Source organism: Falco biarmicus, chromosome 10 (assembly GCF_023638135.1).
Source record: "Falco biarmicus isolate bFalBia1 chromosome 10, bFalBia1.pri, whole genome shotgun sequence".
Classification (NCBI taxonomy): domain Eukaryota; kingdom Metazoa; phylum Chordata; class Aves; order Falconiformes; family Falconidae; genus Falco; species Falco biarmicus.
In genome coordinates, this window is record NC_079297.1 from 31,378,606 (window position 1) to 31,666,963 (window position 288,358).

The window sequence follows — 288,358 nt, forward strand, 5'->3', positions numbered from 1 at the left end:
CCCATGTGACAGTTCTAAGTATCAGTTTATAAAGCAGGAATATATTCTGTTCCCATGAAATAATTAAATATTCATCGGTCTGAAAAGGTAAACAAGAAGGAACTTTATGATCCAGTGGTTGGGATATTAGTGTGGAGACAGGTGGATGAATATCTACCTGCTGCTTCCATGAATATTTAAGGTAAAATAATCATATATTTTGGGGGGCAGGAACTTGAAACCCTGTACTTCCTCTGCCCTCCAGTATTACCTTTCTAACCAGTGGACTATGGAGTGTTCTTTCTTTTGCCTCTTATTTCATGCAAATTGGAAATAAGAAATTGAAGTAATCATGTCATGTAAACTCTATCTTCATAGTTTAAGAAGTCTCCTGTGATTTGGACTGTAAAACTACACCTTCTGAGGTAGAGAAGTGGCCTGGTTTCAGCTGGGATGGAGTTACTTACTCTTAGGAGCTATTACAGACTGTGTTTTGGCTTTGCTGTGAGACTTTTCAGTTCCTCAGACTGGGTCAGCTGACCAGGAGTAGCCAAAATGGTGTTCCATACCATGGGGCGTCATGCCTGGTATATCTGCCTGGGGGGCTGGCCGGGGCGGGCGGGGGCATTGCTTGGCAGGTGGTGAGCAGTTGTGTTGTGCATCATGTGTTCCTTTCTTCCTTTCCCTCTAGATTTTATTCTTTTCCTCCCCCTTTCATTATAACTGTTATTGTCATCGTTATTATTGTTCTTTCATTTTTATTCTGTTTCAGTTATTAAATTGTTCTTATCCCAGCCCTTGAGTTTTATATTCCAACTCTCCTCCCCATCCCTCCGGGTGAGGGGTGAGTGAGCGGCTGTGTGGTTACTTCATTACCAGCTGGGGTTAAACCACGACAAGGACTGTTAGACTTAGAAACACTAGGTCTCCTACGTTCTGAGGAAGTATTCCCAGCACTGTTTTGTTCAGGTGCAGACAGTTAATATTATATGGCTGTGGTTTTGTAAAGCTTAAGTAGTGTTTGAGGACGCCCATCACAATAGAGCCTACACATAGAATAATTAAAGGAATATCTACCTCATGAATCCCTGCAAGACATAGACATTGTGGACTATTCATTGCTACCCCTGTGTAGGCAGTGTTAACATGATGAGTAGCCAGCATTTTTAGAGCTTTAGTGGTAGAATTATAGGGACCTTTGACCCTGCAGGCATTTGGCAGCAGTTGACAGGAACTAAATGGCATAGAGTTTTAAGCACTGAGGTGGCAGCTAGATAAATAGACAATGTTATTTTTTTAATCTAGTTTCCTCCACCCCCTACCCCATTAATATCTGTATAGTAGTAATAAGTATAGCCCTGGATTAGACTGATGTTTCAAACTGTTTCAGTTTGTTTCTTAAAGGAAAAAAACCTTCAAACAATAAAAAGTGAGAACCACAATTTAGCTTGAATTTACTTTATCAAGCAAACATAAATAGATGTAAGTAAAGGATTGACGTTTTTGTGTTACACCTGTTTCAGCCTCTAGGGTATCTAACATGCTTATAATAAAACTAGGAAATTTAAGACAGCCAACATGTATTATTTAGGGGATGCCAGTAAAGAACCCCAGTATCAAAATTTCTAGTTTTTATCCTGTTAAGGTAATTAAGAAGATGTCTTCAAACCGTGATTGCACATTGAAAAGATGAATCAAACAAATTAGCAAACAAGTTAAAAAGGCACAGCAAGGAGACACACCAAACCTGTTCCCTCCATTTCTACCTCAGTTTCTGGACATTTGTTTGATGTGTTGAACAAGAAATATATTGTCTACTTCCCATATTGATAAAATACAGATGTAATAAAGATATTTCTAGTGCTTCATGCGCATCTATCATGATATCGTTTGGCATGCTATCAATGGAAGAAGAAAATACCAAATGACTGAAGTAATTATGCTTCGGTATTACAAGGCAGAATATATATGCTCACAACGGGGCTTGTTTTTAGAGAGTAGAGAAGCATTTGAATTGCATTCTTGATGTGGAGATGTTTCTGAAAAAAGCATGCTTTGAAACAGCAAAAAGCATTGCCTGACCTATTTGAAGTCAGAGACTGCAATTTGGCAGTATTAGTAAACATAAGAGGATGTCCTGGAGTTAAACTCTATAATAATAAATTAAAATAGGTATAATAGAATCCTCTTCAACAAAAAAAATGCAAAGTTAATGACTAAATGAGGCTGAGTTTAGTATTAACAATAATATCAGGTTTATGCATTAATATGAATCAAGATTTCTCGGACTGCCAGGACTTGTATGTTATCAATTTCTGTAAAGATGTAGAACTCTGAAAAGTTAATGTTGTTTATGTTCAGAAGTTGCAAATACATTCCTTTCTAAGGAGATGTCCATCTAAGAAATAAGAGATCAAGTATTTTGGATCTTGTCACATGCAGGCAGAATCTCCAAAGAAACTCTGCAAAATGTTGTTTGTTTATGGTGTTGGGTTTTTTTTAAGCAAATATATTTATGGTATGGAGACGGTGAAGGTTTTGCTCACAGATTTGTATTTTTAAAAAAGAAGCCAACTTTTTCTGACTGTCAATATTGTGCATTGCAGACTGTGAAAATCAAAAGATCCAATTTTCCAGAGCGATTCAATTGACATTTCCTTTCCACACTCTAGACTTCCAAAATGTTAAGAGTATTGATTAAACATCTGGTATTTTGGTAGGTTTCCCATATCTTTAAAAGAACAGCTCTCAAATGGTTTGGAGACTCCAAAGGCTCAAAAGAGGAGTGTGCTGTTTCTCATTTTAGTGTAATTGAACAGATTTTGGGGGGGAGAAAAACTTACAAAAAGTTTTATATATGTTGTGTTCTAAAGATGTATGTATTTAAATGAAATAAATACTCCAAGTGGCATCTCTTTTCATTTTAGCTTGCCATCCTTTTACTAATTTGCTATGACTAAAAGGGGAAGACGTCTCTGCCATCTATTTGAGGAAACGGCAACAATAATTAAAAATATGTCCACAGTTTGCTGCCATTGCCTAAGAAGTTCCTTAATAGATTAGGTTCATGGCTGTGTAACCATTCTTCTGTCTCTAAGCGTGGCCAATAGTAGATGACTACAAAAATTTAAGAAAAAGGGTTAGTATAGGATCATCCTTTCATTGTTATACCTTCCCAGCTTGTGGGAATCAGTGATACAGGAATGCCCTGAGCCAGAAGTACTGTCTGACTAATTAATGGAGTTATACGCCATGAACTTGTTTAATCTATTTTTGCATGTGTTTATCCTTTTGACCTCCGTAACATCCAGTGGCAATGAGTTTCACAATATGATTATGTACTGTATGGAAATGCATTCTGACTTACTTCAAATCTGCAACATGGTTATTTTCTGAGGTGTACATTCATTCTTGTGTTTTGTGAAATAGAAAATAATTGTTTCTTTTTCACTTTCTCCATGTGAATTATGTTACTATATACCTCTCTCATCAGCTGTCTCTTTTCCAAACTAAGAAATTTTTCATAGACTTTTATGGTAAGGAAAGTGTTTTAGTCTTTCTCGTTGACAACCTTAGTGACCCTCAGTGATCCCTGCGATAGGACCTTCAATTTTCTATGTGTCTATGTATATTTTTAGTCTGTTCTTTTAAATAAGAAGAATTTAGGAGAAAATGAGACAGGTGAGGAATGGAGCAAAAAGGGAAGGCTCTCACAACTTCTACTTTTCATTCTTCTGCAGGGTGATGATTGTTGCTGCTATTGTTATTATCATCATCATCATCATTATTACTTCTTCTTCCAGAAGATAGATCACTTGCTTATCCCTTCAAATATTTTAATGAGTTAAAAATACAAAATAATAAACAAAAGGTGTATACAACTTGAAACTTTCTGGAATTCTGTGCCATGAGTGGACTAAATTACATTGCTATTGCAGTGAAATTCTTTTTCCAATTAAAACAATGGCATGTTTCAAATTGGCTTCAGTGGGGCCATATCTCACTCTGGGAAATATATACAACATTTCAGTTTCTACCATTGCAAATCAGTTTAGTAAAATTTGGGGGATGTTTAAGTTGCTGATGTGCTACTGCAGCTTTCTTGTCATCGCTCAGATTTATCTGTTGTATCTCATGGTTTGGACTGCAGATACTTGTTTGAATTAGATGATGCAATCTAAGCAAGGATCCTCAGAGAAGGAAAATTTGAATTTTCTGTTTGATTTTATTGTGAAAGGAGAATAGTTCTCATCAGAATAAAAAACTTCCGGTCTTAGGTTATACTCTAATAAGTTCTAACCTTGTTACCAGTCTTATGTTCTCAGGAAGAGAGGTAAAAGATTCTTCTCTGTAAAAATTCCCTCTCCCCTTGAATGTTTAGCATTCACTTAGCATGCTTTCTTAGCTGTTAAATGTGCAACTTTATTTATGGATGAAAGCCACCACTGCAGTGTTCTTCAGCTGCTCTTAAAGTCTGAGGGCTGAATGAATTTCAAAACTGATACATCTCATATGTATAAGTGCCAAGTCTCAATTTTTAACTCAAGATTCATTTCTCAACAAACCTTTAACCACTCAAACGTCAGCTATCTGGTTTCTATCTCAGTATATAGGTCAGGAAGTAGTAAAAGGACAGGTCAGATACATGAGCTGTGCTGCTCCAGATACAGACTTCTCTCTCTTCTTTTTGGCTCATGTAGCTGAATAGCCAGCAGCGGAAGCAACTTTCAAGATGGGCAATGAAGGCATGAAATACACATTTAGTCTAAGTTATTCAATAGGATTTTTTTTACTGTCTTTCTAGGTCGACACCATGAAATGTGAGACAAGCAGAAGCTTGAAGAAAATTGGTGACAGCAGGTAATTGTTATATTACTAATGATCTCAGTGTTGCTTAGATGATTAGGAAGACCAGCTATATTAATAAAAGCTAGTTAAAAATATTTACTGTGATAATTTTCCATCCAAAATTATATTTCTGTTGAAATAAAAATGTTCTGTTTCTGCAACAGAAATATCTCGGTTTTACCAGTATTTGTAATATGAAAAGTCAAAGTAAGTAATTATTGGGTTTTCCTGATGAAAATACATCTTTTTGATTTTACACCTTGAATTTCACCTCATTGTGCATATATTTTTTAATTTTTGTCCATACAATCATACCTTTATGTCCATTACCTTTGTAACTGTTTAATAAATGAACTGTAGTTGCAACTGCAGTAGCAACATTATCACATGGATAAAGGTGTCTTGCTGAGTTCGTGAAGAATGGATGATCTGAGACACCAAAAGTATTCCCAGAAAGGCAGGTGTGTCTTTTTAAAGTCTGTGTATTTATTGCTTATTTGTTAAAATTTTAGAAGATTTTAAATTCTGCTGAGAGAAAAAGAATCACAGTTTTTATCAGTAGGAGCACACACGTACCATGTACCTTATGTTCTAATGTGGATATACATATTTCTGGGATGCTGCAATATAGCTCACTGCAAAGCTCAAAGGTAACCTGTACCAAAACCCATCATGAAATCAAAGTTTGGAATACTTTGCAGAAGACATTAGTAAAACATCAGTAATTTATGCAGGGTAAAATGAGCGTATATTTTAAAGAAGGATAAATTATTTCTGACAAAAGCAGCGATAGCACTGCTGAAATTGCTCAGGTTAAGTAATTCAGATTTTTTCAGGGTTGATTCCAAAGCTCATTATTTTTTTTCTGTTGTCTCCAGGGAGGTTTGGATTGGGTTCTTAATGAAATGAGACTGAAAGCAAGAGTTCTGGGATAGCAAAGAACTTTCAGCGGAGTTTTGATTTTTGCCTGCTTAATTCCAACTTGTCTTTTCTAGATCCTGAATTCTGGAAAAGGTAAGAGCAAACTAGCATGACTCAGCTTAATAGAGAAAGTGAGAGTGGTTCAGGCAGTTAAAGAGAAACGTGGAATATTACTACTACCAGTGGACTGTTCTCTTGTTCTTTCAATTTCACTCCAAGAACTAAATGGATCCTTCAAAATCTGGCTGGCTACCAAGGACACCATCAAACATCTGTGCACCAGATGCATAGAGCATTATATCCAGCTGTGTTACTGCAGCTACATCTGCAGAACACTGCATATGTCAACTGCCATGGCCAGCAGGCTTTGGGAATACTATCTATAGGAATTCAAGTTTGCAGCAGAAGTAAAAGAAGTGGGTGTTTTGCTTTCAACTTTTTTATTGTCTTTTTCCTTTCTACATTTCTTAATGAGTTGCTTGTAAGTTTGAATTAATGGAGGGAAATAGCATGTTGGTTGTTTGGTTTTTTTCCACCAGTTGAGACCTGACTTCAAGTTGTGATAAATAGAAGAAATAGTTTAATCTCATCCTATATTTTCATTTCCAAGGGTTTCTTTTTTTTTTTTTTCTCTTAGAAAATACTATAATGAAATTATTTTTAGAAATAGTCTTTTCTTACTTTGGAGCTGGTGGAGTTCTGTATGTTGGCTGAGGAAAATTGAGGGGAGCATTTCTTCCAGAAGCCACTAGAGCAAAAATGCAGAAGAATGTGAGAATTCGTTTGACTTGCTAAAGCATACTGTAGGTTTCTCTACCAAATACTCAGAGGCATATTCAGGTTGTCTTGCTACATAAAATAGCAAAGCTGTGCCATTCACTGCAAGAATTATTTCACATATTTCCCTCCTTTCCTTTTCCATTCCCCTCAGGAAACTGTTACAATTGCCATAAAAGCATGGAAAAACATACTGTACCTGTAGATCTTTGATTTCTCCTTCCTAACAATATAACTCTGCCTTGATAGGGAAAACATTAGCAAGTTAGCAAAAGGAAACAAAAACTTTTTTTTTTTTTTTTCCCCTCAAAAAGGAGCAGAAGCAGCACTTGGTGGATATACATTAATAATAGTGGCTACTCTTTTGAACTGGCAACATTCCTTGCGAGTTTTAGGCAAGTCTTTTTCAATTATATTTATAATTCTCACAAACAAAACAAAGTGCTAATTTCACACTACTGGATGCATAAATCTTTTTCATACTGGTATGTTTGCATATCTAAACTTAGCTGGTTTATTTTTAATTTAAAATGTCTCTTATATTTTTAAGGGTAGAGCTACCTCAACGGTTTCCAACCGTTCCCAATTTCGGTATTATTTTTTTGTCCACAAGAAAAAAGTGCTACAGTAGCAACATTAGAAAAAATTATTGATTTACTTTTTCAGTTTTGTGTTGCTGAATCATTCTATTCAAAGTTCTTTACATTCAGTAAATATTTATGTTCAATCAACTGTGTTCAAACTTGTAATTTTATTGAACACAACACATCTTCAAAATTTGACCACTTGCAAATATATATTGCTTTTTCAAATTCAGAAGAATTATTTGGGGACCATTTTATACATACAGAGAAAATGCATTCAACAGTTTTAATTGAAACAGTCTAAAACAATGCCGCCATATTATGAAAGAAGAGCAAATATTTGCAAGGAAAAATCAAAATAAAACCAAAATGTTTCACTTTATTATGCCTACTAGAAGAGACCATTTATACAGCTGCAAATACTGATTGTTCACTACATCTTACATAAAAGTCCCTTTAGCTTAGATGCAGTGTTTTCTATCATTTTGTTTGAACCAACATGCTCTTTATATCCTGCTTTTCCAGTAGTAATAGCTGGATTTTAGACACATCTTGCCCTGCATATTTGCTTTTTCTGACACTGTCAAGAACAGAACAGTGTTGTGGTAACAGGAGACATAAACAAGATAACGTACATTTATTTTCTCTAATTTAAATCATAGCCAGTGCTATCTAGGCTCTGAACCTAGTTTGTATCCAGATAATAATGGGAAGCAAGATGAAACATTTTTTTTTCCATTCCAGGCCTTCTAATAGCAAATATTTCTCCTTAGAAGAAATGTTTTTCTAACTTACTGGATGCTTTCTGTTAAAAAATGGGGGTTCCCCTCTGGTAGTAACTCATATTAAAGCTACTAGCTGGTTTCTCTGCTGGTTTGTATGCTAACTTGTCTAGAACCAGAATATACAATACAAATTGTGATTCACAGCATGAGTCTGCTGATGTGGATAAAGTGACTCATACATTAAGGAGATGGCAGGATCAACTCCATTGATATGATCTAGAATTAAATTGTATGATGTTCGTGGTTAAATAGTATAAAGTTGTTAAGGTAAATTTTAATTTAAGGGAGAAAAGGAGCTGATACTGTTAGTCACCATATTTCTAATTTGTTGACAGTAGTGAAAACTTAATTTTTATATTTCACTTTTAAATGATACCTAAGAAACAAAAAATACTCTACTAATTAAAACATACTCCAGATCTTATGCAAAATACATCTGAGATAAAATTACTCTAGTTGAAATGTGGGAAGACAGAATTTTATTGCAATATTAGAGTGTTCTCACTAGAGTTCTAAACTACCTATAGACTTCCAGAACATTTTGGTATTGCTTTAAAATTTTATCGCTGTATTGTTGAAGTCAGCCATATCAGTCACAGTAGCATTTTGTTTAGGGTGGGTTTTATTTCTCCTCTCTTTGACTTCTGCAAGAATGGTGCGAAAGTTTATTGCTGACAAACGCTGGTCATATGATATGATAGGTGCCTAGGACCCGTACACTACCACGCTTTAAGTAAAAACATATTTGTAAAACTCTGGAATTAATGTCCACCATCAGATGTGAAAGAGTGCTCGAGACAGAGTTACTATTGAAAGAATAGGTGGGCAGATTTGAATAAACGGAGAAAATCAGGATGAGATGGAAGGTTACAAAAAGAAATTACATAGAAGTCCTGATGTTCTGAAAAGTAGTGTATCTCCAGAAAATGTATAAAGACACCTGGAAAGAATTGGAAAGAAAAAACCCTCTGACAGCTGCAGTGAATATTACAGATCATAAGGAGCATTAACAATGCTAGGTACAGCTGGAGATACATGGAAAACAAAATAGTATAAGAAACTCTTTTCATGGATTGCAAAGTAGACAAAAGAAAGCCTGAAACAGTTAACTGCTCAGAGGAGGCTGTAATTGCAGTATTATTGTTCTCTATTCTACATTAAAAACTATTTTCATATAATGCTTTGAAAAAAATCCTTGCTCATTCCAAAACTTAAGTTTGAAAGTATTTAATAGGTGTTAGAAATTTTTGTGTGTTACTCTATAATTGCTATCATAAATAAAAAGTACCTTGGAATCAAAACAACTCCTGTACCCAGTTTTGATTACTCAGTGATAATTCTTAGATTTACGTTGCTAGTACAGCCTTGCCTGGATTTTCAGGTTGGTGATGTTTGTTACTATTGTAATCTCATCAGATAGGTCATCCAGAACTTTATTGATAAGCAAAGGTGGATATGAAAGGTGTCTTCAAGGCTTTAGGCATGGTACCTGAAGTACCTATGATAAACTAGCCTTCTCTTAATATTTTTCTTAATTCTGTTTGTATATGTCAACAGGCAAATCTGAACCCATTTAGAGAGGTAAAATTTTCATTAAAATCACCATATTGAGTGATAAGCAGCCAGTGGGAAGAGAACAGGCTCTCATATCAGCAATGCCATATGGAGGTCAAATAAAGTACACGTTAAACCAGTGAGGTAAACAATCAATGCATGTGTAGGCCTGGCTTTGTTCCTTTCACTGTTCACAGAACTTGGCTCTGGACATGATTCCAAGTCCTCCTGATGCTGATTACTTATTTTTCTGACTTCCATTGTCCTGTATCAAATGTAATTTGAACTCCTGGAAGGTCCTTCCTTTTGTCACTTTGTGCTGTAGAAGTAGGGTTTTATTCCCACCCCTTTTGAAACCCAGGAGTGGTCTATGCTTAGTAGAAATACTTAAGTGCTGTGAAAAGTATTCATTGATTATGATGCGCTAACCAGTTTCTCAAGAGGAATTGTTATAGCTTTCCTGTCATCTTACATTGAAAGAGAAGGCAGGGGTTTAGGAAAACATCACTGACTTCCTTGAGAACAATTGTGACCAGTCTCCAGAATATTTGTTTGCATTTTTATGCAGCAGCTTTGTCCACCTAGAGCAGCGGTAGCTGCTTTTCCCCCCTCTTTACCTACTTCCCCTTTGGAACACCAGTGTTGCAAAGTTTTAAACTACTAACGTATTTTTCATCTTTTCCTTGAAAGATTCTAAAACAATTATCTTCCTCAAGTCAGTATGCTCTCACAACTTTGCTAATGGCCACAGTGGTAAAATTTTATAATCCAAACTACTTGTAGATAGAAGCTAAATGTTTTTCAGAATTATGTAACAGTTTTAAATTATCTAGTGTGTGGATGCTGCCATTTGTCCAGGACACACTTCCTTTGAAGGGAGACAGAAAGAAATATTTAGAAGTCATAACAAGAGATCAGAATGAATCTTACCTAGATTTCTATTAAGATACCCAAACTTGCAGCAAAATGGTTGTGAGGAGGAATTTTCACCCCAAGAATCTTGCTTAGCTATTCCTTAAAAATAGTTATTAGTCATTGTTTACAAGTTACCTTGTGGTACTGTAAATTCTCTTGTGTTTTCTGTATCCATGGATATTCTGTGCCATGTTTTCTTCTTCAGATTTGCAGGCATCTTAATCATCTTCTTGGGACTGGAAGGGGATTCGTGGTGTTTCACATAATTTTCATTCTTCCTGTTCACATGTGAAATGTCCATATTGAAGGAAGGAGTCATAAATCTGATATATTGACAGGATTTTTTTCAGAGCAAGGGAATGTCTAGGTCATCGTAGTTTAAATCTTTGTAGTAACCCCTTGATTTTCATAGCTGGGACTGATACAACATTGACATTTACTTATTATTTTTTCTGATAGAATTACTAAAGGTGCTCTTCTAGCTTCAGATGTGAAGAGATGGAATTTGAAATCCCAGAGACCTTCTAGTGCTTACATTTTCTGACCCGTCATTTCCCTAAGGCCTTCTATGACTATATAATTTACTTTTAAAAAAAATGAGAACAAGTTTCATGATATTTCTGTTTCTTTTTGCAAGGTGAGTTTCACGTGACCAAGCAGAGAAATTTTTATATAGAAGTAGTTATAATCTACATCTTCCAAAATAAAACCTATCTTAAAATTTAATAAAAATACTACAATCATACATTTCTCATTATTGCACTTTTCCAGCTGTAGAACTATTAGTCAGGCTGCTAAGTCATGAATAATGCTTCTTTGCTTTTATTTCTACTTGTAGCTTGTTCACAGTGTCATGAACATATTTAATTTCATTTTCTTTCCTGTTCTGGTAATCTGAGCCCTGCAAACATAATAAATAGAGATATACTGTGTCTTACATGCCAGTGTCAAAGGACAGTGTAAACAATGCACGGTGCTATTACTATAACCCTCATTCTGCTGTGGGGCACAATATTGAATGTAGTGGGATTATGCAAATAGTTCAAGCTAGCCGTGTTCTTTCTAAACTGCTTTTAAAGGTAGTCATTCTACCACATTCAGATTTTTACAAGTGGTTTCTTATATTAAACAACTGTCTTTTCTAACAGTCTGCATACAGTGTTTTATATAATCACTGTTAGAAGTCACTTAGCAGAAGTTCTTTTTGTCTAATGCATTAGTGTCATCCTGCTGTAAGCATGGGAGTTCTATTTTAAATTGTGGTTTCCCCTTATCTTTTCTGCTTTTATTTTGGGCTGTGCCATAGCACTGTGATCTGCTATGATTAACAGCATGCCCTTGTAATTCAACATTCTCACTATATGTATGATATTTTCCTTTTAACACGTTTCATGGAAGGGCAAGTTCTACTTTGTAGAGAGCATCACTTCTTCAGAACTGGAAAATTAATGTATTTGGTCAAAGGTTCCAAGGTCTCCAATCAAGGGCAGATAATTTCTTAGCATGTGAATCTTCTTGTCACAAAGATTTCAAGTTGTGGATTATTGTTATGCTTCATTCTATTTCATTTACGTATTTAGTTTTACTCTGTTTTTCTTAAAAATGAACAGAGAATAAATAAAATATTTAATATCAGAGAAATAGAGATGAAACTCAACATATTCTGCCATCTTAAAGCAATTGCAAATTGTTCCCTTGCAGCCTAGCAGAGACCAGATGTCATTTCTCTCTAATGAAAGCTAGACACACTAGCTGGTGTGATGTGTTGATTGTTTCAATGAAGTTCTTGACGGATTTAAAAAGAGATAGCCACGATGATAGTGAAGTCATGGCACAATCATTTAGCTTAAGCAGTTCCTCTTTCTCCTCAGTTGCTTCAGTACCGTGTTTTTTCTTTCTCTTCTAATCTAGGTCAATTCCCTCATCCACCTCAAAGCAGTCCCAAAAAGAGTTTTAGCACCACAGCTCAGACGTGGAATAGTTGTATAAAACCTGTTGTGCATAGGCACTCTTTCAGCTGTGTTTGCTACCATTAGCTTTGCAGTGTCAAACTGTGTCCTCAGCTGTGAAGGCTATATGAGCAAATGTGAAATTAATTGTGTAGATTGGAAATATGAGAAACACAGGACTGATTTTTCAGGAAATCAAGAAATAATGTCTTTTGTATGCAGATCAATGTAATTTTAAAGTAAGTTAAATAAATTGGCATTTTTTTTTTAATCTTGCATAATTGTTTCAGTGCTATTTGAATGGGCCTTCTAACATTAACTACATATATTATTCTAACAATAATTCCAATTTAAACGTGCAACTAATGCTCAAGGCAGAAGCATATGTGGTCTGAAAAAGAGCAATACTTACTAAGCAAAATGACCGGGTCCTCTGGTGGAAAATGCAATACCACTGCAACTAGTGAGGTACAGAACTTGTATTCTGAGAAAATTCCAACTTTTGTCTTCTCTTTTAGCTATGTATTTGAATAAAAATATAAAAAAGTGTATCAGAATGACAAAGTATTTTGGTTGAGAAATCATTCCATTCATGTTACTGTACTATATCAAAATTGCATTAACATCCAATTTTATTTCTGTTGGCCCTATAATTCAGTTAAGACATCAAAGACTTCATTTCTATTACTAGACCAACTTTTGTGAATCACATGTTCTGAATATATGTCTTCCAAGTCCTGCCTTGATATGAGTGATATGAGAGAGGGAGCACGGTTTCCTAAGCACTTACACACAATGAAAATTTGCTATCCTGATAGTTCTGCAAAACTGATCCAATTCTGAAGTTGAACAAAGTATTACAGACCAAAGCACTGCCTTCTTCAACCCTTTGATTAACGTGCATTTCTAAAAATATGGTTTGAAATTGAGCTAATTTTTTCCCTTTTCTTAATAAGCAATGCATATAAACATCAGTTATTTGCAGGACTGTAAACATCAGGATCCATTTTAATGATTACAGTTCAGTTTTCTACCTCATTAGAATCTAGTCAGCTAGGAATATTTCTGATTTCTCTGTGGATTGCAAATCTCTCGTATACACAGGCTTTGAAAACAGTCTTGCTTGTGTTTTCAGTTGCTGTCCAGGCATTTTCTGTAGCTGCTGTCCAGATGGTTGCAAATCCTTGCTATGAATTAGAATTTTGTTACAACTGTCAGCATAATATTTCTGATCCACCGTAGCAAGGATTAGGTCCTCTGTACTAGTTTTACTATGTGATGATCACTTTTCCCCGTAGACTTCTCAGAGGTAATACTCATTTTCTTTCTATAATTTGTTTTTCTACCTGACCCAAGCTATCCAATGAACTAGTCCTGTCTCCTGGTACTTTCTGAAATATCAGACTAGATGTTTCATGGTTCTAAGAACATACTACTTCACTGTAGGGGCTGGAGAAAGGTAGAGTTGCCTGCCAAATCTATTTAAAGTTTTCTAAGTGAAGTCCTTTTTCTCACTGTTTTGACTTTTTCCTCCTTATCTTACAAAAGTAGATCTGCAATTGGCAATTACCAAAATGTCATCAGAATTGGTAAATACTCTGTTAGAAAATTTTGGTGATCTTGTTACTAGTTTTTGTCATGAGCTGTGTGGCAGTGGTGTGCTTTTTTGTTCTTAGTATTATTTAGTCTTTTTTTCTTTGGGCTTTTTCATTTCTCACTTGCTCTTCTCAGAGTGCTCTTGTGTTTGCTTTGTGCTAAGGACTGGTCTTAAGGAATCTTGATGTTGCATGATTATTTGCGGCTTGGCTTTCTCTATATAGGCTTGCGTTCCATTCAAGCCACTAAACTAACTGGCAGCTAGCTTCTCTCTGGGTTTTCACATACTGCTGGGAGGCAGAAAAACCAGTTTTATCCAGACAGCACTGTGAGAATGCGTTGCATGAAATTACTTACCCAGTCTGCTTGCAAAAAGATTTACATTTCTTGTAAACATATGCATTGTCTATTAAAGGCATTTCTAGGACTTAAAAATACTATATTGTTTGAGAGAATAGATTGCTATGTGGCACCACAAACAGTAGGTCTTTTCAAAAAAGTCAGATTTGAATGTGTTACTGTTTTGAAGTACTTAAATGGATAAAGTGGCATATATTTTACTACAGGAAATCAGAATAAATAGGTTAAATTGAGCAGTCATAATAATCTAGAAATGGAAAGTAAAATGTTTTCTATAGATACTCTTCAGAGTCTTCATACGGATATTTTTTTACTTCACAGTAAATATCGTTAAGCTGCTAGTAGCTGCAAATCTTGTAAGTGAGAACACAAGATAACTGCTTTTCCCCATCAGTGAAGGCATGTTTGCATTTTTGTTTAATAACAACTTTGATCCTTCTACTGTTGGCAATGGTCATTGAGAAATCCTGACATAAAGAAGGTATCTGCAAGATAAAGTTCTACAAGAGATGATTAGCAGCACTTAAGTTTTCTTTTTGTTGAAAGGAAGAATCCCTGATTGAACAGTGCATTGAATGATATGACAAGCAAGTACTTGATCCCTGTCCAGCTGGAAAGGAATTGTATTCATCAGCAGCTTTTTAGCTAAGGATGTCTTTATATTTTCACTCTTTGTTTGAGTCTCTCCAGATCCTCCCTTTACTTCATGTCAGCACTATATAGTAGGTATGCCAAGTGGTTTTGAAATTTAAATTACAGTCTCTTTTTCAGATGTTATTGGAAAGAACATGTAATTTATAACCACGTGTTAGGAGTACAGGATGTTCATGGTTCACTGCCAATTCTTCTTTTGTAAAGTTAATAAAACTTTCATAAAACACTTATACACTTGTATATTTCATGGTAAAGATTTTTTTATCTCATAGGCTAATGTAAAGATTTATTAAAAACATTTTTTTGTTAAGAGGAGTGTCAATAGTTTGCAGCTGAGTGTAATTTTGAATTCCCAGTAGATGACAGTCTGACTGAAAATGACACTAACAGCTTTGTTGATTTAGCACTAAAAATAAAGGATTCTTTCAAATGATATAAAGCTCTAATACCCTGAGTGTGCTGAAATACACTTGAGACCCTTAAGTAGAGTTTCAGCGAAATGTTCGCCAGCTCTATGGATTCCGGTGAACAAGCGTTAGCATGCTTGCTGGCACTGACCCATTGGGCTCCCACCTCAAAATTAATGTGAAAGATTGGGATACTGCACTATGAGAATCTGATATGTCTAAATATGGGAACCATCAGAGCTTTGGATAATGTCATGGAATAGACTTCGAGTAAGACCGTGTGACATCATTGTGACTAAGTTTTTTCTTTTTTCCTTTCCCCCTCAAAAATTGAGCACTTGAAATATTTAATTCAGTAGCAACCCAAAACTACTACCATCTGATAGCTATGAAGAGGTATGTGAAAAGAGTTGATGGTTTTATGCCAGCTTCTGCAGGATGGTTGTTCACTCTCTTTTTGTGATGTGATAATTGATAGCTTTGCTGGCGATCTTGGCAAAGAAGCTGAGGATTAAATAGCCGGAGAGATGGAACTTTCCTAGTCTCCTAAGTGAGAAACAGACATGCTGGCCAGGCAACATGGAAGAGTCTGTAGTGCTCCTGCTGTGCTGTACTGTACTTTACATAAATACTGCAAAAGGTTTTCTTCCATCTTTGAATGGTTTTTATTCAAACTAAGAGTCTGTAGAGCTATATACGGTGCATCTTTGTCTGATTTTAACCTATTTTTCACTTGTATTCTGGAACAGATCAGGTAATTTAGTGACAAAAATATTTTCCACAACTTCACAGCCACCTACCCTAGGCATCTGCATCAGTGTAAAGGAGGTACAAAGCTCTACACTTCCATGAGTAATTGCCCAAAGGAAAGTGAGGATGGGTCTCTGGTGTAGACATAACATCAGTGTTGGTAACAAGTGAGAGAGAGCACAGATAATTTGTTACTTTATAGGATCAAATTTTTTACCCTCTGTTTTTGTGGGAAATCTGCAAATAAAATACTTTTTTTTTTTTTTTTAAGCTACTACTTAAACAAATAAATCATTATTTATTCTCAGCCTGCCAACACCTGATATTTCATCCATATGTTGTGACTACTGCAGTGCATTTTTACTGTCTTTAGTGTTTTTCTTCAAACAATTCACTCCTGATCCACAAGTGGCTAAACTTGGAGAGCAGAAGGGTTACATTTACAGACCTGTAAATGGCAGTAATAATAATATCTATAACTGGTGGTTTGAGCTATGAAAACAGTAGCACTAGAGTGCTGTAGGAAGCAGAGCGATATCTAGGAAAAACTAAGGATTTGATGTATTTTTCCATTTTATCTTGCCTACGTGATAAAATAGGAATGTAGATCCTTAGAGAATCAATTAGTGTGCATAGAACTAAGGAGGCAATTATATAGAGAGAGTTAAAGACAAAATGGTTGAAAACTGAATGTGTTTATAAGAAGATGTTGAATGGCTGCTAATTCTTGACCTAGATCGTACAGTGGTCACAAATTTGATTTAACTCAGGTTTTTAAGGCATATTAAATCCAGTTTATATAATGGAGCAGCTTTTGATGCCAGTTGACCTCCCAGTACAATGTGTGGGATGTAAATACACAAATTACAAGAACATAAGCTGCATGTCTGAATATAGGTTGGCAAAGTGACTGTATCGTGCATTTCCTCCTGCAAGCGTGGCTTTCCAGATTCAGAAAAAAATGGGAGAGGATCTTCTCAGATGTTCTAAGGGTATAACCTATCCTTACAAGCTTTGTATCACTAAGCAAAGAGCATTCTGAAACAATTTTAATCCTATGTAAATGTAGCGTAATAAACTCAAAGTTCTGAGGTTTGGGAAGCAATATCATTAATTGATCAAGAAAAATGTGGCTATTGTCTGCAAGGAGCTCTGTTGTGCTAATTGTGTTCTCATAGTGCAGTAATCCTATTCATTTTGAATATCAAATGAAAAGCATAGGATATTTCTCCTTAAGCGGTGATTGGAGTGCAAGGCTTGTTTGACACCCTTTGCTTAGTGAGGCTTGTAGGATAAGACAATACACTTCATTAAATCACTTAAGAAAGCCTGAAAAAGAGAGTAGCTTTCAGACACACAAGCTCTTCAAAAGGCTTGTTTTAAATGAATCATTCCAGATCCGGCTGTGAGCTGAGCACCACATTTTTCTATCACAGTAAATTCTGTCCTTCTAGACTTCCAATAGGCTAAATGTGTCTGGGGTATCTTTTGAATTTTTGAACCAATTGCATCAGCTTTTCAAAAATACATTTGCTAGGGAAGTCTGCTCTCTTATATGAACATGGATCTGCAGAGGAAATAGAATGACTCTGGTACCATTACTGTTAATCTCCCTTAATACAATTAGAAAGCAGGCATAACCTGTGCTAAAAAGCTTGGGAAAAAAGTGAAGTATCTATGACAGTCTTTAATCCCTCCTAACTGGAAATAAATAGTTCTTATTTTTATGTGCAGTTATTTTATTCTGTGTTAAATTTACAAACGCTTAACCTATTTGACCATATTTTAATATAACACTCTTGAAACATTATAATCTCTAGAAAACTATCATTAATATCTTTGTCTTAGATTATTAGTCTTCTGTAGATACGAACAAAAGTGGAAACAAAGAAAAGATACATTACAAACTAGTGACTAGAACTGAGTATAAAAAAAGGAGCCATTTGCATTTCCCTCTGTTTTTCATTCTACTATAATAATGAAAGATTAAAAGATATAAAAGTGTATTAGCTGGTTTGTGCATGGGATAGATCTGCTTCAATAGTGTCTTGTGAATAATGAAGTATAAGCTATGATAGCTGCAATCTCATGACTACATTACTAAACTCTGTGAGGGAGTGGGCCTTACAGTGACAAAGGCTCTACACTACATTTTCTCTTTGTGATATGCACAGACCAGTTGTTGCCCACACACACTGTGATAAACCTGCACTTGAGCAAGAGACACCTGCTTTCTGCAGTGGTGGTTTCACTGTTCATAAGGGGCCAGGTAAGCCAAGGGCTACCCTCCTGCAGCCTTCATTGAAGAATTCCTTGTCATCTTTATCTCATTCCCTCTTGATTGCTGGAGCTCTTTTGAAAGTGATCTGCCACTGGTGGAGCATTGATGCTTCTCATCCTTGATGCTACGTTTTGCAACAGCACTTCAGACCCAGCCCTGGAGAAGACTGCATGCTATACTACTTTCATGTAGTGGTAGCCTCTTCCCAACTGATGGTCTTTTCTCTGGATGAATAAAAGACCATTATCTGCTAACAAAACAGTAGGACTTTATAAAAACTAAAGGATAAAGCAAACTCATTAGACTTAATGCTTTCAATGGTGTAAACTTTTTTGTGCTAGTACAGACTTAGTTAAATATTCACCAAAAATATCTTAAGGTGTTTTGAATATTTTTTTTTTGTTATAAAACATACGTTGGAAGATTAAAGCATGTACAGAACATTCCTCCCTCTCATTCATGTCAAAATGAAATTGATAATTGCCAGTTTTCAACCAGCTCAAAAGATGCTTTCACAGCCTTCCCTTTGCAGGAGATTACTTATTGTTGCCTTTGATGTTGACATTATTTAATAGAGATCTTTTTTTCTTTATGAATTGTTTCAACTTGCTCATGCTGTCTTCAATTTAATGAAGCTTTTGAGAAGGAAACCGTAAACAAATGAGATAGGATGGTTTAGGAAGAATGTGAATTGTATTCTTTAGCAAGAATTGTTTATGATGATGGTTTCATAATATGTAAAACATATGGACCACCAGAAATTAAAATGTCAGACTTTAGGTCTTTGATTTATTATTTCATATAATTTACATTTTATTCACTTTTTTTTTCCCCTCTTCCTTTTTAATATTTCACTACTTGTAGCAATAGTATAGATCTGAACAAGATATATTCCTGTTACAGGACTCTGCAATTCAGTGAAACACATCAAAAATGCTGAAAGCAAGCTACCAAATGTCATGATTTTATAGCTTACTAGGGATCTGAGAGTGTTACAATTGAAAGAGACAATAAAACTTCTTTAGCTTTTCTTGTGATCTCCTTTTAAAAAATGTATTAGTAGGTCCATCCACAATACAGTTTTCCTAAGTCTGTTTTTCTGAGTCTGTTTACAGTGCTTATTTATACTTGCATAATCTCTGTAAAAGCTGGTTTCTCACCTAAGAGTCACTCAGAATCACCAGACTTTATTGCAAGATAACCAGCGCCAAATTGGTTTTCAATATTTTGTCTTAGCTACTGAAATAATAAATCCAGTTGTCTGCTTTTTAATTATGAGTTCACATAAACATAGACCATGTAACTATAAAGTGACTGCTTACCGCCCTCTTCATTTAACTTTCATGTTTTGCATTCTGAGTAGAGAAAAACAGTACACAACCAGTGCAAGGTACAATCATGTTGTGTGAAGCCTGTTTTAATAATAATGCCAATACAAAATAGTGGGATTCGGAAGATTGAATTTGCATCATGTCTGTTTGCCTCTGAGAGCTTGGTTTCTCCTGAGTTTACCTGAATTTTAAAATTCTTGGAAAATCAAAATGTGTGTTGCTTAGTTTGCTCTACACCTGTAGACATTTTGCTAATTAGCTACATAAAATTCAGATCAGGTGTTGACTAACACGAGTTAATTTGCTGCCCAACAACAACAAAAAAAAAGCTAGTGTGGAATTCTCATCAGGGAAAATGGGAAAGGAAAAAAGTTGAGTTAATCTTTGAGTCTGCTTTCAGCACACCTCTGCTGTACAAGTGAATGGGAGATCAAACATGAAAAGATTTGTGTGCTGTACCATGCTATAGGAATCCAATACACCAAGAATCATTTCTAAGTGAAAATAGGAAATCTGCCAAGAACATCATAATTAAGTAGAAATGATAAATGAGAAATTCACAAATGTAGTTTGCTTAATTTTCCTGGAGTGCCAGACTTCAGCTGAAGACGCCATTGAGCTGTCAGTCCAAATTCCACCTATCCAGCATAGTAGACTTTTGAGGGGTATGGTATCCAAGTAGAACATTGTTATTACTGCGTAATAGTGTATTTTTCTGGGTGTGGGTTTATGAAATTTACCTTTTCCTGAGTATTTCATAACCATTGTGATTATTGGTCTGTCTAGAGCTGTGTTTTGACTTTGGATTATGAGATTATTCTATTTTAGGAGATTTCTGTAAACAAATCAGTTGTGATGGGCATTATTGTTTTCCTGTGTTATTTTTTAGAAGAATTAATTCTTCCCTCATTTTAAATTAATGTTTTTATGGAAAATGGAATTTTGTTGCTTTAAGATATATATCTTCATTTATATAATGTAATGTGGCCTGAGGTGGTCTGTATACAACACAAAACATTAGGGTTGCAGTAGGATTGTTTAGAATTTTTTTGTGATATTAATTGAAATAATTCATGCCTGTGAATGTAGTTATACTGCTGACATACAGGTTTTCCTTCCGGTGTAGCATGAGGCTAGACTGATAAAAGCATATGTACAGAAATATGCCTATATGTTGGAGAAGAGGGGGTTTACACCATTTTATTACATCAGAATCACTAGGCTATTCAAATTTTGTGTGTAGAGAAAGCCACGGATAAATAATAAGATTCAAGGCACACTGTGTCTTAAAGTGAGTAGCTGATAAATGGAGGAGTAACTGAAATCAGTGGAATGGTATTTTAGCTGAAACCTTGGAGCAGATTAAATTGTAATGCTGCCTTTTTAAAATTGTTTTTTTTAGTTGTGCTTCTATATTGTTTGGGCTGAAGAGGCTTTGTTGTTTTGACTTAACCTTACTGGTTTGCCAGCTATTAAACTTGCTCACAAAGCTATTAGTAAGGTCCTTCTGTATGTTTTGGAATGACACCTGTGACTACAACTTTTTAGGGTATCCTCTGTGTGTTTGTATGTTGTCTGTGTGTTCAGGTATGTCTTAATTGCCAGTTGAGTTGTGGGGGTGGTATGACAATTTCAATGAACAGGAGCAAAGGCTAAAAATCTGTTTCAGGTGGCATCCACCTAAGGGCTGCTTCTGCTCCTTCTTTTGCTCTCAGTTATGTCACTCTTTCAATAAAGATAATACATTGTTTGAAAACATTTTACACCTTTGAAAGAAATCTAAATATTGAAGCTTCTGGATGTGAGCTATTTAGGGACCTAGTCGGCTCTGTTCTGCCATGTATAATCCTTCATTACTGTCACTCCACCCTACTTAAGCTACCCACCCAGTCTTAATTTTGTGCCTTTCATTTGTTCCATACTGTAAATACCCTTTTTAATGCTTCCTGTGACTTTGTATTGTGCGTTAAATATACTTTGAAAGCCTTAAAAGAAATATTTTCCTGTGGCATTTTAACTTAGGTTTGTGAGACTTTTGCTTTTTTTTCCATAATGTGATACATTGCTGGGACTGAAGGATATTTTTATATGTAAAACCAGAATGCCTAGTGTCTTTAATATTATGAAATGTGTTGACAAGATGCTCCAGCAGATTCCTTAATAGTAGCAAAATTATTTTCAACACAAAGCAGGACTCTGGATTCACTTTTCCTTTCTCTAGGTATCTGTGTTTATTGTTCTTCCAGGCTATTGCTCCTCATTATTTTTTTTCCAATATTATTCCTTTAATCTCTGTTCTCCCTCCCATGATAATTAGCTCCCTTCTCTCTGACTCAGCTCACTAGGCAGCACCAGAGCCTAGATCAGCGTTATATCAGTTAATAAAAATAATAGTGAGCATTTGGCATGCTCAAGAAAACAGGCCTGTGCAAGTGGCTTTGCCCGATTGTGGGCTAACAAGAAAATGGAGAACTATCTTTCAGGAGTAACTATAGAGTAGCTTTTCTCTTGCGTAATAGCCTAGGTAATGTCAACTACACTAGGACTGGGAACTCTACGTATGCTCTATTTGAAATGTCTCGTATGGTAGTAGGAGAATAACATTTGTAGAAGGCCCAGCTGCCTGTCAGGAAAGATAAAGCAAGGTATCACATGCTTAATTCTTATTCCTGCAGCCTGTGCTGACTAAAATCTGATCTCCGCTGCTCTGAACCATCATATTAGATCATATTATGTCATATGCAAAATATCTGTCATTCCAAACAAGGATGGCAATGCTTTTCAATATTTTAACAGTGGTTCAACACGATACAGCCTTTCAGTACCTAAAGGGGCCTACAAGAAAGCTGGAGAGGGACTTTTTACAAGGGCATGTAGCGATAGGACAAGGGGTGGTGGCTTTAAATTGAAAGAGGGCAGATTTAGATTAGATATTAGGAAGAAAATATTCACTGTGAGGGTAGTGAGACACTGGAACAGGTTGCCCAGAAGAGCCCTTGATGCCCCATCCCTGGCAGTGCCCAAGGCCAGGCTGGACGCGGCTTTGAGCAACCTGGGCTGGTGGCACGTGTCCCTGCCCGTGGCAGGGGGGTGGAACTAGGTGATCTTTAGAGTCCCTTCCAACCCAACCCAGTCTGTGATTCTGTGATAGAATCACCTTTGCATATGAACCATCCATTTGGCCACTCAGCTGCAGCTGAATATCGTCAGGCTCTCATAATGTCTTGCTTTGGTGTGTGGGTCAGAGTAAGTCTTTCAGTGCTCTTCTGCGACTCTGCTTTGGTATATCTCAGTGTGAACCTTGGCATAAAAAAATCTCACTGTGGCTTTAAATCCAAGAAAGTTGGTTTCTTCAGCACCAGTGACCAAGGAGAGAAGTGATTATATGTGGCTTGGACTTATTTCTATTCAGAAATAAACATATAATTCGGACATAATTATGGCTATGAAATAATTTTATATAAGGAAGATGTAACTGTAGATTTTGGATAACTGTCGATACATTAAAAATCTTATTTACACGTGGCTCTGTTCAGATTTAAAAAACAGCTCTTTATAGAAGGAATTAACCGGTACAGAACTATCCTTCCTGATGGTTTAAGGCTTTTTAATTAAGTGCTAATGTTTCAGTGACAGATCTTTTTATTCTGTCCCTGTTGCCGCAGAGTCTGGATGACATTTTCCTGAGTAAGAATTGTATCAGTCATCCATGCTATCAGAATGGAAAAGTGCTCAAGTCCACTAGCCACAGGTATTGACGTTAATATCAAAGAAATACATATGCTCTTTTCTGGGTGTGGTACAAGGAAATGTCAGGTACACTTTCCTGAGAAACAAGGCCTTTCAAGCTGCCAGAAGGAATGATTTTTGGAACTGGACAGCTGATATTTCTGTATAATTGGCACATGGTTCCAAGCTGCATGGGCAAAACCGCCTTGGTTAGACACTATCCCGCTTTCCAAGTTGTTCTTGCACCTGACGACTCCTGAAGTAAAAGGACTGGTCAGTAACTCCTCTGCTGAAGACATTTAGGCACCTTGCTGTCAGGTGATTCCAGTTTCTTTGACAGTATTAACCTTTGTGTTGCTGACATCTCCTGTTTAACTGTCCGTGTCTGTCTTTTGAGGGCCACACCTGTAAGCAAGTTCTTTCAGAACTGAACTTGACACGTGTCTGGCGCTATCAAGCTGTTTTCAGAAAATGGGATTTAAGGAGATGAAGGGAAGATATATTTTATATGCTACCTTTTACCACCAAAGTATTTTTGTAGCTGTTAGACCCTGTGTTCACTACAGCAATGCAGGCATTTGCGGTATGAAATCCTTCAGCTCTTAAGTAGTTCAGAACAGTGGGTATGAAGCAAGGTCAGTGTCCTTAGAGTGAAAATGGTGTGCTATATGTAATTTAGTGCCTCTGTATTTTATTTCAGCTAAACCAAATCAAATGAGACTAATAATACTGATAAAAGACAATGTTGAAAAATTTGTACTAAACACTGCACAGCTTTCGGGGAAATACGGTTGTGACAAATATTCTGGGAAGTCTGGTAGACTGGTTCAGAAAACCAGTCAAAGTTTACTACCAGCCAAAACCTTACTTTCTCAGCTACAGTGAGTGCTTGATATCCCTGGTAAAGCAGTTGAAAATAAAGAGCAGTAAGAAAGGCAACGTGGGATCTCCTAATTCATTGTTATGGCCATTATGTATTGGCTTTCACACACTTACAGACACACATCTTGGGCCTGCCAGACTGGAGCCTATTTCAGCATAAATAACTGTAACTCTAAAGCTCTCTCAGGCTGTGAAAATTCCATATCTACAAGTAGAAGAACATACTCACCTGCAAAATATTTTCCCTAGTGGAGAAAATCTTGTGGGCTTTCCTAATGTCAATGGATTATTTCAGGTCCTTTATGAATTTAGGAGGAAAGGGGAGTAATCCAACTTTTATCAATTTAATTTTCTCTGCAAAAGGTGGTGGGGGTTTTCTGGTATGGGTTGTTTCCCCCCTCCCCCCACCCCCACAGAGCGACTTTTTTTTTTTTTTTTTCTCATGTCTATGCCAGGATTTATGACTGAATAAACCAAATATAGAACAGACCACTTACATAATATTTAACATATGTTATAATGTCAGATGTGAGTTAATTTTAGAAAGAGTAATGGAGAGAACCAGACAAAATGGATCATTGCTCTTCCCTGAATGTGATTAAGCAAAGAGGAAGGATTCTATCCCACCCCACCCATGTATTCGGTATAAATTTCCTGCAAGTCCTTTAGCAGAGGAATATAAAACTGACTTCCAAGTGAATATAGACAGATGTTGGGTGGTCCTATTTTGCACATGATTACTCAGTGCTCTCATATAGGAACACACTGGTTCCCATCCAAGTTAAAAGTCTGAAAAATAGATTTTTCATCACATTGTCCAATCTAAAGGTAATGTGTTCTGTTAAGAAATAAAATTCAGCTAAAAGATGCCTCAGCCATTAATTGAACACTAAAGGTAAGATTAAATCCCATTTGTTGCAGAATTCTGAAGTAGTGTGGGTGTTGTACTGCAAACTATTAAGACTCCTATTTTGCATGTGTAATATGTCATGCTAACGCCTTTAAACCACTATTAATGCTGAAGAAAATTTGTTTTGAAAATATATTAAATTCATCTCTGTAAAGAAGTAACTAAAAGTCAGACTCTGATCCACCCACTTCCTACATACGTGCGTGGTAACTGACGTACGTAATCTCATGCTAATGGATGCTCAACACTACGCATAATGTGCCTGGACCTAAAATGCCACAGCTCAGTGTTTAGCAGTTTAAACTGAATCTGAAACACTCTATCCTGTGCAAAATGGTAAGATAATGAGAACATTTTACAAAGCCATGCTGATTGTTTTCCTTTGTTTTACAAAGTGTAGACTGGTTACAGTTAGGAGTATATGATAAATTGTATCTGATCAAAGATGGGTGGATAGCAGAGTATTATGGATGTGATCTGTTTGGAACTCAGGAAATTTTCAGTGTCACAGGATCAGTTCTACTGGATTGTGACAAGTCTCTTTAAGGAGAGTAACGTGCAGATTCCTCTTATTTAGGAAACAATTGTGAGGCACCCAAAGCAGTAGTTTGGGGGAGGAAGTAGAGAGCACAGAAAACTCTCTTTATATTCCACATATTTTTTTTCCTTGCTCATGTGTTACTCTTTTTTATTACGGGTTATTAGATGCTACTCCTTCACCTCACACTAATTCTCATGGTATCTGCTACTTCTTTCCTTAAAACACTTGTATTTTAACTAATAATTTGCCCCATAGCTGCTTGTTTTGAGCTGAATCATCTTACGTTCAACTTGTGTAAATTTCAGTTCAAGGAGACAGTTAATACAGGAAGATCTAGGGAGATTAGTTACAGGAAGAATAAGACATAACTTCTGACATGACGTAACTTTATCTTGGAAGTTCTGTAGAAGGCAATTTCTATTAAGACATAACAGTGTAATAGAATTCTGTTAGAGCACTTCAAATGTTTAAATATGCTTCAGGTAATTACCAGAGCACTGGTTCAACTTGCTTAGATTTTTGTTGGGCTGTTATTTGTTAATTTAGTGACAAAACTTCATCAATGATAAATGTATTTTAGATAATGTAGAAATCGAAAGACTTTCCACTTTAGTTTCCTTCTTTTTTAAAACAAAACAAACAACTCCCCTAAAACTTCAAAGAAACTTGAGAACTCACTTATGAGAGATTAAGAGACTGCTTGTTTCAGTACTTTGACAGCTGAAAGCTACCAAGAATTCTGGCCTGTCTACAGATACATCAGAAATTGTATTTTGATAGATGTTACTAGAATTTCTGCTTTCTTCTCTTCCACTCTTGCTTTATACAAGCTGAGTTTTCTTTGCTGTGCAACTTTCACCAAGGAAAATATGTCTAGAGTTGAAAGGTCACAAGTTGTTCTACATTCTCGCAGCTGTGATGCTACAGTATGTTTAGCAGAACACTCCTTACTCCCACATTACAGAAGATCAAGCTCCTCCTTTTCTAGAGCTACCTAAACTGCATTTGCTGACAGGATATCAAACGTCCATCCTGTGGGCAGGTTTCAGAAAAAGTATCAGAAGTGAAAGCCAGTGTTACTAACTGTAGGAAAACGACATTTTTCTCGCACAGTGAAGGAGGGTTCTGTGGATGCTGAACTTCTAGAATGTTTGTGGCCAGCATTCATCATTTCCTAACTCTGTGGTGGGCCAAGTCCCGTGTAATGGCTGTAGAATCCAAACAGAAAAGCTGGCTTGTTGTAGCATAGTTTATTTTCGTTAAATGAGGTTACAGAGTACAAGCTTAATTTTAGGTTATCCTGATGGAAAAATTATATGTCACAAACCAAAGGGAGAAGTTTTGTTTGACCTTTCATAATATAAGACTGGGGACTGAGGGGAGATGTATAGGGTGTATGTATTAACTAGAAAACACAAATGGAATCAATTTTATATTCTAAATTCTGTCTGATTCCATGTTGCAAATAACAAAAACCCCCATAACAAAACGGAAAAAAAAACCCCCAACAAAAAAACACCATCATTTTTTTAGGGAAAATTTCGGGTGGAAGGCCATCAGAGCACAGATCTGAGGAAGCTGATAGTGTTATTGTATTCCAGGTTCTATTTGTCAACTATGTAATCTTACTTGATTATTGAATTTGCTTTATTCAGAATCTTATTTTTGCTATATTACTGCTAATGAATAAAGGTGACCAAAACCCCCCTAACTTCTAAATTAGAGTCACAATATCACAATTACAACACAGCTGTAATCATATGGCATATATAGCTAAACAGGGAAAAAAAAGAAAACTCAACAGAAATTTTGTAATAAAGCAAATAAGGGCTAAATAAGTTTCCTGCACACTAACCCTGTTATCTGTTCATTTATCAGTCTAATAGTTTGTTTTGGGTTCTTTAGCAGTAATTTTCTAGAAAGTCAAAAAGTGAGCTCAAGTTCTGAGAAAAAACTCAACAGAGACTCCAATAAATGCCTCATCTTGTTACCCCGTATTTAGTAGTAGCTGAACCATTGATCAAGCTCTGAGTGCAGAGATTGTTCTCACTTTAATCATACTAAAACTGACCAGGTCACACTTTTAAAGCAAAGATAAAGCCTTGCTTTAGTTTTATTCAGATTCATTGGTAATATGGGGAAATTATGTCAAGAGTCAGTTGTAGATTATCACAACAATATTGCTTTGAGGTTTGAAAGTAAAATTCTCCATAATTTTTTTTTTTTTTTTGTGGTTATGGAATGGCTTTAAAAGTCTGAACATAGTCAGAGCTTCCTGAGTGGCTGTCAGTGATGGCATGGCCATGTCGATAATGCCCTTTAAGTGCAGGAGTCTGACTCTCTCTTTCTCCTCTTTGATTTATAAATTCCATTTTGTAATAGCGAAAGACACTTAAAGGAAAGCCTTCAGCTTCTTGCCTTATCACACCACCCAAGGCATATAATAATCCTCTGAAAATGCACTACCTGTCATGTTGTCTTGCTTAAATATAGACCAGAAAAATCTGCCTTACTGGACAGGGTAGTGTAAGTGCTACATTGGAATGGACTCTGAGGGCGATGAAAAGTCTAATTATATCCTCAACTTCCATACCAGCAGAATCCAGACTAACTTTAATTGGAGTTCAGAAACATGGATGCAGGGAAGAAATGACTTCTGTTTTCTAATGTTGATCAAGTCCCACAAATGGTATGAATCCTGGGACAGGCTGATAGAGTAGCAAAGCAGATGCTTCAGTAGAGCACCTTCAGGGCAGACTGCTGCACCCTTCCATTATTTAAGTAAATCCTTTGGAGTGTCTTGGACTCATCCTCATTATAATTTTTGAAAACAATAATGCATTAGATCAAGGTGTTATGTGGATTCCTGGGAAACCTTTACGTTGTTAACAGAATGTTTTAAAGATTAGTATCCAATGGATGTGTTCAATTCATATGATGATGTGGGCAAAGAGGGGGAAGAAGGAGGCAGTGCAGGATGAGAGTAGGTTCAGACAAAGGAGCTGACCAGAGGAGTAGCTCTCTGGGTGTGTTGGCTCGTCCCCTCCATGCTATCCTTACCTGTGATGGCGATGCATGTGAAAGGGCACTGGAGTCACATTCTAAAGAGGGTAAACTTATGAAGCAGACTTGCTGTTGAAGGGCCTCCAGACTTACATGGGTTTAATATGCTCTGGAACAGACTCCTTGGTCACTGGCAATGAATGTATTTGATGTCCAGGGCTGCAGAGGGCTTTTATTTGGGACACATTCTTGCAAATACTGTAAGAGAAAAGAAGTGTTGGGGCCAAATTTACCTGTCATGAGCAACTGTTAATAAGCCCATCCCTACCTTGTTGATTTGACAGTTATTAGTTTAGTTGGTTAATTAATAAAAAAAAGTTCAGTCTTTAAATAAATAACTAAACCAAGGGAGAAGTGGACAGTCTTTTATTTTCTTCTAGGAAGCTGTATTGCTTATTTCAAGTAAAGCTGGTAACATTCCAATGTTTCTTTGATAAGTATATTAACCAAGACCAAAGACCATGGGAACAAAAAGAAAATGGCATTATGGGCTATGCAACTAAGCATTTTTGTTTTCATTTCTATGCAAGACGAGTGGTATTGCAGGATGATACAGACCAGAACTCATTGTTAATGCATTTTTGTTAGGAAGTTCTCAGAAGACAGGGGGTCTCTGGAAACTTAAGTTTTCAGACAAGGTCAAGGGCAACAAAATGCTTCTGGACGCTATTCTTCAGGCTAGCAGTCTAGTCTGTATTTTTCTGATACACTGGCTGGAAACATTAAAAATAACAGTTTAATTATCTCAGTTGAAATTTACTGAAATGCGAAAAGTATACTGTCAACTTTGTTAAAAGAACTTGCAGGTACCCTCTCTGCCCTTTAGTCCCTGTGCAACTTATAGATGATTTATGGTAACGTTTCTATTTAAAAAAAAGGTCCCCTCTCATTGTTACTTTTTGAAAGCTCTACCAAAAGATGAGAAATTGAGAGCACACTTGTGCTGTGTTACACAGAGAATATCTAGTGAAATTAATTTAAACCAAACAGATGTCAAGTATACAAAGCAAACAAAACACATACACTGTGGTTTCCCACTAAAACCTTTAATTTATATTTACAAAAATGATGCTTAGGACAACAGATCAAACAGTCTATTATATTTCTATGTACAAACTGTTCTAAGATGATCATATTCCTTTAATTAAGCCATTTACAAGCTAGGCCACTTTCATCATAACAAATCTTCTGTCCTTTTGTTAGTCAGAATCTTTTGAAAGATAGGAGAGCCTAAGAAAAATGGAAGCTATTAAGACTAATATATTCATATTTAAAAAAATAGGTCTCTGTACATAAGCAATAGATCTCCCAGAATATATCGCAACATTTTATTTCCCATAAATGGTCCTATGAAGTAGACCTTTTATTTTTGTTCTTCCTTTAACACGACTGCCTTCTGCATCTTGCAAGTCTTACTCATTGTTCCTTTATCAATGAGCTGACTTTTATCATTTAAAGACAAAACTCCTCTGCTTTTTTAGATGTGAAGAAGCATATCTACAACAAAATTACAGCATTCACTTTCTGATTTTAGAACAATGGATTTGAGGTGTAAAATTTATAGGATTTGCTACTACAAATTACATTTAAAATGGATTTTTTATTCTGTGTTTTAGACCTTTTATTGTTTTTTCAGTAAATGGATGTTGTGGTCAGGTCAAACTTTTCAAGTAAAATTTTTGCATGTCTTAGATGTGAAAACAAAACAACCCCTTCCTCTGAATTATATAGTAGTTGCCCCTCTTCCTACTTGGACTTCTTTTTCCAGTGGGTGTCAAGGAGTAGTTTGTCCTGACAGATATTTTTGTGTATAACCGGCCTCTTTGAAGTTTCTGACAGTTACTTTTAATTAAAATAAAACTTTCTGTAGCAACGATGCTCCCTTGAAAAGAGACTTCCATTTTTTTTTTTCAAGTAAAACTGCACCCAGTAGCCATGGAATTGGTGATTTCTGACAGTTATGAAATCTTTTTTCCACTTATTATTGACTCTCTGAGGAAAAAAAACACAAGAAAAGGGGATGCATACTTAAATTAAAATTAATTTGAACCTTTAACTGCAAACATGTGTGGATCATTCTTGTGTGACTTTCATGCAGAAACTATAGAGAAGAATTAAACAGATTTTTATCAGTCTCTAATGTAGCAGTTTTATAAGTCTACCACAATAATCTTCATTAAAGGTGTATGACTGTTTTTCTTTCAGATCACTACCTTGAGGATTCATTGCATATTAAAATACTATTCCAAGAGCACGATGCTTTGAGGTTTTCAGGCCAGAATACACTTTCTTGTGAGGTACCCTCTGGAGACAGCCCCCCTTAAATTACCATTACAAATGTCTTTCATTATAATTCAGATCGTAATTGAAGTAATTTGTACAGTTGTATCTATGTTTTGGTTGGGCTGAGACACCGTTTGTGGGAATGACCTTGATAACCATGGCACAAGGATTCCTGCGTGAATCACTAGCGTGCAATACAATCCTATTCTTAACCTACGTATAGCTCTTCTTTACCCAATTAAACACTTAGTCCTGAGAGGATCCTTTCTCTTAGCTGTTCCTCACAAAAGTTTTTGCCTGTATGGAAAAACAGCTTCCACAAGAGCTGGTTAAAGATCAGTACTTGGAATAAGAGAGTGGGTGTCAGAAACTCATCTGGTTGAAATCTTTGCTGCCTTCTGCTTCTAATGGACTCACTAAGAAAATTCCTAATGTTCTTTATGCTGTTCATCCCATGCCATCCCTTTTTGCTCTCTTCACTCGTATTGTCCTGGGTTTGGCTGAAGTTCCTCTTTCCCCTTGCTTTTGAAGGGCAGCAGGAGATGGAAAAGCTTAGCCCTTATAGCTTCTGTGGAGAGAATATGGGACAATACTTGCTTGCTAAAGTATATGTGTTTTATTTGGGTGTGTGGCAATGCTTGCTCTTAGACTTGTGCTTCCTGAGATACAGTTTGCTGTTATCGTTGCATTTCTTCAGGATGACAACGAATGAAATGGCAGATGCCATGTTGTGTATGTCAGTCTCTGAATTGAAGGTCCATTGGGATTTGAGGATACTACTGTAAAGTTTGGGTTTAAGTCTTATACTGCATTTGCTTTCTATTTTCTGTCTCATGCAGAAAGTTGGAGTGTATAACTTGTCAGCCTTAAAAACAAAACAAAAAAATATGGGGAAAAAAGAAAGAGGGAGAGGGCTGTTTTTTCAGGTTCTATGAAACGTTCACAGCACAGCTCCATGAATTGTCAACACAATGAGGCTGGTAGCAAACTTTGCCAAGAGCCAGGAAAAAGCCCAGAAGTTTTGAAACCAGTGTTGCTACTGAACTCCCTGTGTCATTAAACCATGATATAAATTGTAATATGCTTTTCAGAGGGAAGCTAAATGACTGTTAACATCTCTATAGATTTAACTTTGTGTGGATTCTTCTTCTGCTGAATTACCTGTAAAATCCAGTTCTGAATATTTCTTGTATCTGTGTCTTCTCTTGTTCAAAAAGACAGCAGCTCTTTTTCAAAATACCAGCTATCATTTTTGCTCAAGAAAGCTACTCGAATATGCATCTCACTCATTCAGAAATGGTGTGGTTATGGGCACTGCCTCAAGCAGTTTCCCTTGCTAAAAAATTCAGGAAGTCGTGCAGTAAAAGTTAACACAGCATATGAATTTTGGTTAGCAGCAATACACCCCTAACTTTTCTTCTTTTAAACTGCCAACAGTGTTTTTTTTTAAAAAAAAATATATTTGCATGTAATCATGAACATTGTTGTTTTCAGTTGCCACTGAAAAGGATTCAGGCAAGAAATTATGGGTAGATCTGACCCATCTATAGGATGAAAATCTAGTTTTGTGGCAACATCTGAAGTTTCAGAACTTACCTTCTTCAATGGAGTCAAAAGAAATCTCCTGAATGCTTTTTGAAAGAAATAGAATTGAGTTAAAGTAGAAAGGTGCTTGAGTAGGTTGGGATGTCTGAAGACCCCTTTCCTCACTTGTTGCCACTTAAAACTCTAGTCAAACCAACTGCATTTGTGCAATCTAGATTCGATAAAATAGCCTTTTCAAAATCTGCCCTTTCTATGAAGATGGAAATATTTTGACTACTTTTAATAAGAAACAATGAAATGCTCATGTGTTATTCTTGCAGTTCATGCTATAATTCATTGTAGTTTTCATTGCAGCTAAATTGCAAAAAAGTTTTGGTTTTGTTCCCACAACAGTTTTCACATCACATTCTAGTTTGAGGTCGTCATATGTAGATAGCATATATACATAGCAATATGCACATACTCCACATGATGTGTCTTTGGTTCCAAGACCTGATATAGGACAGAACATCTGCAATAGCATCATTGCTGCTATTTCTACATGTCATATTTATTCTAAGTAGAGAAGTACAGACTGAAGGATTCCCTGGATTAGGGCTTTTTTCTTTTTTTTTTTTTTTTTTTGGTAAAAAAATAGGAATGAGAATGCTAATCATAAAGTGAGGAACAGATTAAATTGCTTCATGATGATTCACTGTTTTTAACATGATGGTTGGTTATTTCTGTAGCATTTGACTCACGAATACAAGTCAGTCTGCATGAACAGCCATGAATTAAGGGAATATGGGAAAATGAAAGGTACATGTCTCAAAGCAAAAGGCTCTAAAAGTTCATGTGAGTATTGTCTTTGGAATCTTAAACTGATGAACTTTAAACGTGCCTGTTTTTCATACAGGAGTTTTTCAGAGCTTTCTGAAAAGTGAGTTTCTTTAAATCTGGGTGAAGAAAGCACATCCATTTTAGAAAAACTAGATTATGGTACCTACATTGATTCAGCTATTGGTGTATAATGTGGTTTTATTAGATTAAGCAATTGAGTAAAGACAGCTCTAAGTATATGTACAAAAGGTGGAGAAGCAGAGTTGATGATGTGTTCTTAGGCTGCCCTATATCTTGATACTAAGAATGTTTATGTTGATCTTCTAATAAGAGGAATTCTTTTGGAGATGTGGAATTATTTGTGGAAACATAAGTGACAGTGGCATTTTATTATTAAGGCCAACTATTAGGTCTATTCTTTTTGGCTGAATTTCAGGACAATGGCATCCATTTTGATATGCCTATGTTTCCTGGTGATTGTTCTTTTTGGAAAGAAAAACTCTTTGCCTACTAAAATCATGTGCTTTTTCCAGGAATACTTGTGCTGTCCTCTGCTACAAAATAGCTACTCATGTCCACCCTTGAGGTGACTACAGTTTGGAGACTGTGAGAACCTATAAATGGCCTTTGTTATACTGCCTTATTGGAAGGTGCCATGTAATTTCAAACTTTCATTTTCTTTCAATTAGTAGCTGATTACATTTGATGAGCTACAGTATTGTTTTCCCAGTGCAGATTATGAGTCAACAGAGTAAATGAACTGTTGCATCTTCCCATGCATAGAAACAATAGTAAGTGATTGAAGTGAGACCAATCTGGTCATTACAAAGGAACCGTCCTTATTATTAGAAAGTAAGAAGGAATAGCTTGGTACTACCTGTCAGTGTGCCCAGGCTGGACAGACCATGTAGGTAAATAACATCACCTAAGAGCAGTTGCTTTCCTGAAAAGAAATACCGAAGGCGGACAATAAAGCTAATAGAGGAGTTTGATATTGATAAGAGGGCATTTTAGTCTCCCTTTTTCATCAGTAGCATTCATTCAATCTGTAAATATGACTGTTTCATTTATGTATGAATTATTGTACAAATATTGAAATGAGAATATGATACTTAAAGGATTTGAATTTCTGTCTGAAAGGATTTTTGCCCTGGTAGTATAGATTTACCCTTGCAATTAACATAAATGGTGAAAACTCCTCCTCCATTGTGAGAACACCTCAGGAACATATTGTGTAGGCAAGTAAATTCTCCTGTGAGCAGATCATTATTATCACCTAAATAAACAGTTTTCTGTCTTGATAAGGAGGATTTCCTTGTAGTTTAGGTTCAGGCCAGGGGGTGAGAAAATTTAGTTTCAGATTTGCAGTCTCAGAGCACAGTACTGCTAGGTGATGATCCTTCCTTCAGCTAGCCTCTTGGCTTTCCAGATTGCAAGGGTGGGGATGCTCAGATTTCCCTGACTGCCACCGGGGGAGGTCTGGGGTCAGAGCCGGTACAGTGCAGAGGTAGAGGTACCAAGAAGGGAAGAGTAATGCAATATTCTTGTTCCTTTGTCCCTCAGAGAGATAAAAGGCAGGACAGTTGTATTTTTGGATGGAAAACGAAATGATTGCTCTTTAACCTGGGGTTATGAAGTTGCTATGGTTTGTTTGTTTGGCTTTTTGTTTTTTTTAAATTTAATCTAAGAATTTAAATTCTTAGATTTGAAATGCCCTAGTTTTCCAATTAATAAGCCAAGTATGAGGAATGGAAAGGAGATGGTTTCACAGTTCAAGTCCTCTTGAGTAATAGTCTTTGGTTTAGTGAAAGCAAAGGGTCATATTTTGCTTTTAAATTATGAAATACATGATGGAAAACATAGTATTATTGCAAGCAATCTGTCATGGGGAGGTGAGCAATTTGACATCATTTCCATCCTATTCTGTGCTGTGAAAACTGTGCAGCACTGTATGATCAGCAGCACATGGCTGGACTGGGATGATTAGGGCTAGAGAACAACTTCTGTATTTTGCAACAGTCCCTCCCTTTTATCATCCAGTAATTCTTCATACAATAATCTTGTAGTATACTCTCCTCAGCATTTTCAGTTCCACTTGCAGCCACATGCTCTATAGGGAAGTTGTCCTCTAGACATACTTTTCCTGGTCTTAATGACATATTTCTTGGGAAAGATGAGCATCTATTAAAGAAAAGCAGCCCACCATCTTTGCTAATGATTATTAGATTTGATTTCATCTCTTCTGTCTCTCTGCTGTTTGAAGTCCCAACATTTTCATCTGGGTATTGATTCCAGTATTTTAATGTTGAAGGTGATTCACTCACCCAGCCAACCAGAGGAGCTAGTAAGCTTAGTACTTTGAATTTGAAATTTTTTGCTTTAATTCCACATCTGGAGAAAAATCTAACATTTATTTATAAAGATGTCAGATAAAACAATCAGTGTGATCCTTTCTGGCTTTGGAGTCTAGAGATACACAGTAAGTGACTGGAATTTAAGTGATTCCTTGTTTAGGTTGTCTGCTGATAAAAAACACAATAGCAGCACTGATATAGCTGGGATGATACCACTTCAGAAAACATACTCCATGTGCTCATCTTCAGATAACTAGGCAGATAGTAGCAGTAGGAGCAAAAAATAAGGAAAAGAATTATTTCAGACAGCCAAGAAACCCATTGTGTAAAATTCTGTGTTTCTCCTGGGCAGCAAAATGCCTGTCTTTTCACTAAAAATGTAAATTCAGACACAGTTGGAGATTTGCATTCCATAGTGTCCATTTCCACTTAGCATGGTGCTTACATAGGATCTCAAACCTATCTAAATGTATCCTTAAAGGTTAGCTGTACTGATTAGGATGTACTGAGAATGTGCTTAAAATTAAACGTGTGCTTAATAATCTGTGACCTAAGATTTTGCATAAGATTTTTGTATGAGCTTTGTTTCTATCTTTGAACTCCAAAGCTTTTTTGAGGATTTTTAAACAAAAGTTTAGCATCAGTCGTTTCATCCAGTTGCTGTTGTGTTTCCAAGAAATCAGACATGGAACAAATCATATAAAAAGGTCACTTGCTGTTAGTGTATTTCTTAGAAATTATAGATTAGAAGTGTCTGCTCAGTCATCAAGTCCATACTTCTTTAAGTACATACTTGCCCTTGGTTTATATATATATTTATTCTCATAGAATGCAAGACAAGTAACAGGTACTTTTTTTTTTTTTTTTTTTTAAGAGCAGCCTAACACATCTAATTTCTGCAATTTCTACCTATGGTTTTCCTCTTAAAGGTAATTTGTTTCCTTTCCAGTAATTACAAATAGTACATTTCCAGTCACATTATGCCAACATCAAGACTGATAACTGACTAGTTTGATTCCACTCTTATCAACATTTGATGAAAATTAGAAGTGAAAACATCACACTGGGACCTTTAGACTTACTTTAAGTTGTTTTGAATAAATAACAGATTCTCTTATAGCTCTAATGATTACAACAGCTAAAAAGATTCCACTGCAGCATGCAATGCGTCTCTCTTTATGCTTTCTAAGAACCATGGTAATCTGTTGAAACTGTTAATTTTTCTTGTACCGTGTAGTGGCATTCTTAGAGACGTGCATGAATACTATTTTAGGTTCTTGTGTAGTTTAAGCTTTATCAGGTTAGAATAGCCTTTCTCTAACTAGTATTTAAAAACAAGCCTATCTGGGGAGAAACATTTCCTTTTGATATAGCAAATATTGTCCATTCACAGTTATCATTTAGTAAAATATTTTTATTGTCTTCTTCATATGAATTAGATGTTTAGTAGTAAAATGAGCACTTTATATGTGGTTGGTTTTTTTTTTAAAAGAAAGCATTCATGATATCTCTTAATAGAAACTCATAGATTTGACTTAACTTTCATATTGTGTGAAGATTCATAGGTGTCTCTGCTCAAAAGCAGTTTCTAAGATCATGGCTGAAGCAACCAAAATTTAAAAATTTCTTGTTTGGGAGAAGGAGAAAGTGGAGGAAGCAATGGTAAAGATCTTAATTGTGTTTTGAAATTAGAACGAAAACAAAACAAAAAACTAACAATTTGCATTTTTCACTGAGATTATTCCTAGTTATCTTTTATAACAACTGTCTTCTACAGATCAAAAAGCACATTCTAAAATACTAGTTTCAGGTATTTTTCTAATAGTATTCATCTGCCATTTTGACAGATATTAGGCCAATAAATTCCCAAAAGAAAGCCCAAAATACAATAGCAGTTCTGTGATTTCCTGAGAACCAGACTATACAGTTCCCTGTTCTAACTGTAATAAGCATTTCCTACATGTCTGTTCTAAAGTTGTCTCAAAGCACTTTCTAAACTGTAAAGAACTAAGTGCTGTCTTTGGCAAGACTAGTTTGGGTGGGTTTTTTTTTCTCTTGGAACATAAAACCAGAAATCTAGCACCCATTTTCCAAGCTCTTCTGTATTCCTAGGAACTTCAGCAGGTCTCAGGCAAATTGTCCAGTAATTCAAGATAACTGACTGTTTAGAATAGGGAAAATAAAAATGTCTGATTTTCAGCTTTGTTCCTGGAAACAGTGCAAGGCTTTCCTTCAGGATCATACCTTTGCTCGGATAGTCACTAAATAGGTTTTATGTTTCTTTGGTGACATGCTGGTTTTGTATATATGTAAACAAATAGGACATGTGAAGAAGATAATTAGAATTAACAGATGAAAAGAGAGGCTGAGATGCACAGATGTAGTATGTTTACCAATAAATCACCAATGAGAATGATTAAACAAGAAAATACAGTATATACCTATTTTCCAGTTCTCTGATAAGCAATATGGTGGAAATAATTCTTTGGCTCTTGAGTTACATTCCATGTTAGTGGGTTAGTAATGGGTCACACATGACTGATTTAACAGAATAAAGGCTAAGATTAGATTACTCCTTTTAATAAAGTGAGCATACTTTAGATGAGAATGGTTTGTCTATCCATCAAAATTATGCATGTGGTGCCAGGCACCCTCTTCTTTTAAATGTACCTCATTGAAAATACAGCAAGTTAAAACACAAACCATCTAAGCATGTGGAAGCGTATTGTAGCTACTATGTTTTTTTATGTGTCATGAGGGAAACAGCAGTGCTGCATATGAAGCTGGCTTCTAGATACCAGTTTCTACTACCAGCCTAGTGCCTACAACATTTTCTTATGCATAAAAAACCCTGAATGCACAACATTACATACAAATAGTCAGTAGAAAGGAACAAAAATTTGTTCTCAAGCATAATAGATGAGGCTTTGAGGTTGAGACATCAAGCTCATTGTCAGAAGATCTGATTTCTGATTTTCTGTGCGAATTTTGTTTGCTTAGGTTTTTTAATCAGTCAAATTACTTCGGACAGCTGCTAGTTATAACTAAAGATTGTCAGGCAGTTGCCAATTGCATGCCATTATCTGTACAAAGGGTTAATAATTCTTCAGGATATTTAACTGCTATGAGAATGTGTGAATTTTGAGTTTCTCATATGCTTGGGAAAGCAACAGTATTGGAAAGCATAAAAATATAAAAATGAGAATGGCAGCTTGTCTGTGAGGCAATGTATGTATTATCCTTTGATCACCTATGAAATGTGCTCATTTTGCAACTTAACCCCCAATTCATATTTGCACTCAGAATCATGGAATGATTGAGGTTGGAAGCGACATCTGAAGGTAGGTCATATTGCCTAACCTCCTGCTCAAGAAGGGTCACCAAGGAGAAGCTGCAAATACCCACATCCAGGCAACTTTTGAATATCCCCACGGATGGAGACTCAACAGCCTCTCTAAGCAACCTGTGCCAGTGCTCACTCACCTGCACAGGAAAAAAAAAGTGTTTTCCTGATATTCACACACAATCTCCTGTGTTCCGGTTTGTGTCCATTGCCTCTTGCCCTGTCACTGGGCACCACTGGAAATAGCCTGGCTCCATCTTCTTTATGGCCACTTTTCAGCAATTTGTAGACATTCAGATTTGTACATGTAATGTCTGCTTCTTTGCAGAGCAAAGTTGAACCATCCAGCACTATTTCCCCATTCTTTACAGCAGTCCTAGCCACTGGAGGCCTAGCTGATCTAATGTAGTTAGAGGTGGGGGCATTTGTGGAATCTCCATCCCTGATGGTTTGCAAGAACAAATTAATCTGTATTTGTGTCCACCAGAATTATGCTGGTGTCCAATGCAGTTTAATACTTCTCTTTTCTAACCTGACCTAATACAAAAGCCTACATTCAAAAATGATTTTGTGTCCATTTCTGGGCTCCTCAGTACAAGGCAGACATGAACATACTGGACAGAGTCCGACAAATGGCCATAAAGATGGTTAAGGGACCGGAGTATCTCCCATGTGAGAAGAAGCTGAGAGAGCCAGGACAGTTCAGCCTATCGAAGAAAAGGCTTGGGGAAATATGGTCAATGTATATAAATACCTGAAGGGAGGCATGTAAAGAAGACGTAGCCAGGCTCTTTTCAGTGGAGCCCCGTGGCAGGGCAAGAGGCAGTGGGCACGAAACACAGGAGGTTCCGCCTAAACATCAGGGAACACTTCTTTACCGTGAGGGTGGCAGGGCACTAGCACAAGTTGCCAGTAGAGGCTGTGAAGTCTCCATCCTTGGAGGTGTTGGAAAAGCATCTAGATGCAGCCCTGGGCAGCCTGCTCTAGATAGGCCTGCTTGAGCAGGGGGGGCTGGACCCAAGATAACCTCCAGAAGTCCCTTCCAACCTCAACCATTCTGTGATTCTTTGATTTTTATTTTTATTTAACATTTTACATATCCAGTTTAAGAAGGGGGCAAATAATAATTTATTACAGGAAAATTGAAGGCAAGAGCTAGGGAAGTCGGTAGTGAGACACTAGGAGCGAGATCTTCCACTAAAAGAATTATCATAGAACCACAAAGCTAGAGAAATATGTCAGGACTAGATCTCTTCCTTGAGATAATGAATCACTGAGGGACCTTACTTAGAGAAAAGATGTTGAAGGATTGAATGCTGAGCCTGAAGAAACATAGTCAGCTCTTTATGAGCCTACTTGCTGTTCTTCAGGTCAAAGCAGAACTGCCTCTCATACCTTTTTATGACCTGTTGTATATAATGTGTTGTTCGCTGCCTTCCATGAGGTCTAGACAGAAAAGAAACCTGACTTCTTGATACACATTAATAAAGACCGATGGTTTGGAAGCTCTGTCTACCTTTTAAAAGGCCGCAGTTGGCTAGGCCAGGAGGTTAGGTTCAAAATATGGAGCTGGAGGCTCCAGCAACAGCTGGAATTAGGCTGGAAGGAGGGAAAGTTGACAGCAACCTTCAAAATAGTTGGAACAATCAATGAAAGAATGATGACTTGCTCTGTATGACACATTGCTGGGTAATATTGCCAGATGAGTTAATAAAGCCATAGTCTAATTAAACCACATCCTTTGCATCATTCTTCCTGCACAGTCAAGCTCTATGCTTTCTGGCTTGTATGGTATCATCAATAATAGAGATGCGACAACTAGATCATCTGTTGGTGGTGCAGGAGTTAAAATAGAATGCAACTCACTTCCTCTTAGCTGTATTTGGCTGTACAGAGCTAACAGGAGTAAAAAATGGTGACAATTTATTTTTATCACTTAAGTGAGTACATTTGGACTGACTACATATGGAGAACAGATTTACTGAATAAGACTTTTGCCTGGTAACTTTTTCTGACTGTAGCCACATTTAATAATTGTGGTTGAAATGCTGGCTTTACATTTGAAAAAATGTTGACAAGAGTATCTTTCACAAATGGGAACATGCTCACATGATTCTAAACATATGCCACAGTCCTTTCCCACATCTACATCTGTTTCTTTAATTGATATTGTATTTTAATTATTTTAGCTTATAAATACACACTAGGGCTGATAAACACGTTTTCTATCAGATTTTTCTGGAACGAAAACTGTCTCCACAGTTACTTTTTTCTTAAAATATTTGTTTCCTATGGCATTTTTTAAGGCTTCAAAATGGAATAATGGAATTACTTCTATTAATTTCTGCTCAATAAAAATAGGGCAAGGTGCAGAGTGTTCAAATCTAAATAGTGAGATAATCCCCAGAGTGAAAAAGAAAGATTGTAATAGGGAGAGTATGTGCTACTGTGTAGTGTGTTCACTTTTGCTTAGAAAGAAGGAAATGCTGGTATTATAAAAAAATAAGCCACAAGTTAATTCCAGTGAATTGCAGAAGTAGCACATCAGCAATGACACATGCCATAGTGTTCTAGCACTTCTTTATCTCAAAACATAATTGAAACAACCTACAATTAGAAAAAGCAATTGCTAAACATACTAAATTAGTCCCTGACAGTACTGACAGGTGTCTTAATATGAAGAACTCTATTTCACAAGGTTATTTCTTTGCATAGTATCCAGTTCCTTTCCTTTCTCAATTAAATTCATGGTAGATGGGCGAGAGCTTAATTTTTCAGAGAGAAAGGATTAGCTATTATACTAAATATAGGTCAGAATTGTAAGTGATGTTCCACCTAGTCTGGTACTAATATTCCTAAAGGATTCCTTCAGCGATGGCCTTAGTCAACTCTTCACTTTTATTTACTTTAGCAGTTACTTTAAAAATTCATTCCAACATCTGACTAAAATCAAGAGAGGAGTGCAGATATATTTACTATCTCATTAGTTAACAGAGACGTACAATGATTTGATACCAGTTTCTGTCAGACATTATTCTATAATTAAGCACAGACCATCATCAATTCTCTACCAGAGTGACCTGGGAGGTGGAAAGGGGTTTTGTGATTAATGAAATATTATTCACTTAAGATGAACATTTTGGACCAAGTTCCTTTTCCTGGTGTCTTGAGTCATAGGTCCACCAGAATCAGTGGACTCTCACAGCAGTGGCAAATTTCCCTATTTATGCAGGTGCCTTTTATAGTTTAATTACGAAAGCTTCTACTTCTTTATCCTCAATTACTGTTTTAGTATTAGTACTGAAAGCCATGGAACATTTTTGTTTTAACTCATTTAGTGACTGAGTGGTGTTGTCATCTTAAAGGAAACAAAATATCCTGGCTTCGACCAAAGTCACAAATATCCCTTGAGAATAGCAGACAGCATATATTCCCACACTGACTTAGAAAGGCTGGCATATCATGATTGAAATGCATAAGTAAAGAAACAACTAAAGTTATAAATTATATCTCATGGATTAAGAAAGAACTAATGTTATAAATTATAGCTATTGAATCTAAATGTGGAATGTCAAATAAAATGTGCCTTTTTAGGCCCTGAGTCAGGCTTACAGGCGATCTCGGTTCCCTTGGGATTCACAGAATTCATCTTTGCTGGAAATAGGTGACTGCAGGCATTCTTTCAGTGAATTGATCCGATCTTGCTCTTTCCTTTTTAAATGAATCCAGTGATGCTGATGTTTTCCTCCTTTTTACAGCAGTCTGTAATGTTTAGGATGTTTGCTCAGAAAGTGGGTAACCTACGCTTGGTTCTCTTTTCAAACAGAAGCTCTTTCAGCCTTCATCTCCTACTTCTTATGCTACAGCCATTTGGGGATGGCAGCATTTTCCTCTCCTTTTGAAGATGAATCATTTTGCAGGAATAAACTCCAAATTCAGTTGGAAAGAGGGAAGACATGAAGGGTCAAGGCACTGTAGTTCAGGGATTAATGCAGTTATTGAGAGAAAGGAGCCTGGGATGTCAGTTCTCTGTTTGTAAACTGCTTCTGTAATTTACATTGAATAGTTACTGCCTTTAAGAAACATAACAACACAGCAATTTTTAGGAAACTAACCCAACCCGCTCTTTATCTAGGGGAGTATATCTAAATCCCAGTTTATTTCTGAAAACAGGCATCAGTCTCCGAGTGTGATGCTGAAGGTGTAGAAAGCAGAGAAAGTTAAGAAAAAGCTCTCCATGTGCTTTTGCCCTATTGGATAGCCTCAAACTCTCTTCTTACCTATTTACATCTTATCTCTATGTGTATAAATTTTGCTGGATGTTTCATGGAAAGACTAGATTCTGAATATCCAGCCTATTAAGTCCTTAACTATGTCTAGAGATTGTAGGTAGTTTGAACTCTAAATGACATAAAAACATACATAATGCTTACATGTAGTGTTTGATACAGTGGGAATACTGATCTTGCTGTAGGCTATCATCTCTAGGTCATTTACAGGTAAGACCGTTGTTAAGACAAATTTTAGCAAGGCCTAATATGTCTCATAGAGAAGCACTGTAGACATTACCCAGATCATTGAAATGCTTTTGGAAATTTTACTCATTGTATAAAAATGGCTGTGGCTCATCTACCAGTATAATAGCTTGTTGCACTACCGTCTAGGGGAATGATGGCAACATTCTCTGAAAGCATTAGTGTGAACGCAACTGGATTAATGGTTATGGGATAACAGCAAATCTTCGTGTGAATTCAAATTAATGTAGTTGAATTAATAACAGAGTATTTCTGCAGACAACCTCAAAGTGTATTGGAAAGGCGAGACTGAACTTTGCTTAGCTGAACTGTGGTGTAAAAATTGTGTGTTAATGCATCTGTGCTATAGTCATCAATAGTGACTTGGGACATTTCTGAATGCAAGAAAAGATCCAAGTAACAACCCAATGGAGAGTATCCCTGCCATACAACAGTGAAAATACAGTGGTCTACGTTTCTAAGAAGGAACATTTGGGTTAAGATCCATTTCTTCTTCCTAATATGAAATATGACAGGAAACTTCAGTACTGTCATCTAGTACAATTGGCTTTGTCTTACTTCATAATATGTCGACTAATAATGTGCATCTCTTATTGTCACCAAAGTGTTTAAGCATCAGTTTCTTAGAATGTCTATGCATTTAATTTTCCCTTAAATTTTGTGCAATGATGAAAATGATAGCAGGAAGGTCTGACAAACATGAAGTGTTCCATTCTGTGCGATAGTTGGGGAATTAGAGGTAGCTAGATTATGTGTCACCTCTTCACAGATGTAGGTGTCCCCATGAAACAGTAAGGTACTTTTCCAGCCAGGTGTGTGAGCCTTTCTTTGGATTGATAAAATATCTTGGGTAGACAAAACTTCCTTACTGTTAACCAGTGCCTCCCTGACAAAGTAATAGTAGTCTCAGGTTAAGGTCTGAGGTATCAGGGCTGCTTTGATCCTGTCACATAACTCTGATTCCAACACTGAAATATCAGGGCTATATTCTGCAGATTTCATTTAATTTCAAGCAGTTGATTTAAAAAGATGTATTTATTTAAAAAACATACCCTAGTGACATTTTTTCGTAGAAATTGCAGTCCCAAACACACCCATGATTTTGTTTACATAGTGAATCCAGCATCCTGTTTTCTCTTTTTATCTAGCAATTATGACTGTCAAGTCATTTATCTTTCCTTTTTTTTACCTTTGTCTGACATGAATCTGTAATTTCTTCATTTGCATACAAATGCTTTTATATATCAAGTTCTGTACTATTTGTCTGTGCTTTTCCACGCATCTTTTTTATTATTCTGAAGATTTTGTTACAGGAAATGCAGCTGACCCATATGAAACTTAAGGCCTTATCTGCTCTCTTCCCTCAACTGCTAAGGAGCATGAGAAATAGCTGCAGATTAAAAGGTTATGGCAGCTTGTTTTCTCCTCCTCTTTCATTGTAAAAACATTGTAGCTGTGAAGTCATATCCAAGAAAGGGAGTGTTTGACGTGCATATTTTCATCCTGGTTACATGACACAAGGAAGGAGAAGAGGCTCCAGCCTAATTTTCTAGAGGAATTGCTTACATTTGTGTGTAAGATTCTTGGAAACTCTTCTAGCAAGCTCAGTGGCATTTCCCCTTTAAGCAGTATAAATTTTGATTAGTTAAAATTTTGTATTCGTTATACCTGGATTATGTGCAGAAATAAGCCTCCCTGACACAAAAATCAGACTGCTGCAGGTATGGAAGAATGTCACAGCTGTACTGCTTTCTGCCCTATATGGCATGTGCTCCTGCCCCAAAGACACAAACAGATTGTTGCAAGAGAAACATGAGTCGAAGCAGCTCACAAAATGTTGTTCCCAAGACACCTAGTACTAGCAAGTATTGGTTAGGGTATTCTTCATCAAAGTGCTAAGCGCCTTAGCCTTGGCTACTTTAAGTACTGAACTTCACGTATTTTAAGAGCTTAATCACTCTTGGTTATAAGCATATTCAAAGAAGAGAAATAGGTACTATTAGAGGAGGATTCAGACCCTGAGCTGTAGTTTCTTGAACATAACCTTTTTGTTGGGAGTCACAGTTTAAGCCGTTTCCATTATCCAACTAGTTGTTCCATTTCTCTTTCTTTTTTACCAGTAAAGTGTGATGCTACACTGTGAACCTAAAATAAAAATAGTGAGCTGTATGTTCTGGTATGTAAGAAGAAATGCATTTTGCTGTGAGATGTTGCTAGATTTTCTGTGCTGTTATTTACTGTACTACTTGATTGTTTCATTTATATTCATTTTGACTTTGACTTTTGAAATTGTAAAAATGGATATTATTCTATACCTCTTCAAATAGATAAAATATATATATGTATATAAAAATATTTACTGATGCAAAATCAATTCTAGTTTCCCTCTGACACAGTGAATTGTTGTCTATATTTTGCCCATAAGAAACAACAAGGAGAGATTAAATTGTTAAACAACATTATACCTGTAAAACTATTGTTGAGGATCTGAACTGAGATATCCTTGGTCTCAGGGCAGGAGATCATCTTTGCTTGAAAATTAAATTTTTGCATCAAACCTTGCAGAGCATTTCCACTACAATGGTTCAAAAACCTGTGAACTTCTATGAATTAGTGATTAATTTTTCACCATATAGTTCCAATAGAATATCAACATTCATTTTCATTTCTGTGCTTACACAGTCAGAGAATCACAGAATGGTTGAGGTTGGAAGGGACTTCTGGAGGTTATCTTGGGTCCAGCCCCCCCTGCTCAAGCAGGCCTATCTAGAGCAGGCTGCCCAGGGCTGCATCTAGATGCTTTTCCAACACCTCCAAGGATGGAGACTTCACAGCCTCTACTGGCAACTTGTTCTAGTGCCCTGCCACCCTCACGGTAAAGAAGTGTTCCCTGATGTTTAGGCGGAACCTCCTGTGTTTCGTGCCCACTGCCTCTTGCCCTGCCACGGGGCTCCACTGAAAAGAGCCTGGCTACGTCTTCTTTACATGCCTCCCTTCAGGTATTTATATACATTGACCATATTTCCCCAAGCCTTTTCTTCGATAGGCTGAACTGTCCTGGCTCTCTCAGCTTCTTCTCACATGGGAGATGCTCCAGTCCCTCTTTTTGTAGTTCCCTGGGTCCTCCTTGTTCTTTTTGAAGTTAGGAGTGGCATTTGCTTTCCTCCAGACCATGTTTCTGGTCACAAAAGACGACCAGTATATTAATATCCAAACCACTGAACGGATGTTAAGATTGTGTTGCAAAATGACAAAAGCAAGGATATGACAGTTAAGTGGAAAATCACAGAATGGTTTCAGTTGGAAGGGACCTTTAAAGATCATCTAGTCCAAACCTCAAAATGTACCAAGCTTGCCAGTACAATAGCGTAGTAAATGAGGCACTTCAAGAAAGCAAGTGTAGTGCTTTCATTTTTCTTTTTCAGTATTGCTGACATAGATCTGTATTATTGTTCTTAGATCTGTAATAGGACTGTTTTTTCTGGAGCTAACCCAGTCTTTGGGTAAAACCAGGTGCACTGGAACCCATTAGTGTAGTCATCTTGGTTCTTTAAAGAAGCCGTCAGATCACAGTACAGTCTTCAAAATCCAAGTGCGTTACAACTTTCCATTGTTAGGCTATATAGTTGTCAGAATACAGTCATGGATCTGATCACAGTGCAAGTTTAGGGAAAAACAAATGTTGAGTTTATGGAAAATATAGTCCTGTAAAGTAGCGCAAAAATTGGAACAAAACAGTAAACAAATTCTAGATAAAATCTAACTTCTACAGTTTTAAAATTCTGCTTTGCTGTTTAACTTTTACTGACAAGTTTAGAATCATAGAATGTCTCAAGTTGGAAGGGATTAGTAAGTCCAACTCCTGGCTCCTCACAGAACTGACTAAAACTAAACCATATGACTAAGAGCCAGCATCCATATCCCTGAACTCTGACTGGATTGGTGTCGTGACCACTTCCCTAGGGAGACTGGTCCAGTGACCAACCACCCTCTCAATGAATAACCTTTTCCTAATGTCCAACACTGACCAGATTCATTCCACTTCCTTGTGTCCTATCTCTGGCCATCAGAGAGAAGAGATCAGCACCTCCCCCTCTGCCGTCTTCCTTGAAGAAATTGCAGACTGTGATGAGGTCACCCCAAAGTCTTCTCTAAGCTGAACAGGCCAAGTGACCTCAGCCACTTCTCATAAGTCTTGCCCTTGACACCTTTTACCATCTTGGCTGCCTTCCTCTGTAGACACTCTTAACAATTTTATGTCCTTTTTATACTGAGGTGCTCAAACCTGCACACACTACTCAAGATGAGGCTGTACCATCGCAGTGTAGTGTGGGAGAATCACCTCCCTTAATCGGCCAGTGATGCTGTGCTTGATGCACCTCAGGACATGGTTAGTCCTTTTGGCTGCCAGGGCACACTGGTGACTCATATTCAATTTACCATCAACCCAAACCCCCAGATCTCTTTCTGTGGGACTGCTGTAGAACCCCTTATCCCCCAGTTTGGATGTATAACCAGGATTACTCTGTCTCAGGTGGAGAAGCCAGCACTTGCTTTTGTTAAATGTCGTATGATTGGTGATTGCCCAGCTCTCTAGTCTGTCCAGATCTCTCCATAAGGCCTCTCTACCGTCGATGGAGTCCACAGCTCCTTCTAGATTAGTATTGTAGAATCATGGAATGGTTTGCGTTGGAAGGGACCTGAAAGATCATCTAGTTCCACCCCCCTGCCATAGGGAGGGACACTTTCCACTGCATGGGTTTGTTCAAAGCCCCATCCAACTTGGCCTTGAACACTTCCAGGGATGGGTCATTAATTTCTTCCTTGTAGCTCATCTAAATCTACCCTGTTTCAGTTTAAAAACCCCTTCATTCTATCACTAGACTCCCTGATAAAGTGTCCCTCCTCATCTTTCCCATAGGCTCACTCATAAGGAAGAAGTTCTTTACTGTGAGGGTGGTAAGGCACTGGAAGAGGTTGTTCAGAGAAACTTTGGATGTTCCATCCCTCCAGCCCAAACTATTCTATGATTCTATGATCATCAGCAAACTTACTTAATGTCTGTTCAATTCCTGCATCTAGATAATTTCTGAAATCATTAAAAAGTACTGGCCCTAAAACTGAGCCTGGGGAACCCTGCTGGTGACTGGCCACAAGCTTGATGTAACCTTATTTACTTTACATTTTACATTTACATTACCCTTCAAGCCTGACCCCTCAGCAGATTGCTCACCCAATGTCTTATGGACTTGTCTAGGTATGTGCTTGACTTTTTATCGAGAAGGATGTTGTGAGAAACAGTATCAGAAGCTTTGCTAAAATCCCAAACCACCACATCTACTGGCTTCCCCTGGTTGACTAGATGGGTGACCTTGTCATAAAAGGAAGTTGGTTAAGCAGGACTTTCCCCTTGTGAACCCATGCATTCTATGATCAGGGACTGTGTTGTCTCTCAGGTGTTTTTCAATAACTCTCAGAATAACCTTCTCCATAATTTTCCAGGCACTGACAGGTGTGTAATTACCAGGGTCTTCCCTCTTACCCTTCTTGAAAATTCGGACAATATTTGCCAGCTTCCAGTTGTCTGGGACCTCTCTAGACTCCCAAGGCTGTTGGAAAATAATGAAGAGAAGTCCCGCAACAGCATTGGCCAGCTTCTTCAGTACCCTGGGATGAATCCCATTGGGCCCCATAGACTTATGCATATCCAGCTGGATCAGCAGGTCTCAAACAATTTCAGGGTCAGCTGGGAGTTTATCATCCCCCAGTCATGGTCTTCCATCACAGGGCTCCAGGGGTCCCAGACCCCAGCATTGGTATTGAAGACAGAAGCGAAGAAGGCATTAAACATCTCCAGTTTGTTTATGTCCCTTTTTGTGAGGTTATCGACCTCATCAAGCAACAAACTAATGTTATTTCTGTTTCTCCTTTTGCTGTCAAAATATTTTAAAAGCCCTTTTTGTTGTCCTTCATAGTGCTTACTTTTTGTTCTTTTAAGTTAGTCAACACAGTGAAAAGGAGTGATTTCTTTCCTATACAGTTTTACTTTCTAGGTCTGATGCATTTTATGCTAGTTCCTCATCAAAATAATGAGAAGACAATTTTAGGAAGGATTTTACGGTTATTTTCTTTTTTAATGTTTGTTGTTTCTAAGTTTATGTGATAATTACTTTCCATGGTGTGCTACTGAAATATCAAAAGAAAGCATTAGTGAAGAATAGATTTGTAACCACAGAAATAGCTCATTCCTAACTCCCCTATCATGTGTAATCTCATTGGATGGTGTAGATTAGAAAAATTAAGTATACATCATGGAAGTGTTCTCAGTATCCAAAGGGGAAGATCACAATACAAAGGGAAGTAATTCATACCATTGTGACTATGAAAGTGTGTATATGAGTAAGTTCAGGAATTAACAAATAACTTATTAAATAAACCCACTCCTGACAAGTGGCCTTGCTAGTGAGCGCATCTAGCCTCAAAAGGAACTTGCTAAAAAATGGTTATTTCAGAATGTTCTTTATCATTTGACTTATTCAGAAGTTTCATACTCAGTTAATTTACTTACCTTATTTTACTCATAATTTTTACATTATTTTCTCATTTTGGTAAAAACCACAAAATATTAACAATACTTACTGCTTGTACTGAGTATCAAAAAAATGCCTCTAAGAGTAGACAGAAAAATTAAAGAAATTGAAAATATAACTTTCATATAATTTCAAGAGATTGCTTTCACATGCTTGGTAATAATACTTTGGCCAGAATCTGTCTGAGCAGTATCTACAGAAAATAATTCCTTCTCTGTGTTAACACTCAGTGAACCTTATATTCACTTAATGTGAGCACAATGGGATCAGCTGTCTTTTCAAGTTAATCTATAACATTAATGCAGTGTTTTATTCTTCTTTCTCAGGCTCCATGTGCATAAAACTTTAATATATAGTTTTCAGCAGAATGTTTTGTGTCCATCAGTTACAAATGCACAGTTTTATCCATGGATCAGTGAAGTGCCTCCATACCTTGCTGTTAGAGTGTATGATTGATTCCTAAATCTTTTACGAAAGAACATGCAAAGTAAAGGGTCTCCTATATGTATTTCAAATTCAGTGTCTAGGATAGGCTTCAGTAAATACTGTTATTTATGCTGTATTTGTGGTTGGTTCTTATACTAGTTTTATAGAAAATAAAATCTTACCGGAAAGGCCCTTTCTGAAAGCTGTTGTAACAAGGTAACTGCTATTTTGATTTGTAGCTGGGACACTATTACTATGTGGAATTCCTTGGGAAGGCACACTTTCCCTGTACTGTTGCAATGCCATTGGTACTTGTGGGCAGATCTTTTAAAGAGGCACAATGACCACATGGAAAAGGCAGTGGACTGGAAATGTTACTTCTGGCTCTGCCGCTGATTTACTCTGTTGGTGGTGGTGAGTTACTGCCCTTGTGAATGACTGTAAAGGCCATTATGAGTTGCTTGTCATGCTACCTGCATGTACAGCAGGTCCATACTCTGCATATCACTTATCGCTTCCAGCTCCTGCTGCAGTACCAGGACTGACTTTGGAAGTGTTTGTTTACATGTTTTCTTCTTCTTCATTGAGGAACTTCCATATTTGGAACAGAAAATGACACCTGGATGACCAGATTAGAAAATAGGGTGCTAGGTTCACATATCTGGATACCAAGGTTAAGACAGAAGAAGAAAAAAAAACAAGCAGTAAACTTGTTATTTCTCTGTTGAAAAAATTACTCATTTGATCAATTGTTTTGGCTTAGAAAATAACTTTTTTTTGGTGCTTACTAAACAAAAAAGAATTTGAATGTCATGATCAAGTTCAGGCCTTAAATTAATTGTCTATAAGTGCAAGAGATAATTGGTTTGCCCGACAAAACAGACTGCAGTTGTAGTATTTGGCTTTACAAATGTACAGGTTACATTGTTCAGGGCTCAAGCACTGTATGATGTCTTGTATGGTTCTTTTTCAGGCCCTCTGCACAGGGCTTGAGTTTCATCTTTAATCAACAGCCAGCTGTTAGGGCTGCCACTGATTTCTGACCTGTAATTACTCCAGAACCTCATCCTGCTGGCTGGCTTCTCAGAGTTCCCTGATATGCATACTACAAGGTTGAAAGTGGCAAGAAATCCTTTGCACTTTTGCACTACAAATCAATCCAAACACTGAATGCACCCTGTTCTCCCCTCACCCCCCACACTCATTTCTGCCTTAAATTGTGCCCTGCATTTCAGATTGTAATTAAGACTAACAATGTGAAATCAAGCAAGTTTGCTTAAACCTGCCTCTAGAAAAAGATCAGTTGGGAAACTAGATGCACAATATCCTTGCTGATGAGATCCATGTTTTTTGCTGGACTGTGATCATGTGTTTTACCAGAAACTGGGTAAAGTTTCTAGTGCAATGCATTGATTTCAGTAGGTTGCAACCATACAAACACTTTATAAGTCCTATATATTTCCATTGTCAGTGAACATTTACTTCATTGTCAGCTCTGTATTCCTGAATTTTGAACTACATAGCACTGCCACCCAGCAAACATGCATTTTTATTCCAGGATGAATGATGATTGCAAGCTATGAATTGGTTTCAGTTCTTCCCTTTCATCTGAGAAGAAAAGCTTGTTTTTTTGAAAACATGCCATGTCCCTCAGGTATGTATTTCAGTAAACACATATTCAAAGGAAAGCCTAGAACAATTACAAGTTTTCATTGCTGTTATTACTGATTATATAGATAGCTCCGTTTAGAGCTGTCCACCATAACTAACTATATCTAGATTTATCCTTCTTTAGCTGGGGGAAATAGCCTCACATCTGTTAAAAGATTATCACCTGATCAGAATATCTGAAATCAGAAACCATTTGCATCAAGCTCAGGCCTCAGCAGTGCATACACTCTGGATTACTGTCACAGTACATACAGCCAGCATGCTTACATGAAGGGGCTGATATATTCTGAATATGTACATTTTAAGTACTTGGTGAACAGGTCGCTAGGACTGTGGATTGCAGGAGAGGCAGGAGACCTGGCAGTGAAAGGTGAGCTTCTGTGGATGTATATGTTGGAGAATGAAAAGCAGATCCAAGAGTTTTTAGAAATTTTCTGATTTTCCTCAACTAAGCTATATGCTTATGCCTTTTTAATGGCTCTGAACTTTTTCACCAAGCAGTTCCATTCAACTTAACATTTACTTGCTGAAAGATGTTAGTGGGAATACATTGTTGCTAGGTTATCATGAAATGCATCTTTCACTGTTTCCATAGTCAATGGGTTTAATTTTATCTGATAAACTCAAGTATTGCACAAGGGAAAAAGTAAACTCTTATTAACATGGACTGTTGAGAAAAAAATGTCTAAAATAAGAACAACTGCAGGATGTAATGTGATGTATTTTTGTAGATAATTGCATTAAGTCTAAAAACATATTCAGCTCAGATCCACGGTAGCATGGCAGAGACTAAGATGGAAGTCAAACTCAGATCTCATTTAGGGGGGTTGTGGTTTGTTTTGTATTTTTTAAGTTTTTAATGGCTCTTACTTTTCATGGTCATATTAATTTCCCTTTTGTAGTCCAGCCTATATCTGCAATTCAACTACAAACAACTTATGTGTAACAATTTTCACTGATTAAAAGATGGATATTATTTCCCTGTAAAATTACCACACAGAAAACTTTCTACACTGATTGAAAGCAGCAGTTAATAAGCAGCAGGAACAAAGGTTCTGCTATGTAGTTCCTGAGAAATATTCCTCCATGTCATAAAAGAATGGCCAGGCTGTAACTCAATGCTATTAGTACTTGCACCTTGACTCAGAATTGTTCTTGACATTTCCCCTATGCTTGTTGCTTAGAAAGTTGCGTCAGTCTAAACCAAGAGTTTCTGTTTCAGCTCAAGAACCTAATTGCAAATCTTTAAAAGTATTTAGATCTTAAACTATTTTGCTGTCTCTTTTCCAAATAAATTGATAGAAGATAGGTTCTGATTCTGGTTCTTGGTCTAAACCTCTTAGTTTAGGAGTAATAGAATAACCCTTGTTAAGGTGTAGTCAGTAGTGGAGGACAAATATAGGCAATGCCATTAGTGTAGACTAATTACATGTTTGGTTTTTAGAATTGTGTATGAATTTGCTCAGATTTACTCACGAAGAAGCTTTAAGTTTTCAAGGTGAATCAGAATCAATGGATGTTCTTAACTTCAGAGCGGACAGAGATGCAGTAATTCATGCACAGGTCAGCCTGTGATAACGCACAGTTGCAAGTGGAAGGAGGAAAGAAACAGTGTATCCCAAGTAGTGTAATTCATGGAGCAGAAGATTATTTATAGGAAATTAACTCCTAAGATAAAAACCATTAAGCCATGATATGACTTGGGCACGAGGAGTGTGAAATACTATGCTCACTTTGCACTTTCTGAAATCAAGCTGGCCATCTGGTCAGTTCAGTTACTCTATGATTAAAGCTATGGTGGGGGTGTTCAAATAAGAAAGGGCAGTGATCAAATGTGACCCCCAGTTATCAAAATGGATTCATGGGTCTGTGGAAATTTAGAAGGAAATGACAGCAGTCATTAGAAAGCCTAAATATATATGTAATATAGCCAGGCTACAGTCAATCATAAAATCAGTGAAACACAAAAAAAGTGATGCATCGCTTTCTGTTTCCTACCACTGCATTTTGTACTCGGGTATGGGGTATACAGTTTTAAAATACCATTTGGTTTATTACACAACATGAAAAAAATGTTGCCTCTTTAAACAATGTTTTCTAGGTAACATTTCCCTGCAGAGAGAGAAAAAAAAAAAAAAGACAAAGAAAGGATAAACTGTAAGATGAGAGGTGAAGAAAATAAGATAACTACAGTTAAAAACTAGGACGAATCCAACATTTTTCATCAAAAACAACACTGCAAAATATAGGAGATTTACTGTAAATATATATTTAAAGCATAACTGTTCAATATTTTTTTTTATTCTTTAAAAGAAAAGAAAAGAAAACCAAACCTCACAACTTTCTGATAAAACTATTCTTTGTCTTTCTGGAAGCTTTGTAGGAACTGAGAACCCAATCCCAAAATTTGCCAGACAAGTCCACCTGAACTCAGCTTCTGTTTCTTATTCCATGATAATGTAAGATGGTATCCACCTCTGCAGCGCAGAGCAGCTTTTTGTGTGTCCCAGATAGGCAAGTACTCAAGATAAGAATGGGAGAGAAGGAAGGCATTAACTATTGCATGTTTTCCCTTTTTATGTTAGAGGATAAGCTGGAATGATAACTGCTGTTCTGTGAATTGAAATAGAGACCCCCACAAGAATAAGCCTATAATGCCTTATATAAAATTAAGTCCTGAAAATGATGTGGGGAGTAAATTCAGTTTGAGTGCCAAAACCTTTGGAAACAAGGATCAAAGAGTAAATGCAGTGAAACTCAATTGTTATTTGGTTATTAGAGGTGACACTGTGGTTTATATTAGCTTGTTTCATAATCAATTTTGTTTTGTTATGTGTGTACCTTGATCTTGGCTATGAGCATAATCCATGATCTTTTGAGACTCCACCACATTTTAAAGTTATTTTGCATGGAATATGATTTTCATGGTTATATAGTTTGAGTTCTTTATCATGTTTATATCTGTTAGGAGAATCACCTTGTTTTCTAAGTCAGTTCATGAAAATACTATGTTTGAACATCTGTCAAGGGATGAAGATTAACTGAATAGACATAGGATGCCAGTATATTATATTTTCTGTTATCCTGTATACTGTAATTATCTTGATCCTCAAACAACTCTGTGACAGTTACAAACACTTTTGCAGACTTGTTGCTACTGCAAATTCAAAATTTATTTCATCTGAATCTAAATTAAACTAGGATGTAACAAGACATTTTTTTAACGTTTCTATCCATAGATGATTAAAAAGCAGTAAAACAGATTCAAATTTTATTTTAAAGACAAACTTGGAAAAAAACATTCAGTTTTGAGGCAGTATAAAAATCTTTTACAAAATGAAATTTATTTGGAAAGATGGATAAGTAGCCAAACTGGGGAGAAATGGTTGCCACACATGGTAGGTGTGCTTGTGAGACGTTAATCACAGTATCACAGAATTTGGAGTGGTTTGGGTTGGAAGGGACCTGAAAGATCATCTAGTTCTACCCCCCTGCCATGGGGAGGGACACTTTCCACTACATGAGTTTGCTCAAAGCCCTGTCCAGCTTGGCCTTGAACACTTCCAGGGATGGGTCATCCACAGCTTCTCTGGGCAACCTGTTCTGGTGTCTCACCAGCCTCATAGTGGAGAATTTCTAATATGAATAATAACTAATTCTAATATCTATCTGAATCTACCCTCTTTCAACTTAAAACCCCTACATCCGATTGCTGCACTCCCCAGTAAAGAGTCCCTCCTCATCTTTCCTGTAGCCCCCCTTGAAGTACTGAAATGCTGCTATAAGGTCTCCCTGGACCTTATCTAGGATAAACAGCCCCAACTCTTTCAGCATGTCCTTATTAGAGAGGTGGTCAGCCAGCCCCCTGATCATCTTAGTGGCCCTCCTGTGGACCTGCCTGAGCAGGTCCATGTCCTTCTTATGCTGGGGTCCCCAAAGCTGGACGCAGTAATCCAGGGAGGGGTCTCACCAGAGTAGAGTAGAGGGGCAGAACACCTCCCTTGACCAGCTGTCCATGTTTGTTTTGATGCAGTCCAGGATATGGTTGGCTTTCTGGACTGCAAGTGTATGTTGCTGGCTCATATTCCATTTTTCATCTGCCAATACCCTCAAATCCTTCTCTGCAGGGCTGCTCTCAACTCACTTGTCACTCAGCCTTTATCTATGTTTGGGATTGCCCCAACCCAGGTGCAGGACCTTGCACTTGGTCTTGTTGAAGTTCATGAGATTCCCACGGGCCCACATCTCAGCCTGTCACGGTCCCTCTGGATGGCATCCCTTCCCTCTAGAGTATCAACCAGACCACTCAGCTTGGTGTTATCCACAAAGTTGCTGAGGGTGCATTCAAATGGCCTGCTTCAAGAGCAAGTGAATAAGCATAATACCAGAGCAAATTAAAAAAAAAGAGTCCTTGATCCACACTTACAAATGTGTTCTTGGAGTTTCTGTTGGTATTCTTCACAACCACTTACTCTGAATACTCAGGAAGTGTAAAATGCTGGATGTAGTAAAAGGCAAGAACCTGGGGAAAAAAACCCCATCAGTCATGTCATCTTTTACTGAGGGTAACCAGCCAGAAAGTGATCCTCAGACTGGTGCAATACCTTTAGAGTAGCTCTATTCCCAGGATAAGGGTAAGAATTCTTCCCTCATCTCCCACCACCACAGAAATAATCCTCATCCCGAGTCACTTTTTTTTAATCTTGGAAGTCAGGTACCACAGTGCTGTGTAATAGAATCAAATAGGTGCAATGAAAAGCCTGACAGGGGAGTGGGAAAAGGCCAAAATCTCCAGGGCAGGCCAAGTCTTTGGCTTCTGGGCTGGGACAAATGTCTGAGGGAATGGGGAGTATGAAGAGAGGAAAAGGAGGAGGACAGTCTCGAGTTCTGGCCATTATGGTCACATTTCCCAGAAAGGGCAACAGAAAAGCAATATGATAATTTTATGGAGTGTATAACCTTTACTATTGGTGTGCACCAGAAAGAAATATGCACCGTTGTTTCTGATGGCAAATGTGTGAAGCTAAGTATGCTGGTCAGGTATTTTTTCAAATTTAGACTCAGTACTATGTTCTTATGTTGCTTCACATGAAGTGTTGTGAAAACTACAATCAATTCATAGTCCAAAACATAAAACTGTTTTGATGCATCCAGTAAAACCAAAATAGTCCAGCTTCATGCAAGATCCTTTCAATTTTCTGATGTGTTAAGCAGAAAAATGTATAAGGTTACCACATGCAAACATAATGCTTTGTGCAAAGTCCAGTGGGAAAGCTAAGGTACAGGGGTTAATGTTGACAGAAAGGCCAAATCCTGATTTCTTTGATGTTAATAGTAAAGTTTTTATTGAGTTTTCATTGAGGGATTAAGGTTTAGCGTACGTGTTCTTGTTTCTTTCAAGTTAGTGTAGTCTTAACATTGCTAACATTAACATTAAATAGTGTTTGCTAGTTCTGCTTTGTTGAACAAAAGAAAAATTTGTGTTCGGAGCATCTTTACTCCAATGTGTGTCCCTGCCAGATACTCAGAACTCTGATAGTTAAAACTGGTGTCTCATGATACCGTACAAATAATTCTTTTCCTTTTCCTTCTGTCCAAACAGAAATCTCAAGCTGACAGGAAACTGCAACTGGAATCGATAGATACTGCTTTTAAAATCCTTAGTATAAGAAGTGTTTTTATTATTTACTTTTGAACCTATAGGGCCTATAGCAATAAGCATGAAATTCTAAACACTCATAAAAGTTTTTTAAAACATATCTTTTTTCATCCCTTCAAGCGCTTTTTAAAGACCTATTAGGTTCTGTAAGCAAACAAATATTTTATCTTTTATATTAAAGGATTTTTTAGAAACAATTTGTAGTTAAAAGGCTTTGGTATACAGCTATTTCTTACCCGAGGTACTGCTGATAAAGTCATGTAGGCATTAAACAGAAGAAGCAGCTTTAATCCAGATATTCTTTATGTGATTGACAATTACTGTACTAGTGTTATGTCTCAGCAGTAAGACCTATCATTTTCTTAAATGTGCAAGATAAAACCTCCTTTAAAATTTTTATGCTGGAGAAGCAGTTAAAAACAAAAACCATTTACAGAAAGTCAAAGCTGATATGTATTCCACATGAAACCCAGAAATGGAGAAGTAATCTTTCCTGTCTTTGTACCTATAGAAAAATACTGACTTAGAAATCAGTTAATCTTTCATGGTTTTGAAGAGTGAAGGAACACTGGATGTAACACGACTTGTAAGTTTGGGGACTAGGGAGATTCATTTTGCCACAAAGTTTAAATTTCCATTTAAAATAATTTATTCAAAAAAAAAATTTACAAGGAAAGTAAGCTTGCATTATTACCATAGATAAATATGCTAAATTCATTGCTATGGTTCAAAAAGCTTATAGTTGGAATATTGACAAACTAAAAATGCATTTTAAATTGCTGTCTGTTTAACTCTTAGCAAATTTGATTTTTGTTTCTTTGATACGAAAATACGAAAAATAAATCTAAAATGACGTGTATGCTTACATAACCTATGGCATTTGACATTAAGCCCTAGGAAGTGATTCAGCTGATGAGAAGATAGGGCTGAAGCAGTTGTACAAGCCCTCTGTCTCAGCTGGGGTAGCTTCAGATTTGCAATTGCATTTTAGAGATCAAATGAATTAAACTCTAAAGAAGCACAGAAAGGGTGACTACTTCAAAGGATTTTTAAATTGAAAAATAAACATAAAACAAAACCCAATAATTTATATAAACGTCTTAGAACCAGTACAAGTAATTAGGTATGGAAAAAAGTGACACCTGTTCAGAGAAACAATTTAGCTTTTAGATTTAAGCTAACACTGCTTAACCATTTGTTATTCTAACCATTCTACTCAGTTCAGGTCTAAAATAGTCCATAATGCATATATATCGCTGCATATATCTGCATAGATTATACACTAAGCGTTTAAGTTTATATTTACAATTCAACTTCAGAGTTTCTCAAAAGTAGGTCTATTTGCATTGCTTCTAATTCTGCAGTAGGTGGCAGTGGGTAGTGGAGAATATAGAAGAATATACAGTTTAGATGTCCAATTTTTTAAGGGAACTGAGTATTTTCTGCTTTTGAGCTATGTATATATCAAACAGAAAGGAATTTTCAAACAGAATTTCTAAATTTTCATAGTTAAATAGTAGCTTTTACAAAGTATTATGAAAATAAACTGATAACGGAGTCAAATGAAGATAAAAATACAGCACACATTTCTGTAAATAAGTGTGAAGCTGAGTCCACACACGGAAACCGAACTGAAGGCTTAAACTCAGGGGAAGGTTCAGCAGGGTAGCTTTGTAAGTTAGGAGAAAGTAGTGAACACAATTTACAAAAAGAAAAAACTGGCATTTCAATTTTATTTGTATTTCTTTGGAAGTTGTTTGCATTAATTGTCAGTGTGCTGCTGGCTTTTGAAAATAGCACTGTAATTGTTGAAATGGAAAACAGTGGGATGGGAGAGGGTTTAGGCACAGTGGTGGCAGTTTGGAATATTAACAGAGTTTTGATAGGTTGATTGTGTGGGAGGATAAATGGGGAAGTTTACAACAGAGCTCTGATTTTGCATTCCTTGCACACCTGAAATATGGGAGCTTGAGGGTATACAGAATGTGAAATTGGATTTAAAAGTCTGTCAAAGAAGAACATTCTAAGTCTCGTTCATTATTGATTCCTGTTTCTTGCTTATCTGAAAAACTGGCTTGGTAGATTTATATAGAAAGTGCTCAGTCAGCACTGCCGATTATTCTCACATTTTCACCAGTGTATTTTGAGCTCCAAATAGAGGGACTAAGACTTTCCTAAGTGCAAGGCATTCACTAGCTCAGATCTCAAATACTTTGAACTGACCAGTAATTAGGAGTTCTTGTTTTGTTTTGTTTCCTGTTTTAATCTCCAGCTTTTAAAAGTGTGCAGCTGGAAGCTATTGAGTGCACAGTGTTTTGGAAAGCCTGGTCACACATACTGCTGGTCCTGGACTTTGGGACTAGCCAAGGGAAAACTTCTACTGAAACTGTACAACACTTTCTGATTTTGTGGCCAAACTCTTGATGTAGTAAAGTAATAAGAAAACATTGTTTAGATTAGAAAACACTACAGTTGTACTTAATGTTAATTCTGTGATGATAAAGGTTAGCCAGGGATTAATATATATTATCTTCTGTATGAATTAGTATTTTATACTACAAATAGGTATAAGCAAATCAGCAGAAACAGAGGCAAAATGCTAATAGATTTAAAGTTGCTTGGAGTTTTGCTGTTGAGACTCAGTAGCAGTAAGATTATTGTAATCTCATTATGTTAGTTACTCATCATCTAGTTGTCTGTAAAATTTAAAATGCATAGTGTTTTGATAAAACTGATAATTATGAATTGCTTACAGTATGTTTCAAGAAAAGAAGAACATGGAACATATGCAAGAAGTAATGGTCACCACTTGCAAGAAACAGGCACACTTTATTCTGTTTTCAGTTGAAGGAACGACTCCAAAGTTAGATCCCAAAGTAACAGTACTTTCATCAAAAAATACCTATTTTATGTTTAAACTAAAAGGAAATCATTGACCCTATTAAACCATGGTTGACTACTTTCTTGGTTTATTTCTGCGTTATCTAGTTTTATTTTGGTAAATTGAACATTCTCAATGAAATTGTGCTAGTTTAAGTTTGAAATCATCCGTTAATAACTTTGATTGTATTTGTGTGTGTTGTGTCTTATTCTTTTACATTCTTTTCTGTTGATTAAGATGCAACAAACATTGCATTGTTCTCTTGCAAACTGTATAGTAGAAATCTCTGTGATAAATCTTCAGTTCTACTGAACAGTAGTTTCAGGGCATATCGAAGTTCTCTTTGAAATGTAACCAGATTTTCATTTTCTATGTTGTTTATGGCTTTTCTTGTACTTTTGGAAATACTGCATTCTTGTTGTCTGACTAAATTTGGGGTTTTCTATTCTTCCTCTAAGTAAGAGGTAACCTTTCAGTGCTCTGCATTTAATGTCTATTACTATGATTTTTACCATCGATGTTTTTGCATTATAAATCTTCCAATGACTACTATTGTTGTGAATAATTGCAATTGTTTAGCAGTGTTTTAAATCAGGAGATTACTATTTTTAGGCATCTAGGAGTTCCTCATTCTTTCATGGACAATGCCACAAATGTCTCAAAATTTTTCTAAGTAACATAGGAGGAAAACTAAAAGGCATGATATGGCATTAGCTGTTAACCACAGGTTTTGACATTTACAAATTTTGGCATTCACAAATAGCTTTTGACTTTAAAATGGAACTGAAGCTTCCTATGTGTAAAGCGTTGGGATTTGGGTTTGGGTTTTTTTTCTTTCCATATTCATTGCTTTGTAAAATTTTCCAGTATTCAAAAACTTCTCCCTTTCTTAGGCCATTAGAAGAAATCCTGTGAAGAACCTTGGTTCTGAATTGGGCTGTAAGTCTAAGAATCAAATATGAAATTAAGATATGTAAAAAATATAAGAAAATAGGAAGAAAAAAGTGATGCTGTCTAATATGATGTGGTTGAGTTCTTTCAAGAAAAAATATTCTAATTGATTATATATGAGTTTAGTAGATTAATGTAAATAAATTAAACTAGGGAAATGGTAATTTTTGTTCTATTTATTGCTAATCTGCCAGCATCTTTATGCTTGTACAAATAAGTGCAGATAAAAACTCTTCAGGACACATGAATTGTGCCTGTTATGTCAATGAACATTAGCTGAACATCTGGCCCAGACTGGATTTGAAGGCAAGATATGACTTAATTTGCTAGTGCACAAACAAACAAGCAGAAAGAGTTAAAACCTGAGAACATCCCAGTAATGGTAAGGGAGTGCCTAGAGGCTAAAAGTTCTGAACTGGCCTCATGCAAGTCACAAATGTTTTGCACCTTTTATGCTTTGAAGATCTTCTGCTCTGACATGTGTAGAATTCTCTGTGGAATTTTGAATACCCAAATATCTGAATGCCTCTCTGCTGTTCTTTCTTGGTCTGCCAGAGATAAGACACCATGTGTCAGGTTCCCCGGTGAGATAAAATGAGGCCAGAGCTGAATTTGGCCTAATCACTGTCTCCATGAAATGGCCGTTAGTGTTACTGTAGTAGTAAAATACATCAGCTTTAGAAGATGAGTTGCCATCGCCAGTTCAGCAGATGCTGAATTATAGTTATCTGGATTAACAGCATGATATTGACAGAGAAGTGCTCTGACTGAATGTCACAGACTTAGAGATCTGAAGATGAAAATATCTAAGAAAATTATTAACGATGAGAAGAGCTTCATTTTTGCAAACCTGCAATAAGCTTAGAGCTGGGCATGGTGAATGATGTAGAAAATGTGAGTAGGAGGTGGCATGTTCTTGAACAGAAAGTTCTCCAGCATACTTCCCCACCTCCCTACACAATCTCGGTTTTTAAATGTATATGCGAATGCATGGCTACTTGTCTGGTAGTGGAAAGACAGTTGTGGCTTAATATTGTCACCAGTTTTCTCTTTCTCCCAAAAGTTCCCAAAGGATAGGATTGTGGTATAATCTTTTATTTTCTTTTTCATCCCCCTGAAATGAGGCAAACTACCATAATGTTTAATGAGGACTCACCTTATTGACATAATGTGAACAGCAGCAGCATACATGTGTGCAACGCTAAACGGAGGTATAAGGACACGGTTCCCTCTGAAAACCCCACAGAATTAAAATTTTAAGCTGGGGAAAAAAGATACTGTTAGCACAAAGAGAAGAAGGTGACTTCTGTTAATGAAATTATTTTCTCTATGCACTGTTTTAGTTTTGCATAAAATATCTCCAGCTAGCCTTCCTGAATAAAATAGTTAGAGTCCAATTTAGAATATAATTTTAGAAAATTGAAACTATCTACAGTTGCCTTCCTAGCTACTACCATCATTTTCCTGGCTTGTTCATTCCTAACACTGGTATGACTGATATGTGGTTGTTTCTCTTCTCCTTGCTTTCCACTTTTAATTCTCCCTCAATTCCAATCTTGGTATACATATTTGATGTTTAACTGTTTAAGGTGAAAAAAAAAGAATAATTTGAATGTCCAAAGGACATAGATTGCCCAAAGATAAACTGTTAAATGAATAAAAGAGAACAGGATGGAAATTGGTGTTAACATATGTTATGAAAATTTAACTCTGGCTAGTGAAAGTTGTTCATTTCGTTATAAAATCAAAGATCTGAAATGAGGTCTGTAAACTGCTTTGAAGTGAAGTGAAATCTCCTATGTCCAGTCCGATACTTAAAGCACCTAGGCAGCAAGCTGTCTAATCTAGTGCAGTGAATAAGAACAACAGGTTGAGCTATCCTAATAAAATTGTGAAAAACTGTGTATAGTTCTGAGGCTCAGGGCATCTGACTGTGGTGTTGGTTTGAGACAAAACTGTGCGTTCGTTTCTTGTAATATGACAGAGGTGTATGGCTTATTCTTTTGTGTTTCTTCATATCTCCCAGTTATCTTCCTGAATGATATTATAAAGGTTTATGTATCAGCCAGTTGTAACCTCTTAACATGCTTTTAATAGCTGCCAGAGGTAGCGTGTCTCTTCCACTACTTGTCACTTCTTGTTGCTACTTACTGTAGTTGCCAATTTCCAGCTGACAGGATGGATGAGAAGATAATTTGCTGCACTTGTTTGTTATTTTGTTTCATTTTTTTTCTTAATGTTCTCACTCATTGCTTTTTAAGCATTTTTGCTTTAGAACAGGGCTATTTTTAATTGTTGGAGAAATATTCACTCAGTAAACACTTTGACCAGGAATCCATAAACCATTTTGATTCTGTATTCTAATTCAGAAGATGATCTGTCAGAATTAATTGAGAATGCCTTAATGCAATCAAGTCCAGTTCATTAGGCAAACACTTAAATTATTAATTTAAATACTGGGTAGTTCAACAGCATTTATGACAGTAACAAATACCAACGTATTTTAATTTTTAAATTCCTCCTGTGTACAAAGTTGATGTCCTGCTATAGCTACTGCTGTTAGACATAAATAGTTTCACCTTGCTAAGGTTTTACCTTTTTGGAGTCTTTTGAAGTATTCTGTTCAGAAAAGGTTTATGAAACAAAAATGTAGCTTTTTAAGTACAGGGTGCTTAAAATTAATCAAGCATAGAGTGTGATTTTAATTCTTGTAACTCTGTTTGGGACCAAGTAGAGTTACACCAGAGATGAACTTGAACCAGGAAGTTTAGTGTCATGCAATTTCATCAATTTATAGAACACTGTAAATTAAGGTATAATTATGTAGCATAAATCTAGTTCTTCAGTATTTTAGCAAATCCCATTGCTTTAGTGCTGAGGAAAAGAATCTGTTCATAAAATAAACTAATCCCACTCACATTTTTAATTGCCTTCTACCTCTATAATCCAGGACACAGGGGTTCCCTGAAGAAGAAATAAAAGGGAGAAGGGGAATAAAAGATGAGGGAAATTAGTTAAGGGGACAGAAGAAGCAATAAAGTGAACAGTGATGTGATGGCTGTGAGCTGGGGACATACAAAGTCTTGAAAAGGCTGCATAGATTCAACCCATTTCATAGAATCATAGAATGGTTTGAGTTGGAAGGGACCTCTGAAGATCACCTAGTCCAACCCCCCTGCAGTGAGGAGTGACATTGTCAACTAGACAAGGTTTCCAGAGCCTCGACCAGTCTGACCTTGAATGTTTCCAGGGATGGGGCATCTACCACTTCTCTGGTCAACCTGTGCCAGTGTTTCAATACTTTCATCATAAAGCATTTCTTCCTTATATCTAGTTTGAATCTACCCTCTTTTAGTTTAAAACCATTACCCCCTGTCCTATCACTACAAGCCCTACTAAGAAGTCTGTTCCCATCTTTCTTATAAGCCCCTTTAAGAACTGAAAGGCCGTAACAAGGTCTCGGAGCCTTCTGTTCTCCAGGCTGTACAACCCCAACTCTCACAGCCTGTCCTCACAGGGGAGATGTGCCAGCCCCCTCTGATCATTTTTGTGGCCCTCTTCTGGACCCACTTCAATGGGTCCATGTCCTTTTTGTACTGAGGACCCCAGCGCTGGATGCAGCACTTCAGGTGGGGTCTCACCAGAGTGGAGTAGAGGGGCAGAGTCACCTCCCTTGACCTGCTGGTCACACTTCTTTTGATGCTGCCCAGGATACAGTTGGCTTTCTGGGATGCAAACACACATTGCTGGTGAATATCCAGCTTTTCATCCACCAGTACTCTGGAGTCCTTCTCAGCAGGAGAATGCCTTCGTTGCCCAGCCTGTCTTGATACCAGGGGTTGCCCTGATCCAGGTGCAGGACCTTGCACTTGGCCCTGTTGACACCCATGAGGTTCCCATGGGCCCACTTCTCCAGCTTGTCCAGGTCCCTCTGAATGGCGTCCCATCCCTCAGTCATGTCAACCACACCACTCAGCTTGATGTCATCTGCAAATTTGCTGAGGGTTCACTTGATCCAACTGTCTATGTCACTGATGAAGATACTAAACAGTACTGGTCCCAGTTTGTACTTTCTGCTCTCTGAGTTGCCCACTTGCGCAACCTTAGCAATGTCTGTGCGCAGGGTTTTGTGTGATTGTCTCGATCATGCTTGCCTTAAACCATACCTGCCTGCGTGGAAGTGAGGGTAGATTCTCTGGGAGTGATACACCTACTTGTGAAAACACAGATAGGATGGGTAAAGGAGCGATGAGTGTCTGCCTGGTGTTCCAGAGGCATGTGTTAGACCAGGTTCAGGGCTGGCAAAGGGTATTCTCTTCACATAAAACAAGTGGAAGCTGGGAGGTATGCAGCAATAATTTCTAAAGTATGTTTGCTGATGGACTCAATGGACCTGTTGTAAAGCCATATATAGTCTTGCCATACGTCACTGCGGGAATTTTAATATATACTTTGTTAGGTTTTTTTAATTATTATTATTGCAAGAACTTAGCTTTGCGTTCAGTTGTAATCCTTTACAGTCAGTTTCACTTAGCCTTTAAATACATTTACAGCATGTCGATTTTCTAGTCTTCATTTTACTAATTTGAAATGCTCCTAAGTTATTTTGGTCTAGTTTTTATTTTTTAAACTATACTAGCATGGTCAAATATAGCACAGAATACTGTTAGCATCCTTAATAATTGCATCTGGCTTGTGTTTTTTCTCTATTTGTGTTCTCTGGAATATTAAAAGTATTTATTTAGTAGTAAATCTTTGCCACTTTTAACATTGTAGCTTGTGTAGGTTATGTTTGTTGAAACATTTTGTTACATGAAACACGGTCTTAGCCCTCACTATTTTTTTGTGTTGTTGGAAGGAAAATTATCTGAAAAGAGGAAGCTTCACTTTATAAATGGTATTTACAGAATTAACAAAAAGAGTATTCAAGCTGAATGTTGTATTTTGAGTTGCGGAAGGACTGGTAAACAATACTGAAGAGGTGGATTTTAAAAATCATTCCAAACAGAAAGCATATAGCATTGGAGAAAGCACAGAAACTGAAATTAGTCTCACAGATAGAGCAGAAAGTAATGTAAGAAGGCACAGAAATGTGTCCGCATCATCTGTATACAGGTCAAATCAACTGGGCAAAAGTCTTTAGCACCAGCTGAGCATTCAGCTGACAAACCGGCATACCAAGTCCCATCCAAAAGGATCTAAAAAGTGTGAGAGTCACTCAGCTGGCCTCTGGCTTGCAATGCTCCCTTTGTTACCAGTCTCATGTACTCTGCCTGAACAATTTGCGGATTTCTAAATACCTGCAGAATCTGTGTTTCAAAGCTAGTCAGGAGCATATGACATGCGAGGCCCAGCAGCAAGATGCAGGTGACAGTGCGCTACTACTCTTGAGGGATGTCTCTTTTGGTAGGATGCACACAGAACAAAGCTTGGCAAGATGTGTTCCCGTGTAGCCTTTCACTACAAGTCCTTTCCTGTCACTTGATCTAGCTCTCACATAAACACACGCACACGTGCACACAAGCACCTTTGACCATGTGGCTTAGCACATGTATATTCACACCTATTATGTGACCTGCCAAGCATGCCATTTTTGCCTTTCATCACGTATCCTAGCACATACCATTTTGTATCACTACTTTCAGCAGTTAAGAAGCCTGGCTATGAAAAAATACTGTCTATGTAATGGTGCTTGGTTCGTGATTAACTGATTTTGAGTCACATATTTAGATTAAACATTTCCAAGATTTTATTTAATCTGGTAAAAATAACTAAGGGAGAAAAAATTTACCAAAGAAATATTGTGAGATGAAATTTTTGGTTTTCAATTAAGTGATTTAGATGAATCTATTATTCGAAATGGGTTGTAAAAATACTGTAGAAGTCTTCCTAGAGTATATTTTTATTTAGTTGTATATTACTGGTATAATAATACTACGTTTTATATGCCTACTTAATACTTTTTACACCTCTCTGACAAGATTTCTATAAAAGAGATAGACATGTTTTTCTTTTGTCACCTTTTAATTCTGTATGGCGAAAGCAGTTCATAGCTACATCTGAGTTGTTTCTGTTCTCTCTTGTCTTTCAAGAATGTTTGGTGTTTAATGAGGAGAGAGCTAAAGAGACTGTATTTTCTCTCTTTCCCTCATTAACCCTATCTTCCATTCCCTTTTGACAATGGTGCTATTTGACCTGGTCTAATATGGCTTCCCTTCAAAATCTGGGTGATGTCAAAGAGAGAGGAAAATCAAGACAAAGTTAATGAGGTGGCAGTGGGAGCTTAAGCATCTTTCTCAAATGTTTCATACTTCTGAACAGATAGTACAAATTTGACTCCATACTTCAATGACTGTTTAAAAGCATTAATACTACGCAGCAAATAGATTAAGCAAACCTTGTGAAGAATCCATAGTTCAGATGTTATTCATGCTGTTCAGGGTGTGTGGGCATACCTCTGTATTTGAAGAACAGAGCATACAGAAGGTATGACAAAATTCACTCAATAAAAGGAACAGGTTTAAATTTTTTATATCTCAGGCAATTTCCTGAGGAAGATTTCCCCGCATAATCAAAGGAAGTAAACATCAGGGATTGTATTATAATTTATGTGTTTCCTAATACCATCCCTGTTAGAAAAAATCTAGCATTTAATAGTATTTATATTTTTAAAATAGAAGTAACCCAAGGTTTTCTTTTTCTCATTGTATTAATGCAGTTCCATTAAAAATTGTGACAGTTATAGGATCTAGAATTTCAATGGTGAGATTTGACCATTTGAGTATCCTAATCTAAACTTGCACTTTTCATCTTCCCCTTCAGAGTCTTTTAAGCATATGGCAGGAGAAGTGAATTATCACAGTGGCATTGCTTCACAGCAGCCTACAAATATTGGATAACCATCATCAGAAATGTATAAACAAGTTGTTGTTAGGTATTATTAGACAGCTTTGTAAATGAGTAAATGTAGGCATGGGCAGGAGTAAAATTGCTTTGCCATGTTTACACAGCAAGTAGCGTCGGTCTCAGGAACAGAACTGAAGGGTCCTTGGTCTGAAGCACAGCACCTACACTGGCTTTTTTTACAAAGGAAGTAGTTTCTTGAAGGAGTAATGTGCATGTTGTTACTGCTTTATATCACTTCAATTCTGAGTGTGTCCAATGTGCTGAATAACGAAATTAGGGCTTGTGAAGGATGGCTGAACCAAGAAATGTCCCCTGGGGTGAGCTTACTTTTAATAGAAATCTTTTTTTGGGGGGTGGCATGGAGGGAAGACGTCCTCTTCTTTTTTAAAAAACATTTTTTTGCAATAGAACCCAGATCATCCTTTCCCCCACTTCCCCCTTCTCCCGCACCCTTTTACAAGTATTTTTCTTGTATGATTGAAAAGCCCTTAGTTTTGCTCAGGGGAAAAGCCTCATGCTGAGAAGTAAGGGATGCCAGTTGTGCACTTAATCAAAGTGGCATGCTCCACACTTTGTTTCTGAGTAATTTCCGTAGCAAACTCATGTGATCTGTATGTTTTTCTTGCCGGAATCAAGTCTAAAGTTTGAAACTGACTCAGTTGTTACCGCAGCTGACAGGTGAAGGAAAAGGGTTTTGGGGGAGGCAGGGAGATGGGGTTCAACTCTATTCAGGTTGCTGAAAGGAAATGAAAAGGATGATTTGAAAACCACAAATACTGGGATGAAAGATTACAGATACTGAACAGTAACTGTCCACAGTAAATTGTTGATTGGAGTATCTGTATTAGGTGATGTTTGTAGTCTCTACATGTAGGATGATGGAAAACACAGATTATGGCAGTGAAAGTAGAACAACGATGGAGTCTGATTCTTTGTTTCCACTTTTCAAAGGCTTTTTTTTTTTTTTTTTTTTTTTGATAAGGCCCAGGAAATTGTTAGCAGCATGCTGGTGGGAACCTATGGAAAAGAATACACACTGTATCAATGGTGCAGTTCTTATCCCAAGAGCTGTGTTGGTGGGTGTGGGAATAGTGTGCTTTCAATGTGAGCTGTTGCAATGAGATAGCATTGAGAAACCAGGGCAGAGAACAGCACGGATTTAGTCTGGGGAACTAAGGGCTTTATCCAGCAGTAATGTGTGTAAGGACAGACAATGTAACACTGTATTTGGTTTAACAACAAAGAACTGTAAAAGGATTTGATAGTAAGGGATTGGCAGAAAAGCTGAATGTATCTGCACAGTGCAGTATTTTTTTAAAAAGGTATTGAAGTGATATACTTAAAACTTTAAAAGGCGGTGTTTAAAGTTACCTATAACATATTATTTTTGAGTAGGGTTGTTTAACAACAGTGAAGGCTTATTAAGCAAAGGACTGAAGAGACAGCTAGTATTTTGTTGCAGTATTGGAATAAGAAGCAAGAGGAGGCACATGTGGAAAAGCAGGACTGACAGGTCTTTTTGCAAAGGTTTATTTTCATTACTGCATTTGATTTCTGGATACATTTGTGGCCGACATCACTGGGAAATCCCAGAAAAATATTCATCTCCCATTCTGTATATGCCTATTTTGTTTTGATATTTAAATGGCAGCAAGTTTTGGCTGCAACTTCAGCAAGACACCACATATTCATTGGAGCTACTTGGGCTTAAAATAAGCAAATGTCTCTATGAAGCCTATATGGTAACGAGGTAAATATTGCTACAGCGCATGCACGCTGGTTATCTTTCAGAAGGAAATAGCAGTTCTGTTGTCTGTACAGCAGCTGTCATGACAAATGAAACTTAAAATAAGCTTTGTAAATCATTGATATGCCACTACTGGCATATTTGGCCAAAGGTGTGAGTGATTAAATGGTCCTATGTGCCAGTAGCGGTTCTGCTGAGGGAAGGATTACAGACTAGGAAATTCAGTATGTGTCTGTCTTTTGCCCTTGTGTCTGGAGACATGTCCCCCTTTTCCAGCACAGGAAAATATTCTGGCAAGACAGGTAAAATCAGTTAGTAATGCAGGCAAGTTTTCCAGTTTAATTTTTGGTTGTTGCCAGACAGAACTTTTTGAAGATCTCGGCAAAGGCATTGCTGACTAAAAAAGATCATATAAACGGATGCTTAGACTAGACGTATGTAGATCTGTGTTGCGTAGTTGGTGAAAATTTCTAGTGAATTGAGAACGATGTGTAGTTAACCTCCTCTGCAATGTGTGGACCTATCTCTGAACTTAAAATACAAAATTGCATTTTATGGTTTTGTGACCTGCATGACTTCCATTAGTGGGTGAACAGAAGCATCTAAATCCATTGCAATACTCTTAAATGGAAAGATGCCCTTAGGAATCCCTTCTGTTGTGTACGAAAATACAATTATGTGGTTAACATTTTGAAATGTAAGTGAATGGCTGCCACTCTGTCTGAACTGTTAGATTAATATTGTATAAAATGCTAGCCACATTGTCAGTCTCCAGAACAGTGCATTTTGCACTTCTGATGTTCCAGAATAATATGGCATCTTTCTGACCCCAAAATAGCCTATGGAGATCTTCAGCAAGCTTGCTAGATACTTGAATATTGTATCATTTCTCAGGTAAGACATTTAAAAACAAGAAAGAGAAAGTTTCTTCAGGTCCATTCCAAAATTAAAAGACAAAGATTAGAATATTTTAACAGGTAAATGGGACTAATAAAACTGGTTTTGCCTATATGTGCACAGCAAAACTGAAGTGAGAGTATTAAGTCTTTCACATTGTCTTGCATGCATTTTTAAGATGCACCTTATGGAGACATTCTGTTAATTCCCTGTGAACAGACAGACTACATGATGTATGTCTACAATTCCATAGCTTCTTGTTGGACATTCACTGCTTGTCTGCAGGCAGCAGAGAAGCTAAATAAAATTAATGAGGGAAAATGTTTTTTGACTGGGGGAAGGGAGGGTTAGAGGCAAGATTAGGGTGAGTAGAGACGTCTTAACAACATATTTTCATTTATTTCACTGTAATATCTTTTTTTTAACTGCATACACTTCAAAGATAATGCAAAATTGGAATTACGAATATTGCTGCTTTGTAGTGAATGTATTGCAAGATTCTTAAATAATTAAATTATGCAAGTTCTTAAAATGGAGTGTAATTAGCCATTAATGAGCAAAATCTGTTGCTGTGCAGAGTTGATATACTCCAAGCAGACTATCCTTAAGTTTTACAGGATTTGGTTTAATTTCTAAATGCATATGTGTAGTATAAATCAACTGTTGTATATCTTGTAAGATAATCACTAAATTAGCTAGCAAGTTATGTAACATACCAAATACTTAATTTTAGTATAATAAATTATAGATTTGTCAATGACTCAGTTTTCTGCTTCTGTTTAATGAGAAGCTTGGTTTAGAAACATGGTAAGGAAAGGTTTGATACTAACAGGGATTAATAAATTTAAAAATAATAGTTTTGGCACATGAAGGTGGCAGTTTATCACTCATAAACTCACAGTTGAAATTCATACTACACCAAATCTCCATGAACAATGTTGTCATTTAATGGCCATTGGAAATACAAATAAATACATTATACTGCATCTTGTTCTTAGTGGGATAATTCTGATTGTCGGAGACTACTTTCTCAATTAGTACTAGCAACTAAAAACATACCTTTTAAAGTGTGTAAGCATAAAGAGTAAGGAATGAATGGAATCTGATGCCCTGGGAGGTGGTCGAGGCAGATGCACATTCGAGACACCGCACAGAAATTTACATTTCTGCACTTGGACTAGATTCCCCTAGTACTGAACTAACCAGAGATCTCATTGGAATCAATGAAAAACTCCCACCTCTAAAAACTTTCAGGTTATGTACCTTACAGGATTAAGCCAACCAATAATAGAAGGTTCTTTTGATTGTTAAAAACGATCATTAATAAGCAACAGCAAAATAGGAACACGATCATAGACTACTTCATAAGGAAAACATGCATTTTCCTAATGTTGGCACTTCTGCAAAAATACAGTTAATCTTATTTAAGTAAATGCCATGTGTTTGGGACTGTGGTTAATCTGAAAAAATTGTAGGAGTTTGCTGGCGTTTGCCAGTTCTTAAAAGCTCCATGGTATACAGCACTGCCTTCAGTGATCTAATTAAGGATATTGCAAAGATGAAGAGCTTTGTAGACTGTTGTCCTATGTTTTTTTTACTTTTTGACTCATTTTCTTTATCAATAATGGGTCAAATTCTTTTCCTAGTGAACTGCTGAAACTTAGTTTTAGTCAGTCATACACACTAGTTACAGATTTGAAATGCTGATCCTAAGACTACGTCATTTAATTTTTGAAAGAACTTTGCAAATGTTCCTTAGCAGAGGTAAAGAAGAAAAAAATGTGATCCTTTTTCTTTTGCTCCTCTTTCCTGAAATACAAAAAATTAAATTTAAACCTAAGACTTTTTCTTTCTTTTTAACTTGGGTTGTTTGTTTGTTTGTTTGTTTTTTGGGGGGTGGGGTGGGGTGGATAGTTGGGATTTTTGTTTTAAGCTGTGAGGGTGGTCACTTGCACAGGTTGCCCAGAGAGTCTCTGCCTCTGGAAATTAGACATGGCCCTGCGAGAGCTGGCTCTGCTCTAAGCAGGACGGTGCAGAGGTGCCTTCCAACCTCAGCTATTCTCTGAATCTCCAGTTAGAATGAACATCTGTGGTTAGTGGAGACAGAAGTGATTAGGAAGAATTTTATTTTATTTTGTTAAAGGCACCAGTCCACCTAAGAAATTGAACCTTTCAAAATGCAAACATGAGTTCAGCTTATCAGTGAAGAAGAGAGAACAATATTCAGCTTTTCATGATTCTAAAATATCCTCAGTGGTACGTGCTTACCAGGCAGGCTGGGACTGGTTCACTCACTTCAACATAAGGAGCCAAATGAGGAAAAAATCTAAAAGATGGTGAAGTGAGGAACATGGAAACTTCTAAAGCAAAAGAAATTAATATTTCCAAAATAAGTTTTAGGCCAGACAGTAAAAAAATAATTTGATACGTACAAATCGTGTACAGAATTTTCTGCCTGGTTCAGGAAGCTTCAAGAATCTGCATAAATAGGAGATAAGCAATGGAACGAAAGGCTAAACATACAGCTTCATGAAAGGGTTGTTGTTTTAATCAATGAATAATTCACTTTGGAAAAGAGAGGCTTAGGATGCTAAGATAGTTTTTGTGTTCTATTTTTCTATAGTATTATTAACTTTACTACTAAAAAGCATAGATACTGTGTGATAGTCAAAATGAGGTCTGATTTGTGAGTACAGAATAGTTCTCAGCATCTATTATGCTTCCTAGCTTCCCTAACTTCCATAATCGTCTTCACGCAGGAACATTCCTGCTGTAAGAGAGGGTAATACAGTCTCCCTGCACTAGAGGACCATTTGTATTTGATTAGAATGTGCTACCAAGTCTGTTCTTACCCTAAGATTTTGGGATTTCATCTGAGTGATGAAATGTATGGTGGCCGTATATTTGCCGGACAAATTTCTCCTTTGTACTGTGGAGCTAAAACTGCTGTGCTGCTAGTTTTGCTTGTATTGTAATGTTGCTTCAAATATAGTCAAAGTCACTCAGAATAAAAAATGGAATTCTTTTCAATATGTTCCTGAAAACAATTATTGTTAATTAACTAACAGTTTTAAAGCTTTTCAGGAGATTCCAATGCATGTCACTGTAAAAGTGCTAAGTATTATCATGCCAGTGTTTAGTAATGATTGTAACTTCAGTAAAAAATCTTCAAACTCTTAGAAACTGATAAATTAGCTATTTTCTTGGCAGTGTTTGCAAAAAACACACTGTAAAATGACTTGGTTTTAAATTTATGTTAAACTGGTAGTAAAAATACATATGGTTACTTTTACTGCTGAAGATGTGCTGCTGTGTGTTGATCATCCTTTAGTGCATTTTGAATGATAGTTAGTCTGTGGGGACTGGTGAAGACCTCCAATTAATTATTACTGGAGAACATGAAATCATAAACAAAATTCCTTGTAATAAATTTTTAAAATGAGATTGCATGTTTTATTTACGGTACTGGTCCATTTTGGGGCTTTAAATCTATGAACGAAAACAAACATGCTTTTTATCAAACTGAAATAAAAAATATCAATAGTATTTCTTTCTTATCAAAGTAGGACACAATATATGAACTGGACTTCTAAATAACTGCAGGGAGAAAATCAAGGGAAGGAGAGAAGATTTACTTTTCTCTAATTCATGGAGAATGATTGAGAATATATATGTACACAATACATATAAACAATATGGAAAACAGCAAATGCTTCCAATCATAGTGATATTTATTAATTGTTAAGGTAGCTGATGGAATTCTTTTATAAGAAGTGTTTGTTAAAGACAAAGCTATTAACTAAGAACTCTCATAATTATCACATATATTTAGAGCAGAAGTTGGTTTTGTTTTAGTCAGAGGAGCAGCGATGCTGAGGATATGCAATAGTTTCAAATATGTTTGGAGGCAAAATCCTGCTACAAACATATGGCTAAAGGTGCTTCTTGTCCCTTAGGGATCATAGCTGAAATGACAAAACAAAGAAGGAAATATGATCGAATAATAAAATAAGAGCCGATGTTCACCCAAATCTTTCACTAGATTCAGGTATCTTTTTATTTTAAATTATTATTCTCACTCTCATTTGTCTTTTAGATCACAGATTCAATCCATCTGTCTGGAAAATGCGAAGTACACAATAGATATGCTGCAGTTTAATAGACAAATATTAATAGATGAGATTAAGGGTTTCTTTCACTGAAATGCTTGGAAATTCCATAGTCTGTTTTTTTCTTGCCATTTAAAATATTTTTCTGCCTTCCTACTAGAAACAGTATGCCTTCTTTTCCATGTTCCATCAGGACAATTTACTTCTCCCTTCACCCAGTCAAACTGGTTCACCTTCTTTGCAACTCTGACTTAACCAATTAACCTACACCTTCATAGGCAATGGGTATCTCAAAACGGTTTCTGGCTCTGGGAGTTGTGTCATGACACCATGGTATCAAAATGTGTTTTAAGCAAAAAATTATCAGAGTGTGTCTACTGGAGCCGGCAGGAATTTTGGAGAGCTTAATCCAAATGTATCTACAGGTCTTGCAACCTGGAGACTCCTGGTCCAAGTGGACCTAGTACTTCTTCATCAAGTGATTATTTGGGCTCTTTTCCAAATGCCATGAATTTTTGCACTAGCCAGATAGACAGTTATGTCCATGACCTATATTGCTGCCTCTCTCTTTACTCATATAGAATTATAAAGTTGTAACATAGTGCCAGGGCAATGCTGTGTCTCAGTTGAGTTTTCTTAAAGTCTTAAGTTCCTTTCATCTCCCTGTGATACAGTTCTGTCTAATTCATACAATCCTTTCTTCCTCATTAGAAAAGGCATCATCAAATCACTTCCCAGTTTCCCATAACTTTCTTCTGGGTGCTGCCTGATTCTCACGGAGTCGTGATTACCAGTTACATATTTCAGTCTCTTAGTTCCTGGGTTACAAACCAGTAGGAGAGCACAGTGCAGAAATTAAATTTTCTTGGCTTTCCCTGATGATGGGGTAAGCATTGCTGGAACCTCCCCTATGAAATCATTACGGGTCACTGCAAATCTCTTCCCTTTTCCTCCTGCTCATGGTTTGACTTTTTGTTCCAGCAATGAGAGAGGAGTGGGCTACTTGCAACCTTATTACTATTTGGCTGCACCATGTTTGACAGTGGTCAGCTCAGTCATCCTTTTGCATATTTGTTAGACATGTGCATGTTTCTAGTCTTAAGTGATATTGTTCAGATCACAGCACCACTGGAACGTCAGTGCATGTGTCACTAATTTTTCACAAAGTGCTATGAAAAAATGCTTGAGAAAATGCAACAAAAATACTAATCAGAATCTGAAGAAGGACTGCCAACAAGCCAAGTTCATCAACATTCAGAACTTTAATACACAGACATTCAAATGTCTATTTAGGAAAAAAGCCAGTCACTATGGTCTTCTCTCTGGGCCTGAAAAGTAGGGCCTTTGATGTACTCACTCTCAGTTTACTCTGTGTTTTTATTAACAAAGGGATTTGTAGCATCAAATTGCTACTGCAGGAGTAAAAATATATATATACAGAGGAATAAAATAGTCCATTCAATGTGGAAAGAGGGATAGAACATATTATTAACTCCTAATAAATGCAGGAACAACATAGCCTGTGGAAAAATAGATTATGCTAATGTATCAATAAAACATACTTGCAGGTTTCCATACAGAACAATGCAGCATATGATTATCAGTCACTATTTAAGCATAGGGTTACCGGTCCCTATTTGCATGATAGTATATGGAAGGTTTTCCAAGATCTTGGGCAATACAAGATTCTTCCTAAAAGTAAATTCCATTTTGAATCAATACTAGGATTCAATGTGTGGTATAGAATAGTGGAAAGGACCCCATCTGAGAGGAACTGGTAATGAGCTCAAGCCTGAACATCATAATTAGGGTCATCTTAAATAACTTTACTTGTCTAAAGGTTACTTGTCTCGCATAAACTATTCTTCTGGACTCTTTTCATAGCTGGGTGGGGAACAGACACCTACAGAGAGGAAATATTTCCTGCTATAATAGACGTTAGGGATAAATCATGTGCTGGGCAAAACCAGACAACTGAATTAGAAAACTAATATTTTCATGTCTAAAGAAATTTAAGATGGTTATAGAAGGTGTGTGTGCCCATATATTTATTTGAAAGTGACAGAAGAGAGGTTTTGGACCCTGAAGATCCTTGAAGATTTTCAAAAGCTGACTGGATGAGTCCTGAGAAATCTGATTTAGTTTTGAATTTAACCCTCCCTTGAGCAGGTGATTAGACTAGATGGCTTCCATGGGGCCATCCTAACCTAAATAATTTTAATGAATTCCATTCTGGTACTTAATTTCTGTTCTTCCTTTGGTAATTATAAAATCTAAGCTCTAAGTAATAATACCTGCAAGCTGTCTTCTGTGCTATTGCCTTGAGAAGTTTAGAGTTACTCTATTCACAATGAATAATTGGTTTTGTTATTCTCTTGTATCATATCCCTGTGTGCAGAATTTTGAGAAAGATGTCTGTGGAAAATAACTGGGAGAGGGCCAGAAGGATTTTTTAGGGTAAACTTTGCTTGCTGAGTAATCTACTCACCTTATATTTTTAACAGTATTTCAACCAAATCTAGAAATAGGAAGCCTAATGGAAAATTTTCCAAAGATAGTTAAGTAATACCATTCTTGTGGGATAAAAGCATCTTTGTTACAAATAGAGTGTTTCTGCTTTTTCTTCATCTGTTTTTTCAATGCATACCATCTTTTATCTTTCTCCTTCCACTATTTTGAAATTACCATTGTATGTTGCTTGTACTTTATTCAGTTTGTCATGTATTTTTGTTCTTTTTTGCTTAGCTGGTGCTTCTGTGACACCCACCTGCAACAGCTTCTGAACTTCTCTCAAGTGTCAGTTGGTGAGTAACCTTTTTTGCTATCAGGTTATTATAATCCAAGGTCCACCACTGTAGTTTCACTTTAGTGTTCCTTCCTTTCCCCAAACTTCTTCTCCTATCACATTATTATTGCAATACTTCAGCTGCTCTTCCTTTGTAGTCTAGTTTTCTTCTCTCTTTCTGATCTCTGCTTTTTAAAAATGTTTATTATTTTTAATGACTTGTAAGCATGCTACTGATGCACTGGTGGTACTAATAATATGACCTTACCAGGACTGAACCTTTCTGGTTAGCATTTTCTGATTTAGTAGTTGAAGATGAACCTTTGTGGATATAGCTGCAGCACCAATAAAACCCTACATAAACAAACATATGTGCATAAGTAAGAAATACAAGAGACACATCTGAGTTTTATTTAAGTGGTTTAGATCAGGCTGAGGAGCTGTACTGCAGTGTTAGCAACTGAAGAGGACTAAGATGGGTACAAAGCATGTGCGAGAAACCACAGTGTAAGTGGCAGCCATGTGATGGACTGCCCACCCAGGTAGTCAGTCCCTCAGACCCCTTCAATGTCACAGAGAACTGGGCAGCCGAAACCACTCATTTTTATTATCATTCTTGTGGAGGCAAGTAGCTATTCCTCACACATTTATGAAACCTCTGTGTTAGAGAAATGTGTTTTCTCCTCCACCACCCCTCAAATAGTCCATTCAAGCCTAACCCTCTAGAGTTTTGCTGGTGAGAGTGAAGATGCTGTCAAGTCCAAAGTTCAGCAGTTTTGAAAAAATGTCAGTGTAAGAAATCCACTTTCGAAGTTAAGTTTCCAATAGTTTCCAAATTTTATATTCAAAATAAATTAATGCTAAAAAGCTTTCACAACTATTTTAAAATGAATGCTTTCAGTTATGGTTTTGGATGGTGAGAGAAATAACAAGATGGAAAAAATATTCCTTTGTGGTAAACATTTGTTTTGTAAAAGTAAACAAATAAAATATTCCTGAAGTACTTAGCCATCAGCATTTGAAGGCCTGTGGCGGCATCTGGAAGACAAAAAACAAAATAATTGATTAGTGGATTTTGTTTGATCTGCTCAGGGATCAAAGGGACAAATACTGTTTGCAGGGATGAAAGGGTGGAGAACTGCTCTCCGTACTGCCTGAGTTATCTGGTTATTCATGTGCTCTTCCTGGATGTTAGAGCTGCCTGTACCTGACCCTCTGTCATCCTTGAGGAAAAAAAAGACAAAAGTAGGTATACTGTGCTGCAATTCTCAAAGGTTCCTCATTAATCAGGTGTGAAAAATGTAATTTGAAGTTTGTAAGATGGAATATCGCATCTGGGGGTTTTTTTTGGTTTGTAAGCAGTATTGATTTTAATTGTCCATGACATAATTGTGGCTCAAATTTTTTTAAAAAAAATAATTCATGTGTTTAATTTCAAGCATGGTAATGTACTGAGGACCAAAAGTACCTAAGTGCCTGTTAGTCTGATGTGTTAGTCATCCATCTAAATACTAAATGACATTGTGTGTGTTCTGCTTCAGTTCCGCTTATTCCTAAATTCTAGGCCAAAAAAGAGACGCTTAAATTTTGAAGCCTATTTATAAAGTTATAAACTACTGAAATTAAATTAATTGAAATTGAATAATTACAGCAATATTGCCCCCTTCCCACAAATGGAATGTCTAGGATTTGGTTTTAGGATATCCTAATACACCATATTGATCTACATATCCATTTTATATACTGTGTGATGATACATTTATCTCTTTTGTTGTCTGTAGATAGTACTGTTTTGTTTGATGTGTTCTTGTAGAAGGCATATTCACCAATTGATGTATTTCAAAATATTTATTTTTTTCCTTTCAAGCAACTTATGCTTCAGGTCTGAATTCCTAATTAAGTTCACAATTACATGAATACACGTACACTGCATTAGTATGAATCTGTGTACCCTGTGGTGCTTTTACCATAACTTAACTCAATTTCAATTTAATTTAGAAGTTATTGGGTTACTTTTTTCACTGGGAATACAAAAAAATTGTAATTTAAATTGATGCCCAAATATGGCTGACATTTCTTTAGCTGTTCCTCCAGAAGATAAAAATGTCTGTGAGGGCTATGTGAGGACTGGGCTCTGGAGGACAACAGTGATGATATTTTTTTTTTCCTCTGAATGAGAGAAATATAAAATCTGTATGTGAGTCCTTGTCATCGTCATCTGATTTTGTCCTGACATCCTTCCAAATATGTGGGATCCATGGTCTAAACAAGGCCAGTATGTGGATGTGGTCACTGCCAAGAGAAATTTTATGTAATTCCTAACAGGGCCTGGGAGATACTTCAAGAGAAAGACATTTACTTAAATGTTTTGGAAGATTGGGAGCACTTCCTGAATGGGCTAGGGCAGACAAGGGATGTGAGAGTCATAGTAGAAGGGAATCCCCCCACCAGTTAGTCTTTGTGTTTGAAGGCATTTCGCATCCTTGAGGTAGAGGAAGAGGTGGAGGGAAAATGAATGCTGATGTTAAGTACAAATTGTATGTGATACTTTGTTCTGGAATTTAGACTCAAACCCCCACCATCTATTTAAACTATATTATTAATTCACTATTGATAATGTTTTTTAACATTGGAATTGCATATTAAATAACAAAAGTTCACACCCATGTCTTGCAGTTGCTCACATAGAAGTTAGTGGCAATATTTAAATTGTCTTCTAAAAAGGAGTCTCATGCCCTGAATTAGTAAGTGACTTAGGTATATCAGATACTATAAATAATAGTATACGTATCTATTTCCATGGTTTTGTCCTATGTCCCTTTGCTCAACAAAAGGATTGAAGACACAATGGATGACCAATGCAGGAAAGAATTTCAAATTTAGATTAAGCAATATTAAAAGCCACATTTCCTACAAAAGTTCCTATTTAAAAATAATCTGATTTTTTTACTGTTCTTAGCTTCCGTATCTCTTTCTCCTTTTCTACACAAAAACCAAAATATTCTTCTAAATTATTTTTCTTAATGCTATTCTTCTGACACTAGACAGAATGCTTATAGGCCCAAGTTTCATGGGTCCAAGTTTATTCTGATAGAATCTAAGCTGCAGTTTATTCTAAGCTGCAACTTATTCTCTCCAAATGTAACTTGAGACAGTTGTGTGCCACCACACAAGTCTTTGAAAGCTTTATAGTGAAGGATCAAAAAGCTTTGGGTATCTGTGAATAACAAGTCTTAAAGGTCTTCGTTTACTATATACAACAAAAAAGCTGAGTTTCCTTATTTGATTGATTTTGATTGCCAGGTGCAGCTCCCCTGGTGCAACTTGATTTCCTCTTGTCCTGTTGCTTATTATCTGGCAGAAGAGACTGACTGCCACCTGCCTGCAGCCTCCTCTCACATAGCTGTAGAGAGCAATAATGTCCCCCCTGAGTCTCCTCCTTTCCAGACTCAAGACCCCCAGTTCCCTCAGCTGCTTCCCATGAGACTTGTGCTCCAGCCCCTTCCCCAGCTCCATTGCCCGTCTCTGGACACGCTCCAGCACCTCCGTGTCCCTCCTGGAGTGAGGGCCCCAAAACTGAACCCAGGATTCAAGGTGCGGCCTCATCCATGCTAAGTACAAGGGCACCATCACTCCCCCAGCCCTGCTGGCCACACTGTTTTGGATACAAGCCAGGATGCTGTTGGATTCCTGGGCACACTGCTGGCTCATGTTCAGCCGGCCACCAGCCAGCACCCCCAGGTCCTTTCCCACCAGGCAGCTTCCCAGCCACTCTGCCCCAAGCCTGTAGCGCTGTGTGGGGTTGCTGTGACCCAGGTGCAGGACCTGGCACTGCTCCTGGCTGAACCTCATACCATTGGCCTCGGTCCATCAGCCCAGCCTGCTCAGACCCTCTGCAGAGCCTGCCTGCCTCCAGCAGATCAATGCTGTTCCCCAACTTGGTGTTGTCTGCAAAGGTACCGAGGGAGCACTCGATCCCCTCGCCCAGATCATCGATAAAGGCATTAAGCAGGACCGGCGCCAGCACTGAGCCCTGGGGACGCCGCTTGTGGCCGGTGCCAGCGGGGTGTAACTCCATTTACCACCACTCTTTGGGGTCGATGTCCAGCCAGCTGTTAATTTTGATGTTACCAAACTTCTACCATGTTGTAAAACCCAGGGAACTTTCATTGCTTAAGAAAAATGGGAGATGTATCTGGAGAACATTAGCAAATCACTCCTCTTTTTTTTGGTTTTGTTTTTGTTTTTTGTTGTTGTTGTGATAGATTGATTTTTATTTATGCATCACAGTCCAATTTCCAGGCCAAGCTTCCAGCTTTTACATCTGTAATCCTATCTTATTTTTCCTGGCAACTTATTAGTAGTGTGAAATTGTGGACACAATTTTCTGTGGGTGAAAAATTGCACCTACTAAAGAGTAGATTTGAGAATCAAGCCTCTATATGCATTGATTACTACAGAGCACAATGTGGTATAATAGGTGAGAACGAACCATGGTTATAAAGATCAAGTCTATTGTAGGTACAAAAGCCTATTGTATGTACATTAAAGAGCCTTGATTATTTAAAGGCATTTGCTCTGTTGGTTATTTTACACAGGTTATTTACACTGTTGATTAAATTGCTTGCAAAGCAGTCAGATTTCCATACACAAGTAGTCTAACAGAAATATGCAGCCAGCAATTTGCCAGTTGTCTGTTGACAAAGACAGAGAGTAAGCCACTTACTACTGTTTTTATACAATGAATCATTTTTGTAAAAATGGAGCAGTCTAATGAAAATTCAAATGTATTGCTTTTCCCGATTCGAACAGAAATCCAGGCACTTCATATACTCTGCAAATAAGCCTCATTTGCTATAGCGTATCAACTAACAAGCAATCCCAGTTCTACATGCAGATTTTAAATAAAATTCTCCAAATTTAAACAGGTAGTTTCTTTTTACTTCCGTAGGCTGATACTTTCAAAACACTTAGACATCTGTATCTAACACTGTTTAAGCTGTTTGTTCCAAAAGGTAAATGTCTGTGTATCTCAGGGTTTGAGTTACCACCTGATGTCTTCCTCATTTAAGGGGAAAACATAAAAAAATAACTGGGATAACTAGAGTCAGGAACAATGCTTACACAGCATGTCAGTGTCTTTTTATTGCGTCTTAACTGCTAGATGCCTTAGAGGGGAGCTGTGGGTAGCCTGGCTCTGCAGGAGAGGTGGAATTTCTGGTCTCAGAGAAGTTCTTAGTTGCTTTGCTCAGGGGTTCACTAGGGGTTCAGTGCTCAGCTCCCATAGTCCAGAGCAGTGCCACTGTGGAGGAAGGTGTCTCGGAGATAGCAGCAAGAGCATAAAATGACTAACCTTACAGAAGAGTTCCTGCCCCTTTGCATGCCACATTGCTTACTAGGGTACTGCATGTGAGACCCCTCCATAAGACTGAACCTTGCTAATTTTCTCTTTCACAGCACTCTAGAAATTGATGCCTTAATGCCACTACTGCCTTTGTAAATGTATAGGATCTTTTGAACATCTGGTATGCGCTGTTGTTGAAGGATGCTTTGGGATGCTTGTCTTCCCTACTCACCACTGCCACCACACCATGCCATTTCCACCTGTCTGTGTGGTGCATGTCTGGTGTGCTGCGTGTAGTGCAAACACCTGTTAGATTGCATATTTAGTTATTTAAATTATTACAAGCTGCAAATGTTTTCTAACAGGTATTTATACCTAAAATTATATTCTCTTTTTTATACTATATATTTAGGATATAGTCCAGCTCTTAGTGAAGTTAATGGAAACAGGATCGGTTCCTGATCATCAACATCTTTTTCATGTGCCAGTTGAAGGAAATATCAAAGATAATCAGATTTCAACCATATTTCTGTATTAGTGAATTGAAAAAAATATATGGTATATTAAGAAAATAAATTTAGAAAGAAGTATAGATTTCATGTTCAATTTTACGTACTTCCAAAAGAAAGAATCATCTAAAAAAAAATTGTGTGGTCAAAATTATTTTTAAATTTTTTTCTTTCCCAATGTGCTTTCTGTAATTTACTGTATATTGTGCGAAATCATTCTTTTCTCTTGTTTCACAAGCTCTCTCACAGAGCTTGAGAGAATACAAAAACTTTGAAAAGTGGTTGTAGGTTGTATGAAACGTGATTGCAAGCCCACAGAAATGGCACAAGCATTCAGACATAGATAAAACATATGAAACTGCTTTTGAATCAGTAAGGGGAATTGACTGGATTACCAATTGAATGTGCCTTTTTTAAAAAGAAGTTACATACATCCAGCAGTTCATTTTAAATATAGGGAGCTTGAGTAATCACTTTTATGACACTACTGTAGTCTTTGGCAAAATTTGCACTGAAATAAACAGAGATGTATTTTTAACCAATATATACAGTATGTGTTATATATTAAAAATACATGTTATATACAGTATATATATAGTGTGTATACATATAATATGTATTATTCATCAGAAAGATTAGCTCATTGGTAAGGTAATTTTAAGATCAATTAATAACTTGTAAGTAATAAAAGACTATCTACTGTCAAGGATACACATTTCCACTTATAAAACTGTAAGCCTCCACAAAGTGATGAAGAATGAAATACATTTGCTAAGCAATGAAGTTTCAGTTAAACACAGTATGTAAACAGAATTGCATTTCTGCCCAGCAAATCATGTGGGCATGCCAAAGTGAAGTAGATGCTCTAATATTTTGCTGAGTCAAGATCCATGTAAAGAATTACTGCCCTGGATGAATAGCAAGTTGTTTCTTGGCAAGGGTTTAATTGAGGTTCAACTATCTGCAAACTTAGAGATTTCCTTTTAAAAAGAAATTTGGTCACATTTGTTTTGTGAGAAACAATAGAGATGTGGTCTTTTGTTTTAGAAAAAAGTAATCAATAGATACCCATGTTTTTCTGAACACAATATGTACTGATTGTTTATTGCTGTTGACTATAGACTATTGGTCAAGCCAAAGTATACAGTCTTTTTTCTATTTATGTGTGTAATATATATATAAATTATATAATATACATTATATCATTATTTTCTCTGATTTCAGATATATTAGTGTAGAATACCAGGAATGACAAATGACAGCTGGAATCTTTTTACTATAACTAGAACTGTGAAAAAACACATTATGAGCTGTGTGCCTTACAGGAAGAAATGTATAGCAATAGCTGCTGCATGTGCAGAGAGGAAATGAACTTGAGCATTGTCATCAAGAGTCTGTGGTCATGTGCTCAGCTTGACCTTTCATTTTTCAGAAATAAGGATAAAGCAAATTGTGTATTCATGATTTATTACCAGGATTATTCAGAATCTACCCCTGAAAGACCATGTGGTTGGCTGACCACACTAAATCTACCCTTTAGAGATATTTGTGTACCTTGGGATTTCTACATTTTGTGGGTAATAGGTGGTAGGTGTAATTGAAAGGCTGGAAGCTGGATTACTCTGTACTCTTCTATGTATATGTGTAACCCTATTTCAGAAGGTTGCATGGTTTATGTATTACTGACTTCTAGTCCTAGAAACAGCACTACAATGGCTTAAATAGGAAAAAAAATCCTGCTTGAAAAAGTTAAAAAGAGAATTTTGGAAAATGTAAATAATCAGCCTTTATTCCTTTTTCTTAAAAAAAAAAAATCCCACAAAAGTACTCTGACTTTCAAGGTTGAATCAGGAGAGGAAAGGTTTTCTGAAATATATGTATTCTAGTAGATTTATTTTTCAATTATTCTTTTTCATTTTTAAAAGTAAGATTACTCCTGCTCATTTTTTGTTCTTGGATTTTGTAAAGCAGCAGCAAACCATACAACGCCCTGTATATTTTTGAGTGGGAAGTATTATTATTTAGATGTCTAGCTTGAGAATATTTATCACTTTACTATTGCAGTAAGATATGCATTTTCTTTCAACCCAGGGGGTGGGGGTGTGTGTGTGGGTGGGTGGGGGGGTGGGGGGTGTCTGTCTGTCTGTCTGTCTGTCTGTCTGTCTGTCTGTCTTTTAAGGAACTTTACCTGAGCTACAAGCAATAAAGATAGACAATCACAATAAGTCTGTGTCACTGTTTGCAGTAATTCGTGCACAAAAGTGAGTAGGGTGAGAGATTCTGGAATTTTACGTAGATTCATGCAGCATGTATGATTTTACAAACATCTCTAATGGTGGTGCTCTTTTATTGCACCCAAATATACAGCTGTCTTTTAACAGAATCAAGAAATAGGTACGATATCTTTGTCCATGAGATGGCAGGTCAACATGATAGTGTCTTTGATATGGAAACCATTTTAAGAGGTGCTTGCATGCATCTACAGCCAGTACAGTTTGTGGCCTTCACATTGGACTGCTACAGCTCTTTGAAGGACAGTGACACAACCATGGACCACTGAAACAACCCAGACTAAAACTAACCTATTTTGAAGGTTTATTTTTAATCCAGCTCACACCTGAGATTGATTGATCTATCTATGTGTATTGAATATATATAAGGAAGTATGTATGTGTTTGTGTGTATTTTATAATACAGGTTTGCCCTTACATGAAAAGTTCTGTGTTAGAAGATAAGCACTATCAGCTTCCAGAGAAATATTGAGAATGGCAAAGTCTTCAGCATCTCTGAAAAGATGCCTTCTAGATGCCTAGGACAGTCGTCTTGTGTGTCTAATAAAAAAATTGCTCTGAAAACTTTCTAGCAACGTTAGTGATTTTTAAGGCAATACTTTTTAGACATTCTTAACATACCACTTTTGGCTAGTAGAAACCCTCTGTGGACCATCATGAAAATTAATTCTTTTATAAACCCCCAAAACTAATATAAATCATTTGCCAGAAAAAAATGGTTTTTATGTTAACCATTTGCACTTTGCAACAGCGTAGAAATACGTATCTGAATAGTGTTGCTTTCAATGTGTCTGTTGCTTATTTTGTTTGATACTGCGATAGTGGTATTTCAGTAGAGGCTATAGAAAAAAAGCCTCATTTGTAGCTGCCTAAGAAATACTTAATTTACTTTTAAATGAAGTTCATTACTTAAGAGTTTGTATGATATAGTATTGCTGGGAGCTGGAACCTGACCCAACTTTGCCTTTTCTTTCTTCACATATTTGCTTTTATCATGTCAGTTTTACTCAAGTGACACTGAAATATGGAGATTTTTCCAGTATTTTTTTTTCCAGAAGGAGTTTATCAGTTGCAAGGCCTAGATTGTGAATGTGAGCTTTGATGTTAACAGCCCCAGTGCCTTTCTTTTTTATTTGGGGCATTAAGTTCAATTACATATTCAAAGTATCTGTTCAGTGGTTTTGCTAGAATTTTTCAATAATTAAAATAACTGAGCCTTTTTAAAGTACTGTTTTCTCAGTGTTTCAATCTTAGTAGAGATGTGACTCAGACCAGATCCTATTCTATCAATTTCACTGATTTCAAATGTCTGTATTGGTGTTCACAGGCTTGTGTTTCATGTTTCAAAAACAGTACTTTAAGAAGTTGCCTGAAAACACATCAGCCAAAAGAATGTTTGCTGTCTTTTGTGCTGAATAAATTATACGCTGATAAAGAACTGCAGTTTTGAAATTCTTACTCCATGAAAAATATATGAAGTTCACCCTGATGTTTACTGACCAGTGTAATGACAAGCAAGCTATAAGTTTTCAGTGTTTCAAAGACGTTGTGCTTTATGGAAAAAACAACTGCTTCATATTTTTAGGAGATGGAAAAAACCCAAAACACTGAAATTGTTTTAACTGAACGGCCACATACAAGTCCAGATTTAAAACCTGCATTTGTGCACTAAACCTTTTAACAGGATTTTTGTGATCCATTCACAGAGTTCCCTTAACACTGTAAGATAGCTTATTTTAGAAGGAAATTTCAAAGCAGATGGAAGAGCTGTGTGAGGCTGCAGATACTCTGTTTCCACTTCAAGCTCTCCAAGCAAACTCAAAGCCTAGCCAGTTTGCCTCCAAAGTCCCCAATTGGGAAAATAAGATCTTGAAATAATTATGTCTCCTGTTGTTATAGCCAGACGGGTATTTTTTATACTTAAAAAAGATTACCGAGCTCATTTAAATCCTTCAGGAAAATAAAAAAAAAAACAACACAGGGAAAAAGGATAAATAGTCACAGGAAAAACAAAGAAACAAACAGAGGTGACATTCCCACTTAAGGGTAGTGGTGCTGGTAGAAGAGCCACCAGAGTCTGAAACAAAGGATTTTCTAAAACTACGCTTGCTGTTGCTGCTGGTAATGGGCTTGACCTTTATTTACTCATATTTTTCCGTGCTATGTCTTTACAAATCTTTTCCAACCTTTTCTACTTCTTCTAAACTTTTGAAAATCACCATGTTTCTGGCTGTTGTGTGTTATAAACCTTTTCAGCCACAGATAATTTTAAAATGCATATGATTTTTGCATGTCCCAGGCCAAGAGTCAAACAGCCACTCTTCCATTAAATAGTAACTATGCTCAATAAATAGTGCTTTGGCAATCAGTATAAGTACCATACTGTTGACAGGGTAGAAGAATCTGACCATAAATGAACAGGGTTAGAATATGCAGAGTGACTGAAAGATGCATGAGCTCAGACCGTACTAAGAAAAATTAAAGATGAGTCAGAAATGGAACATTCCACTGACACCCACTAGTCCCAGTTTCAATGAGTCAGTCAGAACAAGTACCTGAACATGAATTTCATGTTTCATCTTTGTTTGGAAAAAAACCAAAATCCTACTGATGAGGTTTCACGAAGCCAAACCCCTGACTTCCTCAGCTTATTTTCAATGAAAAAACTATAATATGGAAACTACTGTTTATGTCTAGCATAAGCAGGTGAATATACAATGGTAACTAGTATGTCAGGAAGCTAGGCATGCAACACAGATGTGAAAGTACTTTGAAAAGATTAGAGTACATTGAACAACTTATTGATTGAAAAACAATGGGTTTGTCACTACAGAACAAGAGACTTTAAACTAATATACCACCAATTAATCTGATTACCCATCCTGTGGTATTTTATGAGTCCTTTCCATGCCTTTAGAGTTGTTTTAAGTTGTTGTAAGTTCTACAGAAATTTCATCTCAGCCCGAATCAGTGAGTCTATATTTTGAGGGAGTATAGGGGGTTAAAATTATCTTGGCAGGAGAGTACAAAGAAAGTGCTGTTTGGCTTTTATCCCAAGGATGTGCAGTGGCATCAACACGGAGGGATGCAATGGCAACAGCTTTTAGGACATCAAAAGCGTCAGCATCAGAAACAGCAGCAGCATGAGCAGGCTGTGCTGATGGTGATTCTTTCTTGCTCTGCCATTAGAACACTGACATGTGCCAACAGAGATCAGAAAGTGGAGTCCAAATTACCATAGTTACTTCCAATCCTAAGTTTCAGGAAAGAGTAGCCCAGTATTGACAGAGGCTGGAAAACATCTGTTTGGTTACTAGGTCAGAGCCTCGGACATCCAGGTTCGATGCAGCATCAGGGACTTCGATGGGATGACATCCGTTAATGCCAGCTGGAGATCTGACCCTGTGCTGTACGATCACCTACTCTAACACCCTCGAAAAAGACTTAAGTCCCCTTCCAGCCTCAATCAGAGAACAGCATGGTAACAGCTAAAGAATTACATCTAACTGCCTTAAATATAAGGCTTTGAACTATGAAAGACAAAGGGGAAAAGGTATGTCGTTGGCTACTGCCTTCTAGGATGACAGCTGTAATAGATAGGGAACATCCTCTTTTTTGTGTAAAAAGTGATAACTATCTTAGTTGTCATTTTGTTTGAAATAAAAAAATAGCCCTGAAATCTTTGGGAGGGTGGTTGCAATTAAAAAACAATTTTTGTTTGCTAAACATTGCTTAGCTGTCCTCTGAAGTCTTGAGGAAATTGTCTTAAATTAGTGATTTTGAAAAAAAAATAATAGTGCTATTCCTTTGTTATTTTAAAAAAGTTTGATTAAATGTTTCTCACCAGTCATCTTATAAGCTTTTATGACTACTCTTAACCTACAGGATGCTTGGGTAAATACATGCAGAGACAACCAAGATACTGCAGTTTAACTAGGTATTTCACAGTAGACTGCATGCTTTAGCTTGTAGCAAAGAAGAACCAGGTAATTTGCCTTAGTTCTTTAACTCTTACTTAATGCATGGTAATTCAGCAAGGTAAAAAGCCTACATCTCAGCCTTGTGTCTTTTTGCATGTAAGTGCTATCAGCAGTAAAATTACTTTTGTGATTAGACTGATTCTCTTCAGTGATCTGCATAAGCTGGGGAAGAAGTCAGTGCACAAAACTTCTCATATGTATTTAGTTTCCTCATGCAGTCAAGTATGTATGTTGATAGCTTGGCCCCAGTGGAACTTGAATAAGAAAACACAGCACTTCAAAAATACAAAGTAACATTTTGGAAATAGGAAGATTTGCAATTCTGTGGTGGCACTACTCGGATAAGAAGTTTTTTAGTAAGAAAGACCTTTTTCCATTACTAGGATTATATTCTTGCTACCAGACCCAAGCATCCAAGGTTTTTATCACAGGTGAAGGATGAAGTAATAAACCAGCTAAAATCAGCACCCCATTGCATGACAGATCTACCTGTTATAAAGTGGCTTTTGCAATAACCTGTAATGTAGTCAGTGGCTGTAGATGAAGTTTTAAAATCATCAGGCAAATGTGAAACCCTCAAATATCAGCAAAGTCAGAATATTTTTATAATCCCTCTAAATGTCATTGGAATCAGGCACTTTCTGTGGCTAACAAGAATTATTCTGACACCATGAACCTTTTTGGTAAAAGTGTATCTGTAGCATTTATAAAAATATTCAGTGTACATTAATTTCAGGTCAGAACTGATAGCTAAGATGCAGTTAATATGTAGTAGCAATATTTGTGACAAATTCTTGTTACTGGTGTTTTAATCCTTGGATGATTTTTTGGCTTCTTCACACACACACTGGAAGTTCAGGTATTACCCACGTAATGTATGGTCTTGGCCTGCTGGTGAACGTATTCAACACTAATTCTTTTTTTCTTCCAGCTTTCCTCTCTTCAAATAGAGTAAAAAAAGAAAAAGAAAAATCCCTATTGTCAAAATATTGGCAGGCATGTTTGTGATTATGTTTTGTCAAATACCTCTAAGATTAATGCAGTAGAAGGAGGTGATAAGTAAATCTTTTATTTGCACTGGTGGGCTCCCATTTTAAGTCCCTTGTAATTAAAAAATTTAAGCATTTCCAAGTCTTTCTGCAGAGGCTAGCTGCAAAGCTGTCATTATGAGCATAATGAGTGTTTTTGTATTATTCAGTGCCCCTCCAATCTCATATATTAGTAACTCAAAAAAGAGAAAGGAGATATAATAAGCCGTAGGGTCATGTTCAAGTCTGTTCCCAGGAAAAGTCTTCCTGTATTTCAGATAAAATTCAAGAATAATAGAGGAATAAAACCAAAGCAGATTGTGGTGCAGCAGCACATCTCAAAACCCTTGCGCAGTCACTTTACTAAAGTTCAGCAGAGGATCAATACAAAGTGCCCTTGCCCTTGCCCAGATGAATTAGCTGTTCACACGGGTTTGGAGAGTGGAAGGGGGCAGGGCAGTTAGCACACAACAACAGCAGCAAAACCAAGAGAAAGATCCTATTCATAAGCAGTGGTGATTGGAGAGAGTGCGACTTCAGTGTTCCGATGGGGTTTTGGTACAGAATTCAAGAGAAAACTCGAACCAGTTGTAATCTGGGCACTTTTTTGGAGCTGCAGTAAGTTGATGCAGGAACTGAAGTCACTCATTGCTAATGCAATTATAGAAGATTTAACATGAGAGATGATATATTTGGATAGTCTTTATATCATTCCATCATCTAACTTCATTTTTTGTGTTATTTCCACAAGGAATACTGTACATACAGACAGTCCTGCTTAGAAGAAAGTAAGGAAATCATGCCTGGCTGACCTTTTTTTTACCTACTTTAGACACAAGAATTTGACGCAAATATCACATTTGCACTAACCAAATCAACACTAAATGCTCTGTGAAGTGGATTCAATGTGTTTTTGTAGCTGAATACAGCTTTCTTTGAGTTTCTTTTGGGGGCACATTGCCTTTGGCGAGACTAAGCACAAGTCTTGATGTTTGCCAGGGTATTTTGTGATTCTGAAGTTCTCTCTGAAAACAGTGTCTAGTCTGTCCACTTATAAGCCAACAGAAAACACACTACATTAAAACCGTGAATGTAACCCATCTCTGGAACAGAGAAAGGTTTACATGGAGTTGGCTGCTACAATAGCCTTTCTGTGATGTTTGGAATATGAATGTGAGTTTAACAAGATAATATGTCTTTGCTACATGTGATACAGGACAGTTTGACATCCCAACCAGTGCTAAGAGGGCAGGGCATGGGGAGGAGGAGAGGAATTTATCAGATGTGGCCCTTTCTCTCACAATCACCATAATTCTGTCAATTTTTTGATCTCACAGCCTCCTTTAGTAAGTATGTAAGATTTCTAATAAAGTGAGGCCAGAAATGTGCACTTGGGTGTTAGCTGTCAAACTGCACTTACTCCCCTCATGTGTAATTTGAGTATAATTTTATGGGCCAACTGATGCCATCAGCTGTATCAATACAACTGGTCTTAGATTTTTTCCTCAGTAATACTGGCATCATGGCTCATTATAATGGAGTTACCCTTATTAAAGGCATTTATCTTTTCTTTTCAAACAGACTGAAAATTAGTGAAACCACAATTGTGTGGTAAGCCCACTAGATATTGCTAAAAAGTTACTATTTAGGATAGGACCGTATTTTTGGTACTTGTCTGACTGTGCTCATTTTGAATACACTTTCACAGGCTAGAAGTACTTCACAGAAGCAGAGAGGGAACCTTTGGTTATGTGTTCATGGACAACGTAACCTACTCTGTATTTCCAAAAAGTGTGAAGTGCTTTACAAATATTTGTATGTAACAGTCTGTAGCTTCCTGAGAACTGAAGTCAGTGTTTCAGTTCAGCCTTTAGGCTGGAATCCTGGCAATATACATAATGCCACATAGACAGATGTGAAATGTACCCAAAACTCATATCCTGGACAGCAGATCTGATTGGAGTTTGATCACGAGCATATCATTCATGCAGCAGGAGCTTCAAGTGTGAGGGAAATCCCAATGAGTCTTTTTGTTGTTGTTGTTAACAGAAAAGGGAAAACTACACAGGTATAAAAGTGAGGTGAAGTCTATGGCAGCCCTTCCCTTGCGAGCAATAAGATGCCAATAGCTTACCAATAGTGCTATCCCAGCCCACAGCCAACACTGCTTATGAGTTGCAATGCTTAAAATCTACTGCCTGCCCAGAATAGCAGATGAATGACAACTGAAATATCTGCAAAAGTATTATTGGCTGTTAGCATTCACAGAATTGTTATTTTCCTCTTCCAACAAATTAAAGAGCATTGTGCTTTGTGAAATCTGGTTTGCCCGAGAATGGTGATGTGGTGTTTCTGTACTGGTTGTGTAAGAGTGATTTAATTACAGCTATTTGCACTCACAGGACAATGTAGTAAGCACTAAAATAATTCATCTTGGAAGCCTAAAACCTTCCAAAGCATGTGAAGAGTAATCACAAATTACCTCTCCCTTTATTCAAACCAGCCAGGAGTCTTTCAGGTGAGCCACAAAAAAAAAAAAAACCCAACATAGGTGGCTGTTTCTTTGTCCACACTGCTGCTTTCACTGAACAAACAGGATTTTCTTAGTATGGACACCGCTGTGCATTGAGTTGTCTAATAGCATTAGGACCAGCAGTGCTTTATGCCCACAAGGTCAGAAAGCATGTGTGGCTACTGTGTGAATCTCCGCACGTTGTCATTTAGCTCACAGTCGTTCCAAATTATGCATCGTGCTTGGGCATCAAAGAAGGTCTACCTGATATTTTTAGGAGATAGATTGGATATAGTAAGGTCAACAGGTTGGTAAGACCGTAATACACAATCCTCCTTAGATCTTTGTAGATTAAAATTCATGGTCTAGGTGCATGAACCCAGATAAGATGCAACATTGTGGTTTTGATCAAAGTGGAGTTTTAAAATGCACCTTCTCAAATCATGTTTCTGCTGTTGAGTTCAATGGACAAATAAAATCTCAAACCACATCTAACTGGTGTTGATACATTAAAAATATCTTCAAATTTGCATCACTGTTTGTCATCAACAGAAATTTTTCACTACTCTGGCACCTCTCCAGTTAGGAAAATACAAGCCTGATGTGATATTTTATATCGCCATAAATGCTACTAGTTTCATGAAACACAGAACCTTTCATTTCACATGTTAAGCCCAATCAAATTCTCATATTTTAACAATTACTATGGGTTGGTAACAATCTATGAGTATTGTGATTTGCATTATGAATTTCATACTTATGTGCTGAGCACACGGATTTTTAGACTAATTACATTTTAGAATTATAAACACATTTAGGATTAATATTAATATTATGTGGTACCAGTTGCATTGCAATCTCTTGCACAAATAATGTTACATAAGGTGTCATATTTATCCAAACATGAGGCTAAACAATTCAGAAATGTGTGCATTGCTAACAGGATATAGACGAACCTATTAATGACATGGTTGAAATGGAGCAAATGGTGTGGATTCACAGTACTCTGACTGACACGTGGATTGAGCTTCACGTTTCCTTAGAAGCATTTGCATAATTAGGAAAAGTTGGGAAAGCATTTATACTGTTCAAAACTTACAGTTCATCTCCTGATGATCAAAAATAGATTAACTTTCATTGTCTTTCTTACTCAAAGACAAGAAGGCTCAGAGGAGTAACTTGCTAGTCAGTGACTAATGCAAATACTGTTTTGTAAGTATTTACACATATATGTATGTTTGATATTCATGTAGTTGAATATGATCAATGATTAATTTAAATTTTCCATTTGTTTTTCCGTGAGGTTGGCTTACGTTATTTGTTCACCTCTGAAGGGTTTCCTTATTATTGGTGATTCATAGAACAGTGACATGATACTTGATAGAATATTATACTAGTATGTAGGCTGGAGCACAGTTACCTAAAGCTACTTGAGGAAGCCTGTAATAAAATAATTAGTTAGCATGACATAACATTCTGTTTGAATACATGTTTCTGTGGATAACCCTTTTGCATGTTACTTCAAGTTCAGAGAGCTTTTCTCAGAGCTGTTGTTTTTCCTAGTCCTTTCGAAGAGGATGTATACTGAATATTTCATCAAAGACCAAATCCTGCAGCTCATTTGTTGAAAGCATAAAAAGACAAAGCATCTGCATTACACCAAGAAATATGTACGGTACAATCTTTATTACTGGGAGTATGGCCATTTGAACCTGACTATAGGGAGAAATGGGGACACTGATGGAGCAGTGTGGATTTGGACAGTAGTTGCAGAATTCTGTTGCTCCAAGACAGCAGAAGAAATCTGAATCCAACTCACTGAACTGAAGCAGGCGCACATGCATCTGGACTACCAACATTTGTTGTTTGCCTAGTCTTTTCTTAAAAAATTTGGACAGGAACGATGCTACCTTGTCACTGAGTAACCATTCCAGCATTACACAGCCCCGATAACTGTTTTTGCATGAGGTGCCATTAACGTAACTAGAAATCGTGCGCGCAAAGATGTGTTTGAAATGGGTACCAAGGCAAGTTATGGAGTCTCAAATGATTCTATGAAAAACTTATTTCAGTTTTTCATAGAATAGAACAGTCAGCTCATAGAATAAATAGAATAAACAGTCAGCTGCTTCTTGGGTCCTAATGAAAATGCCTGGACAGCAGTTGTAGTTTTCCCCTTCAGTTTCCTTTTATAAAGGAAATGGAGTCATGAGGAAGAAAATTAGTTGTACTGTAATTCTTGGCTTGGACTTCAGTGAGCAACTTTTACAGTTTAATCCTTTTTTCCTCTTTTTTTTTTTTTTTCCATCGAATTACTATATTTTCAGGTTGCTTTATGGAGATAGCATTCATAACATATGGTGCTTAAAATGGTGCCACAATTTCCACTTTGAAGTGTGTATTGTATTTTCTTACTTATCCAAATGGATATCTAGCTGGATTTCTAACTGCTTAGTAAATTTGTTTTTAATTTAAAAGGCTTTTTCCCCTGAAGTGATCTTATTAATCACACACTAGACTCTTCTACCCATGTCTCCAACTTTCTCCTTGTAGCTCGGATATCCAACAAAATCCAAGTGAAGAGATTAGCACCTAAAATGTACCAAACAGGAAAAGTTTGATGGAAAACTGTGAAAGATTATCATCTTGAGCGTTATCCCATTTGTTCCGAGTACTGCCTGTGGTACAACAAGTTCAGATTTCACTTTCCGGTTAAAAACATTTTAAAAAAAACACAACAAAACTTGAGTGGTATGTTATATTACAAGTATCTGTGGCATTTCTTAATAAAAGCAGATTTTTGTGAATTATTTTAATCCATCAGAGCCTGTATTTTTTACTCTAACAAAAGTTTTATAAGAACTTGTTTTGAACTGTTCCCAGTTAATGTTACCATCAACTACTATTGGAGGAATATCTAGTAAGATGTAGCAGCAAGAGTGTCCCATCCGTTACCTCAGCAGCGGGTTTTTGTAGTCAGTAATGCTTGTTAAGTTGAGCAATGGGAATGATGGATCTGCAGGCTCAAGGAGGTTAATGTTGACAATAAGCAATTATTATTTTTGACAAGAATACCAAAGGGTTGCAAGATGACTCTTCTAACTGAAAGCAGATTATGACTCGAGTTTTATTACTAACTGTCAAGCATAGCTGTCAAGCATATAAAAGTGTGATATAAAGGAAGATCTTTTTATTATAGCAAGAGACAAAGCAGAGATCAAATTATGACTTTTTTTGTGGTTTTTTTTTTCAATTACCCACAGGAAGAAGGAGGCAGGGTCCTCAGCATCTTAAAAAGGGAAATAGAGGGGGGAGAAAACATCCGGGAGAGGACACTTTCCTACAGATAAAAAAACTGAGAGCAAAACACAATATGATTTTAATGAAGTCAACATATGTGGATGTCTGTGGGTACTGGTGTGTGACTTCCATGTCTTTCTTGTAGCTGTAATGTAATGGTATGGGGGTGGGACAGTGTGCCTGAACAACCTTCCAGGGAGCAGTTCTCTGGCTGACTGATAATCAGAACTACAAGTGATTTTTTGTTTGGTCTTTCACCGAGATATTTTCCCCTCTGGCCTGTTGGTATGTGTTGTAATCTTGATCTTAGAGATGCTGGTCTTTGTCAGAGCTATTATTCAGACCATACTTCTCTGATGAAAGACAAAAAATATTTACTAGAGGCAGCTCCACCTCTCATTTGTTTTATGTGTGACTGTGACACTAGCTGGTAAATTTTGCTTCTGCTGAGAAGTAACAACCTTCTCTCTTGACCAGCACTCAAGTTTTTCTTGGGCTCCTTATTGATCACATTCACTGAAACACCACAGGCAGTTCTGATCAAAACACTTGAACTGAAATAGCCCACAACTTCATGAAGGTTTGCATCTAGAACCACATTCTGTTGCTGACCTTAGCTGTAGAATGGGTGGTGGGTAGAATCCCTTGTTAAAACAGGTTTTGCAGATACTACAGACAAACTACTCTGCTTTGCTAGTTCCTCAACTTAATTTTACATGGAAGGGAAGTCATCTGCATTCTTCTGTGGGCAAATGTGATCAAGTAAAAATGCATGAAGTCAGGGACATAAAGTGTAACATAAAATAGTGTTACAACTTCTTTGAATGGATACGATGATTGAATTTGTTGTGCCAGAGATTGCATTGACACCTTTTGATTCTCTTCCATTAGTCTGCTGAAGACCCTAAATCTCTGTTTTGTTTTTTTTTTTTCTGCAAACAAATGGGAAAAAATAGTCTGTAAAAAAATCTTTCACATAATTATTGATTTTTCTAACATTTAAAGAGATTTCCTGATTATGGAAAATAAAACTAAATTGGCAAAGCAAGGTGAGAAAACAAAGATGATATCTTATAGCCACAAACATTTATAGTGAATCCGAGTTTTGCAAAATTGCGAGAGGTAATATAATGTGTACTGAAGATGCCAGACTCTCTGTGGATGCTTTTTGGAGAAAAATCAAGGCATTTTCATGTTGGTTGAATTGATGATGAAAGTAGAGCAGGTATATTGTGGCAAAATGTAACATGCCCCAACTTTTATTTATTTATTTACTGCTACAATTTTCAGATAATTCTTTCATCTGTAGATGCATAGTACCTCAGACTTCCCTCGGTTGATCTTTCAGGTATGTCATGTAGGAACTGATGATAGCAGGCTACTTTAAATGCACACATACACCGTACATACATATGTCTGTCTGTTCAGTCTGGGCCCAGAAGAGCCAGGCAGATCTGCAGAGCCCATTCTGGTTTATCCTGGGTGGTAGGGTGGTGTGGTTTAACCCCAATCAGCAACTACCACGCAGCTGCTCACTCACTCCTCCCCTGACCCTGCAACCCAGTGGGATGGGGAGAAGGATCAGAAAAGAGTAAAACCCATGGGTTAAGAACAGTTTAGTAATTGAAATAAAGTGTAATAATAGTAAAAACAACAACAATAAAAATTGTAATGAAGAGGAGAGGGAGAGAGAGGAATCAAACCCAAGGGAAAGAAACCCCAAGCAATACACAATGCCATTGCTCACCACCTGCTGACTGATGCTCAGCAAGCCCCTGAGCAGCGATTGGTGGCCCCCAGCCAACTCCCCCCAGTTTATATAATGTGCGTGATGGATGCCCTGTGGTGTGGAATATCCCTTTGGCAGGTCTGGGTCAGCTGTCCTGCCTCTGCTCCCTCCTGGCTTCTTGTGCACCTGCTCATTGGCAGAGCATGGGAAACTGGAAAGTCTTGGACTTAGAGTAAGTATTACTTAGCAACATCTAAAACATCACTGTTTTATCGACATTCTTCTCATCCTAAATCCAAAACACAGCACTGTACCAGCTACTAAGAAGAAAATTAACTCTATCCCACCTGAAACCAGGACATAAGGTCAATGCAGCCTACTACAGTTGTCTCTGTGAGACCTCTGTCTCCCAGAAACTGTAGCTGCTGAGCAGATAAATGGAACCAGCTGCTCCAGGGGTCCTACTAGATTCAAACTTTCAGTGTGAGAGGAATGCCAGGAGGTGCGTTGTCTGCTATTACTGAGGTTATATTTGAAAGCATTCATGAACTGTGCAAAAAAATCTGCTTTTATAACACTGTTAGCTAATAAATGTCTGTTATGTTCCTTGCATGCTGATTTCTACATCTAGTCCTTCCTTGCAAAGAATGCTTAGCACTGTCCTCTTATAACCTTTGCCTCATCTTTAGTTTGCTTATCCGTCTTCTCTGGTAGCTCAATGAAGGTATGCTGTGCAGTCTGGAATGTGCAGTATAACCCTGTCAACCTCCATACCATGTTTAGAAATCCAGTTTGGAAGGGTTCAACCTTTTCTAGAGGGTTATGTAGTTTCCAACCGGGAAAGCTAAAAGCAAGAAGCTGGCTGTTGCTCCCTGACCTGGAATGAAGACAAGTGCTCTGGTCTTTCAGTGTGGAGGCCGGTCGGGTATCTTAAGTGCTTCCTAGACACCATAGTGATGATTTTGCAGGTCTCAAAGACATTCGTGATCATCTACTTGGAAATTTCTGTTGAAACATGAAACTTAAATAATATTTTTAAGTTTTTCCATCTCTCGTGATGTGGATCGTGTTCTTGCTATGCAGAACAGGCTTCAGATGTCTCAGTGTCATCTTTCTTGGGTCTCTTTAGGACTGTGCAGAAGGGCTGTCAACAAGCTTCAGTTGTGCACAGAGGAAAATGGCAAGGATAAGACGGCGGGCGTTCCAAGGAGTGTTGTCTCACATTAGATGAAGGCAAAATCATGGGATGGTCTGTCGCTACCTCATGCAGGTAAGTGGAGGAAGAATGTGCTTTTGCTGCAGTTTCTGAGTAAGTTGATATATTTTATTCTGTGTTTAGATACAAAAGGTATATAAGGCTTTCGGATCAGAGGATCAGACAGGCGCTGGAAAATCTTATGATAGGTGATTCTGAATTCCTGATTATGCCAAAGTTCCTTTCAAGAAGGCACCCCGCTTGGTAAAATAATGGAAGAAATACCCCAACTCTGAACTCTGTGGTCTTTTTAACATTTGCCTCATAGTACACTCCACAAAATGGTGGTAGAACATTAGATAAATTCCTTAGATTTTGATACAATACCATTTCCTGTCTCCTTCTCAGCATATGTCCATGTGCATGTGCGCACGCACACAAACACACACACACATATCTATCTGTCTATATATAATCTTCAGCGGAAGCTCATGTATAGGGGAAATTCTGGGAATAATTATGAAAAGGATACTGCATGCTCCAGCAGACGGAATACATCTTTTTCATTTAAAGCAGTTTTTTTTTTTTCTTTACCACCAACTTGCTGCAATTAGGAGGTTGTTGGAGAGATATCAATTGAGATTTGGGAACTGTTTTCTGGAAATGTTTTGAATTAAAATCTAATTGGTAGCTTTCTTTGATAACTATTATATTGTTGGGTGCAGCTAAATGGAAATCAACCACAAAGGGAACTCAGTTTTGTTTGTCATTAATTTCAACTTGATTTCACAAATGATTTACATATACAATATTTTCCCTATTTGTTCTGTACTGTTTTCGAACTCCTGTTAGCAGCACTTAGACTGATGTAGTGTCATTTTCCCATTTATTTATTTTACCTTAAAATATTCTGCATTACCTCAGGTATGAGTATCAGCAAAATGGTGAGGAAACAGTAAGAGGACCAAAGTAAAGCTTCCTGCAGTTTATGAAAAACTGTGGAATTATTGGCCCCGAGCACTACATTTCATTGTTTTTACCCAAGGCATGTGTTAGTGTTGTGGTCAAAGGAGAGTAGGCCTACACTGCAAATATAGGATCATAACAAAGCAAAATTTTGAAAAGATCAGATGACATAGTAACCATGTGAAAAGCCAAGGGTCAGCTACACAGACAAGTTACCCCAGCCGAACATGTTACCGGGAGGACATCAACTGAACCATGGCCACGTGTGATTACTAAGCAAATGGAAATGTGAGCTAATTCAATGTACCATAGCAAAAAAAGGTGAAAGATACCTGTAAATAAATATTGGAAAGATTAATGAATAATTTTATGGAGGGAAGATGGGGCACAAGAATCACAGCAGAGATGTAATTTTACTAACAATGAGTGCCAAGTAAGCTGGGCATGCAGGACCCAAGCCAAAGCACACCTGACTAAGTCCAGTTGACTCTACAGACTTGGACCATGCCCATGGAATGTAAAGGAAAACGGCCATTTGGGGAGGCCAGAGTCCTTACAAGGGAGACATAGTTGATATTTGTCTAGAATTAATTAAGACTGTTGTTAGTACCAGACAAAGGCAGGTATATAAGGGTTTGCTCATTGTGAAAGTACAAATATTGAAAGCTTTTTCCTCTTGAAAATTGAGTTAACAGGAAAAAGTAGAATAGAGGTTTCTTTGAGTGTGTGCAGCTGAAGTACAGTTCTACTTAGCAGCAAAGAGGAGGGTAACATCTTGCGAGATCACTGCATGGGAGCCTGGCATCTCCCTTTTTATTGATTTAGGACTAAAATGGAGTTCACTTAATGGGGCATGAGAACTCAGAGGTGTACCCTTCCCATGAGTCCCTCGGCACAATCACAGTGCTGCTGCCTGGGACACCCTGCCAATACAGGAAAGCTCACAGGAAGCCGAGATGACACTATGCGTTGCAGTTTAAGTAACAAACCAGCTACACCTACACAGCCTCGGTGCTGTGCATGGTGCTGCCTGAAAGCCTGTTCAGACTTGTAGTTTGGTTCCTGCTGTCATAAACTTTTGGCTCTGCAAGACATTCATTCATGTTAGGTTGTCTCCCTGCTTTATTTGGGGTTATTTGCATTGTGGTTCCACTCCAAAAAGCATTTATATAAAAAGAAGGCAATTTCGTCTCTTACCAGATGTGTCCCACAAGTGCTTTAAGTCAAAGATGTTACTGACTTTGGTGACTCAGATATTTCTCAAATACTTTTTAACTGTGGTTGCATTGCAAAGCGAGACTTGATTTATGTGTCTTCTATACATCATGGGTATACTAGGCTCGTATACATGAAACTGAGGCTAAAAGTTGACCATGAAACCTCTCTTTTTCTTTTTTAATACTGATAGTAATGTATAAGAAAACAGACAAGTGGTTTGAAAATGAAGTCTTTTTGCTTCTAAAATAAGGAGCTATAATTTGGAAATTGCTGTGAGACTGTAACTATGAACTGCAGTCATATGGTTTTTATACTTCTCAGATGGAAATTATACATATCGATGTTGCCTTGCATTAACTTTAAAAATATTTATCTTTTACTAAATATTTTTTCAGGATGTTTAATTAAATTGAAATGGATTTCCTCCAAAAAAGGGATTCCTTTGATAGTTTTATAAATTCCTTACTGTGAACTTCAGAATTAGGAAGAACCCAAGAGCTGTGAGATTGGCGTTTAAAGAGCTTTTTCATGTGACTTCTTGCTCATTTTGCCTGTGCTCAGCAAGCATTTTGCCAGCATTACTTAATATCCATCTTTGCTCATCAAAAGGGCCATACTGTCAATGGATATCCAGGTTCTTCTCAATACTTTCTGAACAGAGGCTCTTTGCTCCCAGGAAGATGTGTTAGGTGTTTGTAAGTTTTCTTGTGGAAGGGTTACCACTTAGGTGACAAAAACTGGGGTTCGGGCTTGCCTTTGTTGTAGGAAACTGTATAGCAGAGGAAAGACCACCGGAGGGGTACCCGCTCCCCAGAGGTTCTCCGCGAGGTCTCTGCATGCAGACTGCTTTGCAGCTATTGCTGGGGGCTGAAGTGTTAGACCTCACAGACTGTTACGGGCAGAGTATGAAGAATTCTGGAAATGTACAGAAGTGCAAAGAACCCGAGAAACAAAGGTGTCTTTTAACAAATAGTTCTGCTGTCATTTGACCAGTAATGAGAAAGAGAAGGCATTTCCAAACAAGACAATTCCCAAACAACATTTGAAATTTTTTTTTTTTAAAATCAGTTACTGGGGGAACTTTGGCCATCTGAGATCTATTCTAGAAATGTGAGTAAGGTTCTTTAAGCCATTCCTTTATCACTTCACCTTGGACTGTGAAAGACAAATCAGGATGGGTGTCAGATTCTGCACAGGTAACAGTCCCAGGCTTCTGCAGAAACTTTGGAAAGGGGTGGGAGGGACTCATCTTCGCAGAGCTTTCTTACTGAAAGCTTTTTAGAAAGAGGGGAAAGTCATCAGCGGGCCCCACGGATCCCTGGTGGGGGGTGCAGACAGGTTTCCATGGCAGAACTGTACATGGGGCTGGTAAGTAATGACAGGTGCCGGCCATCTCAGATTATTTCTGTTGTCCTCATGGGGCCACCTTTGTAAAATCGGTTCAGGCGCGGAGCCTGGCTCAGCCAGGTGCCACTGCTATCATACGTACTTCCACCAGGGTGTGCCAACTAAACAGACTGCGTTCCCTTGCATAGGGCTACAGCGCACTACTGGAGCGTATAAAAAATACAGTTCATCCTGGGTGTTTTTTCGCTCAATCCATTTATGAAAGCATATTTTAAGGCCGGTAAAATAATATTGAACATGTACGCGACAGAAAAAAAAAAATAATCTGTATCCAGAGTATTTTTAAGTAAAGGGTTTTAAAAAAATCAGTGCAGACATGCTGGCTTTTTACCTCCTCTTGTTTTAACCTATGACTGATTCATCAGTTGAAGTGTAAAGAAACAGATCTTCTTATGGTAATTGATTCTCAGGGGCTATTAGTGTAAACGTAAATGCTCAACATAGATGTTACGTAGGTGGGTGTTAGAAAGAAAACATAAATTGTCAGCAATATAAGGCAATCTGTTCATACCGTAGGGTGAGAAAGTGAAGAATGTTAGAAATCAGAGACTCAGAAATACCTCCCAGAGTTGGCTGAGTGCAGTCTCCCATTGTGAGTAATTATAAGAAACATACTGTGCAGGAGTCAATTCTGGTGCTTTAGTTCAAAAGGCGAAACAACTTGAAAATAACAGAGATTTCAGGTGAGATTTGCAAAAGAGCTTACAAGAGTTAAACACCTGGCTGCCGCTGACCTTCTATGGGAGGTGGGCACCTAAATTTTTAGGTATTCCTGAAAACTGTTGGAACTTTATATTCTTCTATAGCCCTGGACTAGAATTCATTTTTCTTCAAAGCAACTGTGATTTTTAAACTACAGAGAATAAGAGAACAGCATACAGTAAGAGCCCAAAATAATATTCTAGTTGACCTAGTCCATCAAAATTTGTGAGATTAACTCCAAAATAGTAGAAAAAATAATAAAACCTGTTGGTTCTTGCCTCTTTGTTTTTGAACGCTTGCAGTTTACATTTTCCATCTTTTCTTTGGAAGTCTAAGAGTTTAAAACATACTTTTTTTAAACAAAGATTAAGATTTTATATCATCACATGACTCCAAAAATCAGATCTTCCAGGGAAGCACCAAAGAAATTTTTAGCTGAGATAAAATTACAGGACTAAATCATACTGTATTTATAATTTCTCTAAATAGTCTGGAGAATATAGGCTGCATTAGGAAGAATATGCTGGGTGTATGAGCTTCTCCTGTGTACTGCATCTGTCTTGATGGTGCCTGCAGGAGGACAGCTCTGCCACATTGCCGTCACCACTGCCCGGTGCGCGTGTCGCACGTGCATTCTGACACAGCCCATACCAGAACGAATGTGGTCAGCACCTGTGCTAGAGGGTAAGAGGAGGAAACAAGCTTTTAAAAACTCTTCCCCATCTTGCATACAATTCACAGTCCTCTCCAGAAAGGCCCTCAGGCAAAACTCCTAGGCAGTACAGGATCAAACCTGTACTTGGTAGGAGACATTTTACTTCCTTATTAATTGTGAAGTGTCAGTTCCCAGCAGCAAGCACATTCTAGTATGCTGCCTTTTTATGAAGATGTGAGAACCACAAGGAGTCTGGGATTCTAAATTCCTTTCAGATCCTTTATATAAAAAAGAAGTCCAGATGTCGCACAAAACATTTGAAGAACTTTATTTGAAAAACATTTTCTTTCTAAATGGGAGTTTATGCAGAGTACAATTAAACATGTTTTTCTAACTAAACATACTAGTTTGTGTCTTGTGGCAGGGAAAAATAAATACGTAAAAATAAAAACAATCTGAGACTCAAAGTTAATCATGTTGTGCCAGCTTGATTCAGATCCCCCGATGTGCATCTGCTCCTGCTGTAATCCCAGCCTCCTAGATCTGCCCTCAGGACCAAGGTCTTCAAACTGAAGCCTCAGTCTTGCATTTGTAGGGAATACACCTCAAGCAGCTTAAATTCTGCTAGTCACCATTCTTGCAAATAGTAATGTACCAATCCAGGCAATTACATCTGTGAGTGTACCAAGAGAAAATTGCTATGCATCCAGTAAACTCAAGGTACAGCTTTCAGAACTGAACAATGACTTTTGTGTATTTACTGCAGGACACGTTATGCTTTCCTGGCTTTTTGAGCCAGGTGCCTTTCTAAAAGCCAGTCTACTTGAAGCCTCTTTTCCCCCTCTTTTAAAGACAGTTACTGTATTTGCCTTCTCCAGTCCTGTGGGATTTCCCCCAGCCTTTCCATATTCTTAAAAATGATCATTTCTGGTTCAGAGATTGCCTTGACTCACTTTAAAAGAACTTTAAGGTGAATTTTCTATCAGGCCCTGCTGGCTGAAATGCATCTAACACATCTGAACACACTTTAACTCATGCGTTTCCCATTGCAGACTCTACACATCTCCCTCTATTAAAATGAAAAATCTTAGCTTTGCAGCTAACCTGTTTGATGAAGAATGAATTAAAAAGGGAAAAAAATTACTTTGGTCTGTTCTATGAAACCTACTTTTCTTTCTTTTTTCAGGCTAAGTAATGGATGCTTCCTTTTTTCATTCCTCATTACTCATGGATCAGCTTTTTTTTTTTTTCCTTATCACTTTTTATTTGTTTTGGTACTGATAAGTCATTTTGTAATCCAACTTTTTTGATCTAAACCTTACATGTCAGTCTATTTCTTTATACACATCTTTAGTCATCACTCTTTCCATTGTGTTATTCTTTATTTACTTTTGACTTATACTGTAGAGGTCCTGAAGCTTCTATATTGCTTTGTTACATTTCCTCTTTTTCTCCTCCATTGAGCCAGATGGCTATTGCACCTTTAATATTTAATGTCATAACCACCGCTTTTGGTGAAGTCCTGTTTTCCATAAAGTTTCTTCACAAAAGAGTCCACCAGATCCCTGAGTCGGTCTGCTGTCCTACTCCCATTATTCTCATCACGTTTTTTTCCTGCGTATCATGAACTCTTTAGGTTTACTATCACATCAATCTTCAGATTTTTGACCAGTCACTCCTCACTGGTTAGAATCAAGTCTAAATTGTTGTTTCTCTGGAACATTTCTCCACCTTCTGAAACATCTCTATAGTACATGCCAAAATGACCTGCTTCTACCTTGCCATTTTGCCAAGGATACTTGGGTCATTAAACCTCATCCTCACCCCCTTTTGCCTTACCCGTTACCATGGTTCTCCCTGTTCAAAGAAGTGATACTGATCTCCTTCAGATGAAGTAGTCCGTGCTCATCATGAAATTGTGCCTGTCCTTTTCCTGTTTTATCTTTCTCTCTCTCATTCCAGAACTACAAGTGTGCTAATTCTTCACATATATTGAAATGCTTTTCATTCCTCCATTTCTCCTGCCTGAAACTGTACTGTTCTAGATCAGTGTTGTCACCCTGTGATGTGCTTATCTCTGACACACCATTTAAGCATCCATTTCATTATGCTGTAAGGTTTCGGTTTGTTCCCTATTACTTTGGGCTTCTGTGTATAAGCATAATGGATATTTGTCAGGTTGTCCTGATAGTTCTTTAACTGTCTCTTGTGATTCACATTTCCCTCTAGAAGTCATGGTATCTTTAGTGATAGGTAAGACATTTACCATCACCTTTTTTCAAGCCTTGTTTAAAAAGTTCTTAACTAGACTAATAGTTCAATGCCTTTGGATTAATTCCTTAAATTGTCACCGCAGACAGTTTGTGGAACAGTGCTGCTGTTGAAAGTGAAGCCCTGGCATCAATACAATCTGTGCCTCAAGGTATTCCTGTCTTTCCCTGCTTATTCTGATGATCACTTCTGGAAATCACTGGAAGAACTAAAGATTTTATAAACATAGATAACTTGATCTGCTGAGGTTCAGCTGTGCATAGCAGCTCAGACACAGCACTGTGGTAAGGTGTGGAGAGGGGAATGGCATCTTCTTAAGCAAGCTCAATTAAAAAAGATTCATAAAGCAACCTTCAGCAGTGGTCCAGGAGGTCGGTATTGCCATTGCTAAATTCTTCCTGTCACAATAGCTAAAGCTATATAAATGTAAAGCAGTGTAAAATGCAGTGTAACTGCTCTTTCCAGCTGCCAAGGGTTTTATCGAGGGATAAATGTCTTATGTGAGGCCATACCTGGAATTTAGAAATAGTAGCTCTTGGGTACGCTGAAATAGGATGATCTTTCTTTCCTTTTGTTTTCAGCTGTTGTGGTGACTGCAGTTCTATAATCAGGCATAGTTTCATTTTGCCATAGCTTGTTCTCACATTACAACGTTTCATGTAATAGTATGTGATGATGAACCTGTGGGTCATCTGGTACGTCCTGACAAGTACAGTGGGAAGTTTCTGTTGAGGCCAATATGTTGATTGCATTTAAATTTTGTAAAGATCACTTGATCTCTTCCAGTGTAAGGCTGAATGCAGCTGGCATTTTTTCCATCTACTGAGAAACGAACTCTGAATTTACAGATGACCATGAAGCTGGAAGTATATTTTGTTTTGACAGAATAGAGTAAGAATATGTAACACCAACAGCTTATAGTGGGAAAGAGTTTCAAGTAGATAGGAAGATTTAAATATGTGTCATCTTCTAGAAATTATTTAATGTATCAATCTGATGGGAAGCAGCTTTATTTTATCTTAACTCCTATACACTTCAGTTTTCATTAGAACCACTCTTATTACAACAATAGTATTTTTATGTTTGACTCCTACATCCTCTCCACATCACCATCTCAGTACAGAAACACACATGCAGTTTTTATGTTTCAGTTTCTTTGTCAATTATTTCTTCATCTTATTTGCATTCACGTTGTCTTTCTGTACAAGCATCCCTTGCACAACTGATGCTTTCTTTTATTGGATTCTATTGTGCTGTCAAGCCTGGTTTAAAACACAGTAATCTCATAGACACTTAAAATTATGAACATCTTCTGAATTCACAAAACATATTAAAGATGCGTAGGTAGCAAATTAGCTGAGACTCTCAACTAACTGCACTTACAGTAAATATCCTACTTTTAGAGAAGTAGGATGCCTTTAAAAGTCAACAGTTGTTTTGGAAGTACTTTGTCACATTTATGAAGCACTGCATCACATTTATGGCGCACAGTGTCATGATAAGTTGTCCAAAGTGCCTGTCAGCTTGCCTTACAAACTGAAAAAAATGAACAACTCAGAAGATTACCTTAAAGAGTAACAAGCAGCCTTCAGAGGTTAGCATATTTTTTTCCTTTTTCCACGAGACTCAAGCAGTGTCATTAAACTTTGTTCCTTCAGTTTAATTTTTTGCAGTGTAATTTAATGGAAATAGACTATTTTAATTTTTCAACCATGAGAAGTTATAAATAAAGACTTTTTAAAAGTAAATAACTTCTAGGAGCTTTTTTAAAAGCATGCAGCTGTTCTAACGTAAGAGATCCTAGTTAGCTATTTTTTAATACAAACCACAAAGAGGTCAAAGAATCCAGAATTTTTTTACTACCCATTCACATTTAATGCAAATTCCATCAATATAGTCAGGTTATTTCTTTAGGCACCTTCCGAATGCCAGCAGGTAATTGAGTAATCTGAGCTAATGGTGTTTATGTCAGGTGCCTAAAGAAATACCCTGAGGATGACATTTGGAGCTGACTTATCATATACTCCTGTTTCACAACTAAGAAGGAGATGAAACTGTCAGAAATGTAAGGAGTAATAAGAAGAGAAAAGTGCTAATAAAAACATTTTTTTTTGCTAAGGATTTTGTTCATCATGAATCTTCGAAAGGAATCTATTCTGATTTGCCTAAAACATCGCTAATGTCTACCACAAACAGAGTAGAATAGGCACCAAGATGGCATTTCACAGCATCCGGGGGACCATTATTTCCCAGAATCAGAGCGTTACTTTTTATTTTACTGTTGAAAAGGAAGCCTTTATGTCCAGGGTTGAAAAAAGGTTTTAATAGAAGACTCCATCATAAGAAGTCAGCCAGGAGAAAAATAGTGATATTTGTGGTAGTGTTAGCCAGGAGAATTTTTGACGTGTGAATTATTCCTCTTGCAGTCATAGTTTCTAACATGTGAGAGTGATGATACCATCAACAATAACACTTTTTTATGATTGTTTGCTAAACCAAATAATAAAGATAGTACAACAAAACTCAAGGTGACTGGTCTCCTACAGTCAGAACGTGAGAGGTCATAGGCAGTTTTAGTAGAAAAGGCTAACATTTTAATTCGCCTAAGGAGGGCTTCAACTTTCTAAGCCTAGGAAAGTGCTTTTCTAGAGAGCCCTGCACAGCCACCAGCTCTGGAACTGCTGTGCTATGGCCACTGCTCCTGACAGTGGCTTTCTGCATTGTCAGCTGTTGTGTATCCAAAAAGGGCTGTTTCTCACCATTTGGGAACATGTGAATCAGTTCCTCCTTTATCAGAGAAGCTCTGCATTTCCCTGGCACCGAAGGTTGCTTGGTTTTAGCCTTTCTTGCTGCATGTTTGCTCAGCAAGTTCAGGGCCCTTGGCTGTCAGTATCTGGGTTTTCCTGTGAGAGAATCCATAGAAATGCTTTCTATGAAAGGTGAGTGGGGATGTGACCCCTCGTGCATACCTGTGTGCCCAAGCCACATGCACCAAGTTTGGAACCAGTGATTAGTCTGGGAAAAAGTCTCCACAATATTTCCTGGGAAAACTCATTTAGCCAAGTACACGAAGAAACAAGATTTATCTTTGGAGTTTTCATATTGTCAGCCTCTTCCATTGAAGGGGCACACCCCCCCGAATGTTTTAGGGTAGATGAAGTCTTTCAGGCCTCGCTTGCCCGTTTTCAAAGACCACATCACAACTAGCACTTAACTCTGTAACTGCTGTTAGAGCACTTTGTGGTCACACTGCTCTGACCTCTCTCCCAGCCATTCCTGTGCCCTCCTGCTCCATATTTACATGCACCTGTCTCCCCATTAACACCTCGTTAAGGCACACACCTGCTGTGGTTTTACTTAAACCCACTGCACTACAGCTATTAACCCTGCATATTTCATTATAAGGCACTCAGCACAATAGGAGCACTGAGTAAGGGTCAGTAATGAGTCATGTAGCCAACAAAAATTGGTTTGGTATGGGCGTCTCCTTTTCATTCAATTTCTTCACACCTCCCCTATTTAATAATTGATTATGTATTAAATATGTTCCCCAGGAAAAAAAATACATTGAGTGCACATGCATTAAATCCAGCTGAAACAGCACAGTTTTGAGAAAAAAACATTAATGGACAGAAATCCAGTATATATTTATAAAGGACTAGAAAGGCCAGAATAAAACCACAGCTCTAGGGCTTAGGAGACCTTACTTCTGTTTCAAATTTTGACAAACATCTGCAGCTTCACCAGCAAGTCGTATCATCTGTCTGTGCTGCTTCCAAAAAAATGAAGTGCATCAATGAATGTGCTTAGGCCAGGATGTACATACACACCTCAACTGAAAAAAAAAAAAAGTGCAAGGCAAAGTGCAAACCTCTACAGCATCAACTGTGCTGAAACAAACAAACCAAACCAAACCAAAACACCAAAAAAAAAAAAAAAAACCCAATACAAGCAAAGTTAATTAATATTTGTAGCAAAATAAAACTAATGTGTGAGCAGCTAGTATGATTGAGATGAAGATCAGAATCAAAATTGTCATGGCAATTTCTCAAGCAGTTTCACTGAATTTGTTTTAAAATCTTCAATTATCATGTGACTTGATTAGGAAGATCAACTGGATATGCAGACATGGCAGGTGATTGCTCCTTAACTGTGTAATCGAGAAATACCACTATCCATTATTTCGTTGTAATTCTATGAATTTACTACAAAGAAAATCTAAGCTCTGGAGCTTCTTTTGGGTCAAAAACTCATCTCCTTGTTAGACAGCTACATAAAACTATTGAATATGCTACTTCAGTAGCACAGTAAGAGGGGCCATCAGATGTATCCATACATTTGATCTGTGATCTGCTGCAAATTACATGTAAGTAGCCATAGATCGGTATTTCTTACTGAACACCCTTACAGAAGGGTAATTTGCTGTGTAATTGCTTTTCATCGCTTCTTTACCATGGACTATTGCTTTCCTTGGTCAAAGCTCTCATACTTGCACCACAGAAGGCACAAGAGTGGCTCTTTCAAATTTCATAGTGCTTATGTTGCTTAGTAATATGCGTCTGTGTATGTGCATAAACCTACTGGGTGGGGAACTCGGATCTCTGTGCTACTTGCCTTACAGCCCTAATTGCAATTCTCTTCTCATTTTAGCTGCTTCTAATATAAGGCCTGGATTTTACAGGGATCAGCTCAAATAGGTTAAAATTCCTGCAAGTGTGGTAAATTTAACATTTGTTCTTTAATACATAAAATGCCCATTTGTTCCACTGTATCTTGACAGCAGTTTTGTCCTTGGTATCTTACTCTCTCTTAGGGAAATCTCTTTTCATTCTTATTACTCACTTGACTGGTGGCAACTTTGCTAGTGATCCTGGATGTTTTTACAGAATCAAAATATATAGGAAAAAACACCTGACTACATAGAAAAAGTAGGTGTTCCTGCAGCTGTCTTTCCAGATACCTGCTTGGAATGGTGATGATAATCCTTGCAAATATTAAAAGTACTCACGTGCAGTGTAAGGTGATCCATGCATAAACCAACCCATTAAATCTAGCTATAGAGTTTACACATTTCTTCAGCTGGGAAGCCCACCATTGGGGTGTTTTTAATAGGCATTGAAAGCTACACTTTATTATTCACTCAGTAGAACTGACATTGGATTTGATTCAGTAAGGAGCGCTAACTGCATAAACATATGTCAACTGCTATTTGGTCTGGTGACCATGGACCGGATAAATAAATGCAAAAATCTAACAAGAAGCACAGAACTAGGTACTGGAATCTTCTTCAAATGACAGGACAGTGAGCTTACTAGCGAAGTTGCCAGTGTATCAGGTCAGTATCTTGCAATGTGCATCTGGAAAAAAGCAAATGAAGGGTAGGCTTCTCCCTGTAAAGGAGGAATAAAGCAGTAATACAGTACTTATTAACTATTTCTGAGAAACACATCATACCTATCTCATATCATAGTATTTCTTGAGATTCATCAAAGAATACTATGTAGGTCACCACACTCATTAGCTACCTGAAACGTATAGAAATAGAGTCCACTGAAGTCAATGGAAAGAGTTCTATTGAATACTGCGGGCTAAACATCGAGGTCTGCTTAGGCAGGGCAACAGGGGCAGGCTCTGTTCTGCTGGCAATAAATCTTGCAATCCATTAAGTTCTAGTGGCGACTGTGTCTACGTATGTTTTCTCCATCATGATCCCATATTCATATTAGTATGTAAACATCTGTCTCACTACAGCAACAAAAGTTGTGCCCCGTTCTGCTAATCCTGTTATAGATATATGCTGAATGACAAAATCTTCCCCAAATTGCTCAGTCCTAGGCTCCCCTGAATGCTGACCCTGTCTTCTGCTTCTCTGACAGCAGAGAGATATATCATATTCTAGGCAGAATTATCCCCTGTGGAACATTTTGTTCCGTATGGCGGAAATCTAACTACAGTGCAGAAGCAACGAAATGCCGAGTATCAGAAGCAGGGAAGGGAGGCTGCACGTCATGGGTTAGCTGCTTTTTATCTGTCCTAGTTGCTGGAGGAGGCAGACAGTCAGTGCAGGCTGGGGTGCAGTTTCATGTTATACCTAATCCAGCGGGTAAGTGGTAAGGTCTTGCTGAGAGGAGCAGCCCTGCTCTCCCCTCTCTCTCCATCTGCCCCAGCTGCAGGCTTTGCACTTTCTCTTGTGTTGGACCGAGCTGCGCAGTCTTCTGACTGCACAGCAGGTCGGTCCCAGTCCGTGATCTGATCGGAACTGATGGGGGCAGGGCAGGGGCAAATGAAAAAAAATCACCAAACTGCCAGTTGTGTGACTTAGGCTGCAGCTACAGTCACTCAGCCTCCTGCAAGAGAAGTGGAAGCTGTTGGCTGGGAGCAACCAGGAGACTGGGATGATGCAGACCCATTCCTTCCTGGAGCCGCTCACAGCTACACCAGGTGAGGAAGCCAGTGGAACAGCAGCCTTTTATTTCTGCTGCGGGAATGGCAGAGCAGGGCACAGCCCTCGCAGCCCTGAGGACACATTGCACAACCAGGCAGTTTAAAGAGAGCTTTAAAACCACTCATGCCCCAACCCTCGTACAAGGGGAACGCAGTCACTGAGAATTGTAGTCTTTTATTTCACTCTTGCTCACTCTCTAGCTCTGTTAAGATCATAAGTCCCTTCAGCTTCCATCCAATTCAGCAGAAGCTAATGACATGCATATTTGGGGGACTTTAAAGCTTGCTCATACTATAAAATACTCTACTTGCAGCCAAATATATTTAACATTATTGGGAATTATGTAAACAAAACCCAAACCACCTGACAGACAGTTTTTATACTGGAGAACTATACTCTCAATTTAAAAGGGCATTTTAAAATTTATGTCATTTAATAAAACAATAAATTTACGTTTTTCTGCTTCTGTAATTATGAAGCATAAAGGCAGATTCATGTGTGGCACCTACTTGCATTTAACTCACGGGTTTATTACAATGAACATCACCTTAAATGAAAACGTTCACATTTTCAAAGGAAAATAAATAGTTAATGGTTTCAGAATTATTGTTCTTTTCCACACAATCCCATAAAAATTTTGCAATGAAAAAGCTAATAGACCAATGGTGAGACACTTACATATGCAAATATGTTTCCGTGAAAGAGTTAAAGTGCTTTATAATATAAATTTGCTTTCAGTGCCAATATAATTAGATTGTAACAAGCAAACCCCTGCAACATAACACAGTGAAAATTTGAAAATTTGATTCTGCCTGGCAAACAACCAAGTCCCTGCGTGTGCACAAACCTGACATTAATAAGCTACAAGAGATTACATGATTTAGAAAAGAAGCACTTGGTGTTACAAAATCAAATAATAGATCTCTAGGCTATAATTAGGAGAATTGGGATTCAACAATGAAGTCATAATAATGTAATTTAGCTGTAAGTAACAGAGCCATGGAGTCACATTAGGAGGTGTGATCACATCTTTCAGCAAAGCTCTGCTGTGTAGACTTATTGCTGTTCAGTTTAGTCTAGTACACAGCAACCTGTTGGCACAGAGCTCAGGCTGACAGCCTCTTGTTCTCTAGGGGCAGTATGGCAAAGTGCCACCCCTGCATTTTTATTTCAGTCTTGTGACTTTTAAGTCAAAACAATAAAATTATATATACTGAGTGCAGAGTTGCCTGTGAATATTTGTATAAATTACTGCACAGCATGGGTTTAGGGGCCGTTTAAGAACAAATAGATTAAAAAAAATAAAGAAGGCAAAATAAACTGCTGAAGCAGGGTGTTAGGTTTCTCGTAGGCTTGATGAACATGTACTGTTCAGCTACTTTATTCATCTATTTCTGTCGTTAAGGAAATAGCTCCAGAGCTGCAGCTTATTGCAGCTGCACTCCCGAGTCTCTTCTGCTCGATTCTCACACTAGTGTGATGCGGTGGCTCTGCCTGCTTAGCCCAGAACCCAGGTGTCGCACAGCCATGTGAGGTGGGTAACAAGTGGTAGAGCAGGATGACAGCTCACCACAGCTGTCCCTCAGCCAGCCACCAACCGGCCCTGCAGCCCACCAGGCGTGGAAGGCAGCCGCCACAGCTGGCCAGCTGCAGGGAGGCATGGGGGAACTTCAGGCGGGCAGCGCGCAGCTACTCACACTGCTGTTGACAGTACATCAACTTCAACTCTACACTTTCTGTGAAAGTTACCGTTTGATTTAAGCCATTGCAGGGCAATACATCATACCAGCAGCCCCTCTCTTCCATCTGTGTATAGCCCAGTGAAGGCCCTTTCTTCGCTCTATTATTAATTTAAGCTTATTTCACAAATCTTGGCCACAACTGTTTCTTTGCTGTTCTTTTGTTGTAGCTAATAAAACAGATATACTGCGTTAATTTGGCAAGTTCCTCCTTTAGGAGCTAGTGTCTAGTTAGTAGTGAAATGCTACCTCTACAGCCATTTATTAGCCGGTGGGTTTTTTTCTCTCCCTGCCCGCTTCATGGTGCTCATCTTACAACCTTGGGGGCTGTCTCACAGCACTGTGTCCCGTCCTGTCCTCCACAGGCATCCTGGAGGCAGCAGAGCCAGAGCCAACTCCCTGAGCTTGCTCCGCAGCACAAGCAGGGTAACACCAACGGGCCTCAGCACCAGTGTGTGTCCAGACCTGAAATCTGATTTCCATGCACAAAAGACGCAGGCAAAGATTTTGCTGGTTGTCAGGTTCTGAGGTGTTTAAATCAACACTTTTGGCTGGGGCAGGGGAGGTGGTGGTGAGTCGAGGATTGATATGTTTCTTTTTAATTTGGTAGCTTACTAGATAAATGGAGGAAACGGGCATCAGCTTTGCATCCAGACTGACAGAAAATTCAAATGCGTGTTTGGATTAAAACTTTGAAATGGGTTGATCACTTCTTGTTACAGCTTCACAGGCTAGGGCTGGTGGTCCAACAGCATTCCCATCTTTAGGGGATCTCCAAAAGCTTCTGTTTCCACTCACTCTTCTGTGTAACAAAAGCAGCCACCTGTTGCTCCTGTTAGTTCCATTTTATTTTTATTTGCAGTTTCTTCCAATTACTGTTTATTTTATTAGTTCTTTATGGTTTTGCCATTTTTTGTTTTGATGACATTTTGATTTGTTTCAAACTGCCCTTTATTTTAATTTTCTTTCCCAAGCATGTTGATTTATGGTTGTTTCTTCTATTTCTTTTATGCTTTAAATGATCTGTTTGTTTTATTGCCTTTATTTGCATAGCACTTAGTTTTCATGACCTTTTTGTTGCTGCAGCTGCTGCTGCTGCTTCTGGACTGCTGGTGCTTTTCTCCTAGTTACCAACCAGGAAACACAGAGTGAAAGTAAACCAAACCTTGTGAAGGCAAGCATCCAAACACAAAATCTTTTCTGATATTTTTTTTACTCTGCAGTGTCCCAGCAGTGTTGCAGTTTATCAAAGTGCAGAATCCAAAATAGTTTATTTCTTTTTAAAGAAACATACTCTAGGAACTCTGTATGTTCCTATCTAAAAATCACTTCTGAGCAGCTTCCTTTAGGGTGGTTTAATACTTTGGCAGCTCTTCCAGGAGCAGAGACATTTGTAATGAAGGTAACATGAAAAAAATTCTAAATGGTAGAGGTGTCTCTACAATTTCTGTTGAGTCCTCACGGCCAGTGTAAAATACTGTATAGACATTTAAAAATTAATATACTTGCAGTTAGTGAAATGTTTAGTAGGAAATGTCTACAAAACATTTATACTTAATTATGGCGAATAAGTGTGTGCTACCTGACAGGTGTGTTTGCATATTGCATATACTTGTGCTTGTAAGTGTGTGTGCGCGTGCCTGCCTATTGGCTATGTATATATATTTATTTTTATACACATGCATATTTATACAGAAATCATACTTTTGTCATCTGGTATATCATTATCGTATCTGCATTGTTTTAGTTACCTGAGGATCTATATATAGGGCCTGTATCTGTTACACTTTATGTTATTTAAATGAAGGCAGTAACATTAGATATGTTTGCAACCTCTCCTTTTGGACCAAGTTTACTTTTATTCTGCAGAAGCTGATGCTACTTCTGAGTTTTCTCAGTGAAATTACTGATATCAGAATTATTCCCAAAATGGATTCTGTCATTCATAGTGCTAAAATCAACCTCCCTTCTTTTAAAGCAGTTGTTACTATTCTTTTAACGACATCATCACAAATCTCAACTTTATATTTCATTTGGTTCCTCATTTTATGGTGCTGTGTCACAAATTGACATTTTGCCAGGAAAACAGGAGTATGTATCAAATCACCATCTTTTATTTGAATGCGAAGTGGTATGCAATGACCTGTTCAATGAAGCCTGCATTAACAACATGCTTCTTGGATTCTCTCCCTTCCCCATTAACAAGTTTCTTATTGCGCCTTCTAACATCGGTGCTTGCACCACTTTATGTCTTTATGTGTGTAAAATAAAATGTATATATTTACACACACACACGCCTGTAATGAGCCAAAACCAGAACAGCCTTTGCCTCGGCTTGTTTGCACATTATGCACATTCTAGGGAATGAAATTTGAATGCTGTTCAAAGAGAAAGCGTGTGAGTTAGCCCAAGGGCAGAAGAAAGTCATGTGCAACAGGTTACATGATTTTACATAACTTTAGGTAAAAAAAAAAAGAAAGCACCTCATGTCAATGCAGGAAATATTTTAGAATATGTATAGTACAGACAATGTTTTTCCTCACTGCTTCATGCATGTACTTCAGTGCTGTACTTTGGTACAGTATATTGTTTTCACCGTAATTAATGCGATTTTCTTCTCACCTTCCCTAATATAATCCATCACCACAAAAAAAAACAAATGAGAGAACATTTCTTTAGTAGCCTTTCTTAGCTTTACTGCTGTCTTCATTTCTGGGGTTTGCATGGCAAGACTTGGAGGGGGTTGGGGACAGGTTACTCTAGTGGCCTTGTTCTGCTCCACGTGGCCACCTGCTCGAGACAGTCTGGGCCAAACCAGTCACTTTTTGAAGAGGTCTCTAGTGAACAGAGTGAGCCTCACTGCTGTCAGCGCTTCCTACCCATAGCTCCTCTCAGACCACAGCCTCGCTTCCCCAGCTGGGAATCCTTGCTGTTGGACTTGGGATCCTAAGCAAGAGGGCAAAGGGTTTACACCTTTACAGGGGTGAGCGGGAAAGGGATGTGGTCCCTGTTGTGCGGGCAAGGTGGGACATTTTTAAGCTGATATACAGGGAAGGGGCTCAGGTATCTGCCTCTTTCCTTGCTCCCTTTCTTCTCTTCTAGAAGAGACGGAGAAAAGCGAGCAGTGACGGTGGTGTGACTTCAGGGTATATGGGAGGAGTTAGGATCTAACAGCGAGTTATGCCAGAGTTGGTAATGCTACAGAATTGCAGCGACCTCTTTTAGTATTCTCTAACTATACGTGGAGTAGATCATACACTTCTTAAAAAATATTTTTTCTATCTTTTGTATCATAAAAAAGCCTGAGTCAAATTCTAAATTCTCCTTCTCTGGGGAGAATAAATGGGGGAGGACTCACACCAGGTAGATGTTGGTTACGGACAACGGGAAAAGTAAACAAACCCTTGTACGGAATTGCATCTCTGCCTTTGATTTCTGATGCCAGCTTTAAGAAACTGAACATTAGAGAGACATAGAAAAATGAGCCTGAAGTTACTCAGTACTATAAAACTGCAGGGCAAAATATGCTTCAGGAACATCCATGGCTGTAGTTGTGTTAGAATTCATAGCTTTGCTACATTTGCCTTATTTCATGCTCATCTGAACACTAGTAGTACTATTCAGTCTCTTGTAGGACTATTCAAAAGTGAGAGTTCTGTATCTCTTGACTAGAATGACATTTAGAACAGGATTTTATTACACTGCTCACAGTTTGCTAGAATCATTTGTACTCTACTGCCTTTGTGTGAGTCCTTATTGTTAAAGTTACAGCTTTACTACTGTCACTACTTGAATTTACTGGTATTACAGGTAGCATTGCTGCACCTTTAACGCTACTCCCATTTCGGAGCTAGCTGTTTCAGTTCTGCTGCCATCGCTTCTTTTGAGCCCTGAGGCAGGATCCTGGCTGGATCGTACAAGTGCAGCAAGGGCATCCAACCCTCGGTGCCCCAGGGAGGCAAAGCTGTACCCAGGGATTACCAGCTACTGCTGCATAGGAACAGGTCAGTGGGATCAAAAAGAGCCTGCAAATTGGACGTGTAGGAACATGGGCTGGGTTGGGCACTCAGGAAGTTGGAAACTGGGTGAGTCCTGCATTCATGTCTCTGTAAAACTTCTGCTATCCTAAATTCTGTTCAGAAAACAGAAAAATGTCAGGAGGGAAGGAACCAGGTAACTCCCATATTCTCATGTTAGAGTTTGCAGGATCACTGGAGAGTAAATACACATAACCTTTCCATGCACGATCCTCCCTGTCTCTCCAGGTTCCATGCTCCACTCTCACATTGTTTTTTACACTTTCTTTTTTTGTCCATTTCATAGTCCTAAAAGGGGACGTTGTTACTGAATACCACATGCCTAGCTTCTAGATGTTATTGTTTGTATTACCTTTTTGGTTTTTATCACCATCTTCCTGTAGAAGAGCAGTGTTCCTTTCAGCTGGGATCATTTCCTTTTCCTCTTATTGTCCACATTCAATTTATCATCTAATTATGTCTGGGTTTCTGGTGTCTCCTTATCTTTCATGAGTCAAAGAGACGGTGTACAGTTGATTCTCACTAAATCATAGAAATACGAGTGTGTACAAGGTAGGTTGTTTCCGTCGTTCACTTTGCCTGAGGCATATATGTGTGTTGATGGAGCAGTCTGAAGGCTTGTTCAGACTTTATCAGTCCCAGGTTTTGGAGCAAGCCAAGCAAAGCAATCCATCTTTTAAGAACATTAGTGTAGTATGAAAGGGACATCTTGGTGGTAATTGTACTGTTGCCCCATGGCACCTTCCATTTTTGTCCTTTGCATAGAGAATTGTTTCTCAGCCCCATGCAAGTCAACAGCCTGCTGATGTACAGGTTTTGCATTTCCAGAAAATACCTTCTGAGCCCCATTAAGCTAAAAAAAAAATAATCATCTGAGTTAGGGAGCTTTTCCTATCCTGTTCAAGGAATATGAATGGTTAACACTGGAGCTCCAACATAGGGAGAATGAATTTTTGTCATCTCTTACTCATCTCCGTTTCACAGAACCATTTCAGTAAGACAATCCCAAACATTAAAGGGGAAAAAAAAAGTAATGCAAATGACACCTTTTCAAATTTGGCAGGCTTTTTTACTATAAATACTCATTTTCTAGACCCAAAGATCTATAATTCTTTTTTCAATTTAATCATCATTATCCAATTTTCCCTAACATTGTTTGATTCTTGGGAGAATGGTTGTTTCAACTTTTTTAGTTGAAGGTAAAAGCAAGGAATTCAAGTGAACTCAATAAAAGTAATCATGTCCCAGGAAGGGGGGCCATACTTGTAAGATACAAAAGCAGCAGTTTATTAGATACATGTAATCCATTGCAGAATAAGAGCTTTTGTTCAGAAGACAGTATTTTAAAATAAATCCATCTCCTAGCATGTTGGACCTGAAGGATTTTTTCATCTGGGTTTCAGTAAACTGTTAACACCAGGTTGGACAATCTTAACAAAGACCTGTTCAGCTTCAGATAATCTTAGTAGGAGGTTAATTTGAATACCACGAGGGTATCAGTATTGTTTACAATACTGTTTTAATCACTGACCTTACGATGATCCCACTAGTGCAGTCTACTGTTTCTTTCATTAAGCAATGAGGTCAAAGCCTGCATATTTTGCAGAGCTCATCACTGACACCACGATTTCCAGCTTGAAATGCCAGCAAGCGCTGCTGTCACACAAAACACAGGAGTACCACAAGTTTGGGAAAGGGTGTTCTCCAGCTCCTCCCCTGCCCTCCAGGAGTTGTTGTCATTTGGTAGCGGACATTTTTTGTGCTTTATTCAGCCCCACACATGCACTCACCACACAAACGTGCACGCACACATTTATACACGCACACATTTGTACACGCTAACAGATTAAATGCAGCAACTACTATTTATTTTTTTAAGTGCCCAGAAGTGTGCCAGGCCGTTCATTAAATACACAACATGGAGGCCACTGCATACATGGCTCACATTCCCACGCCAAGATCCTCATCCAAGTCTCCCTAAAACTGAGCTGAAAGACTTCTTTTGATAGTACCAGTGTGGATCCAGCCAAATTAGACCTCTGTCAGGCTGGGTACTTAAAAAAGATAAACACACCTACTGCAACACAATATGCATTCCAAACTAGAGCTCTTAAACTGAGAGTATATCCTGAATGTGGAAAAAGCCTTTTTGCAAAGCTCAGACTGTAATCACTGCTCTGCTTTACTTTTTTATTATTATTTTTTCCCCAGAATAGTAAGTGCTTCAGAACAGCATTAAAGCTGCCATATAGCCAACGGACCTCCCATACCATTAGGCAAATTAATTTTACATATAAATTATTTACATTTCATCCATGATTAGTTCTACATATGATCAATGATTTCACTATAGAATAAGTCTTTTTTTTTTTTTTTTTTTTTTTAGAGAATTGCAGCATGATAAATAAATGAATAAAGACTTATAACAGTATATTTCACCACAGAGGCTGGGAAGCATTCTTATCAGAAAACTTGGAAATCCCTATGGTCCCCCAGTCTGCATTAAAAAAACCTAAAGACTGTAGTCATAATTTTTTTTCAAAATATGAAATGCATTTTATGCAACAATGCCTCAGATGAGAAACAAACCCAACAGAGCTTACAAATAGTCGACATTAGCTCTTTTCATAGCTTTGCTTCAGCTAAGAGGCCTTATTGGTGACTGCAGATGCACTGAGATTTTGTAAACCCAGTTTTTAGATTAAAATTCATGAAAGATATCTCACTTGCATAAATAAATCAAGGCTGCAAAAAATAAAGTTTAAACATCCATACGCTACTACTGTCATTTTGCCAAAATGACACACAGCATGACTACAAAATTTGCTGTAATACAGTAATCAAGAATAAAATTTGCCCTGCTATATTGCTGGAACAGGTGTAAGTGTGTATCCATGGATTTAATAGCATATTAAATATCCATTGTACTTTAGTTTTAGCATTCCTGAGCACTCACAAATCCTACTGGATAGCAAGGTGACATATCTATCTCAGTGAATACAGGGCTCTTGTCTCACAGCTAGCTGACAGATATTCATGCCTGTTCCCGCTGTAACAGGTAAGATAAGCCAGGCCGGGCCTTATGGGGAAGATACTGTAAGTCAGTTTCTCAGATTTATGCTTATATATAGCATTAATGACAGAAATCATCATACTGAATTTGGTGGTCCTACAACATGCATGGGGATTTAAGGATTAACACTCAACCTGTCTGGAACAGTTTTGTCCTACAGTGCCATTTGATCAATACTGAAATTTGGAGGTGGGGGGAAACCTATTGATTTCCTCAACATTTTCAGTGAAAAACTGCCTGATGCCTATCGTTAGCTTTCTACTTGTGGGGAGGGGAGAGAGCAAAGAAAGAAACGTGGTAACTTGGACTTCTGCATGTCCCTCAGAACAGCAAAAGGAAAAGGAAAAAGAAAAGGATTTTGTGCTCTTCTTTAATTAGTTGTAAGGTCTTCTATCACATTCAGTAGCCCCTGTCTTGGGTCTTTGTTACTGAACACACCTAACACCGATAAAAGTGAGGTAATACTTACTTCAGAGTATCACCCCTCACGGTGCCCACTGAAAAGGATGCTTTTTGCCAGTGTGTGCCCTACCCACCTTTGTTTGGAAGTATGTATGTTCACAGAGGATTAGGACCCACTTAGTCTTCTACACAAAGGCAAGTGTCTGCCATGTACAGCTGTGTAAAGAATTCACTACAAATAGCTTGTGGTGGTTGCTCTCCGGTTTTTTTGCATTCATGGATTACCCATGAACAGGGTCAAAATTACTGTTAGGCTGCAGATCCTTGCTTAAGACATTCAGACCAGGAATAAGTAGATAAAACAGCTACCATACAACAGACCAACCAGTCTAGTTTATGAATACTCAGAAAGAAGTTAACTTTCAAGGCTTTCATTCATAGTGACAAATCCACTTTGCATCTTCTCTTCATTTATCAGGAAAGTAAGTTCTGATTGTAAACAGCTACACAGGAAAAAAGAAAAAATAAAACCTAAAATCTCTAGATTTCTTATAATTTTTATTATTAGCCTCAGAAGTCCGCATGAGTGTTTCAGTGTTTGCAAACAATAATAACAAAGAAAAAAAAAGGTTTTGCCTTTGCACAGGAATAAACATTCATAAGCATAGTCTTGTCTGTTATTCATGCAGGGTGATACCACTAACCTGTTTAGCTGATAGCCTCATACGACTCAGCAGGCCATCACCTCCCAGAATGACTGCCTGGCTATTTTTTATTTTATTCCTGTATGCCAGCTCTTTTCTGATTCCTTCTCTAGTAGAGGTGCCTTGTTGAAAAAAACAGACTGTGTAAGCTGTAGGACTATTCCTTGCATGTCTGCTTTACAAAGTATTGGGAGAGGATCGGTTTATGGTGGGAGGAAGGTGCTAGAAATTTTTGTTTCGGGGTTTTTGCTTCTGCTTTTCTAATGACTTACATGCAGTAAGTCATAAAATAATCTGTTGAAACTTAAAAATTAAGAGGTTAGTGGACAGGAAGAACACCGTTTTTGTGCAATTCAAAGCAGTCCTGCAAGGACTGCTTACTGGAGGCATGCAGCTGCACACATATTTTCCTATCAGCAGAACCATTCCGTAGTGGAAGCACTCACTCTAGTAGGTCTGCAAAATAACTCTGAAAGTTTTTGAGATTTTTCTTCTATGCAAATGCACCGCATCATTTCTGTAAAAGTGCCTACGAGTAGTAGACTGGTGGCTTTAAAGTAATTTTTGTTTTCTGAAAGAAAAACATTTTAATATTTTTTTTTTAAAACTGAAAATTAGCACGTCAAAGGGATGGAGTGCTCGCCCTTAGACAGATGGAAATTTGACAGACAGTGGTAGAATTATAATTCCAGGTGTATATATTAAGTTGTACATTTAGTAGCTGTCAGATGCCTGACAGTGTTTCTTGATTGTCATATCCTGAGCTAATTTTTTGACCGTTGGCCTGCTACTGCACAGGAGCGATGTGAACTTTTCAGGCAGATCACTCTACGACTGTGCTCCAAATCCGAAACCAAAGGGAAGAGCCCTAGGAAAACATTATGTGCCACCTAGCAGTTACAGCACCCTCCATGAGGAGACCAAAAAGATCCATTCAAAGGTTCTAAATGTGTCTGTATCTATTAATTAATTGAGCTAGAAGTTTGTCATTATCCCCTTTTGTTCACAGGCATCAGAACAGTTGCAAAAGCCTTTGCTTGGTTATTGCATTAGCAAGAGGAACCAAATTCTTCCCTGATACCATACAAATTAATTACAGCTGCACTGCTGTTGGCACATCAGTAATGGTACTAGTTAATTTCAACTGAGATTATTAGTTTGCAGATGTACCTGTCCAGAATTGTGGTCACTGATGATCTAGCAAAAGACCTGGAACAGGATGCACTTTTTGGTTACTTCAAATTAAGGACAAGTTTAAATGTGCAACCTAGGAAAGTAAGACTTCAAAAACAACCAAACAACTGGTAACTGAAATAACTGCATCAGTTATCATCATCTTTGTTATGCTTATTAAAGCCGAACTCAAAAGTAGTATAATTATACACATGTACAAAATTATTAATTAACCAAAATATTCATGATGCAGTTCCTGACCCATAAAAAGTCCTTTCCAACCATCAGCTCTAGAGGCCACCTTACTATTTTATTTTATTTTTATATACAAAGGCTGCAATGATGATGTATTTCTATGCATGGTCCCATGAGCTGTCTGTCTATGAACTATATCACAGAAAGTGATAGATGAGTATATTCAAAGCACTAAGAATAGAAAGTTACCCTCTTTGACAGCTAAGATATCCAAGAATCTGATTTTTCTTTTACTTTTAGTATGCATTTCTCAGAAGAGGATTCTGGGGGGGAGGGGGGGGGGGTCAAACAAGACATCAGTATTCTCCAAACTCACGTTTCCCAGTCTGAAAAGCGAACATGAATGAACAGCTGTGATGTGTGCAAGACAGCAGGGCATTTGCCTGGTACTAATGAACAGCATGGCCAATGCGCTGATTTTTGATGCTGAATATAGCCAATGAGAAGCTAATACATTAATGGCGGACTACTAACATAAATTAGAAACTAAAGACACACAGCTTTCAGTCTGCCTTTCCTTCTGTCACTTATTTTGTACCGCCTGAATGAGCTATTACCTTCCTGTTTCCCTGAGATGCTGGTTCACCAGGGTAGAGTGAGCAGACTCAATTTCACCGAAAGTAATGGAGTGAGATTATCCAGAATTATTTCCAGTGGGCTGAGTTTGTTACATTCCTTCTGTTGTGAGAATATAAGTAAACAACTAAACACCTTTACTGAAAGCTGAGAATCTTCATAGTCATCACCTCTTCCTATTTCCTTGATTAGTCCAGCATTTTGGGTTTAGCCATGCTCAATTAACTCATCCAGGAATTGGTCCAGTCAGAAACAGTTGATTTAAGTGAGATAAACTGGGCATCTGTTTGGAAAAAAATGATTATCCAAAATATGCTTTCATCATGAGAAAATGAACTGTGCTATCTCCATATTTAAAAACATATGCCTCTAAATAGATTAACTTCCTTTGAAAGCTTAAGAAATAGAAAATAATAACGTTAAAACTGAAACTGAAACAAGGAGATCCTAAGTCAAAATTAAGTAACCAGTGTGTTAACATTTTAATGTACTGGAACTTGAACTTGATACTAGCACCTTCATCAAACCACTATATAAACTGTATTGAATTAAAGTGATTAAAACTAGCAATAAAACCAACCACTGCAGAAGTGATTGAAATACGTGGGGTGCTTGTGTGTGTTTGTACTGGTGGTAATAAAAATACTGCTGTATTTAGTCACTGACTTGCTTTAGGAAAGAAATAAAATCAGCAACAGCACTCGCATGTTTTGTTTCAATTAGTAAACATTTTTTCTTAAAAATAGATATAAAATTAGAGACATGGTTAATAATTAAGAGGTAGCGTTCATGGCATTGGAGAATAGAAGTCAATAAATATCTTTTGCGGGTGATTAAACGCTGAACTGAAGCTGAAACAGTTGATAACCTCAGAAGCTGTTTATTGCAAGTGAACATCAATGCTGCGGATATTATTGCTATGATACTAGAATATGAATCAAGATGCTAACAGTGAAAAAGAAATAATAGTTTATTTTGGATTTTTTTTTCATAATCTCAACAGCATTTGAGAATGTTTTGCTATTATTTTCTAGGTCGACGAGACATTGGCTAAATAATCTGCAGCTAACAGCAGAACTAAAATTCTGTATTTTCAAATGGGTCTTAGTCCAGCCTCCAAGGACACAGGCGCAGTTTAAGAGCACAGCCATGGGTGGGTACAGTGAGCAGGTACCTCTCCATGCAGCCCCTCAGTTACTGGTCTCCCTGCAGTTCAGCTTCGGACAGTAATGAAGTCCTGGGCTGACCATAGGCTCTAAATGAGACCAGTGATGGAAAGCCACGTTGTATATTCAACTATTTACAGCACTTTAAAACACCTGTTGCCAGATGTAAAAAGGTGGGTTATTTTTCGGGATGGTCAAGTAATCCTATCATAAAATATATCCTAATGTAATCACATTTTAATATACCTATTAGAAATGAATAGGCTGCAATGGCACGCACTATCCAAAGTACCCATTTCCAAATAATAAAGGAAAATTTGCCAATAATCTGTGGTAAAATATGAACAGTTCTGCTAATTCAAGTAGCACAGATGCAGCATGTGCCAATTTAGAAACTATATAAAGCCAAAATGCTTCTAGAATCAATCCAATTTGTTCTGAAGTCACGGAAATGTTGGCTTTAGATGTAGCATAGCAATGTGGAGTTTACAAAAGAAAATAGAAGCTAACCAATCTATCAGGAGCAGACATGCAAAATGGTCCTTAATGCTCCTCATGCACTCCAGATTCAGAAGAGCTAAGAGAAGAAAAAATTAAAAAGAAAGATGTAATAATAGACGTACAGTAACCAAATAAAGTAATTTCAAAATGACTAAAGAGCAACAGTAAACGAAAAATGCCTTTGGGTACACCATCTGTTTATCCATTCCATATTATACCTTTTCATCACAATTACCTAAAGTGGTATATTTGTGTTTCTGTAATGTATGGAATTCATTACATAGTTTTGCAATGAAATTATCACACTGTGGCTGGGACATCTGCACCCTGTCATATATCATTCTATTCATTTCTAGTTAATTTAATCCTAATATCTGCCTACATGACAAGACAGATGTTCAGCTATACTGTATCTTCCATAGTTTTCTGCCTTGAAGAAACTTTAAGTCACTGAAAGAACTGACATCTTTCAAACAGACATCTTACGGGTTTGGGAAGTATGCGTGTGCAGATGTGTGTATATGTATGTTTGTGGTTATATGCCACATTCATTTTTTAAGAAATGTATTTTACAAAACAAAAATATTTCAAAGCAGCTTTTAAATACCAACATTTTTCATTTCATACACGAGTTTGGTTTCCAAGTGTGCTTTACTAATATTTTGGTATATTTATTTAACAATATTCATAAATACAGGGTATTTCTTTTGAATTAACTTTTAACTCTTTTACCTTGAATGGGCCAGCTCTTTTTCAGTCACTGCTGATCAGAAGTTGTGGGCCAGTCTTCTTCCTCTTTGTCTTTTGAGCCCTGGCCCTCAGACCATCAAACGGCAATCAGGCTCTCTGGCTGGCAGTGCTGCACTTCATGTCAGACACAAACGTGCCAACCAGCAGCACGTTACATTCCGTGTGTGTTAAAAGTTGTTTGTTAACAAGGTCACGTGTGTGGTTAATTCCAGGGTGTACAGAAACGTGCAGCAGATCCACATGGGACCAGGTATACGGACCACAAACGTAAAGTGCTTACTTTTCATCACTCTCGTTACAGTCCTTTCCAGGTAGTGCTTTCCAGGCTGTCAGAGCACTCTGTTGTACCTTCTGCTTATAGCACAGAGTCTTCAGACCAGATCTGCAGGAGGACTTCGGCAGATTTTGGTAACTGTTCACCAGTCAGCTCCCCATGTACCACTCCTGATCTCAACCTTCAAATGGACACAGTGAATTCCTTTAAGCAGCACAGCACCTAACAGTGTTTCCTCATTTTGACCTAAAGGAAGTCATTCTTCTGACTTTTTGGGTTAAGGCTCTACAGTTGTGTCAGCCAAATCCCTTTTTTAAGAACACCCATGCAATGCCACATAACCAATAGCAGTACCGGACCACTTCATTTTTCAGCCAGCCATTGTCTGGGGTAAACAAAACTTATTTTACTGGTCCACCCTGCAAAACACATACAAATCTTTTAAAATTAAACAGGTGTCACAGTAAAATAGTGCTGTCATTGTGTAAGCACAAAAGTGACGTTTTTAGCATTTAGTAAAAGACATTATACAACTCAAAGCAATTACACTGCGTGGTGTAGTTGGGCGCTGTCTGTCCCCAGAAAAGAGCAGGACTGGAACATCAAGTGTTTGGTCAATATTACATGTTGTCTGTGTAGAGTGTTCCCAAAATCCCCACACCATCCCATTAAACTGTCAGCTGGGTAAATAGTGTGAATATCATCTGATGGCATTTTGCTACCCTATGAATGATGCAGGTTAGTAGCAGTTAGAGGCTCACAGATTGCGCAAAAAAGGTGCAAAACGTACAACACAGCCAGGCAAAACAGCACTCTCTGCTGAAGGGGTTACTTTCATATTAACCATTTCCCAACACCTTTGAAGTATATGTAAGTTTAAATTCTATGCCTGTAAGCTGCCAAATAAGCCACAAGCAAATTATACCCAGCTGTTGTGTTGGGTAACAGCAACAGATCGCATAATGGACACCCAGATAAAAACAAACGTGAATTGATTTAGAGTATTAATTATCTAAAAAATGGCAACTGCTTTTCAAGCTATTTGGCTGACGATGTAGAGGGTGAAATGGGCACCTCTGGCATTAAGGGGGTTTTAGGGAAAAATATCTCTGAAATTGCTTCTAGCCCTTTGAATAGCTTGCTTTAGTGTTTTCACACTTTAGGACCATGATATTCCTGTTTAAATAAAACTTTTTTGTGTGTTGCAGCCAATTTAAAGCAAGAATAGGCGAAACAGGATTATTAGACCCAGGGACTGGTTAACGTTTGTTAGCATCCATTTGTATTTTCAAATAGAATGCTTACTTCTTCTATATAAATCAGTAGGTGCTACTTTTCCTTTTTGCGTCTACAAGCTTCAAAAAAACCAAAAATCATTGCTTACTGTGTATGTTGGTGGTGTTGTAACACTATTATCAAAGCTTCAAAAGAGATTAAAAAAACAAATAGCTGATGAAGTGTTTCAAACTAACAAGAATGCAAAGAACATCCATACCTCTGGACTACTCATTAATTATCAGGAGCTTCCCTGCAAATAGTACAGCATATGACATTTGCTAACTGTTATCAATTGTGTCTGTCTTGTTTCCACACACTCAGAAAGGAAATAACTGTGGTAAATGCTGGCAAATATATCATGTTCTGAATCGGTGGCTTAAAGCCTTCAGTTTTTCAGTAGTGACCACCACAGGCAAGATGGCAACAATACAGCTTCAGCAACTACTTTAATGAAACCACTGTCACCAACATTCTCAGCAGTCACCAATGACAAGTTCTTTTTTTAAGAAGCCTTTTCCCCACTGAAGAAATGCAAGGGGCTGCCTATCAGGAGTTAAGCCAAGTTCCAGCACGGCAGCTGAGCGTTGGTAGGCTGCCTAATACATCTGAGAGGTTTTAGGTTTCTGATGTGGAATGGATTAGCATTGGCAGTGGGCCTAACACCCTGGTGAGATATGAAACAGTAGCATAAAACCTGGGACCTTTTCGGGATTGTAACTTTATTTGTTTGCATAAATATATTTACATAGGGTGTGCTTTTTTTTTTAAAAAAAAGGGGGGGGGGACACGACCAACTTCCTTAAAGAAATGAGAATTCCTGTCTAAGCTGCTGCTTAGGATTCCTAGAATGCAGACAGCTGTCCCCCTTGGGGACAGTTCGATCTGTTTCATGACAACATGTAGCAAGGTTGTTCGGTCAAAAATATATGTACTTGAAGGAAAACCAAGATACAACTAGAGTGAACAAAGAGTTTATCAAATCAAGATATCAAGTAGGAGATTAAATTATTAGGAAAGTAAATTTACAAAAAGATCAGACAAAAATAGGTAGCACTGAAGATCATGCAGGCAGACATTAGAAAAATAAGCATTTCAGTTTGTTAGACTGGATGGCTTAACTTACAAATACGATCATAAACACGGAATAGCACCAATGCTTTTTTCTTCCTCTACCTCAAGAACATTTAAGGATTATGTTGGATGTGGGTGGTTTACAAGAACGGGGTCATTTATCTTGCCGCACTGTTTGTGTGGGTGATGGTTGTACTTGTCTATTAAAATAAGACAAGGCCTGATTGTCACCACAGTCCAGCTGATCTGGGGCCTAGTTGCTGAGCAGCTGCTGTTTGATTTCAGAGTCGAGAAGCCTTTATAAATATGCTACAGAAGTGTGCATTCAGTAATAGATGTCAGTTGTCTTTATTCAAATTACTCTGGTGACAGTGCAGGCTTTTGACATCAGTGATGTCTGCAATGATAGTATTTTGATAAAGTTTTAAAAGGTGGTAAAATCTTCTGAGTAAGAAGAGTTTTAAGTCATCTTTTTGTAAGTCACAAAAATCTTTTATGCTTCAATAGAAACAATTTGAACTTAGATAACTACCTCATTTACGTTGTCTTTGTTCTTGTTTTAGAAATGGTTTTAATTACATTTGCAGTTGCAAGTTGTTCCTTCTTTAATGAAGAGCGAGAAAGGAATGAAAGATCACATTTTCCAGACTTGACAAGGGTCTTTTCTTTTCTGTAAAGAACTTTAAAGCATTATTATGGTTTGCCTTTACTATGTATTATTCCCTCATACATATGATAAACAGTACACACATTGGTTGAATAAGAAAACTAGAAGTCAAACTTCCAAAATTGAAAAAAAAACCACCCCAGCCCCTAGACCTGAAATCAGCCCATTATGCAATGTGAGCAGAACTTTACTGTCACGTCTGCATTGTCTAACAGTGGTGCTCTTACATCCTTCCAGGTCCCCAGAGGCAAACAATCATGGCACAGGTATGCAAAGTTACTTAGAAGCTTACCACATCAGACAAATACCCAGAATCACGAGGGCAACTTCCTCCCATGTCCTGTGTTTATGGAGGCCAAGTTAGGTAGCAATAAAAAGACTGTCAGTGCTGAATACTGTAAACACCTATGCCTTATTTACCTTCTAAACAATAGAAACAGAGACCTGAGAGAAGTTTCTTAGGGTTTTGTCTTGTCTGGTCTTAAATGCTTTTTAACAGCATGTATTAAGGAACTGTACTGGACAATAACCTGGTAGCTACGAATCTTATTTGACTCTAGGGTGAGCAGACATCTGAACAGGGATTTAGAAGAGTTTTGAAGCTGAAAGAGTAAATTAGATACACATATTTTTGTGGAGCTGCCCTAAATGTCCTTCAAATTCCTTCCAAAAAAACATTAAAATATACCTGAAAAAAAACCCTCCAGTATTTAGACAACTCCTAAAGGCTGGTAAATCAAAATGAGAAGGGTCAAATGCACGCAGAAGTTTTTACAATGTCTCAGCCTGTGCTTATATCCATATAACAGACTAATAAATTTAACCTGCAAAAGTTAGAGATTACAGCTGGACAAGGCTCTCATTCTGCCTCCTTATTCTCTTTGCTAAAGCACTGGATAATTAAAATTTAAAAATATATTCTTTAAAGTAAATTACTAGATAAAATAACCCTGGATGAATATAACCACACTGATTATTTTTTTTTACATGTCTCTGTATAGGTACATACATTTTTCACCATGATCACTAGAAAACAGTGATAAAAAAGCACAGAACAGATTTCCTACTAGTATATGCAACTGTGAAGGCTCGTGTGCAATTGGACGGTAACTGTCTCCCTCCGTAGTAAAGCCCTATGTGCAAGGGTCATTGGACCCTAGTCAGATGCAAGACTTATAACTTTAAATAAAGTCAGCTGGAAAAGAGTGCCCAATCCTGTAAGAATCTAAACATTCTCCAAAGTATAATAATAAATAAATCTGCGAGGGTTACATCTAACATTGTGAGAAACATTTGTCATAAAACTCATCTGGTTTCAAGCCCTTTTCTGCAAAACACGACTTCAATCCAAGACAAGATTCAAGTAAGATGGTGTTGATGGATGGCTTTGATACGTAATATGTGAAGCACATGGTTACATTTCTTTCCTCTCATAGCCAACTACAGTTTAAATAGCAAGGGACTACCTGGGGCGGCTTTGTCTTTTTAAAAAATACAAAGCAAATAGCACAATGTAACCTCAGTGCCCACGGGACACCACAAAGCTATCATTGTATAAAAAAGTAGAGTCATGCTAGAAAACCTCTTTTGAGTATTGAGTTTATTCAAACCTGAAATAGTCAACACAAATCAATGGATGAGGATAAACAGTAGAATACTAGTATAGACCAAAATTGCATGTTATACTTGATTTAGCATAGGTGGGCTGTTCAGAGGAGTTGTACTCTGTGTTGAAGATGGTATCAAGCACCCTGAATGAATGGTCTCTACTAATGATCTCTGAAACTCCATAGATTTTATTCTTTGTTTTTAATAGTCTTGCCCAAAACAGTAAGATAACTCCTGAATGCAATTCTAGGTATTAAAATAGGTGCAGGACTGGACCCCTATCATGATTACTTGCAGGTCTCATTTACTACCCCTCCAATTCACTTTACCTACCTCGACAGTCCAAATGGTTCTGCTGACTGACTAGATGATCTTCGGTCACACATGACTTGCAGGTTTCCAAGCCAGCAGGTGCCCTAAAAAAAAAGTTGAGATTTCATCCTGGCAACATGCAGTACTTATTTTCTCTGTTAGTTTTTATGCATTTAAGTCATTGGGGAACTATGAATGCATCAATTTGTTGCCTCAATAGCATGAGGTAGTTGCTAAATTTATTTGGTTTATACTTGGTGATTAAGGGAGACTGATTCTCTTTTCCTGCCCTTTGAGGAAGCTCATGGTGTTATGGGGGGCATGTCAGCAATAACTAAGAAATATCCTGGTACAAATCCCAAAAGATACATATTTTTATAAGTAATTCCCCATGGAGAAACTTTTAAAATGATGCACTTGTTCTGAAAATGCTTCAGGCCTTCTCTAAATAGATAATATTGCTGGGTGTTTTTTTTTAAAAGCGCGAGACTTGAGGTGCACATCTTGCTTGTAACTCATAAAATCATAGCACAGTTATGTGAGGGGACACACAGGAATAACGCGCAGTGAGCTTCAGTGCCTCACAAAGGATTTGTCATTCAGACAATAACCCAGCTTCTTGTTTTATTCAATTGTAATACAATAAGCTTAAGTGTTTTTTAGGCCACAACCAGAAATGTATTTTATTGGCTTCACACTTACTACTTTTGTACAGTTTTTCTTATATAGGCGTCCCCCCTATTTGGACCCCATGGACGCAATCTCTTTTTCTCTTTAGAGGTTAGTCTTCTAGTCTGTAACATATTTAAAAATGGTTTTATACTGCACAACGCCTTAAGCCTTTTAGCAAGTGTGCTGTACGCTTCAGTTTTCCTACCAACTGCCTGGAAAAAGCATATCACTTAGCAGGATAGCAGCTGCAGATGCAGTCCTTATAACAATAACCTGTGCATCTGTTGATTTGAAGATGCTTCCACTTTTTGGAATTTTGCCTAATTTCAAACAACTGAACATCAGATGCTAAAAATGCGGATTCAAACTGAAATTCTACCTGTTCCATCTTCTACGTAGAAGTCAATGCAAGGAAAATGAGAAGGAAAGACAGATCACATATAAATTAAGGTGGAAACAGAACAGAAAAAATGAGAAGAGAGTAAAGGTTAGAAGAGCAAACTTTGAGTAAAGACAATAAATAATTCAGTAAACCTGTTAAGTATGAATTGACACTTCCTTTTTGCCTGCCAGTCTTTGGTTCTGCACGGTGAAAATAATCTTAGTGTATATATGGACTTAGATGCCAAGTTGTTTAAAACCCTCAAGATTAGGCACCCAGTTTAGAAACTCAGACTCCAAGAGGCATAATCACCATTACCCATCACAGTAGATGTCACCTACTTTTCATATGGACCACTGCCTTGTTGAACAAAAGTTAGTTGTTCCCAAAAGCAAGCTGCAACAGAAAAGCTCACAGTACTGCCTCTGTGGCATTACGGGCCAGTGCTGCAGTGTGCCTCTTCTGTAGGTGTCCAGGTGAAGATTTTTCAGTCAAGACTACTTTCAATACTGGCAATGTGCTGTGAGGATTCCAGAGCAGTTTAGAAGCATCAGTTTAACTCATACCACCATTTTATCAGGTCAAGTAGTGACTGTTAAGTGATTCATCCCGTTACTACATAAGTAATATGTAATATTACAGCTAAGTTGGAATCTGATCCCCTGTTTTCTAAACATGAAGATATCATTCATCAAACTGTATTTCTTAACTTTGAAGGGCTATAATTCAATTAATGTACTTCTCATTATGTATTAAAGCACTATATTCCCTCTGCACATCACAGCAAGTACAACAAAATAATCCATACTAGTTATTTAAACAGCTGTTTATGGCAGCTGTATTTATAATGCATATCAAAGCAAAATGGGCGAGGCAGAGGTCGAAAGAAACAGATTCAAGAACAAAACTTGTTGTCCTTCAGGCAGTGAAGGTCAGGGCACATAATGGAGTGGTCACACCGAACCTCCTAAGGGAGATGCATTTGACACACCATGTTTTGGTGTTATTTTCTGGGCCGTCATGGAGTTGTCCAAAGCACTGAGCACAGTTAAGAGGCTGCCTTTTGCCTAGCTTTCAAAAGGGAGATAAAAGATGTAACCATAAAGATTATTCTATTTTACATGCAGCATCCTTCTGATTAATATTGGACTATCCACAAACAGCAAGAGCTCAAACAGCTGAGCAAGTCCAGGATCCAAGAGTCCCCTTTGCCCTCACCCCATCAAAACTAATTATATTTAAAAATAATCTTCTGCCCTCAGGAGATATTGTGTGCTATTGGAAGATAACTAAATATGAAATCTGGAACACAGGGAAGTGACTGTGAAATATCCACGATCAGCACGTACAAATAGCATCATACAGATGTACCAACAAGCGAGTAGCATTCCAATCCTCTTGTTTTATTTCCTCCACATGGATTAGGCATAAGAGAAGTTGCTCTTCAGAAAGCAGACGATGATTTGTTTATTTAGAAGCATGGACTTCTATAGGACAAAAGTCCTAAGTCACTTGAGCACAATTTTGCTGCGCAAGTTTAGGAGAAGAGAACGTCCTCCTCCCAAAGGCATAACAGTAACACAGAGCCTTGTAGATGCAGCAACGTCCCTGACTCCTACCTCCTTTCTTCTATCGGCATCTATGTCTGTCATCCACACAGCCATCACAAGTGTTTTCTTAAATGTTCAACAGAGGGTAAACTCCACCAGGCAGCACAGCGATATCCAGGAGGAGAAAAGTGCACCTCTGATTTCCAGCATCTTGCCTGTACATGCCCTACCTTCCTACAGTATTTTTTTTTCCATTTTTCAGGGCCTTCCTTTAATTTGAACAAGTATCTCTGAAGTTATGTCCCTCCTGCCTTCCTCTCATCTGTACCTTCTTGCACAGGTACAGATTCTCTCTTTCTGTAAAACCTGTTAGAAAGTCAGTCAAAGTAAAGCAGCTTTAGCACTCTTGGGAAGAGCAGGGATTCAAGAATCTGGCTCAAGTTTTCTCTCTCTTTGAACTTCCCACAATCTTCCATTCTCACTTCCAAGTGTTATTACAGTTATGATTCAGTAAAACTGAAATTAAGCTGATGTTGTAGAAAGTGGGGCTGGAATGTTAGCAAGCTGAGTGTAGGTATGAGCCTCTGAACAGTCATGACTTACGATCAATGCTCAGAAATTGATAGTAATCAGAAATGGATGCCAAGCAATCAGGGGCATATGCAGCCTGCTGAAATGGGGCTCGTATTAAATGTCAGCAGTTTTCTTCTGTAGCTTATGTCAAAAGTGATCCCTTTCCTAGATTAGATAACGAAGCCAGTGCACAGAATATGACAGAAATCCTTTGGTCACAGTGATTGGTAATTTTTAAAAAGAATTATGATAAAGGTGTCTTACCTTTACATTAAAAATAATGCTGTCATAATAAATCTCTTGCAAAGAAAAAAGCACATTTTTAAATTAAAAGGGAAACATGAAGATTAAGAAAAGATGATTATAAAGTTAGAGCTGTGCTCTAAAGCTTGACCTAGAGTCTTAGATCTTATTTTTTAATTTTCTCATCTAGGTTGTTTTTTTCACCTCATGAAGAAACTAGACATGAAAATGGCATTTTTAGCCAGTAACTCATACATTTAGATTTCTGGGTTTAGGTTTTGGAAAAAATGCACCTAGTTGTTTTCTTATTACAATACTGCTGGTTTTGTTCACCGGTCCATGTTTTTCTTGGAATGTGGCAATGTGGAATGTTTTAAATTAAGGGTTTTACTTTTTACTATCCAATGTCTACTAAATAAGTCCATCATCTAATTCTAAAATTGTGAAGCAGCAAACATACACTTGTAGCCAGCAATACATATATTTTTACTCCAGAGACATGCTCTTCTGTTCTAAATTTACTGCAGAAAGTTTCAGAGACAAAAGAAAGGCTCTTTGCCAAACCTAGCTTTGCTGCTTTATAATAATACTTTAGGTCTCTTCAAATATCCTAACTAAATATTGTAAACTGCTGAGAAGTTTCCATCAAGTCTATAATCAATAATAAGAGTTGTTAAGCTTCAGCTGACATAACATCAGAATCTTTTGCATACAATTGTTTCAAATGAAACTATGGAACAAATGAAGGCATTACACTGGATGCAAATATTAATCAGAGTCATATTTTATACCCTAATTATAAACAGTTTTTGAAATATGAGCCATGTATTATATTAAAAAGATCCAGGATATAATCCCTGCTACTGCAACCCACTGCGTATTTTGCCACCCACCACAACAATCACTATTGTCTGTTGAACACACATGCTGTTTGGAATATGGAGTGACGGGTGCGTTAACAGTGTTGAGAGACGCTCAAGAGGTTTGGATTTGGGGTTTGGTTTGAATAAGAAATTTAAAACTGGAATTATAATCTGATCCTTGAAGCTCTAGAAGGCTGCCCATACAATTCTTCCTCTTAAAATCAGGGCAGCTGACCGTGTAATTGAGGCACTGGCTTGGGTTAAGTTCCCAGGTCTGATACACGATCTGCTGAGAGATTTCTAGCCCTACAATCTGGACTAATAACACAGTGTTTCATCATCTCATTTTGTGTTATTCTCTGCTTATTCTAGTGTATTTGAGCAGGAACTCACTCTGTGTACAAACAGCATACAGAATTATGGACTCACACCCTCAGCTCGTTCTCTAGGTATTGCTGCAAATGTTATTAGCCATACCTAATTTTCTTTGTTTTCAGAATGATAAAGACTTCCCCCACCTCTTTGTCCATTATTTTTTTCCCCAACATTTTTGGAATCCACAGCTTGATGCTGCCTTTCCAAAAAGGGACAAATTTTGGAGTTTCAGTGTCCCCTTAGCAAGACATTTTGCTTAATGTAAGAAATCCATTTTGCTCAGTGCAGACTGAAGCTCAGTAAAACACTTCCTAGATCATCTTTCCAAACACCACTCCCCTGTCTGAAAAAAAATACCAAACAGTCTAGTACTTGAATTACAATGGACATCTCAGAACCATAAACTAAGATCGCTTTCATTTTGATTTGAGTGCTCTTTGATTGATATTGATAGTGGTTTTGAAGAGGATTTGCTAAGTAAGAACCAGAATTGTACCATTTTAGAAACAGTTCATTTGGAGAACCCCAACCCAAGCTTATGTGATAGCTGTGAAGATACAGACATTTTCCTCCATATTTCATAAACCACTAGTCTAAGAGGACCCTAATTTAATGAAGAGAAAGGAAGTTATTCCCCATCTAGCTTTTTAGAATACTGAGCCAAGTATTGTCTTGCAGACCACAGACCTGCACATTGCAGACTGTGCTGAAGAAATATTCAAGTCGTCCTTACTCTTCTTATCCCCTCCACCCCCCCCCACCCCCCCACCCCCAGGCAAAAGTTTCCGATTGTCTACTTGAAAGGCTCAGGTAAGTTCTATACATCATGTAGGTGTTGAGCAGGTGCACATGAAGAACAGGATAGTTCTCACCCAGGCGGCATGGCTCGATTAGCTGAGGAATTGGTGCTGATGCACTATCAGGGTGACAAGAAATACCAGCACTTCATGGTAACGATTCTCATAGTTTTTGTTTTCATCTAATAAGGAACAATGCTTGTATGGTCCAGCTGATGGTGGTGTGGACAAAACAATTCCCATCTAGAGCTATGGCGTTTTATAGCACAAGATAAGATAGGTGGGAAGTTCTGCCCTTTAAAATCTCATGCAAAAACCTTCACAACAAGAACAGTTAACATGTAATAATTTCTCATTAGAAATTTTTATTCTCCAAGAATAAAACCGACCATCTCTTCCCCTCCCCACCCCCCTTCAGCAATTTGTAGATTTGGAAATCCTTATATTTAAGGTTTTCAGTTGGTTTTAACATACAATAAGACCACAGTCAGGAATAACAGAAGCCTGATGGTTTATGACTTCTGTGACTAACATCAGCCTGCTGCGTCTATTAATAGGACTTGTGTTACCTTGAACTGCTCTTGGACTGGATTTGTACTAGAAAGACATATACTTACTGCAAGGGTTGATATATGGAACTTGGAAAATAAAATGAACAGGTTAAGATAGTACTACTATTCTGTTCTTCCTCATGTTTATACCTCAGCTTCTAGTCAGCTTGTATAATAAGAAACAGCTGCAGAACAGGCAGGATCTATAAATGAAAACAAACAGTAAAATCTCACATTTTAATAGTATTAACTAGTATTTTCATGTGTGTTCACGCTGGAGATTGTGCCAAACACTTTGACTGTATGAACATTCAGACTTCCAAAATCTTGCAAAAAAAAAAAATGAGTTTCCGTTACTATTCACCCATGTGCTCTTCTAGGAGGCAAGATTTTAATCACACTCACCAGAATATCACTAACTGAAGAAAATATATTAAACTAAAACAAAATCTGAAAACGACAATTTAAGTTCTATTGATAATATTGACAATAGACAGTGTATTTCCTACCACAAAATGGGTCTGTTCCCAGAAGGGCGCTGGAACAGATAGTGCATTCCGTGCTGTTTCCTTAGCGCACTTCTCAGATACCCACATTTCTGTCAGAAATGCCTGGGATGTCACTTGCAAATACGATGGGAAGAATTTTTAAACAATGTGAAACTAACACGTGCATTCAGACTCACCGCTCCCAGTCATGTGTGTGGGAATACCACAAGGAAGCATCACTCCTTGTGAATTTTACTCTTTGGTACTTAGGTTAGTCCTTGCATTGCATAGAAAGTTTGGATCCTAAATACAACAGGAATTCTCCAAGATGGCAAAGTACCTGAAAGAACCGTGTCACAGTACAAAGAAAAGTTACAATCCTAAGTTCAATTTGTGATTCTGTCTGTGATTACCTTATTAAATGTAGCTGGTTTTAGGCATGTTAATTACTATTTACAATTGTACATGTCTTAAAGTAGAGCACAGATGCCCCAAATACTTCGTGTTCTTTGTGCTAAATGCTGCACAAGCACACAAGACAGTTCTCATTTCAACAAACCATGTATGCATGCAAGCAAAACAGTAAGAATCTTGCACTGTGTACTTCACTGTTGAAAAATACTGCATAGCTCCGTTTTTGCCAGGCATAGTGCTAAGACACCGTATCATCACAGTAATTTTAAAAATTATTTCTTAAGCAGGAGCGCAGCTGATATTTCACTGGCTCCTTCACTGCCTTTCAGTGGCAACCATTCACACACGTTACACATGCATTTAATTTTTTATACTGGGATTTCAACATGAGGTTTGAGCCCCAAGGTGTCTTCGTTAATTAAATGTATCAGTTTAATGCACACACACAGACACACGCAAGACCTCACTTGCAACGCTGTCTCCATACGTGTTACTCCAGAATTTAAAAAGGGGAAGGAAGGGGGAAGGAGGAGGAGAAAGGAGTCAGCTTTTACCTAACATTCTTCACTTTGGTGTTACCAGTAGTTTTATTTTTAAAATGTAAGTGAAGAAATCAAAAGGCGGTTGTGTGAAGTTGTACTCATCAGTTCTGTTGTGGTCTAAGGAACTTGCAGTTTTCAAAGGCCATCTTGGGCTGTAGTTTGGGTTTATTCCTATGACAGCTGGGGTCCAGCTTTCAAAGGCTCATGTTTTTGCACTAAAGACAGGTACAGAAGGGAAGCAAAAGAGGTTTTTAGACATCAGAACACTATATATCTTTGGGGACCTAACCATCTCTCAGTGCCCTGAGGATGCTCTGCCAGGTGTCTTACCTCCCAAGAGCCCTTCATGAGCTCCTGCTGTATAAGAATAATTAAAATAAGAGTAAGCTGAATAATTGTTAAGACCTACTAGCTGGCTGCAGGAGATTCTGAACACTTGCAGCTGGGCAAGCAAGGGAGAGGCCCTGTGACAAAGGATGTTTCAGGCACTGTTTCCATCTGCTTTTCTCTGGCAGTAAATACTGTTACAGAGGTGGGATTTTTGACAGCCTGAGCTCTCTCCTTCACTTACTGCAAGGACACCATGATCCACCCCCTTCTCTTAATTTGCTGAGGTACTAAAAAAGTCTCAAACCTTTGAACGCAGGCTGGTCTCCCTTACATGGTCTCTTTGCTTCCCACCTCACCTTCAAGGGCTCTGCTGTCAAAGAATAAACCAATATGAGATGACTAATTTATCACTACACATTTTCCTTGCTGATATCCTAAGCAAAGAGTTTGGTTTCTTAAATTTCTCTAGCATAGCAGCATTTCTTGCAGGTCTTACATCAAATTGAATTCTTCATAAGGTTTCCATTCTGAGCCTCTGTGAAGAGAGAGATCTTTGTAAAGTTAGTGGTTCAGAACATCGGGCTCCTGGTGAAATGTGAAGATGTAAGCCTCTCCAACGTCACTGGCTAAGCAGGCCTTGTTTAATGCTGGGAAAAGAAAATACTTTTCAGCAAGCTGCTGTCATGTTGAATGGTGGCTTGTGTGATGTCAGCTCCTTGGTACCTGGAATGACACTAAAGAATAGGCACTTCTGCAGTCAATGGTATGAAGAACACTACTTCAGTAAAGACTGCATTAAACCACAACCCTCTGGAATCTTACTTACTCAGCTCATAGCTTGTCTGTTTTTAGGGTTATTTCTGCATTTTAGCCACTGACAGGGCGATGTTCAACACAAACAGTTCTGGCAGTAGGATTCAAAACTGTGCCGGCTCCTCCTGTCCCACTTGCTTGTTACACCTCTGATCCTGTAATAAATCCCAAAGGGATGGAGTGTAAGAGAAGTACAGAAAATCTCCAAACTGCCTTGCCAATACCTCTGTGCTATGCTTGCCACCTCTTTATTCCTCCTTCTTACTTGAAGGACAGATCCCACTAGGAATCAGTGTGAAGGGAAAAAAAAAAGGAGATAAAAAACCACCAAGAAAACCCACCAAGGTTAAGGCCACTTTAAAAAAGAAAGAAAAAAAAAAAGCCTAACTCTTCGGCTTTTCAAAGACAGCCCGAAACATATGAAACAGAAAAGTTACTCTATTGTACTTGCATAGTAACACAGTTACAGGAGGCTGTCTTCACAATCAGATACACAGGCACAACCATCTGCTGAGACACAGATACCTTTACCATCACTCAGGCAGAAAGCAATGGAAAACTGAGAAGGAAAGCACCAGTCTAATCTGGTTCCAGATCTATTTATTATTATCAGTAGTATTATTCACAGAAGCACAGAATAGCAGAGGTTGGACGGCACCTCTGCAGATTTTCAGTCCAATTCCCCTGCTCAAAGCTGGGTCAGCTACAGCAGGTTGCCCAGGACCATGTCCAGTTGGGCTTTGAATTTCTCCAAGGGTAAAGACTACATAACCTCCCTAGGCAACCTGTGCCAGTGTCTGAGCACCATCACAGTCAGACCGTTTTTTCTCATATTTATTTCTTATATTTAATTAGTATTTCTTGTATTTCGGTTTGTGCTCACTGCCTCATCCACTCACTAGATGCCACGTTCCATAGTGATGGTCCATATTTTGCCACTACAGCACTAAGAATGTTTTTTTCCCCCTCTGTATATACCTTCTACCTCAATTTAAGTTCGGCTCTGACCAGGAGCTGTAAAGAAGAGCTACAGTAAGAATTGCTTTGTTGTAATACTGAACCAGGTATTCATTAATGGTGTGAAGTCCCTCCTTTGTCAGGCTTCTCACTGCAACTTTCTCTGCTTATCTTCTAGCAGCATTTCTGTGACAAGAAACAAACAGCATAAAGCATAGCATCCTGTGAGAAGGCCACGCTCGAACCACCAGCGTGCTCTCTGTGAAGAGTTATCCCAGGCTTCCGTTCCTCTGCTAACCATCAAATAGCTGAGCTATTTAAAAATTAAAATAATTTTTTTAAGTGTCTGCTAAGCTGAGATATTTTCCTGGCAAGTTCACATCTGGAATCAAATTTTATAGCCACGTTACCAAACAAATCAAAAAATACAGGGCTTAATAATGGAAAACCTGACACCACCTGTAATAGAATGGAGCAGGCATGCTGCTGTAATAATTCCTTTAAACCTACAGAAACTAAGCAACGTTAATTATTAATCAAAAGCAAAGCACCCATTTTAAACATTTTTCAAGGAGATGTGCTCATTTAATTTCTTGCTACTATACGTTACTTTATATCAGTAACTGTCATTCAAAGCCAGCAACACACAACTGCAAGGGCACTGATGAGAAATAATACCCACAACACACACGGCACAAGGCCTAACAAAACCACCGAACTAACCAGCTGTGCAATCTTCTTGTCTTCCTGTGTTAGTGTCTCTTCCTCCTTATGGCTTTGCCCACCCAAGCACTCCATATTTGCATGAGCTGCTGTCTTGTACTTTCTGCTGTGAACAGTTCAGAAAATGAGCACCCCTATCAGTACTATATGCTTTAATCACTGCAGCAAAGAATACCTCAGAAATATATACTGGGCCAAAACCAGATTATGTGTGTTTCAAACCCATAGATATGACGGAAATTTCTCTACAGGTCGTTTTGTTCCACAGTGTTCTTACTTCTTAGCCTCTGATGTGGAACACAAAAAGTAGTTTCATCTTCTTTTGTTTCTTGCCAACCTCTTACTTAGGAGAGATGGAGAAAATCAGTTTGATAGGTAATTGCTTAGTTCTGAAGAAACATCTGGGAAGGAGATGTGAAAAAAAACCACTAATGCAATCAAAACCGTAGTCAATAAAAACTAATGTGGATTTTAAAATGATACGCTGTCAAACAAAGGCTTTATAATGCAGACTTAAAATGCTGTTACTTCAATCTTCTCATATTCATTCTTCATCTTCTCTTATTCTGACCTTGGTCATCAGTCTGGAATGATGTACTATTTTCTCACTACAACCTTAAGGTTGCTGTGAATTAATTGTATGCTTCTATCAGTCCTCATTACAGTCTTTGACACAAGAATGAGTTTTCACAGAAGTGAATGCAAGGATGTTCTGATTCTCATTGAATATTCTCATTAATCCATTCTTAGGACAAAGACTAATGATAAAGAATAAGCATAGATATTAATTATTTTATTTCTCATGGCAATCTTGGAGACATAATGAGAATGGAATGATCGCCCTTTTTTGGTTCTTAAAGTTTTTTTTTTAAGGATTGAAAAATATTCAAGATTAATTTATTCTTGTAATTAAACTGATAAGATCAGAAGGTTAAAACACATCACATTAATTCATTCTTGTGCCAGTTTTAAGGGCCCAAACCTGTAAGTGCCAATTAAAGCGAACAGAAGCAGAGGATACAGGTCAGTGGAGAGTAGTGCATCACAAATTATATTTCTGGAACATCTATGTGCTGAAAACAGACAACAGTATAGTCCTGAGATGGCAGCAAGATGTAATAACGTAAATTATCACTGTTCATATTTCTATTAATTTCCAATAGATCTTCTGTATTGGTGGTTTGCATTAGCACAGTTCCTTAGCTATCAATGTCTTTCACCTCAGTATGGATGGTGTATTGGCTTATGCTATAGTTTGTCAGAAGTCAATGAATAGTTAAACTGTACTGTTAATGATAAACATACTGGGTTTTGAAGACAGCTAAAGCTATCACAATTATTTTTAGAGGCTTATTACAGAGTAAAATCCATAGAGCTTTCATGATATATCCATCCTTGAAAGAATACTGGGAGAGTGCAAGTATTATCACATATGGAAAAGGCATTAAGGAAACCTAGGCTGCTGACATTGTTCAGAAGAGCACGAGGCCCCGAACCCTCAACAGCTTCTTCTACTGTCCCTTTCTTCTACAAAGTTCTTTTAAGAAAGGAGAAGTTAGGAGGACAGATTCTTATTTTCTCATGTATTCCATTTAAACCCTGAACCCCCAACTTGTTTCAGCAGGAAGCAGATGAGAAATTCTGACTACTGAAGTCGTTAGTGAGTAGTTGGTAACACTGTCATTTCTATTGGGATGGGAGAAGAGCGTGAAGAATCCTAGCAAGGCACGTCATTTACTTCCAAACCTTTTTTTAAAATGAAGGTGTGTGTCAGTCCTTTTTTAAGAGTATCTTCAGTCTTTCCCACCGCTGTCATGGTTTATACCACAGGCATATTTTGATTTAGGGCAGAAAGAATACATGGCTAATTTCAAAATAATCCATTCATATGGAAGCGTTGCATTATAGATAGGAAGTGGAATATTACAAAGTGATACTCAGTGTCATAACGTGGCGATGCACAGGATGAGAGAACTATGCTGCCATGGGCTCATCTCGTTCCCAGACAACTCCAGCTCAGTCTTTCACTGAACCTACTCACCTTCCGCACACAAAACTCAAGAACATACCTGTCACTGGCCCACTCGGGGTTCTTTAAACAAATACAAGGAGTTACTTCTCTGTAGTTACAAGCACTGAGTACTCATTGATAGTTGTATATTTATGCTGAGGCATTCAACACTTAGCCCTAAAAACATAAAGGAGAAATAATAAAAATGTCTGTATTCATTTGGTAATTTTCACTCTTGTTGACATTAATATAACTGTATGACTACAGCATTCCTTACAGCCCTGTTTCTGAACAGCACAGTGCCTGTAAAATAATCTGGTTTCTAAGTGTTAGGCAATAAGGTGTTTCTGATGAGAAGCAAAAAAAAAATGGACTCCATAGACTCCATTAAAGTTGAAGAGCAATACCAGTGCACCAAGAAGTCTTATCCTATTTGTATTCAGCAATGTCATAGAATAGAATAAGATACACAGGACGGTCACCTGCAGACTTCAAACCTAACCTGGTCTCTCTAATCCAGGCACCTTTTTGTTTTTCTGCTTGGTTTTGGGGGTTTTAGTGTGTTTTTTTTAAAGTGTTAGTCATCAAAACTCTGGAGGACATTGAACCAACAAAAGGAGTGAGCAAGACTTTTCAAAGTACAGTATTTGTTTCTTAAGTACAGTAGTTTTGCAAGCCCTGAGCCTAGAGAATCTCCTGTATAAGAACAGAGGGAAATAATGCAGGTTCATGTTTCATTTGAAATATTTTAAAACTATTTGACTGATTTTTCTCAGTCACAGCACCCCATTGGGCACCAGGAATAAGGAAGAGGTGTGCAAGCAGAGAGCAATGGCAATGTCTGTTGTCTATCTGCTCAGAGTGCTTCTATTGCAAAAGCAATGAGGAGATGCTGAAATATAGCACAGGAACCTCTGGGCAATGCTGCACATGTAGTACAGCTCTCCAGCCAACTACAGAAATTAGCCACAGCTGCCCTAGTGGCTTGAGATCTGTAGACGAAGAGTGCTATAATCCAAGCTAGATTTCATTAAGGTATCTGAACAGGAATCAAGAGAGATGCATCTGGTTCTTTGGTAGGTCATATGGGCTCTTATCTCACTCAGCTAAACTCATCTTCAGCGGTAAATTAGAATTAAATTTGTGTTTAACTGTTGAGTTGTGCAGTGTAAATCTAACTCGGATTTCAGGGAGCTTTGCACAATGAAGATGAGGATAATAAATATGTTTTTGCTGCCACAGCCATTCAAGATGTAAATTCTGAAAGGAGGGAATTTTTTTCTTTCTAATTTTATTTTGGCTTTGTTCGTGTTCACTTGGTCAGAATTTCATCAATATTCTAGCAGGCTTGTCAAAGAACAGGAATGTTCACCTACTTATGGAATTTGGAGTTTGATCCAACGAATACTAGAATTAATGGAAGTGTTTAAGGCACCCTTACACTGATACGCAATAGTGCATTCACAGAACTTCAGATGTAGCAGCATCTTACATAAAAACTGAATTCTGAGATGTTTTGCTTCTGGTTAGGAAACAGAATTGTAATGTCTGACCCATTTCTTTACTCAAAACAGCTTAAATATCGATTTGTACAGGCTAGGTATTTGCAATGAGTAAATCACAGACCAAAAGATTACTTTCCAAGTAATTTCTAATTATGACGAAAATCATACTTTGCAGCCGGAAGAGAGGTGGAGGCTCAGAATAAAGTACTGGTTATAGTCCCTTCTCCCAACTTTGCATCTGTGTCAGAAATTTCAAAAAAAAAGTGCGTTGCGTGAAACACATTTATCTGTGATACTATCTCACTGACTGCCATTTGAACTGCCTTCCATGGCATTACACCAAAGGTGAATGTAGTCTTACCTCTTTCCATATATTCTATTCCTAGTCAAAATACCACGGGAAGGCATTAAGTAGAGTGCTTTCCCACAGTACTGTAGCACTGGCTAGGGGAGGCCAAAAGAAGGGAAAACATGCCTTTGGGAGTTGGCAGAGAATTCACTGGGACAGGTAAAAGCTTAGAAAATTTTGCAAGAGTAGAAGCCAAAGACTATGAGGAAATTTTTTTGTTTTGTTTTGTTTGTAAGTACTGTTTTAAATAAAAATTTCAGACTAGAAATTAAAATTTAAACAATGTAAGTGCCTCAGAGAACCAGGCTCTAAAGCAGTCCCTTAATGGGACTCCAGCACAGCCTTTATTTTTTAATGTGAAGACAGGAAAGGATTTGTCATTAAACTTTAAAAATAATCAAAATATAAATCCTTTTTGGTTTTGTGGGCTGACAGTGTTACTAAGAACGATTGTGTTCATTTAATGGTGCCCATTGGTAAGGAGAACTTCTGTGTAACAAGTTAGATTCAAATTTAAGCTTGTCTTGGCTGTCCTGTAGTCTATATTTTTTCAATCAATTATGCAGAATGTCATGTCTGAAGTACCTGCTCTTTAACAATTACATCTCAACCATTACTATGTCTGTAAGCTCTTAAGGACTCACTGCTTTTAGAACAATAAATAAGAAGTGGCATGTGAGACAACTGTATTAAATGGCTATGATCTGGAAGACCAACACTTGCTGTCTTCCCTATTATTTGCTGTGAGAAGTACAACACACACAGTTCAGCATCATACTGAACAATTTTATGCTCGACAGTTACCCAATTCAGCACAAACCTTGAGAAAACATAAACTTACCATCTTCCAGTTCTGCTGTCCAAACATGAAAATTATCTACGCTGCAGAAGGTTGTGCAAAGAAAGGAAGACATTACCCGTTCTTTAGCCTCCTCCTTTTCAGTCTCCCTCAGTAAACTGGTCATTGCAATGAGAAGAAAGATACAGAATATAAACATGAGACACTGCAGTTGAGGAAACAAGTATGTTCATAAATGACAAAGTAAAACCCAGTGTGTAGGAGGAAACCTTGGCACTGGAGGCCCTAAACTTCAAGGTCAAGCCTGTTAATACAGCAGGGTGCTTCTGAAATCGTGCCTCTAGGCCCTGCTACTGCCTCTGTGTCAGTAACCAAAGGGAAAGGAAAATAAATACACAGGCAATACTCCTTGATCCACACGAGGTTTATGCAGATGAGCATCAGTACTTCCAACAACAAAATTATGCCTTTCTACTCCTCACTGGTGGACCTTGTTCTCACAGTATTGCTACTTATTGTGGTAATGAAAGTCATTTGAAAGTGGAATCTACAAGCGAATGTACTGTGGTGTACACAGCACATAGTTCCCATAAATTTAGCACACAGGAATTTATTTCAGCAGCTACAGCTTTCAGTAGTTCATCAGTTTTGTTTTGCATGAATGTAATTTACCTTTCAGCCACCAAAGGCTTACAGTACAGGTCTTGTATTGAAACAAAACTAGTACTGTAACAGCACTCACATCATTGCTCCTGAAGCGGGGGGAACCCTCATATTTATTCCAAAGTTTTCCAAGCAGTTAAACTCAAAGGCAGATGTATATCTCAGTACATTTTTAGAGCAGTGTTAACATTTTGGTTGCACAAGGCTAGTAAAATTACAGTTTCAATAATGCAGCTGTAACTATATCTATAATACAAGGATGCATAGCCTCTTGCTTTTTTTTTTTCCCCCTCTTAGGAAACCATGGAAAGAGAGAGCCTATTGAAATGCTATAATGTTGTACAGTCACAGTTCTAAGGGAAAGAGAAATGCTGTGGTCTAAAAATGAAATAAATCACTGAGCTTCAGAGACAGCCTTATCCATTGGAAATAGCCACAAATGAAGGAGAAGACAAAAGGACATCTGAGACCTTGAAAGTGCAGAGATTAGCCATGTTGTTTGGATTTATCGGCTTCAGGAGGAAGGACCCATTTCATTAGTGGAGATTTTACTTTACTAAAGCATAGACAACTTGGCCAAGTTTCTGCTAGGCACATTACCTTCTTTTATAAAATATGGGCCAGCCAGGTTCTTGTTGAAGTTGCTGGGATTTTTGGCATTGATTTCAAGATAAATGAATAGCCAGTGGGTCCCCTGCAGAGAAGAGTAGGGAAAAGGCATACCGTCTCCTGCCCAAAGCACAGTTCGGATCAAGTGCCCTGAGCTTCAGGGGCGTATTTCCTGATGCAATGCTCGTGCCTTAGACGTTTCTGTTCAGAATAACCAACTTCTGCTATAGTCAATTTTACAACTACATTTGTATTTTAGAGAGGAAATCCAATACTAACCATGGAATCCTGTCAAGAATTCAGTAAATCAAGTGACTTTTTATGGCATTTTACAAGAAAGAAAACTATTCAGGTAAACTGACAAGTCCAAATAGGAATAGGAGACTCCAACTAAGGTGTACGTTATGAATCACAGCCTACTACCCCTGCTGGGACTGAGGGAGAATCTACAATCCAAAATGAATTCAAACCAGTTCGCAGGGATTCTTAAAGTTTTGCTAAAAAGGGATGCCAAAATGCTGACAGCTTTATTAGAGCATATAACTCAAAATAAGAACAAATGCATTTTAAGACTTCAAGTGTACCTTTCAGTATGAATCTAATTGGCTTTAAGATACTGTTGAACTTCCTAAATAGTACTACATCTTCCTAAAATGTCACAGGTGTTTACATTTTCATCAGAATGAGGTATTTTGCCAGCTGGCCTAAAAGTTGCCTCTTCAATAAGTATTCCAGCAATACATGCTGAGTTTCAGCAGCTTTGTGTCCACTTGGGATGGCTATGAGCCTTGGTACTACAGTGGTCAGGACCTTCTAAGAATCTACAGAGTTACGATAACTTTATGTTGTGAGACCTTTATATAAAACAAATACAGCTAAAATATTACATTTCTTTGCTTCTCTTTATGTACCAGGTTCTTTCGGTGAACACTGTGAAATTTTGCCTAAACTTTCTTTTCATAGTGCATGTGCACATACATATATGTATAACAAAATCATTTGATCTTTTACTGTAAGTCTCAAATATTTGCTAGAGCACTATGAAGCATTTTGGTGACCATGCAAGGGGTGCACAGTTGGTGCTTGTATGGACCCTTCTAGACTAAATGCTCACTGCCCATCTATATGCAGCTAAGGGATAGCGAGGAGGGACTGGACTTAATGTTCTACATAACCCTGCTTAGGTCCATTTTTCTTTTGTGTTTTACTTGCAAAAAAAAATAAATAATTTTTTAATGGGTTTCAAGCACCATTCATAGATGTCCCATCTTATCTGTCACCTAAATGTCATTATAGGGTTACATAACAGATCAATTTGTTTAAATCAAACAGGATAATTATTTTAAAGTATAAAATGATATGAAAGATGCTTTATCATTACAACGAATGTGACAAGTTCGTATGTTTCTTACGTCACCACATGAAGAAAGATTATCTGCTGTCCCAAATATACAAAATACAGGTAACTTAAAAAAAGTCTAGAGTTACTACCAGCTTTAGTGTCCTAGTAAGGAAGAGAGATTCTTCCTTCAAGATTGCTTCTTTTAGATTGTGATAATAATAGTCCTCAGAATATTACTGGAGTGAAAAGAAAGTAATCTCTCACTAAGCATGAAGGATCAACTATTTTAAATAAGTATTCTATTAAAAGTCCCCACAGATACAGTGGACTATTTTAAGCCCACCAAAGGGCAAAAGCTGTACCTGATAGGATACAAAACAGAGATTCAGGCTAAATCAGCGGAGGTTTATTGGGACAGGAGACATTCTTCACTGCACCCAGTCACACAAAGTGTTTTGATACTTGGGATGTTCCTCTTTCTCTGTCTTTTACCACTCCTTTCCTATGCCCAGCTGCCTCCTGCTGCACTGATGGTTTCATTTGTATTTTATTTTCCAGAAATTTGAAGTGTACTGCAAATAACATCCAAGCCTGACCCAGTATTATCTCGGTCAAGGAAACATCTTAATAGGGATAGACAGTTTAATTGATTAAAAAAAACCCTGGCAAAATAGGAGCAACATTGAAACTTTATGTGCAACACTGGAAAGCAGGTGCAGGTTTTCTTCGATTTTTTTTAAAAACGCTAAGTGGTAGGAACAGCAGCTGACAGAGCTGCGTACTTGCATTTGCTTCACACACCCTCCAAGCTCTCCCTGTCTTGTCCTTGTTGTAACTACAGCCACATTAGCCTTCTAACTAGCTTTATAACCAAGGCTTTTCATCAAGTAATATTGGTCAAAGAATTAAGGTCAGGCTGGCAGTTGCTGACCTCTTTAATCACATAATAAATCCTGATCATTCTAGGGCTACAGTTCATTTACACAACCTCATTGTTATATACTTTACTGGGCAGTCACACCTAGCACAGTATTTTGCTAACTATATGAAAATGAAATAAATCATAAGGTTAAGTGCTGTGGCACAAAAAAAAAAAGATAAAGAAAAGAAAAAAACAGTAGCAGGCAAGCAAGTGAAAAATGGAGATGACAGCTGTAGCTCTGTCAAAAAACATTCACTATTATACAGGGAAAACAATGAAATAGAGTTATTTTGCCTCATTACTTTTCTGTAACAAGATACCTGGTACAGGTTCCCCAAAACAAATCAGAAAAGTCTTTGGATGAGAGTATTTCACCATATTTGATGAAAGTACTCACTATAGGTATAAAACCCTGTACCCTGCAGATGTAGGACCCACCTAAAAACCCATCAGTTGGTACAAAAAGGAGTAGTCTGTATTCTCAGAAACAAAGACTATAGCGAGAACACTATGCCCGTTTTCTTGCCACTTCCCCAGATATTGCTAAGAGATAGTACAAAAACTGGTTTTAAAACTATTTTCCTGTCCCTCTTCATCTACCACAGAAGTCTCAAAATTTGCCATATATCAGACATACAGGCAAAGTGCTACTGAACTTCCAGAGCTTTCTCCGTTAACAGCCCCTTAATCCAGTACAGATGAATTTGCCTGTACAAACTATTCTGAAGCAGCTCTAGTTTGTGCTACAGAACAATCTACTGTCAGTAGCCTAGGGGGGAAGAAGAAGAGACATGCTGTCGTCACATTTTCATTTTTGACAGAATAGAGCTGGGCTTAAAATCAGGCATTCTATGGCATCTAATGAGAAGCTTTTGATTAAACAAATATTCTCTTCAAAAATTAATGCTTTTCAATAAATAACCATCCTATTGAATACTTTTAATAGAAACTTTTAAATGAGAATAATGTTTTCCTTTGTAAATTTTTTTTTTCCTCTAAAACATTCAACTCTCAGCAAGCTCATTCATCAGAGCAAGTCAAGTTAGCTGTTTAAGTATGCTACCAACACTACTATTTTTCTTCATTTCCATTAAAATGTTGCAGAGGGGTAAAAGCAATTCTTTCCAACTTTGGTAGAAGCTTTTTCTCTTTTGTTTTCTTCATAGATATATAGCCTAGATAGCTAGCAATTGATGGCAATTACGATTCAAACAATTCAGGTTTACATATCCAAAGAGAAGTGCAGTCAAATGCGTATCTCCTGGGTCTGTTACAGAGTAGCTTCTTTGTAAACGGCTTATCTTAATCTGTGTAGCTTCCTATGACCAGTATGTTCCCATTTCATTTTAAATTTATAAGCAGAAAATTTTCATGTTTATCTACCTGAGATCATCTCAGCTGTTTATCACTGTCACTGTAGTCTGAGAACTGAAGACATCACCTCCGCTAACTTAAGGCTCAAACATAATACAAGCTGAGAAAGTACTGTGCTCAAAAAAAAACCCAAACCAATCTATTTGAGAATGCTTTCTAGGAAATCACAGAGGGAAGTAAAAGAAAAAAAAAAAAAAAAAAAAGAGTTTTGTACACAATGCAAAGTTGATGACCTTAATGATGAATTAGCACACACTAAATTTGCAGCTGCCACCTGAACAGGAGAGGCTGCAGACATCAGAACTAGAGTTCAGAATGAACATATGAACATTTAGGAACGACCTAAAAATAAACATATCAGTTGCAAATGCCCAACGTTCTAAACTCCAATTGGAAAAAGCCAAGAGAGACCAATTTTGCCAATAATGATTCAAAGGAGCGGCTGTCATAGGTCACAAGCAGAATGTTAGTCAGCAGTTCCACAGCTGGGCTGGAAAACAAAAAATCCCAAATAAAACACGGTTCACTGCAATAAGCATAAACAGGAACATCATCAGGAAGACACAGAATTTGTACACTTTGTGCTACAGCCACAACTGGAATACAGTGTCTGGGCTGGGGCATCATGTTTGAAGAGGAAGCAGCTTCCCTTTGGCCCACTGGAGACAACGATGACCTGGAAAACATTCTCTAAAGACAGACTGAAAGAACTAGGGCTGTTCAGTCTAGACAAAAGATGACTGAGGGAAAGTATGAGGGCAGTATTCATTTACACAAAAGATCGTTCCAAAGCAGAGAGGAGTAAGTTTTCTCCTTGTCCACTCAGGATAGGACAACAATGTCAAGCTTCAGTTTCAGGTCAGGCATTAGGGAATGCAATCTTCCAGCAGTGATGGTAGGCTACCAGCCAAATTGACTAGGAACACTGCGGCATCCCCAAGCCTGCTCACTTTTAAAGCAAGCGGTTTAGGTGTAATCAATCAAACCTTGAGGCTGGATCTGTCAATCTAGCCCATAGCAAAGGACATATTTAAGGTTCTTTTCTGATCTTACTTTTAATGAGTATTAATGGCTGCACACACCACCAGCAGCCCCAGTATTCAAGAGGATATTATTTCATATCCACTAGCTGCGGTGTAATTAACACCAGAAAGCAAGGCAGTGGTGAGTGAGGCCCAGTATGGTATCAGAAATAGCTTAAAATAGGTATCAGAAATAGAAGTGAGCAGCATGCTGCTTCAGTGCCCCACATAGCTGCAAGTACCCAACTAAATTATTCTAAAGTCTCCAAAGCATGTTTGGAAAGACATGAGCACTTCATTAATCCGAACTGTGATTGAGAATGTAGTCTCTGGGATTAAGCTCTTATACTGAGGCTTTGCTTAATTTTTTGGCCCAATGGTAATTTTTGAGGTTTCTTCATGGTTGGGCTAGTTTTTCAGAGGAATCTATCTGCTCTCTATACATGAGTTTCGCATGTGTGCATAAAGTACGTAAATTTTCATTCTAACAGCAGACCCATAATTTGCCTGCTATGTTTTCAGGGAAGCCTCACAGCTTTCTTACAGAACTACAGCTTGGTGACTGCATGGTTTATTCTTCCTGGACTGAACAGGCTTGAAACTGTGTTTCAGATTTCAAAATGGAAAGAGAATGCATGCCATACCATCATGAGTAAAAAAATTGGATTTTGCTACTTGGAAAATGCTTCTAAAATAAACTTCAGGGTTTCTTTCCCCATCTCCTATGAAACATTTAAGGAAAATCCATGTGCTTCTTTTGCCTGATAATCATTTGAAAATTACAAGAGGGTCCAACCTGCTTATCCACATTTAGCCTAAAAAACACAAGATCAAACAATTAGAATTGCATCTCAAGTGCATGTGTTTGCTAAATGAATTTAAACATAACTTTGATTGTCTCCTCCTTCATGTCTGGAGCCTAACTGTGTAAATAGTGCTCAGATCAGTGCATGAAATGGTGCCAATTTCATCCTGCCTTTAGTGAAATTATCACAATCCTACCCATTTAAGAGTAAAGTAAGGTGTATTATTTACCGTTTCCATACTTTGTGTTTTACCCTTTCACTGTGACACGACTAACAACAGAATTGCATGTTACCTCTCACAAACCCAACTGTTAGAGACTAAAGGACTTGCGCACTTACAGTAATTGCCTTAAAGGCATTTTTATTTCATGCTTATAAAAGATTACCTTGGCTTTGAAAACTTGATGCCACTATACAAGGATATTTATTTACATTCCTACTTAAAATTAAATTATATTTGTGTATGCAAATGTACTAGGGGGAGGGTTTAAAAAAACTGGCAAGTAAATCCTAGTGCACTCAGAGGTGGAAATTATTATCCATTTACCCATAATGATTAACGGTTAAAACGCACACTCTGATGTTTGCTGTGTCTCAGGAAGAACAGAAGCTTTTGTTTCCCTGAAATAAAAAGCCACATTTCTTTTTACAGTAAATGCCTTAAAAGGGGGGCACGTCACTCTCGTGGCACAAAGCCAGATAAAGATACCCCTCACATACTAAAGAGTAAGTTAAATCCATAAGCCTTTTTTATGAGACATTAACAGAAATACAAGTTGAAAAAATATGAAATTATACTTTCCTAATAAGTATTAACTTGCATAGGGTATTGCAGAGTTGGTGCATAGAAGCTTTAAATATCACCTCAAAAAGGCTGAGAGTTGAAAAAAAGAGCATGATAAGCCTTTCCAGGGGTGGGGACAGTCCTCAGTAAGATGGCATGGCATCACCTATTTTAGAAACAAGATTTTTTTTGGTTGGCCAATATGCAAAAAGAAGTAATAATAAAAAAAAAAAAAAACTGAACAATTTAAGCAGATGACTTTGGAAGCATTCAAGCATCCACAAGAAAAACAAAAAACACCATTACAAATAAAAATGAACCATCAGACAACGTTAAAACATGTCCATTTGCCCAGCTGATACTATAAGGATCTCTTGGCACTAGCAAGGGAGACAGAATGGGTTTGACTTTGTTTTCTTTTTTTACGGAACGATTTCGCCTTTTTTATTTAGGCTTCACACTTTTCCTGGGGCCTCTGGGCTCCTGTCCAGGCCAAGATACTTCGCAATTGACTTTGATTTTCTGAGGTAAGTGATCTGTCACTTTCCAAGCAGTTATAGGAGGGGTCAGGAGGGAGGTGGCGCAGTATGGCCTCACTCTGGCTCCTGCCTCCCTGACATTGTACACGCTAATGCAATGTGAAGTAGCACGTCTAAATAGCCTGTCAAACTTTTTTGATGTTAGCAAACCCACAGATGGGATTCATTTCCACACTGTTCAAAAAACGTAAACGATACAAGGACATTAAAGAGCATTAAACTACTTGATGACATTTTGGTCACATTAATGAAAAGTGGCGTTTATAAACTACTACAAAAAGGTGGGGGCTGGGAGAAGAGACGGCAAAGAGAGAGGAAAGGAGAAGTGAGAAGGGGAAAAGGAATTAAAATCACTAAAAAAAAAAACCAAACCCAAAACCAAAAAAACAACAAAGGGACCTGGACAGTCTCTGGACATCATCAAAGAAATTAAGACTTTAAAATGCAATAAAACCCAGAGTGAAGTTTTCCCTACACGTGTGCACATGTACGTGTGTCCGTGCTGTTGCTTGGATGTAAAGGCTGCACCAGGGACCTGGAGCAGGAATTCTGCCTGCCTGCGTCTACATTTGTATCTGTTCACTCATAGTGGTGCATAGCTCCCTACTTACGGCATTCCATAAGTGCCAGGGACCAAGGTGTTGCTGAATATAAGCAAGCGTATCAAATCCAGCCTCACCAGCTTAGTCCCACTTAGGCCTGATTTAGCATAGAGAGACTTCTGTGCAAACATCTCCCACGTCATTCAAGAGCATTAGGTTGCACTACAGCCGATAAAGCCATAAGGGACTCTAACATGCAGATCGAGAGGGTAAGAGCCAATGCCAAAAAAACATTCAACTATGGAAATTTCTCAGATCTGTTTCTGCCACTTATACAACCTGTTAGGCACACTCAAACAAGGATTCGGACCCATCTAGGTATAAGGGTTAAATAGTTGCTGGTTTGCCTGCTAGAGCCGCAGAGGCCTCGGAGTTGGCTGCACCAGGATGCCAGCCTTGCTGGGAAGAGGGGCAGACAGGAGACATGCTGCGCTGGCTACGCCACTGCCACTAGCAGACGCAGCAGATTTTTTTCCAGCGTTTGTGGTTACATTAATTGTTAATGACAAAGGCAACCTTCACTCTGTGTGGTTTCCTGCCCGTATTTGGATCCTTTACAAGGCCCCCCTTTTTCTTCCTCTCCTCCCCCTCCCACCATCCCTTCCCTTTCTCTGATAGGAAATGCAACCCGAGATGTGCGAAAAAACACTGCGCATATTGTCATTTAATTGGCCCCTCGCTCAGGCGCATCGGGCCTCAGCGCGTGTGCTGTAGGGTGTCTGCTCCACAACAGGAAAGAATAAACCCAGACTCAAATCATAGGAAATTCATCAAATATGCTTCTTAGAGTTCTGTCTTTCAAGGTCTGTTTCCCTGCCATATGATCTCTATAAACCAAATTACTGCTGGCCTGAGTACAAGACTGGAGGCGCCTGGGGCTAACATATAATGAATGCCAAATGCATGTGACAATAGACTGATCATGGAGAAGAATTGAAAATTTTTTAAGTAGTTCTTTTATTTCATTTATAAAAAGCAAACTGACTACACTTAATACGTCTAAAAGGAGCCAATCATTTCCCTGCAGTTCCAGACCTGTGTAACAAACCTTTTATATCAACCCTATTAAACAGCTAGGACACATGATACTTTTGAATATGGCTCAGTAAAATATAGAATAGAAAATAAATTAAGATTAGTTCATTTTAGTTGGGAGGAATGTACACATGATTGAATTAGCTCAATTTTTCTTTGTACAAGCCTTCACACATAAAGATTCCACCCTTCAACTGCAACACAACAAGAGGGCAAACTCCTTCTGGTGGGAATGTATTATCTCAGAACTGCTGGATTCAAAAAAAGTAAGAAAGCTCCTTAAAGGCTAGAGTGATGTAAGATGAATTATTTTTATTAATTTGTGCAATTAGTAGTCAACAGAAATTTTTATCCCGGTGTTGCCAATTATTCTAAATAACCTAACAAGTTCAAGTGTTGCTATTGCAGGATCACAGGAAATGTGAAATCTCCAGAAGAAAATATATTATACGCTCTACTATAGACAGAGGATAATTAACACTGCTTTTTAGGTTTTAGAAAATACTGCACTTAGAACTGCAAGTCAACTAACGGACCGTCTATAACCTAGAAATGCTTCCATATTCACAGGCATCAGCAGTCTTACAGAGTTACAAAAAAGTAATAATACGTGCATATTAATAGATCACATTTTTTCCTTTGGGAGTATATATTTTAAAAGGGCTAAGGCAGCAACAGTAGCTCCTCTAAAAACTCTAAATGCTGTAATTGTTTTAGATGAATTACAGTGCTCATGTTAATGGTGAATATTTTGTCTGTGGAAGTATTTGATAAATACAGCCAAAGAAACAAAATAGCCCATCTTTTAAGTTGACATTTATAAAAAAAGAAGAAAAAAAAACCAACAAAAAAACCAACAGAAACAAAAAACAACCAAAGACGTTCCTGTTTGAAGATTTGGAACTAGTTAAGTACAAGATTATTTTAACCACTTTTCAGTGAGGAACGTGAAATATGGTCCATGAGGTCATGCAATTCAGCAAAACATTTTTTCCCTTCCTTTTTGTTTTTCCTGGTTAAATAGAAACAAAAGCAGAATTGCCAGAATACCTCCTTAGTCATATTTTAATCAAAGTGCTTCAGAAAACTGCATTTAGCTAATAAAAACTTGCATCCCCAGGGCAGTCTGTTGGAAGAATCTGAAGAGGCATTGGCCTACTCTTGAAAGCAGTAGCTGTGTTGGACACATCGGGGACACACACCAACGCCTAGGTCTCAGCCCATATTCTGAAGAGCTGCTGCATAGACTGAGGAAATGAGATAGGAAAGAGAAGAGCTTGCAGGAACAGGACTGTAATTTTGAAATCTAATGTCAATTTATTAGATGGAGCAGAGCAATATTCTTTTTCACAGGTATTGGGTATATTTACATTGCTGTAGAGAGAAGGGTCTGCTCTTCTGCCGGTGTAAATCAGTTGGAAATGGCTTTACTGACATTACAATTACTGATAAGAAGCCACCAGCAGTGAAATACGGATCAATGCTAGAGCATCTATTTGTAGTGTTCTTTTAAAGTACTATGGAAAAATGTTTGCTTTGGTGTGTGTGAGAAAAGGAAAATTTTTTTCAAGTAACAACAAAACAAAATTGTGCTACCTCTATTTTCAAGTTGAACAGGAGAAGAATTGTTTTAAATTCAGTTTCACATACTCATTCCTACCCATAAAATTTCCTTAACCTGGTCAGAAAAACAGGGACTAGGCAAGGTATTAGCTTGTAAAGAACATTTGTCAAATACTTGTTTCTGATTTCTTTATGCAGGGTGTCAAAACATACACGTACACAAATGACTAGTCACTATGGACTGTAGTGACAGCCATTACATGATTCACCTTCTTCATATTTCCCACGTAGGCGTTTATATACAAAAAGAATATCAACAAGCTAGTTCTATAAAACAATGCAAAACAAGCCAAATAATGACTATAAACTATGTTTTTTAAAATGCAACAAGAGAGCAAAATACTTTTGATGAGCGGTTGCTCGCTCTCACAAAACTTCTTCCATAATTTTAAAACAGCTTTGCTTCCCCCTTGCTGAAAGCTCTTTCAGAACTTTTTCTAAATGTATTAATAACTAAATGAATTTCATCTTGTACAGTATTTTCATATGCATCATCTGATTTACCTTCATGTCATTAAACATCCTGTTTGAACAAGTTAGGACTGACAAGTCAGCAGAATGGAACTTTTCTCTCCTGGCCACTGCTGGAACGAATCTAGGACCACTGTTTGCCCTGGAAACATGAAGACAGATAGAAAGTCCATCACATCATCTGTAGGGCCACGTGACCTACCCAGACACTTCACTCAGGCCATTTGTTCTGCAGTGTTATTGCCTATGAGGTGCAGGGTTGTTTAGCTCAAAGCTCTTCTCACACTCAACATGCTGAATCTCACAACAGTGTACGGCACTGGATCGTGAATTTGCCGCCTCAGAGATATTTAGAGCAGGTGCTCAAACATTTTGTCTGCATGTGTGGCAGACTGGTGTATTTGAGATACAAGATTGCCTAAGGCATCACTGAATCCACAGAGATTTGAACAGACATTCATTCAGATGTATCAGCAACAGTGCGGTACAGTAGAAAAAGTATCGTTACTTGGAATTGCCATTTCAGGCTTTGACATTTCCTACTTGCATACATTCTCCTGACAAACTGAACATATAAATACAAATAGCAAGAGAAATAGCAATCTTTACAAACAAGTAATCTAGATTATCTCAAATATACTTGGTCTCTTTCTTCAGAAACACACATTTAACTACTTTCGGAACATAATAACTGGAAGTAAAGATCTTCATATTGTTTGTGTATTGTATTCTAAGTAACTGTGTTAAGAATGAAAGTGGCCTGCATAAACTTGATTCAGCATTCTTACTTAAAATGTAACTTCTTGATTTTCTACAAAATCCTACATCAAAGAATACAAAGGATTACTGGTGCAACAGAATTTTCTTTTCTCCATGTTCAATGTACCTGTCTCTGACTGTATCAAGTATTGTCCAAGGCTTGGGTGGGTGGGGGGAGCCGAAATAAAATCAATTCCTCTGTGGGCTTTTGGTGATACTTATCATTACAGTATTCCAGGGTTTCATATTAATATATCACCATGAGTGAAAGGAATATTACCAGTACTTAGAGATGAGAAACTATAGCACAGAGATTAAAGGTATCTATGCTACTTTAGTTTTAAATATAAGGTTCAAAGTACCTGATTTAGACTATTTAGCACTATATATCACTCAATCATTTGCAACTATGCATACTTCAGCAGATGAAAGCACCGTATCTCAAGTTAGACCCCTGAAAAAAGACGACAGACAAATAATGACTCCTTAAAAGCACAGTTTGATTGAGATTTGATGAAAACGCTGCGGTAAAAGACAATAATCTTGTGCCATAACCAGGAAAACAGCCTTTTATCCTTATCCTTGCACTTCTCTACTAAATGTACTGAATACTGTGAACTGCCACACCTGGAATACAAGGCAGGAAGTCTAAATATCAAAATACATAATAAATTCTATGAGATATATCTTTGTACCTTAGATACAAAATATTTAAAACGGGTTGAAAAAAAAAAAAAGTGGTCATTTTATTACTGATCAGATGGGCTACTCCTGCGTGACCATGGCAGCACCTTGAAATCAGACAACTGCTTGTCATAGGAAAATTTACAAAATCAAATTAGTACTTAAACCCAGACTTCAGCAATTGGAAGACCATCACCTCCACCAAATGCCTCTTCAATAGGTATTTAATCCTGGAAGGCTTTATCAAGTCTTTACTTCACATGGAATTCCTTGAAATAGTCTATGCCTACTTTTCCAACAGCTCACAGAAGGACTTTTAAAGCAGCAACAATGGAGGGGCAACAAGCTTATTTCTACTATTCTTCTCTTCCTGAAAATACATGTGCAGAGTCATTTGAGATACAAATAATTGAAGCAGTAGAGCTTAGAGGCCCAAATGAAGGTTGGGAGCCAACTGCAATATATAATATATACGGTCTGAACACATTATGGAAAGAAACTCCACTATGAAGAAATTTCACTGGCAAGGCAAAGAAAGCAAAAGATAGCAAGCAAACCGTAAGTGCGAGCAGAACTAGACCAAGGTGTACATCAGATGACTGGCACTTCTGGGAACTGGCTCTAGGTTTCCTGAATCCTTGTCTGCTGCAGTTGTTGACATCTGGCAAACACTGGGGTTTTGGGAGGGGGGTAGTGTTTGGGTTCTTTTTTTTTTTTTTTTTTTTAAAAAAAAAAAAGAGCCAAGGAAAAAAGCTCATATAGTTAATAAGAGATGTTAGATTTGACTGTAAATAGAAATGATGCTTTCATTAAAAACACTCAAAATATTCACAACTGTACCCATATTTTCCAATGCAAAACAAGGAAATCTAATTCCCCCTTTAATTCTATAACGGGCTGCAATGTTAATTCTAGTAATAATCCCAGCACTGAAAACATAACACATAATTTTACCATTGCTAATACTAGTAAGATTTGACAAACATTAATTTAGAGTAACTTATTTAGCTTTTAACCAAGTTATAAAAGTACTGCAAGAACAGCTATCATGCATTGATGTTTTAATGGCAACCACTGAAACAATAACATCTGTATAGGGTCCATCTGGAAATTCATGAACCATAGATGACTGAGAAAGGAAAAATCAAAACCTGCCTATAGTACAAGGAGTGTGGAAGTTAAAGAGTTACACACATGCAAAAATCCAAATGAGTCAACAAATACTGTGAGTGCGCCAAAAAATAGTTTAGTAGAACATGTGTGCTTCTTGTTTATGCAAGCTTTTCAGAGAATGTTTTTCATAAAAGAGATGTAGCACCGTTCAACGCTCAGTCACTGTGTTTCAGGGGATATGTCTTGGCTGCACTACGATCAAGAATTCAGACTGCTACTGAAGGAGGAAACAATTCTCTCCTGAGGCAGTTATGATTTGAATCTCCTATTAGGGTGGAGAAGTTTGTTTTATCCTACTTTTTTACCTCCTTGCCGTTATCGGGCGCACATGTCATCCATCAATTTCTTGCTGCACATTTTGCATGCAAATACCATTAGTAGAAGCATGGTATTGCAGCTGCAGGACAAATGCATGAAAACATCAATTCTTAAAGGCCAAAAATTGCAAACAAAGAATGTCTAACAAATCATTAATGCGAGCATCCATAAAATCCATGGTCATTAGATGCACTTTTGATCAGAAATGATAGCACACAAATTTAGCGATTTACGTTATGATGGGCCAAGGAACAAGAAAAAGTATACCGTTATGAATGCTCAGTGGGTTTCACGTTGCTTTACCTCACTGGAGTTATTCCATGTTACTGTAATATAAACAAAGTTAGAATTTCTCAGGAAGACGAAATATCTTTTTAGTTTTATACACTGCTTTTAACACCTACAAGATTTTGTTTCTGCTTGAACAATTGCCCTTGAAAAGCACTGAGTATGAAGTGATGCTCTTACTCCTCATATATTCTTCAAAGCATATACTAAATACTAGTGAAACCTTGTCACTGCTCCCCCCACCTCAGTTCCCCGTTGAAGTCAATGAGAGATTTGTTACTAAATTCAGTGAAGGATTTAATCCTTTCTCATTAGAGATATATTCAGAGACCACAGGCTTTTGTTTGGCAGGATCTAGTTTCCACTTTATTCAAACCGTCATAGCTCAGGGAACAGGCAGGGTCAACTCCCTAATGAATTCTGAGACCAATTTGTGTACCTTTTGGTCAACTACAGAATTGTGCTCACTCGACTCTCAGGTATTCTTTGAAGTATTTTGTCTTCAGATTTTAAGCATTAAAGTAAGACAGTGGGACAAATTCTGTTCTCAGTGATCTTAACATAAATTTAAAAGGCCTGTATTTATACAAATGAGAAATAAGATCTATGGCTTTGTTCCTGTCTTTGTGACAGGGATAGTTATACAACTTGAAAAGCTGTGAAGCAAAACGTACACAGGGTATCTAATTGATTACCTTAATTCTTCAAATAACTTGTAGCTAGATCACAAATAATTATTTTTTTTTCTGGGAAACACAGTTCAAGTACCCTATTTAGTCATTAAGAAGTATACACACCAACATATCTATATACAACCTGTATCCAAGTGCTTTGTAAGTGCAGTCCTCCAATACTTAGCTCTGCACATGAAGAAAAGTAATTGTGCAATTGTCAAACTTTCCTTGTCTTGAATTTGAGAATCTTAGCCATAAGGATGGCTCGTCATAGCCTGTTAAGTCACCAAGACAAACTAGCTGTTTCACACATAGGGTAAATCAGTTAGTGATTTCATAGCCGTTTCACTTCCAGAAGTGTCATATATGTAAGTGGGTGAGGCCACCCACATGGTGCAGTGTTGTGGTCTGGTTGCTCTGTTGGAAAAAGCTGTATAAAGTCAGGTTTTTGGCTTCTGCCAGCACATCCAGATGATTTCAATTTGTTAGGATTCCACTAGAGTGGTCAGCATTACTTTGACAAAGCTGTGCCAACAGACAACTCTTTCTGCAGCCTTAGGAATTTCAGCACACACTGGGACCAGGCAGAGGTACAGAGCTATCTACTTTATCGTCCGTTACTCATAATGGCTTCTTAACTTTGGGTCCATTAGGTAGCACCCACATATACAAGTGTTTATTACGTGGCTTACATACAATAAACACTTTACTGAGCTCAAGTTTCTACTGATAGAGTGAGGAGAGATTATGACAATAATCGTACCTTAGGGAACCATATATTGAGTTCACTTTTAAGTACAGTTCAGGCTCTTGAAATTTACAGTAAGACATTAGACTGAACTTGCCCATTAGTAGTTGAATCAGTGAGTGCCAAAAAAAAAACCCCAAAAACCCCCCACCACTACAATTTTTATGCTTTTAAGTAACTTAAATTACATATGTAGGACAACAATACCACAGAGGTCATTCTCTTTTTCAACTTACGCTTTTTCAACCCTACCTGTAAGGATGAAAAGTCCTTTGGATCATCTAAGACTATTTGTTGATCACAAAAAAGTTGAAGTATTCAAAAGGTGCTCCTTGAATTTTCTGATGGAGTTTTACTATGCAGTAAAAGAGAGGAAATAGTCTTGGCACTTCTTATGTTCCTGGTGTTCAGCAAGTTAACCATCAGCATGAGTCCAACCTCATACTGGCAAGAATTTCATGTTCTCAGAATTTCCATCTACTAGTTTCTATTTCATTAGAGAGATGGTGTGTGGAGAACAAATGGGTTCTCTTTCTAGACATTTAGACTGTTGTATAGGTTGTTAAATCATCAGAGGAATTAAGTGTTTTAAAAGTATTTAGGACTAAGACTGCAGCACATAAAGAAAGAAATGTTTCTTAGCTAAATACTTGGAAAAGTAAGTTTGTATCATTGCTGATGCCACTGATGAACTCATTACCTGCAACAAAATTTCCAGTTTTGGAACCAGACTCTAAGTCTACTCAGAATTGACAGCATATGCCTTTCCTTTTACTTCCCCACCTTGTCCTTCTACCTTCATCAGACACACAAAGACAACTTACAGAAAGTGAGATGTTTCTACAACTAAGTGTAATATAAGAGTTGAGTGCCTGGACAAAGATCATTTCATGACACACTATTTCCAGCAGTCAGGAAACAAACCCATCAACTAATAGTAACCCAACTGGTAGACACACACATACTTCCCTGATTTTTACTAAATTTATGGGTTTCCTAAGCCAACTAAGAATTTTATGTTTACAGAACTGCTAAAGGCTTGGAACATTTTACAGACCTAACACTGAATTGATAGTCTGTCTACCCAAGTTAATAAAAGTCTGATGCATAATATAAGTGGATTTTACTCCTCAGTAACAACTTGACCTATTTAACAATAGGAAGCCAGGATCATCTCAATGTCTTTGCATGTTTCTTTTGGAAAATATGAACAATAAGTAACTGAGATCACTATGAACTGACTGTTGTATGCAGCAGCAAAAAGGACCAAGCAGATAGTACTTATCCTGACTCAGCAAACAGCAAGCTGAAGTCCACAGTGCTAACAGACAAAGTTATTATAGTAGTTCAGTCTCATGAACAAGTTAGAAAGTAAAATTTAATGGACTATAGCTTCTGTGGCATCTTCCCTAAATGAACTGGGGAAATCACCAGTTTCAGGATCCGAATTTCTGCCACTTGTAAGAGATATGCAAAGATCAGAACAAAACCCCACATCTTAAACAAATATGAGAAAATCATGGGTGCAAAGCTAAAATATTCCCTTTCCAGCACTGTAGAAACGCATATAGAAGAAACTGTGCTCCTACCCAATAAATCAAAAACATAAACCCAGTATTACTCTACACATATACATAGAAACTAACAGATAATGCAGATCAAGTCACCCAAACACACAGTAGGCTCTTCTCAGAGCTGAGGTTATAACACTAAGCGCCTAACAACTGCAATACATCGCTAAATTCTCTACAGTCCCCAAAGATTCACAAACGGTCCTGAGTATGTTCACAAGAAGGCAAAGGTATTCAACCTTTCTGAAGGCATTCAGCACTTACCTACGCTTAACTGTGTTAAAACTGTTCAGTAAAAAAAAAAAAAGTAAGTTCATAATTTATTTCAAATAAATGGACAAACTCAGCCTATGTTTCATTAGCAAGGAACAATTTTATAGCAAGTGTTCTCATGTCACTGGAACTAAAGAGCTGCCAGCTGCATAGAAAACCTTGCTTAAAGAAATACCATTTTGGGAAAACTTGAAGTATCCCTATATCCTTTCCGTCTCTTTATGTGTATTTAAATCAGCAGCAACATACAAAATCTGAACTCTTAAAATAAAAGTCTGAACAATGTAATTTCTATATTTACCATACTAGTAGTCTCATGCCAAGATTTAGTCTTTGGAATATTTGCTGCATACGTACCACATACATGTTACTACAAGAAATAACAAATATGTAGCAACTGGGAATTCTGTGTTCCGCTCTCAAAACACGAAAAGCAAGTGAGGTATTTTTGCACAAACTAAAAATGTGCAATATCTAGTAGTAGTACATCCAGGCTTAACTTAGGAAATGATCTAATTGTGAACACAAGCCATTCTCTCATCTCACGAACACAGGACTTTTTTGAAAGCCCTGAACCCCAGCTAATGTTTCAGCCAAGCCTGTCTGGCCTACTTCGTGGCAGGAAGCCATCAGAACAGTGGACTTCACTTGGTTTTGCTCACAAGGGACAGAAATGTTTCTCTTCTTAAAGGTCCATTCAGAAGTTCCAGCATTCATAACAACAGAAGTAAATTAGGTTTAGTTGCAATTAAATATCATTCTATTCAAAGAGCGGAACAAACATAGTTTAAAGTATGTAGTCTTGATCTAACAGTGCCTGGACTAGAAAAAGAGAATGAAGCTGCTTGCCAGTGTCTTTAATATGACATTCCGCAAACTACCTTCTTCTAAGCTTTTTATTTTTCTCTTCCATAGGATGGGAACGATACAAATGCTGTCACTAGGCAATGAAGTAGGAACACAGGCAGAAGAATCTGAATCTGGAAAAGCTGTGTTAAGATGGTAAACATAAGTGACTTCAAAACGAGCACAGACAGCCCATCCATCAGAGGATGCAAAAAGAGAACTGATGAGGACAACTAATTGGGACTTGTATCCAATAAAAATATAGGTAATAACAGCATAAGAAATTCTTGAATGCATAAAGGAGACTAACTAAATCCAAGCAGACGTTAAAAAGAAGATAATCAGCTGTTTAACACTGCACCTTTGTTTAAAAGTTATAGAGCTGAGGACTGCATAATCAAATGTGCACATTAAGCTTGCTTTCCAAGGATTTTTTATTTTTATTTTTAAATCCAGTAACACAGGCTTTATCATCAATACGGTATATTTGGAGCCGATTGAAAAAATCATGTGATTTCTTGCCGGATACAAATCATATGCCTTGAATAAGGACTAGCTGGATAACTCACAAGTCCCCTAGGGAAAATATGTTGTACAGACTACTCCTCGTAAGTGGGGATTAGTATCGAATCCCACAGGAAGTCATGCACTGCAGTGTTCGTTTTCATTTTGTTTTATATTTACTGGCAGTTGATACTGTTCTTTCAGCTTGTGTTTAACAGACAGTGCAGCATGATAGATTTTTCAACACATGTAACATTATGTCTTACGTTTTGGCTATCTGATAAAATTTACTAGGTATAATTGTTGTCCAGTGGGTCTTACAAAATTGAAGATGGGATGGCATGAACTCAAATTTACCACATGGAATTTTTATGCTCAAAGTATTTCCAACCTTATTACAGTATTGATGTGGCAGCTGCTGCCACTGATCACCATTAATCACAGTGCTGATGTTCTCACCCCCATGCAGTCTTCACTTTTTTTTTTTTTTTTTTACTCTTATTAAACCTGGGTATTTTCCCATTATCGGCAGATTTCGTATTGCTTTAGCTTAGAGCTTAGTTTATGCCATTTCTGGCCAGCTCCGATTACTCTTTCTGTATGTTTCCCCACATTTTCCAAACTCTTCTTCCCTGTCCCATCACCAGCCTACCATTTGAGATCAGAAAATAACTTCTTATTGATGTTAACTATGAAAAGGAAAGAATGTCACACAACCCAGTGTATACACCCCAGCACTGATACTACAAAACCATTTTCCTCTTCATAGCGTTCAAAATGGAGGAACTGTCTAAGCTATCTAATCCAGTATTCTGCCGTCAGCTAATTTTAGATACTTTTACCATTGGAGTAAAAACAAACAAATCCAACAGCAGGCAATTTCTACTAAGTTTCCTTGTAACCCTTCAGAAGTTGACTGGGTGTGATCTGCACTACCATGATCAAACTTCCATCAGCCCTGCTTTGAGGAAAGGTGCAGACCAGCTGACCTCAGGAGGTCCCTTCCACTGAAGTTTTTCTGTAATTCTGTTCATCAACTACAACCTGCCTAATACCCTAAACTGTATCTCTAATCATGAATTTGTGATTATAGCCATAGGAAGATCTCATTTATTTAGTGAAGTCAAGTAAGGAGAGCCTGACCTAAGAGCAGATGCATGAGCAAGAACACTTATTACTGAAGTTAAATGAGAAGTCAAATGTTACCCTGCAGAGCTTCTCACGAAAGGGAGTGGAAGAGGATAAAGGGATTGTACCACAAACTTTTTGACATGGAAAGCTGTCTACAAAAGTGGTGGTAGGGAGTGTAGGAGAAGAGCTGTTCATTCACTACTTAAAACCACAGGGACTGTGAACAGATAGTACCAACTGCTTTACCTACAAACACCAGTGCAGCAGACACACCTATTACACTACCTGAGGCTCAATGTTTTTAAGTCTGTTTGACTTACTAGTCTTATCTTCATGAAATACTCATGCATAAATGTTATAACATTGTACACACCACCCACATCTGTGTGCACATTTATTGTCAGAATCTTTTAGGTTTACTCTTGCCATCTTTTCAAATTCTCTCTAAACTGAAGTTTTCCTTCTCGATAAACTGTCCTGCCTGCATTACTGAAAGACTCTTGCTATCACTACATAGTACAGGGACTTGTTACCGCACATGTTATACATGTTGCGCCTTCAGTTGTTTTCTCCAGAAAAAGATCATGGGGGGATGGTATAAATTGAAATATATTTGACTGATAAATTGTTGTGTCAACACACAGAAAATGCCTTCATATAAAAAACAAGTCTACCTGTCCATCCAGCATTGCAACAACAGGCAAAACACCTGTGCCTAGGCAAGGTAAATTTTAGGACATGGTAGTGCATTTCTGCTAACTTGATGTAAATAACATAGGCAAAGGAGAGTGAAAGCGGCGACAGACTCCAGCTACATGTCCTCAGGACTTGGCATTGCAGTCACCAGCACAAGCTAAACCTCTCATTGCATGCAAGTGCAAAACATGGCAGAAACCTCTAAAAAATTCCTGTTTGGTAAGATCGTGTATGAAACTTCCCTGCGGTATACTTCATTCCATGACTGCTTGAAAACCTTTGTAATATTTTATTTAATAGTTTATCTTTTCTTGTAATAGTTTTTATTGCAAACCATGAGGAGACCTCCTTTATGATCACTGGTGTTGGTCATCCATAGGTTTTTTCTCACCAGTGTGGCAAACACCCATTAAACAATTCAAATGATGTTGATTAACCAAATTTATGGGGATAAAGGAGGGAGGCAAGGAGGATGCAAAGGAAACACTGCACCTGTCTAAGCATCCAAAGTATTAAATGTCACCTGTCACCAATCAACACCATTATTACAGGAAAGCCGCCTACAGGTAGAGACACAGTTTTTATTTGCTCCTTGCAGGTTAAGAGTGGGGGTTGGCTTTTTACTTGTTTTTTTCACAGTTGGATTTCCCAGTAGCAATTTTAACCGCAGCCCTTAGGCATTAGAAAACAATGGGATACGGGGTTGAGAAAATACATCCATTCGTATATACACTGTCAAAATATCTTGGTTTGATTCTATAAAGACAGGTAACAATATTTAAGCCTTTAAATTGTTTATGAAGTAATCAGAATTTAATTTGTTCTGTTCAGATTTTAATTATATACCATGTGCTTTCCTGAGAGGACACTACCAAAAGTATAGCTGTCAGATGGAAATTAATTTGCTAGTAGATGACCACATACTTCATGAATTATACATGAAACTTTGTCTCACAGTGACTGTTGCTAAAAGACTCTTTCATCACTCTTATGTTTAAACAAACCATGATAGTTTTTAAATAAGTCTGATCAGCAGTAAGGAGATTATGATAAAGTGCTAAGAATGACTTCTAAAATAGTATTTCAGGCACATTTCATATTGATGTGTTTTCTGCAATTTGGGTCATGTTCCTCTGCTCTTAGTTGTTAGGAGAATGATGGGCAGACCATTGCATTCGCTTTCAAATACAACATTGATAGCTGGATTTACATTTCTTTTTAAGACTCAGCTTTTGCAAACAAGCCTTAGATTTCAGACATAATTCTGTTATTCAAATGGGAGAAGAGTTTGATAGCTATGCTAATCACTTTTATCTGAGAAAACATAACTAATAGCTTGGTTTACATTTGCCTGCATTTATGAGCATAATTTTAGCACATAATTTTATTGCACTATAAAACATAATACTGCATTAGTCCGCTCTTAAAAAAAAGTTACCTTAGAGTGATTTGCACTTAAACCTTCGCACTACATTTAAACAGTATCGTTTTAAAATTTTGACCTTTTAAAACCAATTTTTTAAAAAAAACCCTGTCTAAAAATTAATCCCACAAGGCTATTTTCTGTAGAGGTAATATTCAGTGAATGTATTTAAGGTAGTCATTGCCACGTTGATCACAGGACTGTTTTGAGTCAGTCATTCTCATGTATAAATTGGACTGAATTAAGATAATTTGTTCTTACATCGCATCAAAAGAATGCCTTAAAGTTCTCCATGGCTGTATACATCAACAAATTATGTGGAAGAAAAGAGGAATGATCGACACAATCTTTTTTTTTTTTTTTTTTTAATGTAGTCAGTGTTTTCAGCGCTGGAAACCAAAAAGGAAATAATGCCTTATATTTTAAGAGGGTCAGTTATTAGATTCAGCGGTGCATAAACAGAAAGAAAATATGCTCGAAAGAGGCTCCATTTTGTAGTATTGTACTTAATATTTCCTCTTGGAATAGTCATAGCTAATAACGATATGGGAACTGTTTTCCAGAACAAAACTATTCGAATTTTTGACACAATATAGTGATCTTATTATTAATAATGCTTGCACATACATAGCAGGTTTCCTCTCAGAATTTGAAAATATGTTTACAAATTTAACCTTACTATTCCCTTGGTGTCAAAAAGTAAAGGTACCAAAATGCTAGACTCCCTGTGATACCACAAAATTACCTGTGACAGAACCTGGATTTTCATGCAGCTCTCACCTTCTAACTAGTCAAACACCTAAGAAAGGTCTGAAAGTCAACAATTGGTCTTGTAATCTCCTGCAGCATGCAATGAATTTTGTCCCTCACCAAGCCCCTTCTCCCCGACGGTGGGGTTTTTTTCTGCAGTACAGATATTACCAAATTAACACCCCTTTTCCTATAAATAGACAGAAGGTTAACCTTAGCTATAAAAGTAAATCTATATATTTTGTATCTTAAAGGTAAACACAGCCATATTAAAGCAATATTTTGTCTTCCCTAATATTACAGAAAAAATGTTTATAAAATAGCATGCTTGCTTAGTGACTGCAAGTTATAGTACTAAGCTATATTTTTGGTACTTAGTTTGATAAGGTTTTTTTTTCGTTTGTTCTTTGATTTTACAGTATATTGGTGCCTGTGGAATACTTCACATGATATGTGGCATTAATTGTAATACTAATATGGCTCAATTTTAGAGTTATTCCATGACATTTAACAGACTTTTGTCAAATTGAGACATCGAGAAATATGCATGCCAAAATGACCACTAAACAGAAACCTTTTTACATTGTACTGTAGCACCATGAATTCACAGTAAAAACAACAGGGAAGACTTGGACATACTATTTTAGTTTAAGAATAAGGAATTCTCCTAAACTGAATCAGAGAAGTTAAAACACTCAGAATTCCTATCCCAGAAAATATAAGCTGTAAATTGAAAACAATATGTGCAAATACAGCTTTCAATTAATTTCCATAAACAACACTGCCAAATCTCTCAGTTTTAGGTGGATCTTTGCTGCTTCTGAAGGGAGAAACTGCGCCCTAACTGGAGGTGTTCAAAACACAACTGCTTAGATCCTGCTAATGATCCATTCAGCCCGTACTGCTATGGAATTGTGGCACTCACTGGTGATGTTGCTGACTCCCTCAACTGTAGAGTTCAATTAGAGTAGTTATTGAACTTAATAGAAGTCATATCAAGTAAGATGAACTCCAACAATCTCTTCCTTTTAAAATGCAGTTTCTCCATCACATCATTTCACAAAACCCCTTTTTCTTCTTTAAAAAAAAAAAAAAAAAAAAAAAAAGAGCATAAAGGTCATAGCCTCATGGTTATGGGAAAAGCCTTGCAAACATGACCAAAAGTAAATTAACCTGCAAATAAAAAGTCAATTAACCAGCACATAATGAAGAAAGCATACAAAAAGGAATGCAAATAAGTAATTGAAATAAAAATGCGTAATTCTAAATTCATATTATGACTTCTGGCATTCTAATCCAGATACCTGGAATGCTAAATCTTACTTCAAGCCTGTAACTGTTAATAATGTCAAAACTGCGCAAGGCAGGTGCAGAATAGCCTCTAGTATGACAGCACAGGTTGAGAAGCATTAAGCAGGACAGCAGGAAATGGGCACCTTCAGTAGTGCAAGGGTGAAAGAACTATAAGGTTTTCTCTCTCTACAGTAGCATGAGAATCTTAAAAACTTCAGGATAGTGCAGAGCAATTTTTAAGTTAGTATGGATATGCGTGGCCCTTTCTTTTCCCTGTTACACCTGCAGCAAGGGAGGAGAAATAGAGTAAAAAAATCAGCCAGTGTTCTCCCCACCCCCAAACCATTTGCAGGCCCAGTTAGACTGTTGGTGGAACAACTACTCTGCAATGAAGAATTTCTTCTGCCACATAACTACTCAGCATACAGAATTTGTCTTTATCCATAGCACATTAGGCAGAATTTTGATGGCTTCCATGTAAATTTTATGTGAAGAAGACAGTGGGACTCAGTTATTTTATTTGCACACATTTGTTCATATTCCTTCACATCTAATACTAGGTATTTAGTATGCAAGAATAAAACAGTGGCCTTTTCCTTTCGATGGTCGACATAGTTAATGACCTCAAAAACAAGGGCACCTTTAAATCTTCCTACCAGTAGAAAAGGCATGATGAAAGAGCTTATGTCCAGAAGAGGGGCTCACAGATACTTACACCAAACCTATCTGCACACAAAGGTTCTTGTACTTCAGAAAACTTCAGTTTTAAGTCAGTGTTTCCTCATGCGTATAAAAAGGAATGACTTAATTTTTTTAGACAGAGAAGGTTTGTTGACACCAGTATACACCCACTTTTGGAGTTGTTTAATGCTTTTTTTTCCACTTTACCACCCCAAAGCTTCAATCCTGGAAAACAGAGTATGGAATCACATATGTGAGCAGAAGGTCACAAAAATCCAATTCAAGACTGATGTTTCAGTGTTAATTCACTTCACTGTCCACTATGAAATGGTGTTGAGAGGATTATGGTGCAAAAAAAGGCCCAAAATGAGGGCAGAGTATCATCCTGAAATTTTAGCTCCCTAGCTGGTCTTTAACTTAAGCAAGTCCTGTACCAATTCCAAAATCAACAAAATTGCACTTGCTCTGTGCTGCAACTGACATTGCCACCATACAGCATTAAAAATTAGCTTTATTTCCTCGGGCATTTTATTCAATTGAAGGCTGAATTACTTGAAAGATGGAAACGATCATTCTCTTTAGAACAACATCTTCAGCGAACAATGCTCAGAGCTACTATCTTTCAGCACCACTGGCTTTTTTTAAATATCCATAATTATATGTCTAAATTGGTCATTGTTAATTAAGACATTTTCAATTTTTATTACTATTGCTGGAATTCATATTTAAGGAGCAAGCCAGAAACAACCTCGCTGAGCAATTTCCACAAATACGAAAATCAAGTTCTTTTATTTAATTATCACATAAATGGCTTTAAATTGAGACTATTGGTGACACCATTTAGCATTGAAACTATGGGAGCTTGAGGTGGGGCAGACATGGTGGAAATCATTAGCTTGGAAACACAGCCTGCTGTTGTAGCGATTTGTTGAACAAGTCTTTTAAAGGCCTCACTTAATGGCTCCTGGAAAAATCTATTACAAACCAAAGACACTCAGTTTCTAGGTCTGAGTCTTAACATTGTCCTCAGTGGGCATTATCGATCAATCACTCTCAAATAGCTTTAACATATGAACTTGTAATGGGCCAAACTTTACTAAAATGGTGATCACAAGCACAATAAATTAACTTAGTGCTGGCTGATGTCGTATGTCAGTGCCCGAAATAATTACAGTTTCACACTCTTTCACCTAGCAAAATAAAAGTATTCTATTCTATGAACACAAAAGATGAGGCATGAGGTTATAAAAGACTGGCAACAAGGTTACAGAGGAAGTCTATATGAGATTTGGAAACAAAGCCTCAACTAAAAAGAAGATTCCAGAAACAGATGCATCTTGGGGGGTAGGCAGGGAGAACATTTGTCCATTTAATTCTGGTTTTAATTTGGGTTTTTTCCAAGTTTCTCCTAGATTAATTTGTGTGACATTTTTATTACTTAAAATAATCGGACTTTAAGATAATAAAGCCAGCATGTTTTCTGTCATTCTGATTTTCTCCTAGACTCAATTTTGCAACTGTGATAAAAACTTTCAGAAGCTCTGAACTTCAAAACGTATGCATTGCTGGACCTTTAACAGGATGATATAGTATTGACAGGAAAATATCTAGCTAAGTAGCTGTTCACTTAGCAGTTAATAGTTCATTCATTTCTAAAAGAACTAGGTTCATGTCTGGATGATGATGAAGCTTCTACTCAGAGAAAAGTGAATAGCAGCTGAAGTATAATAAGAATGTAAGAAAATTAAGAGAAAAGGGAAATTGGGAAAGCCATTTTGTGTATGACAGGCCATCTAATTATTTCCTAAATGGGAAAATGCTTTTGCCTTACCTGGTTGGCCACTGTGCACGTTCAGCTTGAAAAATGCTTCCTGACATCTGTTCTGAATTTTCATCTTACTTCCATGTATAGTCCTTTGTCCTGTCATCTGTGTCAGCCTGCAAACAACATGAAATGACAGGTTCTAATCACTTAAATATTGAAAATTGTTCTTCTTTTTTTTTTTTTTTTTTTAAAGAAAAGGTTTTGATAGCATGCTGTTTTCTCTATCTCAATTAAGTGTCTTCTAATTGCTGTCATGTCACAAAGTTCAGTAACACAGAACCAAACAGAGGTTTCTAACTGAGAAAATATGGGCTGCAAGACACAGAGTGAAATTCAGATTTCCAGAGTGGAAATTGGGCTCATTGGAAACACGGATTACCTTCCCCTTTCCACCAAACAAAACACTTTCTTACATGAGTGCTTATTTGTGGGTCTGTCTTGCATTTCTAAAGTGCCCATTGCTATTACTACTATCACTCCTCTGGCACTGACACAAAGAGACTACACAGCCTGAAAAGAGGCTGAAGTTGCAGGAGCACCTCAGGATAACTCTTGGGAGTTAAAAGTCTGTCTGCATTAACTTTGTACTAACACAGGCCAATGCTGCTGGGCAAGACAGTAATGCCTTCCAAAACCTCGGAGCTTCACTGTAGGATGTACGTTCCTGGTTTGGTTCACATCCCTGGGAGAACCTCAAGATTGAAAGAAATTAACAAGCATATGGATTATTCTCAGTGTTTTAAAATAAGTAGGATTCCAAATATTGGTCCTTTCTGTGACAAGAAAATAAGGTTTGCAAAGCTGCCAATCACTCCGTTTTGAAGACTCGTGAGCCTCTCTTCTTAGATGTACCATGAAGAGAGCAGGCCTCAAATATCTAGACCATCTTGCCAGGCTCAGACAATGACATCTGCAGTCCATGATAATACATGGATAATGGAACTCAACAGCCACATTGCTATACGAAGACAAGGCTGAAATCAGCACGTATTTTTACTGAACAGAGATTGGCATACAGGTCAGCTTGACCTAACGTTTCATCAAGAAATCTCAGATACCTATGATAAGCCTGCTGAACCTTAACTAAGGTCAGGGTTTGGCTCTGGCCTTTTCCCCCCCCCTTTACGAAAATGCCAAATAAACTTAATATGAGACCTGGTGGCTAGTACCCATTTCAGATAATCTACTTAGTTGCAAAGCAGTCATTTAGCAACTAGCATATATTGTAAATGTCTTATCTCAAAAGTTAAACCCACATAAGCATCTCCAGGCCTGACAGAACAAAAAGAAAGTTCCGCATACAATACGTCAATTATCTTCTGCCCAGCAGCTGACAGTGTCATTGTTTTACTTCCCACACAAATGGAATATGGCTATCTGGAAGGTTCCTTTTTTTAAATCTGTCAGATAATCAATGTAATGTTTATAGCTGGATTTTGCATCTAGCATAACAATAGCTATTGTTGTGCTGCTCTGCTGCACTGAGAAGTATAGCTGAAGGAAGCTTATAGTTCTCCTTTCATCTTTTCCTTGCATCCCCTCAAGTGCAAGTCTTTTGTGCTGACTGATCTCTTCAACATCATATGAAGTCCCACAGAGCTTTATGTGCACATAGCTCTCTGAGTTTATTACTGAAGAAGGCCATAGTGAGGGGGTTTCCTCCCCTGCCAGAGCTGCTCTGTGTTTTCCAGTAAGTTTAGCAGTCAAACTTGCAGGGTTACTCTTACTACAACTTCAGGCCTGATAGAAACTAATTTATTTTTAACTATCAGGTATAAAATGATCGGTACTGCAAAGAAACACCCTTTATGTCTGTTGTTGAGAGTTGGCAGGATGCCTTATGGAATTGGTGCTGCTGTAGCAACAGTCCATACAAGCTTAACCAGCAACATTACATATTGGGCACAGCTGGAAGCCCCATCTGATGATCTGGTCTACTGTGGTTAGATGTATATTTCTCTAAATACATGAAGACATTAAGACTCAAAAGACTTGAAGGCTTTTTGGTTTGTTTCTTTCTCATACCTAGTATAGGGGATCCTTTGGCAAGAGTTTGTGCAGCTGAAACTGATGATGCAGAAAGATGTATCATCAGCAAGCTAAGTAGAAAGGTTGACTTGTGAGCTGATTTCCAAGAGCAGCAAAAGTGTGTCAAAATGCATTCATTTCAAAACTAGGTAAGCTTTACATAAACTGCCTAAACTGCTTAGGTTGTACTGAAATCCACTGCAATTTCTGATTGTTAAAAGACAGAATATTTAACTTCCTGTTATTTCAACACTTATTGCTAAACAGCATGGCCAAAGCATAGCTTTGAGACTCAGCTCTAAACGGAAACTAACATCTCCATTGTTCAGCTTGATCCGAAGCCTACTGAATTCAATAGGTGACTTTTCACAAACCTGAGGTTTGGATCAGACCCTATAAGATGAAATCTCCTTTTTCTTCTTCACTATATCACAGATTTTGATTGATCATTTGGTGGTTCACTCAGGAAGGAGTCACTTTTCAGCAGAGGAAAGGACAAGTTTCATTAACTGCAAAATCAACCTAAGTCCTTGATGCAGACTTCACTTTTGTCATGAATTTACACATTTACAGAGGACAGTCCCCAGAGAACAAAAAATAAAAGGTGTCGTAAGTTACTGCTGAGTTAGGGCCTTAGCCATAAAAATAATACTGTGAAAAATTTAGTCTGTAGGTAACAATGAAAAGTTAATACAAATGGTCATTGGACTCATTATAGAACTCTCTGGCAACAACTTTTGCAGACTCATGTTAAGCCTTGAGAGAGAAACGTTTCAGCAAAGAACCACTTAATCATTTATATGAATGAAAATGAGTGCAAACAGAATGCTGAGATGGCTTTAAGATCACCTCTTTTTTCTTGTACGGAATAGCCACTATAATTACATTTTGCTTGTCAGTTCATAAATTTTGCTTATTACAAAACGGGCATTATTGATTGCTTTTTAAAAGTACTAAAACTAAGCTAAGAGCAGTAGATCTCTCAGCAAATTCAAAACATACTATCTTCCAAACTAATCACTGGCAAAGGGACTGTGGAAAAACTATCCAAGTTTATTGTAAGCCTAATGAAAAAAATTGAAGTTACCATGAGTTTTAGGTTAGTAACTTGGCTTTGAGTTTAGCATGTTTTAAGCCACAGTGAAAAAAAAAGATAAACTTATTTGGCAAAGCCAGACACTTTTAAAGCCAACATCCTGTAATTGTTTCCTCATTTGGCCTGGCAACTTGAGAGGGGAAAAGAAAGAAGAAGGAGAGGGGAAAAGAAAGAAGAAGGAGAGGGGAAAAGAAAGAAGAAGGAGAGGGGAAAAGAAAGAAGAAGGAGAGGGGAAAAGAAAGAAGAAGGAGAGGGGAAAAGAAAGAAGAAGGAGAGGGGAAAAGAAAGAAGAAGGAGAGGGGAAAAGAAAGAAGAAGGAGAGGGGAAAAGAAAGAAGAAGGAGAGGGGAAAAGAAAGAAGAAGGAGAGGGGAAAAGAAAGAAGAAGGAGAGGGGAAAAGAAAGAAGAAGGAGAGGGGAAAAGAAAGAAGAAGGAGAGGGGAAAAGAAAGAAGAAGGAGAGGGGAAAAGAAAGAAGAAGGAGAGGGGAAAAGAAAGAAGAAGGAGAGGGGAAAAGAAAGAAGAAGGAGAGGGGAAAAGAAAGAAGAAGGAGAGGGGAAAAGAAAGAAGAAGGAGAGGGGAAAAGAAAGAAGAAGGAGAGGGGAAAAGAAAGAAGAAGGAGAGGGGTAAAGAAAGAAGAAGGAGAGGGGTAAAGAAAGAAGAAGGAGAGGGGAAAAGAAAGAAGAAGGAGAGGGGAAAAGAAAGAAGAAGGAGAGGGGAAAAGAAAGAAGAAGGAGAGGGGAAAAGAAAGAAGAAGGAGAGGGGAAAAGAAAGAAGAAGGAGAGGGGAAAAGAAAGAAGAAGGAGAGGGGAAAAGAAAGAAGAAGGAGAGGGGAAAAGAAAGAAGAAGGAGAGGTTTTTCTTGGTGTGAATTAGTGCAAATGGTGGATATTCTAACACAGTTGACCCTAAGAATGCAGAATAGCCAAAGTGAGAGCAGGCAGCATAAGAGCACTTTGGCTCTTTGAGATCAGTTGATTAAACATCTACAAGTGACATTAATACACATTGGGAATATCCTTATTCAGAGCCAGTAAGAAATAGAAGCGATCAGCAGGGACTTAGAGCTGCAATTCTTATTAAAATAAGGTTTCAGGCTGACAGCCACACATAGTTATAGGAGAGAAAGGGGAAATGTTACAAAGAACAAATTAACAGTGTTGGCTATTGGATTAAATCTAAACAATCTCTGAGCATACTCAAAACTTTTACTGCTTTTACTGCTGTATCATTGCCAGTTCTGAACTAATACTGAAAAAAAACCCATGAGGTAGCTACTGATCTGGCTGGGAAACAATGTCCTATTCAAAGTTAGTATCTGTTCTAAGTATCAAGCAACAAAATTAACTGTCCTCTGTAAAAAGGCTTGGGGGAAGGAGAACATTTATATCAACGTGAAGCAAGGAAAGCAACTCTGTATTAACCTAAGGAGTTAACAAAACAGAATACATGGAAGTATTTTTCAAGTGGAAATAATTTAAGAACCTTCTAAATATCTTAACAGTGCACTTGGCTACACTTGGATTTAGGAAGCAGTATTTTACATGCAGCAGTTGATTTTTTTTTTTTTTTTTTTTTTTTTTTTACAGCTTTAAATCCAAAGACAAGTCTGTAGTCCATCAAAAAATGACAACAGCAAACTCAATGCCATGTAAAAGTACCAAATGAAATTTGGCAGTATTCAGAAAATGGCCAGGTAATACCTATATGTGTGACTCAACCGGTATAATAAGGGCAGTTGTGTTCAAAACAGTTGCACTTATGAAGCCATTGACATATAGTCCCAGTGTCAGCTGGTAAAGCCTTTGGTCACCATGCTTTGAGAAACACCAGAGCAAATTCTATGCAATTTTCTGTGAAACCTATTACAAGAGCAAAATGTACGCAAAATGCCTTTGTTGCACCAGCCAGGAGAAGGAAAGAAAAAGAGTAACACAAGGAAGACTTGGGCTCACACTACTGTCCTTTGCACTGTTCTGGCAATCTAAAAAGACTACCAAGGTACCCTTAAAAGGCACCAGATTAAAGGTGTAATAAAGGTAAATGATCTGCTGATGTACCAGAATCAGAAATAAACTCTCCATGCTCCATATTAGCAACTCAAGAACAGAAAGTTACTAATGTGTAGCCTAGTAAAAAGCTTAATTTTCTCAGGATACACCAGGAACTGTGTCTGGACTGACAATGAAGACTGCCTTGAAATAAAAAGCAGGGATACATTGGAAGGCACATCCAGGTCTGCTTCTTTGTGAGTTGCACACCTGAAATTTCCTTTCCCTGGCAACTAAGGTACAGGGGAAAGGAGCTGCACTGGGCCCAGAAAACTCACGTGTTCGGAGATCTGTCCTGTCCCTTACCTCTGACTCAGCACCCACACTCCTCAAGGGAGCATGGGTGGCAGAATGGAGAAGAAACCAGTCTTCCCAGCTACCTGGTTTTGTCTCCTGTGAAGACCCTTTAGCTACAGAGTGACAGCAAACATAAATTGGAAAATTAACTAGCTTTTTATGTACTTTGGAGCACCAAATTAGAGCAAAGTCTTGACAAACTGCTGGGATATCTGCCACATTGCCTCTTGACAAAGTATATGGGCCAGATTCATTGGTAAGCTATCGCTACACAGCGCTGGAATGTAGCCTGCTCTCAGGCCAATGTTCTGGCTGAAGGATACATTAGGTGAGGTTATTGCCCAAACTGGTAGTTCTAGCTTTCATACCAAACTGGTATTTTCTATTATTTCACATGGTGTCTACCCATCTCACAATTATGTTATATACATCTTCTATCATAGTTCACCATCTTGCACCGTATCAAATACCAATTCCAATAACAGTAGATCTACTAGTGGTTTTTTTAGTCTGAGAAATCCATTAAATCAAAGATAGATGCAAAGTTAGCATGTTGCTATCACATTTTTTATTAACATTGTTAACTAACCTTAGTTTAAAAATTTGTGCATACTAGGATAGCAGACAGAGGTCTTTACATGCTCCAAAGACTTTCACCACCATCTTAAATACTGTGTTGGTTATTCTCCAGCCATCTGGTGCCATTCACAGATGTATTACAAGCCCCTGAAACAAGACCTGCAGCTTCATTTTTTCTAGCGTTCTACACTGACAAATATTTTGTTCCCCTAGCCTAAGCATATTCAGTTTTTCCAATTTTAGTTCCAACTTGGTTAATTCCCATTTCCATGCTATTACTCCCAAGTTATTTTGCCTTTATCTCTGTATTAAACAGCTTCCTTCTAATTGTTATCACTCCCAACTTGATAAATCCTGTCCTAAAAAGGATATTAGATTACATTATTGTAGGAAATTCTGATAATTATGCAACCATTCATTGCATTCTGCAAAACATTATCTAAACGAATTTTGTAAGCTACCAGAAGAGACATGTAACAGCTTTGCTGCAAACAACAAGAAAACCCCCACAAGACCTTTTCTCTTCTTGAGCATCACCTGCCAACAGAACAAGCTCCCCTGTGATTCAGGAACGTGAAGCTTAAGACTGCCAGTACCACAAGGAACTACGCTGTCGTGCAAACGTGCATTAGTGCTCTGGTTATGTTTTGCATAAGCACATCAGACATATTCATCCACCTACAGCTATCACTGTATTGCATAACTGCTCAAGTCAGTACATTCGGGGAGACTCTAGGCAACATATATGTGTAATGTTCCTACTTGCATGTACTACATACATACAGCAGAGGCGTGTGGGATTTTTACTTGAGGACAGTATAGGATTATTTAGTTGCATACACAGATGAATTTTCTTACAGCTTCATTGTTACTAACTTGGTAAAAAATAAGTATTCATACAACTGAATATTTAATGTGAAGTCAGCACGTTAATTCTGTAGCATACATAGGATCTTACGCCATTCACAAATCGTATTATTAACAAAGATCCTCTGTTCTTTAACTGCATTGACAACCCAAAAGATTTTGAATGTCAGCCACAACCTCTTTCATAACACTGTTCCAACACACATTTACAAGGTTTTACATGTTATTTTGCATTTCAACAGAGAGGATTAGTAGAATCAGCTATATTATATTCCATTACAAAGCTGATAACCCCAGAGGACTCATCTGTGCAAGATGTCTCATGAGTAAGCCCAACAAAGTGTATCAAGGAAAGAAATGCCAGGTCACACTAATACGTTTAGTAACTTTGACTAAATAAAAAAAAAAGCACAAAGACTTGATGGTAAAAAAACCTGAAAGCTAGAAAATAACTCCTTTCACAAGACAAAAGATCCGCCTCCTCTATTTTGAGGATCTTCTTGATAAAGAAGTCTGTTCTTAACTGAGAAGATAGCCGACTATATGAAAATCTGAACATTGGCCTCTGTATAAGCAGAATGAAACATGCAGGAATTTAAGTCTGGGGTGTTTTATCACTGAGCTTTGAAGTCAGAAGTCAAATACGGAAATCCTGTTCTTTAAAAAGGTAGAGTATGGCCAAGAATAAAACATAGCAAACACCACTCCAGAAAGTGTGCGATGTCATCAAGCTGTCTAAGAAGGCTTGTAGGATTTCCCATGGAACAGAACTAAATGCTGAGACTTAATGCATTTTATATAAAATATAATCTACAGTAACCTCTAAGCAGAGCTAAAAATCCAGTAAATAAACTGATGAGAAAGGGATTCAGCTTGGCAGTAATGGCAACTCTATTGCCCTGCTAGCAAAATAGAAATAAAACTATCTTGCAGGGAAAAAGCATATTTTGACAGTTTGCGAAGCAGTCGGGCTATTCTGCTGGGAGACAGTGCCCTATTGAATAGGCATCACAATGTTCCACCATGACAGAATCTCCAGACTTAAGATGTGGTCTAGTTCATGGTTCCAGAATAGGAACAGAACCCAGGGATAACGGGGCTCAGTTCTCTGGCTGGTGAAAGGCTGTTACAGTTGACAGATTATGTTAACAGCTTCTGTGCTGGGAGTCTGGCAGAAAGCTTCAGGGAAACTGTCTCTTTGCTTTCATTCATATTTTATATATGTTATATAGACACACAGAAAATGCTGCATGTATTAGCCTGTAATTTTCTGTCACAGGCATGGCCATCACGCTATCTATGTGAGTAGTCATGGCTAAGAGGGGATATTTCAGATCTTTTTTTAACAGCCTCCATTCTTATATTCTGGCAAGGAGATCTGAGAACACCACCTTACAATGTTAAGCAGTGTTCCCTCTCATAGAGCAGATACCACTTCCAGGGCAAATACATGTGCTTACAAGTTTAATGTTAGCTGTCACTAAGTACTCAAGCATGAAAAGTTAACATTTGCTTTCTATCAGGATTCACATGACCAGTGCTCAGTGGCTTGAGTGTTGGAGAAAAGCGAGCACAGAAGGTCCTTGACACCACAGTAATAAAGCTTTTAAATTTAAAATAAAGCTTTACAGATGTTGCCTCTCCCCAATACGATTTAAAGAAAATGACAACAAAACCATGCAAATAGGCAGGTAGTTAACTAATTAGAAATATTTTTCAGTTGCACCTCGTTTCAAAGCTTACTCATCTGGTAGTTGACTGAAAGCCAGAAACAGCTGATGTTGCTATCTGTGCTACTAAGGACATTGCTCAGTAGCAGTCCCACTAAAAAATCTGGAAGGAACAAAGGCTGGTTCTGTACCCGTTTACAACAGCAGAATTTTAGAAGTATATAAAAGCAACCGGGTGATCCAACATGGATTCAAAAGTTTCCTTCCATCATTCACAAATATATCCAGTGTCAGATCCAATGTAGTATTTAAGCCACTGAAAACTGAAATAAATCCCCACAATGAACCAGCTTTCCCTTTCAGTTGCTTAGAATTATTTTTTTTTATATATATATTGCAAACTATTGAAAAAAGTTTTAAATTCTCAAACTGAATGTAAGAACTTCTCAAAGTTCCAAAATGTTAAAAATTCAAAAAGGCATTCCGGGTTAGACTGGCAGCCAAATGTAAAATGCAGGACTGTGAACCAACAAGAAGTACTCGCAGCTGGAAGTCTGAGAAGTTACAGTGAATAGTTACGTAAACATTAGCTTAGCAGCGGTCAAAAAAGGAAATGAAAGGTTAGGAATGCTGGAGCTGAAAGGGTAGTGGCCAGTACTTCAAAGACCAATGGCAACTAGTCACAAAGAACGTTCCTTTGGGGCTACTCCTTGGGCAATATTGTCAGGCATCTTCATCAGTGACTAAATCAGACCACACCCTCACCAGCCTCACAGATGACACCACGCTGTGGGGAGCAGTTGATATGCTGGAAGGCAGGGTTGCCATTCAGGGACACCTCAAAAAGCTCAAGGAATAGGCCAACATGAGCCTCATGAAATTGAAAGACAATGCAAATTCTGCAAGAAATACCCTATGCAAAAAACAAACAAACAAAACAAAACCAAAACAGGCTGGGAACCCATTTGACTAGAAATCAGCTCTACAGAAAGGGAATAGGGGGGTCAAGTTTAAATGAGTTCCTGTGGCAAAGAAGGTCAACCACCTACTGGTCTGCATGAGCACAAATATAGCCAGCACGTCAAGGGAAAGTGCTCAGCACTGGAAATGGTACACCTGGAGTACTGTGTACAGTTTTTGGCACTCAATATGAGAGATTAAGAAACTCCTGAAAGTCCAGGAGAAGGGCCCTAATATGGTTAGGAGCTGGAGTCAACAATACAGAAGAGGCTGAAGGAACAATATTCACCAGAAGAGAAGGCTAGGGTAGGATCTAATTGCAGCCTTCCATTATCTAAAAACAGGTCATAGAGAAGAGTAATCAAACTCTTCTGAGACCAAAAGGATTTGATGCAATAGTTACAAATTGCAACAATGGAAGTTAGAGATGAAGAAAAAAAAAACAACAAACATGCAGCGGTTGTAGTTAAACACTGGAACAGGCACTCAGGATGCTTGTGGACTCTCTAAGGAAATTTTCATAACTCAGCTGGACAAGACCCTGAACAACCTGATGTTTTAAATGAGCCCAGCCTTGATCAGGAGGTTGGATGGGATGACTCCGATGTCCCTTTCCAACCTAAGTTTTCCTACAATTATATGAACTGCAGGGAAAGACAAGTGACCACATGAAAAATATCATTATTCAACCATATAAATTCATTTACTTATTCCGCAATTACAGCATGCTATTTGGCTCCCAATCTCAAAAGGGATATTTTAGAACTACAAATAGTTCCTTCCATATAGAAAGTTACTGATGACATTAAGACTCTTCAGCCTGAAACACAAGAGTGTTTAGAAGGTAGTATGGCAAGGTTACAACATCATGAGTGGCACGAAAAATAGTGGATAGGTATCATTCGTTCACTTTTTCCCAATACAAGCACAAGGAACTACCAAACAAAGCTTAAAAAAACCCACACCACAAAACTCAAACCAAAAGGTGGTTCTTTATACAATGAATGGTGGACCTGTTGAATGTTTTTCAAGCAAAGGCACACCAGCACCTTGAACTTAAAAAAAGTACACTGTGAGTTACTAAACATCACATAACATAAGGCTCAGGAATTCTGAGCTGGAAAATAGAGAAGAAAGCTGGGTCAGAATTATCATACATGTTTTTTCCTGTTCTTATTCTATGCTGGGGCTTATTACCACTGTTGAATACAGGATACCAGGCTAGACAGATCCTTGGCCTTCATCAGTGCTGTCCTTCTTACGAGAATGTCTTGCAAGGTTCCTAATCCTGTGTTGGCCATCCAACATCCAAGCTCTACAACTTCTGAGTTTTATTCATCACTAAAAAGAATTCTCTTCACAAGATGGTCAGAGTTCTTTGACTTCTTTGTGAGAAATTCCAGTAACACACACACATGCATGGCAACTGGATATCATGCAAAGAACCCAAGACACAGGTAGTATTTTGGTACTATGTTCTGTGATACCAGACTGTATAATTTAGATAAGTATTTATAGATGACAGAAATACATACAGAAAAGGATGTGAAGCACCAGAAGATGCAGCCACATGAATAACTTTGATATATGCTGATTTATGCAACACAGAGATCTATCTGAGCCATGGTTTAGATCAATAAACCCAGCACTGATTTATAGTGGATCCTCTGCCACAGCAATAAAAATTACAATAGTGTACCCAAACCTTGTAGATAAGATGATGAAACATGATTAAACACATGAAGAAAGTCAAAAAGATCACACCAAGTACTGAATGTATGCAAAACCAGAGCTCATGTCAGTTGTATCAGTATATAACTGTTGCCACTTCTATTTTACGTTATAGCACAGGGGTCCTCAAACTACGGCCCGCCGGATACAGCCCCCCAGTGTCCTCAGTCTGGCCCCTGGTATTTACAGACACACACACACACACCCGCCGGGGCTTGGGGGGGGGAAACCAAGCAGCCGCAGATGACTGCCTGCCACTTCATCCGTGCGCCGGCCCCCTGTTTAAAAAGTTTGAGGACCCCTGCATAGAGTGATCAGGCAAAATTGTTTGTTATAGATGAATAGAATTCATTAATGTTGCTTACAAATGCACTAAATAACTCAGTTTCATTTGTTCCAAAACTCTATTAATAATCAATTCCAAAAGATTTAGGGAGCCATGTGCAATTTGACATAGTTTTAGTCACCATCAGAGGAAAATGTAGTAGTCCCTTCAGAGAATAATGAACAGCCGGGGGGGGGGGGGGGGGGGGGTGTGGGGGGGGGTGTGTGTGAGAAAACTCAAGAAAAACAAACCTTTGGCAGAGAAAACAAGCATACTTAAAATAGGCCACTTTTCAATCTAAACAGCTTGCTAATCACCTTAATCATCCAGACAATTTAGACAATAAAGACTTAAGAGTTCAGCCCATAAACAATGTTTAAAGCAGAGGTGCCAGAGCTTTTTTTATATATGAGCCAGGGAGGCCATGCTTAGGCTTTGTAGAAAAAAAAAAAAACAACCAACCAACCACACATTAAAAGCTTGCCCAGATGTACACCGTTCTGGTTTAAGTGAGCAAAAAGTTGCCATTGAGAACCAATCATAAAGCTGGAAACACTCTTCATTACCTGTAAAAGGACCCACAATATAGACACAGTTGGGTGCTAAACAGGGAATGAGTATTTTGCTGTTATATGGTGGTTACGTATCAAATGCTCATAAGCCAGAGACTTACAATAGAGATATAAACATTCTCTCTAACCCGAGACTAAGCTCTATCTTGAGATCTCATGTCTTTCACCGTTTCTGGACAAACGTGCACACAAACTGGTCAGGTACACACGTCTGAAGAGAAAAAGAAGTTTGTTGCTCAGAAAACCTTTTAAAGATTTTTATCTTGGGAAGAAAAAAATAGTTCTGGCATGAAAAAAGGCCCTTGGCAAGACATTAGTCCATAGTCTGCTCTACTATCTGTTAGCATTTCCAAAGAGAAGCAAACAGTCTAGTTAAGCTACTGAGATTTCTGTAATCGCAGTAACATTTTCCTCTCAAATCTTCCAGGGGGATTTCACAACCCTGGGTAGATATAGTAATTTATTACTCTCAAAAAAAGACTTTTTAAAAAAACTGCTTGTGCAGAGATATGCATGAACATTCATTTCCACTTTACCAAACCTAGATGTTCTGTCTCAGAATTTAGTAAATCAAGTAAGGTTTGACCTAGTGTTCAACGGCAGCGTAAAGTTCTGAGCCAGAAATAAATTGAATAAGCTGATCCTGTAAAGATCCTTGAAATAAGTAAATACAAGGAAGCAATTAGCAATGATTTAATTGTATATTTACTGCACGTTGTCTTGATTTGGTTTTCACACTAGTTTGACCCAGATCTGCAGCAGACCTTGTGAAGTCAACTCTGCTTCTGCAGTACGCTTTTGTTCTCCAGGTTATCACATGGGAGAAACAAAACACAATGAAATAAAACACGGTGCAAAATCCTCTCATCTCTCAGTCACCAACAGGACCATGTCCTCAATCTGATGACCTCCATTTAAAGTGTGTCTTCTTTAATGAATCACATCAAAATAGAAGGTATACAAAAGACAATAACCAGTAAATGCATCTGTTGTTAAGCTATTAACGGTACATAAGGCTGAAAAATCTCACCAAAACAGCAAGAGTGACATCCAATGCCCAGTGAACTTAATAAGTAAAATCATGTGGAAGACACAGAAACACGTGTCTACCGGAGACTTATAAAGTTACATCTGTTTAACAATGAAAGTAACAAGATATTCAGCAGGCTGTTCGTGCAAGAGACCTCACTAAGTCTGTCAGTCCTTTTAAGATGTCTAGCCTCTCCCTAAACCATGCCCCTTCATCCATTTGCTTCATCCACAAATGAGAGGAAAATTAATTATTAGGCAAGGCGACCTAAGTGCCTGAGACTCTGCTTGTCAGGCCATTGTCCTTAATGTATAAGGATCTTAGGGTCTGGGGAAAGACCTTTGAAGTGAGTGAACCCATTCACATTAAGATCAACTAAGTACACACTTTACTGTATAGGCCCATGTTACTTGGCATCTTGGAAGATTAAGCCTGTTTGTCAGAAGCTGCTTTGCCCCTTCAGTCACAGAAGAGTTAGCAAAATAACACAGAGGATGTAAGATGACAAAAGATACTCTGTGTTGACTAGAAAAACGTACCCAGACCAATGTGTTACACTTTCAGAAAACACAACCACAAGGTGAAAGCATATTTAGGAAAGAGGCAAGGAACAGATGCTCTAAGACATTTCCCCTTCATCTCCAACTGCTATGCCTATAAACCACTCAACTTCATTCATGTTCTTTAGAACAGCAACCAGAAGTCCTGCAGGTTCTGAAATTCTCACAGAAGAAAACAGAGAACACTTCCAAGCATTTTCTTTGCAAACTGAATGCAGAGTAACTCCTCTTTTAGCAGTGACTGATGTAGGCAGCCCTAGAACTTTCTAGGAGGTGTAGGACCCTCCTACACCTTCATCAAAACTGCAGCAATAAGTATGGCTAAAGAAAACAGCAATCTCTGCTTTCATCATCATCATCATTCTGTGCCTTTTCACATGACAGGACAGCACAGATGCCTGCATGACTTCCACCGGTTCACAGACTTGCTGGCTTGAATCTTTTTCCCAGCCTACAGACACTAGCCCTTTAGCTTCACTCAGTCTTACTTAACTCTGGGCAGCCAATATGTCCAGCCAGCCCTGCAATTTTTGACAATCATTAAAAAAGTGTTATACACAAACCAATGTGTGTTTATTGTGACTCCAGTATTAATAGGCTCTGAATTTCATTCAGCCTCTATGATCTGTAATAAACAGTAAGAAAACAGCAACCAACAATGCAACACTACAGAGACTAAAGAGGAATTTTGAGATTAAAGCCAAATAGGTACTAAGTATCATTCAGACAAAGAGGAACTGGTGGCCCCTCTATGGATCAGAGCCTAACTGTCCCCAAAATGTAGACATCACAGAGCTGCAATGCAGCTAATTCAACAGAGAACAGTTTAAACCTGGGAAAGAGAAAGAACACTGTGCCAACAGTGACTACAAGGCAGTTTAGACAAGCAAATGTAATCACTTGTAAATCCAGCTGGAATACCAGGATGAAATGCCTCAGTGTTTACACGGAATGCCACAGGATCCATGTGGACAGAGTTCCATTAGAAGCCCTCTGTTTCACACGTGTTCATCACCATACAGAAATGCAGTGTAGAAATGTAATTACTTGCAACCTCTCATTTCAGTGATTTAGGTAACAAAACATTTACCTGGAAACTAACAACAGTGCACAAACACATAGGTGCTTAATCTTATGTGAAACAACTGATTTTTACTGAAGATCTGGGGTTCATCATTGTACCAGTGGTCAGGGTTAGAATGTTATGTCTTCCCTAGGAAGCCTTTCCTTATATTTTGAATTTCAAAGTTACTGACAGAATATTCCATGGAAAAGTTAGAAATTAAAAAACTGTATTTTTTGTGTTTGCACAAAAATCAAAGAACAGCTTTACAATGAAGGTTACATTTTATCTGGCTGCCACACTTGCAGCAGAGGTAATAAGGACTGTCAAATAAACCATCCAATTTCCCATACCCTCAATAATGGTTTATTACACATCCTTGTCTAGCATGAAATAATTCTGTGAAAAATAAACCAAGCATGAATCTTATTTGGGTTACAGAAAGGTCTGAATCATTTATAACTGAATTAATTGCTAGAAAGGCTTACGAGCAGCCAATTAGTAATATTTGTATTTGGATCTGCCAGTTGGCCCAGAATTGAAAATGAGTATTAGTTTCGACATAAAGACTTCAGTGTTCACAGATAAAAAAAAAAAAACATTCAATCAAAATCAAGAATATCCTTGAGAATTACTGTCTTGAATGGAACATGCCTGATAACTGGCCAGATAATTCTATTAGCCAAAACTGCTTACGATAATTTGCAACTGCCGATTCAAAAACCGATTCTGCATTCCTCATACAAAATCCTAAAGTCCTGGTTCTTCGTTACACTCTCTATAAAGTCCTGAAAGAGCAGGAAGAAAGAATAGTGCCACACATGAAACCTGTATAGATGCCAGCAAACTGTTCGCTTGTGTCCATTAGATTTCCATATGCTTTTTGAGGACTTCATTCTCCCTACTTGGCATTCCACTTTTCCACAAGCAGTAAGTAAGTTTCAAACTCATTAGAGTTATCTTGAGAACTAGAAGTGAATTCTGCAAACCACCAGGTAACAAAAAGCAGTGTAGCAATGCACTACATCTGATGTCCTGCAGAAGCATCCTTTCAAAGACTGTTATGGAAAACACACACGTTCAGTCATCACTGCTTACAAGATGGAAACGTGGGCTGGGATGTGGCTGTGCCACAGATAATGGCTTCCAGGGGGACAGTACCGCCCTTCAGTTATTCTTGTTCCTCCACATTCTCTGCTCAAGCTGAATGTAGCCCAGCAGAACCGGGCACCAGAGGAAATTCTGCAGTTTCTGGAAAATGAACGTAGTTTTGACCTTCCATGACTGGGAACCTTATATTTCCTTTGACTTGTCATCCTCCCACCACCCAACTCTGACAGGACTCAGCCCAAATTTATGCATAAGTGAAATAAAGAGATAGAGAAACACAAGAAGCTACCACAAAATAAAAGGGAAAGAATAAACATTGACAAAAGCCTTCAGTACAATCAGAAACTCGTATGTTAGGCAAGCATCTTTTAAGGAGTTACACTGTAGCTCCTGGTCAGACTATGTATTTTGTGAGTTATGGCAATTTCTATATTTTTCATTTAAGAGAAAAGTAAATAATTGCATAACACATCAAGGCATAATTCTGGGCTGTCCTCAGGCACTCACACTCCTGGACTGTGTGTTTTTCCTTCTTCTTGAATGATTTTTAACAGTTAGCTGTATTTCAAATGTATTCTATGCTCTTTATTACAGACTGTGCTTTCTTTTAGGTTACAAACTTGAAGTTGTATAGCCAAAGGGGTTTTTCAGAAATTCAAAGTAACATATTTCGCCCATGAAGAATGTATTCACACTTTCTTCAAGTAAATTACAACAAAATCCTATATAATTAGAGCATAAACTTTAATGTATTTGTACCGGTAAGGAATGCTAGAAAATGAAGACAGTGGAACATTGTGTAACACTTAGAGGGGTATTTGAAAGCTTTTAAGTTAAGCTCATTTAAAACAGATTGTAATTAAGGATTTTCTTTTTTTTTTATTACATATTAAGGTCTCTAAGAGCGTAACTTCCATAAATAGTCAAGAATAAACTACATTCAGACCTACATACAAGAACATTTCTTGGCACAGACAAATGAAAACTGTGATTGCTGACATCTCTTTGAAGGAAGATTTTCCTTTTTTTTTTTTTTTTTTTTTCCTTCATCCCAGCCCTTGTTTTATTTATATGGCTCTGCACACTTTTTTATTTTTAATTATCCTAAGGAAAAGAAGGGGTGGAGGGAAAGAGATCTTTGTTTTCCAACTGAGACAGTGAAATACATTCCAAAGCTGCTTTTGTTTTTAATTTACAGAAGCCCTCATGTCTAATCTACTAAGCCAACAAATAATCTGTTTGCCAGGTTTTACATGAGAGTCATGAAAAGTGCATACAATTGCTGACTTTATTCTTTTTTAGGATACAGATTCATTCTCTGCCATAAACTTGAAAAGATCCTTTTGGAGAACTTTTCACAATGAATTTATTTTTAACTATGCATTTTGTTTCCCAGGAGTTATTTCATTTTTACCCAGTTACTTGAGTATCTTTGGCTCTCTTATCCTTAATAACAAAAGCAGTGTGTTTCCCTATCTGAAAGCTAAGATAGCTATGTCTGTACCCTTTTTGCTTTTAAACAGCTGCTTTCACGAGCAACGGTATCGAAGACATGTGTTCCCTTCTAAAAAAAATAAATAAGGTACAGAGCAGATGCGCACTTGCACATATTCCCATACACAGGAAAAATTGCCATTTTTATCCTTCTGTTCTTTTATAATAAACCTATGTCCTACTTTTCCTAATATTTAAGGTGAATCTCAGTATTTAAAAATCTTCATGTATATCTTGAGACCCACCAAGAAATTCCATCAGTTATAGGGATAAAAGTGGAGAGAGCAGGACAGCAACACTGCTGTAAATATCTTCCAAGAAATTCATTATGCAGGCAAGGCAGAAACACTGTTTTGTAGTCAGATTTTTGGATGGTATGATCTACCATGAGGGAATTTTTTCTGGTGTGGAGGAGTACACCACCACATTTTATTTACTTCCCTCCTCTCCATTGTGGGTCATCTCCACTAGACAACTATAAATCTAGCACAGAAGTATCAATGAACTTGAAGGACAGAAAAAGCACTACTGAGCTACCTGCCAGCTTCCCCAAAATTCAGTTTTGCTGGAATTTTCACAAGTAGTGCAAGGGCTCAGAAGGCACCGTGTTCCTCTGGAGATGCTCATTTGTCCCTCTCCTTCTCTTAAAGGATACAGGGCTTGAACTATGCTGAAGCTAATAACACAACTAGTATAGATCTTGTCTTAAAAATGGCCCATTTATTGATGTCTTAAGTAAGGGTATTCAAACTGAACTTAGAAGTAAAATTTACATTGGAGAGAAAAAGGATCAGGATGGAAAATGTTTCAGGTAAAAAATCTCCTCTGCTCCAAGCTGTGTGTCTTACTTTCCATACAATTATTCCATCCACAGGTACTAACCAATCCTTTCCACTTCATGCACATTCCCAGAGCACTGTGCCGAATGCCATGAAGATCCTGGCTCTGTGACTTTAGAGACTGAAGCAAAGAAAATTAACAAGGAAAGACTGAGAGACTTCAAACAAAATTAAACAATGGCTGAGGCAACCTTTAAAATATGCTAGACACGTGAACAAGAATTTGGGGGAAGTGCAAAGTATTACTGACAATTTAACTGAGCTCACATCTATTTGGTTTGTAAACAATATGAAGGCTGCGAGTCCCAGCCTCTGGGAGGTAGCCTGTAACTTATATCCATTAGTATAGAGCAGGGGTCCTCAAACTTTTTAAACAGGGGGCTGGCGCGTGGATGAAGTGGCAGGCAGTCATCTGCGGCTGCTTGGTTTCCCCAACCCCCAGCGGGGGTGGGGGGTGGGGGCGTGTGAGTGTCTGTAAATACCAGGGGCCAGATTGAGGACCCTGGGAGGCCATATCCAGCCCGTGGGCCGTAGTTTGAGGACCCCTGGGATAGAGGTATCCATTGCCTACCAGCTGTAGGCAAAAGGCTCTGCCCACAGTTCTTACTGCAGAGTTGTGCGTGTAACCAACCACAGCATTCTTCAGTTCAGAACAAGGAACCTCTAGGTATTTGTTTAAATTCTGCAAAGACAAATAGTAAATAGAACTTCACAGGCAGGTATTGATTTTAGATACCTCGCAGAGCAAGGAGCCTAAAATTTCACCATTTAATTTTATGGCTATGAATTTTTATTTCATTCAAGGGGCTTATTTTACCAAATACCTTCTATCTACTTTATTCATGTTGAGTTCTGTATTGCCATACAAGTTAACCCATTTTTTTGTGTCAGAAAATAAAGATATATTCTCTGCTAGTGAGTTTCGGAATTTAATTTTCATAATTTTTATAACATAATAGATGCAAATTTTCAAATTTTGTTAACAAATTTCCTGAGAAAAAACAACCCACAATGCAGAATCAGAACATAGTCTTAATTTGTCTACTTAGTCTATGTTCACAAGACCCTTTTACTCAGAGCGATTTATCATCTGTATTCACTGGGGAACCATTCAGTGCCACTTCCCAAAGTACCTCCTTTCTAAAATCTCCACCTCTCAAACACCTTCCTCCACTCTCTTGACTGAAATAAGGAGATGCAAATTCCTCCTCAGATCCACATACTGTTACGGAGGAAAACCACCAAAGTAATTTGTGCCTAGGTCAGCACGGAGCCAGAATGTGAGCTCAGGTACCCACCCTCTTTCTGCTGTGTAGTTTACCTCCACAGTACAGCAGCCTCAAATGATGTTGATGAGCAGATCATCTTTAGCGCCATCACACAGCACATGCAGGACATCCAGGGGATCAGGCCCAGCCAGCAGAAGTTTAGGAAAGGCAAGTCCTGCTTGACGAACCTGATCTCTTTCTATGACAAGGTGACCTGCCCAGCGGATGAGGGGAAGGCTCTGGATGTTGTCTACCTGGCCCTTAGTAAAGCCTTTGACACCATCTCCCACAGCATCTTCTGGAGAAACCGGCTGCTTACGGCTTGGACAGGTGTACTCTATGCTGGGTAAAAAGTTGGCTGGCCAGCCGATCCCAGAGAGTGGTAGTAAATGGAGTCACATCCCACTGGTGACTGGTCACATGCGGTGTTCCCCAGGGCTCAGTGCTGGGGCCAGTCCTGTTTAGTATCTTTACCAACAATCTGGATAAGGGGATGGAGAGTACCCATATGTTTGCAGACAACACCAAGCTGGGGGGAGGTGTTGACCCACTTGAGGGCAGGCAGGCTCTGCAGAGGGGTCTGGGCAGGCTGGACCTATGGGCTGAGGGCCAGTAATATGGGGTTCAGCCAGGAGCAGTGCCGGGTCCTGCACCTGGGTCACAACAACCCCACGCAATGCTACGGGCTTGGGGCAAACTGGCTGGGAAGCTGCCTGGTGGGAAAGGACCCGGGCGTGCTGGTTGATGGCCGGCTGAACATGAGCCAGCAGTGTGCCCAGGTGGCCAAGAAGATACAAGGCTGGTATCAGAAACAGTGGCCGGCAGGACAAGGGCAGTGACCGTCCCCTGTACTCAGTACTGGTGAAACTGCACCTCGAATTCTGTGTTCAGTTTTGGGCCCCCCACTTCAAGAATGACATGGAGAGGCTGGAGCGTGTCCAGAGATGGGCAACAGAGCTGGGGAAGGGGCTGGAGCACAAGTCTCACGAGGAGCAGCCAATGGAACAGGGGTGTTGAGTCTGGAGAAAAGGAGGCTCAGGGGGACCTTATTGCTCTCTACAACTACCTGGAAGGAGGCTGTAGGCAGGTGGGGGTGTCTGTCTCTTCTCCCAGATAAGAAGCGACAGGACAAGAGGAAACAGCCTCAAGTTGCACCAGGGAGGTTTAGATTGGAAATTAGGAAAAACTTGTGCACTGAAAGGGTGGTCAAGCACTGGAACAGGCTGCCCAGGGAGGTGATGGAATCACTGTCCCTGGAGGTAATTAAAAAATGCATAGATGCAGCGCTTAGGGACATGGGTTAGTGGTCAACATAGCAGTCCTGGGTTAATGGTTGGACCCGATGATCTCAAAGGTCTTTTCCAACCTAAATGATCCTATGATGGCTCTGACATAAGAAGAAATAAATGAAAAATTCTCTTAATGAAGAATTGCGGCACAGGGAGAGTCAAGCTACAGGTTTAAACACAAACAACTGAAATCCCATGGAATCGCCACCATTCCCCGTTAAGTACTATAACTGAGAAAACTTGCATTGTCCTGCAATTCCTGCCCATTACATCCTTCAGCCAGTGTAGCGTAGCAAAATTAGATGGATTGATTACAAGAAATTGGTTTGCAGAAAAGCAGGTTTTTATCACATGCTGCCATTAATGATGCATTTGTCAGTGTTCAGCGGCTCTCAGGCCATACCTGTATCCAAAGACAGTTTAAGAAAATAATGCAGTCTACCCCCTCCCACCCGCCACTCCCAGTCAGGCTGCTGTGCCTTTCATTTAATATTTATTTCTTTTTTATCTCCTGCCTTTACACACCCCTTAAGGCACATGTTCTCCAAAGTGAGAACCACTCAAATGTAGTTTATGTTAGTCCACAGAATGTTAGAAAGAGGCAAGAAAATTGTCAAGCAAGGTGGTAAGATTCACACCAAAAATAATTTTGTAAACTCTCTGAGATATTGTCACAACGAACCCAGAGGACGAATTCTAGTTCCTCAGCAGCCAATAATGGAGAAGATGACACGAGAGCAGAAAGGGAAAATGAAGACTCCCACATGCACTTGGGATGCTTTTCAGATCCTCAGCTTTGTCTATACTTAGGCTGCTAGATGATTTATGATCACTAGTTCCTACTGCCAGTGCAACTGTTCACTTCAATTCTGAATGTTCCTTGATGGGTTGGTTACATTTTCACAGATGCCATCATCACACTTTAACTGTAATAATCATCTGTTTGAATTGTGCTGTTACTATACTATCCTGCCAGCCAGCTCTTCTGTACCAAAATGTCCAATGCTGATGAATAGTGCAACTGCCTGAAATCAAGTCTAGAAGCTCCTTTCTTAACATGTTTCTTAACCAAGCACTGCTTTGCAGGGAGTGATTATTCCAAAGGCCTCATGAGAGGAAACACCATAGAAAGAACAACTGCCTGAAGTGGCAAATTAGGGTATGGGCAGATGACTGCAAACTACATTTAGCACAGCTTAACAGATACCTACCTACCAGATTAATTGTATTAGTGGACCACAGCACACTTCTCATTCACTGCTATTGCAAAGCAAAGTAGATTACTTCAAACCAGGCTGTTGGTCTGAATCATGACATTCTAGTACCCAATACCTCTTACCTTGGAATCACAGCAGACACATGAAGCATGCACATGAGCAACCAACAGCAACTCCTTAAGCTGCGAAAGCCCGATTACTTGCCTCTCCCTGTTGTCTAAATTTCTACCCCAATTTGTTGCAAACCAATGCTGGACCACAATTTCCATTATCCTAAAAGCACTCACCATTCTCATGTGTGCTTTACACAAATATAATGTCAAATTTTCAGCTCTAAGTTGGCAACCACAGCAGTCCACGGGAGTAAATCAACAGCAGCATTTCTGCTTGTAAGATGAGACCGAGGGGCACCTGCCTGCGTCTCTGCTCAGGCCTAGTCTCCCCAGTTGTCCAGACCTATTTGTCCCAAGGGACAGCACACTGTAGCTTCCTCCTTCCTCGTGCACCAAATTTCCAATGCAAAGAGAATCCAGGAGCATGAGAGGACTGTGCATCACATTGCATTCTGACTCCCAGGTAAGCTGAGAACACCTGTGTCTTGGAGCACAACCACAGCCAGAAGCATCTTAAAAAAAAAACCTAGCCAATACATTCAAGGCTTTAAGTTTTATTAATCGATAGGACAGACTACCAGCTCAGGCTGAAAAATAATACATGCAGCAGTGCTCTACAGAAAATGAGGCAGGCAAAGGAGATGGCAGATTCCACAATTCCTGTTGCTGAGATACCAAACCTTGACTTAAGCCCCACCACGTTCAGCCCTGTATTTTATTTCTACAGCTCCACTAACTGCAATGTGTAAATGAAACCAATCTCCTCCCACAAGTACACACAGAAGTCTCAAAAATTATTTTAGAACAAGAAACTGGAAACAACGGCCTCAAGCTTAAGGAAGACATGCAATCAGGATGGATAGAGCTGATCAGATAGCATCTAACATTCTAGCAGATCACTTGATGTTCCCAGACATCCAGCAGACAGAAGCAGACAGACAAAGTTGGCTGCAGCACTCAAGCTTTTCCATCCCCTCCAATAAGCCATGAGAACAGAGTTGGATGACCTAGCATCTGTCCTTCATCGACATGGATGCTCTTGCTAAGCCAAGGTATGTGAGCAGAGAAAGGAAAGGGATTACTGCACAGGTATGAGGCTTTTCATTAGAAGAAACCCACATAGATACATGCAGGAGGTACTCTAATCCTTGCACCCAGCTGCAGAATAAAGTATATCAGGCATAAATACTTCTGTGCCTGCTAGACTACAATCAAAAGAGAACTATACTTGTGAGATTAGACCAAAGGACAGACTACCGTAGGAACCAATAACAATAATCAGCTAAACATAAAATTTACTACTTATTCTTTTTAACCTTTCTTTCACTCTTCACTTAGGCTACTCTTTGAAAACTCTTACTCTCCATGGCATTTTTATTAGCTCAGATCAGAGTTTAACCAACTGACCATGCTTTTACTGTTTCTGAAACACAGATGTTACTGTTTAGTGACTTTTTTTGCAAATATACTCTTAACTAACTTGTATAAGAATACGTTTCTTCATAGCAATTAATATTTCAAAAATGTACAGTAGCTTGAAATCCTGTTTAAACCACAGAATGTTTAGCATGTGGACAGTGACAGGACAGATTCCTCCATGCTGCTCTCACCTGCTCTTTATCCATGTTTCCAAATGCTGGGTTCTCCACTGAAAACTATAATGCAAGTAAGTGACAGTTCCAAGAAACTCATGGTTCTGCACAAACTGTTAAACGTTCATGATCGCCAGCACAAAGTTACTAAGGGTCCTGTTCCCCTACGTGAAAACTCATCCTAGCGAAGTCAAAAAGCTGTCCCATCTTGACTTGGACTGGAACTACTGAATTCTGAATATGAACAAATGGCTATGAATTATTACACTAACATCAAAAAGCCTAGAAAGTAAGCAAATGAAACAGGTACTCTACAACATATCGTAAGGCAAAAAATACAAGCTGAACAATAAAAGGTGAAGAATTGGTCGGTTCCTCATAAATATTTTCCTCATTTTAAAATTAGAACTGTTGCTGCCTTTTTAATTTTACGAAAGTTTTAGGGGCATGACACTGTGACACTTAGTGGGAAACCAACTCTTTTTTTAGCTCAGATAAGAGTGGCACTGCTGTGCAACCACTTTGTGGCCCATGTGAAAACATCTAAGCAAGGCGCAGCGAAATCAGTCTTCCTGCTTTTAAACAACACTCTCATTAACAAAAGCATCTGGAGCCAGTCTGGTATTAAAATACACTCACAGGGAGATCACACTGCCTACGTGGCACTAAGTAAATAGTTCTATATCACATTTCTTTCAGAGCTGACAAAAACCAAACAGAAACAAAAAACCCCCACACTTAAATCCTTCTTCCCTCACTCCCAGTTACCAGCCACCACCTTAACAATGGTACCATTACAACTGCTTAGTAAACTAGTTTGCTGAAAAGATCTGCCTTCAAGTTGAGATGGAAGTGGGGCACTTGCTTTGTTTGTTTCTTTAATGAAGGACAGCTCACCAATGCAGCTCACAGCATGGTCACGCAGAGATGCATAAACACAAGTAAGGGTGCAGGACATTGCAATGCCAGGGCATAACTTTTAAGTGTTTTCACACTGTAGTGAGCCCATCAAGGAACGACACTTTCCACATACCCCAAGGAGAGGCTAAAGTGGGTGTAGGAGCAGTTTAGATACTATGAAAAACAGAACATTGCATTTTTATAAAATCTATCCATTTAGCACTTGTAACACTTACACTGCTTCGAAATACCCAGGACACTACACTGAAGTCCAGTTATTAACTTGACACTATAACTAATAGCAGGGCCCTAATCTACTGAACGATTGAGCCCTCCATAGCGTAGATGGGGATACAAGAGCACAGAGGAATGAAGTTGCTCAAAACCAGAAATACAGCAAATGACAAAATCACTATTGCAGGCAATCCCAGGTTCCTAGTGAGTAAAGAGGCAAAGCCCTAAATTATTCTTTAAGAACATGAATTTACCAGCCCCATATCTTGAGGATCTATTCATTGAATCCCTTGACTGCCCTCCCACACCACAACTTCAAGCCCCCTAGCACTACTCAGCCAAACTCACATTTCCTCTTTTAGCCTCTAACTACCCCTGCTCCACTATCCTGGCACACCTCCAAAGCAGGACCCTTTACCCATCCCTTCCTAACTCTGACTATATCTTCTACTCAGCATCTTTTCCTTCACCACCCAATCCTCCTGAATATATACAACATATACAAGGAATTGTATCACATTACCTAGCAGTAAATACAATAAGCTTATTCTTTTTCAGGACAGCCAATGTGAGGTAGACTTATGTAAGAAGGCTACCCATGCTGGTTTTCCAAGACTCCAGGTAGTCACTTTGACTGCTAATGTTGAAAACAAAGCCTGCATGTTAATCAAACTAGAAACTACTGCCTTGTCTCATGTAGCAAATTCCTGCTTTGCTAGGTCTTGGAATGAAGATTAAAGACTGTGCGGTCAGAACTGCAAGGTATAAAATCAAATACCCTCATACCAAGTACTTACTATTTAGTGGCCCTGACCACTAACTCCAGAAGCTGTTTCCAAGCACATCTTAGTGATGACACGCTGAATTTCTTGGCTGGGGGAGGGGGAAGAAGGTATTTTCCAGCCCCTCACATGTGCCTCCATCACATATTTGAGAAACAGAACCTGAATAGTAACCAAAGGCTTAGTATACTCTGCAGAGATTAAAGGCTGCATGTTCAAATAGGCACTCACTTGGATGGGCTGGTCAAATTCTCCCTACAGTTGATTTATTCTGGGAACCCCACAATGGAGAAAAGAATTCTTTTGATAGTCACATTTCAAAGAGCACACTTTGTGAATATTTTCAATAGAAGATGATAGCACTACTGATTTATATAGACTGTGCATATACCTACACATGCATATGCACAAACATACATGCACAGCATATACATATGTATATGTAGAACTATCTGTAACAGAGGAGGAGATCCTTTCATTTTGCCTTTTGTGCTGTTCACTCCAGGAATCTATCCTTGATCTTGACAGAACTGATAGTTTATAATGAATAGTTTCCCAGCTTTCACGGCTGGCATCAAGGAAACACCTGGGAGTAAGATTTGTTCACTATGGGTTTGTGTATTTCTTCTTTAAACATAGTTACTGTGCTGTTTGCCGCTAACAAACATTTTTATTGTGTTTAAATATTTTATTGGTTGAGGCAAAAACAAAACAAAGGAAAACGAGTAAACAGGAGGGTCTGCTGTGCTTCTGCAGGTGGAAAGAGACCCTGAAAGGATAAAGAAAGTGGGCCAAAGTCAGGAGACGTGCCATTGACTGTACTAGAGATTAGCTACACGTAATGTTTAACATACCTCATTTTCCCTTTAGTTACCTACATAGAAAGATATAGAAAAATGGCGATAACTCTCAGGCAAGCCCTTACTCATATTTGAAGTACTTGCATGGTTCTCACAATCATGGCATTCACTTTCTACCATATTAATCCACAACAACCCTGTGAGAATATATTCTACTCATCTAACAGAAAGGAACCAATGCATCAAGAGGCTAAATCATCTACTGAGGGTTAACACCAGAAATTTCTGACAAAGCTCTAAGAATCTCACATAGAAGATACTAACATTCTGAAGTACAGCATATTTTGTTGCATCAGTTTAATATAACTGATATTAATCCCAGAAATAGTATCAAAAGGAGAACAGAATACCAGACATACAGCACACTAAACAGAATATTTGAAGGAGGCATTGAGAGACACAATACCCCATTCATTCTGTTTTAAGGAACCAAATCAGCACAGTCAGATAACATTCACATTCTACACTGATGTGGTCAGACTTCCTTTGTCATTACGACATTCCTTCCTTTATTTCTTTTTTCTTTCTGTGTTATTTGTCTGCTTGAGATTTGAAGCTTCCCTGAATCTAGGTACTAGACTTAAAGCTGCCTATTCCAAGATGTGAACTATTTCCAGTAACAACTACTGTTCTTAATAAATTATAGACATTAAAAATAGAGCTAGCTGAAAAAGTGTGATGTATTTTAGGTTATCTATTTTCAGATGCTTTCGACTAGCTCTGTAAACTGCATAGGAAAAAAAATAAAATTGAAGAATCGGGTATCTCATAAGAATCAAGAACATCTGTTCCACAGGTAGAGGTTTTGTTATTCAAATCTAAATAGAGAGCTTCTAACCTACAGTTAAAGCCCCGGGTTGCTATCTTCTTTGCTATGTATGAAAAATTCATGTTAAATAGTCTTAAAACACAATTAGTGACAGAGGTCTGATTCTATCACCTTTTTGTCAAAGTATAAATTCCACACAGGGTAGAAACCAGTGAAGAGTCAGTCCTTTGTTCACATGTAGATTAGCAGGAAAAGGCTATTTCAAGGCCACTGAAATGCTTACATGAAAGCCCTAGCGCTTATGCAGGCAGTTTAAGAAAGCAACTATGAAGTCTAAATCTCAACATCCCCCGTAGTCTACTGCTCCAGCTGAGTGTGTAGAGCAGTAGCATTCTGCAGGATATTTTTGCTCCTTGTGATACCCTGCATTTTAGTCTGGCCCATCTCTGGAAAGAAGCTTCGCTGGAAGTTCAATTGATTCCACAGCTTTTAAAACCAGCACACATGAAAAGGGGAATAAAGGGGAGCTTCTAATTCTGTCTCTTTATGAATACTTATGAAAATATGCGGGTCAAAGCCTCTTCCTATGCAAGTAAATTTCAAACCTCCTGTAGGACTCAAAGGAAAAGTATTAGAACTCATTTTATATTTCAGTTAGCATAAAGCACATGGTCTCACAACAGGCTTTTCCCAAATTTGCAGGGAACTGCTTCAGAAATGGAGCAAAGCAGTCTAAACTGGGCCCTTCTGCCTTCACAATAGGGGAAAAGGGTATCAGAAATATAACAAACATTCAAGCTATCTCTGTCACTACCTTTACAACTAGTTCTAGCTACCTTATGCACGTGAAAAGCATACTCAAAAGAGAGAGATGACCCATTGTTAAACATAACCTCCCAAGCTCACTCCTTGCTAAAATGAACATCAGCCAACCTGGTATCTGCCAAAGCCCTTTTGACCTCAGAGTTATTGATCATATGGAACATTTGTTCCAACACATTGGTTTCAGGTCACAACTCTTCCCCAAACACTGCCGTTTCTCCTGGAGAAGAGTCATTCTGTTGCTAAGGGACTGAACACAATGGAGAAGTTTTTGTGCTCGATACTCGGCTGATTTTAAAAGGGGCTGTCAACACAGACAAGTATGTTTGACCTGAGATTCTCTTCCTAAACGGTGAGTTGCCCAGAACCGAAGCAGCCACGTTAGCACAGGGCAGTGCCTTAGCTACCGTGGCCATGCTGGTGAGCTTCTCAGCAAGACGTTCCGGAACAGGCAAGGGGGAACAGGCAAGGGGTAGCACTGACATGGATGTAATGGCTTCCAGGTCCGCACAAGGTAACATCTCCATGGCAAGGAGGGCAGGCTGAGGACTCATGATGAACCCACCTAACTCAAAAAGTCATATGACCTTTCCCTGCAGCACCCTCTATCTTTCCTACTCACATACCTGTTAAGAAATTCAGGAGAAAAAGAAGTTACATGTATGTTTGCTCTGTGTGCTGGACAGAGCTGCAGTGGCTACTGAGGTTTGATCTTTTGGGTGAAGTTCTCTTTCCAGAGAGACAGAAGTAGTACCACAACAGGATAAACAGAAAAGGAACACAAGAAAATTGATTTAGAAATACCTTTTGGGATCTCATGTTTGAAGTACATTCAAAAAGACATTGTTCCATGTTACATATGTCTCCCACAGATTAATACAGTGGCAGCTAAATAAAGGTTCATGATCACTGACTATAATTTCATGTCAGAAATGTAGGGGTCAAGAAAAGTGTCTATTGATAATTGCCTGTCTTCACTCCTTCGCTATGCAGATCACCAACAACAATACAGCATATAGGAGAGATAAGGGGAAATCAAAGCTAAAGCTGTCTTTGGTGACTAGAGAATAGCAAAAAGCTCCTAAGAAATCTGCCTAAGTTCTGCAGTCCTGAACTGCCTACAAAAAAAAAAAGTTTCCATAAACTGGCCTTAATGAAGAACAATCCCCTTGCTTTGCCTGGGAGGAAGATCCACCTTTCCTAAGACAGAAATGCACAACAATCTAAAAATCACATTAATAACATTAGAGTCCTGAACTTTAATGTATTAATGAATGGACGTGCACCCATGCTGTAATCATGAATTTCAGCATTGCCTTTGATGCTTCATTGGTCACAAAGCTCTTACAAAATGTTTGAAGTGTCTGGCTGTGTAATAATGATTTATAATTCTCTTGAACCAAAGCAAAATTTGCTAGTAAAAATAATTTTTGAATAAAAAATAAATTGTGACCGGAGGGTCTGGGTTTGTTTCAAAAAGAGATCACCCACAAGCAGCAAATTATTTAAAAAGCCACAGGTTCTAGTGTTTTGAGATAGGGAATGTACAACTCAGAATTTCAAAGTAGTGTTAATTAAGATCAGTTTATTAAAATGTCAATCTTTTTAACCAAAAAAATTCTCCACCATGAATACTAGCTGCAAGTTCCTTTATGTTCAACTTTTCACGAAGAAAATTATTTTTCTTCATACAATATATTCAGCTTTATCCCTTTTTCTACTCTTCATTCCCTCTACCACCCCTCCCCCATCACTTCTGTCAGGGTTTACTTGTAGAATAAGTGGTCTTCACATGTTTGTTAAGAGTACTGCTCCCCCCCTCCCCCCACACTATCAGAAAAGTCTCTGAATTACATTAAAACAGCCGGGAAAAAAACATTCTTAAAAAATAATCTTAAAGTTTCACGAATTTTCTTCCCTTTTCAGCTCAATCCAACACTCACCAGAGTCAATGAAAAGAATATTTTTTAATTCAGAACAATGCGGATCAGGCCAGAATTTGAAACTAACTCCATAGCTTTATTACAATGAGTGTTTCCATTCCGAGACTTCTTTCTCCTAAAGTGCAAGGAAAAGAGGCAGGCAGAAGCGAACCTGGCAAGAATATCTCCTTATCACTCTCAAAACAGTTAATTTCACAAAGATATTAGCAGAACAGTCCAATTAAAAAAAATCTTCCAAGGAAAAAAGAATGGACATGGTACAGCTGGAGGTATCCCTCTGTATTCCTCTCAGGAACCTGGAGCCAAAGACAAGGTGGGGTGTTGGAAAAGCAACTTAACTTTTGTCAAGTTCTTCCAAGTTCTCACACCGAATAAGGGGGGTTATGGTTTTTTTGCTAAATATTGTCATTCCTTCTTTGAAAACACAGTGGCTGTGAAAAGTGTTATTAAGTCAGACAATCAACTGTTTAAGGTACATGTTGTGGCTGATCTGCTCACCCCAGCTGTGGAGCCAAGCAGAGCAATTCTGCCCTGGTCTGTGATGAGGTCTCTCCTGCTTATGCTAGAACAGCAGGAGGAAGCTGCTCCTAACCATCCGCAGCTGTGTTGCTAAAGGAGTTACTGCAAAGTAGAGGCAACACGCAATGCCTCTACCTATGTCTACAGATTCAGGGCTGAATGAACTCCAGAAATCCAAGTAGAAGACCAGAAATGGAGGTTATCTGTGGCATCCCTATTCACTGTAACCCTCTACAGCACTAGCCACTGACTTCTGTCCCTCAGAAAAAAACACAACCAACTATTAATCAACAAAGTGAGCCATGACACTTCGCAGCTTTTTCATCCCAAGGAATAGAGAGATTTCATGAAATCATAAACATATCTGTCCTGCCAGCCAGTAGAATAGTGGCTGATTCCACATGTTCTTAATATAATCAGATTGTATGTCAGCACTCGATATTGCAAACATCTCCCCATTAAACTCCTCATACATCAAGCCTTACAGCAAAGTACTAATATAACTTTTGGGAAAGGCTATGAAGTGCTACTTCTGGACAAATGAAGAAACTTTTTTAAGGAGTAAGAGACTAGTCATACTTTGCGCTAATATATTCACTCAGGCAGATTGCAAAGTTGTTTACCGGCATGGCTAAATTGCTGCTTTCAACAAAGCCACTTCGAGTTAAGTAGAAAGTAAACCTCAAATATGTACTATTTCTGTTTTAAAACGTTCACTGTAAAAGGTTATTTTCATGGACAAGTACCAAAAAAGTTGACCTGTCAATTGCTCATGAATAGTTTCTATATAAATATACGTTTAAACATATGTCAGTTAATGTATAATATTGTATATCATATGGCTATAGTAGGTATTAAAAACATAAATGTTATATATACTTGCATAATATATTATTTATTACACATTGGGTATGTATACCTACAGATATAATGTCATGAACCAAAGCAGACTACAGACTCATAGCGAGTTCCATCAGGACCTTAACACAGCCTACCTCCCTCTGGAGGCAGATGCATCACTTTTGTTAAAAACTGTAACTGATGTCTCCATATCCTGTGCAACTACCAAAAGCCAGCCCCGCTGGCCTTAACTGATCTTTACATAAATTTATGTAAAATGGGTATTGTGGCACTTTGGTTCCATACAGTTTAAAATGTTTCTTTTGCATTGTAATCTGTCATATTCAGGTGCGATAACTGTTTCCACCTAAATTTCTGGGTTTAAGTCATAGATAAGCATCCCAGCACAAGCTCCTACTCTGCTTCCTGTGGAAGACCACGGACTCTGGTAATCGCTGGCTGGTTCAAGGGAATTGCTGCTCTATGACAGCAGACACTGAGGAAAGAGCCTTGGATCCATCACTGCAAGTACAGTTCTCACTGTTACCCTGTCATTTAAGGAACATGCTATTCCAGATCATAAGTTAACTAGCTCATCTTCTGACATGCGTTCAGCTTGTAGAGGAAATAATTCCTTTTCTGATTTCCACCAGGTTTCTCCATACAGACCCTGTTTGCTTGGGCATAGGCAGAACTTAGCGTAACGTAAATACATTTTCAAAGTCTGGTGATATAGCTGCCTCTCGCTGAAACCAGTGGGGTTCTTGCCTGAGAGAGCAGAAGCAAGCAACTAACCGTGGCAAAATGCCTTATCAATTTACATTAATTTACACATTAGCTGAAATAACAAGCCATCATTTGCAAAATACGGACTATCTGTAAGCACATACCCTAAAGCTGTTTATTGAGGCAAAAAAACCCCAACAAAACAAAAAACAGATCTAAAAATCTGCAGGCAGCAAATAACGCAACTCCTTCCATCTTCACATGGTATCATGGGGGCAGGGAAGAAACCAAACCGCATTAAAATTTGACAAACATAGTAAAACTAAGTTTTCAGGTACACTTTGCTTCCACTAAAGGTACAAAATACTATTGCTCATCCTTCCAAAACTTTCTTCATAATACAGTTTTGTGAGCTGCTCCTACATTATGAAAAATACCCATTCTGCAAAGACTTTAGAAAATTACTTATTTTTTAATAGTTTTTTTTTTTTTTTAATGAGATATAGTCCAAATCCTGTTTTACCACAAATACCTGCAGGAGGCTTTATCTCCATTTGAAATGCTACAAACCTCCTGCTAGTCTGACAGTCAAGCAGCCTGTTTTCCAAAATGTAGGCAGAGCATAATCTGGTAATTTAGCATTTAGAAAGCAAAACATCCAGAGTATTTGCTACAAGTTGGCCATATTTTGGCAAGAGGTTAACATGCAATTATTCTTGGTGAAAACACAGTTTTAAGTATCTGCATCTTTTCATTTGAACTTCTCTAAGCTTAGGTATTTTATATATTTATACATAAACATGCCACATTTATATGGCATAAATATTGAATATATAGATATAAAAATAATTCACATCACTGTTATATAGAAAGAAGATGCAGCATCCAAATCTCTTCTGATCATGGTTTAGGCAGGATACTACCTTTTAATACAAATTGGTTAATATCAGTGGAAAGAAGAGACTTAAAACCATTATAGTAAGATACCTAATTCCAGTAGAATACATAGTAAGCTAACAACTGTAACTTTTATAGAGGCACCAATCTGCATAAAACAGATTTGAGCACAAGTCACCCTCACATAAAAGTTCAAGTCAATGCAACATGTTTTACAGAACTAAGACAGCCCTATCTAGGTAACGTAGGAATGAACTGGAGATGCCTTAAAGATGCTAAAGTTTTGAAGCTGAATTATCACTTGTTTGGGCACCATTAGCCAAGCAGAAAGAGTCACTGCAAACAGGGTATACGTAACTGAGAAGTACAGTGCAATTATTTAATGGTTAAACAGTGCAAAATGCAGCAAGTATTTAACAAGCTAGGAAGCCAAGCATTACTGCTCACCATCCCAACAAGGCAGCTGCCCAGCGTTCCCAGGCCAGGCAGGCAATGTCTGCCCCCCGAGCTGCCTGGAGGGTGTTCTCAGCATGGTCGAGTCGATACCTTCTACCAGCTCCATTGACACAGACTCAGCCCCTGCTCCCCACCTCCCCTTTTCATTTCAGGAGTCTACACCTTTCCATGCTGGCTTTTTCCCCTCTAGAGCCATTGAGCTACTAATGACCCTCTCCCAAAAATCATGTGTTTGCCTGAATTTTTTACTTATCTCTTTACAGATTTTTATCACAGGTCTTTAGCAGGTACAGCCCAGCTATGCTGTATCAGAGCTGGGCCTTGAACCCTTGGTACATGGGCAACCTAAACCACACGCGCAGGGAAGCTTACAGCAGGAGTTGCAGACAGGCCACTACACACATCTCTGACAAATCCAAGTCTGGTATAAAATGGTCTAGAATTTTGGAGGGATCTAAGATTTCAACATTGTTAAATCAGCTGCTGCTTATACACAGCAGCTTTCATGGTGGCATGTTTGGTGCAGTTATATCCAGGGCTTACAATGCGGTAACACAACAATAGATCACGTCTCTGACTTCTAGAACAGCCTCAAGTTATGCCAGGGGAGGTTTCGATTGGATATTGGGAAAAACTCCTTCACTGAAAGGGCGGTCAAGCACCATGACAGGCTGCCCAGGGAGGTGGTGGAATCACCATGCCTGGAGGTGTTTAAAAAAACCCATGCAGATGCGGTGCTCAGGGACATGGCTTGGTGGTGGACATGGCAGTCCTGGGTTAATGGTTGGACCTGATGATCTCAAAGGTCTTTTCCAATCTAAATGATTCTGTGATTCCGTTATCCATGTGGGGCCCACCGCCACTGGAAGTCTCCCTTATGATGCCTGAAGTTAAGCAAAGGCAAATAACACATTCTATAACAGCATGTTACACAAACATTATAAAATATTCAGCTGGATATTGCTGTTTGTGGAGAACAGTGTAATGTAGGTTTACACCATCTTCAGGAACTTTTTTTTTTTTTAATTGAAGGAAGAAAGGATTGTCACACAACAGTGTATCAAAGTGTGTCTTCACTACGACAGTGAAGAGAGCAGTATGAAATTCAAGCGAGTGGACAAAACCTATTCCAGGCATAGACTTTGAGGGAATGGAGTACTTTTACTCACAAGTCCATCCACAGCTAATATCAATATATTACTGTCTAGTTGCCAAACTGAGGACAGACTGGACAGACATAGCTTCTCTGTGCATCTTTGGAAAATGATAGAAACTACTTCCCCTTTCAAAACAGATACTCTGTGGCATGGTACCTTAATATTTCTTTAACACTTACAGATTGTCAGGTAGAATGTATTGGCACTACATAAGTCAAAGTATTATTCTATTATTACTTATTTAACACCTAGTTAAACATTACTTAACCCACTGGCATAAACCCAATACATCCCCATTAACTTAAATATTGCTAATGCACTATTGTTTAAATTAAGCACTAGTCTAAGCAGCAGTAAATGTCATTCACTGTCATTAGGGTAAATTGGTTCCCTGGGCAACATACCAGGAACACAGGTGTCCTGATTACATGGGTCCTCATTAACTACAGTACACTATTTCTTCAAAAATGGAACTCAAGGTGACTGTGACAAAGAACTCCACTATTCCTTTTTGCAGCGAGGGAGGATGCACAAACGCAACTACCAGAACATGCATGCGCCCATCTCCCCGCAGCAACTCCCAGATCCCTTTACAGAACAATGTTTGCCAGTTGTGTCATGGTTTAGTCACAGGCCCTGAGCACAGAAGAAGCTCTGCCCAGATAGGGATCTATGTGAGAACAAGGAACTATTGAAGCCAGGCATCCTCCAGCAGAGAGCTCTTTATATGACTGAAACCTTGAAGCAGATAAGGCTCTGCACAGATGGAAGTACTGCTCCTATAGTAAATTGCCGGACCAGAGCCTGAGATGATAATCACTTGCTATTTATCAAGGATTGTGTTTTCTATGAAGACCCTAGTGTACCTCAGGGGGCTAAATAATAATGAGATATACTGTATCTCACATACCTGAAGTATTACAGATCAGTTGTTATAACACATTCATGTTCTTAGTGCATTTTTCAGTTACTAATGTGACCAAATAGCCTAAAGTGTATTAGCTTCATAACCATAAAAAACCCCACAGATTTAGAAAAATGTGCTACTTTTCTTTCCTTTTTAAAAGAAACACAGGCTTTGAAATGCTAACTTAAGTATTTTTATTTCTGTTCAATAAGGGATTCAAGCATTGGAAGAGTTAAGAAGTGTTACTAGTGTGAGAACCATATGAACAGCTCCTGTTAGCAACTACTTTATGGAACTGAAGGACAGCTGGTGATTCTTGCCTTGGGGCTAGCAATTCGATACCTATTTCCGTTTTGTTTTTTTTTCCTCTTGACAATATGAACCCTATACCTCATTTACATAATGCAACACACTTGCATTCTTCTGCTGGGCTTCAGAATTTAGATTAGTAACAGAAACATGTGTTACACTGGTTAAACAATATAGATGTCATCCATTACAATATTAGTTTTACTCATTGTCCCAGTGCAACCTTTTAAATAGAACATTTTCAGCCTGGAGATGCAGTTCCTGCCACACAGCCCCTTCTAATAAAATCATATGTAGACTGAATGACTTTGAGAGCTTTATTGATTCTACCTTCTATTGGTAATGAAAACCAAAGCAATTCATTCTATGAAACCTACAATAAACCAAGACCATTACGACTTTAAAATGTCGCTATGAAATAAACATTAAAGATTTGTATGTTAAGAATAAACTAAAGAAACTGAAATGAAAAATGGCATCATGCAAAGAATGAAAGCGTTTTACACATATAAAGCATCGCAGGTGCAAATTCACTAGCTGTTTGAGTGTGTGCACATGCAAAGACGAGGTACCTAAGAGGACTACGCTCCCTCATTAGTCATTCCTGAGGCCCTCAGAGCAGCAAGCATCATAGGCTAAGATGTCAGTGATGCTCTCCTCCTAGTCATTCCTCTGAACTGGCAAAGCCAGTAGTCAGACAAAAAAAAATATGACAAAAATTTAGTAAACCTTACACAAGAGTTTACCTATTACCTTTTATATGGGGAAGAGATGCAAGGAGAAGGATTCTGAAGGTGACTGCTATGAGTAGGTTTGGATGAAGTCCATTACACATTGAAAGCAAACATATATGGTAAGACATTCTACTCAACTCTTAACACTGCTTCAGCTCCACCAAACATATGCAGCAAAATCACAGAAAAATTGAAAAGTTGCCTAGTTTTGAATTTTGTTTTAAGATTTAATATCATTGTGTCTCCATGAAAAGATTTGCTAAGAGATTCATAACAACACACACCCAGTTTTAGGTATGTCAAGACTGAGTAGTGGGTGACAAGACGGGTGCTACTATAGAAGATCTTTTTTCTAGTGTCTTAATACGTAGGTAGCTAAATGCTGGAGAAGCTCCATCTCCCCAGATGCTAGGAAATTCCACTATAAATTTTAATATATTATCAACGGAATCTAGCATTGCCAAACAAACATTTAGAAAGTTTAAGCCAGACCATTATCAAATCATGAGACTGAACTAGAAATCATGAGGTTTGAAATACACTCAAGACGCATTTCTTCTTACTGACTCTTTCATTCCTAAGATTTACATCACATTCAGATCTCATTTTGAGGTATTCATGGACAACAACAAAAATGGAGAAAAGGGAGAGAAACAGAAAGGGGAAAAAGAAAGTTTCCTGCCTCCAGAACTAAAGAGAACTGAAGTAAAGTAGTAAGTAAAGCTGTAGCAGCTGACAGAAGAGCCTGTTTTCCCCAACCAAGTCCTTTAGACTACGTAGTTCACTGTTTAGCAAACCAACACTATGTTTACAGTGCCTGTAAGGGTGCAATCACAGTTCACGCAGACACAAGGGTAACTGTGAATGCTGGTAGCAGTGCACTGATGGCATACACAATAGGCCAAGCCAGAAGCATTCGGCCAGTATCACAGGCACAGTTCAGCAAACCAAGCTCCATGCAGTAATGTTTTCATTCCCATGGGTACTTGAAGTTTTTTTTAGTTAAAATTTGTTTTAGCTAACAGACGCTAAAAATACTGGGTATAGCACATTCCATTCATTTCTTAAGTTTTCAGTTCGTTATCTAATTTGGAATAGTCCCTTTTTTTTTTTCCCTAGTCTTTATTTTCAACTGTTTGATTACAGGAAACTTCTCAGGACAATGTTTTATTTTTTGTTATTCATTTAGTGGTTTGGTTTTTTTAAAATCAGGAATACTGAAAACACCTGAGGTAACAAAGCTAAATCACAAGTGGTGTTTACAGGTGCAGTGCTCGAACAAAACATAGACAATTGTACAAGACAGCTGTTGAAATCTAGTAAGCACTTGCAAAGTTTCCTACATACCGAAGCCACCCACTGCTGTGGAAGATGCTTTCTTGGAATTTTGACCCTTTGTGTGTGTATATACATACACTAAAAAAAAAAAAAAAAAAAAATTTGGTTCAGACCACAAGAGTCTGAGACTTGCATCTTGAAAACTCACATCTTCAGCACTGATACAGCCTCTCCCCACTGCAGAAATAATAGTAGTATTGGTAAAATATGATAGCATGATTGATTTACTATAGCAGAAATCTTAATATAAATACAGAGGTGGCCTAAAACTTAAAATCGCTGCTTAAGCTCAGATCTCTAGAAGCAAACTTACATGAGAACTTGCCAAAATAGTCACAGAAATTATTCTATCTGCTTAAACTACTTCTTACTCAAAGAAAGAAGTAGTGTCTACATAGCAGACCACGTAACCTGAAAAAAAAAAAAAACCACCAAAAAACCCCAACTCTCTGAAAGAACAGAAACAGGCAAAAGCACAGAAAGATAATCACAGAATTCTCATTTCTGTAAACGAGGTGGGAAAAAATAATAAAAACCCCCAGTGGCTTTAATACCCTCTTTCTCAGTAGTACTGTATTAATGAGTGGGCTCCTCCCACAACCAGCCCTAGCAACAACGCAGCCGCTTGGAATACATTCAGCCACGACGTTCTCAGACAAAAGTGGAAAGGAAAATGAAAAGAGAGATACAATAGAATGCCACTGGGCACAAGAGGGTCTATCAATTCTACTGCTAAATGCCAATGACTTTTTTATTTATGCTTATGGGCAGGAAACCCTGGCTCCTTAGCCAAGGAGCCCATCCTACTGTCATTACAGGAGGAGGGGATTTCCATCTGCCTTATTCCCCTAACAACTCTGGCTACTTTCAGAAACTATGTGGAAGAGTTGAAAAAGACTACATTGTGTGAACACAGTCCCAACCAAATGCAATCAATCTGTGTATTTACTGTGAGAACAGTCAAATTATTCCCATAACTGGTCGGTTGGTTTATTGACTGATTTTTTTCCCCCAGATACGCTGTATCCCTGTTTCCTGCTGATCTGAAGAGGTGCAGAACTTCTGACCTTAATGCACTTCTGACTTGATAATGCATTGGTATGCACTAAAAACCTACTGCATCCCACCAGGTAATAAAAATTGCTCCCACCAGTTGAAGAGCACTTACAAATAACTGGTTATGGAATGTATTTCCAATCTTAACAATCCCTCAGAACAACATATGTTTTTCTGAACCCAGACAACCCTCAAAACTGTTGCAATGACCTCCTCCTGCAACATGGAATCAGTAACAGTGGTCTGAGCTCTTACATACAGGTCACCTGGTTCCAGAACAGGGGCAGAAGAAGACTCCAACAAATTGCAAAGTAAGCTCAAAAGAAAAGATGGCTGGATATGGGCATAGGTCTTTTCCCCATCCCTTACGCAACCTTGGTGATTATACATCATGCATGCTTTGAAACCTCTCCTCATTCATCCAAACAGCAATTTTGCTTACAGCTTTGTAGGACACTCCAGATGAATCAAGGGAATCAAACACCACGCATGACAAAGGAAAGCTGTGATTGAAAAATAAATAAATAATTGTTGGGTTGGCAGCTGAGACAAACTCTATAAACTATTGTGTTTGCAATATCGCGCTGCATGTTTCAGTACTTGAAGTCATACAGTATATACTTTACTGATCGATTTGCATACCGTTATCGATCTCAAGGGTTGTATAATGCATTTGATTTGTGGCACTTCTGCATAATTTTCTGATTAAGTTACTTATTTAACCTATTGACCTTTACTCTTAATTAAAGAGCCTATGTAAATGTTGAGCTGTAATCAACTTGCGCACTACTGAGTGGAATTTACATCTCGTGGAATTTACTTACTCTTTAAGGCTTCACACTGACACTGTGTGGTATGCAATGGACATTTTCCTTTGCAGTTTAAATTTGTGAAGCATCCTAGGAATCTAACTTCACTTCCAATAACTTGCAAACAAAATTCCCATAACACTATTTTTTTGAAGGGACCAAATAAGAGGTTCATACAACAGAAATGCCTACTTTGAAAGCCTAAAAGAGAAGGAGCAAGTTCAATCTGTGTCTAGTTTTCTTATGCAAATGGTCACTTGTACTAATTACCTGTTGAACATTCAAGAATTCCGTTTTGGATCAGATCTCTACTGTGTACACCATGTACAACCTATGCTGGACATACCCAACAAGAAGTCCCTGCTCTATGAAGCTGGGAGCACATTACATTTGGCACTGGTTACCACTCAGAAGTTTAAAATTACAGCAGAATTATTTCTCACTAACATGGAATCCTACTTTCAGCAAATCAGCTGGTGAAAAAAAGCAAAAAACCAAACCAATACACCACAGTCATTGCACTGCACTATATTCTGTATGTTATTGTTGAGAAGTCCAATTTAGTTTTAATAATTTATGGCACTTGTTTGTTCTTATTAAGTGTAATACAGTACCGATCCACTGTAAAACTAGAGGACATCTCAATTCAGTTAAACTCCTGTGTTGGGGGTGTGCGTGGGTTATGTTGATAGTTTGGAAAATGAGCAGTTTGACAGCAGACATGAACTAGCTATTTCAAATCTGCAGTTATACCTTCCCTGCAATCAAACATCTCTACCTCTCCCTGCATATACCCCAACAAAAGGATCAAGATTATCTTCCTGTCATCTTTTATCTAATGTTCAGTAATCACTCTGAGCCAAAGACATGACAGTGCTACGACCCTTGAGACAGTTCTTACTGCTCCACAATGAGCAACCAGAGAAAAAGTCACCGACTTGCTCAATTACTGATGGCCTCAAGATCAAACTATGCCAATGGTTGGATCCAGAGGATACAAAACTAACAGGTATAAAGATAATGATGTAAAACAAGCTGGTGAATTGAAGCCAAGTGAGTTGCACTCCATGCAGACTGAACAAAGCAAAATACATTTCCAAACAATTGAAACTAATTAGTTTCTTACTTAGCTTTCTATACATCTGCTTATTTTCCAACAGCACTACATTGAGGTACCTGCAAGAAGGTCTGTTTTCACACCAATTTTAGTTATCTTTTCTTTTTTTAAGATCAGAAAGCCTTTTTTTTTTGACTGGGGATTTTACTTTACTTGCCTTGCTTCCACACGAACAGCAGTGACAACAAGCATTTTTCAAACAGCCAATATTCATTCCTCTTATGCCATTATTTAAGCTGCTGAAACACACAGACTGAAATCCTTCCTCTGTGAATAATGTCACTGCATACTGTTGACCACAAGTGTCCCTGTGTTAAAATACATAGAGTGAAACAAACAGAATGGCAGGAGGAGGCTTAACTTGGACCAAAAGAATAATTTCTTTGCTGCAATACACGCTAACAAGTCTGTCAGCGTTTTGCAGAGGAGTAATTTACCCCTAAACTAGACCAAGGCCACCAAGGCTAGAACAAGTGAACTTGCAAACAGACAGGATACTAGCCCTTATCATCACATGTGGATGCAGAGTAGAAATTTGTGGATTTACTCAAGTTTTCAGTATTTATTCTCCTTCCCCCTCCTCTTCCACCCTTCAGCTTCACTTCCTACCTCTTTGCCTTCTTTAAGAAAAAAATAAGATCTTATTCTCCTTAATAGCACACTTCATCATTACTCCCTGAACTAGTTAGAATGCATTGTCTCTTGTTACATTGGCTCCATGTAACTTGTTCAGTCCTAGTGCTGAACAATACTGCTACCAAACCTGCAGCAACTGTTTTTTCCTCAGTGGCTTCACATATTTCCCAATATGTTCTGTCTGCTGTTGGCAAGAGAGAAAGAGACAAAACCCGTTCTTCTACCTTTATCAATTAGAGATGTGACTGAGATGTGCTGAAGCAAGAGTTTGGAATTACAATTCAATTCAGATTATGTGAATGAGGATAACAATCATCACGAGGTGGCTTTAATGATCGGTTACTTCTGTGAGAAACCTGCAGACCAAATGCTGAGGTGCAAGTCATAAGGAACACATGCATCCTTGCTATTGGTGGGAACTGCTATGCTAAGAATGTATTCCAGTGTAATCCAATGGGATTTATCAAGGGGAAATAGTGTCATTTGCTCACTGGGGCTAGTTTTGATTACTCCTTCCCTAAGCTCCACTGGAACAAGTATCAAAATGAAAGCGCACATTCCTTCCACTGTCAGTAATGAAATAGCTCCTGGTGGCTTTTTGCTAGCCATGTATGTAGGCAATAAAATGCCTCCAAGCCCGTTACCGGAGTACATAAAAAACCCTCCACATTTAAAATATTCAGCTTCCTCAACAAAGAATTCACCTTGATTAGCAGAGTGTATTAAATTTCACCTACTTAACTTTGCAGCTTGATTAGTGAAGTATGCAGCTTAATCAGCACAGCATGCAACTCATGACAACATGCGCCACCTAAAACTGAAACTAATGGTAGGACCCAACAGAATCCCCAATATACATCTCTAAGGAAAACATGCAGTGCAGAAGATTTAAAGCAGGATTAGGTCTATAAAAGAACAACTAAAATGTTCCATTCTGGCAGCAACCTTGTGGCTTTGTGAGGTGTGCGATTCAGGTTGTGAAGTTTCAACTGTCCAGAAGCTGAAGCAGTCAGCTTCTTTCAGTGCAAAGCCAAGCAGCGCCCTCATCAGTAATGCTGGTCACTGTGACCACGACATCCCTTTATTCATTCTCCAGCACAGCTAAATCCAACTTCCAGTGTTTAATTTTTAATTTTAAGGATACTTAAGGCAGCATCACTAGCTGTCCAAAACATAATTTCATTATCCCAGGGAAATTAGGGGGAATTTTTGAAGACAGCAAGCACGTCAGCAATCGACGTGAATTATAATTTACATACTAGCAAACTAAACGTAAGAGTTAGAAAGGTGTTCAACTCCACACAATTAGGATCTCATGGCATTTCAGATATGAACCAAGTTTGGATTTTAAATAATCCTAAAGCTGAAGATTGTTCAGACACAGTGTTTTGGCTTGGACTGCCTTCCTGCCCATAAATAGACAAACTAACATAATTAGGAAGCAACTTCACTTTCAGTAGAATATTAAGTACATGTTCTGTCTTTAGACTATATTAAAAAAATAACACAGAGCTGTAGCTTTCTGCAGCTATCACTCTACATAGCATTTCCTTAATGATTTTCCCCCCATGGTTATCCTATATGCTGTGAACCCATGAGATAAAATCTGTACCATAAATAACAACACTGTGAGTTCAAGACTGCTGCAGTTCATGGAAACATCGTGTCTTGTCTACAGGGGAGTTGCAGAATACATGGCATTTGCCACAGCATCAATCTTGCCAACAGAGATACCTGTACTCCTCTAATTCTCAAGCCACACCCTTCCTTTTGGATACTACACATTCACTAAGGAAACAAAAAATAGGTGCGCATCTCAAACTCCCAGATACTCAGCTGTTTCTCAGCAGAACTGGATGCCATTCCCATCTCAACAAACCTAGAGCTATTAATAGTCAAGATTTTGGCCTGACAAATTCTGCAACACTTTGAAAAAATACAATATCAAACTACAATTGTCAGACAAATAAAGTACAGAGATTACCACTTACATGCCCTGTGTCAAAGAACCCAAACCCACACAACAAAAGAAACCCCAACACCCAAATCTGATCTTTTTAATTCCTTCAAAAGCTTCACATTACTAAGAAAAACAAGTAAATACCAAACAGCATTGAACTTTGACTGTTGTTGAGGTTTCATCTTAGAGCTCCTGTACAGCAAATATAAACACACACACACAAAAAATGTCTCAATATTGCAATTAGGTCTTCTTCTACTCTGTACAAAAGAAAGCTTCAATAACCTCACACCATTTCACTCTAACCATTCAAGTCCCCTGTGCCAGCTGGGTGGTACTGTCCCTGTTGCTCACTGTTGTACATCCATACAAACACTTCTATCACATCTTTCAGAAAAAGTAGTAGAAACTTCTATATTTCCAAAGTGCTATTTTAAACATCTTACTTCGAAAAAAAGTAATGTCATATTTTTAGCATCTATATTTTAATTAAAAGTATTTTCTTATTGAACACTAATTGGAGTAGCAAATTAAAATAAACAGTGTTTGCTTTCTAAAGCATTCCACTGATCACTTCCTGGTACGGTAAAGGCTAAGCTGTTAAGTTTTCATTCTGTGAATTTAAGCAGAAGAACTTGCAATAAAACTTGAAGTGTATTTAATAATAGATTGAGTGGATTAGGAAAACACATTAGATAAATATTATAGGTCTTAGTGAATTCAAAACATCAATGTCTACAGCATTCCCAATTCAGAAGACTCAAAACTTACTAAGTCTAAAAAATGTTCGTACTCCAACAACGCAAAGTAGTCCACAGGACAGCTGTCTTAGTAGCTATGAATATAGATGTGAAGGAGTTTTAACCAGTATTTTTATTCCTATCCATTTTACACCATGCTGTATTCATATATCCTTCTTCCAAATATACAGTAATATGACTCGGTGAAGAGTCCCGCTGTTCTTTTAATTTGGCAGCCAGACAATTTTGCATAAATTTTTGGTCATTCTGAATGTTAAGGAAAACATTACTGTAAAAAGATCAATGTAATAGCATTATCTGAAGTACACTACTTCCCCTATTTGAAACATTGCCAGTTATTCCCTATCCATTCCTGAAACCACAGACATTAAAACAGCAAGTATCTTATTAACTTCAGTTGAAGTGAAGCATAAATATTAACCCGTCAATCACCTCTCTCAGTTGTGTACCATAGCTGCAGAACTTTCGCGCTGGATTTTACACAGACAACAGAAAAATCATTTGAAAGTTCATTTTGGAAGAAGAATGCAAGTTTAGCATACATTCTGAGTATAAATTTTTTTCCTGGTTACGTTGTTGGCAACATCCTTTTCCTTTAAAGATGTGTCCAAGAGGAAGCTCTGGAAAACACACTAATTCTCAGCAAATTGCTAGTCAGCATGCCATTCATGTGTCCCCTGGAAAAATGCTGTTTCTGTAAGCAAGGTGAAGATGGCAGTTCCACCCAGTAGCCTAGGACTAGCCAGGATTTAGAGGTTATTCTGAACTCCTCTTTTCCGAAAATAGTCCCAAGTTGTATTTAGAAGCCTTATCAACTATGAAAAGCAAGACCAAATGCAATACTGAGATCAGCTCAGTTCTGAGACAGAACTAGACCAAGAAACACATAAAAAGTATTGCCTGTTTGGGTTCAACATAATCTCTCCTTCGTTTAAAAAAAAGAAAAAAAAGACCAATACAAGAGTCATTATTGAAGCTGGTCCAATTTGCCAGCTCTCTCTACACAGCAGTAATACCAGAGTCACGAGCAAGGGCAAGCTGACAGGTACCCGACATTACTGAACAGTATCTGGTCATGGTTATTGCCTGGGATACAACAGAATGGGGGATAGAAAGGAGCAGGGAAAAATCAGAAGCTTGGACTGATGACAACAGAAAATTTGTTAGGAGCTCATGTGGATTCAAGGTATTTCAGATGTTTCCTCTCCCACAGGTACTTGCCCTCTTATTGAAAGAAATAGCTGCAGTACCACAGAATCCACCATGTGGTGTCTGTTAGGAAATGTTGACTTTTTCATGGCAACTGGTGTAGGTATATCTAGATTGTGTATTTAAACATCACAGTTGTGTTTTCATTTCTTGCAAGAAGCATTTGACTGAGGTTAATGTTTTATATCAACAGAGTAAAAATAGCTAATTCTGGGCCCAAAGGTCATACACATCAGCACAACTTGAGTTCTGAAGTGCTTTTAACCTTGATTTTTCCTTGTAAGCCAGGTCCTTTAGAATATACAACACATTTAACCCAGTCTCACAAGCCAGGGGGAACACACACCAAAACATTTTCACTGTCTTTGGAAGGCTGTAATCATTTGACAATCAGAAGGATTTTACTGTATTTGAGACAACACTTACCAGGAAATATATAAGACAAATACAGTTCACCTTACAGAAGGGAATACAAATCAGAAATATCAGCACAGAGAGAAAAAAAAAAGACATATTCCCTGTCTGATTCATTAGATTTTTGGCACCCCAATTCAGTTCTGACAAGCTAGTATTCCAGACAGTAAAATATTGTTGTTCCACTAGGCCTGCTCCAATGTTTAGTCATAAGATACATACAATAATAACAGAACAGTGGCCTATCTTGACCAACAGTACATTAGTTATTATCTGCAGCACAAACACCTACCACTTTACACTAACATTTTGGCAGTTAATCTAAACATAGCACTTAAAGCTACATCATAATTTTGAGATCTAACTGGGTCATTTTCCTTCCAGCTGGCATCAGTAAAAAGTATTTTATAACAAAAAAGTAAATGAAACTTTTTTTTTTTTTTTTTTTTTTTACGAGTGCTTTTTTTTTATCCCTTCTTTAATGGCAGGGGCACAAGTATGATTTCAAGCACACACAACACATTTTTCAAGGCCTGTTCGCGGTGATGCTAGCTGGGTAAATTACAATAAGATTTATTGTGTAGTGGTGTATATCTAATTTTCCATTTACTGCTGGGAGCTTCAGTTGGCGGGAACTAACAGAGACGCCCACTATGTACAGCCTGGTTCAAACTGTGGTTTGGTGCAGACTCTCAGGGACAGGAACTTACTGCACATGCTGGCAAGTGGACAGGGAGAAAGTTGATGAAAAGAACAAAAAAGGACTTTTTAAATGGCTTCTGGAAATATTCGGTATCCCATCCCTTCTCCAAATTGTTTTGCAGCAAGGGGAGAGGGAGGAGAAGGGAGAAGTCACAACAGATTTTCTTATAAAAATTGTGTCATATTCAACAGATGCAGAACAAGGCAGTTAACAACTACTTCTTACTGTAGCAAGGTCTCCTGCTGACAGGATCCAAAATGAACAGGAGCTCACTCAAACAGAGTTCTCAATACTTTACTCCCCCTTCATCCTTTTTTTTTTTCCCCCTTTTATTTTCTTTTTCTTTTATTCTCCCCCCCCAAGCACTGGAAACACAAGTCCCTTTTTAAACAACCATCTGGCAACTTCTTTCCTTTACCTTCCTTTACTTTATGCTGGTTTTCTCAAATGTTCCACGTACACTCCCAACTAGCTCACTTTGCATGGACTGTATCAAGTCAAGCTGGAGAGAGGCAATAACGGAAGGAAGGGATGAGGAGTGGCAAAAGCCAGAACAGACACAATAAGAAAAAGCAAAGTTCTAGGTGGATAACAGAGAAGATTGAGACTCTGGAGCTTAAGATTGACAGCAAGAGATATATGCAGAATATGAAGGGTTAGCAGCGATGGGAAGAGCGCTTGAGGAAAGGAAACCGTTAGAAAGAAAAAATTTAAGACGGGACTGGAAAAAAACCAGTATGAATAACATAGTAGGAGGGTACATTAACAGAGCAAATGGCTTAGAGCAGAGCTGGTATCCATCTCACTGAGCCACAAAGCAAACATCATTTGAATGTGCTGAGCAACTCATCTCAGAGATGTAGCTGGAGACAAGCTCCACAACCACGTCCCTGCATCCTTGGGAACAGCTTATCAAGGAGAGAGCAAACGGTATGACATACTGTGCTGCTTCTATACCAGTGCAATGGAGGAGAGGGGGGGAAAAAAAAAATAATGTTTTGCATAGTCTGCTCCACAGTTGGCACCCAGAAAAGGCATTTTGCTTTACCAAATCAAATCAGGCAAAAAGTGAAAAAATACACAACAGTCCATAAACCTGATGTCCCTTCTCATTGGTTTGCAAACATTCATACATCCAAGACAGCATTCTGCTTCAAGTTCAGAGTACAGAAAGATGACCCTGGCTAACATCTTTTTCTATCTTTTCGTTTATATTAGGTACCATTTACCACCCTCATAAAATCTGCTTCAACTATCAAAATGTATGTCCTCTCTGATTCTCTCAGGTGTGCTAGTTCACGATCTATAACCTACAATGCAGTTCCACAGACACACACGGGATGGCACTGCTAAAATTAGTCCTCACGCACCTAATCTGGCCTCCACTCTGACTCAGTAGGCAGCAGGCGAAGGTACATTTTTATTCCCCGTAATTGTATTTATCCACCACAAACTGACATCACATTTTTATGCCTGGTTACTCAGTTATATTCTTACTTTGTATCAAGCATGGAAAACCAGTGCCTGCAAATGTATTAATACTATGTTATGATTTTTGGAAGGTTTGGCAGCAGAGAGAAGCAGCAAGTGATTGGGTGCGGTATTACAATGTGCAATGTGGTATTTCATTCTCTCTAGAGATCAGTAATTTTATGCATGTTGAAAAAAATATTAAGGAAACTTAACATACAGAACATAAGGAACCAATTTTCTTCCTTAGGGAGAAAAAAAACCCCAAAAAACAAAAAAACACCTTTGGGCATTAAAAACATCAGTCCAAATGGAACTATTCAGCAAACCAGAGTGGGAAATAGAAAGGGTGGGCAGAGTTAAGAAATAACCGTTAATTTTTGTCTGACTCCTCTCTGCAGCTACATCTCTCTTAATCATCATTCAATTCATTAGCACTCTATAATTGTATGTCAATGTGACCATAAATTCTATACATGGGCAACAGCAGACGGAGAATCCCTTGTAACACACTGACTGACTCAGAATAGAGGACATCACAAAAGTTTTTTGTTGTAAGATAAATGCATAGAACAAGGCCCAAAAAGACAAATAAAGTACAGTTAGTCCACCAAAAGCTAAGTCTCAGAAAGTTAAACTTTCTTCAGATTTCTGCTGTTACACTCTTGCCAAAATCACCCTTCTGATCTCTAATTGAGCAATCAGCTCAACCATATGCAGGGTAGCAAGAGTGACCCTATACTGTCATGCAAAAAACAACATGGTATTGTACAGCACAGCATTGTTCTGCGTCCTGACATAGAAGCATAGCTCCAGAAATAGGACATACCTGTGGGTGATATTTAAAAAGAAAGCCCACACATACACTTTCAAGGATCTTTAGTACAACATACACATTGTGTGGACTGCAGTCTGGAACAGCACATTATATGATACAGTGCCAGACAAGCTTCTCAGCACTTCCAAGTACAAAGCACATCCTTGATGCCAGTGCCTTTTTGGGCCAGCAGGAAGGGGTATGGAACTCTGTGTTGCAGAAAACTGTTATTTACATCTGTCCACTGACAGCAGGGGGCTGGCCCTGCATATTCTTTAGGTGTATCTTTATCCAGTCTTGTATAAGAGCTAATGGTAACTGCAGCCCTCTCCTCCACTTATTTCTCAGCTTAAGAAAACTTCACATTATACTTGAGAAGCAGACTAACGACTTACTGCTTGTAATTGCCACTAGTGAAAATAGCACCACTACCTCAATAATATGTCCTTCCAGATAACTGGGTAAGCCGGGTTGCCTTCTAGACAGGAAGAAGTTCCACACACAGAAAAATTCCCTTGAGAACTTGTCGGAGATCTCCAAGTGACACTGACTTGACACCAGACACAGTAAAGAGGTCACAGTTATCTCAAGTGTCCAATAGATTCACAGCACACAAACCAAAACGGGCAAGCTGCGGTAACCTCAAAGGTCCCCAGTATTGTTTTCTATAGACTGTCACCCATATCCTAGGATCTTTCTCTGCCCCACGGTGTTGGTTTTTTTAATGCAAGGTTCAACACAAGGAGCCAGGAAAATCACCATCCCATGACACCAGCACAAGGAAATCTGGCTACAGTTATGCTGCTCTAGACTTTCAATATCTTGCCCCACATAGTCTTGACATAACCCACCCAGACCAAAAGAGATGGAAAAGAAATAGGTGGAGGATACTGTGCACTAGCCAACCAACTTCACAAAATGTCCAGTTGGTTAGAATCAGCATTTCAGGGAAATAGCTCCTCTTCAGGAATTCTACTGAATTCCACTTGAGGTCTCACAGCAATTTTAGCATGACTGGAATCAGTGGCCTGGGCACTAGTTTCTACTCATGAGAGAGACCCCTCAGTATCTGCTGGAAGCTGAACAAAAATAAGAGTGAAAACCACAAGCTTTCTTGAAAGTATACACAGCTCCTATGAACAAAACAAATTATTTTTCCAGCTAGTTTTACATGCAAAATTTTTAAGCTCATCAACCAAAGGAGAGGAAGTTTTCAAAGGCCATTAGTCACCAAACTCCATCTGCCACTGCCATTCGTGCTGGAAAATCTCCAGATAATATCAAAGACAAATTTCCCCTGTGTTCGATTAGGAGTTGTGTTGAACTTCACCACCACAACTCATACTGGTAGAAGTACCCCTGCCTCCACGTTTCGTATCAGAGAAGCATTCCTTTGGATAAGCTCAGCTCCCAATTACTCTGAAATGCTTCAAGACTTTGAAAAAACCCTACTTTCACATGCATTTCTAATAGGTAAAGAGTAGTAAGAGAAACAGATATCATTACGCTCTATTGTGAGGAAACTATCATAAAACAACCCAAAGAACCAATTTACTGAGGAAAAGAACTCTAATAACCAGACAGACAGAATAGTAAAAGCACCAGGTTACAGTACCTCTTCCTTTATACAGATGTATCTAACAAACTCAGGACACAGAGCTCACCTGGGACACCACAGGTTTCAGGAACAGCAATGCAAGGTTCTCCCCATTGCTTGTAGTAAAGCCTTCTAGCTTTGCAGATATAAGCCCTCCTTCCACGAGAGCAAGAAGTAGAGTTCTCCTTCTACTACTTTTATAGAAAACAGGTGTAACACCTTCTTAACATATTTGCGCATGTGAGACCCTGACATGGATCCGTGAGTTTTCCAATGAGGGGCTTCTTCACTAAACGGAGATTTGAGACACCTGTGGTGACATCGGTTTCCCAGGTGTCTTCTTCACCCACATCCACCTGGGCAGCACACAGAGAGATTAAGGGGGTTTTCTGCTCGCTGGAAAGCTATCAAGGTAATAGGGAAGGGACAGCTTAAGCTCACCTGTACTTTAACATACTAGATCTATAGCACCATACCAATACCATGAAGCAAACCCCAGTAATGCCAAGATAAAGTCAAGGACTGTGCTGCTTGCAATCAGTGCTGATACAAGCCTTGCCACTCTTTATTGTTGAACTATGCAGGTACTTGGGCCCTGCTTTACACTCATCCTCCCTTGGATTTACAACGGCAACTGGCTTTAGTGAAGTCAAGGTGCGAGATGCTCCCAAGCCACCAGCGGTGCAGCTAGTTTGTTCGCTTGTTGTCCAGAACCTCCCAGTCAGATGTTTCAGACCGAAAACATAGGACTGGAAGAGAGGCAAGAATTATTTAAAAAAAAACAACTAAGAATTCCCCCCTTTGCTGTAATGTGAGGGATTGTTCTGCTGAACCGAAATTTATCAGGGTGAGAAGGCAGGAGCAGCAATAGTTCTCATTCTAATACATCTCAAGCAGTCACATTATCCACTGATTAGCTGGCATGTTTATCCTTAAATAAACTATAAAAGGAATCACAGACAAAAGTGACATTTTATGAAAAAGAAGAAAGTAAGAAAGAGTTCCCGTTTCTGGTATTCTGTCACATTTCACTGTAGTGTGCAGCATCAACTCATTATTAATAGACCAATGATCTACCAGAATTTTTTGCTTTTGCAATCTAGAAAATATCATGCTTAAGGTGACTCTGAAGTCACCAGGCAGCCCTAGACCTCAGTATGCAGCAGAGTTTTGTGCTCTGTGAAAGGAAGCAGAAACATTGCAAGCTAAGGAAAGCCACTCCCAAAAGCTGAGAACTAAAAGTGTTTATTGTTCATTTTCCAAAAATATCAAGCACCTTAAGGCTAGGATTTCCAAAGGGGCCTAAGAGAATTAGGTACTTCTAAACCTATTAGATTTCAGTGGAATTTAAATACCTGTAGTTCCAAGTCTGCCCTGGAAGAGATTTAAGGTGGGATTTTTCCTTTTAATTTGCTATTCTCAAGCTTGATGCCTTATTTTCAGTGGGCACTGGGAGACATAACACAGACCCCCAGTCAAAGCCTTCCAGGGCACCAGGAATTTACCACTGTGATGGCTATTGTAGGACTAGAATTTCTCTTAGCAATTTTTTAATTTTGTTTTTCAGTCATTCGTACTGTAAATTATTGTCTTCTTCCTTTCATTGGGAGGAAAAAAGCAAGCATAAGAAGAATGCATCATTCAGAAATACAAGCAGATGAAATTCCTGATTAGCATAAGGTAAAAATCCCAACATCCATTAGCCTAACAAGAACCCCATTTGCAGTTTAAAAAAAACAAACAAACAAAAGTGTGAGAAATTATGCATCTGTTCCCACCAACAGCAGTAAAAGCTAGGAACAGGCTTGCACCCGGATAGCTACATTTTGGGTGCCAATATTATATTAATTACATTAAAAATGGAAAAGCAGAAACCCTTCTGCCTTCTTCATTTAGCTCATAACCACTTTTTTCCTATTTTTTCTAGAAAACGAGTGTTTTTCCATTTAAAAGGTGAGAGCCACTCCGTAGTTACAAGTGGTACTTTTTGACTTTCTTAATACAACCCTGTGGCTACAATTAACACAACGGATAAATAGCAGATCAAATTAAGGTCTGATCCTGTTTTACTTATAGGTGCAATCCTTGCAATAAATTGCAAGTCAAGCTGTCGGAGGTAAATGAGGAGAGATGGAAAGCATGATCTATGATGCCTGAATTTTAAGTGTTCAGATATTAAAAGCAAGTGTGTGAGAGAAGATAGGCAAATTCAAGACAGAAGATTTCAAAATTTTAAGATGCTTTAGTGATTACTGTAAGATTCCAAATATAGCCAAGATGCATGTTTTGCACAAAGCTTTGAGGAAGATAGCAAATTTTATATTTCTCTATATGAGCTATTTAATGCTTACTTTTATCACTCACATGGGAATACCATTTTCAAAAGAGAAAAAGAACATGATTTTTCTTCTCATTATTTCACGAGTGCTTTATGTTTATTTCAGAATTTCACTGTCTTTGAAGCTTGGGGAAAAGCAGACTGTTTCCACGCATAGTCTTATTGTTGTGGAAATCCACTATTTCATCACCTTAAAATTAATAAATAACTAAATCAATCTGAAGTTCTTCACAACCCACAATTCTTTGAGGCATCTTAAGTCTGCATATTGTCTGATCTGTTTGGCTTGCAATTCAATCACAAACTCCTTGCAGTATAAAACATCAAAAGGTTGTAAAAGATCATGCTGTCTTTAAGCATGATCAGTCTAAAGATTTTTAAGGAGGGGTTAAATCAGGGAAGGTAGCTTTATGAATCATTGTCTGAGACATGGAACATATAATATGAGTGCTAAGATTGTATCTGGGAAAATACTGTGCACTTACTGCCAAGCACCGAACCAGCTATCCACTTCCCGTGACACGAGTGGCAGCAGGACGTACTCAGAACTTCAAAGCAGCAACCCGTCAACTGGGGAAAAAAAAAAAAAAGTAACCAGATTATTTAAAATCATTCACTGACCTTTATACCATGAGGTTTTGACCAAACAGTGTACTTTTATAACTCCACTCTCGCTCTCATCAAACAAGTTATCAAAAATCTGTGCTAATGAGCTCATCACACATGGCCTCAGCACTTCCCAAACACCCTGCTGGGTAGGGTGCCTACCAGGGTTGCTCAGTTACACTAGAGCTCTCCTTTCCTTTCGTTTTGGGCTTTTTTTTTCCCCCCGATTACACCCTAGAGAACATTGTGAGGCGAACATAAGAAAATGCTCCAACCTCTGCCTTTTCCTTTTTCTGCTGTGAGAAAAGACAGAAAAAGCTGGACAAATTATCAAACTTCACATTCTCAATTAACTCTGCCAACTTTATGCCCGGGAAGGTTTGTCCCACGAGCTCAGCATCCGTGCCAGCTGGGGGCACTTGGTTCCTTCGGCCCTTTGCATCGGCTCAGTCCAACCAGTCACCGGTGTGGTGGCGCCTCAAGGGTCGGGCCCGCGGCTCAGCCTGCACCCCCAGCCCCTGCACCCCCCCAGCCCCCGCAACCCCCCCAGCCCCGCGGGAGGTGGGCACGCATGGAACACAAACTCCTCAGCGGCAAAGGCTGTAGTAGGAAAACACAGAAGCTGGGTCAAAATTTGAAGCCGTAAGCTGAGGCATCAAAGTTTCTCTGACTGTTCATGCCTTGTGACTACCACACTGCACAAGGCAGAAAGACGGGGCTTTCCTGCACCCGTTCTGAGGCCTTTCTGAAGGCTCTTCTGTGGCCAGCAACACCGCCAGAGCCACGGCGCTGGCTCCGTGCCCCCCGCGCCCCTCCCAATGACACCAGCCCTCCCGCGCACCCCCAGGGGGCTGCCCACAGCCCCGGCCACCCGCTGCCATCGCCCACAGCGGGTGCAACGGCGCAAATCCCGCCACAGCTACCTGCTGCCCCTCAGACCGAACGTGCCCAGTGCCCAGTGCCCAGCCGGGGCGCGGCCGGGGGGCCGTATGTGCCCCCTTTCCCCCGCAGCCGCTGCCCCGCAGGGGGAATGGGTGGCGGCGGGAAGAGCCGCGGGCGGGGAGCCCATGCGGGAGCGGCGGCGAAGGACGGCGGCAGACGCTCCCCTCAGCGCCGGCCGTTATCAACGGTTGGCCCCGGGCGCGCGCCGGGCCGTTGGGCGGCCCTGGGCGGGAAGCGGCGCCGCGAGGCGGTGAGGTGAGGCGGTGAGGTGAGGCGGTGAGGTGAGGCGAGGCGGGCGCTCGGCGCTGCCCTGCGGCTCGGGAAGCTGCGGGGTGGCGGCAGCCCCCGGCCCGGCGGCCCCTCGGGACGGAGCGTTGCGCCCTGCGCCAGGCGGGAGCTGTGCCCCCTGCCCTGCCGGCCGCGGGAGGAATCACCGTTGACATTAACCTGCTCAGAACTTTGTCTTGGTAGAGGCCCACCTGAAACAACTGATAAATTGCAAGTACAGCAAGAGATCATTAAACATTTTATCGTATGATAAAAGAGCCATTAATCTTTTATAAACTATTACACGTGCACACGCACGGGAGAAGCAAGGTGATGCCGTCCCTCACACAGATCGCTGTGGTTCAGTGAAACAGCACAATGTGGAAATCTACGCTTACTCATTTTCCTTGAAATAAGCCATTTTTTCCTTAAAATAAGGGAAAGCTGCTGGGATGTCCCGTGTTTCCCTGCTGTATCTGGAGTCACAAAATCCCAGCAGTGTTGGAGCATTCCATGGGCTCTGCCCGCAGCAGAAGCCGTACAGACAAGACCACATGTACCAGCTGGCCCTTGCTTTTTTCTTTCAACCCATATTGTAGTTGTGAAAACCAGAACAGGTTGCTAGTCTCTACACTCACTCCTCAAACGAGGCAGTTTGTAATCAAAGGTTTTCCGCAAACCCCTTTTTCCTGCATGACACCTCACCGTGTGGCAAAAGGGTTGCTTTTCTTTTTTGGGTAGGTGGGTGGGTTTGGGGGGATTTCTTTTTCCCTCTGCAGCACACTTACCCTTTGGTTTTCCAGCAGCTGCAGCTATTCTAGAACAAACGAAGTCTTCCATCAAGCGTGGATTCCCTGATGTCTGAATAGAAGATATTTCATTGTGATTAAGTAATTTGATCATTAAAATTGATGATCTCCGGCTTTTGTGCATTAAGTCCGTTAATTTTAACAAGATCCTGCAAAAAATGGGGGAAGTTTACTGTCTTAAATATTTTAGATCATATGATGCACTTGGCAGTTCAGTTGAACATAGATGGACTTTTGGGGTTCTCTGATTCTCTTCCAGGCCTGTTGAAAAAGTCCTTATCAAGGCCCTTCACTGAAAGATCAGACTGCAAACTTAATTGCTGATTTGCCCCCAAGCCACTGCATCTCCCAAAATACCACACTGTGTTCCTGAGTGGAAAAGGGCTGTACCCACTAGCAGCCCAACACAAAGAGTGTAGATGCTGCGGAATATGAGAACGAGGTGCTGGCCTGGCTCAGATGCTCTCATTAGCTGCTATCTCCAGTTGCCACTGTTGAACATAAAACTACTGGCCCAGGGTGGACTAGTAATCTAACCGAGTAGGGCAGTTGCTGTATTTTCGGTTCTGTAGATTATTTGTGACTAGTTAGTTGTGAACGTACAGTAGCTCTGAAAGCTTTACTAACCGTCATGGGGTCTTGGTGGCCAAGATACCATTCCACTTGCTGACTGTACGGTCTTGCAGGCTAGGGATCTGCATGGCTGTGGATCATAGCACAGCATTTATATTTCCCAATTTCCAAAGATAACCCTCTGTGGCCTGACTTAAAAACAAGCTTAGCCACGTGTCTGAAGTGCGAGGTACCTTATTCAGAAAATTGAAGCTGGATGTTGTAGACATCATGCAAGAGTCAGGGGTGTTTTGTACTTCACATTTACAGGCTTTGAGCTTATATCCCGTTTTTGAAACCTAATTTAAAATGATTAGTTGGTTTCTTCACATGTCCGGCTAGTAGCTAATTAACTAGAAGAGTGACCAAAAAAGTACCCAAATAATCAATATACATTTCTTTTATAATTTCATTACTTGAGGAAAATTATTTAAAGCTCTAATAATTACCTTTTTTCTTACCGAGTGATCCTTTGCTGATGAGCTACAACAGCAACCAGACCTCTAAGTAGGTTTTAATACAAGTATAGAAGCTTTTAAAGTCTGTGGTGTCAAAGTGAATTAAAGTGTCCCTAAGTAGTTCTTAATACAACTGACCACAGTGATTTTTACAGGGCAATTATGTTTTACTGTGTCAATCATCCAACGGGCATTAGTATAAAGCAGAACAGCTCTGAAGAAATTTGTTAAGGACTGTCATGTCGAGTACCCAAATGCTAACCTGCAATGGCCTTGATATTATTGGAATTACTAAGGGTCAGATACTAATTCATCTGCAGATTCAACAGTCCTCCACTGTAGTGGGTCTTTATACAATTAAGCAATAATAGATGACAGGAAGGATACTTCCTGGCAGTTAATGACCAATGGCAGTATTTGAAGGCCCTTAACGCAGCTGGTCATTAACTGCTCAGAGATACAACCTGGAGCTCATATTTTCTATTGTAAACCACATATTAAAGAAATAAATCAACTACTGTTTTTTCCCCCTTCCTCCTCCCCCACTCCCATCCCTTGCAAGCTGCTGCTGTTGGGCTACTGTGGTAGCAATTAATTGCCACACGAAAATCCCAGTGGAAGTAGCCATCATGCTGAACTTTGTAATTCTGGAAACCCCTGACTGCAGTGAGTCCTAAGGGCTCCCAAGGAGCCTACAGCTGATGAGCAGAGTCTGTGCTCTGAGACTGCATTTCGGTGCTCAGCCAGAGGAAGAAATGCGTCCGAGAGAAGGGGAATGGACCCAAGCAGCAGGAGCACCTCAGCTCTCACCTTGGTTGTCCTCTGTCACTCGCTTGGTGCCAGGGAAGTGGCTTGGCTTGCAGTGCGGTAGATCCTTCCTGTGATGACTGGAGTAACAACGGTAACCTAGGGGGCTGAGGGCCCTAGTTACTACTCACCCAGCAGTGTGTTTTCCTTCCCTTGCAGTGACCTGATGCATACATTGTATTATTAGTAAAATTTCTGAGGTCTAAAATGGCCACGTAGAGTAACAACAAGGCTAGCATGGGGAAGCCAATACAACCAAGCTGCTCAAAGGTTCTGTCCTCCAGGGGAGGAAACAGGACGGTGCCTCTGCATGGCCACGCTGCTCCTCTTGGCACTAGGAACAACGAGTGCTGCTCTGCAGCCTCCAACACACTACCTTCTCCAGAAGCTTGTTGCATGCACAGAGGTGGCACCCTGTCCTGCATGGTAATTTGTGTGTATTTTTTTAGATTGGCATCTCAAGGCATCAAATACATGCTTTGTCTCTTACTGCCACAGCAGCAGCGACATTTTTTATGCCATTCCTCCGCTTGGTTTTTATTGTACCTATGTAACAACCCAGCTGACACCATCAGTGCTTCCCAGGTTACCGATCGCTATTTGCAGCTGCAGACTGCAGCAAGAAAAGGAGGCAAATCGTGGTAAGGGGTGGGGGGATGGGTGAAGAAAACAGAGAAAAGGCTAAAATTTGGATGGCATGTTGGCTTAAGTGGAGCAATATGAAAATACAGCAGCAGAGTGTTGGACCCCATTTCAGGTGTATCGTATGAAAGCTAAATTCAAGCCCAATGACATGGTGCTTCATCTCCAGGTGCCTTTGGCCCTAGTAGCTTAAGCCAGACTGGCTGCGATCTAGTGCCTAATTCTGTTTTGCAAAATTATGGTATGGCCATTGCCACATTTTGTCAAATTGTTGTGAATTCAGTAGCAGAAATACAAGTTTTTTGCTGCTTTCTCCTCAAGACTGCTTTAGTGTGTCAGTTTGAGTGACTAGTTGATTGCTTACCAGAAACCAAAGCTTAAATGGCACAAGTCAGTATTTATGCATTTATCTGTTATAACTTGTTGGTCAGCGACTTCATTACATCCATTTTTGAACTTGAAGTATTTCATCACATACATTCATAATGCAGTATATAATTTTTAATAATTTCATGGATGGTGCTCTCTCCAGGGAAGTAAGGATTCTTTCCTACTTAGGTGTTTCAGGGTGGTGTGTGCAATAACTGAAACTAGGCTGCAATCTGCTGTAATGCACAATCAACATGTTCTGTTACATGTCTGTACAGCACAGCACACTTCAATGTAACTTCCTTTTTCCTATGGGAACGGTGACTAACTGCTAAGTCAAAAGCCAATCATAATACACAAATGGCAGCAGTTTACAGACATGGCAATATGGCAACTATAGGTTTTGTTGTTGTCAACTTTGGTTAGTTTGTTTAATGTTATATGCAGCAGAAAAGGGGAAGGCAAAGGAAGAAGAAACATGAGAAACTTTTTGTCTTGTTTCTACTCAATAAAAAGCCTTCAGAGATTATGTTGCTACCAACAGCAGTTCCTGCTTACAAAAGTGATGGTGCCCAGTGAATACTGTCAAATTAGGTCGGTTATCATGCATGTCTTGTACAGCATGTGGGTTAATGGATTTCAGAGCTGATAAATGCCTTTGTAGTATGGAAAGGCATGGGGAAAACCTAAAAGCTGGAAGATTCAGTTGTTAAAATTAAAGGAGGCCAGCTGAGCATGCCTAGTTGCATTTTGCTGTCCATCAACCCATCATGGTCAATCTTTAATGCCAACTTCAAAGAAGTAATAAGGGATGCATAGAAGAAGTCACACACACATCTCATAAAACAAAATTTATCTTTAATTTGTAAGTGTCAACAGCAGTACAAAAGATGGAGTGATGGTGAATAGATTAAGGGTAGAGAGGACAGTCTTGAGGTAAATGAGCATAAATAGGCAGTCTTATAGACACTCCCCTGAGGGGTCTAAACCCCTATCATGGCATATACTGTATCACCCAAGGATGACATGTTTAACATATCAGGAAAGCACCTTGTGCAAAAAAAAAAAAAAATAAAAAAAATTTAAAAATCCCCCCCACCCAAAACATGTAGGTAAGGTGCCAACATACACCAGAACATACTGTATATGGACAGTGTCTTTCAATTTTGTCTTTTCCATTAATAACTGAGGCAGAGGAGGAGAAGACTCTTAAAAGTACCACTGAAAGATTATTTAATATTTAATTTACCTCACGTCAATACTGCACAACATAATCCAAGAAGTCTGTTTATGCAATGAAGCAGAGCTAAGAATAACTATTCTCTTTTTTAAACTGAGAACAGATTTTTTTATTAAATCAGTATCCTTAGCAAACTTTTTTCTTTTTTTTTTTTTTTTTTTTTTTTTTACTGTATCAAGAGGAGAGTGTGAGATGTGATGGCAACCTTTAAGTTCATTTAAAAACTTTACACTGGACTGTACAAGATTTTTTTGATAAACTATTTACATTTTCAGACTTTAAAACATATTCAAAGCAGCAATAGACACTAGTTTTTCCTCTAAACGCCCAAATCATTACCGGCCACGGGCCCAGGTAGGTACCTGCATTGTATATAGAATTTCTACAAAGAAAACCTGCCCATTAAGTTAGCCAGTGGGTGTCCAACGAGCAGCCCTCGCATTAAGAGCTGCACCCACAGTGTTGCTATAGGAATCGAAGCATAGTACCTTGACAAGGAGTCTCAGTTGTCCCAACAGCTCTACACAAACTTTACAATTTGAAACAGCAGCTAGCATGTCAGTCCAGCATGTCAGTGAATTGTGCTGATTAAATTAACATAGAGTACAATCTCACAATATACATCACAAACAAATTACAATGTCAGGAAATAAGAGTTACAGTAAGATAAGTTATGTAGTAACAGCTTATAAGCTTGTCTTAATGTAATAAAAAAATTTTTACATGGGAAATACAATAATGAATGAACATAAATGCTAAGCATTCTAGTTTGCTACAAGCTGAAGAAGGGTACAAGAAAAAAAACATTGCTTTCTAAAAAGCAAAACACAAATGACAAAGGAAGACAAACGGAGAATGCACACTAGCAGGTCTGCAATGTGCAGCATACAAACAGTTAAATATTTGCACATTCCCCATACTCCAAGAGCACCAAGGACCTCACTTGTGGTTTTTAGAAAGCGGAAATTACAAAGCAAGCCATGTCACTAAGTTGCTTTATAGCTTTCATATTGCCATAAATACCAATTTGATAAGTTTTCCTTTAGCCCAGCTCACCCCACCCCACCCCCTTTTTACCCAGTGTGTGAAATCTCAGAATACTTCTTTGTCACCATTTCCAACAAACCTGGTAGTTAAAAAGGGCGATGGATTAAAATGAAATCTATTTGCATATACATTTTTTTTCCCTTCTGTAGCAGGACATTACAGTATATCAAAAATGTAGTTTGATCTGAGAAGAATCACAAATATTAATGGGTTATACAAAAAAAAAAAAGGTTTGGGGGAAGTTTTTTTTTAAAGGAAAAAGAGTGTTTTGTAAAAGATCAAATGAGGTCATATAGTATTATTCTTTTAAAAGAACATGCTTAAGTGCCACCTTGAATCTTAAAAAAGCATGCAAAATACCAAGGGTCCAAGCCCATTCTTTAACTTCTCATAAAAACATGAAGAACTCTATCATACATTCTGCTGGCTGCATCTCCAGGGCAGTTGTTCACACTGTGGCCCTGGCTCAGCAAAATTTGCCCCGCTTAACGCCAACGCTTTACTGGTCCTCATGACTGCCATGGAAGTACTAACGTGCTTAAAATTAAGCAGGTAGATAAGTGTTTTGCTGGGGGAGAATGGGGGTGTTAATCTTGTAGCATGTTTTGCTAGGAAATGATTCTGAAATGCCGTGCCTTTGATAGGACCAAAAACCAAAACCAGAAAGCCAACCCAGAGAGAGGACTGTTTTAGGTTTCATTGGGAGGTGGTTGTGTTTGTACTCAAAAGCAGGAACTGCCCACAGCCGACTGCTGTACTCTTTGCACAGGGTATCATAGTTATTGCGACTAATGCTGCTGTTTGATTCGCATTCCCATCCCGGAGCAATCCCATCTTTGCCCACCCCCTGCCTCATGCTGCACCTAAGTACACTGATTTAGGAGCACGTTGCGATTCCATGTATTCTCAGCAGGCGTTTTCACAAGCTAAATGGTGATACCCAAACATACAGGCAGAGCAGAATCAGGCCACTTCATCAGAGCAATTTCTCCATGTAAACCTGAACCCTGAAAAGTAGTTCTGTTTCCGTTAAGACTTTTTCCTTCCATTTTTATGAAATATGAAGTGAACTATTCTAGCTGGTATCAGACTGTTTCAGGAGTGTTCTTCTCTTGAAAATAAGTATTTTATATTTTTCCAAAAAGAAAATATATTGTATCTGTTAATTAAATAAACTGTTCACAGAGAAAATAGTATTACTATATTTGTGCATTACCTGAATGGAGTTGTTATTTTTTTCAGTCAGAGTTATTAAGGGGGGCTCAAGCACAACGCTTAAAAAGCAATTCCACAAGTCCTCTTTGTGTATTGTGTGAACAATTTCCCTTGGTATTATAGCCTAATATGACAATAACATGATTTAATGAATGTAGAAAATAAAGGTTTGATATCATAATCTTGACTGCATTGCAAGGGCCATCTTAGTCATGATAATCTTTCCAGGGATATGCTTTTGTCTTCCAAATGCGGTTCTTGTTAAGAAGTAAAATGTTTCATCAGTTTTACTTGGATTCAGAAGACTGTGTTTGCTACCAAATGTATCAGAAATTTGGTATGTTTAATGTATCAACTTTCTAAAAAGAAAGTATTCTGTGTTTGTGGAATATGCTATTAAAAATCAGTGAGAGCACAAGTGAGGCATCTTGCTGTCCCAGCTACAGGTCCACAATACTGCGCTCACACTGCGGGTGTAAATTCAGCATCTACATGAGGTACAGTGACTTGTCAGCATTTAATATGGACCAACATACACTGATATAGAACAAAAGTAAATACATAACTTATACTTCACTAAGTATCCATGAACAAAAAATAAAATTCTATTTCCTATGTTATATTTACACAATTTAAAAAAAATCTAAAATGAGATGGTAAATTCATCAAAAACTTTGTTTTGAGCTCCGATTAATAGAGTAAAAATGTTGTTTTTTATCCTTATGATTGTCCTTCCTTGATTTCTACTGACATTTTAGAGCCAATGTCGGCTAATAAATACAATAAAATGCTCATAGGCACAATTCAGATTTGAACATGTTCCTCCCACTCCCCCAGCCAATAAATGCAATTTTTACCAGCTGGCGATTCCTGAACAGCCAATCATTTTCAAGAATGTGGCTTTAATGTACAGAGCATCAGCACTGAGGCAGGGCTGGAGCTAAAACAAAGTGTTCATACATACATGTATTTTGCATAAATAAATGAAATAACAAGACATAAAAATGACTCAAATCCGGCAACTGTGAGGCAGGCCCACACGAGTCGAAACAGATGACTTTTGTTCATGTAGTTTTCGTACAACAGTTTCACATTAGTCAGAAGTGATAAAAAATACCATTTATATCCAGTGCTTATAACACTTATGAAACAACATCTGTGAGTGTGTGTTTTTTTGTACTACAAGCAAAATCAAGTTTCAGTCCTAAAGAACAGTCCTTTGTTCTCCACAAGCCTGCAGAATATTATTTTGGCATGGTCATAAAATTTAAAAAAATTAACCAACTAATCTAAATGTTTGCCTTTGTGCAAAAAAATAATTACATAAAATACAATGCTAGCAATACAGCATTCTACCTATGCAACAAAACCAGAAAAAAAGAGAGCAAGAGAGAAAGAAAGTGACATGGGGGGAGGGAGAGAAACTTCTAACTGGAGAATTATGTAAGACATTAATAAATAGTCACTTTTTTTAGGAAACAATGGTATCCTCCCCCCAAACTGAGCTGAATGTATTAAAAACATTTTAAATTCCCAAGCAATTATAAGAACAAAACCCACTTTCTATCAGTACCTTAGCCAGCTTAAAGAGGGCGCTCACCAGCTAACGACACAGCATATGCCTTTAAAGTCTTGGCTAGACCAGTTTATTGCTTATTAGACATGGACTCAGAACACATTTAAATAAATATTAAAAATATAGCATTTTGTTCCAAATTACAAGATGGTCAGAGAAATTTGACCATTGTGTTTCTATGCCATTATCTTTATAAATTGTCCTGTAAACTGAACAATCTTCTTTGTTCTGGGGGTTGTTCTCGCGCACTTGAACGTGATTCCTACAGTGGTGACAATGGCTGCCTCTGCTCAAACCGGTGTTAGTGGGGCTATGAGGAAAACGACTACTCCCGGTGCAGCATCTCATCATTGCAGCTCACACGAATTTCTGCAAGACGGGATGATGGCACGAGGACAGCCAGCATTAACACTATACTTCTTGCATTGCCTGGGCCCTAAACAAAGCCCATTCAGCTCTGTGGGAAGATTCCCACAGACTTCAGGAGGAGCTGCTCTAGGCCCACTCCTACCTCTCAGCCTGAGTCTGAATTTGTCACCGATGTACTGAACATATCCAATTCAAAATAAAAGCTGAGCAAGCTGAGCTTCAGCACCACATGTATTCATCAGGCCCATTGGATCTGCATACATACACAGTGATGTATTTGTGAACAGGAGTGGAGTGCAAGGGAAAAAAATAAATGCCATTTCTTTTCTGTCTCTGAAATTTAATAAATTTGCAATCTTTGAGTATCTTTCTCATGTATACTTCCCAGAATTTTCTGTAGCAATTGTTTCTTTGTTTCTAGCTTTCTTTTTGTTTTTTGTAGGCTTTGTTTCTAGCAGTAACACAAATGAAAATTTTAGTTTCTATAGCACCTTACATCCAAAGATCCCAAAGCACTTGACAATCGTTCATCAAGATCTAGTTCACATTCCCACACGACTAATGGTCAAGAAATATTTTTGATGCACCATTTTCCCAGCTTTGCAAATCAGATTGTTTTGTGGCCTTCCCTCCCCCACTACGAGTCTCACATATAAATCACTGCATAAATACTTAAGGTAACAAACAGTTCCTTCAGGTGACAACAGGAACATGATGGATGGAGCCACGATTCACTGCAGGATTCTACAGGCCCTAAAAATTCATCATGGTGGACTCTACGTGCAGTTTGGATTTTGCATCTGCCTTTGCTGTCTAAGTATAGAGGTTTGTAACCATAAACACAATTTTTTAGGAATATCTCTACTGTATGTACATATAAAAGTACTCACTTTATTTTGCATTACATTGTTTCCAAGTGCTCCTTGAACATACAGTGTTACAGGAACAACTGAATTTCTCACTCATAAATGTCATGTTCATTTTAGTAGCAGGTGCACTTTTATTTTCATATACTTGTGTAATTTAGGGGAGGAGGAAGAAGGGGGTCTTTAAAATATCAATAAGGAATTGTAAGTGTAATGCCACCAACAGTACTTTTAAAAATAAATATTAAGTATTTGGACCCTTGACATTCTGGAATGAATAAATTATTTAAGAGAAATTGTGTTAAGACTGAATGCAAGGGTTAAAAGCAAAGGGGTAGAGAATGTAATCAGGTGGCCTCACACTGCTAAGACAGGCCCGTCCATAGCTGGTGATCGCTCTTTTGTGCTTACTTCAAATTTCACACTAATGGCACATCAAGAGGCAAAAGCAATTGGGCACATGCACTATGGCAACCATGTTCACTACTTAAGAATATCCTGTCTCCAGATTCCTGAGTACTTTACCATATTCTGGAAAAATTAGGTTTTATATATAATTGTTTTAAGATGCCAAAGGATTGTCTAAGACTTTACAGTGTCTCCTTTAAGACTTTTTTTTTTAAAATGTTAAGATTCAAAAGTTATGAAAAGTTTGGCACATCAGAAGTTCAGCTATACATATGGAAAAAAATGGAATTCAGAGACTATTTTTTAAAGACGAGCTATGATGCACAGATGTGCACACTTGTGGACTTGTTCTGTTTCACAATATGAAATCTGCAGGTTTTGTTTTCTAAAATAATCCAGAATAAAAACACATTCACAACCTGTAGGCTGGCACAGCATACCTGAGTGAGAATGTATAACCCCCATCTAAAACAGTAACTTAAACCTTTATCAGCATCCAAACGGAAAAAGACAAAAGGTAAGACTTGTAAGACAGCTATTGATTCATATAAGTTTTCAAGTCCTGATGTCTGATATTTAATATACGTCTTCATCTAAATTAAAAAAAAACCAAAAACAAAAAACCCAAGTTCATGAAAAATTAGGGAAACAATCTGTCTCACACATTAAGAAACATTTAAGACCATTCTGCTGATGTAACTGTAGGAGCCACACATGCATGCAGGCTCTTTAAGAACTTGTGTTCAAAAAAAACCCAAAAAAACCCAGATGAGTCCGAGTACTTTAATTCTGTGAACACTCCTCAGTTGGCACTGACTGCCTCATGGGCTTCATTTTCACTACTATAGTCTGATTTGGGATCATCCTCATAGTCCTCGTACATTTCTATTTCATCCTCTCCATTTATCATTTCATTTCCAGCAAGGCTTCCGCTGTCCGTCTTCATACCGTAAGTGCTCTGAATGACGGGGATGCTGGGCTCAGGGCTGGCAGAGGTGCTCGAGCAATCTGATGTCATCTGAGGTGATGGTGTGGTAGTCGCCATGGTAATAGCACCAGGATAGACAACCCCTGTTCCCGTGGTGATTGGAATTTGAGGCTGTTGTCTGGAAGGAAAAACAAGAGGGGAACGTGATTTCCTGTGCTCGGAGGAGGGGAGACTTACTGCAAGTCCAAATGAAAGAGAACTGGGTGGTTTCCTAGAAAGGCTGCATGCATTCCTCTGGGGTTCACAGGCCGGTCCTCTATGGTATTGGTTCATCTTAACTCCTCTCAAGAACAACGGCAGAGTAAACTGTTTATTAACTACCAGGCATCGATTCTTTTATGTCTTTATTTAAATCATACTGCAAATGAGCACTTGGACAGAGATCATCAAAAGGCTGCAGGCACCTGTCTCATGTCTAACTGCTACTGTAAACATCATGTATCCAAAATCTAAATCCTCCAAACTCCTGACAAGACCTTCTGTTAATGAGGGGGCTTCAAGATTACCTGTAGGCACCTAAAATGGCAGACAGTTGACTAAAGAACATTGTCTAACCATAAGTATGTAATTTACTATATAAGTGCTAGTAGGTAGGCTCCTGCATCACTTAAGAAATACTTTTGATACTTTATTGCTAGCTTTTGATTTTTATTTAAATCCATGATCAGAATGCCATTTGTTCTTCAGGATTTAATGTGTAAGACTGAGTTTTTGAAGCAAAGTACTTTAAAAAAAGAACAAATGTTCTTTTTTTTTCTATGGTAATGGGCAGTCTACAGAAATTAAGACATCCTCCTGAGGGCCCAATATCAGATCTGATTTATTCTGACAATGCAAATACATGAGAAGACTCAATTAAGGGTGCACTGCCTCTATTTTTGACACATCTTACTTTCTGATACCCAGCTTTGCACTGTGTAATGTTGCTTTTTCATGAGTGTGTGATTTTAAGCATTCTGGAGCAGTACCACACTTCAGTTCTAATAGGCTTATATCAATGCCAGTCAAGAAATTCAACTCGAGCTTTGCTGTAGGAATGTACATAGTTGTACTAAGGGATACAGCATCTTTTCTTACAGTGATGTATGTATATTAAAATGCTTTGCTGAGTAAAGATCAGGTTGCTGAAGCCATTCCATGGTCAAGCCCTTAATGGCTACAAATTAATTAAATCTACTTCTTACATTTGGGTTAGTTAACTAATAACATACTTTCTATACTAAAATACTCACAGAAATACTCTTATATTTTTTCTGGACCATTACCTTTAGTAAAGCTAAGAGAAAAAGAATGGGTGTACCTATTCTGAAGGAAGAGAATCTCCACTGTACTTCAGATGTAACACTGAATGAATATACTCCAGTACCAGAAATACCTAAGTGCCCTGGAAGATGCTGGTTTAGTATTTACTAGTTATTGAACATACATGCCTATTTGCATTATCTATTTAAAGAATCACGTATTCCCAACCTTCTTTAGAGCAATATTGACCAAGTATTAGAGATTATATAATTTTAGCAGGAGAACCAGTGTCAGGTGTGTTTGAATAGTCTAACGAATCTATAACTGCGTGACCACTGTGTCATTCTATACTAAAATTCAAAAGCACATTCCATGAACCAGTCTCTCACAAATCCTTAATCATTGGCTAAATCAATATGTAAAATACTGTAAAGCTTGTTTACAAGACCCTAAATGTTGAGTCTTTATTGTTCATTGATCAGACTCTGATATTGATAAATATCACACTACAGAGTTACTGCGAAACCAAAGTCCTTCAAGTTTGGGAACCAATACAATCAAATAATGAACACTGTGTATAAGACAGTATTAAAATAGCATGCAGTACTGTCATTGTTGTTACTGCTAGCCTGACTCTTAAAGCCTCTGCACAGCTTGAGAAATTCAAACATCTGTTGTACAAGTATGCTACACCTGGCTAGCAGTGAGCAAAAACATTGCGGTAATTCATTTGACACAGTCGTTATACTCCTGTTTGCAAATGATGATTTGCAGATGATTTACAAACAGCTAGGGATTTTTCACTAAATTTTCACTTTTAAAATGGTCTGATAAATGTTCTGTGAAAACAATTTTCAGCCAATGTATTTGCTTGCAAGTGATTTTCTGCAAACATCTTTAAATACTCTATCCATAAAATTGAACACCTACTTCACATGGGAACATTTCTGTTTTAGGATTAGTATAAACTATTACTGTTAAAAACCCACACGTATCTCCTGCACAGCTTTTGGACACAGAACATGCTCACATCAATGACTGTTTCCACCAAACAAAGGAAAAAGAAACCCACACATGGTCACAGCAAAATTCTATATAGTTGTCACCAGGCCATACACACTTAATTCTCTCTAATCTGCCCAGGAGACAACTGCTGGTACTAATTTTTTTCTGATATTTTTGAATAAATAAATTCACAAAACAAAGCATCGCAATAGTTCATCAAAGAACACCACAGTATTAATGCCACATTTTGAGAAAAGTTGTTTTTACAACTCTTCTAATGACAGTTGTAGAATATCCTCAAAGAATGATTGCAAGCTGCTATTGTGTTATAGATGACGCTAAGGATCAGAACCCTAATATATACCCCTACCCCCAAAAAGAGTTTTCATTTTCTTTAGAAGCAAACTGCCTTTATATAAGCAGGGGAAAAAAATCTGCTTTCTTTTTATAAGAAGGGGAACTAATCTGTTTAGGACAAGGCTGTGAGGTATCTTGATAAAATGATGGTTGTCAGTGTTAAGTCCTAAAGGACAGGCCTAGGTTAATAAATTCAGATATTCTTTCTAATGCTTATCAAGTCAGCAAAACCCTTTTGCATACCCATACTTCAATGGGCCAGGGTACATTTGTCCAAGTACCACCCATTTCAAAGTATAAAGGGAGAAGGTCATCTGAGCATAACGAAGCAGAATTTACAGAGATACCTTTTACTAGAGAATGCACCAAATATGTGGCAAACTATAGAGTGAATCTAACTGGTAAATAACTTGATCGGTGTAACAGGAAACTTAAAGGCTTACAGAATTTGTCATTCATAAATGCAGTTCTTTTTTTATGTGTTAGGTGTGCATACCTGCTGTTGGGTGGGTAAAACTGTGAGCTTTAAATTACCTGTATTTCACTGTGGAGCTGTAAACATGTGGTAGCTGTGCCACCTAAATGGGAAGGGTCTCAAACTGCTACTTGTTTGCTAGCAAAAATTTTCTAGCACTTAAACATGGGCACCCACACCCCCCTAGTAACTGGATACCTGCCTCTCACTTGAGCCCTGTTTGTTTAGAGCTCATCAGGTTGTCGCTGTAAATTCTGCTCAAGTGGCTGCATTACACCCCAGAAAGCCTTATTTTAAGATATCACAAACTATATGGATGGCATACATTACTGGAGATGAGTGTTATCATTATCTAACTAATTAAATTTTACAGGGTGGGGAAGGGAGAAGAAATCAGAGCATTTCTTTAAATGCTAACCGCTCTCCCTGAAAGGAAGAGTTGGAGTCTCTAACCTATGGCTCTGGCCATTATGTTTTCTTTTATTTGTAGTTCTTCAAGGCATTCATGTTAATGGTATTTTTTATAACATTAAATTCCACATTTTTAATCCTTCTATCTAGCTAGAGTTTGGCTGTCATAGGACTTTGGATTGAGGAGATAAAAACGTGATTTACTGCAAGCTACAGGTTATAATTCAGCTCAGCTGCACATGGTTAGAGCAAGGATGTTTTCTGCCTGGTTAAGATTTCCAGGACCCAACATTAATCTTCCTATCTCTTAAGATTTGTGAGGAATGGTGTCGCACGGCTACGTACCCTGGCTTCAAACCACTCCTGTCTCCACCATCTCCTCTTTGCCAAAGAAACCCTTATGTGGCTAGTTACTACAGGTCACTTGTCCCTCTGCTCTGCCAACTTTGCTAACGTGTCTGTCCGGTCTGGGGCCCAAAGATTTGGCCCAAAGCAGTTAGGTCAATATAAAAGAAAGAGGTAACATGACAATTCTTTGATCAATTGACCTGCTCACAAGTTTGTGGCATTAAGATTCTTAGGACTTTCCTGGAGAGTGTTCCACTTTTGCAAAACTAGCTAAACATTTAAATTGGCAAATTACCATTGTTTTCTGATCCCCTCCCAACTATTTTCTGACAGCTCTTTAAATGACTGAAACAAAATCAATTGCATTAAGGAAAATGCTTACATGCTACACACCCCTGAAACTTACATTCCCATAAGGAATGAAATAACAGTAAATCTCACAAAAGCACCCATTGTGTACTTACTTTACGTTCAAGCTACAGGAGTATAATATTACAGCCTTATTGCCTTATTCAAAACTGTAGTCTAGCAACATTCAGGATATGTGTGTACAGTAGTTATAAACACTATAAAGGCTTTATTCTAAACATCTTACACTGGTGAAACACAAAAAAGTTACTGCTTACATCATTTTGCAGAGAAATGTATATATCATATACTTACTTGTATTTTGAGTGTATTAGACTGCAAAAATGACTGAGAATTGTATTATTTTTGTAATACAAGGCAACAAAAGACAGACTCTTAACTTAAAATGTCTGAATTTATGGTTTATGTATGATCCATTTGTTCACATTTACTTATGCATTACAAAAAAAGTACTATTGAAGATAAATTGTAAATCACTTGAAGTCTGTTCAGGGATTAACTTACACTGAAGTTATCACTCAAAACTTCCCATTAATAATTTTGTTATTAAAAAGAACTCAATTATTTTAAAGACATAGCTGGCTCCAGATTCAGCTTCCATTAGATTAAAACCAGCAATTTTTAATATATTCTGCATTAAACACAAATTATTTCTGTATAATATCTGCTTCATTTGGAACAAAATTAATTCATGTAGGGATGCAATAGAAGGCCGACGCACATTTTTAAGTTCCACTTTGTTTTTTAAAATACTTCCCAGTTCCTGGATTTTTGTGCTGGGCTATCACATATATAACATCTCAAAACATGAATTTCCTGCCCAATTTATTCCAAGAAATCTTCACTCTCATTCAATTCTTTGGAAACTTTTCTTCAAAAATCAGTACAGAACCTGGCCATTCACTAGCTTATTTCTCTATTTTATCTGAAACTATGGCTAGTTTGTATATTGATATTCTCTAAACAACTTTTGTGCATCTTACCAATGTTTATCAAAGAATGCAGTTCACTGAAGTAAGCAGTATGAGCTTTTTGCATCTTAAAAGGTCAAGAGGTGTAAAACTCAGTATGTTTGGGGGTGGGGGTGGGGTGTTCTAGCTGTACACGTAGCAGAACTATTTTATGCTAGCCAATGGCCCACCCAAGGGGATCTGATAGGAACAAGCCATTCCTGGATTAAGCCATAAATGTATATTTGGTATAAGAGAGTACCAAACACAAATATAAAAGAATAGAATTTTTCTTATTATTTATACTTTCCTCTAGCCACCTATTTTGAAGGTCTCTCTTTGTCTTCACACATCTCCTATTTATCTTTTTATTCTCTGTTGATGATTTTGACATACCCATTTCCAACTTAATTGATATGTTCCTTAAAACAAAACACCCAACAGCAGGACTTCAACCAGTATGAAGCACTTGGCACATTTCATTGGAGTCTATTATGTACTTTTGTTTCCCATCTTACACTGAAATATTTACTGTAAACATAGAATATGTTCAATCCCAAAATACACATTTGTCTCCTATTTCATTCTGAAAAGGAAACTGCATCTCAACTCTCACGTCTACAGTTCTGAAGGACGGTTTATACTGTTTGTTCCATCAAAACAGTGGAAAAATGATGGGTGTACAAGGTCAGTTAGAAAAACTCCCAGCTGATACTTTATGCGATATTTAGGTTAAACACAAGGAAGAGTAAGTTTAAGTTGTTGATGGACTCAATTACTGTGTTTCACTTAATTATAATCTGATTTGGATGAAATGTTGCTTTTTATTACTCAGTAAGCTATTCTGCTGAAATAAATGATGGCAAGTTTTATATTTCAGTTCAAAAAAGCTGTCCCAGTCTGTTTTTTTCACCCTTTTTGCTTGGTTTCTTCCAAGAATTTTGTTTTCATTTTTTCTTTAGAGAAAAAGGGAATTTGGGGCAACGGTGGGAAGTCACAGAAAAGCATGAAATAACTGTTTGAAATCACAGCCTGTGTTTCCTCAGTGTTTCCACAATTTGTATCGAACTGCAACATGGATCTCATTTCACCATTACTGAATGCATCCATTAGACTTCATATCCCCTTTTTCATCACTTGCATAACTAAAAGTTGTTGGTTTTGATAAGGTCCACTGCATCATTATATACGTGCACAAAGGTAACTGACTCTTACTTTAAACTTCTTCAACATGGATAGAGCATGGTGAAGTGAACTTAGCATAAATACGAATTAAAACCAATCCTTTCAAAAAAATGATTACATTCTCATGGTATTTGTAATGATACTGTTTGATATATGAGAAAGATGTTACATTTAGGTTGCATCAGCAGTTTAATTCTGAATAGTTTTCATTACTTTTTTTTAAGAAAAAAACACAAGTAGGCACTTTTAGGAGTTTCTTAAATCCATCCTCCGCATTCAGCTCCATATTTAGCCACCACTTCCAATGTGTAAAATGCTACTGCTTAATACTGTTTTGAATTAGCAAACAATTCTCAGATTGTTCAGTCTGGTGTTTTGGCATTTATTTTGCATTTCTTGTGTAGATGTGATCTAGTCTGTCAATCTGCTTTGGAAGACAGAAGCTAGAGTTTCATTCCCTCAATCTGAATGTAATTTGTGATGTGCTGTATAAATTCAGATTTCTGTTTAGAGTTCTATGTACAATTTTGATGGAAGCCTATTAGTAAACAATTTCCCTTAGAGTGAAGAATAAAAAACAATGTCAAAACTATAGACTGGAAGGCTATTTCAAGATATCAAAAACACTTCTATGTACTGATTGAAGAAAGAGCCCACATTGTTGCAGGCTGTACCACAAAATAATTGACTGCAACAGGAGTTCTGCAGCCCAAGCCAAAAATGAGGGCACATAATCGACGTCAAGGTCAATTATCTGGTAGTGAAGTACCAACAAAAGGAGACTATTGTGATTAGAGAAATAAGCAGAACATTGTGAATTTGGAAAGGCTGGCACTGGAGATAGCTTTTAGACTCTTTGTAAACCACCAGAAACATTGTGTTAGAGCACTGAGCATCACAGATTAATTCATAAAAAAACAGGAGAGAGAAATCAGTTATGGTGCAGTTGTTTCACTGGACTTTTTTTATCTTTAGCCTGGAGATCTTTCATAGTGCTGCTTTCTCTGCTGAAGATTAGAGGAAATACTGTTAAAAACACACAATGTTTTAAAATCTGTGCCAGGATCTTTCTGAGCCGTATACTCTGAGCTGTAAATCTACCCAGTCTTTCAATGCACTACTTGAATGGCTCTTCCTAAAACATCTATTTTTAAAATATTTTTTTCCACAGTTCTATATATAACAAAATTCCTAATAGCCTCATGCTATGATATTATTCATTCATGTATGTTCCTAATGTAACTGCTATTGCTTCTGCCCCTTTTCTGCCTCTCCTGCCTCCTTATTCTACATGGGAATACTCTTTTGTGTTTTCCTCTTTGTTCTTGTCTTAATTTAGGAAATGACCCTGGAGTCATTACTAACCCCGAATGGATTAGCTTACTAATAACTCACAAAAGACATGATTCAGAACTTTCAGGTTAATGGGAAACAACTTCTTTTGACTTTAAAGAATTCCACAATCAGTCTCATAGTCAACATTCAGTGGCAAACTGATAGTTCCATATTCCATGATATATCTTATGTTTTTAATAAGGTTTTACAGGTTCAAATCCTTACCTTCTAAATTATATTAGTCAGTAACTTAAACAGATAAGTCTATTCGTTTTCAACAGCATGCTCTGTCTTAGAAAACAATTACAACAATGGTACTCACCCTACAGTAAAAAACTGCCTCATCTCCTGTCTTCGAGACCTCATCAGTTGTTTGTATTCACCAATACGCAATTTCTTTCCATCAACAATGCAGGTACGTTTTGGTCGAGGTTTGTATTTGTAATTAGGATACTTTTCTAGGTGGATTTTACTTAGCCGTGCCTGCTCTTCGTAATAAGGTTGTTTCTCTTGATTTGACATGGACTTCCAGCGAGATCCTATTAACACAAAACATTAGAGAGTGCTCAAGTAAAGCAGGTTTAGCTTTACACATTTCTCACCATAATAAACAAATTTTAAATAAGTTAGTTAAATAAACTGATTTGAATTTAATAAATAAACTGATTTGAACTTAAAAGAACCTTGACGTTCAGATATTGCTGCAGACCACACATATGTAAATCTCTGTTAAATAGGTGCATTTAAAATCAATAGTTCTCAAAATCTCAGCCTCAGTCTACAAAACAGTCAATTTTTCACAATATGAGCATTAATCTGTGAATAATTCTATACCTTTGTAATACCATGCACATTCTTATGGTTGAGTAAGGTCTACAGCCATACTTTTACTGTTAGAAGCTTAACACATTGCCTAGGGATACATGCTTCTTTGATAGTTTTATGAGGATTTGGTTTATATATTCCTACTAATAGATATTAATACCTTGCTATGTAACAGGAAAAAATCATCAAAACCTTACAGATTCAAAAAAATTATGAGAAATCCCTTGCTGTCTCTGTGTTACATTTACTAATCTTCTGATATAAACTTGGCACCTACCATATTCTAAATCCTATTATGCATATTATCTTCCAGCCAGATGTAATAAATGCAGAGGACTGCACTGAGAAAGTTACCTTTAACAAACTTTTATTTAAAAAAAACAACAGTAAGCACATTGTAATTATATACACCACTTCAGGTACTGTAAACTCTCATTGAAAGCTGCACCAATAAAAAAGTTAAAAAATTAACACAGCGTACACAGGAAGAGGAAAAAGTATTCAGAACTCTCATATTGTTTATAAGGAGCTATCCAAACACTTGAATAGAGAAGGGATATTTTTTTCCAGGGGATAACAAAATGCAGAAAATAGCTTTTTGGTGTCTTTTAGATGAACAAAACGATTACAGCTGTGGTAAACGTGGGTGGAAGCTATTCTTTTACCAAGATTTTTCATACATCAACAAATGGAAAAGTTGTGTAAATATTATCCATAGCCAGCAGTACTCTGTGTCAGTTCTAATATTTCAGTCTCTTTTCTCATTGTCCTGGAAAAGTTGCACAGATATTATATGGACATAGAGTTATTTGTGGCAGAGCAGATACTGACAGGTTAATTCCATGGTTAAAAAATACTCAGTTTCTGGCACTTATGAAATATTTATGCTGGAAGTTTACATTTTAATGAATACAGTTACTATGCTCCTAATAGTTTTTTCACAGAATGCACACAAATAATATAGATTCCCTACAGCTGCCAACACTGAAACAGTACAGGTTTTATACAAAACTGAAAGGCTATTCATATAACTTACTTATATGGTAGACAAAAATATGAGAACTACTAAGTAAGATTTTAGAAGTTTTTGGACAAAGTAACATTTATTTCTATGTATTCCTGCCTCTGATTGAACTAACATGCAACAAACTTTGGTAAGAATGTATTTGAACTCAAAGTTTACAATAAAATGATTACAGAGGAAACTTGATTTTTACTTTTATTTATTACGAGTTACATTTGGAATCTGTCTTTCACTTCAAAGGCTCAGAAAGCAAATATAGGTTTTAACATTTCACCACTCATTCTCACGTATGTTTCTAATTCTCTGGAGGGGTCTTAAAAAGCAAATCAAAATTTCTCATAAATGAGCCAATTTATTTGCACAGTGGCAAAATATAATCCACAGTATATTCCCTGATCGTCCCAATCTATAAAAATTAAATATTAACTAAGACGTTCTCTAACTAAGCAATACTGTAATTGTATAATACTCGTGCTTCCTTAGCTTTTTGAACATTGTAACATTCTGAATCAACATCATTTTCCATGCAAGGAGGTATGCATGTACATGTCTTTTGAACTGTGCCAGGTTTCTTTCTTTGACACTGCACTATCTGACATAAACCTTTGATTTTTCTATTGTACTTTATTAATTTTTCCCAGTATTTAGTCTAGCAAGTACCATTTTGCATTCAGGTGGTTTGTAGTTCAAGTGATTTCTAATGGGGTCTTGCAGTCAGACCTTTTATCAGGATACACTCTTGCAGCAGATTTCACAGAACAATCCTTGTGAATGCTGCTAAGCCTTTAAAGCATGTTGAGACTCTGCTATTGAAAATAAAAAGCATTAGGGAAGGGGCAGAAAGGGAAAAGGTAGGGAATGAAAATGAAAACAACCCATGAGTCTTCATTTGTGTGCATTTCAGGAATTCGATTTCCAGTGAACATGTCCCAAACAAAATACAAACAAAAAAACAAAATTAGAGAAGTTACATATCCAAGAAGGAAGTAACTAGCCTACATCACCAGTAGAAATAATCTCATCTTTCCACCGCCTCAAAAATAACTAGCCTCTGCCAATTGCCGCTACTATAGCGGAGACTTCTAAGCTTTCCTCAGCTCTAGATAGGTCCCAATTACAATTTGTTCGGTCTTGCACTTACCTAGGATTTTGCTAATGTTGGAGTTGTGCATGTCAGGGAAGGCCTGGAGAATTTTTCGACGCTCATCCTTTGCCCAGACCATGAAAGCGTTCATTGGCCGTTTGATGTGTGGTTCGCTGCTGGCTCGGCCCCGCGAATCCCGGTAGACTCGAGCTTCAGCCACAGTGGCGCCTCCTGTTGGCCAACAATAATACTGCTGTAGTTTAGCTGCAGAGCCATTCATTGCTTTACTTCCTGTAATGTCAGGGCAGGAAGAAACGACATGGATGCAAAACATTATTATGTGGATGACGCAAGCACTTGCAGTGCTCTGTTTGTTTTAGCCTCGTTCTCTTTTGCTTTGGCTGCCGGATTGGGGGTGGGGGGTGGGTGGGGGATGGTGAGAGAGGGAGGGAGGGAGGATATCGAGTGATTTCAGTGTAATTGATCAGTCTCACCCAGCTGAAGGCATCAAGATCTGAGTAAGGAAATAAATTGGACTGGTATTTCTCCAGTTAAGGTATGGAGGTTTGAAAAAGTTTCCGTTTGGGACTTTAACGTAGCATACATGTTCTGAATGCTCAACAAAACTCACATAAAAGTTACACTTGAGAATCCAGACTGATGTAGACCTGTTCACGCAAGTAATTTACAATTACTTTGCTGCATAAGCAGTGTAAGCGCATGCCAAACATTTAATAAAATAAATTATATAGCACACCAGGTACATGCTGCTAGTTGTATGGATCTGATTATATTTTAAGCTGAACATTTTAAAGTCACATCTGCTTTACTGGAATTTTAGATGTGTCTTGGAGCATTTGATCACATATCTATGTAATAAAACTGTCTGCCTTCAACAGGTACATGCACAGCATCCTGGGGCTTCCGGAATGGGAGACCAGCACTCCAGCTTCTCCATGTCTGCTGTGCTTTAATGTACCCCAGTGCCTTGTCTTTACCCACCATCGATTCAACTTGTACATGCTAACCTTAACCAGCTTTTTGGATGCTTCCAGCCCTGCTTCTTGACCACAGACAGCAAAGCTTCATGGGGGTTTAGAGTTCACAGAGCTGAGTATGAGGTGTAAAACTAGTTAATGCAGGAGAAAGAGATAACCAAGCCTAGATAAGGCATGCCTTTACCAGAAAAACTTCTGCAATTGTGATGATCACGTATGTTTTTAGGGTTATATGTTAGCTATAAAAGAAAGGCAAAAAGTCTTTACAGTGGGAGAGTGACAGACTTAGTCTTAGGTCTCATCAAACTTCATATAATTTGATATCTTGAAAAAGCAAGGTACTTGACGACTAAGTAGCACAGCAATAGGCCTCCTTTTTTGTAAACTGTTACAGTTACCTACTCAATTTATTTGCCAAACAATATTAGTTCTTTACACTAGGTAAAACACTAAGATGCACTGATTGCAGTGACTGACTCACAAGTTTTTAGTTGAGCAAAACCTAAGTTTCCTAATTTAGTGTGAAAACACTGTAAGTCAGGTATACCATTTTAAAAATTCTATATAGGAAATACATTTACATGAAAAAAGTCCTAAAACAGAGGATGCATAACTAATACACTACCTTTTTGCTACCAGGTCCACAGTACATTAATTTCATTTAAAACGCACTGACCATACAGGATAAATTGATTTTGCTTTATATGGTGTTGACAGCCACGTTTATTGTGCAGTGAAATGTAGTGTAGTTTCAAGCTGACTATATCCATCAACACAGGGCAATATGCTGACTACTGGGCCAGATGAAGACATACATTACCCTGAGAGCAAAACACTCGTTCGTATACAGCAGTGTCTTCTCCTGAGGATCACCATGGTAATTTATGATGCCTCCAATGCCATTATGTTACAACTGACACCAATTTGGCAATTTGTATACTAACATGCGTACACATAAAAGACGACAGGTTTGTGGCAAATATGAGATGCAAAACTATTTTAATACTATTCTAAGTTAAGTACCATGCTACAGGTGTTCAGCATTTACAGGAGGCTGCAGCTGCAGTCAGCTTTTTATTGCAAAAAGGAACAGTAGTTTTGCTAAGCGACCTGCATATAGGACCAGCTTAGAGATATGTATGGTTTAAGAGTCTCTGTTCATTGTCAGAAGGCTTGGAACATGCATATCAAAGATGCCATATTTTGAGAGAGAATATATTTATTGTGAAACTATAAACAGTTACAAACTTAGTAAGTCAACACTGAAACTTTTATTGACACAAATGGCTATATAATTTGAGAAAAATCAAATATGCCATGCAATGGTTGTTCCATCTTTTAAAATGCAACTCTAAAATTTGTAACTAGTATATGGACAATTTGGAAGTTGGTGACAAAAAAATTAAATTATTATTGATGCAAAAGTTGCCATTTGTTATTCAGCTACTCTACTCACAGCAAAGGAAAGAAGACACATTTGAATCCATATGATGATTTTCCATCTTTTACTTTCCCAAAGATACTATGGCTAAGGAGTTTGTTTTTAACCCTTTCTAATACAATTTTGGTGTGACCTTTCAATCCTAATGCAGGCAGAGCACCTTTACTAGTAGCAAGATTATAGGCTGTCTTTTTAAACTGGATATAATTTTGTTAGAATGAAAAAAAAAAAAAGAGAGAGAGAGAGAACAAAAAACCCCACTGTAAATGATCTGTTTTCAAAGAAAGGTTACGTTAGAAAACAATTCTTACTTGGAGTAATAAATTACAACCATCCCAAGAAGGCCAAGAAGCTCTGGCTGCATCTGCTTTAAGCAAGTCCGTACTTGAAGGACCTGAAAAAGCAGCCAAAGAGTTGATGTTCTTTGTGCTTGATCTCTGGGGGAATATTTGCAAGTTGACCCATAGGCCATCACAAAAGCATCTGCAAAATTAATTTCTGCAAATAACTGAACCAATATAAACTCCATGTTCTTCTAACTGTCTTAGAACTACAGAATTATATTCAGCATCTAAAGCATTACAAGAAAATACTTCTGTTAGCATGTGATTCTACATGGGGAGCCAGAAAGTCTCAGTACCTTTTTAGCTTAGAAATGAGGCACTAAGGATACAAAAAGCACATATGCTCAGTGAGCTCTTACAAGTTGAAACACATAAGAACAAGCTTTCAAACTCGTTGTTCTTAGGTACTTCATCCTGTCAATCAGCTATTTAGACAGTATTGTACCTATATAAACAACTTCAACAGGTTTTACAAAGTACGGATTTTTTGTTCTTCTTGTGATAATTATAGCACTGACATAGGCCAAAGGAGGTGCCTGAAATTTTTAAATAAAATACATACACAACTGCAAAGAGGTAGGTGTTTTACTTCTTTCTGAAAATATTTTCAGGAAAGTCTAATAAATAATAAACCCAAAATAACAGATAAAATAAATAAGTACTACTAATGCAGAGTGGGAAGAGAGAAGGAAGTTGGTAATTGGCTCTGGCAACTAACGCTTTGTCTGCTAGTTATTGTTCATACAGCAATCGCAGGAGAAGGGTTTGATTTTCAGAATTAAGAGCTTGGTCAGAATTAAAAATTATTGCAAAATCACTATAGTTTGGCTGCCCTAATGGCTTAGCTGGCAAAGAGGCCTACACTTTGGCCTAAAGGCTGGGGCTGTCCTCAAAGGGACACTTTCAGCTGCTGAGGGTGTGGACTGCCTCACTTTCTAGATGCTTTGCATTTGTTCAACTTGTCATGACTTTGATGATTTAAAACTGAAAGCAGATTAGAGGAGAATTATCACTTTTTGTGGATATATGGTAGGCAACTCCTCTGTGGAAGCTGAATTCCAGACTAGACTCTAGGGACAATACTGGGTCAAAGAACACAACAGAATGAATCTAAAACTGTTACAGCTTCATTAAAGTAATTTCAAACAATAGTTTTGTTCCAAAAGAGACTGATTGCTCTCTAATGACAGTGCAGGAAAGAAGAACCCCTGTTCTTTTGAAAGAGAAAAGAATCTGATCAACAGGAAAGATAAACATTTCTACATGAATTAAATGTTAAGAAACAGACAGTAACAATTGTTACATTGTTTATCTATTTATTTCTGCCTTTAACTGAGTTTCTCACTTTTTATAAAGACAAGAATTTTAGGACAGGTACCAGGTCTTTGCATGCTCCCTGAAATCTTGGCCACATTCGTGTTAATCCTACTGTCTTTAATGAGATACGGGTTTACCTTCCAATTTTATATGTCATATAGCACAACAAAAACTCAGACTGGACCTTTACATGTTACCAGAATGCGAACAGTAATAAACGTGATAGAAAGGAGCAAAAAAGGGGTGAGAAAAAGATGAGGAGAGAAAGAGAAAAGAAGTGACAGCAAAAAGAAAGAGATTTTTATCAGGCATTCTGTTATTCCTTAATTACTCTTCACACTATAGCCATTGATTCATGTCTGAAGTGATACATTTTCTTTGATACACACACCCCCACCCAGATAACAAATCTTTGGCTACTCTGGAGAATAGGCTGTGTACCATCTTCCACAGATATATACCAAGATAGGGTATATAGAACTAAAGATAATCTTTTGAGGTTACTAGTGTAAAAGTGACTGGTTAGTAGTAAAATTGCTATTGTCAGTTACTCATTAAGCTGAGATGACATTTTTGTCTACTTTGGAAAAGACTGATTGCGACCTCCAGAATATCTGGCCCTGTCTGTAGGAATACAACCAGCACTGCTAGCAGCTTGCATTGCAGAAACCAGAACCTAATGAACATGCAAACAGGAGTTACTCTTTTACTGCTAGAGATGGGTTACTCATAAACAGGGAAATGCCATAAAAACGGGGAGCATGAAAAACCGGCTTGACAGTCCCCGGTCCTGCTCTTAACCTGTGGACAGACAAATTCAGCCTTCATGAAAGATATAGCAATATTTGAAATCAAGTAGAAAAATGCAAATCTGGAAAGAACAGAATGACAAAAGAAGCTTTGGAAAGTTTAGAATACAATAATAATAATTCAATTATTATTTTTAATTATTAAGTTGAACGTTCGATTTTGGAGAAAGTTACAAAAATTACTCTTTCACTGTAATCTAAGTGACTTGCAGCAGCATTAGTGTAACATTTATCTGTTTTGTCCCTTGCCTGCCTTTTACTTCTTCATCGCTATCCACATTCAGAAGACTTTCTCATTCGTTATTACCAGCAAGAGAGGCAAAATAAAGGGGTATCTCATGAACTATTGTCATTACTGGCATGTCTTGTCATCACTAGGCAAAACTAACACCCATTTGGAAACATAACTAGCTCTGGGACAGGGATGCCTGTAGTCACACAGTGGCACAAATGTTCTGCAGGGAAGTGTCTGTTTGCCAAGCTGTTTTCATTCCAAATGCTAAACAAATATTATTCAGCTGCAATTTGAGGGCTGAAAGTTTCTTATAGGCTGCCTGTCAGTGAATGAAAAGGGGGGGAAAAGTGAGAAAGACATGAGTGATTCATGAAATACTGGAATATTTAAATGGGCTCTGAAATATTTCACCTGCAAGGGTTCTGAAGTGTGCTAAGTAAATACTAAGAGGTGGGAATATACTGTAGCACAGGTTAGCTACATCCATGCAACACTCGGTTATGATAAGGCTTGTATTTTTCCTTTTAAGAGACTCCATTCTCTTTAAAACATCAACAAGAAGAACCAAAAGGGAATTCCCTAAGGTCAGCTCTGAGGAAACATAAACCTCTAATTCAATAACTCCGCTACTGCACTGAAAAAGGCCTTATTATTGCAACATCCATATGGAGTCAATTGGACATTAATGACTAATCAATCCCTCCCCTTTCTATTCTACTTATAGTGTCACAAGCCATGTTTAGATTAGCCCATTTCCTGCTTAGGATTGCTCAAGATGTCTTTTGTTCTTTCAGGGCTGGCCTGATGGAGGCAGCTTAAACAAACACACGACCCAAGTGGTGCAGGAGTTATAAACTGCCATATGTGAATGAACAAAGGGGCCATACTAAAGCCTTTTGTGGTATTTGTTAATGTTTTTCATCTGAGTTTAAAAAGACCTAATGACTTTGTGGTGAGCTGATGCATGTGGCTCGTGGCTTTGCAAAATGAGGGAAATTCTAGCCAGTTATATATCAGCATATATTTTTCGAAGTGCCTTGTTTTCAGTTTTGGTGGCCTTGAGTTTACTTTTTTAGTATATTTGTTTTACATATGCAAGCAAAATTCTTAATCTCAATTAAAACACAGCGCCAGTTTTCACAGTGATCCTCACAATCTGCATGTATGACTTTCCCCATTTGAAAGGCCAGAGCTAAAACAAATAGTGAAATCAAAGCAACTGTTCTCAGCTCTATCAGTGGTAGCAGTTCACTCAGCAGTGTTTAAAGCTGAACTGTTAGTTTGGTCATATTAAATACTGAAACAATCTTTCTAAATAAACTGTTAGCACATCTCCGATCCACAGCCAGCCATGCCCAAATTTACATTATTTAAATGAATTAAAACTGCTAAGTGCAACTACTTTCTTGATGGCTTACACAAACAGTTTAGATTTGTTGACCACATTTTATGGCAAAATTAACCCTTATAGAAATTTGGTGTGGAGTACAGCTAAAAAAATACAATAGTCTTTTAAATTACATGAAATATTAACTGAGTTAATTACTGCATAAGGCCTGACTTAAGCCCTCAGTGGCCACTTGTGCTGTAACAACATAAGAGTATGAGAAGTTATTCTGTGAAGATCTGTGAAACATCTAGATAAAACCTGGGGTGAAGAAATAGCCTCTGCTATAAATTTTGGGAGGTATGTAAGGTGTCATAAGATTTTTCAATCATGTGCCACTAGCAGATTTCAAGATTGTTCACAGATAATTAATTAAATGCTAACAACCCCATTCTGACATTGATATTATTGATACAAAAAATCGCAGCCCAAGAGAAATATTACTAATAATTGTTAGGTATCTGACAAGATCTATTGATACTGCAAATTTATTTTGGTTTTGTTTGTTTTTTTAATAAAAACTGTTGCTCTAATAGCTAAGCAATTATTAATCATATTCAAAGTAAAAACAATACAAAGAGGACTGAACTAATCTATTTAACATAGAAATGTTTCCATAAGAGTAACAGTTTTATAGTCGGTGGAGCTGTTACTCCCATAGTTAAAAATTTCTCCTGACATGACAGTGTCACCTAGAACATCCAGAAAACATGATACTGATTTAAAACACAGGGATTGATTCTGCAGTCTTCAGTCATCCCTAACAGCTTGTGTTTATTTAAATCCTGCCTGAACAAGGGCCATAGGATATGATCCATTCATATTTCAGTCAATGCTTTCTTTTGTTTTAAGACGGAAAAATGACAGACAAGAATTCACCACACAGAAAAAAGGCAGCCTGACTTCATATTTGATGGCTGCATTGTTCAAGCTGTAGCTGAACACTGTTAATGAACACCTTTGCTTGCTCCTATGTAGCAAAACCAATGAATTTTAAAAGTTTAAGTACAATGTGGTTTATAAAAGGAAACTATGTTTAATGGGAGATTTACAAAACCACCTCCCTCAAATTATGTTATTAATGAAATACAGGATACTTTGCAAAAAGTTTTGATGTGTGTTGGAATCATTGCTTTAGTGGCCCATTTCCTAAGTTCAATTTGCAATTGAATTTGTCACCTTCTAGCATATGCAACATCATTCTTCATATCAATATAACTAATTCCTTCTATTGAATGTTTGCTGTTCTTACTTGTCATATCATATCAGTAATTATATGGCCAGGACCTAGGGCTAGGATATGCATAGGCCATATCTTCTTGCCTTTCACATGGGGTGCTGTTATTGTAATAAATAATAATATAATTAGTAAATAATACATCATGAAGGGAGAGAAGCAAAAGCAGCATGATAACAGGAGCTGTTAAGTTGACAAGTAATAATAAATGTTAGGAAAAACTCTTAAGGCTAATTTTTCAAATGTGCTGCACCTGTGCATTTGGGATTTGTGAGTGAAGCCAGGAAGATGTGTTTACAAACAAGGCAACGGCACGTCCAAATATGTTGCCACATTTACCTAGTTTGGATAAAAAATGGGGGATTTTCCAAGAAATAGGGGCTTATGTGAAAATTTACAAATTACTCTTTGTTTTAAATACTGCTCTGCCTGTGAAACTACCCCTGCCAAATTGACAAAATAAGCATTTAATATTTGAAGAAGCTATGAAGATGTACTGCCCACTGCATACATATTTTGGACCACCCGATTCCATGAAATTATATCAAATACAAATTAAGAAAATACTATCCCCTTGCTACTAAGTTCTGCACTAAATGCTTGCTTAGATATTTGGCATAGCTATATGGAAGAAAGGCAGATGCTCTTAAACATTTTTAAATTGCTGAAATACTAAGGCTACTGAAGGAGAAAATGGTGTGCAGCATAGACTTAGAAAAATAGACAGCTGTACAAAGAAGAGGACTTGTCTGAATCTGTATCAATTGCTTGTGCTTAGCCAGAATAAATGATTTTTTTTTCCTTGATGTATTCATATTTCTGCTCCACTCCCTGTGCTCAAGGAGGTAAGGAAGAAAGACAAGGTTCCTCCATCCTCCATGCAGTATGATACAATGGTGGCTTTCTCCATCAGCTGAAAATTCAGTCGTGCCTGGAAATTTTACGCTATTTTAGGCAGCTTCAAGCTCTTTTTGTGATATTGGAGCAATGCAAAAATATGTGCAGAGCTAAGAATCAAGACCATGGGGTGTTTTACATCAGTGGTGGCTGTACATGAGTGTGAAAAAATGTTTTAAACCACTGAACTACTATGTTTAATTTTTCACTCACTCCACTTAAAAATAGCTACACAAACTGACGGATGCTTTCAGTATTTGTGACAATAATTTTCTCATGGGCAAGGATTTTCTGTGTAAAAAATGCAGCCCACAGTTACTTTTTACAGCCTTGTCCTAAATTCCTGAAAATAATGTTTTACTATATAATGGAAATTGTGACAAGCCCTTAACCATAACTGTGCTAATAGGCACCCCTATGTAAAACTCGGGGCATTGTAACAGTGGTTGGTTGTACAGCATCAGAAATTCTAACTAGAATTTTTTTAAATAAAGGTACTATTCTAGAAGAATCATTTACTGTAGTGTGGAAACAGCAAACAAGAAAACCTCATATTTAGCAGTAGGAAAAAAATACCTGACAGTTGAAAACCAAAAGGTAACACTTGTGGAGGACATTCAGATTTATTATTCGGAGAGTGAGAAGCACACTATATATTTAATATTAGTGTCTTGAGAAGAACAAGTTTCAATGCCATGGGAAGATCAGTCCACATACCCCAGCTCAGATCTTTCAGCATTCAAAGTGGGAGTTCTTTCTGTAAAATGTTATGAGGGTGCTGGCAACAATAAGATTCATGAAGTGGTTGCCATCAGAGAAGTGATGGGATCGTTCTGAAAGACAGAACAACTTATTCCTATCCCATTTGCAGACATTGAGTTACTCCAGGGCTGAGGCGCTGAATCTCATCCAACACAACTGAAATACTGTGCCCGAGTACTCTATCCCAGATTCCTAATCTGTTATGAGTTATTCTGAAAAATGTAAGCATATCACTCAAGTATCAGGCACAATCAAATAGATTCATGCGTGTTAAAAATGGCAACCACAATTAATGAAAGCTACCTTTTAGCATCTGTTCTAATTAACCAAGACGATAAGTTACTTTATCTTTAAATCATAAAGATACACTTATGGGATTTTTTTTAATCGAAGATCTGTAACAAGAATTCAGGGGAATAAAAATTCCAGTACTTGAACTTACTGCATTCTCTCTGGAAACACTTCTTTGTTTTCAGACAGCTTTCACTGTTTTCTGATTTTCATCTTTCCCCTCTCAACTGCCATAGCAACTATTACAAATATTTATGTGCGACAAATACTGGCATGGAGAGGCATTCTTTCCTCCAGTATTTATGAAGCACTGTCACAAAAGTAGGTGATGCTTTGTCATGCATGTACTACCTGCTGTTTACACCTTTGCATAGGAGGGTGTTAAACAAGTTACCTCAGGTTTGGATTGTGTTGGCAGCCTGCCAAGATTGATCTGCTGCAAATATATGGTTCCCTTTCACCTACCTTTTCAGCTGCTGAAATTCAACCTTTTTTTTGAGTTAAGAAGGAATTGTGTCACCCTTCTGTGTAAGGAATTATTTACTATTGGGCATATATGAGAATGTTGAGGCTTTGAGTATATGGTAGAGGTGCTCCTTTACGAAAGCACTGATCTGGGTTTTTTTGCAAAACCCAGGCACTTGTCATGATGTCTGCTCTATCACCAGGGAAAGAGAAAATGAACTTCTACAGCTGGACAGAAATTTGGAGCTGGACAAGGTGGCAGTTTTTCCTCACTCTTAGATACCGGACTTGTGCTCCCTTTGTAGCTCCTTTTCCTCATGTTTCTCTGCACACGTCCAAGAAACTACCTTCTACATTGCAAAGCCTCCCTGTCTTTCCCCAGTCAGCTCATTCTTCTCCTCATTATTCCACATGTACTGCTGCTGCTGCCATTGCAACCACTTATCGTTCACCATGTTCTGGCAATTGGTTAAATCTGTGATGATGCCTATTACTACTTCTTTCTTTGCCATTCAATTTTCCTTGCTTTTGGGCAGGTAGAATCTCTCATTGTACTAAAATATGCCTCACAATGTAGCTAGCCCAGGTCAGGTATTAATGGGAAGTGCTAATGTTATGGACATAAATAGACAGGCTGCAGTTAACTGCTGCGCATATTGAGCAATTCATTGACTTTGTACATTGGTCAGCAAATCTACCATCTGCAGTGCTGCAGAACTGGGTTCTTAAGCTTACTGCTGAATAGAAATATGTTCGTTTAAAAGCAAAGGTGACCTTGTGCTCCTTCAAGCTTGGGTTCAGGTCCAAAATCAGCTTCAGACCAAAAACTGTGTATATCTGAACTATATTTAATAAGATGAAGCTAGGGCTTACTGCTGGAACCAGCCTACTACCAATGGTTACACAGCTTGCAGTCCCCAACTTGCTTGCAGTCAGCCTACTTGAAGCATGGTTGAAGATACCATGATCAAACAGATAAGGCTTAAAGCTATATATTCTCAGTGACTTGTTATATAGAAAACCACAATCTTTAAACCAAGGAACATAAAAATTAAAATAAGAGACAGCAGGCAGTGTAAGGGAGAACACAGGCACTAAGTCAATGAATTTAGAGAAGACTGGCTGGCACCAATCCCACTCTGAGGACTCCAAGATACCTTTTAATGACCGAGTCAACATCCAGATTTCATAGCAAAGGTTATCCTTTGAAAGACTTTGAAAAGTAACAGTTTAATGGAAGGATAAATAAATACATAGATACAGATGAAGTGGACAGAGAGATCCCACCACGTTATTTAAAACTGTTTTTATCCAAACCAGCAGGCATGTACCTATCCTCAGAACTATGGTCCGTGCTTAACACACACTGGTAGATTAGTAGTCAAAGGAAGAATCAGCAAGTGCTAAACACGTAGTTTACAGAATCAAGAAAACCACCACATAAGAAATAGAACAAATTAAAACATCAAAACAGGACTCAGAAGAAAAGGGCTTTGTATGTGCTGTCCCAAAATGGCAAAGTGAGGCCAAATATTTAATTCACAAGCCCCTGATTCTAATATGTCAACATGAATGAACATGGAACTCAATGTTAAGTACTAATACAGCATTTTCATCTGTTTCTTGCTTTATAAAAATGAATTTAGCTTCACAATGCATCTGATTTTTCACTTGGGAAAAGAGGACACAAAGAAGTCATTTCTCTCTTACAAAATCACACAGTGAGGCAGTGGCAAAACAATAACATTCAGATGGTTTTGCCCTGAGCCCAGGATCAAATCAAGCAAACTGTATTTTAACAGATCCAATTCTTTGGCAGGAATGAAGATCAGGTCTTGGTGGAATTTGAATCCCTGACTGTGACTGCTGAAGGAAACCACACTGCAACCTGAATTAAGGTAAAACCAGTAATTGTCAACAGGAACATTAAGTCTATTCTGCAGATTTCTATCTACTACAAAACAAAATCTTAACATACTTCCTAGACATTTCCAAAGCATTTGACCACAACCACTAAAACAGAAGGATCCATAAACATAAAGCACATTATACAAGCACAAGAACCATAAACACAGAGCACATTATACTATTCAAAAGAAGCAGCACTATCACCAAAAATGAGCATCTGTGAAAGGAATATCTTTTTTTAGAACGTGAACCAGAAAAACATATTTAGAACATCCAATATCATCAGATAAATAAGAACTAAATATTTTAGGTTCCCTCACCTGGAATTTAAACAGGGTCACCTATGGCTCCTGACTATTCTCCACAATTTGGTCAGCTGACGTATGTCAGTCATTTTCAGAAAGGGGTTTCAGCTATAGCTAGATTCAAAGCTGTCTTGGTGTGTCCATGCCAGTTAGCTGTGTTTCAGTAGTGACAATTGCAAATGTTCAAAATTGTGAAACTGCCTACATAAAGAATGAGGTTTCCTTTAAAATGATGAGGTTTGGAGAAAAAAAAATAAAAAAACCTTGTTTAGTTATATAACTGGCTGTTGTTTATAAATTTGCATTCCAGTCACCGAACATGTATGAGGCTCCAAATCATGTTTTTGAATTTTGCTAGCTACAAATGTATTATAAATTTTAACATGACAACTGGAATTTCCAGGTAATGATATAAGTCTAATAGCTATGGATTATTCATCAATGGTGTCACAGTCAGTGGCAATGTTTTGAATACAATCTGAGCATGTTTTTTAATATAGTTAGCCCAGTCCTGCTGGTAGCTAAGGAAGTAATAGAGAGGTTTATATCATATATATAATATAAAACTCTTGCTGATGATTTTCAGGCCTCCTTTCAGATGACAGTTAGGTCATTATGAGTAACACAAACTTCAAATACGACTTCATAAGCCAGGTCATCTCTGAAAGTGCACCTTGTTACCATTAATCTTAAAAAACGTTTCTTTTTTAAGGGGCACTGGACAGGGACAACAAGTTAAGTCTTAAAAGTCATCCTACAGTATCCTTGCATATTTATCTTGTAATTGCATAGAGTTAAATTTAAAGAATTTCAAGACTTGTCTTATAATTCATGATTCAAAAAAAAATAATACATGTAGCTTCGGCTTCTGATCAATGAGCCAGTACCACAAGCACTCCTAAAATTAAAGGAAAACATGACTCTGGTCCTGTCAAACTCAGATCACTGCCATATGTTATAGAAAAGATATAGGAATAGAGAAAAAACATTGCTAGATACTATTACAAAGGCATTCCATAGAACACAGAAGTCTGCTGATATTTCTTATAACAAATTACTTGAACCTTAAAGTGTGTCAAAGCTATGGGAACCAGGGGTGCTTACCAGATTTGTTCTGTATCAGCTGCCTGTTGGGATGAGACAGACATGTCCAATGTCTCCGCACACTTTAGCTTCCTGTGCAAACACAGGTGGGCACTAGGCAGGGAGTGGAACTGCACTTCCATAGTCCCCTTGGTCTAGATCAGTTGGGGGATCAAGCCCGAACTGCACTTCCCCCATTTACGGCCAGTAGTGGGACTAAATTTGGAGTTCTTGGCTCAGGAATAAATGTGTTACACTACTCTCCCCCCTCCCCACCTAAAAGCCCGCTACAAATAGTCAATATACCTTTTGCAAATAACTCTGAAATTCTAAAATTCTGGTGATGGAAGTAAAACCATCTGACAGATCTAACAGCCACACACTCACTCTGTCACGACTGCACTTGGACCTCAGAGATATGGATGTATTTCTGATGAAAGATGAGGGTAAAAAGCTGACCACCATTACATTACTTCAGAAATCTTTATTTTCTATATGACTGCATTATTTGTGTAAAAGCACACAACAAAACACATAAATATTATCTAGAGATGTCTACAGCAACGTGCACTCAAATGGTATCTAAAAAAATATTCAAAGTAAGTAACAATGACAAAACAGAAAGGAAGGTGTGAAACACACTAAGTCTTTGAAGAAAATTGCTATGGCTATTAGGAACCTTTGACATTTGGTTATGATTGTGACCTTGGCAACACACTAAAATGCAACAAGACTCTCTTCTTAAGAGGAGGCCAAAGAGCAACAAAGCTGGTGAAGGGTCTAGAAAACAAGTCCTATGAGGAGCAGCTGAGGGAACTAGGGGTGTTTAGCCTGGAGAAAAGGAGGCTCGGGAAGACCTGATCACTCTCTACAGCTACCTGAAAGGAGATTGTAGCAAGGTGGATGTCAGCCTCCTCTAAACAAGCAGCAATCGATAGGACAAGAGGGAACGGCCTCAAGTTGTGTTGGGGGAAGTTTTGTTTGGATATTAGGATATCACCTAAAGCATCGGAATGTCAGGCATTGAAACAGGCTGACCAGGGAAGTTGTTGAGTCACCATCCCTAGAGGTATTTAAAAGACATGTAGACAAGGCGCTTAGGGACGTGGTTTAGTAGTGGACTTGGCAGTGTTAGGTTAATGGTTGACCTTGATGATCTTCAGGCTTTTTTCCAACCTAAACAATTCTATGATTCTAAAGAATAAGTCAACAAGTTTCTTAGTAACCCAGTCCTGAAAAAGACATGTACAGAAGCACAAAATAATAGCAACACATATAAAAACTTTGTGACATGGCAAACCTAGAAAGATCTGTAATAGTATGACAATTAGAAGCATTAATATCCCTGAAGAACAGTCTGTAGCATCGACATTACATCAGAGGCCACAGTTTAACTGCTATTTCAGAAGCACAGTTTTCAATGGACCTCCACTCAAAATGATGCCATGCTAGAAGTGTCATGTCTTAGCTAGCTTGCCAAAGACAAGGGGCAAAACTTGGGTGATATTTTGAATGTATTTTAATTTGTATCCAGCTAATATCTAAATTCACCTTGTCTACAACTCAAAGGACAAATAAGCAGCTCAGTTTTGAACTCCTGCCAACATTTTTTTTCAGATCAGCAGAGGTATTCATCCAGCACCTTTTTTCCAGAGACATCTCTTGGCTGCTAAGCAAAGTCTGGAAATCTGAATCCATTCATGAACTCAGATTTCTCATGTGGCAACACACTGTGCCTCAAACTGCTCCACTAGCTCTAGAAAGACATGTACACTGTCCTTAAACTGGCACACATCACTGAAGCTTGGGTTACACATTTCAAAGCTTCATTCTGTGCTATCCAGTAACAGGGGGGGCTGTCAGTACCACGAGGTGTATCAAGATACTAAATTAAGGACACTAGAAAGAGAAAGGATGAACAGAAAGAAATGAGCTAAACCAAGAAAGTCATCAGGGACTTGATGTCATATGAACCAGTAATTGTGTATCTGTAAGTATTCTGTTGCAACTTTTTATCCCAACTGAGGAAAAAAATACCCTTCAACATATGGAAATATGAGAAGTTGCTGTAGGTTGGAAATTCCTTTACAAAGCAGTTCATAAATAACTGATTAGTCAATAAGTACTCTTGAAAGTCCATGTATCTCCTAAGTCCTTTCATCTAGAAAAAAAATCATTGCAAAACACCTGTCTGAAAGTTATTTTTTACCTAACTTCTGTTCATTATTTTTCTGTCTAAAGACAATACAACAGCGGCTAATCATAGCCAATACACGATGAAGAAATTACACTCATAAATGATAGCTACCCAAAAAAGAAAATCTGGAAAATATTGGTTTTGTAAGGAACTATTAAAAAATGTGTATATATATATATGGAAAATCTGAAATGTCTCATTGAGGGCTAGTCTCCTTCTGAATATTATTTGTAGTAAATGGCTGATGAACTTCAGTCAACATTTTATCTTACTGTTATGGAGACCTGAAATCTTGACTATGTCAAAATACTTCAAAAAAAATAAATGAGCAAAAAATATATCAGCGTGCGCTCCTGCTACATGTGTCAGTTCCAAGTTATAAGCTAATCATGATATTAAGCCAATAAGTAGGAATATTTTGCTGAATTAAATTTGAGTTAACTATTCCTCTGTATGGATGAGTCAGTACAGGAATGTCTTGGAACTGAACTTGCAGCTTCTCCATTGCACACAAGTCCTTGCCCAAAATACTTTTAAATTCAGCTTTTTTCATTTGCCTAGAGACTGATTAAAGATAATGTATGTTGGTTGGCGAGCAAGGAGAATCAGGGCTCTAAGATGTTTTGTCACAGGCTTATCTTGTACTACCTATGCAGTAAATAAAAGATAAAATTTGCATGTGCTGTTGTCAGACTCAAAATGAAGGGACAATTTTTGAGACCTTACCTGGACCATTTATTTCTGGATCACAGAGAGACAGAACAGAAAATGTGTTTATAGGAATATTTCTCTGTACAGAAAATATCAATGCCTTTTTGTTAGAAAAATTCTGTCACAGTATTTCAAGAATCATTTGAAAATAACCCTATGTGTTAAACCAAGTTTATTGGTCCTGTCCTTTTTTTTTTTTTTTTTTTTAAAAAAAAAAAAAAAAAAAAAGGAAGCAAGCGAATTTTTTGAACCTGTCAGATGTTTGGATATTAATGGGAAAATTAAGAGATATTTTAATCTTTTCTTAAGAACAGTGGCATAACTAGAACTTGTCAGGTTAAAAAAAAGCAAAATGGTTCTCAAATAGAAGTAAATTGAGGGGGCAAAACGTTGCATAATATTCTATCTGAATAGTACATTAATCTTACTACCATGACTGGTAGGGTTCTTATCTATCTACGTGTTCTCTTCTAATGTATCATAGGGTAGAGAGGATACTGGTGGCATCCGCTTCCAGAGCATACATGGTAACCCTGCTAGAGGCTAAACTCAATCTTGATGCACACTGATTTCAACCTATGGCTTGACACTGTATGCCTGATACAGAGAACTCTCACTGAAATGAGTACAAATGCACTGAAGGTTTATATCAGGCATTTTCATATAGAAAATGTGAAATATTTTCCCATTATCATTTGACAGCTGCCTGTCAATAAAATTGTGCTTGCTATATCTTGAATAGTTAGTGAGTGCACTGATGGGTAGACTCCTTACAGAGCTCTAACTTCAAAACTGCTAAATCCTTAAAAACTGGTGAAAAAAAATTATATATTGCCTTACAGAGATAGTTTTCTCAATGTTTCTTACACTTGTAATAATAGCATAAATGTAAACATTTAATTGAGAGCTTCTGGGGGGGGGGGGGGAAACCCAGTTGTGTTGCAGAAGGGCTTAGAGGGCTACAGTCCTTTTCGTATATCCACTCTTTTCTATGGACTTACTACAATCTCTCAAACCCACACAGAAATCATTCAGGCGTTACCCTGGGATGTAAGCTGGACAGTATTTATGACACTGGCAGCATTTCAGCCATACCATTCTGTGATGCGGTGGTCAATAACCCGTAGTCAAAATTGCAACTCACCTTCTGCATCTTCTGGCCTTGTAAGATCGATGACACCAGGGCCCAGTTTTCCATCTTCATTGGGTTTCCCTGTTAACTGTGGGCCTAAATTATCAAACCTTGTTCTTTCCTGGAAAAGAACAGAAGTAGTCTTAATGGTCCATAGGTTAGCTCTCGTTATATGCCTGTGCATATGTTTATGCACTGATACATGCATTATTTTCTCAATCAGAACAAATAATAAGTGCATTTAATTACAATTTTAACCCAGGGACATTTTTTTACAGATTTTGAATGTTTGCATTTATGAAAATCAGTTTAAAATGTGAAATATATACAGAAACTTTGAGATTATTTTGATCTGCACTGCCATAATGCATAAATGACTGTACATGCAAATACAAAACACTCTTGGCAGCAAACAGTGTTGATTGATGCTGCTCACTTTGCCTTTCCATTTATTTTCTAACTTAAACTGGAAAAGACAATCAACATTTGGGAGACATGAAAATTCAGAAGCTGAAAGAAGAGTTTGTAATAAAACATCCTCCTAATTTAGTGGAAAAAGCACTTTTTGCCCCACTATGGTATTCAAGTTTGCATTCATACCTCTGAGAAAACACAAGTCTGAATTTTATGCAAGCAGATTTCAAAGACAAGTATTTGAAAGAAGGAATAATAGATGACAGAACTGATATTATTATTTTGTCTAGGAATTTAAATTGTATCTCGGTGGAAAGGGAACCTAAGGAGATTAAAACAAAACAAAACAAAATAAATAAAAAAAAAAAAGGAGAAAAGCATGCACACTCCTAGAAAACCAGAAAGCAACCAAAAAGCGTTTGAGAGCTGAAGACCTCCGTAGGAAACCTGGAACTAGAAAGTGGAAACTGAAAGGTATTTTTTGTGTTAAGCCAGTTCCTCAATCAACTACTGGACAAGGCTACTATAAACGACAGTGTAATATTGTCTCACAATAGTAGTCTCTGTAGCACTGCATATCAGTAGCAAAGTGTTCAATGGTTATCATTAATTCAGCGTTCTCATTTGAAGGAACATAGCATGTTTTCCCTCTTGCCTTGTTGTTACCTCTTCAGACTAAACTTGGCATTATGTTGTACTTGTGAATGAATGAAACCTTGTTGTTCATTACTATGAAACAATATTAAATGTCATGTCAGCTTGAATTTAAAGACATGCAATACCAGCTTTCAGCCCTACGAACAGTTTCTCCATGTTATACTTAATGCATTATGCAGAAGTAGAGTGCTGATTGCTGTTCAGTCTATTGTTCAATGACCTAGTTCTGTGCTGTGCGTACTAGACATAAGAAGAAAACTTTAGAAGTTTCTCTCCTGCAAGATGGTTAGAAACTTGGAAACGTTCTTAAGGACAAAACATATCTGATGGCCTTGACTCCTCATTTGCTCCACCTCCAAATACTTCTGCTTTGCAACGTGATTATTTTTCAGTTATCTTGTAATAAATAATAAATTCAATTATCTTGTAATAAATAAGTAATAAAACCCCACCAGGCCAACAATGGAGGAATTATTTTGATTCCTTCAGCCATGGATTTGTTTTTAATTATTTTCTGGTTAATTTGCAGAGGAAGACAAGAAAGCAGAATCTGACACTGGATTTGTCACAACATGCAGCTGAGGCATTCCAGGTACTAACTGCATTTCTGTAAGTTCCTCAGAATCTTCCAATTGTTCAACAAAAACTCCGCATTTTATATTTGGTTATCTTATTTTCTTCTGCAAAAACTGTGGTTGATTAAGGAGCTTACATATACAAAAGAACTCATGAGAAAAGAATTTCAAATGAAATGTGACTGCAGAAAGGCACTGCAATACTAGAGGCCCAATATTTTACTGAAAGATATTATGCAATGTAACAATTCACCTGAATCATCAGGATCGGATTTGTTTTACTGGTAGACAGAATAAAAAAAATGTTTGTCAAGGATTCTGCGTTCCACTGCAAAGGGCTGATTTGCAATTGAAATAAAAACAAAGAGCAGTACTAAGAAAACAGCTTTTGGCACACATATTGTCTCTTCCAAAATATTTGCGCTAAAAGCTTTTTCTTAAGGATGTTAATACAGCACCTGCAGTATTCTTGGAAGAACAGCCTGGAAGTGTGTTTCGGAAGAAAGAGAAATACCTTTCTGCTATAAAAATCAACAGACTCTGCTACATATCAATATGCACATTTAGAATATATTTCTAGTCATTCATTCTCTTTGATTTTACCAGAAAATATTCTGTTGAAAAAAAAAAAAAAAAGGAGAAAAAAAAAAAGAGAAAGTTTCTGAAAGAATATCAATATTTTGACATGGAAGGAGAGAAGGGAAAATTACATGATAAGGTTCATGAACAGTAAAATGAAAGCACTTATACCATAAGAATACCTGCTCTTGTCAAACAAAGGAGATGTATTTATAGTTATTTCTTAACCCCCTCCTTCTAATTCATAAAAAGCTGTAACTAGGCTAGCAATATTTAAGTCTTTGAAATGCCTTTTAAAGTAATTCCTTTACTTGCTTTTTTACTGAAAATGATGTTCATAGTGATTGTAATTTTTTTTTTCAATATTTGCATTGGGTTTAGACAAATTCAGAGAACCGTAACAAATAGAAAAATGTTCCTCAATACTAATAATTATTTTATCCAGTAGATGCCTTTTCAGTTCCATGGAATACAATAAATTCATATAAAATCTATTAGTGGAGAGAAAACTTGTTCCATTAGGGTCCAATCCTTTTTTATGGGATTTGTCTTTGCTCCCATCTTGAATTCATCCTAAAGAGAATAGTTACTTGTGCTAAAAATCCTTTAAAAGTATACCTTTTTCCTAGTATGAGCAAAGACTGAGAGGAAGATTGATTTTGTACATAATATTCCTATATGAACAAAAAAAGACATACCTTCATTAAAAGTAAATGGTTATACATAGCTGCACTAACAAACGTGTTACCTACACATGGATTGTGTTTGCTCACATGTACATTGACTACTGGAAATATTGCTACTTCCCTAACCTACATTAATAGAAAAATTTGGTTATTTTACAATAGAGCGCACTGCTGTGGACAGTGGAGGTGTTTTGTTACCTGTGAAAAAGCACTTTGGGCCTCTAATTTCAACTGATTTTTTGTACTGGCTATGGACCTTATACTGTACAGTCACATAAAGTTTTCCAAATTATATTTCAGAAAAAAGGTTTAGGACACAACACGGACAACCCTTTCTCATTACTAGATCAACACAGAAAATTGGAGATTGCACTAGAAAACTGAAAGAGCTTCCCAGCACAATTCAGATCCTTTGTGCTTCTTTATATGTTGAACATGCAGTAAAAATAATTACTTCTTTAAACTGAGAAAAAGAAGAGAAAAAAGATTCTTCTTAGCAGCCAAATCTTAATTTTCCATTCTATGACATGATTAGGCACTTATTTATGTGTTGTCAGTCACAAACATGGAGAAAACGTAAAAGTTATTGAAAAAATTAAACTCTGCTCAACTGTCTTGCAGGACTGTTGGTTCTCTAAGTGCTTTGAAATTATGATGTATGAAGTAGATGTTGCATATTAAATAAAGATATTTAAATTATAAAGCCCCCGTTAGTGAGAGCTGATGAATGTTAAATGTTATGAGCCACAAGGCTGTGGCATCCATCATATTCACATATTATCACAGTCAGTGATGGAGCAGCCCCAGTGATGACAGATCGACTGTTAGATAGCTATCCCTTTTTTCCAGAGTCGCCAAGCAAGCCTTTCAACCCCTTTGGCATTATTTTTAGTTTTGAATTAAATTAGCAACTTTTCTGTCACGTTCTGGCAGAAAGTATTAATTCTTTCTTCACGTGTGGAAGGTAAAAGAGTGATTTAGTGAAGCGAGGAGTAAAGGAAAAGGAAGCAGTAGCCCTTACCTCTGAAAAGGCTGCAAACTTCAAATGACTAGAAACAAATATAAAATTGTGATCTTGTGAAAGAACAGCAATGAAACAGTAAGCACACAATAATGGCTTTTCTCTGCACTTAGATAAAAGCTGAATTTTTGATGTGCACAGTATATTTTCATAAAATTTTATATACTATGTTTTATACACTTATTGGCTATTCCATAATAATGTGTGTGCTAACAGTAAAATTGCTCTTAAATTTATGTGTGTTATTTATATGTTCCCACGTAACAATGCTTTTTGTTGTAAAAAATATTCTGTTTATTAATGTAACTTTACAACCACTGCATCCAAGATCCGTGGTAAATTAATGACATTTTTATTATTTTATAGTGTCATTAAATTTTTACTGATCACTCCATCAAACAGAAGCAATAAAGGCCATAATGCAAACTGGGACACTTAGATCAGGGGAGCAGGAAGGCATTCCATATAGTCTGAAGTAAACGGCTTGCTATAAATGATATTTATACCATCTTTAAGGATGTGAGAATACTTGGACAAGTTTGGCAAAACTGTTTCTGTAGTACCGTGGATTGTGTACTTAAATAACAGTTTACTTGCCAGCAAGACAATTTTTTTTTCAAACCATATGCGAGAAGATGACTGATTGCATCCATCTCTTGAAAAATAATATACGAAATGTAATAATACACTGGGCACCCCTCCCTTCTGGATTACCAAGACTGATCCGACTATACCCATGCCTCAAATTATTTCAACATGTTTGCTTTTTCCACATCTGAAATGTATGCTTAGTCTGAAATGGAAAATGGCATGCATGCTGATCATTGTGTAAAAGATTTAAAATATATATATTTTTTGCAAACAAATACTTTTTATTTAAGTAGACATGTTTGGACAATGATGTAATACCCTTTATTTCAATAGTCTAGCATGGAAGCAGTTACCAACACTAATTTAAAGAGCCAGTCTCTAGAAACTGAATTAATACAGGTCATTCACAGAAGCCCCAGAGCGTGTGACTGAAGGGGTATTATTTCTTCTGAGGACGATATTTTAGTTAGGATGACTACAAATAATCATCACATGTTGTCTTTACGTATAAAAAGTATGTCAATTGAATTATTCCATACTAAATGTTCTAGTAGCTTGTTTGTTAACTGTGATCTATTCCCTTCATGTACTATGGACAGTAAACAACAGGCAGACAACTTATTATATTCGAAACGTAAGAAGGACATTTTCAGCAGAACAAAGAGAAAATGGTTCCCAGTTTGAATAAAAAGGAATCACAAAACCTGCCCCTGACCCCCGCAAAGCTGAGATACAAATGCCCCATGTTTTTCACCTTCTTCCTACTTTTTTAAGGGCTAGGTCTGAAAAGTTAAATTACCTTCCACTTAGAATCTTTTGCAACATCTTGGCACAGCAGGGATAATTACAAATTGACTTTCAGCCTTATCTCTGGATATTTTAGTTATTATGGGTGGGAAGTTTAAACATTAACTTTATTACAACAGTGTCAATCATCCTACTGGTGTGCAGGCATGCAACTGCTGGAATTCTTTGGATGGCAAAGTAGATAAACACAATAGTTGAATTATTGTTACAATTAGAAGCAAAGCCTTTGGTTCTGCAAACCTGTGGTGAATATCTAGAACTTGTTTTCAACGTCATAGCAGCAGGAGTTGCTCTAAGAAACCAGAGAAATTACCAAAGCAGGCAAACTTATTGTAGGAGTGCTGATATTTTAAGATACTACAAGATACACAATACATCTTTCCGAACCACTGATTTACAGGTCGCATGAATGAAGGATATTCTGAGTTCTATGATGTTGATACAACCTGACCTTACTTTATTTTTCATGTAAAGTGAAATAACTGAATTCAAAGATCTCAGGAACCAAGAGGGACAGTTAGCGAATTTTCATCCTGACATACTGCTGTTTTCAGTTTTTGAAGGCCCCTGTGTTCTTCAGAAACTGTTCCAGTACTATCTTTGTGTGCTGAACATACAGTGTGGACTAGCATCCCTGCCACAGACTCCAGACTTGTGTTGCATGGCAGTGCCTCAAAGCAAATAGCTTGCTTGAAAAGATGCGGGGAGAGAGAAACCACTAGGTCCCCTTTTATATGTATTCTTCCATCTTAAAGGATAACTGAAAAGTAAAAGGTTAAAAGCAGATAACGGAATTTAGACTAAAATTTCTTTGCCTGACTGGCAAGCCTCAGCTGGCTGCCACGTGACAATGTGACATATGCAAGACCATCACAAACGGAAAATACTCCGGAGCTGTTCAGTAACAGAATTTCATAGTGATTGTCTTTCTTCTTTTAAGACCCAGGTTCTGGTGTCAAAATAGAGAATTGCAATTTCACCAAAATTTAAAGTGTCTAGAATACAGTTTGAAACTGGAGTGCTGAAGTCAAGAAATTTCAGCAGATAAGTAAATGCAAACCCAAACAGCCTACATGTAAACACTCTCTTTAGCTAATTATTTTGGAAGCCTCATTTTAAGGATCAGAATTCCTAGAGCCTCTGGTTAGCGTGAACCTTAGCCATCCTGAAGCTCTGAACACAAATGAGAAGGATTTAGATGAATCCCCTGATTATTGGGAGCATTCAGCACATACTAAGAAGTTAATAGACCTCAGTGCATTGAAGCATGCCTTTAAAAATAAGTGCATGAATTTAAAAATATTTTTAAAAGCAAAAAAAAAAAGGTAGAAAATGTTTCCACCTAAGTAGGATATTATCCTCTCCTGCACATGAAGTATTGACATACCTGGCATACCCATAACTATTGCCACACTTGCAGGCACTCCTAAGCTATGGATCTGTCCTGGTTAGATTACTTTCAACAGGATTACTGCACTTACTGAGCCCCTTTAACCAAATGCTTTATGTCTTTGTTCATATGGTTTTAATATGGTTTTAACCAATTGCAAGGTTATTTATAAGTTTGCAACTCCCCAGTAGTTAGAGTTATGAAGCGTTCAGACTTAAGCATATCCAGTTGTGTGGTAACCCAACTACTGCTTTCATGCGGTTTCCAACTTTTTATTCATGCACAAAGGCATGATGCATGGCAGTATCTGAGAATTTTCTGATTAACTCTTTGTTTCAGCAGCAAAATCATACAGCAGCCTACAGTAAAATTACACATCAACTGAAAGGTAAAGATTAAAAAAAAAATGTTAAAAAAATCCCACCAATTGTGAGATTCTACCTTAGACTGATGAGAAGTCATGAGTCCTTGAAAACAAAGGGACAATCAATTAAATTAACAGCTGGTAAATTTAAAGCAAACAAAAGTACTTACTACTTCACACTCTGCGTAATATGGCTGCAGAATTCACTAGAGGTCAGAAAGAGTCTAAAGCTTGGGCTGCCACTTGTTTTTAAATGAGCTGGATAATTTTATGACTGTTAATAACATTTGTAGTAACACATGCTAAGATAATCAAATCTCATGTTCCAGAGTGTAAGCTGTTCAACTGCTGGGGTCAAAGAGAAATTCCCTCGTTCTTTCTGCTGCTCCCTTCCCTCCTGACCAACATCCACAGATGATTAACTGGGAGCCTTCTAGGGAGAGAAGTTAATTTTCTTTTATAACATCAGGTATCACTCACTGGATTTAAGGGAGACTGGTAAATGGTATAGACCAAATCTATTTATCTTGTAATTAGAAACAATCTGAATGCAACCATTGATTTTTTTTTTCTTTTAACTAAACACATACATGTGTGTTTTTCAGAGATAGAAAAAAATAAACACAATTTACAATTGACATACACTTCTAGGAAATAGAAGAACCGTTTTTTGGGGTTTTTCTCTGTGCTGTAAAGTGAGTAACAGAAGCAATTCGATAGCTACATTTGGACCTTAAGAACAGCATGCAAATTTTTAGCATTAGAGTTTTGAGAATACTAAATATTATAGAGGAATAATAATATATATTTTGCTGTATTTCAGTTTAATGTTGCAAATGGTTGGACCTTGTCAGTTATGGCCTATTTTCACCAAGTATTTAAAAATGGAGACATTGAAATGCCATAAAAGTGTACAGAAATACTTTTACCAAATTTAGACAATGCCATGATTCTGTACGTATATCTTCATGCTTCTCCAAACTTTTCTGTTTGTTACTGAATTTTATTAAAAGTATTTTCATGCATTAGAATCAGAACAGAATTTTGAAGATCAGAGATCCGGTTACTAGCCTCAAAACTGTGAATCTCCTTTTGTCTCAGTCATCTAGTAATATATTCCAGGCTGAAAACACAGCTTTAGCAAGAAGCCACAGCAGTATAACAACCAGAAAAACTATTCTAGGTTCAGCACAACAATTTTTTTGGAATGGAAAAAAAACAGGCAGAAAAGAAGTCACCAATTTCAATTTCATTGTGGTGTTCTGCTAACCTCAACAGCACAAAGCAAATTCAGCTGCCCTCCACACAAAGTTGGGAAAAGAGAGGTCTTTAAAAAATCCAAAACACACACACACACAGAGACATACACACACAGCACTGGTCAAACATCTTGAGAAGCAATATGATGTTCTTTTATGAACGATATGGAAATGTAAGTGCATGCAGACAGACACATATATATGTTTGATTTTAAACCTATGAATGTGAAGAGAAAGATAGATGTTGTTCTCATAGATACTTTCATCCCATCATTTTACAGCTGTGCCTTCTGATAGGGACATGTCAGATATTGTGACATGATCAAACAATACTGGAAGAGCTGTAATAAAAATGGACCACATGATGCAATAATCATTTATCGAATAGCAATAAATGTACTTTTTCTACTCTATATGTGGGTGATACTTATAAAGATTTAAAAGCAAGTATTTCAAATATTCTATTTGCAAGTACTTTTACAATTAAAGAACTAAACTTCAGGGAAAATCTGAATCAGAGTTTTGTGCATTCTATTACGGCAATCTTTAAACATGTATAGTGTTGTATATTATAAGTGTAGATTCCAGTAGCTCCATTAGGATAAATTCTCCAGGGCTTTGGAAGTACAAATATCTAACCCAGATACTCTGAAGGAGTCACTGGGGGTACCTACCCCTTTTGTTTATCTCTATAAGCAATGCAGGCCTCTAGACATGGCTGTTCCATCCCATTTTCAGGAAGACACCTGAAGTAGTTTAAATTGGTGATGCAAAAGGCACTTGGGCTTAAATGTTCATATTCATATTTAGAATTAGAAATGCAATCAAGGCAGTTAACAAAATCCCACCAAATGCTACTGTTTTCAAGTCTATGCCTTGCCTTGTGCTGGATGTAATATATAATTGCATAACATGCATATATAAAGTAGGATTTTTCTGGATTTATCAAGATGATATATTTTTTTTTATTTTGTAGCATTTTAAGTATACTTTTTCAAGGCTGCATTTTGTGATAGTTGCTTATATATTACTCTGTTTATACTCGGGCTTTTTTTGTTATATTCAGAGAGAAAAGAAACATATCACTATGGAATAAGGATGGGTGACAATGGAACAATGATAACAACATCATTATGCAGTGTTTTGCCACTTGTACCCCCATCACTGCCATGTTTTTCTCTGATTATTTCAGCCTCAGGAAAATGCACTGCTTACTGTTTATGTCAGGAAGGCAAGATTACTGTTTGCATGATTACAATATCAAGTGTGATGTACATAATGCCTGTGATAATATAGATGTACCCCACAACTAGCTTCTGTATTTAATCTTCATTCAACAGGAAAAAAAACAAACCAAAGCAAAGCAAACCAGTGAGCTGCAAATTCTTGCAGCCTCTTACAGGCCTTCATCTTGTAAGGTGCTGAGTACTTTCACTCCAGTCCAACAGAGACCTCAAGGACAAGGACACTACTTAACTCCAGGGGAATACTTGTGTGCTTACATTAAGAATGGATTAATATACTTCACTGAATCAGGGCCAAAGCATGTAGTTATCATATGTTTACACTGAATCTGAGAATAAAAATCAGACAACTACTTTTCAGGCTGAAAAATATGCTTTCTCCTTATTGATTGCTCCTTTTTCTTTTTGAGACAGGTAGGTTGAAGGTATGAAAAAGAATTATTCTTGTTTAGGAATAAAACAATAGAAAGTCAAGTACATAGTCCTGTAATGATTTATGCAAGTGGACAAGACCTTGCATTAACCATGTCCTAGCTGAAGGCAAAAGAACAAATGCCTAACAGTAAAACTGCTATATTTACTTCCTTATCTTTCCAATACAATCAGAACTAAGTTGCTCATAATTTATGTTTTTAAAATCTGTACTCAAGGAAAAAGCAGCCCAAACTGGATTTATGAACACTATAAATTCATCAAAACAAACAAACAAAAGCAACTGATGAAGTAGGATAAAGGTTCTATGTGCTACATCCAACATGCAAATGCAGGCACATATGTATTTCCTGGAAACTGGAGAGATTTACATCTCTCAGAAGGAGTAACTCTTCCATGCAGGAAGTATGAATCAAAATAATGCAAGAGAGAAAGCGTACCTTAAAAGAGTAACTGAAGGCTATGCATTTTTTTTCATGCAGAATCCAAGAACCCTTACACCTGAAACCATCTTAAATGCAAAATGAATACCTACAGGCTGAAGAAATTATGTGGGTTTACTGCTGCAATATACAAAGACAAAACTACTAGTCATCTATAGCTAATGCTACTGGCAAAAAATCCACTCTCTAGCTTTTCATTTAAAGTAGAATGACTTTATAAACATTGTTTTTATCATGAAAAGCTTGTTTCAAATTTCCCACATAAGATATCCATTAAAGTACTCTTCAGCTCAATGCAACAATGACAGTTTAGAAAATGCTTTTATACCTTAACAACCAATCTTGAATGGGAGTTTCAGAAGTAGTGTTTTCACCCACAGAGCATATTAGCCACTTATGTCCCACTTAAGACCTATTTTTGACCTCATTTTCAGCAGTAGCATAGACTGGGTCCTAATACATCTCTCTGCATTTAAAATTAACTTTTTCTGTCCTTTCCGCTATCCTTATCCATCCACCCCAGATGACATATACGGAAAAGTTCATGCAATTCATTGAAGGAACATTCCAGCTCCTGATTCCAGTGGAAGATTTTTGCTGCTCTGTGGACAAATAAAATCTGTGAGTAAGAGGGAATTTCCTGTCTCATACCTTCCTTGCTCCTTTGTATCCCTGTACACTTTATAACTGTGGCTGTATTTTCTAGCTGTATCTTACAGGAAACGGAATAATAATGTCCTGGGGAAGCAATCAGTATTTTGGAGCTTTTTACTACTATATATGTAGACAATCATAATACCTACCACTGCGCATTAGCAGTGCCCAAACCATTTTGAGAAGGAGGTTGGTAACAGTATCTTCAGGCACAGAGAAGGGAAATTATTATCTTACGGTTACCCAGAAAGTCAATGATTAAGCTGAGAACTGAACCCAGGACTCCTGAACATTAGGCCAGTCCACTGGCTGTTATGCCACACTGCCTCTGCCGTAAATCTGTTTGATGGATTTTTCAGTCATGGAACATTAAAGGCTCTGCTCTTTTCTAATGAATATGTTTAAAGAAAACAGTACAAACAAAAGCAAATGTAACACTTAAATTATCTGAGACCTACTGCTTTGATGTTAGACTTGGATAAAGGATATCCTACTGGAGACCTATGTACACTTATACAGACTGAAAAATATTTTAGCCAGTACCACTAGCTGGCATACTGGTATCTATTTATGTCTGAAAAGGGAACATAATCAGTTTTAGTTGGTTAAGTACAATCTGAGCCAACTTTTATATTATGACCAAAAGCTTGGCAGTGCAGTAGCAGTGGCAAGTAGCAGAAAATTGCTTACAGTGTTATTTGCCAGATTACTTCAACAATTTACATTGGGTTTTCAAGAGAGTTTGAAGTATTAAAAACTTAAGACTTGGAAAAGCCTTGGACTGTGGATTTTTTTTTCTAGTTGCAACAAGATGCACGGGAAAGGGTTATGATACAGTATGGCTGACTAAATAAAGCACTTTTTAATATAAACCACCTGGAACATTTAGGAGCAGTTCAGTTTGAACTGTTAAGATTTTTTTTTTTAATTGAAGATCGGGAGAACCAGTAGATTTAGATTAAATGCTCAACCTTTCACATCTACTTGTTTAAGATTCATGTTGACATTGTACTAAATATGGCCATACAGTTTGTATTCCAGATAAATTGATCTGACTACAAGCCTCACTCTTTAGTATGATTCTTACTCCAAGATAAATCAATATTTAATATCTCCTGCAACAGCCTCAGTAGATAATTTTAAACCTTTTCTCCATCCCATTAAGTTACCTTTGAAAATTCTTTATATAAGGCTTCACAGATGACTTCTAAAAAACTAGTTTATGAAAAGCAGTCTGAAATTCATTAATTCAGATGGAAAGGGTTTTTTAATCTTGCTGCATTGTGCTGATCTCTAAATCCATCTCTGTTTAGCTAATTCTCCTGCTCAGCTAATTTGAAGAATAAATAAATACTTCCTGTAAATCTGTAACACAGATTTTATCCATGAAGAAATATATCCTTCTACTGCTTTCTATATGGGACAAGATATCTCTAGGGTGTGGACTTCTGCAGAAACAGGCTGACCTTGGGAGGATAGGTACTCTGCATCATCAGGTACCAACCTCCACCCAGCTCCAACCCCACTGCCACATCGGCTAAGAAAAGCAGTGATAAGCAGCAGTATGTTGGGCTCAGGCATCAGTCACATCCCAGCCTCCATTCTGAACATTAAAATCTACTATCTGATCCCTCTCCCCTCCCCATCCTCCAAGCTGGTGGAGCAGTTAAGAAGAAGGAAAAACATCTCTTCTCCCTCCCTCAAACCTCTCCTATGGCTAAGGGCCCCAGTGGGATAGGAGTCTTTGATATCAGAAGAATGCAAACAGCAAGGCTCAGGTTTGCTGCTTCTTAGGGTTTAGAAACAGAGACATAAGAGGAATTTCAAATTATTATATATTGGGAGAACTGAAAGGGATGATGCCAAAAGGAAGGAAAGAATTATATACTCTGGAGCTATCTGGGTTTATATCCACCATTCAAACTATAGGAACTTCATATTCCTGTCTGTACTCTCCCTTACTCTTATTTCCTACTCTGTGTTACATTCAAAGTGCAGTTTCATGGACGCCGTACACAGCTGTGAAGTTCTGTCCCATCCTTCACCCTCCAACCTACTGGTCCACAAGCCTTTAAATCTTCTGATTCAGTTATTTATGGGTTCATGCTGTGACACTCAAACAGTGAAATGTTCCAGTTTAATAAAAGAGGAGGGGTGATTTTTTGTTTTCAAAACCATGTTTTGTTGCCTTTACAACAGACTTGCTCAAATAGCTATGTCCCTGAGGGGGGAGTGAGCTTCAGCCGGGGTTGCTGAGAACCTCTGCACTGGAGGGGCAGTGTATGGAACCTAGAAAGGCTCTTGCCTTTCAGATCTATTAAAGATCTTCATGTCAGGGGCTATACCTGCTTTGGTTTGATCCAAAGCAGAGCCTAAAAGGGTCTGATCCTAAAGAAGTTATTTCATCACTATCAAAATAGAAAAATTAAAAGAAAAAAATAATGTGATTAACTTACAATGCAGTTTTTAATTTTATCTCTATTACTTTGCTACCTCCAAGCAATCAAAAATGTGATAAATCATGTATTTTGCTCATGAAAAATCTTCAATGTTTAGGCTTGATTGTGAACTTAAATCCAAGTAGCAACAAGAATATAGTTGTATAGAGAATATACCCACTATACAGCAAAAATCTGTGAAATAATATTCACTTTTCACCATATAAGATACTAGTGGGATTTCTACCGTGGAAATTGTGTGCCATTCTATTAATTAATTAAGATGCAACACACAACAGCAATATGGGGATGTTGTTTTCATGAAGCACTACAAGAGTCCCAGCAAGCGCACAGTGAGGGTGATCAGCAGGGAAGAGAGCAGCAGGGGAAAAAAGGAAAGGAGACCCAGGCTAGCAAATCATTGCAAACACTGCAAGAAAATTTCCCTCTCTCTCATAAGAGAATGATAGAGACCTTCATAAGAGAATGATAGAGACCTCCACTACCTAAACCATAGTCTGCACCACATCAGGAGCATTCCTAATACCTCGGGAGCGAAATCCCAGAACAGTTGAAGGATGAATAAGTAGTGTGGGTCCTGATTCAGAGAGGCAAATGTGCAAAATCCATCCTTAACATAGCAAATGCTTTACATTAGGAGACCTTAAATGGGGTCACAAACAGGAAACTGGGTGCTTTTCTCTCCTTTTAACTGGATTGTTTATGTTCTCCTAACACGTATTCCTAGATAGCTACAGTAACATGGCACAGATGGAGATAAAGGGAAATCACTTAATAAATCAAGTAGTACACTTCATCTCCTTCTTCCCTTATAGAATAACTCACACATTTGCTACAAATCTCCCATACTGCAATTCACTACTTTTGTCTGTCCATGGTAGTGACTATATACTGATAAACTATGGATGGCTTTTGCACTGAATGGAATGGAAATCATACATAGCAGAGGATGCTATTTAGTGCAGAGGACTGATAGGTATCCTGGTCTATATATAGTCAGTCTATGACTGTGAATATTAACTCAGCCCATTCCTTGCAAAGAAAGAGAAAAAAATAAACCTTGGGTGAAGGAGGGTGGGAGCAAACTTTGCAGGAAAATCTTTCTTGTATTTATAAGTTTTGGGTTATTTCTGAAAGGAAACTAAGAGTTGACGTACACTTCACAATGACACATTTGTCATGATGTAGTGTGATCTGTAGTGAGATATTGGGGAATAAAACACAGGAGTTATACAAAGGTTATGCAGGTAATCCCCTGATAAAGTGGAATCCCTTGGGAGGAAGAGTGCAGCTGTATAACCTAATCTTATTCATGAGTATTCAAAGAACCTGAGTGGCCAGAACAGAACTCTGGCAAGGAGCTGGCAACTGAATATGTTTCGGCAGCCTGCTGAACCCTTGACAGACCAAGAAGTTTTACAGTACATGACATGTCAGTGACTCACTTTGTATACGGTTCTAGTGCGAATCCTCTCAGTGATGGCTTCTATTTGTACTGGCATCCAAAACACAGCAAAGAGTGTTCTAGTGCTTTAGAAATGGAAGGGAACAAATCTGTGAAAGTAGGATGCACTAAGCAAGAATCTCTATGTATACGAAGAAGATAGTTCATCTGAATAGAAGCGATATAATGAAATTGTCACATAGCAATTAACTCAAGGATGCAAAGAAAATGGCGGTGAGATAAGAATGCATCCATTGCCTGCCATCTCAAGAAGCCTTTGGCAAGATAACAGCGACAGCATGCACCCAGCTACTGATCAACACAGGTCTGACATTAAACCACATGTGTCCACTGCTCTTAGTGGCTGCTTAATAAATTGCTTTGGAATGGGTGGAGGTGAAGAGATCTTTCCAAAACCTTGTCTCAATGTTATCCCTCAGTTAATGAATGTCAGCAAGTGGAAGAGAACAGAAATTTGATATGTTTTTCCAGCCTTTCTCATAGAAGCATTTGCAACATGTTAAAGGCCACAGGCATTAAAAGTGAAATGCTGGGAAATGAATGTTGTCTGTAGATTTTTAGGATGTAAGCTGGGCAATTTCAGCTTGTGGGTTAGGCATACTTTAGGTTTTTAAGTAGTGTTGTAACAGCTTACTATGACTTGAACATGATTTTAGTACGAGTAATCTGATGTTGAATATCTTTTATTACGCTGTTACACATTTCCAATTGAGATAGACCTGTTTATGGAGTTAGTGTTATGTGACTACAGATGGACAAGCTACGTGCAGTGAGCAATTTATCCAACAAATACAGTCTGTCTTATCTTTTCAGACTACCCCTGGAGGATCAGCAATTTCTATACGCATATAAGTAAAGTGTCAGTGTTCTAACAATCTAACTTTTGAGTTATGCATAAACTATGCACTTAAATGTTCAGTAGTTTGCTGCTTGTGATTTATGATGTAGTTGGTCACCTAAGACAAATTATATTGTTTTCAGTGCCTGACTCAGTGATAAGTATTGCAACATTGCCTTAAATTACCTGAAAAAAGCAACTGGAAATTCTCTCAGCTAAAAGACCTCCCAGGTAGTGGAAAGCCTTTACTTGTAGCTATCAAGTCCTGCATCCATCAGCTTCAACGCCACAGAAAAACTGATGTGCCTTCCTCTGGCATGCCATTGGTAGCAAAAAGATGGCAGTGGTAAGGCATAAGGCCTGCAGGACCCCTAGATTAAATTGCTGCAGAGTTCACAGAGTTGCTGTAAAGATCTATAATTAGCATTGACACTGTATCAGGGGCTGGAAGAGCTCCCTGATACTGCATTCCTCATTTGGTCAGCATGGAGTTTGAAGCGGGTGGTACATCAAAGCCTCTGTTTTTTATGAACAGGGGTGAGTAATTGGGCATAAACAGCAAATGCCTAATTCTGCACAAATGTCCATGTTAATATGCAAATACACCCGTAGAAATAAAAATCTGTTTGCGTGAATATTTGTGAAAAGAAAACAAAGGAAGAAATAAGCATGGTCAAACTCCCTTAATCAGATTTCAAACAAACATTTGCAAATACCGTTTTGCGTTATTTGCTCAAGTCCTTTAATGAGAGAAAAGAAGCCATTTTTACCTGCTACTGTACTTATTTTTTGTTTGAGGTATAACAGTTAAGCCAGCACAGAGTAGTGTATAATCCCACAAACCGGCAGCTAAGTAAATATACTTCAACAACACGGAGTGTATTTCAGTTTAACATACCTATTGATGCAGCCTAATGATACTTGAGAAACAGGATACATTTTTAATTTTAGAAAGTAATGAAGTATCAGAGAAAGTAGTCCCAATTTATCCTTGCTCTTCTTAATCTACTGCAGTTAAGAGAGTTATATTGGCAATGCATTTGCTGTTGTGAATTTACTCAGAGGAATACACAGAGCTTAGAAATAAACAGCAGTAACTTTTGTGGATGTGTCTGTGTCTAAGTGTGAAATAATATGCAAATGTATTCTGTAGTTCTCAGGACAATTGAAGAAGGGATATGATAGGATTGTGCAGCTGCCATTTTGACCCACAATTTAAATCAATGAATATATTCCGGTCCTAGCAAATTTATGTTCAAACAATAATTTTCAACCTATCTTTACTGTTTTGTGGAGAAGCATAGTATGGAATGCATTTCAGTATATATCTGCAGAGTCTCCTGAGTAGCTTGGGAAATGTATTGTACATAAGAAGATACAATCATTATGCTGTTAGCTTCACCACAAAGACGCTATCCTTTATGGCAGAACATCATCCTTTGGGAAAAATTATCCTTGTTGGTTTGTGCAAATTTTTCAACATTCACCCTTGGGACCCATTTTAATCTAATTCCATTCCTTTGGGATTTTCCGTTGCTCCAAGATTTAAGGGAGAAGACCAAAACAGGGCAAAGCTTTTATCCTTTTCATAGGAAATACCCCACACAAGTGAAAAAGAAGTGTATTTGCTGTGTTTTCTTGAACTGGAAAGTCAATAGAAGAACAGGGCCAAATTCCCCTATTATTATTAATAATAATAATGATATCATTATTATTATTATGTCTATTATTATTATGTCTATTATTCTCATCATCATCATCATTAATGAGGTCTAAAACCTGCATCTAGGCAACCCCTGGAAGTAGCCCAGACAACAGAAATAAAAAAAAAATGTTGTGTTCTGTGACAATACAAGCATGCTGTTAAGCATAGACTGTGGCAAAAACTCTTGTAGCCAATATTCAAATGCAAATATAGCTATTAATACCAAAAGAATGTGCTGGTTTCTTTCCTGAAAATATTTTATTGCCAAGTGCTTTTGTGATGGAACTGGAAGCATGATGGAACTGGAAAAGCTTTAATACTTTACCTAATATGGGAAGTTTCTTCTCTATACAGGGTGTGTAGATATACACACATAGACACCTGTATATGTAAGTGTATAGAGTTACTGAAATAATAATGTTTCATATAGGTAATTTACGCTTATGTGCATTTTCTTTTAATTTCTTATGTATATACATCATTATTGGTCTGGTCAAACTTTTTTTTCATTTATGGTCCAATTAATTTTCCACGACTTACACTTCACAAAGATTGCATATTTTTCATTTAACTAATTGATTTAGATAATGTAATCAATAAACAAATCATTTAGATTTTATTTTAATGAGCCTCTACATAATTTGAGGGACTAAGCATTTAACTGACGTTAACTAATATATTGGAACAGCAAGGCAGAAGCTACCGACTTTAACAAGACAATTTTGGAAAGTAAGCCAATTGAGCAAAATGCTTAAAAACAAAGGCCTATACAGCAAA

At 37.9% G+C, this 288,358-nt stretch overlaps 1 protein-coding gene and 3 long non-coding RNA genes across 16 annotated transcripts in view; 1 reads left to right on the forward strand and 3 right to left on the reverse strand.

Moving 5' to 3' along the window:
* The first annotated feature begins 4,742 nt into the window (after positions 1-4,742).
* Positions 4,743-151,111, forward strand: LOC130156379 (uncharacterized). Its single transcript, XR_008824398.1, has 4 exons — positions 4,743-4,839; positions 78,278-78,336; positions 100,140-100,280; positions 149,353-151,111. It is a non-coding gene; the product is annotated as an uncharacterized LOC130156379 (long non-coding RNA).
* LOC130156378 (uncharacterized) lies at positions 123,909-138,872 on the reverse strand. 2 transcript variants are annotated; one of them, XR_008824396.1, is made up of 3 exons: positions 133,477-138,872; positions 128,228-131,538; positions 123,909-127,571 (listed from the first exon to the last, which is right to left on the reverse strand). It is a non-coding gene; the product is annotated as an uncharacterized LOC130156378 (long non-coding RNA). The 2 variants fall into 2 exon arrangements; XR_008824397.1 differs by having other exon boundaries at positions 123,909-131,538; positions 133,477-133,559; positions 134,158-138,865.
* Positions 138,890-148,562, reverse strand: LOC130156380 (uncharacterized). The gene is made up of 3 exons (XR_008824400.1): positions 148,435-148,562; positions 142,062-145,916; positions 138,890-141,602 (listed from the first exon to the last, which is right to left on the reverse strand). It is a non-coding gene; the product is annotated as an uncharacterized LOC130156380 (long non-coding RNA).
* An 83,890-nt stretch (positions 151,112-235,001) lies between the features above and the next one.
* Positions 235,002-288,358, reverse strand: part of SOX6 (SRY-box transcription factor 6) — a 375,871-nt gene continuing 322,514 nt past the window's right edge. For 10 of the 12 annotated variants that reach the window (XM_056354363.1, XM_056354364.1, XM_056354366.1 and 7 more), the window contains 4 exons: positions 270,011-270,119; positions 252,537-252,770; positions 249,869-250,085; positions 235,002-241,987 (listed from right to left, as the gene is read on the reverse strand). In XM_056354363.1, coding sequence (XP_056210338.1) covers positions 241,684-241,987; positions 249,869-250,085; positions 252,537-252,770; positions 270,011-270,119 — 864 coding nt within the window. In that variant the 3' untranslated portion in view covers positions 235,002-241,683. The remainder of the gene's footprint in view (positions 241,988-249,868; positions 250,086-252,536; positions 252,771-270,010; positions 270,120-288,358) is intronic. The other 2 variants (XM_056354356.1, XM_056354357.1) reach the window with 1 other exon arrangement.